General features: G+C 49.1%; 92 protein-coding genes and 2 non-coding genes across 94 annotated transcripts in view; 31 read left to right on the top strand and 63 right to left on the bottom strand.

Moving 5' to 3' along the window:
- The window catches only part of FPRO_11988 (uncharacterized protein), a gene marked incomplete at both ends in the record, with an annotated part of 1,787 nt that extends 590 nt beyond the window's left edge, over positions 1 to 1,197 (bottom strand). Inside the window, 2 exons of the mRNA XM_031221522.1 lie at positions 1 to 390; positions 435 to 1,197. The exon at positions 1 to 390 is cut by the window's left edge and continues 590 nt beyond it. Of these exons, the coding sequence (XP_031087073.1) occupies positions 1 to 390; positions 435 to 1,197 (1,153 nt within the window). The remainder of the gene's footprint in view (positions 391 to 434) is intronic.
- A 238-nt stretch (positions 1,198 to 1,435) lies between these two features.
- Positions 1,436 to 2,287, top strand: FPRO_11987 (putative U1 snRNP protein; the record flags this gene model as incomplete). The annotated part of the gene is made up of 2 exons (XM_031221521.1): positions 1,436 to 1,792; positions 1,841 to 2,287. The coding sequence occupies 2 exons, from the start codon at positions 1,436 to 1,438 to the stop codon at positions 2,285 to 2,287; spliced, it is 804 nt and encodes a 267-aa protein (XP_031087072.1).
- Positions 2,288 to 2,540: 253 nt separating this feature from the next.
- FPRO_11986 (uncharacterized protein) lies at positions 2,541 to 3,644 on the bottom strand (the record flags this gene model as incomplete). Its single annotated transcript, XM_031221520.1, has 1 exon — positions 2,541 to 3,644. The coding sequence occupies one exon, from the start codon at positions 3,642 to 3,644 to the stop codon at positions 2,541 to 2,543; it is 1,104 nt and encodes a 367-aa protein (XP_031087071.1).
- A 746-nt stretch (positions 3,645 to 4,390) lies between these two features.
- Positions 4,391 to 4,959, bottom strand: FPRO_11985 (uncharacterized protein; the record flags this gene model as incomplete). The annotated part of the gene is made up of 3 exons (XM_031221519.1): positions 4,391 to 4,510; positions 4,572 to 4,664; positions 4,723 to 4,959. The coding sequence occupies 3 exons, from the start codon at positions 4,957 to 4,959 to the stop codon at positions 4,391 to 4,393; spliced, it is 450 nt and encodes a 149-aa protein (XP_031087070.1).
- A 1,093-nt stretch (positions 4,960 to 6,052) lies between these two features.
- On the bottom strand, positions 6,053 to 6,589 carry FPRO_11984 (uncharacterized protein; the record flags this gene model as incomplete). Its single annotated transcript, XM_031221518.1, has 3 exons — positions 6,053 to 6,172; positions 6,232 to 6,327; positions 6,380 to 6,589. The coding sequence occupies 3 exons, from the start codon at positions 6,587 to 6,589 to the stop codon at positions 6,053 to 6,055; spliced, it is 426 nt and encodes a 141-aa protein (XP_031087069.1).
- A 339-nt stretch (positions 6,590 to 6,928) lies between these two features.
- On the bottom strand, positions 6,929 to 7,481 carry FPRO_11983 (uncharacterized protein; the record flags this gene model as incomplete). The annotated part of the gene is made up of 3 exons (XM_031221517.1): positions 6,929 to 7,081; positions 7,131 to 7,223; positions 7,281 to 7,481. The coding sequence occupies 3 exons, from the start codon at positions 7,479 to 7,481 to the stop codon at positions 6,929 to 6,931; spliced, it is 447 nt and encodes a 148-aa protein (XP_031087068.1).
- A 735-nt stretch (positions 7,482 to 8,216) lies between these two features.
- FPRO_11982 (uncharacterized protein) lies at positions 8,217 to 8,708 on the bottom strand (the record flags this gene model as incomplete). The annotated part of the gene is made up of 1 exon (XM_031221516.1): positions 8,217 to 8,708. One exon carries the CDS (start codon positions 8,706 to 8,708, stop codon positions 8,217 to 8,219), a length of 492 nt encoding a protein of 163 aa, XP_031087067.1.
- A 683-nt stretch (positions 8,709 to 9,391) lies between these two features.
- Positions 9,392 to 10,585, top strand: FPRO_11981 (uncharacterized protein; the record flags this gene model as incomplete). The annotated part of the gene is made up of 2 exons (XM_031221515.1): positions 9,392 to 9,580; positions 10,199 to 10,585. 2 exons carry the CDS (start codon positions 9,392 to 9,394, stop codon positions 10,583 to 10,585), a joined length of 576 nt encoding a protein of 191 aa, XP_031087066.1.
- Positions 10,586 to 11,059: 474 nt separating this feature from the next.
- FPRO_11980 (uncharacterized protein) lies at positions 11,060 to 12,424 on the bottom strand (the record flags this gene model as incomplete). Its single annotated transcript, XM_031221513.1, has 1 exon — positions 11,060 to 12,424. The coding sequence occupies one exon, from the start codon at positions 12,422 to 12,424 to the stop codon at positions 11,060 to 11,062; it is 1,365 nt and encodes a 454-aa protein (XP_031087065.1).
- A 784-nt stretch (positions 12,425 to 13,208) lies between these two features.
- On the bottom strand, positions 13,209 to 14,582 carry FPRO_11979 (uncharacterized protein; the record flags this gene model as incomplete). The annotated part of the gene is made up of 1 exon (XM_031221512.1): positions 13,209 to 14,582. The coding sequence occupies one exon, from the start codon at positions 14,580 to 14,582 to the stop codon at positions 13,209 to 13,211; it is 1,374 nt and encodes a 457-aa protein (XP_031087064.1).
- Positions 14,583 to 14,989: 407 nt separating this feature from the next.
- On the bottom strand, positions 14,990 to 16,250 carry FPRO_11978 (uncharacterized protein; the record flags this gene model as incomplete). Its single annotated transcript, XM_031221511.1, has 2 exons — positions 14,990 to 16,024; positions 16,074 to 16,250. The coding sequence occupies 2 exons, from the start codon at positions 16,248 to 16,250 to the stop codon at positions 14,990 to 14,992; spliced, it is 1,212 nt and encodes a 403-aa protein (XP_031087063.1).
- A 1,279-nt stretch (positions 16,251 to 17,529) lies between these two features.
- On the bottom strand, positions 17,530 to 18,376 carry FPRO_11977 (uncharacterized protein; the record flags this gene model as incomplete). The annotated part of the gene is made up of 2 exons (XM_031221510.1): positions 17,530 to 17,892; positions 17,945 to 18,376. 2 exons carry the CDS (start codon positions 18,374 to 18,376, stop codon positions 17,530 to 17,532), a joined length of 795 nt encoding a protein of 264 aa, XP_031087062.1.
- Positions 18,377 to 19,074: 698 nt separating this feature from the next.
- On the bottom strand, positions 19,075 to 19,173 carry tRNA. The gene is made up of 2 exons: positions 19,138 to 19,173; positions 19,075 to 19,110 (listed from the first exon to the last, which is right to left on the bottom strand). It is a non-coding gene; the product is annotated as a tRNA-Ala (tRNA).
- Positions 19,174 to 19,717: 544 nt separating this feature from the next.
- Positions 19,718 to 20,699, top strand: FPRO_11976 (uncharacterized protein; the record flags this gene model as incomplete). Its single annotated transcript, XM_031221509.1, has 2 exons — positions 19,718 to 20,217; positions 20,264 to 20,699. 2 exons carry the CDS (start codon positions 19,718 to 19,720, stop codon positions 20,697 to 20,699), a joined length of 936 nt encoding a protein of 311 aa, XP_031087061.1.
- Positions 20,700 to 20,827: 128 nt separating this feature from the next.
- Positions 20,828 to 22,630, bottom strand: FPRO_11975 (uncharacterized protein; the record flags this gene model as incomplete). Its single annotated transcript, XM_031221508.1, has 4 exons — positions 20,828 to 20,956; positions 21,005 to 22,068; positions 22,123 to 22,336; positions 22,403 to 22,630. 4 exons carry the CDS (start codon positions 22,628 to 22,630, stop codon positions 20,828 to 20,830), a joined length of 1,635 nt encoding a protein of 544 aa, XP_031087060.1.
- A 1,485-nt stretch (positions 22,631 to 24,115) lies between these two features.
- FPRO_11974 (uncharacterized protein) lies at positions 24,116 to 26,769 on the top strand (the record flags this gene model as incomplete). The annotated part of the gene is made up of 2 exons (XM_031221507.1): positions 24,116 to 25,137; positions 25,188 to 26,769. The coding sequence occupies 2 exons, from the start codon at positions 24,116 to 24,118 to the stop codon at positions 26,767 to 26,769; spliced, it is 2,604 nt and encodes an 867-aa protein (XP_031087059.1).
- Positions 26,770 to 26,874: 105 nt separating this feature from the next.
- FPRO_11973 (uncharacterized protein) lies at positions 26,875 to 27,770 on the bottom strand (the record flags this gene model as incomplete). The annotated part of the gene is made up of 2 exons (XM_031221506.1): positions 26,875 to 27,656; positions 27,710 to 27,770. The coding sequence occupies 2 exons, from the start codon at positions 27,768 to 27,770 to the stop codon at positions 26,875 to 26,877; spliced, it is 843 nt and encodes a 280-aa protein (XP_031087058.1).
- A 456-nt stretch (positions 27,771 to 28,226) lies between these two features.
- Positions 28,227 to 28,705, bottom strand: FPRO_11972 (uncharacterized protein; the record flags this gene model as incomplete). The annotated part of the gene is made up of 2 exons (XM_031221505.1): positions 28,227 to 28,501; positions 28,561 to 28,705. 2 exons carry the CDS (start codon positions 28,703 to 28,705, stop codon positions 28,227 to 28,229), a joined length of 420 nt encoding a protein of 139 aa, XP_031087057.1.
- A 907-nt stretch (positions 28,706 to 29,612) lies between these two features.
- On the top strand, positions 29,613 to 30,125 carry FPRO_11971 (uncharacterized protein; the record flags this gene model as incomplete). The annotated part of the gene is made up of 1 exon (XM_031221504.1): positions 29,613 to 30,125. The coding sequence occupies one exon, from the start codon at positions 29,613 to 29,615 to the stop codon at positions 30,123 to 30,125; it is 513 nt and encodes a 170-aa protein (XP_031087056.1).
- A 348-nt stretch (positions 30,126 to 30,473) lies between these two features.
- FPRO_11970 (uncharacterized protein) lies at positions 30,474 to 31,544 on the bottom strand (the record flags this gene model as incomplete). Its single annotated transcript, XM_031221502.1, has 1 exon — positions 30,474 to 31,544. One exon carries the CDS (start codon positions 31,542 to 31,544, stop codon positions 30,474 to 30,476), a length of 1,071 nt encoding a protein of 356 aa, XP_031087055.1.
- Positions 31,545 to 31,893: 349 nt separating this feature from the next.
- On the bottom strand, positions 31,894 to 33,087 carry FPRO_11969 (uncharacterized protein; the record flags this gene model as incomplete). The annotated part of the gene is made up of 5 exons (XM_031221501.1): positions 31,894 to 32,239; positions 32,288 to 32,664; positions 32,711 to 32,778; positions 32,825 to 32,861; positions 32,914 to 33,087. The coding sequence occupies 5 exons, from the start codon at positions 33,085 to 33,087 to the stop codon at positions 31,894 to 31,896; spliced, it is 1,002 nt and encodes a 333-aa protein (XP_031087054.1).
- Positions 33,088 to 34,214: 1,127 nt separating this feature from the next.
- Positions 34,215 to 34,677, top strand: FPRO_11968 (uncharacterized protein; the record flags this gene model as incomplete). Its single annotated transcript, XM_031221500.1, has 2 exons — positions 34,215 to 34,465; positions 34,521 to 34,677. The coding sequence occupies 2 exons, from the start codon at positions 34,215 to 34,217 to the stop codon at positions 34,675 to 34,677; spliced, it is 408 nt and encodes a 135-aa protein (XP_031087053.1).
- A 90-nt stretch (positions 34,678 to 34,767) lies between these two features.
- On the bottom strand, positions 34,768 to 39,678 carry FPRO_11967 (uncharacterized protein; the record flags this gene model as incomplete). The annotated part of the gene is made up of 12 exons (XM_031221499.1): positions 34,768 to 35,975; positions 36,030 to 36,770; positions 36,821 to 37,759; positions 37,815 to 37,932; positions 37,985 to 38,100; positions 38,148 to 38,306; positions 38,355 to 38,440; positions 38,488 to 38,522; positions 38,573 to 38,793; positions 38,844 to 38,911; positions 38,961 to 39,421; positions 39,469 to 39,678. 12 exons carry the CDS (start codon positions 39,676 to 39,678, stop codon positions 34,768 to 34,770), a joined length of 4,362 nt encoding a protein of 1,453 aa, XP_031087052.1.
- Positions 39,679 to 40,491: 813 nt separating this feature from the next.
- On the bottom strand, positions 40,492 to 41,584 carry FPRO_11966 (uncharacterized protein; the record flags this gene model as incomplete). Its single annotated transcript, XM_031221498.1, has 3 exons — positions 40,492 to 40,774; positions 40,823 to 41,255; positions 41,305 to 41,584. 3 exons carry the CDS (start codon positions 41,582 to 41,584, stop codon positions 40,492 to 40,494), a joined length of 996 nt encoding a protein of 331 aa, XP_031087051.1.
- A 2,639-nt stretch (positions 41,585 to 44,223) lies between these two features.
- FPRO_11965 (putative sulfate permease II) lies at positions 44,224 to 46,759 on the bottom strand (the record flags this gene model as incomplete). The annotated part of the gene is made up of 4 exons (XM_031221497.1): positions 44,224 to 45,641; positions 45,700 to 46,240; positions 46,287 to 46,432; positions 46,501 to 46,759. 4 exons carry the CDS (start codon positions 46,757 to 46,759, stop codon positions 44,224 to 44,226), a joined length of 2,364 nt encoding a protein of 787 aa, XP_031087050.1.
- Positions 46,760 to 52,278: 5,519 nt separating this feature from the next.
- FPRO_11964 (uncharacterized protein) lies at positions 52,279 to 53,414 on the top strand (the record flags this gene model as incomplete). Its single annotated transcript, XM_031221496.1, has 5 exons — positions 52,279 to 52,877; positions 52,924 to 52,997; positions 53,048 to 53,082; positions 53,133 to 53,305; positions 53,354 to 53,414. 5 exons carry the CDS (start codon positions 52,279 to 52,281, stop codon positions 53,412 to 53,414), a joined length of 942 nt encoding a protein of 313 aa, XP_031087049.1.
- Positions 53,415 to 54,736: 1,322 nt separating this feature from the next.
- Positions 54,737 to 55,782, top strand: FPRO_11963 (putative endo-1,4-beta-xylanase B precursor; the record flags this gene model as incomplete). The annotated part of the gene is made up of 4 exons (XM_031221495.1): positions 54,737 to 54,886; positions 54,934 to 55,052; positions 55,101 to 55,717; positions 55,778 to 55,782. 4 exons carry the CDS (start codon positions 54,737 to 54,739, stop codon positions 55,780 to 55,782), a joined length of 891 nt encoding a protein of 296 aa, XP_031087048.1.
- Positions 55,783 to 56,505: 723 nt separating this feature from the next.
- FPRO_11962 (uncharacterized protein) lies at positions 56,506 to 57,848 on the top strand (the record flags this gene model as incomplete). Its single annotated transcript, XM_031221494.1, has 2 exons — positions 56,506 to 56,788; positions 56,839 to 57,848. The coding sequence occupies 2 exons, from the start codon at positions 56,506 to 56,508 to the stop codon at positions 57,846 to 57,848; spliced, it is 1,293 nt and encodes a 430-aa protein (XP_031087047.1).
- Positions 57,849 to 61,293: 3,445 nt separating this feature from the next.
- FPRO_11961 (uncharacterized protein) lies at positions 61,294 to 61,711 on the bottom strand (the record flags this gene model as incomplete). Its single annotated transcript, XM_031221493.1, has 2 exons — positions 61,294 to 61,633; positions 61,686 to 61,711. The coding sequence occupies 2 exons, from the start codon at positions 61,709 to 61,711 to the stop codon at positions 61,294 to 61,296; spliced, it is 366 nt and encodes a 121-aa protein (XP_031087046.1).
- A 1,666-nt stretch (positions 61,712 to 63,377) lies between these two features.
- Positions 63,378 to 66,278, bottom strand: FPRO_11960 (uncharacterized protein; the record flags this gene model as incomplete). The annotated part of the gene is made up of 1 exon (XM_031221491.1): positions 63,378 to 66,278. One exon carries the CDS (start codon positions 66,276 to 66,278, stop codon positions 63,378 to 63,380), a length of 2,901 nt encoding a protein of 966 aa, XP_031087045.1.
- Positions 66,279 to 68,833: 2,555 nt separating this feature from the next.
- On the top strand, positions 68,834 to 69,994 carry FPRO_11959 (uncharacterized protein; the record flags this gene model as incomplete). The annotated part of the gene is made up of 1 exon (XM_031221490.1): positions 68,834 to 69,994. The coding sequence occupies one exon, from the start codon at positions 68,834 to 68,836 to the stop codon at positions 69,992 to 69,994; it is 1,161 nt and encodes a 386-aa protein (XP_031087044.1).
- A 1,768-nt stretch (positions 69,995 to 71,762) lies between these two features.
- On the bottom strand, positions 71,763 to 72,536 carry FPRO_11958 (putative het-c2 protein; the record flags this gene model as incomplete). Its single annotated transcript, XM_031221489.1, has 4 exons — positions 71,763 to 72,057; positions 72,107 to 72,225; positions 72,278 to 72,336; positions 72,392 to 72,536. 4 exons carry the CDS (start codon positions 72,534 to 72,536, stop codon positions 71,763 to 71,765), a joined length of 618 nt encoding a protein of 205 aa, XP_031087043.1.
- An 839-nt stretch (positions 72,537 to 73,375) lies between these two features.
- Positions 73,376 to 76,288, bottom strand: FPRO_11957 (uncharacterized protein; the record flags this gene model as incomplete). Its single annotated transcript, XM_031221488.1, has 6 exons — positions 73,376 to 75,036; positions 75,107 to 75,390; positions 75,470 to 75,550; positions 75,598 to 75,980; positions 76,096 to 76,123; positions 76,179 to 76,288. The coding sequence occupies 6 exons, from the start codon at positions 76,286 to 76,288 to the stop codon at positions 73,376 to 73,378; spliced, it is 2,547 nt and encodes an 848-aa protein (XP_031087042.1).
- A 1,267-nt stretch (positions 76,289 to 77,555) lies between these two features.
- Positions 77,556 to 80,998, bottom strand: FPRO_11956 (putative bifunctional P-450:NADPH-P450 reductase; the record flags this gene model as incomplete). Its single annotated transcript, XM_031221487.1, has 6 exons — positions 77,556 to 78,231; positions 78,278 to 78,474; positions 78,521 to 80,400; positions 80,450 to 80,666; positions 80,714 to 80,832; positions 80,887 to 80,998. 6 exons carry the CDS (start codon positions 80,996 to 80,998, stop codon positions 77,556 to 77,558), a joined length of 3,201 nt encoding a protein of 1,066 aa, XP_031087041.1.
- A 1,234-nt stretch (positions 80,999 to 82,232) lies between these two features.
- tRNA lies at positions 82,233 to 82,304 on the bottom strand. Its single transcript has one exon. It is a non-coding gene; the product is annotated as a tRNA-Gln (tRNA).
- Positions 82,305 to 83,630: 1,326 nt separating this feature from the next.
- On the top strand, positions 83,631 to 84,474 carry FPRO_11955 (uncharacterized protein; the record flags this gene model as incomplete). The annotated part of the gene is made up of 2 exons (XM_031221486.1): positions 83,631 to 83,702; positions 83,809 to 84,474. 2 exons carry the CDS (start codon positions 83,631 to 83,633, stop codon positions 84,472 to 84,474), a joined length of 738 nt encoding a protein of 245 aa, XP_031087040.1.
- An 860-nt stretch (positions 84,475 to 85,334) lies between these two features.
- FPRO_11954 (uncharacterized protein) lies at positions 85,335 to 87,092 on the bottom strand (the record flags this gene model as incomplete). Its single annotated transcript, XM_031221485.1, has 3 exons — positions 85,335 to 86,361; positions 86,455 to 86,894; positions 86,949 to 87,092. 3 exons carry the CDS (start codon positions 87,090 to 87,092, stop codon positions 85,335 to 85,337), a joined length of 1,611 nt encoding a protein of 536 aa, XP_031087039.1.
- Positions 87,093 to 89,284: 2,192 nt separating this feature from the next.
- FPRO_11953 (uncharacterized protein) lies at positions 89,285 to 89,736 on the bottom strand (the record flags this gene model as incomplete). Its single annotated transcript, XM_031221484.1, has 4 exons — positions 89,285 to 89,348; positions 89,410 to 89,592; positions 89,664 to 89,683; positions 89,734 to 89,736. The coding sequence occupies 4 exons, from the start codon at positions 89,734 to 89,736 to the stop codon at positions 89,285 to 89,287; spliced, it is 270 nt and encodes an 89-aa protein (XP_031087038.1).
- A 315-nt stretch (positions 89,737 to 90,051) lies between these two features.
- FPRO_11952 (uncharacterized protein) lies at positions 90,052 to 91,203 on the top strand (the record flags this gene model as incomplete). The annotated part of the gene is made up of 1 exon (XM_031221483.1): positions 90,052 to 91,203. The coding sequence occupies one exon, from the start codon at positions 90,052 to 90,054 to the stop codon at positions 91,201 to 91,203; it is 1,152 nt and encodes a 383-aa protein (XP_031087037.1).
- A 316-nt stretch (positions 91,204 to 91,519) lies between these two features.
- FPRO_11951 (uncharacterized protein) lies at positions 91,520 to 93,985 on the bottom strand (the record flags this gene model as incomplete). Its single annotated transcript, XM_031221482.1, has 1 exon — positions 91,520 to 93,985. One exon carries the CDS (start codon positions 93,983 to 93,985, stop codon positions 91,520 to 91,522), a length of 2,466 nt encoding a protein of 821 aa, XP_031087036.1.
- A 1,514-nt stretch (positions 93,986 to 95,499) lies between these two features.
- Positions 95,500 to 96,793, top strand: FPRO_11950 (uncharacterized protein; the record flags this gene model as incomplete). The annotated part of the gene is made up of 3 exons (XM_031221480.1): positions 95,500 to 95,754; positions 95,812 to 96,620; positions 96,673 to 96,793. 3 exons carry the CDS (start codon positions 95,500 to 95,502, stop codon positions 96,791 to 96,793), a joined length of 1,185 nt encoding a protein of 394 aa, XP_031087035.1.
- A 387-nt stretch (positions 96,794 to 97,180) lies between these two features.
- On the bottom strand, positions 97,181 to 98,123 carry FPRO_11949 (uncharacterized protein; the record flags this gene model as incomplete). The annotated part of the gene is made up of 2 exons (XM_031221479.1): positions 97,181 to 97,956; positions 98,006 to 98,123. The coding sequence occupies 2 exons, from the start codon at positions 98,121 to 98,123 to the stop codon at positions 97,181 to 97,183; spliced, it is 894 nt and encodes a 297-aa protein (XP_031087034.1).
- Positions 98,124 to 98,662: 539 nt separating this feature from the next.
- On the bottom strand, positions 98,663 to 99,392 carry FPRO_11948 (uncharacterized protein; the record flags this gene model as incomplete). Its single annotated transcript, XM_031221478.1, has 2 exons — positions 98,663 to 99,229; positions 99,288 to 99,392. The coding sequence occupies 2 exons, from the start codon at positions 99,390 to 99,392 to the stop codon at positions 98,663 to 98,665; spliced, it is 672 nt and encodes a 223-aa protein (XP_031087033.1).
- An 803-nt stretch (positions 99,393 to 100,195) lies between these two features.
- On the bottom strand, positions 100,196 to 101,816 carry FPRO_11947 (uncharacterized protein; the record flags this gene model as incomplete). Its single annotated transcript, XM_031221477.1, has 2 exons — positions 100,196 to 101,513; positions 101,566 to 101,816. The coding sequence occupies 2 exons, from the start codon at positions 101,814 to 101,816 to the stop codon at positions 100,196 to 100,198; spliced, it is 1,569 nt and encodes a 522-aa protein (XP_031087032.1).
- Positions 101,817 to 102,655: 839 nt separating this feature from the next.
- FPRO_11946 (uncharacterized protein) lies at positions 102,656 to 104,311 on the bottom strand (the record flags this gene model as incomplete). The annotated part of the gene is made up of 3 exons (XM_031221476.1): positions 102,656 to 103,269; positions 103,324 to 104,079; positions 104,197 to 104,311. The coding sequence occupies 3 exons, from the start codon at positions 104,309 to 104,311 to the stop codon at positions 102,656 to 102,658; spliced, it is 1,485 nt and encodes a 494-aa protein (XP_031087031.1).
- Positions 104,312 to 107,788: 3,477 nt separating this feature from the next.
- On the top strand, positions 107,789 to 111,239 carry FPRO_11945 (related to URB1 Nucleolar protein required for the normal accumulation of 25S and 5.8S rRNAs; the record flags this gene model as incomplete). Its single annotated transcript, XM_031221475.1, has 2 exons — positions 107,789 to 107,945; positions 108,004 to 111,239. 2 exons carry the CDS (start codon positions 107,789 to 107,791, stop codon positions 111,237 to 111,239), a joined length of 3,393 nt encoding a protein of 1,130 aa, XP_031087030.1.
- A 520-nt stretch (positions 111,240 to 111,759) lies between these two features.
- Positions 111,760 to 117,475, bottom strand: FPRO_11944 (putative chitin synthase; the record flags this gene model as incomplete). Its single annotated transcript, XM_031221474.1, has 3 exons — positions 111,760 to 111,791; positions 111,851 to 117,099; positions 117,168 to 117,475. The coding sequence occupies 3 exons, from the start codon at positions 117,473 to 117,475 to the stop codon at positions 111,760 to 111,762; spliced, it is 5,589 nt and encodes a 1,862-aa protein (XP_031087029.1).
- A 4,213-nt stretch (positions 117,476 to 121,688) lies between these two features.
- On the top strand, positions 121,689 to 127,130 carry FPRO_11943 (putative chitin synthase; the record flags this gene model as incomplete). The annotated part of the gene is made up of 3 exons (XM_031221473.1): positions 121,689 to 121,957; positions 122,006 to 125,704; positions 125,756 to 127,130. 3 exons carry the CDS (start codon positions 121,689 to 121,691, stop codon positions 127,128 to 127,130), a joined length of 5,343 nt encoding a protein of 1,780 aa, XP_031087028.1.
- A 611-nt stretch (positions 127,131 to 127,741) lies between these two features.
- FPRO_11942 (uncharacterized protein) lies at positions 127,742 to 129,040 on the bottom strand (the record flags this gene model as incomplete). Its single annotated transcript, XM_031221472.1, has 2 exons — positions 127,742 to 128,930; positions 128,985 to 129,040. The coding sequence occupies 2 exons, from the start codon at positions 129,038 to 129,040 to the stop codon at positions 127,742 to 127,744; spliced, it is 1,245 nt and encodes a 414-aa protein (XP_031087027.1).
- A 702-nt stretch (positions 129,041 to 129,742) lies between these two features.
- Positions 129,743 to 130,122, bottom strand: FPRO_11941 (uncharacterized protein; the record flags this gene model as incomplete). The annotated part of the gene is made up of 4 exons (XM_031221471.1): positions 129,743 to 129,833; positions 129,891 to 129,959; positions 130,012 to 130,052; positions 130,108 to 130,122. The coding sequence occupies 4 exons, from the start codon at positions 130,120 to 130,122 to the stop codon at positions 129,743 to 129,745; spliced, it is 216 nt and encodes a 71-aa protein (XP_031087026.1).
- A 4,122-nt stretch (positions 130,123 to 134,244) lies between these two features.
- On the top strand, positions 134,245 to 136,093 carry FPRO_11940 (putative cytochrome P450 (involved in C-22 denaturation of the ergosterol side-chain); the record flags this gene model as incomplete). The annotated part of the gene is made up of 5 exons (XM_031221469.1): positions 134,245 to 134,416; positions 134,479 to 134,629; positions 134,690 to 135,654; positions 135,718 to 136,001; positions 136,055 to 136,093. The coding sequence occupies 5 exons, from the start codon at positions 134,245 to 134,247 to the stop codon at positions 136,091 to 136,093; spliced, it is 1,611 nt and encodes a 536-aa protein (XP_031087025.1).
- Positions 136,094 to 136,848: 755 nt separating this feature from the next.
- Positions 136,849 to 137,489, top strand: FPRO_11939 (uncharacterized protein; the record flags this gene model as incomplete). The annotated part of the gene is made up of 2 exons (XM_031221468.1): positions 136,849 to 137,137; positions 137,188 to 137,489. 2 exons carry the CDS (start codon positions 136,849 to 136,851, stop codon positions 137,487 to 137,489), a joined length of 591 nt encoding a protein of 196 aa, XP_031087024.1.
- Positions 137,490 to 137,714: 225 nt separating this feature from the next.
- FPRO_11938 (putative YIP5 Protein that interacts with Rab GTPases involved in vesicle-mediated transport) lies at positions 137,715 to 138,716 on the bottom strand (the record flags this gene model as incomplete). The annotated part of the gene is made up of 3 exons (XM_031221467.1): positions 137,715 to 138,115; positions 138,167 to 138,569; positions 138,672 to 138,716. 3 exons carry the CDS (start codon positions 138,714 to 138,716, stop codon positions 137,715 to 137,717), a joined length of 849 nt encoding a protein of 282 aa, XP_031087023.1.
- Positions 138,717 to 139,425: 709 nt separating this feature from the next.
- On the bottom strand, positions 139,426 to 140,277 carry FPRO_11937 (putative ubiquitin fusion protein (ubiquitin / ribosomal protein); the record flags this gene model as incomplete). Its single annotated transcript, XM_031221466.1, has 4 exons — positions 139,426 to 139,512; positions 139,565 to 139,675; positions 139,760 to 139,940; positions 140,225 to 140,277. The coding sequence occupies 4 exons, from the start codon at positions 140,275 to 140,277 to the stop codon at positions 139,426 to 139,428; spliced, it is 432 nt and encodes a 143-aa protein (XP_031087022.1).
- Positions 140,278 to 140,385: 108 nt separating this feature from the next.
- FPRO_11936 (uncharacterized protein) lies at positions 140,386 to 142,231 on the bottom strand (the record flags this gene model as incomplete). Its single annotated transcript, XM_031221465.1, has 6 exons — positions 140,386 to 140,519; positions 140,572 to 140,814; positions 140,859 to 141,230; positions 141,277 to 141,490; positions 141,537 to 142,061; positions 142,112 to 142,231. The coding sequence occupies 6 exons, from the start codon at positions 142,229 to 142,231 to the stop codon at positions 140,386 to 140,388; spliced, it is 1,608 nt and encodes a 535-aa protein (XP_031087021.1).
- Positions 142,232 to 143,012: 781 nt separating this feature from the next.
- Positions 143,013 to 143,908, bottom strand: FPRO_11935 (putative HYP2-translation initiation factor eIF5A.1; the record flags this gene model as incomplete). Its single annotated transcript, XM_031221464.1, has 4 exons — positions 143,013 to 143,083; positions 143,137 to 143,269; positions 143,372 to 143,638; positions 143,885 to 143,908. The coding sequence occupies 4 exons, from the start codon at positions 143,906 to 143,908 to the stop codon at positions 143,013 to 143,015; spliced, it is 495 nt and encodes a 164-aa protein (XP_031087020.1).
- A 1,848-nt stretch (positions 143,909 to 145,756) lies between these two features.
- Positions 145,757 to 147,847, top strand: FPRO_11934 (uncharacterized protein; the record flags this gene model as incomplete). The annotated part of the gene is made up of 3 exons (XM_031221463.1): positions 145,757 to 146,210; positions 146,264 to 146,658; positions 146,708 to 147,847. The coding sequence occupies 3 exons, from the start codon at positions 145,757 to 145,759 to the stop codon at positions 147,845 to 147,847; spliced, it is 1,989 nt and encodes a 662-aa protein (XP_031087019.1).
- Positions 147,848 to 148,140: 293 nt separating this feature from the next.
- On the bottom strand, positions 148,141 to 149,471 carry FPRO_11933 (uncharacterized protein; the record flags this gene model as incomplete). The annotated part of the gene is made up of 3 exons (XM_031221462.1): positions 148,141 to 148,994; positions 149,051 to 149,209; positions 149,267 to 149,471. The coding sequence occupies 3 exons, from the start codon at positions 149,469 to 149,471 to the stop codon at positions 148,141 to 148,143; spliced, it is 1,218 nt and encodes a 405-aa protein (XP_031087018.1).
- A 4,581-nt stretch (positions 149,472 to 154,052) lies between these two features.
- On the top strand, positions 154,053 to 158,519 carry FPRO_11932 (putative FUN12-general translation factor eIF2 homolog; the record flags this gene model as incomplete). The annotated part of the gene is made up of 5 exons (XM_031221461.1): positions 154,053 to 154,283; positions 154,487 to 155,707; positions 155,760 to 156,247; positions 156,336 to 156,652; positions 156,706 to 158,519. 5 exons carry the CDS (start codon positions 154,053 to 154,055, stop codon positions 158,517 to 158,519), a joined length of 4,071 nt encoding a protein of 1,356 aa, XP_031087017.1.
- Positions 158,520 to 159,334: 815 nt separating this feature from the next.
- On the top strand, positions 159,335 to 162,693 carry FPRO_11931 (putative FUN12-general translation factor eIF2 homolog; the record flags this gene model as incomplete). The annotated part of the gene is made up of 4 exons (XM_031221460.1): positions 159,335 to 159,802; positions 159,884 to 160,378; positions 160,433 to 162,393; positions 162,447 to 162,693. The coding sequence occupies 4 exons, from the start codon at positions 159,335 to 159,337 to the stop codon at positions 162,691 to 162,693; spliced, it is 3,171 nt and encodes a 1,056-aa protein (XP_031087016.1).
- An 816-nt stretch (positions 162,694 to 163,509) lies between these two features.
- Positions 163,510 to 166,304, bottom strand: FPRO_11930 (putative heat shock protein Hsp88; the record flags this gene model as incomplete). Its single annotated transcript, XM_031221457.1, has 6 exons — positions 163,510 to 163,791; positions 163,846 to 164,145; positions 164,380 to 165,811; positions 165,920 to 165,951; positions 166,101 to 166,162; positions 166,292 to 166,304. 6 exons carry the CDS (start codon positions 166,302 to 166,304, stop codon positions 163,510 to 163,512), a joined length of 2,121 nt encoding a protein of 706 aa, XP_031087015.1.
- A 2,191-nt stretch (positions 166,305 to 168,495) lies between these two features.
- FPRO_11929 (putative chitin synthase D) lies at positions 168,496 to 170,917 on the bottom strand (the record flags this gene model as incomplete). The annotated part of the gene is made up of 3 exons (XM_031221456.1): positions 168,496 to 170,599; positions 170,660 to 170,826; positions 170,885 to 170,917. The coding sequence occupies 3 exons, from the start codon at positions 170,915 to 170,917 to the stop codon at positions 168,496 to 168,498; spliced, it is 2,304 nt and encodes a 767-aa protein (XP_031087014.1).
- A 1,184-nt stretch (positions 170,918 to 172,101) lies between these two features.
- On the bottom strand, positions 172,102 to 175,898 carry FPRO_11928 (related to regulator of nonsense transcripts; the record flags this gene model as incomplete). The annotated part of the gene is made up of 9 exons (XM_031221455.1): positions 172,102 to 172,205; positions 172,265 to 172,406; positions 172,459 to 172,755; positions 172,808 to 173,089; positions 173,139 to 173,293; positions 173,346 to 173,637; positions 173,685 to 175,717; positions 175,781 to 175,825; positions 175,880 to 175,898. The coding sequence occupies 9 exons, from the start codon at positions 175,896 to 175,898 to the stop codon at positions 172,102 to 172,104; spliced, it is 3,369 nt and encodes a 1,122-aa protein (XP_031087013.1).
- A 1,701-nt stretch (positions 175,899 to 177,599) lies between these two features.
- FPRO_11927 (putative nitrate reductase) lies at positions 177,600 to 180,380 on the top strand (the record flags this gene model as incomplete). Its single annotated transcript, XM_031221454.1, has 2 exons — positions 177,600 to 179,415; positions 179,473 to 180,380. The coding sequence occupies 2 exons, from the start codon at positions 177,600 to 177,602 to the stop codon at positions 180,378 to 180,380; spliced, it is 2,724 nt and encodes a 907-aa protein (XP_031087012.1).
- A 327-nt stretch (positions 180,381 to 180,707) lies between these two features.
- FPRO_11926 (uncharacterized protein) lies at positions 180,708 to 182,288 on the bottom strand (the record flags this gene model as incomplete). The annotated part of the gene is made up of 4 exons (XM_031221453.1): positions 180,708 to 181,467; positions 181,523 to 181,729; positions 181,786 to 181,924; positions 181,982 to 182,288. The coding sequence occupies 4 exons, from the start codon at positions 182,286 to 182,288 to the stop codon at positions 180,708 to 180,710; spliced, it is 1,413 nt and encodes a 470-aa protein (XP_031087011.1).
- A 1,852-nt stretch (positions 182,289 to 184,140) lies between these two features.
- On the bottom strand, positions 184,141 to 187,612 carry FPRO_11925 (related to helicases; the record flags this gene model as incomplete). Its single annotated transcript, XM_031221452.1, has 2 exons — positions 184,141 to 186,059; positions 186,112 to 187,612. The coding sequence occupies 2 exons, from the start codon at positions 187,610 to 187,612 to the stop codon at positions 184,141 to 184,143; spliced, it is 3,420 nt and encodes a 1,139-aa protein (XP_031087010.1).
- Positions 187,613 to 188,282: 670 nt separating this feature from the next.
- Positions 188,283 to 189,848, bottom strand: FPRO_11924 (uncharacterized protein; the record flags this gene model as incomplete). The annotated part of the gene is made up of 4 exons (XM_031221451.1): positions 188,283 to 188,354; positions 188,414 to 188,811; positions 188,861 to 189,440; positions 189,501 to 189,848. The coding sequence occupies 4 exons, from the start codon at positions 189,846 to 189,848 to the stop codon at positions 188,283 to 188,285; spliced, it is 1,398 nt and encodes a 465-aa protein (XP_031087009.1).
- A 1,107-nt stretch (positions 189,849 to 190,955) lies between these two features.
- Positions 190,956 to 191,993, bottom strand: FPRO_11923 (uncharacterized protein; the record flags this gene model as incomplete). The annotated part of the gene is made up of 3 exons (XM_031221450.1): positions 190,956 to 191,205; positions 191,259 to 191,829; positions 191,915 to 191,993. 3 exons carry the CDS (start codon positions 191,991 to 191,993, stop codon positions 190,956 to 190,958), a joined length of 900 nt encoding a protein of 299 aa, XP_031087008.1.
- A 656-nt stretch (positions 191,994 to 192,649) lies between these two features.
- On the bottom strand, positions 192,650 to 194,754 carry FPRO_11922 (uncharacterized protein; the record flags this gene model as incomplete). The annotated part of the gene is made up of 3 exons (XM_031221449.1): positions 192,650 to 194,304; positions 194,369 to 194,665; positions 194,727 to 194,754. 3 exons carry the CDS (start codon positions 194,752 to 194,754, stop codon positions 192,650 to 192,652), a joined length of 1,980 nt encoding a protein of 659 aa, XP_031087007.1.
- A 3,306-nt stretch (positions 194,755 to 198,060) lies between these two features.
- Positions 198,061 to 198,402, bottom strand: FPRO_11921 (uncharacterized protein; the record flags this gene model as incomplete). Its single annotated transcript, XM_031221448.1, has 2 exons — positions 198,061 to 198,122; positions 198,252 to 198,402. The coding sequence occupies 2 exons, from the start codon at positions 198,400 to 198,402 to the stop codon at positions 198,061 to 198,063; spliced, it is 213 nt and encodes a 70-aa protein (XP_031087006.1).
- Positions 198,403 to 199,218: 816 nt separating this feature from the next.
- On the top strand, positions 199,219 to 201,326 carry FPRO_11920 (related to `extra sex combs` protein (WD-40 repeat family protein); the record flags this gene model as incomplete). The annotated part of the gene is made up of 10 exons (XM_031221446.1): positions 199,219 to 199,281; positions 199,332 to 199,368; positions 199,449 to 199,525; positions 199,583 to 199,657; positions 199,714 to 199,839; positions 199,905 to 199,925; positions 199,982 to 200,143; positions 200,204 to 200,263; positions 200,313 to 200,413; positions 200,462 to 201,326. 10 exons carry the CDS (start codon positions 199,219 to 199,221, stop codon positions 201,324 to 201,326), a joined length of 1,587 nt encoding a protein of 528 aa, XP_031087005.1.
- A 33-nt stretch (positions 201,327 to 201,359) lies between these two features.
- Positions 201,360 to 202,568, bottom strand: FPRO_11919 (uncharacterized protein; the record flags this gene model as incomplete). The annotated part of the gene is made up of 1 exon (XM_031221445.1): positions 201,360 to 202,568. One exon carries the CDS (start codon positions 202,566 to 202,568, stop codon positions 201,360 to 201,362), a length of 1,209 nt encoding a protein of 402 aa, XP_031087004.1.
- A 461-nt stretch (positions 202,569 to 203,029) lies between these two features.
- FPRO_11918 (putative NADH-ubiquinone oxidoreductase) lies at positions 203,030 to 203,849 on the bottom strand (the record flags this gene model as incomplete). Its single annotated transcript, XM_031221444.1, has 3 exons — positions 203,030 to 203,090; positions 203,144 to 203,248; positions 203,308 to 203,849. 3 exons carry the CDS (start codon positions 203,847 to 203,849, stop codon positions 203,030 to 203,032), a joined length of 708 nt encoding a protein of 235 aa, XP_031087003.1.
- Positions 203,850 to 204,450: 601 nt separating this feature from the next.
- FPRO_11917 (putative BAR domain protein) lies at positions 204,451 to 205,779 on the bottom strand (the record flags this gene model as incomplete). The annotated part of the gene is made up of 6 exons (XM_031221443.1): positions 204,451 to 204,486; positions 204,551 to 204,682; positions 204,739 to 205,339; positions 205,412 to 205,494; positions 205,554 to 205,635; positions 205,736 to 205,779. 6 exons carry the CDS (start codon positions 205,777 to 205,779, stop codon positions 204,451 to 204,453), a joined length of 978 nt encoding a protein of 325 aa, XP_031087002.1.
- A 765-nt stretch (positions 205,780 to 206,544) lies between these two features.
- Positions 206,545 to 208,583, bottom strand: FPRO_11916 (putative amino-acid N-acetyltransferase; the record flags this gene model as incomplete). Its single annotated transcript, XM_031221442.1, has 2 exons — positions 206,545 to 208,293; positions 208,350 to 208,583. The coding sequence occupies 2 exons, from the start codon at positions 208,581 to 208,583 to the stop codon at positions 206,545 to 206,547; spliced, it is 1,983 nt and encodes a 660-aa protein (XP_031087001.1).
- Positions 208,584 to 210,310: 1,727 nt separating this feature from the next.
- On the top strand, positions 210,311 to 211,663 carry FPRO_11915 (uncharacterized protein; the record flags this gene model as incomplete). The annotated part of the gene is made up of 1 exon (XM_031221441.1): positions 210,311 to 211,663. The coding sequence occupies one exon, from the start codon at positions 210,311 to 210,313 to the stop codon at positions 211,661 to 211,663; it is 1,353 nt and encodes a 450-aa protein (XP_031087000.1).
- A 342-nt stretch (positions 211,664 to 212,005) lies between these two features.
- Positions 212,006 to 212,984, top strand: FPRO_11914 (uncharacterized protein; the record flags this gene model as incomplete). Its single annotated transcript, XM_031221440.1, has 2 exons — positions 212,006 to 212,050; positions 212,106 to 212,984. 2 exons carry the CDS (start codon positions 212,006 to 212,008, stop codon positions 212,982 to 212,984), a joined length of 924 nt encoding a protein of 307 aa, XP_031086999.1.
- Positions 212,985 to 213,985: 1,001 nt separating this feature from the next.
- FPRO_11913 (uncharacterized protein) lies at positions 213,986 to 215,000 on the bottom strand (the record flags this gene model as incomplete). The annotated part of the gene is made up of 4 exons (XM_031221439.1): positions 213,986 to 214,449; positions 214,500 to 214,656; positions 214,709 to 214,762; positions 214,848 to 215,000. 4 exons carry the CDS (start codon positions 214,998 to 215,000, stop codon positions 213,986 to 213,988), a joined length of 828 nt encoding a protein of 275 aa, XP_031086998.1.
- A 637-nt stretch (positions 215,001 to 215,637) lies between these two features.
- FPRO_11912 (uncharacterized protein) lies at positions 215,638 to 217,521 on the bottom strand (the record flags this gene model as incomplete). The annotated part of the gene is made up of 1 exon (XM_031221438.1): positions 215,638 to 217,521. The coding sequence occupies one exon, from the start codon at positions 217,519 to 217,521 to the stop codon at positions 215,638 to 215,640; it is 1,884 nt and encodes a 627-aa protein (XP_031086997.1).
- A 1,652-nt stretch (positions 217,522 to 219,173) lies between these two features.
- On the bottom strand, positions 219,174 to 222,335 carry FPRO_11911 (uncharacterized protein; the record flags this gene model as incomplete). Its single annotated transcript, XM_031221437.1, has 6 exons — positions 219,174 to 219,240; positions 219,293 to 221,623; positions 221,689 to 221,822; positions 221,916 to 221,933; positions 222,123 to 222,147; positions 222,208 to 222,335. The coding sequence occupies 6 exons, from the start codon at positions 222,333 to 222,335 to the stop codon at positions 219,174 to 219,176; spliced, it is 2,703 nt and encodes a 900-aa protein (XP_031086996.1).
- A 2,592-nt stretch (positions 222,336 to 224,927) lies between these two features.
- Positions 224,928 to 228,130, bottom strand: FPRO_11910 (putative protein MCD4, required for GPI anchor synthesis; the record flags this gene model as incomplete). Its single annotated transcript, XM_031221435.1, has 6 exons — positions 224,928 to 225,703; positions 225,754 to 225,862; positions 225,919 to 226,054; positions 226,104 to 226,291; positions 226,337 to 227,892; positions 227,950 to 228,130. 6 exons carry the CDS (start codon positions 228,128 to 228,130, stop codon positions 224,928 to 224,930), a joined length of 2,946 nt encoding a protein of 981 aa, XP_031086995.1.
- Positions 228,131 to 229,008: 878 nt separating this feature from the next.
- Positions 229,009 to 230,517, bottom strand: FPRO_11909 (uncharacterized protein; the record flags this gene model as incomplete). The annotated part of the gene is made up of 3 exons (XM_031221434.1): positions 229,009 to 229,226; positions 229,279 to 229,698; positions 229,752 to 230,517. 3 exons carry the CDS (start codon positions 230,515 to 230,517, stop codon positions 229,009 to 229,011), a joined length of 1,404 nt encoding a protein of 467 aa, XP_031086994.1.
- A 647-nt stretch (positions 230,518 to 231,164) lies between these two features.
- Positions 231,165 to 232,488, top strand: FPRO_11908 (putative MSP1 AAA ATPase protein; the record flags this gene model as incomplete). The annotated part of the gene is made up of 4 exons (XM_031221433.1): positions 231,165 to 231,191; positions 231,257 to 231,527; positions 231,588 to 231,960; positions 232,008 to 232,488. 4 exons carry the CDS (start codon positions 231,165 to 231,167, stop codon positions 232,486 to 232,488), a joined length of 1,152 nt encoding a protein of 383 aa, XP_031086993.1.
- A 922-nt stretch (positions 232,489 to 233,410) lies between these two features.
- FPRO_11907 (putative cystathionine beta-lyase) lies at positions 233,411 to 234,799 on the top strand (the record flags this gene model as incomplete). Its single annotated transcript, XM_031221432.1, has 2 exons — positions 233,411 to 234,655; positions 234,704 to 234,799. 2 exons carry the CDS (start codon positions 233,411 to 233,413, stop codon positions 234,797 to 234,799), a joined length of 1,341 nt encoding a protein of 446 aa, XP_031086992.1.
- A 1,943-nt stretch (positions 234,800 to 236,742) lies between these two features.
- FPRO_11906 (uncharacterized protein) lies at positions 236,743 to 238,227 on the bottom strand (the record flags this gene model as incomplete). Its single annotated transcript, XM_031221431.1, has 2 exons — positions 236,743 to 238,119; positions 238,177 to 238,227. The coding sequence occupies 2 exons, from the start codon at positions 238,225 to 238,227 to the stop codon at positions 236,743 to 236,745; spliced, it is 1,428 nt and encodes a 475-aa protein (XP_031086991.1).
- An 807-nt stretch (positions 238,228 to 239,034) lies between these two features.
- Positions 239,035 to 240,908, top strand: FPRO_11905 (related to MCH1 Monocarboxylate Permease Homologue, not transporting monocarboxylate; the record flags this gene model as incomplete). The annotated part of the gene is made up of 4 exons (XM_031221430.1): positions 239,035 to 239,124; positions 239,185 to 240,185; positions 240,238 to 240,371; positions 240,427 to 240,908. The coding sequence occupies 4 exons, from the start codon at positions 239,035 to 239,037 to the stop codon at positions 240,906 to 240,908; spliced, it is 1,707 nt and encodes a 568-aa protein (XP_031086990.1).
- A 758-nt stretch (positions 240,909 to 241,666) lies between these two features.
- FPRO_11904 (putative sphingosine-1-phosphate lyase) lies at positions 241,667 to 245,099 on the bottom strand (the record flags this gene model as incomplete). Its single annotated transcript, XM_031221429.1, has 2 exons — positions 241,667 to 244,510; positions 244,575 to 245,099. The coding sequence occupies 2 exons, from the start codon at positions 245,097 to 245,099 to the stop codon at positions 241,667 to 241,669; spliced, it is 3,369 nt and encodes a 1,122-aa protein (XP_031086989.1).
- A 2,328-nt stretch (positions 245,100 to 247,427) lies between these two features.
- FPRO_11903 (uncharacterized protein) lies at positions 247,428 to 250,617 on the top strand (the record flags this gene model as incomplete). Its single annotated transcript, XM_031221428.1, has 4 exons — positions 247,428 to 247,502; positions 247,552 to 248,859; positions 248,922 to 249,006; positions 249,071 to 250,617. The coding sequence occupies 4 exons, from the start codon at positions 247,428 to 247,430 to the stop codon at positions 250,615 to 250,617; spliced, it is 3,015 nt and encodes a 1,004-aa protein (XP_031086988.1).
- Positions 250,618 to 250,818: 201 nt separating this feature from the next.
- On the bottom strand, positions 250,819 to 252,707 carry FPRO_11902 (uncharacterized protein; the record flags this gene model as incomplete). The annotated part of the gene is made up of 3 exons (XM_031221427.1): positions 250,819 to 252,234; positions 252,290 to 252,485; positions 252,544 to 252,707. 3 exons carry the CDS (start codon positions 252,705 to 252,707, stop codon positions 250,819 to 250,821), a joined length of 1,776 nt encoding a protein of 591 aa, XP_031086987.1.
- A 553-nt stretch (positions 252,708 to 253,260) lies between these two features.
- On the top strand, positions 253,261 to 254,800 carry FPRO_11901 (uncharacterized protein; the record flags this gene model as incomplete). Its single annotated transcript, XM_031221426.1, has 3 exons — positions 253,261 to 253,413; positions 253,470 to 253,928; positions 253,979 to 254,800. 3 exons carry the CDS (start codon positions 253,261 to 253,263, stop codon positions 254,798 to 254,800), a joined length of 1,434 nt encoding a protein of 477 aa, XP_031086986.1.
- A 72-nt stretch (positions 254,801 to 254,872) lies between these two features.
- On the bottom strand, positions 254,873 to 255,974 carry FPRO_11900 (putative electron transfer flavoprotein alpha chain precursor; the record flags this gene model as incomplete). The annotated part of the gene is made up of 2 exons (XM_031221424.1): positions 254,873 to 255,619; positions 255,678 to 255,974. 2 exons carry the CDS (start codon positions 255,972 to 255,974, stop codon positions 254,873 to 254,875), a joined length of 1,044 nt encoding a protein of 347 aa, XP_031086985.1.
- Positions 255,975 to 256,858: 884 nt separating this feature from the next.
- Positions 256,859 to 259,036, top strand: FPRO_11899 (uncharacterized protein; the record flags this gene model as incomplete). Its single annotated transcript, XM_031221423.1, has 4 exons — positions 256,859 to 256,970; positions 257,029 to 257,097; positions 257,146 to 257,564; positions 257,612 to 259,036. 4 exons carry the CDS (start codon positions 256,859 to 256,861, stop codon positions 259,034 to 259,036), a joined length of 2,025 nt encoding a protein of 674 aa, XP_031086984.1.
- Positions 259,037 to 260,570: 1,534 nt separating this feature from the next.
- Positions 260,571 to 262,942, top strand: FPRO_11898 (putative carnitine O-acetyltransferase precursor; the record flags this gene model as incomplete). Its single annotated transcript, XM_031221422.1, has 4 exons — positions 260,571 to 260,639; positions 260,973 to 261,030; positions 261,096 to 262,758; positions 262,816 to 262,942. The coding sequence occupies 4 exons, from the start codon at positions 260,571 to 260,573 to the stop codon at positions 262,940 to 262,942; spliced, it is 1,917 nt and encodes a 638-aa protein (XP_031086983.1).
- A 390-nt stretch (positions 262,943 to 263,332) lies between these two features.
- FPRO_11897 (uncharacterized protein) lies at positions 263,333 to 265,190 on the bottom strand (the record flags this gene model as incomplete). Its single annotated transcript, XM_031221421.1, has 5 exons — positions 263,333 to 263,776; positions 263,827 to 264,340; positions 264,390 to 264,712; positions 264,790 to 265,081; positions 265,144 to 265,190. 5 exons carry the CDS (start codon positions 265,188 to 265,190, stop codon positions 263,333 to 263,335), a joined length of 1,620 nt encoding a protein of 539 aa, XP_031086982.1.
- Between the last annotated feature and the right edge of the window lie 2,687 nt (positions 265,191 to 267,877).

Here is a 267,877-nt window from a genome sequence, read left to right as displayed (position 1 = left end):
CGTGGCCGTTGAAGCTGCGATCAGCGTAGAGAAGAGGCGTCTCGGGCTTATTAAGGATCTTGTCCTCGTCTTGTGACTCGGGCTTGACGAGCATGAGGGTGAGTTCGGCGTTTGTATCAAGACTATAGCAGCGAGAGTTTTGGGATCGGATCTCGCGGGCGCCTTCGGTGGTGTAGATGTCACGGGACTGGGGGATCTGAACACAGACAGGAGGAACATCGGGGTCGGTGAGAGGGCATGTGCCCTTCATGGGGCGACCGAAGACTTGAGATAAAGTCCAATCTTGACCGTCGAGACTGTCGGCGGGGTAGCATGCGTGGTCAGAGTGGTAGGATTTGGAGGTATCGCAGAGCAGCTCGTGAGCAGGAGGGGGTCGCGGAATCGGGTTGTCTAGTGCTGTTAGAGGGGCCATGTAACAGATTTAAGGGACATACTTTGAGGCCTCTTGGATCGATTGACATCAAGCACCATATCCACAGTCTCCTCCATCTCCAAGAAGCACTCCCCATCCGCATTGCACTTAGGTCGAACATCAATCGCCATGCTCTGATAAGAGGCATCGAATAGTTTGTGACCATCCAGAAGTGTAGCAATACCAGCCTTGCCCTTGCACGGCAACAACTTCAAGAAAGGTGTCAGATTCTCGGTACAGACAACTTCATGCGGTAAAACACCATGAAGAAGTCTCATGTTCGCAAGCGACGAGTTCGAGTGGTCACCGTCGGGCTGGAAAGACATAACAGGTCGAATCGTTCTCGTCTCATCGATAAAGTTCAAACTGGCGCAGAACAGTCCCGACAGAGCGTTTGTGAGCGTCAACCACTTTTCGTCAGCTTCCTCATCAGTCTGAGCATCTAACCACGCCCAGAGTTCAACACCAGTGCCTCCCTCGCGTGTTCCATCCCACGGTCTAGCACCCCAGGACTGAGCGTCCCATCGTCCTAGCGTAAATCGTAAATGTAGCTCTCGTGTTCCAGCATACTGAAGTATTTGCGCCAATGATCGAGGAAACAGTCGAAAGTTATGCGCTTCAAAATCGGCAATCGATGTATTGGCTCGGAAGTTGAAGCTCGCTAGAAGCTGGGACAGGGGTAAAGGTCGAAGCGTCAATTGCTCGTGATAACCGGAGGCGGCTGCAGAAGTGAGTGCAAAGCCATTTGTTATGGCCAGTAACAGATAGGCCAGAAAGTGGCGCATATTGAAGGAAAAGGGTAAAGGAGTGTGGAAGTCGATCAAGACTTCACATGGCACCTTTGCCCTTGGGAGATCGATTTGGTGTCGTAGCTTGGACAGCTATTGCGACGTGGAGGATTCGATTAGGTAAGCGGTGGATACTGGCAGAAAGTTAGCTTCCCGGCGCGTTCCTCCACATGCCGTCGCATCTTGAATCTTGAGGCCCCGCCAACTTTCAACATCTGCCAACGACGTATTCACAATGGCCGCTGAACAGAGAAAGCTGCTCGAGCAGCTGATGGGAGCATCCTCGACGTCACGAGCCGCTCAACTATCACTCACCGACCCCAAAGTTTGCCGATCATATCTCGCAGGCACCTGTCCACACGATCTCTTCACAAACACAAAGCAGGACATTGGACCGTGTCCGAAGGTGCATAATGAAGGGTTGAAAGCGGAGTATGATGGCCTATCAGATCGGGAGAAGCAGAAATATGGATTCGAGTACGATTATATGCGCGATCTACAAAAGTACATCGATGACTGCAACCGCCGAATCGATGCTGCGCAGAGAAGATTAGAGAAGACACCTGACGAGATTCGCCAGACCAATGTTTTGGTACGCCCCTGTCCCTTGTTTTACGATGCGAGATACTAACCTACGTAGCTCAAATCTATCTCCGATCTTTCAGCTTCCATCAACAACGGCCTCCTCGAAGTCGAAATCCTAGGCTCCATGGGCGAGGTCTCTCGCGCCCAAGATGAGCTCTTCCGCGTCCGTCAAGCCTCACAATCCAAATCCGACCGCGAAAAGGAACTCAAAGCTCTATCCGATACATCTGGTCCCTCAGGCCACCAGAAGCTGCAGGTGTGCGATGTTTGCGGTGCCTACCTCAGTCGACTCGACAACGACAGACGTCTCGCCGATCATTTCTACGGAAAGATGCATCTGGGATATGCGCAGATGAGGAAGACCTACGATGCTTTCCCTAAAGAGATGAAGGGCCGGTCGAGGGCGCCTATGGACGACGATGGACCTGGTGGGCCCAGAGGACCTCGAGGTTCGGGATACAGGAGTGGCCGCGGTGGAAGGGGATACCGTGGAGGATGGTAATCAATGTGTAATTATTTGCTGGGATGTTCAGGCGTTTGGCGCTGTGTATAAAATGGACGGAAATAAGAATGAAAGAGCTGGCGGAGAGCAGGATAATACCCTTTCTAGAAAAGTAGCTCAGCGCCAAAAGGCAAATAGAAATGAGGAGAATTCTTTCAATCTCGCCTCGACTTTCTTTTCTAACAATGCTACCTTTGGTGTTTTTGCAACCCCGCCTCAAACTATCCCCAGTGTCCCATCTCTTCTAGTTTGTTCATAACTTCTTGTTCAGTTCATCATACTCATCCATCTCTTCATCCCACTTTCCGCCAGTGGGTGGTGGCAGTGGTGGTGGAGGTCCAGCTGCCGCAGCCGCAAAAGCCGGCTTATCGGTCGTTGGTGCGGGTGCGCTCTTCTTGGCCTCACCGGGCAAAGCAGGGAAGTCTTCAGCTGCGGGAACGGTTTGTTTGACTGGCGCTGGTGGTGCGCCTTCGTGGCCACCGCGTCCACCTCGGCCTCCTCGTCCTCCACGGCCGCGACCCCTACCCCTTCCACCACGATGTCGCTCGTCCAAGAAGCGATCCACGTCATGTTCCTCATTATCCTTTGAAGCGTACCGACTTCCACCAAGACCGGAGCTTCTCGATCCTCGGATACCACCATTTGCGCCACGGAAACGTCTGTTTTCCTCCTCGTCAAGAGCATCCTTACCTTCATCCCATCCACCCTCCTTCATACCCATAGCCTTAAGCTTCCGCTCTCTGTTCTTAGCGCGTTCGTCATCAAGCCTGCGCTTATCCTCTTCGCCACGTCTGCGTCGCTCAGCTTCCTCGGCGCGGCGCTTCTTAGCCTCCTCCATGCCGCGAGCATACGCCGCAGCGTGATCCTTCTCATCCTTTTCGGCCTTTTCAAACTTTCGCGCCTTCTCTGCGTTGAGGAGCTTCATCTTCTCCATCTTGGCAGCGAGTTCTTCGTCGGTGAGCTTCTGTCGCGGGTTTGCGCCAGATTGCAGACGAGCTGCAGAATTGGCGGCGGTGTTTTGCGAACCATGGTTGTTCTTCTCGCGAGGAGCTGTTGGAGCGTTGGGAGGCGCATTGGATGTTGGTTGGGGAGCTTGCTTTGCGGGTTTGGGGGGAGCTGGCTTGTCGGCGTATCGTGAGGAAGAGAGGCCAGCAGGTTTTGAGGCAGGGGCCGATGGTGCGGGAGCTGGCGCTGGCGCTGGCTTCTCTTGAGGAGCGGGTGGTTCCTGAACCGGTGCTACAGGCGCAGGCTGGGGTTCCGGTACGTTTTCGGTAGTGACGACGGTCTCGCTCTCGACGGGTTCGAAGTCGTCGTAGAAGAGATCATCGTCGGTACGCCCTCCAAATTGGTCATCCATGGCGGGCAGTAGTGGCGGCTCGTAGAGAAGTTGGAACAAGACAAAAAATGATATTCAATATAATGCAATTGAAAACGTATAATATAAGCCGCACAGTTGTCCAAGAAAAAGGTAAAGGGAGATCTGTAAAGTTTAGGAGGGATGAAGTTCGCGCAACACCGTACCCCGCGGAGCCCAGAGGGTCATCACTGTGCAAGGTGGGGGGAGGTTTGGCGGGTGATAAGTGGAGCCGGCGGAAGAGACGCGCTTAATTGTTGGAGCGCTCCGGCTTTGGTGTTCTAAGTTTGACCACAGATGACTTGCTTTAACTCAAGGCTATTATAAAGTTTATTGAGCCCATGACGACCTTTATAGTTTGAATTTCTAGAAACGAATCTTACTTCTATTGGCGGCAATTATATATCTTATCTCGCCCGCATATCGGGATAGGGTAGGTAGATTGCTGGTCGTGAAACACCATGTTCTGTTGGTACGTTAATATTAATGTGATCGGTAAATGGGATGAGGTTGGTGATTGAAAGACTGGAAGGGGGGCGCAATATCTATGAAATTTTAATCATGGAGTAGCAGACATAGGAGAAACGTATACTTTCTGAACTCTTGATGGACGAAAAACAAAGCATGGAATGTAGCAGTTCAAAAAACCAGCGAAGCCGTTTGGAAATATGGGACAATGCCAAAGAGCTCACAGGCACTGGCTATGAGAACGGTTTTATGTTTTTCTACTACCCAGGAAAACAAACGTTTTATGCCACCGCCTGATCTTCCTTTTCTTTGGCCACTGGGTGCATTTTTTCTTCAGCAGTTGCTCTTCGCTTGTGATATGTCTGCTTGAGCGCTTCAACAGATCGCCCGGGGAAGTGGTCCTGAGAAATAGCATGTCAGGATGTTTATGGGAAGGGCGGGTGAATCGGAACAGTAACTTACGCTGATATCTCTCCACGACTTCCCCTCTCTCTTCAGCTCGATGAGTCGCTTCATTTCGTCTTGATTCCAGAACTTGTAACCCGGGTTGCTGTTCTGCATATGGTGACTATGTCAGAGATGGATGTATGGGCATAAGCGACCGGGTACCTACCGTCTCAGCCTCCGACACGGAGAGGGTTGCCCCGGGAGTTGAGGGAATTGAAGCAGAGAATGATTCTGTAGTCACCAGAGCTTGCTGTCCAGATCCAGACCTGTCTTGCGTAGAGCTGGTTTCCAGCCATGGTCTGCAACCAGGGCTTTCTGGCAAGGGTGTTCTGCCTTTTGCCAAAGCTCGTACTTGCCAGGGCTTGAGAGCGTTAGGAGGCGTTTCGTTGTTGATCCCAGACATGATTTGTATGATGAAATAATCAGGACAGTGATGTTGGTGTTCCTGTAGAAAGCAATGCGAAGTTCTGGGATTTAAAGAAGCTAATATACTTAGAAATGAAATGGCTGTATATACTGAATAATCTTGGCGGATTCGCAAGTGAATGCCGCGGGCACTGACAAAGGACAGTGAATGGAGCATCTTCATTGTTCCATTGAAAGCTAGCGACCAGTCACTGTCAGGATGATCATCTGCCAATGCAGCTGCATCTGTCTACAGATTTGCAAAGGGAAAACAACTGGTTCAAAGAAAAGTGAACGAAGGATTATACAAGGTAGGGCATTCTGATGAAATTCAGCCTATTGTGTCAGAATTGAATATTGTCCCCAGGTTCAAATAACACTGTCTTCAATCGGATCTTTGAATTGAGAACTGAAGTCATCGCTAATGCCTGTATTGAAACCGTGTGGGTGGCTAAGGGTGTTGCTGGGGATCCCTCTGCTATTGTTAGATGAGCTTTTGATGAGACGATTTGAGGGAGCCACTGACCTACGCCTCGGAGCTCATGGTCCCGTTTGAGACCCACTGCTGGACCCCTCGTTAGGCTCATCAGGCGACGATGTGTCAAGATCAATATCGTTCCTCAGCCATGAGCAATGGCCTGGTGCGTCGGGAAGGGGAGTTCGGCCCTGTTCAAGAGCCGTTCGATGCCATGGTTTGATACGGTCAGATATTGCGAGAATTGATGTGAGTTAAGAGTGAATGCACTTTAGGAGGTTAAAAAGTGTTATTTATATTTATTCTCAGAAAGCTTTAAGCCAGAGTAGATCGTGGAAAAGTATTTTTCTTTTTGGGACGATGAAAGTTTTGGGTCTCGCAAAGCTACCTCGCAAACCACAGATCAGGTTTCAATTGTATGTTAACGCCAAATTTTATCTTTTCTTCGTTACCTGAGTTTCCTCCTGTTGATTTGCTGAGTGAGTCACTGTATCGGCCCAGCTGATATACTGTTGCGAATAAGGCTTGATGCCCAAAGAAATTTCGATAAGAGGTTTGGTTATGTTGCTATCTCTGCGGCCGTTATAGTTTATATGTACTAGACGGCGGACTTGATCTAATCCTTCTTTGCCGCTTCTCCACTGGATTTCTCCTCCTCGATCCTTTGTTCCACTGTATGGCGCCGCTTGTGGTATGTCTGTTTCAGGGCCTCGAGTGTTCGATCAGGGAGTTCCAACTAAAGAAAAGTTAGTACTGAAATTACAATGTCATTTGGGAAAAGCATGGAGGATTTACGGCAATGGCTGACCATTTAGCACTGCCATTCCTCATTTCAATGAGTCGACGTAGATCAGACTCAGCCCAGATACGATACGACTGATCCACACCTGCCTTATAATCAAGCCAGTATACTTTGGATTCAGCAGGCGACTTTGTGACTTACAGCTGCTGTGGTCGTGGTGGACGCTGGCTCATTGATTTGGACCGCTGTATCAGTGGATGGTTTGCCACCGCCATTCGATCTTCTCTCTTGCTGATTCGATACTTCGAGTTCAGAGACAGTGGGTTCCTGTGATAGCCAAGGTCGTGCCCCAGAGCTACCCGGGAGCGGAGTGCGCCCTTTTGCAAGCGCTCCTTGGTACCAGTGTTGCATTGTGTCGTGTCTGATGTTGCAGATCTGTTTTCAAGTGACGTCTATTATATAGATCGAATGTTTATGCAGAGGCGAAATATTGGAGGCGCGAAGTGAGAAAGGAAACGTATAAACCATTTCTATAGAGATAGACAGTGAAGTTGACAGTGCCAGCTGTGCATATTCTGGGATTGTCCTGTAGTGCCAAAACGTGCCCAATGGGAGCAGTGACAATAGGTTTGAGCTACCTTATTGTTGAGAAATATAGTAGATCAGTTATGTATTTCATAAGATTTACAATCAAAAGGAGAGGGCCATGGCAAGGATCACCACCACTACGTCTAGGCCGTGATCTTAAAATCACTGATTACGCTTCTCAGCGTCGCCTCTAATAAGAGAAGGGTTAGCAGAAGCCGCTGCTAAAGCCTCTTTCTCCATTTGTTGCTCAGTAGCGAATCGACGCTTGCGGTATGTCTGCTTGACTCCTTGAAGAGTCCGTCCTGGGAATTGTGCCTAGAAATGAGGTTAGTTACGTTCTAGATAATCTAAGTTAAATACTTACAGTGATAGTGGCCCAGGACTCCCCGTTGTTTCTCAGCTGAATGAGCCGTCTCATTTCACTTTCTGTCCACCAGCGCTGGTTCGGTGTAGCAACCTGTCAAGGATGTTAGCTGGTGTTGAGTGTTGACATCGATTTGGCGATACTCGCCACAGTCATGTGGTAGTTTTGCCTTCCAGGGGTACTTGCATTCGTTAAAGCCGATAAAGGAGTGGCAGATATCTCGGTATCTTGTGAAAGGTTTAGCCAGGGTCTTTCTCCTGGACTTTCAGGTAGCGGCGTACGTCCAATTTCCAGAGCTCGCTTCTGCCAAGGCCAAAGCTGGACAGAAACACTCTTGTTGTTCTCAGGCATGCTCGAAGACTTACAGGCGTAACTGTGTTAGTTTGGTAAGCGATAGAGAGGATGAGGGAACCGGGATGTGCAATGCCTCGAGGTAATGTAGGGGGTCAATTGCGAATTTAAAAGTGCAACTTCGTAGCATTGGCTGTTCTCTTGTTCACACCAGAGAACAAGCTGTGGTACTCCTATCATTGATGCTCATTATTGAAAGACCGAACATGCCCCTGAACAGAAGGAGTCATGTTGCAGTTAGCTCATTTCGCACACAAAGAATGTATTCCTTCACTAAATACTACGAGGACAAAGAGACGTAAGATCCAAGATCACAAAGGATCGATCTTCAAGATGAATATTTACGCTTAAACACAATGCTCTCTTTCCGGGTCAGGAGTTTTGCAGGGTTTAGGTGATTCAATCCCCAATGACATAAGTGTCCTTGGTGCTCGGACGCCGTATGAAGCCATAAAGGACAAAAACAACAAACGAACATATTTCGACTTTACTTAGGTAGACCAAATTGAACAGAAGGATATATTGGCTATAAAATGACTCTCCACCGAAGCTTGGACCCCTAAACTTAGGTAAGATCAGGATTTCAGTGGTGCAGCGGCTTTATCAATCTCTGTCGTTCTTGATAGTATTGTGAGCAGAGCATTAATGGGAATCAATGGCCTCTTATATACCCCATATGTACGTACTCTTGATGTGAATACCCTCTTTCGATTGCCTATGTGTTTAAAAGAGCAATCATTTGTGACCATCCTCCAGGGTCGCAATGATGGCATCTCTAAGTTCGTTTCCTGTGTTCACTAACTTTGCCCCATATCTTCTACAAACGGCTTCAACATTCCCTTTCTTTCTGTAGCCATCCTGGGCACACACAATAATCCTTTTTGACTTTGACTTGACGGCCAAACCAAGCTCCATAAGACTGATTGGGGCATCTGTTGAAGGGTGGAACATGAATACAATGATGTCTGCAGCCTCCTGCATGTCAAGCTCCCACCAGACCTGCTCCTCCCATCGCTTGTCTGAGAAATCCTCCTTCCACGTGCTATCCCAATCCGGCCTGTCTGGATTCATAATTGTCACTTGGTGATTCATCAAGTCGTTTGTCAGAACTTCTCGCCAGTCAGGCTCGCCAGTGCTCGTTGTTATTCCCGCAAGGAAGATGGAAACACCTTTGTCGCCCGGATCAGGCTTGCGTGGAGCCATGAAAACTTTAGCGTATCGTTCCATGTTTGGGTTTGGAGGAAGGCTATGCACTTTTGCGCTGACTGTTTTGTGTTGGTTCAAGACGTTATGATTGCAGTGTTTTGTTCGCTGAAACGAATGTCTAGATGCAATACTTCCCCGCGCTTGAGTGTTGGATATCGACAGGCCATCTAACCAGTGATTGGTCAAACAGGTCTGCACTCCATCCGCCATTTCCAATATAGAGGTACCTTGGCAACATCACAAGTGTATGGAATACTTGGAAGTTGAGTCACATAGGTTCTGATGAGGAGATAAATGTTTGAATTATTTTAGACTTTGTGGATGCTTAATTATACATTTCCAGGCTAACTTACAAACTCAAGAAGTCAAAAAGAACACGACATGTAGCTATTAGCATAATTACGCAGAGTACTTACTATATATAGAAGACAGTTTATGCTGTATTACTGATAGTTAGCATGAGATAATCTCTTACTGTTTCTGCCAAGAAGAAGATGTGTTATTTGCAGTTAGAACTTGTCGCTAAGAGCTTAAATCAGCAGGAAGAACTTAAAGAGAACTTACAGAGAACTTACAGAGAACTTACAGAGAACTTACAGAGAACCAAGAATTAAATTATATATATAAATTCAGGGCCATCCTCATATATACCTATAAGTCACTGCCACTTTTCTCCTATATATCCCAGACTTCATTGTGCAAACATGGTCAAAGTCACAAAGCCCAACGTATGCGACTGCCAGCGCCAGCGCGCTGGAGACTTTATCGAGGCAGACCCTCTCGTCTCCCTGTTTGAGAGCAGCAAAAGATTTGAGTATACGAAGCAACTTGAGGCCACCATCCAGTCAGATTACGCATACTTGTTCCCCGACTTTCGCCTGGATTTCTACCACGTTGCAACCATCTTGACAATCCCCCCAAGAATCTTTCGCACCCATTCAGCCTTTCAATCGAATCCTGCCTAATTGATGGGCGTACTTATGGCGGCAACAACCATCATGAGATTTTAGAGACACTCAAAGAGATTCCTCCATTCTGTAGACATTGTAAGTCGCTACCTTGATTTGCCGCCAAAAAGACTTATTTAATATTACCCAGATATGATGAATCTTGGCGCTGCTGATGTCGCGCCTGAATTCCAGCCTTATGTCCTTAGGGACAACGAACCCCAACCAACTTACAGCGATGTTGATTCGAGTGACATGGACGTGGACTTCGAAAAGCTCCTCAGGAGGCATGCTCGCACAATCCCGACGCTAGAGGACCATGTCCGAGACGAAACAGAGGCAACCAAATGCTGAGTGCGCGATGGTAACATATGCGTTGTGACTGGCAAGCCAAATCCCAAAACTTGCCACATCCTTCCGTTCACCTGCAACGACACCGTGAACCATAACAATAACACCGCGTATGTGAGGGGAGGTGCGGGGCACCTTGTAACTAAAGATTTGCTCTCGCAGGCGCCTTATGTCTCAAACCCTCGCACACTTGGTGGATCTGACAAACGATAGAATCAACTCTGTCTCGACCCTGAGCTGTTCAGCTTGTGGGCGAAAGGCTATTGCGCTTTCAAGTTTATGGGCTCAAAGGACATCAGCGAAGGAAAGAGAATGGCGACATTGCAGTTCCGATGGATGCCACAGATCAAGAAGAGATCTGGTACGACGATGGACATTCACGGAACTGGCTCTGAGAACGACTGGCTGAATCTGATGGCTGAGCTTGATACTTTCCACTCCCAGTATCAACCTCCGCCTACAATAGGAGACAAGACTCTTCGAGCCACCACTAAAGCTGGCGCACCTCTTCGATCGGGACATCTTATCCACATATGTCTCCCTAAGGAAGACGTTGAGTGCCTCGAGGTTGTCATCAGTCTTCAGCGGTGCGGCAGGTAACCCTGAGATGCCCCTGCGCGACAGTCTTCATGAAAGTGTTATGACTTGGCTTGAGGATGAACCTGAAGTTAGTGATCAGGAAGGAATGGACACGGATTGATTTCTTTTGGAAATATTTATGGATTATTAGGACCTGGCTTTTTGGTGTATATTGGAAAATGTTCAGATTCATAAAGAGACAAAATGTTTTGGCTTTCAACTCAGTTTCGTATCTTGGCTAATGGTTACATACATATTTGGCCACCGGTGTCGTAATGGTTGCTGAACACGCTTAGTTCTCACTGCGCGTCATGAACACGAAAGTCTTGAGGGGAAAACAGGTTGACATTCCAGAAGATCGATTCTATCTAGCGAACTATGTAGCCGAAGTATTATCCCGTCAAAGAACCTGCCCAACCCACCACTAACAAACGATTGTCGTCTGCAGAACGCCAGATAAGACGATATGATTTTCCATTCCCGAAGTCGTAAACGTTACTCATGATATGAGGATCGGACTCTCTTCTTGCGGTCTTCGTGCACCAAGTGAATGACCTTGTTAGACTGGCGGGACTCACGCAATCGCACCTCCCAGCCCGGTTGTGCGAGATGGTGTGGCTTCATGTTAGCTGCCAAGGATACATGATACAAATTCTCCAGTCTCTCTGACTGGAGGACTTCACGTATGTTCCTCACAAAGGCCTTGTAGTTTGGAATGCCGATCTTCCTGATCTCAAACTGCTCAATTGAGGTTGGAAGCATAAGCTCAAAGTCAAGCTTTGCCGGACTGGGAGTAGGAACGGAGGGTCCTGGTGGCATCGTCATATGACGAAGCTCCACACTCAAGGAGAACCTCTTGAGACGAGTCAAGTTCTGGAGTGATCCGATATTGTTCGCAGCCCATGTGTGCTCCTGGACCTCCCTCCCACCAGTCAACCCGTCTGTCCACCGCCTAGATGCCTTGATCTGAATGTCAAGACTCTCCAAGGCATGGCAGTGCTGAATCCAGTCGCCGAAGCAGTATTTGAAGGGGTCACACGTTGTTGATAACATCGTTACGACCTTGATGTCCAGGAATCGAAGACTTTCGCAGACTGACAGCAGATTTCGCAAGCTACCTGGTGTGATCCATGAAAAGTCGGCGTCAAGCCTTTCAAGTCGCTTGCAGGCATTCTTTGGCATTTCCAAGTCCCCACTGTTGGTTCTAGCGATGAATTGCATGTCATCGATGGTCACTGTTTTTAGAAACGGCAGCTGGAATAGAATCAAGGTCGTCTGGATGCATGTTGGTAGACCGCTTGGACTAAGCTTGAAGTCGATTCTCGTCAACCGTGGGAATCGCCTTGGCTGCCCATTCAAACTCTTATGGACCAATTTCGCCAAAGTCTTCATGCCGTAGTTCAGACTGATAGTGAGTCTATTGAGGTTGGGTAGTCTCTGCATCCAGAAGGTTGTTGCCTGGTCGTAGTATTCCTGTCGACCATGTTCAGTTTTGAGCCAACCCGGAAAACGGACAGTCCATGAAGATGGGAGCCATATATAGTTTCGAAAGTGTGGGTGTAGCAAGGAATTGACCACTTCCGTATCATAAGGGCAATATAGCTCTCGAACCAGACGACACAGATGAGGATTTTGGCCTAGCGTTAGAAGACACTTTGATGAGCGTGCATCTATGCGGCGATACAGGACTCTCTGAGCAAGGCTTTCGAGTCGTCTTGATGCCAAGCACGCATTGAAGAGGGTCATGTTTGCTTCTTTGGTAGAGATTGCATCAATATTGTCATTATCCTGCAGCATGGACAAGATATTGAAGAGGATCTCGTCTGGAAGCCATAACGCTGTTGGCTCCAGCTCAGTCATGGTTAGGTCGGCCCAGGGCTTGGGATGAAAGAGACAAAGGATTGGGAAACAAGAGAGAAAGAAGAGAAGAGAAATGCAGGAGGGCAAACAAAGAAAATAAATGTGAGGAGACTAGCAAGCCACAGGCAATACAGGTATGTTGCAAGGGGATCTGCACACTGTGGTAATATATCTGAGGAGCTGTCCTGCAGGTCTCAGTAGGAACCTGTATGAAGTTGGAGCACTCGTAATTTCCTACAATTCTTTGTCTACACTCAATTCTTCAGTTACGGCTTCTACAATTGCGGAATCAACTCTCTTCAGGCGTTTAATAATAAAGATCCATAGCGTGCGAATTCGGCCATGACCCAACAACCAGACTCAAACAAAACGCCATACATCCCCACACCGCACCCGTTATCCAATCACCAAGAGTGAGATAACCTATCAGCACATCTTTACTGCTTACATGGTAACACAGGCGTTGGCTTGGCATCGAGTGTGGCTTTTTGTAAGATTGATCGTCTGCACTAGACAAGGATGCCGATGGGAGAGATGCTGACCTTGCAACGGAGAGGTTTTGTGTAGGGGGAGTTTCTTGTTTTGAGATTTCCGGGCCTCGGGGAGCAAGAAAACATCAGACCTTGCCTTAGGGTGTTAAAATAAATTTAGCAAAAGGTATCCTAAACTTAGGCTAAATTTATGCAAAATTGCCTAAGCCTTTTTGTCACTTAGGATCAAGGTCCTGGGTTTTCTCTCCTCCTCTGGCCGGGCTCGTGGTAATTGCCAATGGTGAGACTTGGTGCTAGTAGTCATTCGCAGTCGATCCGTACAAATGAACTCCGCGCTCAAGGACCTCAATCTCGTCACCGACTTGAACATACAAACTTTCAACACTGCCCGTGGCCTGCTGCAAGCCTGCATTCTCCGGCACACAGTGCATGCCAAGGTACCCAAGAGCCCTTGGGTTTCCATCCTCAACCGTTCGATGCTTGACAAGCGTCGAGCTAGGCTGCGCATTTCCTCTCGTTCTGTCACCATGCGGATTGTCGGTGTCGAATCTACCAGTGAGAGGATTCACGTTCGGCAACGTGCAGCGCGATGTTCGGCAAACGACAGAGAGTGAAGGGGAGGCTGCATCTTGTTGTTTTGGCACAACGCGATATCGTTTCCATGTTTCTTCGTCAAACGCTGGAGCGCCCGTGATCCAAATGTTGGCGCGGAAGCGAAGCGCATTGAGAGGCTGGTTTTCTTTGGGGAGAAGGGCTGAAACGGCGTGGACGGAGGCGAGACTGTTCACATTGACAGGTTGCTGGTCTGTGTAACCGTGAACAGCCGGTTTGCCGATGTGTTCCAACGGTGCGAGGTTTTTCTCTGTTGGCACGAGAGTGTGTGGTGTACACTGTAGAAGCGTGAGATTTTGATGTTCGGGGATGTTAAGGAAGCGCTTGAGTTTGGGAAGTGCGGCGGCAATTGATGGTGCATTTCCCAGATCCAAGCCTTCTGCTTCTCGTGAATGAATCGCAAATTTCTTCATGGTGATTCCATGATTCTTGAGATAATTTTCATCTGGAGACAGTGGTACAAAAGCAGATATTTCCTTTTGCTGAGAAAAAAGCAGCGCTTTAAGCTGGTCAAGCAAACTCAAAGGATCTGGGTCTGGGAACTTGAAGACGAGACATCCCACCGAATCGAATGAAGATCTCGCATCGTGGCCTTCAGGTCTCAGCCATAATTCAGTCTTTATCTGCGACATGAGCGGCTTGGTCCTCTGGCTGATAAATCGCCATATTGGACCTCCTTCTGATTCTGCACGATTGACTTCTGTCGCCAGAGCGAAGCATCGGTCCCAGACAAAGCCACTCTTGATGAGCTGCGCTCGGTGCAATTCGACTGGCGCGCATGATTTGATGGGATGCACAAAGATTGCCTTGACACTGATTGGGCCACTGTTTCCGCTGTTCTCAGCAAGGTCATATTTGGTATCATTTTGGTCGTTCATGTTGCTTGACGACACGCCTTCTCGTCGAAGATTGCGAAGCTCTTTTGGTGTTGAAGAGCCATTTTGAAGCCAGATGGCGATGAGACTGCACACTAAGACTGCTACTGAGATGGCGATCGATGTCGGCGTCAGTCGATTGACACTCTCTTTGAGATTGCCTATGAATGAGTCGTCCATTGTTTCACGTACACAAACCTTTGTGTGAATTTTGTGAATTACAAAGGATTGTGTGTCAAAGAAGTTTGAAAGACCCGTCACAAAGCTTGAGAGCGCTGTGAATGCCGATGACAGACACTAATGGTGGTGCTAAAACAGGTCCACCCACACCCTTTACAGTGGGGTAATGATGAGGAATCATCTTTACTGATCTTGGCTTGCAGCAACAAACCAGAGGCAATTGAACATCGACGTTTGAAGACCTTTAGTTTCATGATTCTATGTCTATTTTGTCATTCACTAACTGTAAAGAAATACCTAAATCCACAAACCCAATCCCTCCGACATGAGAAAACCAGAACACCACAATTATGCGAGAAAACATATACAATCAGAACCTCAATCAGTCATCGCAGTCCCATCATCATTTACAGAATCAACAGAGATCCAAGCAGACCCGATACAAGCACCATGCCCAAGCTTGCAGTAATCTTGAAGGCATCAGACTGAGCAGCGCCGGTAGACGCAGCGTCGTCTGAGCCCGTACTGGAGCTACTTCCGGTCTCCTCAGAGTCATCACTCTCGGTCGTCTGAGGCTTGAAGGGCTTGACGGCGCGTGTGCTTCCTGAAGAGCCAGCCTCCTCAGTCTCAGTGTCGGAGGGGACACCAGAGTCAGTGATCAGCACTTCATCGTGGGTCTTAGTAGCCTTCGACTTGCGTCCGGCACCTGTTGCAGAAGGCTCATCTCCAGCGGGCTTATCAGCCTGAGCCGCACCTGTGTTGTCAGGCGCGGCGTTCCCAGCAGGAGAAGCACCGACGGGCTTCGACTCGTCAGCAGGCTTGGGCTTATCTCCAGCATCGCCGCCAGTACCCTCGGCAGGCTTGGCAGGCTTCTGAACTGCAGGGGGCGCTGGAGGGGCCGTGGTGGGAACCTGAAGCTTGCCATCCGAGACTTGGCTGACAGGAGGAGCAGTAATGATAGGGATCTCCATGTCATCACAAGGCGTCGTGCGAACCTGAACCTGTCCGTCGCCAATCTGGCACATGGGAACAGCAATCGTGGTAGGAACCTCCCTCGTTGTGCCATCGGAAACGACAGTTACAACGGTTGTGGCGACAATACTGCTTCCCACGATTCTCTTCTTGGGGGCGGACTTGGCATTCTTACTCTTGCCACAAGGCATGACGCCGAACTCAACAGGTTCACATTGCTCAGCCCAGTTGCGGTCATAGAGGTTGTAGAAGTCACCAGACTGGCATTGCCAGAAGATTGCGGAGGACCCGAAGGCGAGGGTACCGTTGGAACAGACTGAGAAACCGGATGTGTAGATTGCGCCAGCTTGAACGGGCTTGTCGAATTGGAATTGGTAGCTTTCGGAGATGTAACCAGTTCGTCCTTGAGCGTCCTTGAGAACGCCATCTTTGAGGTTCAAGACTAGAACGCCCTCACCATTGCATGATCGCTGTTGTTTGTTAGTCAAGGATCACGGTTGGGAGTATGATCTTGCTTACCTCGGTGACATCGCGCTTCTCGTTTCCAGGCTTGAAGATTGTGACTTCGAATTGGCCGTCATATGAGGTGGTACAACCCTTGGGGGCTTTACCCTTGGGGGCAATATCTTCTGTGACTGCTTGGGGAACGGCAAAGGCTGTGGCTGCCAGAGCCAAAAGAGCCAGCGATGTTCTCATCTTGGAGTCGAAGTATGTGATAAAGAAATACAGAAGACTTTTTTTGTCGAGATAGACGAAAGATGTCTTGGTTTCTGTCTTGTTGGTAGTGATGATGAGTCTTCAATCGAGAGAAGCAGCCTGCTTGATATACATGGCGCTGTACTCCACTCATCCTGCCTGGAACGCTATAACAAAGAGGTTGCGCATCTTCGTATGGATACTGCATTATTCACACGTCAACCCGTGTGGCTGGGAAGTCCAGAATTACGGTTTTCAATAATTTTATAACCATTAAAACGCTTTGTCGGCAGTCATACATACCAGTTGTCCAGCTTTTCAGCGCTTTGCTGTGGCGGAAAAGCACTAGCAAAGCAGGGAGAGTCGTATTGCCAGGGTCTCGTTCACGAGCGTGGTTGGCAAGGTGCTGAGTAAAAGTGTTGAAACGCGCTAAACTAAAGAGAAAACTTTACGCGCTGGAATTTTAGTGTATCGATTTGAATGGCAGCGTGTTTAAGGGAGGCGAGATGGGTTGGCAGGAATGGATGAGGAACTAGAAGAGCTCAATGTCTCACTTTGAGATGGGTCCAGGGATCGAATCGATTGAGCCCTGCAGTGCCATAAGGGAGTATGCAGTTCAATATTATATGGTGAATATTGTTATGGAATTAATTGATTTGTTATAAACCTTGTTCTCGATGCTCTGGCGCCCTTTCTTGCTAGATAGCCAACAGCCTGCCTCTTCACCATCTTGTTGAGTCTTGCACCAGTGATTCATTACGCTGCAAGTACACAATTGATGTTCAAGCATATCCCTGAGCTTTCTTCTGCCTAACGTCAATTCACCTCGTGATCTAGGCTTCCTGACTGCCGATTTCCGAATTGAATAGCGTGATGACTCTCGATCAACAGGAGGACGCAAGGGAGTGGCGCTGAGACATGATCGACCCTTGCGCCAGGGGCCAGCACGGCTCCCAATGATCTTACAAGTCCTTTCAGAAATGTGGCTGGCAATAAATTAGAATACCTGAACTGATCGGGGAAATCGGAAAGCTGAAGATTCTGGACTATATGCGGCTACGCCGTTGGTCCCTCCGTCATATGAACTAGAGACGGCTCCGATATACAGCTGAGTTTTCTGCCAACTCTTTAAATGATGTCAGCTTGCCATGGTTTGCCATTTGTCTCACTCTGCTACGGCCAGGCTGAAGATTTTCTAAAACCAGGCCCCTGACTAACATCTGTTGTGTGACAAAGAGATGAGCTATCAGACTGAATTAATCCCCCCAGTCTTCGCTCTTCACTCTGTCCCATGCTCCTTCTCTAATATCTTGCACAAAGTCCTCATCAGTAGTTGGGGATCCGTTTGATGAGGCGAGTGAGCCGTATCAAGCTCAAAAACAGGGACAGGTCGACCTCCGTTCTCTTCCAGTCGCGAGATGAACTGCCTCTGAGCTGGTTCGGGAACGAGCACATCCTTCTTAGTAACGATATAGCTGGATGAAATGAATTCGTGGAAGCCATCATATGTCTGCTCATCGCCGAAGATCCTAACTGCCTGATAAATCTTGGAAGCATCCTGAGCTAGTGGCAAGCCTTCCTCCTTTGTGAGATCGCTATAGAAGCACATGGCTGTTTCTTCATCGCATACAAGGTAGTCGCCCTTCGCAGTTACAATTAGTTCAGACAGAATCACATATCAAAGTCTCACGTACCTCGCGGCGGGGATAGCGCCCTGAGTTGGCTTCATATAACCCCCGAGTACTTTTGCCAGGAGGTGCAAAGATCGCAGCCAAGAAGACCATGCGAGTTATCCCACCTCCAAGGCCAGCCTTTTCTCGCTCTTTGCGACTCAAGCCGCGAGTCGCTTCAGTTCCTACCATCCCGCCATATGAATGCATAAGCATGACAACATCTTTTCGTCGGTCAATTTGTTTGTTCAGAACTGACTGAGCCACTTTTACATCATCGGCCAGACCTGGCGCAGGATCAATCTTTTCTTCATGGGAAGACTGGAGAGGAACAACTTCGACAGAATAGCCCTTGTCTTCAACCGGCCGCTGGATGGCCCTCCAGAAGCGAGATAAACTAAAGTTGCCAGGTACGATTACCAGGGCGGGTCTTGCGGCTGCAAGAACAGCAGTCATATTCGAGACGATAGGAAGTTTAAGGAAGTTCAAATGGTCGCAATGAGATATCATCCAAGTCTATGAGGGATAAAGATAAAGTCCAGTTGATGGTAGGACTTATTATTGAAGGATTCTATGCCCGAGCTTATGTCAGATTTCAGGTTTCAAGGTAAGGGGGCCAAGTTACTAGCAAGTCATGTACTTGCTTCCCTAACCACGATTGATTAATAGTTAAAGCTCATGAAGTTCGAGACATCTAGTCAATGTACCAAAAAGTCGCAATTCACTTCAGTTTTAATATACATATAGCCTCAATAAAGATAATTCTCCATGTGCGGGTTTCTGTATAGCCAGAGGGTCTTGACAACAATTACTGACACGTCCTGCTATTATATCACGTTTCTTAAACACAGGCATGCTACTTGGTATCTAGTTTTTGTTAGTGAAAAGGGCAATAGCTATTATAAAAAGATATAAAAGAGAATTAGGCTAAAGTAAGTTATATTTACAAAGCATTAATAAACAGTTAAAGTTAACAGTTGAATAGGATTAATAGAGTGCAAAAAGCTGGTTTAGAAAACATTTATTTAGCTGCCTAGCTGACACTTTTCTTATCCTAATAATATAGCTTAACATTATATAACTTCGCTCTTCGATAGGACAGTTCTCAAAAAATACAGAAGAGTGTGATAATAGTGGAGTCTAACCACCGACGTTGGACGAACAGGGAATCGAACCCTGGACCACTCCCAGAGGTGTATCTTCCAGAGGAGAGAACATGCTAAGGGAGTATTATACCACTAAACCATTCGCCCGGGATTGCTTTATGATTGGTTGAGTGTCGGCACACAGAATGATATACATATACTATGATATTTGAGTCTGTAGGGTTTGTTAGTGTATTTCCACTTCTAACTCCAATCTGCAATAGGGTAGACTGACTGAGTCAGATAATACTTCAACATACTAGAACCACAATAGCAGAAAATGCTTTTAAAAATAGATTAGGAAACTACTATTATAAAAGGACTTTATAAAATTATAGAGATGAACCCTAATATAATTATCGGCGATGGAGAGCGATTGAAAAGATTCGGGACAAGGTCCGAGGCTGCGGGGTTACGGATCCGAAAGCCGAATTTGAGTCTTCACGAATCTAATTGCTTACTTATAAATACCATAATGGATAGGTATAAGCCACCCTCTCTACAGATCTCCGGTACATGTCTGCATCTGAAATCTGATTCAAATTCGATATGACATCTCCACGGATTGGCTGGATCGGTAGCTACATTTATCACTCACCAGTCCCAACAGAGAACTGACAATCAGACAGGCCTGGGGTCAATGGGACTCGCCATGGCAACAAACCTCCAGAAACACTTAAAGTCAACAGGCGCCCCCAATCTTCTTTACTATAACCGAACTATCTCTCGCGGTGATTCTCTCAAGAGCCTTGCCGCTCAACCTGCTCCTTCAGCCACAGACCTCGTGACAAGTTGCGACATCATTTTCCTATCTCTCAGCGACGATTCGGCTCTTGAGTCAACCCTCGATTTAATTATTGACTTCGAGGGTCCTGAACAGCTCGCTGGAAAAGTGATTGCGGATACGTCAACCGTTCATCCGGACTCTTCGGCCAAAGCTCAAGCTCGTTTGAATGAGAAGGGCGCCAAATTCATCGCCTCCCCCGTCTTTGGTGCAAGCCCTGTTGCGGCGCAGGGAAAGCTTCTATGGATAGTTGCTGGACCTGACGATGCCGTGGAAAAGATTAATCCATACTTGGAGGGAGTCATGGGAAGAGGTGTGATTCGAGTTGGCGAAGATGTGAGACTGTCGAGTAAGATGAAAACAGCAGGGTAAGGGCTCTCATCTGATATCTAAGCATAGCTAATGACAAGACAGAAATTTTATTACGGCTGGTATGATGGAAGTCGTAGCGGAGGCACATATCCTAGCAGAAAAGTCTGGCCTTGGAAGTAAGAGTCTCGAAGCTCTCATTGAACAACAATACGGACCTCTGGCACTTTCCATGTCTCAACGACTTACTACCGGTGCTTACATGCCAGCGAGAGGCGACCGGCCTTGGTCGGACTTGAATCTAGCAATTAAAGATGTAGGTCATGGAATCACCCTTGCGGAACAATCTGGAGTGAGATTGGAGGTCGCCGAAGTTGCCATCAAACATCTGAAGGATGCAAAACAGTTCTCTGAAGCTGAGGGAAGGCCCCTTGATTCTTCTTCCATGTATGGAATACTTAGAAAGGAGGCTGGATTATCCTTTGAAACGGATCTAGTTAAGGAACGAGACGAGAAGAAGTCAAGAGTGAAATATAACTGACACCAGTCTGTTATCATTAATCGGTGCAACTGGTGCACGAAATTGCTATACCAATAACCCTGAAAGAGTGCTTCGCTTCGTATTTTGCTATTCATACCATCATTATCTATCCAGCATCACATTACTACTCATAATGCAGCTTTGCCTCTAGACTCAAAAGGCATCATCAATACCAAGAGTCCAGCTGCTATGAATAATGCGCCACTTGTATATACAGGGGCAGATGTTTTCAAATTTGCAAAAATAGCAATGATAGGCTGCGGAAGTCAGTATTGGGCTGTAACAGGACTCGAGGGTGAACTTACTGCCATGATGCCAAAGATTCTGTTACAGGAAGCACACAGCGCGTTGCCTGTTCCACGGTGAGGCGTGGGGAATAACTCTGGCGTGAAGGAGTACAAAACCGCGTACATGATATTGCTGAAGAAGTTGAAAGCGCATTGCCATCCAAGCAAAGCATCGCTTGTCGTAGCAGTCGTGGAGCAGTAGAGAAACACGCCGGTGAGTATGGTACTGAGTGACAACGTACCCTTTCGTCCCAGCCGTGGTAACTCAACGAGCCATCCTCCCAGAAGTGCACCAGGTACACCAAGAACAGCAATGATGAGACTGTTTCGGTATGTGAGGTATGTGCTTCCATCGCCAAAGTCGGCACCCTTGGTCGCCTGGATATACGGAATGAAAGCGTTATAGAGGGGGTATCCAAGACCGATGAGTGCCCAAACTGCCATGATCAATCCCGTACTGAGGCCGAGCTTTCTCGTGACGAAGAGCGCCTTGACATGCGACAGGTCGACCTTCTCCAGATATCGCTTCAACGCGGCGCTGGTATCTGTCTGGGCAACGTAACCTTCGGGTTCACAAGCCTTCAGATCCTCGAGACTGAGCGTTGACGTCTTTCCATTCTTCTTGGCCACGGTGTGCACAACCCTAACAGCCTCTTCATCGCGACCCTTGCTCATGAGATACTTGGGTGACTCGTAGATCTTGAACAGAACAAAGCGAACAAGGAACATGAGAAGTGTTAGTCCACCAACAGTAATGGTAAAATATCGCCATCCCATGTTATCCTTTCGTCGACAGACTGTATCTTGTTCGCATGTATAGTTACCCAAAAGTGGCCATGCGATGAGTGTACCGATGACTTGTGCAATGGCCCAGTCAATGGAGAGAATTGTGAGGAGGTATTGATGAGATGCCGGTAGAAACTCGAGAAAAATGGCCGAGTCAACTGGTAAATTCCCACCAACACCAAAAGACCACAATGCGTCGAAAATGCCAATGGCTGCGAAATTGGGGGCGCTGGCTGAAATGAGGCCCCAAATTGCCGTGAGACCAAGAGTGATGTTGAATGCCCATTTTCGCCCAACTGGCAGAATTAATGATCAGTCTAATAAGGGAACTGGCGGGAGGGACGACTTACAAATATCACACCCGAATCCCCAAAAAATTGCACCTCCAAGAAGACCAATGTTCTGCGCCAGCGTGAGATATGGCGGATTGTTTACACTGAACTCATTGGCGACAGGTGTAAGAATAAGCGACGTGACGATAGGCCAGAGATTATCGCTAGCCCAGCCAAAGCCTATGACGACGAAAAGCTCCCACTGATACCGCCCCATGCCGAGATCTTGAATCTGACATGACAACGTTAACGCCCTCCCGATCAATAACATGAGTGAAGAAAACGAAACAAAACTTACAGCACGGTTCAAGATACGAGCTTTCGCCTCATAAACAGGATCCAAACCCCCCCTGGGAATAATTGCTTCGTCATCAGCAGCGTCGACAAGGCTATTCCTCCTCCCATCGTTATTAATCGCCCCATAGGCTTTGCGCTCTTCTTCCTTATCAGCCATGGTGTAAGAGGCAGAATCGCGGGGTTGAGATTTCAAGAGACGACCAGCCTCTGAATTTTCAGCTGGCGGCATCGTTATGTTATATTATACGAAAGGGTTAGGTGATCGTCAGTGGCTTGATATTGAGAAGGAATAAAAACAGGACAAAAGAACTCCCCGGGGGTTGCGAAGTCGCGGGGTTTGATGGTGCAATTTGGGTGCTAATCCACTCTTGTCTCGGTGGGTGCGCGGGGGGCTCGCGTGCCACCTTCGGTGATCTACGGTTCTTGTGACAGGGGTTGTCGTGATGGTGCTTATTTTATGGCGTCACTTGTTGGAGTCATCGATTTGATGTGAGTAAGCATTGTATGATCTCGTTCTGATCTTGAAGCGATGGAATGATCAAGAAGGACTGTATAAATATTTTAAAGCAAAAGTCAGGGAGCATTTACTACCTCCATAATTCCCCGGATCCCGAGATTCGTGGTTGTGTTGATCTTCCAGTGCAGATCGGTTGATCCGTCACACCAAACACTGTCTTTCAAGGCCGGACTCCCCGACCCGTTAAAGCCACTGAAAGTATCCAAGTTTATCGAGATGACCTTCCACACGAGGAAATACCTACACATTACAAGATTTCAGAAAGATATCACATTGGGTCTGCTATGATAGGGTCATCCTGATACTGGCGTAACCCCAGCTTTTCAGCCGCCGCACATCCCGGTCAATTTTCCTGTTCAGCATGACCACTGGGCGTGGGGTTGGTGATGGTGATGAGGACACGAAAACGTAACCGGGTTTAGGTAGTCAGAGGGTATTGACTAGGATGAGGACCTTTGAGTTTTTGTTTGAGCTAGTCCCATTTTATTAATGGCCTTCTCTTTTATATCTTCTCCTTAGCCGTTGAATCGCGATTGAGCTTCAACGTACCTATGCTAAATTGATCCCCCGGATGAGCTCCGACGACCCCCACGTATCAGCACATCCTCCCCGCTGAGCACAACGATTGCAGGAACTGTTCCCATTCAATAACCGGCCACAAAAGCCCGAGTCCCATATTTTATCAATTGTTCGTCAATATCGTCCGAGGACCTCCCCATCATTTGTCAGCAGCTGCGTCTCGAGAACTTCTCCGATGATGGCCTGCAGCTTCTCGGGATAAGACAACCAATAGGTCCAAGAGAAAGCGATTGTTATTACATTGATGATTACGCGCTGAGCCCAAGTCATCGCATAGGTTTATACCGTCGTCGGCCAAATTGACTAAGCACGACTTATATAAAGTTGTTCTCGAATCAGTCACTGTGTCAAGGTGAAGGTGAACCATTGCAACTCCTGTTGAGAGTGATTTGGGTGCTGCCATGAGATCAAAAGAACAAATCTGTCTTGCGTTTTACGTCTTCCAATCGATGGCTTTATTTCAAGGCCCTTATTGGCGTATGAGTTCCCAATTGGTGAGTCTGCATACTTGGAGTCAGCTGAGTCTCGAGCGGCTGAAACCAGCCTGATCAGGCTCTCGCATGTCAGCATTGAACCTAAGCAAACTTCCCCAATCAACTCATCAAGCTTATGTCTATAATGCCTCCAGCTACGCCCCGTCATCCAAAGAGTCGCGACGATTTCGAGATCGCTATTATATGTGCTCTGACTCTAGAGGCCGATGCCGTCATTGCCTCTTTTGATCACCATTGGGATGAAGATAGCGGCCTCTCCTTGGGAAAAGCACGGGGCGACCCAAACTCATACTCAACAGGTGTCATCGGATGTCACAATGTGGTGCTTGCCCACCTTCCCGGCATGGGAAAGATTGCAGGACACATCGCTTCTTTCTGTCGCATGAGTTTTCCCAACATCAGCCTTGCACTTATCGTTGGAATCTGTGGTGGGGCGCCTTTGTATGAAGACACACCAATCTTTCTTGGTGATGTCATTATCAGCACTGGCGTTGTGCAGTATGACTTTGGTCGTCGATTCCCAGACCGGTTTGAGATGAAGGACACATTAGGCGAGAGCTTGGGAAGACCAAACCTGGAGATTAGGAGTCTCTTAGCCAAACTCACCACAGCACGGCAAAGGGAAAAGTTGAGAAGGGCCACTCGTGACCTCATCGCCCTTGTGCCTAACGCATATCCTGGACGTTCCAAGGATGTATTATTTCCGGCAAGTTACCGTCATAAGCACCAAGACTCCCGAGAATGCTCTGTCTGTACCTCTTGCTCCACTGATGCTGACGCCGTCTGCTCAGAGTCTCTGAGGGCGACCTGCGAAGAGCTTGGGTGCGATAGGAAACAGACCATACGTCAGATTCCAGGTAACACAGACGAAATGGAGCCAAGCTTGAGTATACACTTTGGAACATTCGCCTCTGGAGATACTGTGATGAAGTCTGGAAAAGACAGGGACCAACTCATACGACAGAAGAAAGTAGTAGGCTTCGAGATGGAGAGCGCTGGAGTTTGGGAGGTGTTTCCTTCCATTGTAATCAAGAGTGTTTGCGATTACGCCGATAGCCATAAGAACAAGGACTGGCAAGCCTATAGCGCTTTGTGTGCTGCATCTTGTACTAAGGCATTTCTTGAATATTGGAACTCTACAAAACAGTAAGTATCTCTATATTGCTGTCGGTTCCAAGGCTGAAATATTCTTCCAGAAGTCTTGATGGAGGAGCCGAGGTAAAGGAACTTCGAAAGCATATTCTGGAAAGTCTGCACTCTCCAGAAATAAATCAAAGTAGATCTATCGTCGCCTCAGAGACCGCTTCCACACTAGAGTGGATATTTGGTGTTTCCCGCGCTAGGAGGTTTGACTACCTGTCATCAGATGATGGAAGATCGGACAACGACTCGGCAGAAGCCACGAATGGGTCGATAGGACAAGACTCAGATCCAGGAGAACACAGCGACGAAGTTGATGACCCTTTTGATTTTGATAAAAGACGACCTCATGGTCTCAAGCCCCAGAACGACTACAAAGATTTGCATGAAGATGAAACTTTGGAGCCTTCTCTTACAGAAAACCAAGGGGGCGAGGGCCGCGGTGGCTCGCACATGCCCAGGCGCCCAGAGTTGACCACTATCTTGGAAGACGGCAGTGTTGCTAGAAGCATGGCCATTAAAAGCATTTCTTTTGAGAGAGCACCGCCGCGCTGGAACACCCCTGGCTGGCTAGACAAGAAGCTCACCACGGAGGGCTTTTGTCTGGACTTGAGCGTCCGTGGAGCTAATACTCTAGATGCAATGTTGGACAACGACGAGAACATCAAGCTTGGACTTATCAAGCTCGATATCAACGCCCGTTCCAAGTATTTCGCTGAAGGCTCTTCGCGCGTCGCGGCGTATGCTCGCCCAGCGGCAACCACGAGCAAATTCGTTCTCAAGTCATTCAAACACACTGAACATGGAATAGCCAATCTGATTGAGGAAGTGCGAATGCAAGCACTCTGCAAAGCATTTGCGCTAGAGTTCAACGGGCTTATCAAGTCTTCGCAGCCGATTGATTTTATAACTGCTCTTTGTCTTCAGGACATGTCTCGCGGATCTAAATCAGACGACAATCTATTGCTGGAGCCGTTCATTGAGGGCAATTATGTCAAGTACAATAGTAACGGGGCTTATGTATTGGAAGACGACAGTAATCCATTCAATGAGATTGCGCAAGCCTTCTCGCATTTTACCTTTGAGCGCTCCTGGGGCCATTTTCTTGTCACGGATCTTCAAGGTTTTGACAACACCTTCATTGATCCTGCAATCCAGACCAAGGATCCTGAACGCTTTCAACTGAGTCAAACGAATCTCGGTGACAGTGGGTTCAAGTTCTTCTTTGCCCTCCACGAATGCAAGACGACATGCCGTCAGTTGGGGCTTCTGACGAACAAGGAAATGCTTATATCTGGCAAATTCACTTTCAAAGCAAAATGGCAGCCTATGAACCCGACAGTTTGCTGCTCCAACAAACTATGTTTAAAGATTATCCGGCCTCCAACAGCTAACAAATCGTCCGACTATCCTGAGCATAACTGGTGCGATGAGTGTTTCCCGCAGCTGAAGCTTAGTGAGGTAAAAGTCGCATGTGGAGGATCAAAACATAATTTCCATGTTTCTAAATTTTATCATGAGAGTCAAGGCGAGAAGACGCCAACTGTGTGTGAAGAGCATATGGAGACGGATACGACTGCTACCAGTGTTACTGGGGGTGGTAGACTCCCAAGTCGACGGAGAAGAAAGAGATATTAGGTTAATTATGGTAGAGGTAGACTTCCGGGTGATTTATCCAAGGATAGTGACACATTGATCCAATTGAGCGTCATTGACGTGATGCTACACCAAGATACCCATCCGTTAAATATGACCACGGTTGCATCCGCCTCCACAGCGTAAACAACCATTACAGCTCACCATGTTGGCCATTTCATAACAGCGCGGTGCAGTCTTGGTGATAAACATCTCCCCAGTAGAGTCTCTGTAGCAAGAAAGTCGGCGCTCGGAGTTGAAGGCCCGGACCATCTCAGGTGCAACACGTCGGACGAAGTCAGATTCAACCCACGATGCTTCAGATGCGCGGTATCCTGTCCAATGAATCCAATGTTCCTCTCGTTCTCCACCGTTCGGGAGATATAAAACGCGATAGCCGAGAATACAAAATACGTGACGCTTTCCTATGCCTGTAGCATACTCTCGACTTCCAGAGAGGCGCCAGAAATTGATGACGGCTGGCTCGTTGATCCTTTGTACGTTCTCCTCTCTGAGTATGATGGGTTGCATGTTGGGAAACCTGACTTCGAGGTAGACTGTGTCTGGCTCTTCAACATAGAAGTTGAGGATTCCGAGATCAGATGCAGCCTGGGTGTTCGGAAAAGGAAGAAGATTATGACCTGGAATCGTTTGACGAGTGACATTGAGAATCTCTTCATCTGCATTTGTGGACATAAGTGACGGCCATCGTGTACCAGGTCTCAAGAATGAGTTCCCAATAGAAGAGCTGAAGCGTGGGAAGTAGTCTTCTGCTGGGTCATCAGTCTCCATCGGTTGAGATGAGGACTCCGTTCGAAGAGATGGGTTGCTCGAGATCCGGGGAAGGTGTTGATCTAGAGGAGACACAACCGATTCGCGACGACGAAAACCTGATATCCTGATTAATTTTGTTGAAACTCTAGACATTGGGTAAATTACTTACCTTGTGAAGCTACAGAGAAGTCCCATTGCGCAAGAGTCGCCCTGATAGCATCGGGTGACATCGTGCCAGTAGCGATGGGTATGGAGACTGGGATGAGGAAATGTTAGAGAGGCAACAACTCCAGTGTACAGGATAACCCACGGAGAAGAGAGTGCAGTTGGGGACTTGGCGCCAGAAAGTAGGACCCTTAAAACATTAGTAGGAAAGGGAAGATGCTCCTCGTGAGTTTCCATCATTGGTTAATCATGGCAGCATGCACATGCAACAGACTGATACTTATGGCCCAAGCTGCTCGTGCAACAGTTTAAACTGCATTCTCAGCAATTTTCATGAGTCCTTTATTGTCATTGATGCAGAAACTACGGTAAGAACAGCGCTAAAGGTGGAATGCCAAACATTTGTTGATGTATATGTAGACTACTTTTCATCCCGTAGCGCAAAGCCTCATGTGACAGCACATCGATGCGAGAGTTTGTTAGACCACCAAAACGGCTAGCCTTGTCCTATCTCTTGTGCTTTAGAGATCCTCAGATATTCCGGCCCGGGATTCCGTCTCGGGTTGAACCGCTGCAAGACCGCGTCGGCCATTCATTCTTTGGGAAAGATTGGTGATCTCTTTTTCACAAGACGCGACTTCATCCTTAGCTGCTTCGTACCGAGCACGAGCATGATCAAGGCGCACCCGGATATCCTTGAGATTCCTCTTCCTCTGCCTGGTCTCCCGGTTGCGATGACGAGAATGTCTCTTGCGGGCGGACTGTTTTGTTGAGGTAGTTGCCTTAGCGCAGGGAGCTTTGCAGGGGCAAGGATGGTCAGTGTTTGAAATCTGACAGTCCAGATTGGTGACTAACTACTGTTGCGTGCTCCTTTGTTTGTCTTGAGCATGACGTTTGGGTGGCTGTACATGCTCGCTTGCTCATTATCGGGAGTATTGACAGGGTAAAGGCGCTTGGGCAGAATATTGTGCCGCTCCGGGCGAGAGAGGCATTTACCCATGATCGCTGATTACTTGTGTCCGTTTGTCTCTTATACTCGAAACTGTGTATTAATTAGAATACAAAAGCCAAAGGGGAGTGATCTCTTGACGGTTGAGACTGGAGTATGCCCTCGCAAGGTCGAAACTCACACCCCATCTTTAGGTATGACTGCCAACGCGTCAAATACGCGTTGTAGCAATCTAGGCAAGGTTAAATTGGAGCCCTTCTCGTATGATTCCATCATTTCTGCTGTCGTTGTTTGAAGCCCCCCGAAACCTGTGTCTGGCCGCGGCAAGCTGCATAGATGGCCCACATTGAGCCGATATTTGAATATTTCCTTTAACAACTGAGATGACTTCCGCTACCATTCTCATATCATGATAAATATCTAGTTCTTGAAGATAGGCTTCATTGTTCCCGCCTGTTTTGTTACATGGTAGTAGTTAATCCAGTAATCAATAGCGGAGCAACCATACGCTACCTCTTCAGTGGCCGACATGTTGAAAGCTCCAGTGCACATCCCATAATCAGGGATGTCACGGCACCTTGCGTAAGTAAATGCATCATAGACCGCTGTCTATACCACAAGCCATACGAACGGCGGCGTCTGTCTTCAAGTTTGGCTGTGCCCCATCAACGCCTCCACTTGTGACCTTGTGTAACTCTAACCCGTATCTGTCCGGCTGAGTACCTTAAATCCGTCTGTGCTACATGCATAAGAAATCCAAGAGAAATTAACCTCAAGGATACAAAAGAGTTCTTGGCGTCCAGTGTTGAGCGTTGATATCCGCCCCCGTTATTCAATATCTCGACCACATCGGGCAGAAAAGATACAAGACATACAACAAGTATCAATCAACTTCAAGTATCTTTACAGTCGAAAATACAACCCAAGTCCTATGAGTGCCCTGTACAGGCCATCGGCAATGTCTACAATCCAGGCCGCTATGGCCCAGCTTTTACCAGCCGAACGGCAGGCTTGTGAAGGCAAAGAGTTGTTATCGCTCAACGCCGCAATCAGCCGAACGCTTCTTACTATCGAAACGGATTGTCAACTAGCTCGCGACCTACGCAAGACTCAGATACGCATCCGCCGTCATATCCTTGCCAGTCTCGTTGAGGAGGATACAGCAGATACAGCTCAAGGACCGAATCAACATGAAACGTCTCTCAAGGATATTTTGCCTCCTCCCGACACCATCCTTCCCAGCATCGAGCAGGAACTACACTATGACCATGCCAGACTATCCACGCCTACAGTTGGTGGTACACCTGACGAAACGCCTGAACGAAAGAGATGTCCAACTCCACCAATCTCAGACGGCACAAGTGACGAATTTCCGATGGGAAAGAAGCGACCCGCTGACAACGAATTCGGGTCTGTCGCTAAGCGCCCTAGAACATGGCTCAGTACAATTACTAGAGGGCTTTTCGCTTGAGTCTGGTGTATTTGCACGAGCTTTAAGTCAGCCGAGTTGGGTCCAAGGCCAGCGTTTTCGATGTCTCATAACTTTGTATATTTTCTTAGTTGAAGTACATTATGAGTAGGATATGGAACGGGAAATCGAGAATTGGTATTAGAAATCCACCAACGAGTCATATACGATGTGCACTGGAGTGGGATTGGAATACAGACACAGTGGGTAGGCTGGTACATTGGTAGTTTGCTTTCAAGACATTCCGCCCCTAATAAATTGAATCCTATGAACGAGCGATGGAGTTTGCTATTGTGATCGAAGCTGTCCCTCTCATCCTTGGTATAAAACGCCAGAAAGCCACATGGCCATTCAGCTATGCCCAGTCGCTCCTTCAGCAGCTGGAAGCATTTGCATCTCCGCGTCCGCCACTTCTTCTCGATGTCTCGCTCGATAGAAGTTCCTGAAAACATCAATAACCGTAAAAGTCAACGTCACAATACCAACGAGCAAGGTCGCCAACTGGTCCCTCTCACTGACCCTGATTCCCAAATCCGGTATCGTAGTACTGCGGTCTTGGTGAATCATCAACATCAATGGCACAACCAGCATACCCGCACAAAAGATACAGCCTCCTAGAGCTTTTAGAGCTTCAACCGCGTCTTTGTAGTTCTTCTCAATCGTTGACCAAACCAGCATGATGATGCCAGTAAGAAATGTTAGGCCGATGAACGCGGTAAATAGGTAGATGACGGTTAAGATCACGGGTAACATCGCCTCGTGGAGGGCGATGAAGAAGCTGGTTCCTATGTCACCGAGACTGAAGTGGAATATTGTGAGCATCAGTGAGATATAGCCATAAGCTACATTTACCACCCAGCGCGCTGATGGCTTTGGCTTCCAATTCCGTGCATAGTCGGTATCAATCATGAACCCAATGATAAGAATGAGAAAAAAGGGTGTTGCGGAATAGCATATAGTCAGCGGCCCGGTGATATCGACGACACGCTGGCCCAATATCACCGTATCGGGCGGAATATGATTCAGATCAAGCTGCGTGGTATTGAAAGGACCAAACAGGTCAAGGTTGACCTCTGGATTGCGCAAGCAAAAGATAGCCAGTGCGCGTTTTCCCATTCCCAGCATCTTCATTGATTGCACAGCCAAATCTGTCGCGGCAAATACAGGATATGCCAGAGCTCCCAGGAGATCATTTGAAAGACCTGGCTTCTTAGGTCCATCCTCATCCGCTAGACAAAATGCCCAACTAGCGAGAACAGAAACGAGAAGCATGTACCAACAGTAAATGGTGCCGGGGCCGTACAGACCTGTCGCGTTGCTGTAGAACTCGGGGTTGTATGGGAAGAGTCGGCCCGTGTCTTGACGGATGAGGCCATCTGTAATTTGTAGTTCTGGATGAGAGTAGTTGCACAAAGAACTCATTATGCGATAGCCGAACAGGAAATCATCAGATTTCGTGAATGTCAAAGAAAGATGCGAATCCTTTTCCTCTGTAAATGTGTGTTTTCAACGCCCTGAATGCCTCGTTGGGCTGAGCTGAGCCAGGGGGTTGAAAATGCCTCGAAGTTGTTAGCGCCGTGGCTGTTCAGGGCGCGGGCATGCACCTCAGTGGCATGGGTGTGTAGATGTTGTGAGATGTAGTGGAGGCTTTAAGTCAAAGACCACTGATTTACTATTACCTGGTATTACTGTATGTTAGCTATAGTATATAAGAACTCTCCTTATTACCCAAATTCACAAGCTGCTACCTCAGCGCATTAGCTTACTCAACTCAGCTCAGCTGCCAGGGATACTGCTCAACCGCCACTGATGTCTCGCTTCCACAAGCCCCGCTATGCCTTGACTTCTCACTCAAGCCTTCATTATTTCTGTTGTTTCCAGCATTGAACTCAACATCACTCCTGTGCTCCTCGAGAACAAACTCCGTAGTATTCCTCCTTCGGCCAATGATTATAGAATTAATTTTCGAGACGAGCGGTTTGAAAGTAGGGATACACGCGCAGGCCAGCGCTGAAGTGACCTCTGCCAAAGCCCAGAGCTGCGGCCTGACAATATCCCATGTAATAAATGACCACGTTTCCACCCATTTTATCCGTACGATAGCAAGCGCGATTGAACTTTACCAAAGGTCAACAAACATTAAATCTGAGTTGAGATAAACTTACAAGCATCCGAGTCCAAAGACGGCTGAAAGAGCGATCTTCTGGGATAGACGGAGGTTGAGCCTCCAAATAACCGGCAGTGGCAAGATAGCTACCACGAGATCGGTCAAGATATTAATTCCAGCGCAAACATACGCAAGCTCTAGCCGATTCGTGACGCACTTCATTCTAAGATCGCGGTTCCAGACGGCCTCGAGAGGGGCGCACTGAAGAAAGAATATCAGAACTTGACAGATATTCCAGAGTACGACCACCATTATAGCCCCGAGGTATGCGGATCGCCAGTAGGACAGCGTTACGATCTTGCAGTAAAGAAGAAGAAACGTCATCTTGGCCCAGAATAGTCCTTCTTTATAGAAGAATGCAGCGATGTATGTGCACTTATACTGTTAGATGGACCTCCGAAAGACAAGGATGTAATCGAACCTTGTAAAACGGCGTGGTCTTGTTCTCTGGCAGGGTTCCAGTAGGGTCGTTTAGGCCGAGTGGTACAACTATAAATATTATGATTATGATTTTAAAATCCCGGCCATAACTTACGTGTGAGTATACAAGATCCCATTCCTACTATACACAACTGAAGTTCAAGCTGTTAGCAATGCTCCATTCTAGCGTGTCCGCCAACCTACCAGAGCCATGACAGCAGCAGCATCATCCCAATACGAAAACCCAATAATACAGCGACACCAAAATCGAAGGGCAACAAACAAAAGCGACACACAAAGAGCAAAACATACAACCAATATTACCATGACAAGATGGGTATGAGACGACTTTGCAGCTTCTTGTTCGGTTATAGCCATGTTGGACGAGGAACCGGTAATTAACAATGCCGAGAACATGAATTTCACCCTTGGAGGGGTCATTACTATACAACTTGTAAGTGAAGTCATTTATAGTCCAAGACAGCCACTCCTCTTCTGGCGTTTTGCTTTCCAAGGGACCTGAATCGGTCAGTGACTGCTGGAATGTAAGTGCCACTTACACGACGGCTAATTCCCAGTCTTGGTCAAGATCTACCAGAGATCCAGGGACAAAGCCTCCTCGAATAGAATAATATAGCTAAATGGAGTATCACGTCGCTGATACTCTGTGAGGCCAAGACTTGTTACGTCGACGCTGTTGAAAATTGACTTGACCAGGGGAAAGAAAACCTAAGATTTTGGCCCTAACCTAAGTAATAAAAGCATTTAGAAGTCAAGGGTACTCTTTCCTGAATTCATTTTGATATCTTCTTTTCAAGTCTTATACTTTCTTGCTCCCAGAGGCTTAGGCGAAGCAAACCAGCGTGTTGGATTCGCCGAGTGGCATTAACCGCAACTTGAGGGCAGATCCATTCCATACCGACCCATGTCCACTAACGTCACTAATCCATTCGGGCTTTCAAGCGTCGGGATAGTGAGGAAAGGCGACAGGTGAGGCTCAAGATCTTCTGCCTAAATGTCCAAGCACAAACGTTTGCAGTAGGATCCATGGATCCTACGATTATCGATACATCTAGAACAAGCGATCTTCTATCTGCGAAAGCCACACAGCTCCTTGGCATGCGATATTCTAGCTAAATGCGTTCGAGGACTGCGACATTGCGAAATCACAATTCGTCACCCTGCACCCACTGACAAAACACAGCCACCGATGCTGAATTCCAGACCGAAGCGGTGGAATAATTGCCCGGCCAGTTAGTCTTCTGCTTCAGCTCCTCCAAAATGGTGTCGGTGGCTGATACCAACCATCGTCTTATTGGCTACACTTTCACAACGCGAAATACGAGCGCTGGGCAATGTGATACTCCAGGCATCCGCAATTACAGGGGCCATCATTGGATGAGGGCTGGCTTGCCATTTTGAAGCTCAATGCATATATCAACGGCTCTCGCAACGATCTACATCAAAATTCATAATAATCAGTCTTGGGCCAACTATCCACCAGCATGGCAACTACCAAAAAACAAAGATTCCAGACGTTGTTCAGAGATGATGCATCAGATGATAACAATAAAATCGAACTCTTCTCCCCCCTCGAGTCTCAGCAACAGACCGAGATCACAGCATTCAACACTATCTCTCAATCCAATGTCGTTCCTCTGAGAAAGCTGAAACAATGGCCTCGAGCTGTCATATGCCCTGCCTGTCGAGAACTCTCTCTGACCCGAGTTGAGCGCAAAATCTGTGGCGGTACACAGTGAGTATAAACCCCGAAACAGGTATGCTGATGGACGCTAACTTAGACCTATCAGTGCCATGGCTGCATTGATGTTTGCATGCACTATCGTTGGGGGCCCTCTTTCGTATATCGGGAATCAGTGGAAAAATACTGAGCATTACTGTTGCAGATGTAACCGCAGACTGGTGACCTGGCACTTCAGCTCTGGGACTGAGATTCATGTTTGGTGAACGATATCATTGTATCGAGAATAGATGATTTATTGAGAGCATGTCCAGTTGCGTTTTAGCCTTGCAAATAGCTCTACAGCAGTTGATCTCTTATCCAGAGCTCAAATCCCATAGCCTCTTGAACTCGCTCTCCCTCTTCAGTAGCTCCCTTGGGTTATCCCACTCGATTACCCTTCCTCCCCCCATCACAGCAACTCGATCAAAATCCACAACAGCACCCAACCGATGTGCAATAGCGATGACCGTGCATCCCACGAACTCCTCTTGGACCACCTGTCGGATCAGTTGCTCGGACTTGGCGTCGACGTTGCTACTCGCCTCGTCAAGAAATATTATCTTCTTGCTGGCTAGTATCGCTCTGGCAAGGCAAAGAAGTTGGCGTTGACCTTGCGATAGTCGCTCGATATCAAGGATGCTGTCCAAGCCTCCAAGCTTCTCTACAGCCTCTTTCATCCTAAGGCGATGAAGAACAGCGAGAATCCTCTCTTCAGCCTGCTCACCGCGAGGCACCAGATTATCGCGAACAGTAGTCTTCTTCATGAAGAACGGATGCTGAGGTACGACTGCCACAGAGGCTCGTACAGTTTGTCGCGGAAGTGTAGTGATGTCAATGCCGTCAAACTTGATGCTAGAATTGGAGTCAACCTCCAACATCCGGAGAAGACAGGCCATCAAAGAGCTTTTGCCACTGCCACTGCGTCCAACTACACCGACCTTGAAGCCTGCAGCGATATCCAGACTGACGTCGTGGAGTACTGGCTCACCCGAAGCGGTATATGCAGCAGTCAACTTGTCAATCTGCACATGGCCATGAGGAGGCCAGCTCTCGGGTGGAGTAACAACCTCGTCCGGAAGATTCTCACTGTCAGTTGTGGTGCAGAACTCTTTAGTACGACTAACAGCACCCAAAGAAGTCTCTAATTGTGTATAATTTTTGATGAGTTGCGTGAGATACTGCGAAAAAGATGTCACATTGAGAAGGGCCATTGCCACAAACTTCGGCTCGAAGTTGTCTCGAAGCTTCACAATGAGAACCATCAGGATTGTAGCCAGCGCTGCAACTGCAAGGTCAAGGACAACAGCTAGCCAGCGCTGAATACTGAAGAGGAGATAGTATGGACGCTGAGATGCGTCGAGGAACTGAAAGTGTTGTTCCTCGAACTCCTTCACCCAGCCGAAGGATCTGACACTGGATAAACCTTGAAGGGTATCAAGGAATTGCGTGAATAGTGGTGAGTTTGCTTGTAGCTCGAGGATTCGGATCTGGCGAGAAGTTCGAAGGTAGAATCTCTGAAGCACTGGCGCAATTGTCAGTGCATGGCAAAAAAAGGGGAGCCAGGAGCGAAACTTACACCAGCAGAAGAAAGCAAGAGGGGGCAGCGTGGCCACAAAGTATCCAGAGAACACGCACATCAGTATAACAGACATGATAGTGACGCTGGTGTCAATGGCCAGGTCAATCAATGCAAACGGAAGCTCGGTGTCTATGACGGACATGTCACGGCTGAAGCGGTTTGTTGTGACGCCAACATCCATCCTCGAGAAGAATGACAATGGAGCATTCATAACTGTCCGAAGTAGCCGGGCATGCAGAACTTCGCTGCTCAAAGGTACCATGATAACAAGGTAATGCACAGCTGCACCCATGATACCAATTATTGCAAGTCCAGCTAGCATCGCGTAGAGTCCAAGGTAGAAGTTGTTGACGCTTTGTTGAGTAATAACAGAATGACCAGTCCAGAAACTTAGCAATAGCTCAGTCATCTTGTGGGCCGCGCCGAACAAGATTGTGAGTGTCACTAACAACAGGACATGCCACTTGGGTACTGTGTTGAAATAGTAACCATAAGTAGCAAGTTCTCCCAGTGCTCGGTTAGCAGATTCAGTCTCTTCTTCTGGTCCTTGAGGTGCTGAAGTCGATTTGTCGTTGGCTTTCGAGGAGTCGCCGTCTCCCTTGGCAGTCCCGTTCTGCCGAAGATGTAAACCACGGAAGTAATCAGTGTCGTTCTTGAGTTGCTCAAATGTGCCTTGATGTTGAACTGTGCCATGTTCGCCTAGAGCAACTACGTGGTCTGCATATGCCAGCCGATGAACTATGGGATGTTAGTATGTTTCACTTCGACCTGGCTGAAGCTGAACTCACTGGCGTTGGTTACACAAACAACAGTCGTGCCAAGCTCTCTTAGCAACCCTGCTTCTGAAAAGAGCATCCTATAAATATGCTCCTCTGTCGAAGAATCCTGTCCCGAAAAGACATCGTCGAGAATAAGCACTCCTGCCATTGAGTAAATGGCCCTTGCAAGTGCAAGTCTCTGGTTCTGGCCACCGCTGAGAGAAACACCACCGCTACCCGCTTTCGTGGCATCCTTGTCAGGCATCTCACCAATGTCCTGCTCCAGCCCACATGCATGTACAACTCTATCATACCAATCTTTGTGATAAGTGGATATGCCGAGGATGTTCTGTCGAATTGTCAAGTTCTGAATCCATGGCTTCTGGTCAACAAATGCTATTCGTCGAGCATCCGTGTATACAAATCCCTTGTACGGTTGTAGCTCGCCAAGTAAGGCCTTCATGAGAGTGCTTTTGCCAGACCCAACACTGCCAATCACAAAGGTGAAGTGGGATTTACGGATAGGAAAAGAAATATTGCGGAGAACCGGGGCTTCAGCCTTGGACCATCCGAAGCTAGCGTCTGAAACGATCATGAGAGGCTGGCCAGCTGCCACTGATGATTCGTTGGAGCGGTCGAGTAGCTCAATCGAAGCTTGGCCCTGAGTAACAGCATTTGGCCCGAAGCTTTGGGTGTTTTGTTGGCCTGGGCTATCGCGGACACTGAGAGGTAAGCGGTGATCCTTGCAGCTATCCGATAGCAGAAAGCCCTGCATTCGATCAAAGCATGCAAGCGATGCCTTCATTCCAGGGATCGTTCGTATGAGAGTGGACATAGGATTTGACAAAAGATAGATAAGTGAAAGAGAAGTATATGCCGAAGCGGTACTCAAAGGGTTGCCTGTCTCTTGCGATATGACGACGTAGGTCGCAAATGTAGCGAGAGGAGCTATGGCCTCCATGGTATTTTCTAGGGGGTTAAGTTAGCGATACACCGTATTTCCAGAAGTAAATCGTAGACCTACGGAAGAAGACTCGCCAACACATGAGTTTACGGAACTTCTTGGACAGGTCCAATTCTCTGACACGCAGACTCTGGACCATGTTGTTGAGAACATCCGTCAGGCCAAGCATCTTCACTTCCTGCAATCGCGGTCAGTAACTCGGACCAAGCATCTTTGAATTGAGCACTTACTTTCATTGAACCCAGCATCGAGGCAGTAACATCGATGCGCGTCTGGATACCACGAACCCACCGCTTTTGGGCGTTCGCGATATACTTAGCGATCATCAGGATGCCAGTTGTCGAGACTAATCCCGTGTTAGAAGTGAAGTTACTATTACTAGAGAAGTCAAACCTATTGCCACAACCATAGGGGCCAGAAATGCCATGCCAAGCTGTCTGTATAGGAGATATAAAGCCACTGCGCACTCGATAGGCGAGGCCCACATCTCGTGTATGCTTGCGAAGTTTAAGCAGATGTTTTCGGTATCGGCAGACATCAGTGTTACAGCGACTGCAAGAAGTTAGCTATGGATCTTGCCTAAGAACCGTTTTCTCTTACTTGATTCGTCAAAAGCCGTGATGCTCAAATCGAGGGTCTTGTTATATACCAGGCTGATCAAGCTACCCCTGACGGCGGTGACAAACCTAGATAATTAGTGTTGGCTTCTTAATCAGCAGGAGTTTGGTCTCACTGATAGGTCATATGCCAGTAGAATGCGTTAGCGATCTTTATAATGTCAGTCTGGATTCTACAAGAGCAATGGGCGAGACACGAACCGCCAGTCCAATGAAGACGCAACACCAGGCTCCCGTAAGACCCCATCCAATGGCTTTATCTTCATCCAGGTTACTCGCAAATCCAATTGTTCTCTGAATTAGAAAGGGTTGCGCGTATTTGAAAGCCATCAAGCAAATACGTGATGATATTCCAAGGAGAAAGACTCTTCTAGACGACCAGATCGTCGACCAAAAGAGAGCGCTACTCTTTATTTTCTTTGCTGGAATTTCTATCAGCTTGACATGCCGCGTAGATGCATTGTGAACTCACCGGTGCGCCATGACTTCTCAGCTTGTGCGAATAATCTCTTCCCCAACAGACTGTTTTCGATGGCATACCTGCTATCGTATTAGTTTGACCAGTATTCTAGTAGACGAAACAACATACAAATCCCGTTCAGTCAAAAGGCTGGAGAATCCTAAATTCATCAGAGGGTTGATCCACCAGAAGACACTACGGCCTAGTACACCGCTCGTCGTCTCTGGTGATAGATCGCGGTACTGGACTCTCAGTATGGACCTCTTTTCCCATGCTTCAGATATGAGAATGAGAGCTTTCGCGCTGGTTGCTGCCGTGAACAGCCTCGCAACTGCGTGCGCTCCTTCGAGAAGCCAAAGCGTTCTTGATATAGCGCAATCGAAAAGGGCTGTAAAAAGTAGATAGACGTTGATGATTGTTGAAGGCCTCACGGAGCGTGTATGCTCGACGTAAGACAGCAAGGCCAACAACAGGCCGTTCACAAACACAAGAGCCGCTGCAGCGATTTGAGGTTTAGATGTAGGCAGAGGTCCAACCGTCCAGTATGTCAATACCACGAGCTGCAGTCCAGTATAGAGGGTGATCAGACCCTGATGTATCGTCAGCATCATCTTGACTACGGCCTTAGGGCACTAACCAATTTGATAAGAAGACGCGAATTCTCAACAATTTTTCGTGGCTCCCTCTTCAGCCATAGTAGTCTTTGCGGGACAAGAATCAAGAACAAGGCAGATGGGACAATCGATAGCACAACATTCTCAAATAAGACAGTAAAATCAAATCTTCCCGAGGCTGAGGGACCGAAATCAGTTTCGGGCAGAACGTTTAGTGAAGAATTAGCATCCATAGCGCTTGTGGCTGAGTTATTTGTACATCTTGTCGACGGGAAAAGTAGATTCATATCATCATCTTATAAATAAGGTAACTTGGTTATGCCAGTGTGAGACCCAATGACGAATTGACCTGAATCAGTTGGTGCTTACGTGGGTGACTACGTTTTAATGCACTATCAACTGCGGGGAAAGGAGTTGATTGGGTGGTCAGCCAAGCGATAGGACAAACTCACGCCGTCTTACAGGGAGAAATAGGGAATGATAGACTTAACCGTGTTTGTGATGCAGACCAGATAGATATTTCATGTAACCAATATTTAAATCAAACGAAATTTGGTGTACCCCTTCAGTAGGAGATGGATCCTGACTATTGACATTCTATGAGCTCCAAATTCTTGTTCTCGGGACAATAACAGTCAAGTTCTATTCTCGGTCAGGGCAAACCCAGTAAGCTACACATAGTCTCTGTCATGGTGAATTACAATCTCTCCTCACAAATGGCAATCGAATTTTGGGTAAGTTGGGTCGGAATATGAGCATATTCCGTTCCTCGGGTTTGATTTGGCGGAATAAGAAGCTAATAAGCGCGTCAAGCTTACAAAAGTTCCTCACCATGCATCTGTTGTCGTCACCACCTTACGAAATCTTTCACCGAATCGCGACAGCTCCAATCAGTCAAACCGGGTTTAGCTCAACAACAGCCAACGTCAATTTCTTCAAATTCGTAATCTTACAACTTGGTATATCCTTCAACCTCGCTTTTCTCCGTAAAAACACATTTGAGCTCCGCAGTCGCTATTTTCTAATTTCTTCAACACGTAACCATTTTACTCCTTGACAAGGACAGCTCTGTATCGAACCTTGCCCTCCTTCAAGTCGTGTAGAGCCTTCTCAATCCCCTCTTCGTTCAGAGGGTATGTCATAATGGTGGGCTTGATGTTCTTCCTGGCAGCAAAATCAAGAAGCTTGCGAAGGCTATCGCGAGAGCTGACCAGAGAGCCCTGAACGCGAATGCCCTTGAGGGAGAGCGAGGTCAGGGGCACGGGAGTAGACTCTAGAGCGGCAGTAAGAGGGTAGATGACACCATCGGTATCAACAAGAGGAACGAGGCTATGATTGTTAGTTGTGACGAATCAAATGCTGGTGCGGTGTACGTACCTGCTGTAGTCGACATTTGCGCTACCGCAGAGAAGCAAGTGCTTAACGGGCTTGAAGTTCTCGGGAGCCTCGTCTCCAGACTTGAAAACAATAAATTCAGAGGCGCCATAGTCAAGGGCCTCCTGTCTCTTAGACTCGGAGGAAGAGAAGACAACGACGTGAGCACCCTTGGCAGCAGCTAGCTTGATAGCAAGATGGCCCAGGCCACCAATGCCCATAACACCAACTCTATCTTGAGAGCGAAGCCCATACTTGGTCAGAACTGTGTAGACAGTTGCTCCCGCGCAGAGAAGAGGGGCGGCATCAGCGGAGTCGTATCCATCGGGAATAGGAGCAACGGTCTTAGAGTCCCAGACAGCGCCGTAGGAGAAGGAGCCGTTGTCAGTGTCAGAGAAACCATAGATCTGGCGCTCACGGCAGTACTGGTCAAGGTCTGCAGCAGGGTCAGTACTGTTATTTCCTAGAACTCTCCGATTTCTTACCTGTGCAGCAGTTGTCGCAAGAGCCGCAGATCTGATGTGTGTATCCGAATCCAACTCTGTCGCCAACCTTGACGTTCTTCACTGACGATCCAACCTCACGAATAACACCAACGCCCTCGTGACCAAGGACAATTCCACTGGGCTGGTAGAGCTTATCCGTTCCACAAACACCAGAGTGTGTTGTCTCAATGAAGACCTCGTGGTTCTGGAGTTCACGCTCGACGGTGTCAGAGACAATCTTTCCCTCGGGGGTTCCTCGGAAGACCCTGTAAGAGACCATTGTTGCGATGCTATGTATGTAGGGTTATAGAGATGTAGAGATAGAGTTTTGTGTAAAGATGGGGTATATGGTTCGATTCGAAGGGGGCTTCTGGGCTGGTCTTTATATAGAAAACGGCTGGCGATAGCTACGGTTACATAGGGCTATCGGACCGGCCGGGGCAGTCTTCCTCATCGAGTTGGCCGACCACGCGAAGCACGGATTGTGGGTTTGACTTTGGAATGAGCCTGAAGAAAGAGACCGAAGTGGGGATGTGAAAGCTTCTTTTTGCCTTGATATCGGGGTTAGTGAAGAGTCCGTCATTATGGACATTTTGGCATTCCAGGTTTTGCATGTTTTGGGATGTTTATTTCCGGTGAGACTGATCCAGTATCTTCTCCAGCACCCAGCTTTTGATGCTTCTCTTTTGTTGCACATTCAATATGCTGGCAACAGTGATGTTTCTTCACCGACAAGTCGCTTAACATGTCCCCTTGCCATTAATACCTACTTCGGAAACATCGTTATCTTTATCCATCCTGACCGTTTGTTTCAGGTCCTCGGATCATTCACGTAACTTGTCCCCAGCTTTGTAATCTCAAAATAAAATTCAACCGTTGAAAATGGATTCTCGGACCGCTCTCGGTGGATACGGACCCGGTGAAGAGTGGAGCACGGCGGAGCCGCTTGCCTCGGCACGGAAGTATTTTCCACGTGTACTAACAAGATCCATGACGATATTGTTTCTAGAATTCCTGATGGAAGGTTTCGCCATACAAAGTTTTTGCTCCGATCGGCGGACATGATGTCATGCGGTGAGATCCTCAGGGTCTTGCATCCTTTGCCTTTCTCGTCGATCTGAGTTGGGATATTTTTGTTTTATGGTCTGGAGATTCGCATTGAATCATCTCGATTTCAATTTGACTAGGCACGAGACCTGGAACAGTAGTGGGAGTTAGTGCCGGATATGCACCACTAGCAGTTAGCCTCCGAAGCTTTGCTCAAGAGTGACGATAAGTTACGAATGACATAGATATCAGACCATATCTTGAACCATTCTGGCGTCAGGGGTAAGTTGGACGATACGGCCCATGTTCATCCGACATCCGGGGACAAGATGCCGCAGATAGCTTTTGACATGAGACTTGTCTAAATTCTTCTGATATTCCTGTTAACTTGGTGTGCATGGGCTTTTGAAGCGTACATTGCGTTGCCAGCTTATGTCCTCCTGTTCACCTGCCCGAAAGATGGAAAGCAGATATCTACGAGGTAGTCAGGCGGCATATTCGTTTGTATCTCCAAAAATACAAAGAAGCGAAGATTCCTTATGGTGACGATAACTGCCTTCTCTCAACTCATCGCTAAGTTACGGGATACTTTCTGGAAGCACGTGTTCTTTCTGAAGCCTTGAGCCGCAACTTAGTCTACTGATGGCCAACATGTTCAGTTGCCCCTTATGGTCAGTCGATACTGTGTCGCTACTCGCCAGGGATGTTTTCATCTGATGACGACGGTGTTAGATAGTTGAGACCCGAAACCAAAGCCAATATAGTGTATGACTCACAGTGATAGAGTCTGGGAATGGCCTTCTGCCAGAATAATATTGGCCTCATTCCAGCTCATTCGAAGAGTCCTCGTCCAGCAAGAGACAAGATCTTGTGAACTCTGGAGCACCCCTATGAGCTTTCTCATGGCTGCAAAAGCCCATTACATCAGACTAGTCGACATAAACGGTGGCAAGGTACGCTCGAGAACCTTCACTATCCCAAGCGCAGCTTTGTCATTAAACTACACTTCTCGTGGCGCTTCACATGTTACCTGCCTCTAAATAGTTCACTTAAGAACCTACGTCAACAACAATATTATGGAGTCACCGCTCCGCGATGCCAAGACGAATTATGAATGGACTCATGGCAGACATTCTGCTTGTACGATATCAGGCTCACTAGAGCAATTCTTCTATTTCTCTACTCTTTCGTCACCTTAGAAGCTTCACTTCGGGTGATCTATCCCTAGAAGTGATATTACGTCGTTCAGATTGGACGATCGATAGCTCGAGGCTCCCATGCACAACACGTACCAAGTCCATGCATGATAGCAGTGATTCAATTGCTCAAGTGACCAGTTTTCAGGGGTAACGTATCTCACTCAACTAGATAAGTTGAACACCGATTGACCTTGGACTGGTTTCTTATTTGTCTTAGGCAATGATCACACCACCTTCATGCATGGTCGTGTTTTTGCTTAGCACATGACATCAAAGACAAGACTTGGAACCGAAATCTGACAGCGAGCATGGAGGGCAGATATAGAAAGGGTTTAATCACTGCCAGTACATATTTGGATTCTAGGGATTGTCAGGCTACTCAGTATAGTCTCAAGTTCTTTATTATTTACGGCAGTCACGAGCAAAAGGCATGCATGTAAAAGTGATAAGTCATTGTCAATCATAAGCCATGGCCAACGTCGCCATTGGCATCTTCCCCCCTATAAACACTAGAACTAGAACAACATCAAAACTGAATCGGGTATAGACACGTCGCCTAACAACCTCTATGGCGGTGTGATTCCAACACATGACAAATCTTTTACCATATTAAAACTCCATGAAACACCTTGATACCCAGATACACAACGATTAATATGTAATAATAGCCAATTTAGTGCTGCTTCAACTCAGCGGCGGAAACGGCAGCGTCGACGGCCTCCTGCAAATCGAGATGGAAGAAAGGTCGGTTGAGACCTTGCACAGCAATGAGACGAGCGCTGGTTGGATCTCTTGAGACACCCTTCTCGGAGCCAATGCTGTTGATAGAGTCGTCAACAGCCTCGATATCCTGCTTGATGGGGGCGCTCTTGGCCTTCTCATCGAGAGCAGCAGCAGTAGCAGCGCTGTCATCACCGCCGAGGTCGGCAATGGAGAAGATAGCCTTCCAATGTCCAGTGCCTTCGTGGTTAGTGCGGGGAGTGCGGAAACCGAATCCAGCAGCAGCGAGAGCACGCTTAGTCCATCGGTTCTCGATGTTGGCGAAGTGCCAGTCAACGACCTCGGGAGCAGCGAACTTGTCGAGTTGGTTGCGAACATCAATCAGAGCTTGGATAGAAGTAACGTCGACGTTGTTAACACTGGAGAAATCAAGGACCACGGCCTTGAGGATAGGTCTCTCATCATTGTCAATAGCCTTGATGTGGCGGGGCTCTCGGTCGTTCCAAGGACGATCACCAAGCTTACCCAGAAGAGCAGGGTTAGTTCGTCGGCACTCCTGGAAGATGGTCTCGGTGAGGTGGTTCAGGTAGTGAGAGGCATTGGGGTAGTTGAAGCCCTCAGCAAATCGGTAGATGAAGACACCAGGGTAAGGAGTGCGGACGATGACCTTAGGGTTGGAACCGTTGCCGTGATCAAGAGGAAGGAAACCAGCTCGGAGAGAACCCTCACCCTCGTCAACGGATCCAGGGCTGGCGGTACCGTCACTGACGTTGGCCTTCATGGTTCGGACACGGACAACACCGAGGAAGCGACCACGGGTCTTGAAGAGACGGAAAACGACGACAGCAGCGGACATGGCGATTGTGGTGTAGATACCGTTCTCGATGGAGCTGAAGATAGTGACGAGTACACCTGCGAAGAAGATGATGACCTCAATGGGTGAGACACGCCAGAACTGGTAGACAACCTTGGGAGGAGTGATGACATCTCCGACAGCGTGGATGATGACACCAGCAAGGCCTGCGTTAGGGATGTAGAAGAAGACAGCAGTAAGGGCGTAGAGAGCAAGCAAGACGACAATTGCAGTGATGACACCAGCGAAGGGAGTTCGGACACCAGCCTTGGACTTGATGGCAGTTCGGGAGAAAGATCCAGTGGCGGGGTAAGCTCCGAGGAAGGGACCGAGAAGGTTGCTGACACCAATCGCGACGAGTTCCTGAGAGGGGTCGATAACATAATTGTTGACACGGCCGAAAGACTTGGAGATGGAGATGTGTTCGATCAGGACAACGATGACAGCAGCGGGAAGCTCAGAGACGAAAGACTTGATGATGGGGGTGTTGATCTCGGGGACAGCAGCGTGAGTGAAACCTGAAAAAGTTAGTCAGTTACATATATTAATCATCAATTGTGAGACGAGATAGCTTACCACTGGGAACGTCGCCGACAATGCTAATGCGGGGCTTGGAGCGGTGGTTGATGTTCATGCCAGCGCTGATACCAACGTACAGCAGGATGACAAAAGCAGTTCGCAGGGTCGAAATGAAGAAGTACAGCTTAGCGCGCTGGGGCTGCTTCTTGGCCATGGTGCTGCAGAAAATACGGATCAGGTAGAGCATGGTCAGGGCTGACAAACCAATAGCAGCGTCGAGTTTGCTGCCACCCAGGTTCTTGAGGGTGTCGATGATCACACGATACGTTGCCTGACGGGTGTTGACACCCTTGATGCCCATAAGCTTGGGTACCTGGCCAGCGATAATGTTGACACCGGAGCCGGTCATGAAAGCGCAAATGGAAGGCAGAGGGATGAACTCAACGAGCCAGCCAAGACGAGCGAGACCAAGGAATGTGACAATTGAGCCGACGATGACTGCGAGGGCGGAGGCGACAACGTGACCAGGAACGTCCGGCAGGGAATCGGCAGCCTTGAGGACGATGTTACCTGTGACCTGGGACATGACAGCGACGGGCTAAAGAGTCAGTTAAAGTTGTTCAGCAAGATTAAAGCGTACTTACACCAATGGTGATGTCCTTTGAAGTGGCGAAGAACCAGTAGATCAAGACACCCATGAAGGATGAGTACAATCCATATTCGACGGGAAGCTGTGCAAGCTGGGCATAGGCCATAGACTGGGGAACAACGACAGCACCAACAGTGATACCTGCGGGGAGTTGATGTCAGCAAACAGAGTCTCCCCGAGAACGAAACCGCACCGGGGAGTTAACTTACCGGCAACCAAATCACCAATAAACCAGATCAAATTGTACTTGCCGACCCATGACAAGAACGGGAAGAGGTTGTAAAAGTATTCCCCAATAGCACGAGCGCTGGGTGTGATTTCTCGAAGAAATTCACCAACTGTAGGCTCCTCTTCGATGTAAAGGTCTGCATTGGTGATTGAAGGCGCTTTCTCTTCGGGTTCGGTGTGATCGGCGCCGATGAACTTTTCCAAGGCCGTCTTGGCAGAATTCTTGCCAGGTTGAGACATGTTGGAACAACAATAGCAAAACCAACTGGGGAAAAAGGACAACGCTCAAAAAAAAGACGATGGGAGAAGGGAGATAAAGTAAGATTGCTGAGTAGGTATGCAAGAACGGGGAGATCAGAAAGGTTGATCAGCAACGGCACAACGTGGGTATTTGAGTCGTCAAGACGTGCCGTGGGTCCCCAAGTCGGATTGTCGCTCGGTCGGTCGGGGGTGTGATGCAGCGCTAGCAAGACTTTCTCCTAGTTAGGACAAGTAGTCGAGGTAGCTATGACGACTGACGTTCTTGGGTCTTCAGGGTCAGAGGGTTGATGGAGGGAAATGGTGAGCCAGATCGAGTCGATCTGTAGGATATATATGGGGTTAAGACCCGGTGAGGGAATTGAGAAGTGAGAGTGAGGTTGAGAGAGAGATAATCGAGCAGAAAGAGGCGAGGAAGGGCCACATATAAATTTAGACCGGACTGGCTGACCACCAGCGGCGATCCGAGTCCAAGGGCGTGTGTATTGTTTGCTGCTAAGCTGTCGCTATCGTTCCGTGATCCTGAACCTGTAGTTATCCTGGTCTGGTCTGGCCTGGCCCACGCTGTAGTGTCATTTCCTCTCAATCCAGCCCTTTTTCGGGCTTCATGCAATCGTGACCACAGCCCAAATCCAATGCCATAACGTTTCCTTTTTTTGTGAGCGGGGAGATGAGAGTCTCACTGAGCGAGTGAACAGGGATCGACGAACGCCAAAAACTGTGGGTGCTGCTGGCAATGCCTGTATCCTTTGTAGCCTGTACATGCGAGCTGGGGTCACATTGGAGTTCTCCTCGGACCCTCGTGCGGTGTGTCATTTCCTTCACACCCCAAGCTCTCTCTTCCCTTGTCTTGTCTTGTACCGCGTCAAGCTGCAGAATTGATGGAGGTAGCGTGGGGAGTTTGCGGCAAAAGCTGGGTGTCCGGGGCTCCATTAGAACCATTGCGTGCTGACCAGGATCTGAGCATGCAATTGTCGCTATCCCAATTCAGCGCCAAAACTCCACCAACATTCGTGTCGTCTCCGTGGCAAGACCGCATCTCTTCAAGAACAATATTCTCTCAGAGCTTGCATTGAGCGACGCTTTTGATGCTCTGTAAGTAGTATTGAACGAAATGACAAAGGTCTGTGAACATTATGCTGACCTTGCATTACCACGCTCAAAGTTCATGAAAAGAGAAAATCCCTGCTAGATCTCGCGACGATATGGTCCCCGATTGCGCCATTCGATCTAAAGCCGTTAATGGTTTAGTTCCGCTTTCTAAGCGGCAGACTTATTCCCATTACGGAATAGCAGACTTGAAACCATAAAAGCTTTGATGGTAAAATGAGATCATCATTGGATTAGAAATGGACAATGAACTCATCCCATAGAGACACGGAGGACATCGAGCGTGAAAATTGTTGTGAATTACCACATTTATTGTGTAGCGTACGGAGTATTGTTATCCAAGGCTTACAGTGGGTGAGGGCACATCCTTCAGGGACCTTCGGGGAGTTGGTCAGGTAGCTCAGATACCCCTGTCTTTGAGGTTTACCTCGCCGTTACCGGCCTGAGAGCTTTTCGTTCCATGCATGTTTCTATTCTCGGGGAGATGAACACTGTTGGACTCTCAAGCCTTTCATTGCTTTATTACGTCGTTTTGGCGCCATTGTTCCCTTTAGAAAGAGTGAATCGTCGCTCTGGATAAAGACTTTTTCGCTGTTCAATCTCTTCAATGACCCAATATTCATCATGATGGCCTCATCGGCCCATATCCCAACTCCCCGTAACGCTTCGGCCCCACTCCCCTTTGCTACCGGTGCTAACGTCCCTGGCGTTACGGGACCATGAATAACCTTCATGAGACTCGATATCACATCGCGAATGCCGGTATGGTTACGGAACAGAGCCCACAATAAAGCTGCAAATCTCTCATGTCCAAGCTTCATCGTGAAAGTCCTGAGCCCTCCATGTAGTCCAGAATTGCTTCTGGTGAGACTATTACTCAGCCATCACGACATCCATGCTCTACGGCTGAGGATTCAAGATGGGTCCCTATTTTCGGGGAGTCCAGTAACAAGTGCACATCCATCCTCATTTGTCTATTCGTCCATTCGTCAATTTCCACCACCCCCGGTCCAGCGCCCAACCCTTGCTGTCTCTCAAAGTGAGTGTGCACCAAAGACAACTTTAGTTTTCCCAAGGCTGCGGTTGCGCGGTCACACATCAGGTCTAGACTCGAACAACTACACCTACTGTGCGTCAAAGAGGCTCTAGATTGACAGCTTGGCCGTGATACATGTTGCCGATCTTCCGAGTCGTGTGTGAAGCGGCCAGCTCTCGATCAATAGCTTCAACTTGCAAGTCGGCGCACTGGCATGGTGCAATATGGCAAGTCCGAAATCTTATCTGGCGCAATAGACCCTTCCATATTGCTCATATTAGTGCGTCGCATGTGTCTTTTCTCATTTCAGGGAACGCGGATCTCCAATCTGGGCGATCGTGGCCGCGTATTAGCTTGCTTCCATTCGTTACAATATGGACCATCGTAGCACTCTCCGCGTAATACTCTCGGGCCATCGCTGGGTCGTCGGTCGTTTCCCGCCTTTTCCTTACGAGATCGAAACAGATTTATCCCGCAGTGGCCGGCTGCGTCTGCTGTTTCAGCTCAAAAATGGTCCCTTTCGTCCCCCACTCACGCAGGCACGCGAGCTGGGAGTAACCTCGTTGACAGTCTCTCCCTTTGTCATTGCTGCATGTCTCATTGGATCCAACAATAACCCTTGTTCCGGACCATCGGGGCTTGCCCGACGGTCCAGCTTGCATTTGGACGAATGACTTGATCAAGAAGCCAATGTACAGCCAAGGCCTCACCTCATCCCTCCCGCTCGGGACCATAAGCCTTCCGGCTTGGTCCCCCACGAAAGGCGACGCCTTCCGGCACAAAGTCCGCCAATCCATATACAATTTTGTCTTGGCCATCTCGATAGCAATTTGCCTTGGCGAACGTGGTATTTGAGCTAATGCAGATGAGTACCAGGGGGTTGCTATTGCAAGGCTGCCGACGTCGGTCCTTCTGTTCCTTCGATGATCGAATTTGTCTATGCGTTAATGACTTTGCGACAGTTTCAGGGCACTGCACATCGCACCTTGCGATCCAGGCCCCATGGCGAATATTTCCAGATCTTGCGCGCCATCAGGTAAGCTTATCCAGCACTGTTTCTGCGTCCTAATCAATCTCGCCGCGGTTGGTGGGATGAACAACCCAGATCTACCCTTGTCGTCCAGTTGGGTGGTGGTGGTAGTCTAGTGTCGGGGAGTGTGCATTTGGAGCCGTCTTAGCTCGGTGTGTTTTTGAGCGAGGTACGGTAGTGCTCACACTCGTTGTACACGGTACTTGATCCCCTGCCAAGCGACGCCCACGTCTTCCTTTAGCGCAGCCGTTGGCTTCTCCCGGGAATGCATCCTCCAAGCGGCGCCACCAAATGCACGCGAGCACATCCCGTTGTTCTGGGAGCTTGGCAACGCACTTAATCGGCAATACGGCACACAACCCTGCCAACAACTGCAAGGTTATCGAGACATAGTCGAGTTTATACGTGGGATTTGCAGTTCCAACTCCAATTCGGACGTAATTGGGTTCGTTCGTGGCTGGTCGTGGCCTTGCGATATTCGTTCTCTGATTGATTCGTCAAGGTTCCAATTGGGCACGACATTGTGAGCTGAACCTCCACCTGCCACTATTGGTTATCATCCGTGGAATTGTGGCAAGTTAACGATCAAAGGTGGCAAGCCATTAGACATCTCATCTCGATAGTCAATTGCGTCGAAAGCCACGGCGATGGTGAAAGACGGCCAGGCGCGTCTGTCCCACTTGTCACGACAATGTTATTACGTCGATAGATGACAGATCGATGTGGTCGTCAGCGTAAAGATCGGTCGGCTACTGGAGGTACCGTATGCTATGGGGCAACTGATCAACAATCTGGACAATCTAGATGTTCCCATGTCAGCAGAGTTCATTATGCTTAATTGCGTCGACCCACATACCACGTCCCTAGTGACATTCGGTATTCGTCCATCCCGGTTATCTTGTCGTGCCTCGGAGTTGCGTGGATGTGGTGTAGGCGCTGCTGTCGTGGATCGACAGTCTCGCAATGTTGTTGTGAGGTTGAAAGAGAATTTTTCCGTCACGCGGCTCAAGTCGCGTCCAAATTCAGGGCCGTCATTTGTCCGTGACTTTATTTCGGGGAGTTCACGGGGAGTCGAGACTACCAAGCCTCTCTCGGGGAGTTGGTGATGGGTGGAGAGTAGAGAATTCTTGATCTGGCCAAGGTGAACCGGGACTGGGCACCAGAAATTGAGACAACCGAATGGGCAGCGCATCAAGAGTGGCAATTACACTAAAGGGCTGTTCTCAAGCTAGAGACTTATTGACTGACTGACGACATATTGTCGCAGGTCGGCTGGTAGCGATCCGGTTGACCATCGAGCTAAAGAAATGATTTTGATGTGAATAGCCATTGTTAGCCTAATCAAGACAGATCACAAGGTCGTTCGTGGTCAGTTTACGCTATTTTCTACACGAGTGGTGAGATTATTGGAGCTAATTGTGACGTTTTTGGACTTTCTTTCCACCTTGTCCTCGTCAAAAAGCTGCATCACCATTCTCCACGGTCGGTAGTGGAATGAGTAACGATCGTGTAAAGTCGAACAACGTCGGGTTGACCACTCGCCATCCATCTAAAAATCGTATTAAATCTACAGGAAGCCCAAAAGAGCCCGGGCAAGATAGTAGGGATGTTGGACAGCTATTTATCCGTGAACCTTGGTGTTGTTTATTGGGACAAATACTGTAGGGTAGCTCACTTGTGGCAGCTCTGAGTTACGGAGATCCTGCCTCATCTCATCAGTGTCCTTTCTTTTTTCACTAGGTTGTTCCAGTGCAGATAATTCTTTAGAGGCTTTATTACATATAAGTTACTGTTAGGCGTGCAAAATTGAACCTGCAGTGGCATTATTGAGGTGAATTCCCGAGAGGTGAAGATCAGCTTCTACCCAATACCTGGCCTGGGACAAGATATTCTCACTTGAACAGAGCTTCAGTAATCTCGAAGGTTATGGCCATGGTAGGCACCAAGACGAAGCTAAGTATGACTCGTTTGGCTACCTTTTGACATGCGCCACATATCACTTGAGTTCAGAGATCAAAAAGTGACTAAGTCATACCTCGATTTAACTACCACCCGAAATCGGAGGCAAGAAGAATAAACAACGATTCGGTGTTTCAGCTTTTACACTGAACTGAAGTACATTTTCGCGACTCTTAAAGACAGGGAAGTGATCCCAGTGACTCATTTTCTTGCCAAAAAGCGTCACCATCGCCATCCTTCCGATAACCGATATTTACCCATGCGTGACAATGATTCATTCATCCACGTATCTCAACCTATTTTTCTCGATGCCATCTCTCCATCTGTCGAGTCTAGCACTATCTGAGGGACTTGAAAGTCATAGAAATGGCGGATTTTGTCAGAGTGTACACGACCGTGCCAGAGCAGCTCTTGGCGCTTTTGACTAAACAACTGCCCTACTCGCTACCCCTCCTTCGACGTCTTCAGTTTACCAAGTTTGAAAATGGCCTACGAGAGACAGCAAGAGTCATACTGGTAGCGGAATCTCAACTCGAGGAAGGGGTAGATCTTCCGAAGAGATTCACTGCGGCGTATATCGACGTCGGCGGTGGCCCTGACACGCAAATGTGGATATACTCGACTCTCGAGCATCCCGATAATGCTGACACCAACGACACGGCTGTCTATGAGCAGCAACTCCAGAAAATTATCGAGGAGAGCGTCGTGATAGCAAAGGCTTATGGTCATCCCCTCGTTTACGGCGAGGCTGTCTTAGTGGGAACATTGCACGACTCAGTCCGAGATCTACTCTCCAAGACAGGCCGCGTTCAAGCTCGTGAAACAGGGGCATATGACAAATGGCTGTTCAAGTATGAGGATCTTCCGAAGGAAGAAATAGCTTTACCCGAGGGTATGCACTGGGGAACGGCAACAGATGATGATTGCCGAGTCGTCATCTCCCGAACCAATATTCCGAGAACAGTGTAAGTCTGATTTTGGCCAACTGGAATACTAGCTGACGCCCCATAGGCAAGTCCTGAGACGCATGCCAAGCTTGGTAATCAAGCTCGATGACGGAACGCCTGTCTCCTGGGCTTTTCTGGGTAAGTTCCCTCGAGCCTAATTCATGCGGCTCAACTCTAATTAGACTTAGGGTTCGATGGCTCACTAATCAGCCTCCACTGCGAGGTACGTATTTTATGACTTCAAGACACGATACTAAGCTAATTTTGAGCCAGGAACCATATCGTCGACGTGGCCTTGCCAAGACGCTTGCTGCGAAGTTGTTTCGTGAAAAGTCTCTTGACTTTGCTGATGATGGCTGGTGTTCTGCTGATGTGGCACCAGACAATGACGGAAGTCGAGGGATGTGCAAGAGATTGAACGGAAAACCAACTTGGAGGGTTTCATGGTAAGCATTCGTATGATTGTAATGGAATTTGTGAGCTGATAATCTCAGGGTGCTGCTGTTTGTCGGAGAGAAGCCACCAAGTGAAACCAATGGTACCAGGAACGCATGATGTACTCTGGGGGTTCTTGAGCGAACAAAAGACTTCTCTGGACGCATACTAGGTGCATTTGTTACAGGTTTAGTGCCCATGAACTGAACTTTCGTTGAAAACAGGCTCAGATAGACGGTTGAGACAGAGCGTAGGATATAGAGCGAAGATAGAATGAGACCGGAAGCCCAGTCAATTTTCGCATTCTGGCTGAATTAGTCATTCTGTCACGCTATGATGCATGCTACTGAACCACCATTCACCCCGGACTGCGCTCAGTCGTCCATGAGGCGCATCGGTGATGATAGGATGTACATAGGGTTCATTCGAGGAATTTTTCTGTAACAAGGGATCATAGCAAGACCCGCATTTGCGTACTATATCCATTGTTGATGTTTGATATTTAAGACGATCGATCCGTTATCTTGATTGAGTATTCAGGCTAAAAATGTTCCATGGCAGTTGTCAGCCTCGACTGTAGGAGTACTCTAAATGTAATCAATGTGTAACTAGATTGTATCATGTATACTTATATTTGGGTCCGATCTACTGTGATCGATGTATGCAGTTGTATTCGGGTATTTGCCTTTCGAGAATAGCCTGATATCGGGTATTATCCTTGAAACGTGAAACTTGGGCCACATGGTTCTGGCTTATGCCAAGTTTCAGGTTGAGGATGTTGCCGTTTGCCGATGCTGGTTACAAAATACGGCCGTTAACCCGTTTCAATTGAAATTAACTGTGGAACGCGAGGTTAAACGAGTGGATTTGAACCGGAATAGGTGCCGTGGCTTTATTGCTAGAGACAACGATGTATCTGATATCAGAAGACGATGTGAAGTCCAGTGATGAAAATATATGCCGAGATCGAACATATGTATCTTGGTCAAACCTTATCTCATAAATCTTTAATACTTATCCGATCCTCGGCAAAATTACCATTTGTAGAAATGAAACTTGGAACATTACGAAGCTGAGCGGAAAGCATGAATATTTGCTTGGCATCTAGATCTAATCGGCCCACCATCAGCTCAACGCATTAAAATCACCATCTCCCGGAAACATCAAAACAATCGTCCAATGGACGGAAAAATCGAGCCTCGTTCCTCCTTCATTAAACGTCAAATCATTGTCCGATCGGGAAAACGGGCCGGCCCCACAAGTTGTTTCAGACCAAGCAACACCACATGTTTATTCGAAACAATAGTACGAACCGATATAACAAGGGTCATTTTCTCTATATCTATACCAACAACTTCGCAGCAATGGTAGAGGGAACCATCCTCCATCGCAACACTCGTTTTCTATTCTAACACACTCTTTTTCTCTTCAAATCATTCATCATGGTTCACTTCACTTCCGTCTTCGCTGGGCTGTCGCTCGTAGCTGGTTCTCTTGCCGCGCCCTCCAAAGAAGGTCTCTTCTCCAAGATTACCAAGCGGGCTGGTACTCCCAACAGTTCCGGTACTAACAACGGATTCTACTACTCCTGGGTGTGTACAACCCACATGATTCTCAGACCATGACTGACTTTATACAGTGGAGTGATGGCGGTGCCGATGCCACTTATACCAACGGCGAGGGAGGCTCTTACTCCATGGAGTGGAAGGATGGCGGTAACGTCGTCGGTGGTAAGGGCTGGTCTCCTGGAAAGGCCCGGTAAGACCACTCCAACCTTATACATGGCCCCTTGCTAATACCTGGTAGAACCATCTCGTACGAGGGAGAGTACAAGCCCAATGGCAACAGCTACCTCTCTGTCTATGGCTGGACCCGAAACCCTCTCGTCGAGTACTACATCGTGGAGTCCTTCGGTACCTACAACCCCTCCAGCGGTGCTACCAAGAAGGGTACCGTTGAGGCTGATGGCAGCACCTACGACATCTTCGAGACTACTCGCACCAACGCCCCTTCAATCGACGGTACTCAGACCTTCCAGCAGTACTGGTCTGTTCGCCAGCAGCATCGCTCTACTGGTAGCGTCGACACTGGTCTTCACTTCGATGCCTGGGAGAAGGCTGGTATGAAGCTCGGTACCCACGACTACCAGATCCTCGCTACTGAGGGTTACTTCAGCAGCGGATCTTCTCACATGACCGTTTCTGAGGGTGCTTCTTCCGGTGGATCTACTGGCGGTGACGTTTCCCAAGGCGGCGATGCTTCCCAGGGAGGTGACGCTTCTCAGGGTGGAAATGGCCAGCAGGGTGATACCCAGCAGCCCGGTAACGGTCAGCAGGGCGGTGATGCTTCTCAAGGAGGCGATGCTTCTCAGGGCGCAAACGGTCAGCAAGGTGGCAACGGAAACTCTTTCCAGCAGCCTGGTAGTGAGAGCCAACCCCAGCAACAAGAGATTGACACTGGTGCTAACGAGCCCTGCCAATAAGTCTAAGCACAAACCTTCTGAGCAAGAGCCTGGTGTCGTTGTAAGTACTCTCTGTGTCACAGCCCAGCTGGCTCATGGATGCTAACCTCAGCAGTGCGCTTCTATTTACGGACAATGTGGTAGCCGGAGCTGGACAGAAGCTACCCGATGCCATCGGAGTTGCAAAGGGTGCCAGTGGTATCTCCAGAGCCTCAACGACAGGATCACCGGTGATTTGGAGTCAGTGGGAGAGACTGTATTCTTTCATACCCATTAATCCTCGCTCTTTAGTTGGGAAATAGTGGCTTGTATATACTTGATGTATAAAACTTGTTGACAACCTATCCCTAAAACTCGTAGAGATAAAGATTCAAATGCTCTTATTCTTGGTTAGTTGTTGCATATCGATTATCTCGTGGTATAAAATTTACCTTTGTTGTGAGTTGAAACCCTGATTCGCAGGCGAGCCGAGGCTCAAAGTTAATGGACGCCACATAGAGCTTGGGAGACCTGTGGGGTTTAATAACGTTCACCCTTCATGAATTCTGAGTATTACAGTTTGCAGTGAACAAACCTTACACTGCAGTGCACGAGTAAGCGATAAATGGCAACCCGCCATGCTTTGGTGTACAGTATTCCAAGGCCGACATAGAAAGTTCGCGTGGACTCCTCTGGAATTTCTGTTTATTCTCTTTCGACTCAAATTTCATTTCATTTCATGTTTTCTCAAGCATGGAAACAACCACCACCATGACCCGCTCAATGCCTATCAGGCAATCGCAACATCAACCAGCCCATCTTCTTCCACTGGAAGAAATCGATGAAAGAATTCGACACGCAAAGACTATCCAGTCACTGATCCGAGGCTGCTGCCGGACAGGATTAAAAGACTTTCGCCTCCGTGCCGAACATGTCGCCGCAATAATGACCATCCCGCTGTCGCTTTTCGGGCCAAACGGGTTAATGTCAGAAAGAATTCTCGATTTTGAGATGCAGAAATTTATTGACGCTATCTCGCCGTCGTGCAAGTATTGTAAGTCAGCTACTCTGAGCAGCATGCACGGTCAGCTAAACCTATCAAAGATCTTCGACATTTACGCAAACGACACCGTGAGACTTTCGTTTCTGATCAACTTGGCCAGCCGTCTGTCGCATGCCCAAGCACTGTATCCCACGGTAGCTCCAGGATGGATATTGATGAGACGACCTCCTTTGAAGTCAAGTCGGAAGCCAGCCTTAAACTACAAATAATTGAGCCGCCAAGCTCGGCAGGAAGCGAGTCCGAGTATACCGACGAACTTCAAGCCGTCGAGCTACCCAGAATCGATAAACATACCCTAGACGTCGCGGAACAAACCAAATGTTTGGCGCGTGATGGTAATATCTGTGTGGTCACGGGTGCAAAATACCCGAATGCATACCATATCGCACCATTTACTTGGAATGATACTCAGGAACACATCGACAGAACATTCGATTTAGGGCCTCATCGAACCTTTTTAGTCGGGAAGGAATTTGCAAATCGCACTCGCTACCTAAATAACCGAGATAAGCCAGGGGAATCTGATAAGGCATGGAATATGATCTCTCTTCACCCCCAAGTCTACAGTTGGTGGTCCAAAGGATACATTGCATTTAAATGCCTTGAAGTGCAGTCTCTAGGAAACGGGGAGTCCAATGTGGTTCTGGAGTTCCGGTGGATGCCTCAAACCAAACGCTGGTTCGGCCAACAGATTGATATCTTCAACACCGGCACAGGACATGATCTAAAAGAATGGTTTAATGAGATCGATCAGTTCCATACACCTGGAAATCCGCCACCAAAGGCCCGCGATGGGATGAGAATTCGGGCCACTACAAGTGATGGAGCACCTCTCTGTTCAGGAAAGCTAATCGTTATACGAATGCAAACTGGAGAGGCCTCTCGCTTCAAGGACATGATTGACATGCAATGGGGTTGTATACTTGTTACAGCCTTGAGCGGTGCTGCCGGAATTTCACAGCTGCTTTCCGATTCGAATTCCGATGACAAAGTGATGCAGTGGATCCAGAACCAGGCAAATTTTGCTGAAGAACATGAGTTAGACTCTTGAGCGATAGCCTCTTCATTCTGAAGCTGTATCGCATCTAGGGGGGGAAATCACTTGTTAGTGCTCGGTTACACATATCGGATCATCTTCCTACGACAACAACTTAGTGGCGAGGGGATCTACGTTGACATACAGGTGTGGCACTCGGATACTTCGCCAGCACGCGTGGACTTCAACAGTTCAAGAATGATAACATGAAGCGGAGAAAGGCATTCGAAGATTCATCGAATCGCTCAAGGCTTACGTCATGAATGGGCGTTGTTGAACTCATTCCGACTTTTCGAGAGACCAGCCAATCCCGGCATCAACACTTCACCATTATACGAAACGAGCTAATTGATGGAATAAGTACAGCTTGTCAGAGGATTCAGCCCGTTGCTCTCAGAGATCTTTCAGGCCTAATATTATGCTGGGTACAAAGGCTAACTTGAAGCTATGAAATGGCTTCCTTTCCAAGATTGATCAAGCACAGTGACTACTCCGGTATTGAAGGACGACAACCACAAGCTACATGGCATCTGAGAATGAACAGTTTACAGTTAAAAAAGTTATACATATATCCTAGACACTCTGGACTTTCTTTTATTAATTACACGATAATAAACTGATGTGCATTATAGAATAAATACCATTCATTCCTCATTTAATAGCAATATCTGCCATGCGTTTCAAGGCTGCAGCCATTCTCAACAGCATCCAACTGCTGGACCTTCCCACCAGAAGCATGTACACTCGAGTTTCGTTGGGCTCGAAATCAGTTCCAATTCGAGAGACTTATAGAAGGCCTGTCAGAGGAGAGATAACCCGAGCACTCTGCCAAACAAGAAGCAAGTAGATCTCCATCCAATCAGTACTTCCATCCAGATATAAGCTATAGAACAGAGACGCATGCGCTCAGAAATCCAACACCTGTTATTCCGCAGCCCTTGCCTGATTCTGAACCCACTACATGCTTGATGCAATAGATGTTGGGCGATATTTATCTGGCGCGGTGGACAAAAAGAAGTTTGCCAGCTCTCATTTGCGTAGATTGCAAAGATCTTAAAAGTTTCATATCATTGTCTAGATAATATACGCAACGAAGCTGACTTACAGCATCTGCAGAAAAGTGCGACACAATCGAGTGCCATCTTCAACTGGAAGCCTAATCCATCCGGTTACAGAGGCTGGTCTGGTTCACAAAGCGACAAAGGGATCGTCATGATCACGGCTATGTGTTTAGCGCGCAGGGAGAAGTCATCTTTTGACCCGCTGACTCGAATGTTGGATTGTGATGATACCGCAATCTTGGTTCGTTTCTCGAGTTCGTTAATAGGAAGAAGGTGGGCTAGTTGGTGATCGATATGTCTGGCGGGTTTTGAGCAACTCATTGCGCCTGTGTGTTTTCTATCAAATTAAAGTATTGAAAGTCGAAGGTGGGATAAGTATGGGCAGTCCGGGTTTTGTTTTTGGCAAGGGAGGAGCTTCGATTTCAAGCAATACAATACAAGGATTTAGGTAAATTAGTAGAAACCTAAGACCTCGACCCTAAACTACTATATAAATGATTAGGTAAATTGACCTAAGCTTAGGGTCTCTCTTTGTTTGGCGTTCCGGTCTACGAATGGACGGGGTTTCCTTCTCGTCACATGTTTTGTTCGGTCATAAAGTTGAACGTCAGTGCTGAGGGATGAAGTCATCAAGACGCAATCCAATTGAACCCATCAATTTCTCGCACTTTACAGAAGCTCAGCTGTATCTCAATCATACACATCCGTAAGATATCGACACAGCGCCAAACATAATGTCTGGCGAAGATGAAACTCGTCGCTTCACGAGACCGATGCACCAGGTCTACGGCCACTTTGACAAAGATGCTAATACCTGGACTCCTCCTGATAACCCGGGCTCTAGCGGCAACAAAGAGAGCTAACTTTGGACAGATGCTTTCGGAGTCGTCAACTTCATCACACTCTATGAAGAAATAACAAACAACAAATATCTCGCCCTGGCCAAGCGCCTTGTTCAGACTGTGCACGACGTTTTGGGTCGCACGAGGGACGGAGCATCTCGTCTACCAGGCGCAACCGATGCAGAGCCACTTGAAGGTGGCCTGAGAATTGGAAACGAGTGAGCGACCGGGAGCGACAGAGATGGACAGCATCATCACTTTCTGACTCTCTGGATGTTTGCTGTCAATTGCCATTCCTGAGCCACCCAGGACCCGTCCTATAACGACTTGGCCATCCAATTAGCCAAAGCTATCCATCCAAAGTTCTGCTTCCAGTCTTCAGGTGGACTCAGGATAATCTGGAAGATCTCCATGGATATGGACAAGGTCCCCGTTCCCACCAAAGGGCAGGCACCTCGATGTTGCGAGTGGATTTATGGTCTTCAGAATGTTCCAAGAAACAGCAGTACAACAAGGCCGAAAGAACCAGTTTCATAAACAAGAAATGAGTGAATATGAGAGTCTCATGCATCAAAAAGGCTCAATGAATCTCAGTGGTGACCCATTGGATCTTGGTATGGGTTTATGGACCTGCCACTTCTACCCTCACGAGGAGTGGTCGCAGATATTTACTCGGCAAGTCATAGATCTAGCCAACAACCTCTTTGATGGAAATTTCACGGATATGAGCGGAAGCGCTTCCAAGAGACTGGCTTTCAGGGATTTTGGTGCCCGTTTGGGAGTCCACTGCGTCGAATCTGATGAGGCATTGAAAGAACAGGTCAGTAAACTGATCGAATTTTGGGAAGGGCATATCCATCAGCATGATACAGATGGCTTGAAACAAATTTCAAGGTCATGTATGCGGCGGCAATGATTCTTGGGGGTAAGCTTTCTGAAGCGATACGGGAAAGCTTGTTAACTTAGTCTAGCATTTCGGAAAGGCTTGATTACTGGTAGCGAGCCATGACAAGACAGCTGGCTAGCACAACAGACTACAGGGCGGAAAACGTTGCCAGAGATTTGGAGTTGATCAAATGGCTTCTGGTGCAGTTGGAGTTATTTGTTATTTGTTGGGGAGGCCTGTTGAGTGACTTGTCGGGATGTTTTCTGCTCGTACATCTGTTGCATGCGATGATCAAAGGGCCATTCAGCTCAGTCCACTCACAGTTCAGCATAATAATTTTTCAGGAGTTTTCTTCTTGGAAAGTCCTGTATATTAGGCTTTACCACTATCTACTTATTCGTCTAGTCTCTGAACCAATCCACCTGTGCTCCGTACTCTTCTTCTCACAAATCACCAATCCCTCAAGTCCGTACTGCACAATACCCAGTTCGTCAGTCAATCGCAAACAGTGAAGGGAGATAATACCCTTTTTTTCGTCGGTTTAATTACTTTCATCTTTTTTTTCTTGGTTGTTTCTGTTTTTCTCTCGTCCGTGTTATCCTCCAAGAGTGACGGTTAACTTTGCAAACGACCCGCACACTCCAGTCCTGACTGGTAGTCTTACACGCCATCTACTGGTTGTGGTTGTCGTTGCAGGGCTCACAGAGGTTGCCTCCGGAGAATATGACGACGTTGTTGCAACCGCAGTGGCAGGAGCACTTGGGGTTGGCCATGTCGACAGGAGTGTTGATGATGGTAGAGGCCTTGACATCAACGAGAGCGACCTTGCAGAGGTTGGAGACAGACGTGATGAAATATGTGGAAGGGCTTTTAGTAGAAGCCTTTTGTGTGGTGAAAGGGTGTCGAGTGTTGGTGTGAGGCTGTGAAGTTGAGAAGTTGGGATGGTTGTTGGTTAAGAGTTGAGAAGAAGGTTGAGATTGATCGAGGTCAATCTTCAATTTATATGGAGGTCTAGAGATCAAACAAATCTTTCTGTGTTCTAGCAGTGCCAGTTTGAACATACATACCACTGGCTTCCTGAGTGGACATTAGGCGCAGAGGTTGTTCTGGCAGTGGGAGTGTTTGTCGGGTGTTCGAGGCGTTGCGCTCACGTCAGAGTTCTGTGTCATTATCTCCGACTATTGTAATGAACAAATGGACAGCTAGATCGATATCCCTATAAAGAGCCCATGATTCATGCTCGTTCATGGAGGAAGCCTTGACAATGGCACAACACAAGGTAAGGTCAATTGAACAATGTCTCCATCCACGAAATAACACAGTAGCAGTTCAGCTGCCACTTTTGTGGACTACTATAGGCGTGAGCCTTTTGTTCCTCATTATATTTAACACTGGCATCCCTTCCAACCAGTCTCACCTAGGATGGATGACAGAGACACTCCCGTTATCGAGTTATTATGCAGTCAACGTCAAAGCCATCCCCGAACGTGCATTATTGAAAGGCTTCACAACTAAAGAACTATAAGATTTGGCCCAGAAAGCCCAGAAGAGGTGCCCGGAACAAAACTCGCGACATCAAATTAATGCTCAAGTGTGTTCAAGGGGGGAGAGAGAAATGGTATTTCAGGCAATACAAGTTTACCGCACAGAGCTCTGTGCAGCACAAAGAGAGTATCAAACCTGATTTATTGAAGTCATAGTTGAACCCTTTGTTATAACTCACCCGATTGTTCTGCGGCTGCCCTAGCTATATCACAGCATGGGTCGTCGGGTGTGTAAGGACTACGCAACCAAGAGACCAACTCCGCATTGTAAGAACCTATCCTAAAGTTGGGAAGTCCTAGCATAAAGCGGACCACAAGGCTAGCCTAAAACTTTTACCTGATGCTCAGGATACTTTGAGCATACTCTCCATTACTACGAAGCTTGTGCAACCATCCACGTACGTACAAGTGCTGAAGTGGCGAATACAAAGCAACTGAACGCTCAGCCACGACGCATGATAAACCACTTACTGAAAGCTAAAACACCGAGGCCACCATTGACAGAAGTTTATTAAACATTCAGTTGAATCAAACGGCCTATGAGTGAGTCTTTCCTGCTCTGGGAATAGACGGTTACCGAGGTCAAGTAACTGCCAAACCTCTAAACATCAAATATGTATCAACACTTGGGTACAGGATACTCGGCCTATGCCTCTCCGCTTTCACCATGAAAAAATGTTGATTCGTGAGCATACGCATGTGCTGAGACTTCACGCCAAGGAGTTATGTCTCTTTCTTATGGTTGATCGTTATCGGCCGCAACGCCCAAATGGCTCGAATATGTAGACCTTCACATAGAGGGATGTGCATCTCTCAATTACAACGTGGCGAGGTTTTAGGGAGACCAAGATATTTAAATAACTGTATTCTTTAACTAGTAATATTGGTGTCCATCAGCAGGCACAGCCTGTTAAAGATGATCCGTCTAGAGAGGGTATTTCATCCAGGTTTGGTATCTAAGGGGGAATTTTAAACATAAGCCACATTCGCGAGACTGCCACAAGGGAAAATCACCATCCAAGAACCGCCATTAAACAAAAAACCATCCCGTTAACAAAGAAAAGCACAGGCCGTTATTCCGTCGTATCCTCCTACGTCCAATCTCATGTAAAGTATGGTATCTTTAAAAGAAACGCAATAAACCTCCTCTTCCCTTCGCTAGTATCTCGCTTTAGCACCATGGACGTGATTGGTGTGACAGCAGTTCGAATTTAGTCGGTGAAGAACTTGATGACGTTCTGTAGATCGCGCAGGCCGACACCGTGCTTGGGGTAGCAGATGTATATCTCCTCGCCGAGGGCGCCGAACTTGGATCGGAATGATGCCTTGCGACGGAGGCCGAGACTGTCGACGATGGACCGGTAGCTGGCACTAAGGAACTTGGCCCGAATACCACCAACGTGCTCACCGGGGGTAAGCTTCTCGGAAACACCAGCGCCAAAGGTGACCTTTCCGCTAACGTTCTGGAGAGCAAAGCTCACAAGGACCTCGATGGCGCCGTTGACAGCACCAGGGAAATCCAGTGCCCACTTGACCTGCCAGCCATGGCGAGGAGCAAGCTTGGCCAAAACGACCATGGACATAACCTTGCCATCCTTCTCGGCAGCAAAGTATCGGCGGTGCTCCTGGTCAATCCAGGGGCGGACCTCAGTAAGGTGAACCTGTTTGCCCTTGCCCTTACGAGTGCCCTTCCATGCTTCAATGGCCGGGTTAGCACGAGAGATGAAGTCTTCGTCGGGCTTGACCTCATGGATCTTGACACCCTCACGCTCAACGCGGCGAGCCTTGGCAGCGAGGCCATCGATCTGGGCGCTGTTGTGCTTATCAGCGTCGACACGCTGCTCCTCAGTGCAAGACAAGCTTCGCCACCGAAGTTCAGAGGCAAGAATCTTCTGAACTTCATAGGAAACCAGCATCCAGAAAGGTGTCAATCGAAGGTCCACAGTAATGTAGTGGATAAAGTCGCGGATGACTTGAGTGTACTGGCTGCGGTCGCAGAGAGGATCACCAGTAATCATAGCAAACTTCTCGCGTTGGACCCAACCAACAGCGGCACCAGTGGAGTGTCGCCAAATCTGGAAACGATCATCGAGCCAGGAGGTGTTGGTAGCATCACCGTAGTTGGCAATGAGTTTCTCGATAGGAGGGGGAGAGTCGGCGTGGTGAGGCTTGGTGGTGTCAGCCTCGGGGTGAGGCAGACCAGGAGCCTTAGTAGGAAGAGACTTGGGATCACGGTGGAATAGAGATGCATATCGAACATCGCCAAGCTCAAGCATCCAAGCGACGATTCGCTCAAGACCAAGGCCAGCACCAGCGTGGGGAGGAGCACCCAGCTCAAAGGCAGTAAGGTAATCTTCCATACCATCCTCGGCCATGCCAGCGGCAGCCATGTTGGCGCGGAGCTCATCAACGTTGTGGATACGTTGACCACCGGAGCAAATCTCCTGTCCTCGAATGAAGATATCGAAAGATCGAGTCCACTTGGGATCCTCGGGGTCCTTGGCAGTGTAAAAGGGGCGTGCGTTGGCAGGGAACTTGTCGAGGACGTAGTAGTCTGTACCATACTTCTCGCGCACAAGTTGACCAAGTCTCATCTCGTCGGGAGTGGACAGATCCTCCTCCTCGACATCACGTCCATCATCACGGAGCATCTGGATACCTTCGCTGAAGGGGATAATGGGGGTCTCTTCTAGCCACTTGAACTCACCACTAGGCCATCTCTTGCGAATAACCTCGAGCTCTCGAGAGGCATAAACGGTTCTGAAGACTTCCTTGAGGAACATGTCGATGAATTGGATGACCTCATGATAGTCGGTGTCAATGGCCATCTCAAGATCCAGGCCAGTGTATTCTGTCAAGTGACGGTGGGTATTAGAGTTCTCGGCACGGAAGACGGGGCCAATCTCGAAAACGCGACCGAAATCAGCAGAAATAGCTTCTTGCTTGGCGAGCTGAGGACTCTGGGCGAGGAAAGCACGACGACCGAAGTAGTTTACAGCGAAAACAGCAGCACCACTTTCAGTGGCGGCAGGCTGAAGCTTAGGGGTGTTGATCTCAACAAAGCCTTGCTCTTCGAGGGTGTTTCGGAAGATGCGGGAGACCATTGAGCGGACACGGAAAAGCGCCTGGTTGGAAGGGTGTCGGAGATCGAGGATTCGGGCGTTCATGCGGTTGCGCAGAGTCTCTGGGGGCTTATAGTTGCTGAAGGGGAGGTTCTGAGCGGGGTTGACGAGATGGACAGACACGACATCGACCTCAACATTGGAATGTGTAGCCGATCGAATCGGTTCGGGAGGGGTCTTGAGGTTACCAGTGATCTGGACAAGAGATTCGGGGTTGATCTTTCGGACCCATGTGATAAAGTCGGCATTACTGGCATCACGGGCGAGAACACCCTGGACGGAGTGTGTCTGGTCGCGGAGGAGGAGGAAGTCGAGAACCTTCGAAATAGGTCGCTGAGTCTCGATACGGGCTCGGAAAGTGACTTCGGTACCGATAGGAAGAGTATCGAGCTGTGCAATTGTGTTGATCTCGCCAGGGTGAACAGGCCAATCAGAGCTCATGCTTGTTCGACCGCTGTCGAGAGAGGTGCGGCTGCTGGGAACAACAGCGCCGTTGGTGGTGGTGGTTGTGCCATCCATACTAGATCGAGCAGAGTTGCGCAGTTCAACGGCGCTATCGCGCATGGTTTCGCGAATAGTTCTAGAGGGAGACGCGGACCGAGGCGACGAGAAAGCCGAACTCAAAATAGCAGCGGATGGCCTTGTGTCAATGCTCAGCACTGCTGAAGCAGGCCGGCTGGTCTCTGGGCTCGCCATATCGAGCGACGTCGGTGATGATGTCAGACTGGTGGCTTTGGCTTGTGAAAGGACCGAGTCTATGGAGACGGCAGATAGTGGGGGCGTCGACGGGGCGTGCACTGGGGCTGGAGTGAAGGAAGTGATCAAACGTGAGGGAGTTTTAGGTGAAGAGAGGGAAGAGGAAGAAAAGGTAGAAGAAGAAGGCGAAGGGGGAGTTGGAGAATTTGTGGTGGCCGAGGATCCTTTTAGACGATTCTTTGAAGGTAGTGGCATGCCAAAGGCTGATGTGACGGGAGCAAGGATGCCCGTCATAGTTAGGTAGCGTCGCGTAGCGCAGGGCCGCGGACGGAACCAGGGCACGGAGGACAGGGATTAGAGGATCGGGGATTTGGGGGTGAATTGATTCCGATTGTGATGACGGGCCCTGGCCGGGAATGTCTACTTCTGTCTCAAAATGAAATGGATGGTTGGCTGGACTGCTCTCGACTGAGATGGAGGGTGTGGCACGGTGGGTCAGCCACACTTGAAAAATCCTTGATATCCTGACTTGGCTTGCTAGGGACTGTTTCCGCAATACTTGCTCGAGTCGATGACGATCGAGTGGGCTGCTTTCGGTTATTCAGATTCCTTCTTGGTTGTTACTCAGGGACAAGCCTTCGATTTGATCGTGGCTGTGACGAGGGAAGTATTAAATAGTGTATCAGGGGACACGAGGCTGGAGTCGATATAAGGGTTGAGCCCACGGCTGGTTAATATCAAACTGGTGTATTGGTGGATGTGAATGAGAATAGAAACACTAAATAGGAAATGTCTGATGTTTATATCGCTTATAGCAGAGTCCGCATCCACGGCACTTTCGGCCTCACGGAAACAAGACTTGCTTACAATGCCGTGAGAAGAAAAGAAAAAACTTCACTGTCAAATTCCTATCGCTTACTCTAGCAACCTCCATTTCGGGCTCGGCCCAGTGCATAAACCCGCGGCGTGGAGGTTGAGGATGACAGATGACTCGGCATTGCCATGTAACTCGTTCCGCGCGTGAGGGTACCGAGAAATTTACGGGTAGATCCAATTGCAATTACAGGTCAGTCAGCACAGGTTTTAGCTTCGGGTCTGGCACTAGCACCCTACTGTAGCAGCTAACAGCCCTAGGATATGGGGCATCGCTGATTCACGCATGGCACGCCATGAGTAACGTCGTGGCATGTGGATGCGCATGTGGATGTAAGAGCCTCCAAGGGCGCAAAGTCCGAGTAATTGATTCCGTCATGATTTTTTAATGTATGTCTCTCAGAGATTTCTTTCAGAATGTCTAAAAAGTGATGCAGAGTTTTACTGATGGGTTAATATGTCAAGTCGATCAATTAGACTCAGCCACGAAGACTGCACCACGTCAAAGAAGACGCCACAGACACACATCCAAGGCCAAGGCCTTATTGCCGTCAGACGTTCAGGTCCTAAGCTTGGTCTCACCCAGAAGCGCCCAAACAAGCAAGGGATGGCTGCCGTTTGCCGTCTGGGCATGTCTCTACGTACCGCCAGAAGTACCAGATACGTCAACGTGTGATACAAATTTAGGACAAGGCGTTAATTCCGTGACATCAGAAGGGTCGCTGTAGATTTTTACAGCGCCAGTCTCTCTTCAGACTCTCCCGCCCCCGGATGCGCGGGGCCGCACGGAGCTGGTGATTGGAGTTCGGTGGAGATGCTCCGGAATTGGCTTGGTAATGCAGCCAAGGCCAATGACATATCCTAAACCCATCGGCGATTGACGACTATCAAACCGTTGATTTTCATGTTTCAGTGCCCTTGTGTCCGTTTTATAACCTGTATTTCACCCAAGACTCTATAGTGACCTCCCTATTGATGGTAGGTAGAGTAGAATCAGGGGCAGATGACCAGGTTTGTTTACGAGAGATTGTCGGTGACTGACCTGACGTCAATCCAGGTGAAATGCCAAACGGAATTTACGGGTGATTACAGAGGTAGCTAAGGTAGCCAAATCAAGAGAACATTCTCGTATCTACGGTCCGTCGTGGTTAATAATTCTAGGTAGGCTCTCGTCTCTTCTCGGTTTTCCTTGTAAAAACAGACCCGCTTGGTCGTTACGCTCCCGCATTGACCACTAAAATGGCCCAGCTAAGCGGGAGACCGTACGTCATAAGCATCGACTTTCCAACCTCACGTCACCTAACAACTTTGGTTGGTTCTGGCCAGGTTTTACAGCTTTGTCTCGTCTCTCATGTCGTGTTTTGCTTGCTTATCGCCTAATTCACATTCACATAATCAATCTCTCGGAATCACCTCAGTCAGTGGGTGATTTGATTACTACGGTTTGATAACCTGCTTTTCCACTTTTGTAGGCGAGACACGTACTACTACTAATGACGGTCGACAACTTCAAACTGCTTACCCCCCATCAAACCACAAACCTACCTTAGACGCCATCAAACCTCACGCACATCAGCGCTATCATTCTTTTTATTCCTTCTGATCAGCAATTCTGAGCCAATCCTTGCCCTTTCTACATCTCCTACCGCGCCTACAGAATACTGCACTGTACCATTATTGTACTGTACTGCATACTGAGTCAACCACGTGTTGCACACAAATCTCCCCACCGCTTCTCCGTGACAGCCGGGTCTCGTCTTGGCTTGACTTGGGTTTGGGCTTAGGCTTGGATTGTGCTTCCTCATTTTGCAGCCTCTCTTGTCTCTGCCGTCTTTTCCTGACAACCCTTCTCGACCCCTACCATAACCAACCTAGCCCGCTGCAATCTGCAGTCTCACCCAAAAGCCATAATCTCATAGGCTGGTGTTGGTGTTTCCTGGCTAGGACCCCTCCCCTCTCCCCTCTTCGCATCTGATATGGAGACTGAATTCACCCCCTCTGAGTCACGGCCAACCACTCCGGAACCTCCGGGCTATGTGAATCCTCTCGAGTCCAGCTCTAGATGGTACCTGATCGCTCGTGCCCAAGCCATTCGTTCTGCTGCCAGTCTGGGCTTCAGTATCGCTAATCGTACGGATCCTCCTGCACCCTCACCAACCAAGGACATCTGGCTCGATGCTACCCTGTCCAAGGCTGATCTTAGCCGCGCCGACCGCGCCAAGACGAAGATCAAGGCCGAAGTATGGATGCCGCCCCGTCCCGCGCTCGGTGCCCGGGCTGCCGTTATAAACTTCCACGGAGGCGGATGGATTCTCGGTCAAGGTACCGACGATGCCCGTTGGGCCGGTGCTATCATGGCTAATCTCGACGCCGTTGTCTTTACTGTCAACTATCGTCTGGCCCCATCGTGTCCCTTTCCAACACCAATCGAGGATTGTGTGGATGCAGTTCTTCAAATCAAGCATCGTGCTGCGGAATTCGGCATAGACCCTGATCGTATCATCCTGTCGGGGTTTTCCGCTGGGGCCACAAATGCCCTAGCAAGTTGGCTCATTCTTAATGACCCTGATCGATGGGGCTACAAGTTCCCTATAGAGCCTCCAAAGATTGCCGGTATCACTCTCTACTATCCGCTTCTGGACTGGACCATCTCGCGTCCGGAAAAACGGCTTACATGTTCAAAGCCGGAGTTTACCTTACCCAAGGGTCTAACAGATCTTATCGACGCTTCCTTCATCTACCCAATCATTCCTCGCGAGGAACGTTGTGATCCAAGACTATCCCCGGGGTTGATGCCTGATGAGTTGCTAAAGAAGCTTCCTCCTATTCACTTGGTCTTGTGCGAGTATGACATGCTCCTCGCCGAAGGTCTCAAGTTCTCGAATCGTCTCAAGGTTGCTAACAAGAAGTTCACATTGCGTATAGTCGAAGGAGAGAGACACGCATGGGATTGTCCACCACCGATGTCACCCAAAGAGAGTGTTGCCATTGAGTATCAAGAAGCCGTGGAGACAATGGCCAGTTGGTTTGGGCAGAAGTGCGAGACCGACACTGAATCCATGCGATCAATGAGATTGAAACGGCCGGTTCTCAAGCGACCAAAGTACCTCTCCTTCAAAACCTGGTCCGGGAGGTAGTTGCCCCTAGCAGGGTTCTTGTTTCTCGTGGGTTCGGCTTTTATTACTTTACTGTACTTCGTCGTTTCCTTTTTCTTTCAACCTAGCGCGGCGCATGATGCGATTAATGAGACAAGACTTGGCAACATATGAGAAGCAGGGCATTGGTTGGACATAATCGGTTTTGAGCGAAATAAAATGTATTACATATACAGACATAAATAAGACAGATTTCCCGAGATAATGATCCAGGAACGGGTGGCAGTGCAAAAATAAGCATCAGGGTCTTGGTTCTTGTCAAGATCATGATCCAGCCACTACCAAGTGGGTAAGTCAACTCAATCCAAGACAAGCATTCCCAGCCCTGTCGAGAGACAACCTTCGGCATTTGGTGCTTGCAGTGATTTCCACCCCAGGCGTAAATCAAGAATCGGAACCAGGTACTTCAAGCAACGGAAAAGATACTTAACAATAGCAGCTGGTTTAAGGGTCCCATCTCCGGAAGCGTCGGGGTTACCAACATTGGCCAAGTCGTAAACATGTGGCATTTCCACGCCCACGCCAATTGGTTCATATACTTACACATGAACTTAATCACAATATTGAAAACATGCGTTAAGAGACTCTCAGCTTAGACTAGCTTCGCCTTACAAACATTGTGCGGGGATCCTTGGTCAGCTGCTTATCTCTGCGTCTATATACACGAATAGTGTGAGACATATTGTGTTGTCGACTGAGCTTGTGACTGAGAGTCAAAACAGTGAAACTTTCTCGTCGGGGTTTTGTCAATATACCGAGATTCTTTCGCGATCCGGAGGCCCCGAGGATCCCGGGGGGGATATACCGGACTCCGGCATCGCGTTTACTCATGACGGAATTATCAGGCGAGCATTTCACCTTCAAATAGATCACAGAATCACGATATGTTTAGCTTTTCAATCAGAATGCCAAGATTGAAAGAATTGTCATCAACCAACTAATTAACTAACTAGCCAGGATAAGCAGCATCCCCCGCCTTCTCACTCAGCGCCGCCGCCATCATCATAAGCTTCAAATTCTTAAACGCCCGTCGCCACACTTTACTAGACCCCAAGGTCGGCTTTTTATGACTTTCCCATGCCGTCAAACAGACATGGTGTTCGGCCGTTGGGTGGTGTGCTCGGCTCCGAAGTGCCGACGTGGCTCAGGCGATCTGGGATGCGATCATGGCGATCTCTTGGTCGTCATGACACAAAGTGTTAGTCACTTCGTGATGATCTGTGGCGGTTTTGAGAATTTGATGTGGCTTGACGCTAAAGCATGTTTTGTTTGCTTAATATCAAGTCTTTGGGACGAGTCATATTGGAGATGAAGCGTTAGTGGTTGAGAGATTATATCACTACCATGGGGTTCATGATTCAATAAGATACTCAAGAGTGACTGAGTATGAAGTCGGACTCGATAGACCAGTGAAGCCAGTCGAAAAAACAATAAGCTTGCTGAATATGCTCTATGTTTCGCACTCATGAATTGGTCCAAGTCCATGTATCGGGTCTAGGGTAAGCATCATCAGAACAACAGTAAGGTATCAAATGTATGGTCATGCATGTATATTCGTTTCAGTTATTGTAATCTGAGACTGCAGTTATTACTATCGCAATCTTTTAGACATCTTCTGTAGGATAGCGTCTCGATGCTGAAAGCATTCTGATCAATCAAGCCGTTTTCTCCAACTCGTAACATAATCGTCACCAGCTCTGCCCAAATCGCAGGCTGATACGCTAATATTTCTCCTATATCATGAATTTCTTTACCACTTGGCCTCCTTGCTGTTGATGAATTCCTTGAGGATGGCAACGACCTTGGAGAAGGAAGCAAGATAAGCCTCGAGATCGGCCTGGACCTTCTCAGGGTTGTCACCAAGCTTGGCGTAGAAGTCCTTTCGGTAGGGAACAGCGGACATGGCAGCGCTGAAGATGGGCTTGACCATGAAGCTGTGGTGGGGCTTCAGAGTGTTGCCGTATGCGTCGCGGAAGGAGTCGGAGAGCTCGACGGAGGGGTTTTGGACGTTGTGCTCGAGGCCCTGCTTGGTGAAGTCAAGACCACTGGAGTTGTTAGCTGATAGGAAGTATGTTCGGGGAGGATTGTTCGTACCGGACGAGCCAGAGGCAGCCCTCGGTGGCAGTGTGCTTGCCAGTCTTGAGCTCGTTACGGACAAGGTCCTGGACAGTAGCGGACTCGGCGGGAGCAGCGGCGTGGCGAGCACGGAGCTTCTGTAGGTAGCTGTCAGATTTGTTCGATGAAAAGGGGGATGATGAGACGAACCTCGACGTTGCCAAGGATATCCTTCTTGACTGGGCCGAAAGCAACACCACCAATAGCATCTGTAGGCGCAGTTAGCCATTGACCTCTTAGCAAAACTTTGAGACAATGCCGTACCAAAGATGGTGGTCAGGGACTCAGAAGCCTCAAGGAACTCAACGGTAGAGACAGCATTGCCGTTGGCCTCATCGACAGGGACGTCGGCGAAGGTTCGCTTGAGCGACTGGACGATGGTACCACCGGGAGGATAGACAGCAGACATGATGATTGATGATGGAGAAGTGAATGGAGAAGAGGATGAGAAAGTGTTTGGCGGGAGGAGGAGACTTAAAAACGATGAGGTGTCGTTGAATGTTGAAGCGGTCAAGCTGAGCTGTCCCTTTGCGGGTAGGTTTAGACAGGGAGCAGCAATACAGGAGGGGTCTAGCTCAGGGGACCTAGTGAGGGGCTCGAGACGGTGAAGGAGGGGCATTCGTACAGTGTAGATAGATAAGATAAAGCTGGTGCATGCAGCTGAAACAGAAGATATCAGAGCCAAGCAGTATTCTAAGACACCTGTGAAGGCTATAGCGGGTGAAGATCTTAATAGGGCTCATATAGAGTCCGCTAAAGGCCATTTATCATTCAAATACAACGGCGTTTACAGGATCTTCATCGAAGGGTCAGGTGGAAATACCAACACTCCGCACTGTGTTTCGGGGCTCGATTTAGTTGTTCCGTCGAGACCGCCTCAAACCCCAGTCTCCCATGTTGAGGGCGGAGGCCGTAGACAAGAGGCTCAATCTATAGTACGACATGGTAAGACTCTCAGCCGAGACCAGAAAAGAAATGGTTCTACAAAGAGTGATGTGTGAAACTAATAATGCACTACATATGAGTGTAACAATCTACTCTGAAATGACATGCCGTTGAATCATCAAAGCCTGCTAAGTGTCTATCTTATGTGGTGTTGTGTTAGCTGACGACGCTCAAGGCGGAGCCCATCTCATGATACCTAGACAAGGCAAGGATGTCATCATGAACAAAATAACAGTGATTCAGATCATATATACGTTATCATTAAACTATCAACACCAAAGCATTATCCCATAAGTCATCCTATTACGTGTAAATAGACTCGGTCACAGAATTGACCTGCAATCCCCATTCCGCCATCTCAGCATCTTCAAGGAAGCGCAATGGGAACCAAACCAAGTGACCCTTGATCTGTGACAGCTTCTCTCTGGCGTCTTCGGGAGGCATGAACTGATCAAAGATATGACCAGCTTTGACGCCGCGCGGAGGAAGATATCGATCATAATCGTCGAAAGTCCTGATATGGTCATCTGGATCAGCGTGGAATAAGTGGCGGAATAACTCGGTGTTCTTGTCTGCCTGGCTTGTCCACTTATCCCAGAGTTCGTCGCTGAGAGGATCTTCAACAAACTTGTAGCTCTCATCTTGGTCGTAGATATCGTTGTTGGGGTTGACGGTCGGAGGCATGGCGTTGATATCCTGCGAAGCATCGTGGGGTTGAGGGGGCAAGAGACCCATGTGCTCACGCCAAAGGTATCGACGGAGGGTTGCTGCGTGATAACCTGCTTCGAAGGGCTTTCCATCCATAGTACTAGGGATGAGACGCGTGTCCTCCATGACGACACTAAGCTCACTGTCGTGGTCACCCAATTGACTTCGATCGTTGAGGTTACTGCTTCCGCAGATGGCAATTCTGTCATCAACCAGCAGCAGCTTTCCATGGATGTAAAGCTCCTCCTGGACCCAGTTCTTAATCTCTGACTCGGGATCCCCCTCAAACCAAGACTCGCCCTTGAGGCCTTCGCCAGTACCAGCCATAGCATGGTGCGCAACAGAGGAAGTTGTGTGAACTTCCTCCTTCGGCATGGCAGCCTCAAACTTCTTTCGTGCTTCCATAGTTTTCTTGATATCCTCATCAAGGTCCTTCTGCTTTTTATCGCCACGCATGTGTTCGTCGCCCTCACTGTCCTCAGGGTCATATGAGCCGTGAATGCCTTCACCCATAATCTCCTCAGCTTCTGCACGCTGCACCTGTTGGTAGCTGATACCAGTCTCCTTCTCAGCCTTGATGATAGCAGGAGTCTTGTTAAGACGGTCATAAGATCGCAAGTTGAAGAAGAAAATGTACTTCTCGGGGTCTACGTCCTCAGCGCGGCATTGTCCGAAGATAGAGTGCTCACCCCGGCAAATGGACTTGTACTGGTAATCCATAATAGCTCGCGTGCCCGTAGCAGCTGGCTCTCTGAGATCTCCAGCAAATCCAGGAATAGCAGGAATAAGCACGATGACGCGGAATTTGCGACCCTCTTTTGCGGCCTTCACAACGGCATCGACAATCGCGCGACCAATAGTGTTCTTGATCGGAGCCTGTTGATCGCCTGTGGCAGTGATAAAGAACTGATTCTCGATGTAAACGTAGTGCTGAGCCTTGGAGATGATCTCAATATACGCGTTCTGAATGGAGTGGTCGGTCAAGATACCGCTACTCCAGTCGGCGCTTGATCGGACGAGCTGGCAGTTGACTGTGCCTCTATTTTCAAGGTTTTTAGTGCTTAGAGGAGTATACGGATGCTTGACGTATTCTCCAACGGGGTGTTTCGGTCGTTGTACGCCAATTAGGTCCTCATCTTCATTCTCCCTATTCTCCAACACCAACCAGTCGAATCTCTCGTCTCTTTTATATTTATCGCGCTTTACGAAGTTCCATCGAAGGATGAAGTGTTCGGCTACATCATACACCGTCGGGCCTTTGTTAAGGGTTAGAAAGCTCAGAAATTGATGTTTTGTCTTGAGGTTTGGTGTCTGATGCCAACCCACCTTGGATACACATCGCGACATCGTGCCACGGCATACGACCGTAATCTGCTTTGCTTAACTCGTTATCTTGCCAGGAAGACACATTCTGGAAGTCCATAACCCTGTTGTTATTAAAGTCTTGTCCTGGCCAGATTTCATCCTGAACGTTGGTGGGATGAATATCCGACAGAGGGTGCTGGTGGTTATCCCATCGTCCGAAGCATAGATCTAGGCCTCCGACGAATGCGATTTCGTAGTCGATGACAATGAACTTCTCGTGATGTGCCCAGTACCATGTCATATCGCTGTCGAGTCGTCAGCAGATGTCTTGATGGCTGCATGTGGATGGTTGCCAACTCCTGCGCCCTTTGTAAATGCACTCACCCAAAGTTTTCAAAGACATTGTGATCGGGGTGACGACCGACATGAATATTTCCATGACCAGGAGAGCCCTTGGGGCAAAGTCTGTTAAAGTCAGCTTGTAATGGGCATCAGTTAATTGCTCAACCCACCTCCTCAGCGCATGCTTGGTATGAGCTGAGTTGCAAGTCAAGGCCTGCTCAACTTCCTTATAGACACAAACATAGATCTGGACACCTTCTTCTGCCTTTCTCTTGATCAATTTGTCCAGTCTATATTCTTGCGCGGCGTATGGGGGTCGGCGGAGGAATAGCTCTGGTGACAGCCACCAGTCGGCGATATAGATGGATTCTTTGGCTTGCTCCAGAGCAATGGACACAGCCCAGAAGTAATCTCGGCCATCTACATACCACTTGACGTGGTTGCCAGCGCGCATTGGGAAGTAAGATTTGAAGCGGTTCTGCTCGGCAATGGAAGTTCGCTTGTCGTCACATCGCTGCTCGTGTTCTTCGTCGTGTCTGTGGTTTTTATTGAACTACGCATATGTAAGTCACTATTCTCGTCTGCGTCTGTCTTGTCTCATTTCACGGAGCTGATGCGATGCGATGTGATGCAATGCGACACCTCCAACAGGACAGGGCGCGTCATACCAAATTTGCCAATTTACCAATTTTGTGCCTGAAGACTCAAAATTAGTGACGAATTCTATTACGATTGAGTACGAGTTACAGACTTTTGGTGGACGAGATGAACTTTTGCATCGTGTAAGCCATCGCTTAACTTGAGCTTGTCCAACATTGAACTCATTGAGCCAGAGCTCTCATGCTTCTTGTGATCCGCCATGATGGATGGCGCGAGTCACGACAATTTCACAGGGTCGTCGAATGAGAGAGCAAAGCGCTCAGGTTACCTCAGGGTCTCTGCAGGAGATTATCGATCGATCGGGGGGGAGAATGAGGGGTGAGATGAGGGGAAGCAAGCAATTGGAGGGGCAGTCAGAAAGACGAGAAGAGAGTGAGAGGAAGAGGAAGAGGAAATGGAAGAAGCAGAATTACGAGGGTGACAATGCTTTTGGTAGTTTCTCAATGGCAATAGTAATGGCTTGCTTGTCATGGTCTTGGCTAAACTGGGCACGCGACAAAACATCTGGCATGGCCTGGTCAAGCCTTGATCCTGACGCGATGGATGGATGCAGTTGGTGAGACGAGACGAGACGAGCAACTGGCGATGTCATCGACCAAGCAGAACCTTCACATCAAAGACAGGAAACCAGTGCCAAGCCGGCGAACACGGCGCGCAAATCTCTTGGGGGGTTCTAACAATAGGCCCAGCTTGACCAGGACTGTCACAGGCCGAGGCCAAGATCGCGGCATCCGTCATGACCCGCACATACACGTAATACTACGCACAGGGCTGAAAGCAGATGCACCAATTGACTTGTGCCATTTTCACTGTGAGCTTTTTGGTTTCCGTTCTAATGTCTTTGCCAATTGATCAAGCAGCGACAAGAAAAAGCTTGCTTGATAACTCTAAAACAAAGAGGCAGGTCAAGCTTTTCCCACTGCACAGGGCACATTAACTGATTGATCCTGGAGCTATCAGAGCATATGACGTCAGAAGCTGTAGCTTTCATCCTGACCGTTACGGATTCCGTGATAATCAGCCTTTGTTCCATGTTTCAAGCTAATTTAATCAACCATTCCCCTGACTGCCATCCTTGTCTTACAGGACTCTCTAATTGGCACATCGCATGGTTTCCCCGTAGTGCATTGACAGCTGCATCTCATATCTGCCAACATTTGAGCTATCCCGGCTAGAAGCTTAGCATCGGGTAGTTTGTCCCGAGATGTAGATCGTTCACTCCATGAATAAAACTCAAGACGAGATGCTGCACCGAACACTCAATCGTCCTCTTTTCGCAGTGAAGACTCGCCATTATTCTATATTTACGTCCGAATAGAACAATGAGGCACTATCCGGTGCATCGTCATGGCATCCAATACTGTATAGGAAGTACTTGAATAAATTAAAGAAATACTAAGAGTTGAATCTTTTCCTAAAATAACATAAAACTCAGGATCAATGCACACCGGGCTCTTCAATCATGCCTCTAATCGAAAACATCCGTAGCAAAACGCTCATTCCTACTCCTCTCAAACCAAGCCCGTGCCATTTCTTCAGTAACATCCTTGCCATTCTGCTGAGCCTTCTCGATGGCAAGACGTACACAAACATCCTCAACTGCTTTGCCAATTTCACGGCTTCCACAGATGAATACCTTGGCTCCCTGATCCCACACCTTGAAGACATCCGCGCGATCATGGTAGACACGATCCTGGACATACTTGCATCCCTCAGACTTGTCAGCGGCGCGAGAGTACGCACGCCGCACATCTACAGCGCCCATCTTTTCCCAGCGTTCAAACTCCTCGGCGTATAGGTCATCGATCTCCGGGTTTCGACATCCGAAGAATAGAAGAGCTGGTGCGAGAGTTCGACCTGCGGCAAGCATGGCGGCACGTTCTTGGATGAAGCCACGGAAGGGAGCCAGTCCGGTTCCAGCGGCGACACAGATGATGGGAGTCTTCTCGGCGTCGCTGGGGAGGTGAAAGGCTTCGCTGGAGGCACGGACCGAGACGTGGAGTTTGTCGCCAGCAGTGAGATGCGACAGGAAATTTGTGGCGACACCGACATGGCGACCTTGTCCAGAGAGCGAAGGGGCGTCGAGGAGGGAGTATGTGAGTGTGAGTTTGGAGGGGTCTGCAAAGGGTGAGGAAGAGATGGAGCTATCTCGTTAGTATATACAGGTGGTGAGTAGGAAAGGGAACATACTATTGTCGTACTCTCATGGGAGGGAGCATGGCCAGATAAGAGCTGATAGGGAGAGCAACAGCAGGGAACTTCTCAAGAAGATCCAGAACCGAAACTCTCTTTGGCGAGATCTCAGCTTGATAAGCATCCCCAGCAAGCCTCTCGAGTTCCTGGATGGTGGCCTTGTCTTCTGTCGCCTCAGCAAGAGCAAGGATGTTCTGCATTTGTTAGTCAATGGTGGACAACAGTGATAAGATAACATACCCTCTTTGTAGCAGGCTGTGATAATTCAACATATGCGCTAAACACATCGAAGGCAGAAATGGCGACGTTGGTGGGCAGTGTAGTAGGTCCCTCAGACTGGATCTTCAGGAAAGAATCCCAGGCCAGAGAGAACCGTCGGAACACTCGCGCCACAGTCGACTTCGGGTTCAGAGGAAGAATGGCAAGATAATCGCCAGCCTTGTAGGTCATGGCCGAGGGAAGCTGAATCTCAATATGCTTCTTAGCAGGGCCCGACTTGGTAAGAGTCTTCTCAGCAACCACCAACGCTTCTTCGACATCTTGACGGAGACTCGTCTTTCGTGGCGTTGAAACCTCGACCAACAGGCCCTTCTGGCCGCCTGACTCTTCATCAGAGATCTTGTATTTCTCCTTCAGCCCTGGCCAGAGGACAGTATCCTCCCAAGCTTCAAAGTCGCTGAACATGTCACTTGTGGCAGCGTCTGCGCTACCCATGGGAACGAGGCGAGTACCGCCACGCTTCTCAAGAGTAGAGTCAACAAGTTTGGGGATTCTGTGGAATGTCTCAACCCAGTCGTGATGACCACAAGCAAAAACAGCGTACGACACCTTTTCCATCTCGTTACCATCCAAATCCTCCATCCACTTAATGAAGTGGGCAGCGTTGGAAGGTGGTTGTCCTTCGTATGATGCAGTGACTATGACGACGGGACGGTCTTCAGGAAGGCTCTGCTTGGCCTGATCGAGAGGACCAACTGTGGTTGCGCTGAATCCGTGGCTAGGAGCATCCGAGGCCAGCCTGTTGGCGAGAGCCTCGCATGTACCACTGTTTGAACCGTAGAAAATAGCCATAGGCTTTCCACTGCCAGCCTTGACATCTGAATTCGCAGCGGATTTGATGTTGTGACTTGAAGAGCTGGTACCTCCGCTTCCTGCCAGAACATGCTCTAGCTCGGTTGGGGTCATGCCATGTCGTAGGGTAGCGTTGATATAGAAGTGTACGGGCTTAATAGTCAGCGTCTGCTGAATCTCCAGAGCGTAGTTGGGATCCGTCATGGTGAAATTGAAGTTCTGGAAGAGAACGACCATGGCGAGAAGAGACTCTTGCCAGGCAAAAGGACGTCCGATACAAGCACGCTTTCCGTTTCCAAAAGGCTTCCAGCAGTTGGGGTATTCCTTGTTAAGTCTCGCGAATTCATCATCAAGCATTCGCTCGGGTATGAATTTGTCAGCATCATTGCCATATACGGCAGGGTCAACGTGGCCCCTAGACAGAAGAGCAGTGACGATTTCGCCCTTCTTGACGAGATACTTGCCCCCAAGGAAGGTATCTTCGATGGCCTCGAGACCAAAGGCACTAATAGGGGAGTTGATTCGGAGGGTCTCTCTCAAAACGGCGCTTATGTAGGGGAGCTTGGTGAGATGCTCAACCAAGACGGGACCACGGCCGACAACTTCGTCGACTTCTTTCTGGACCTTGCTGTAGGCTTCGGGGTTCTTAAGAAGCTGATACATGGCGAAAGATAGAGTGCCAGAAGTGGTTTCGTGGCCAGCGATGAGGAATGTGATGAGCTGGTTGGTGATGTTCTCGTCGGACAACTTCTCTCCCGTTTGAGGATCAACCCCGTTAAGCATAGCAGCGAGCAGATCCTTCCTATCGCTGGGGCTCGCCTTTCGTGCGGCGACGACTTCATCGGCTACTGACTTCATCAATGCAATGTCATTATAGAACTTTTCGTTTGCTGCACGATAGAGGAAGTTGGGCGCAAATGGAGGTCGTCGGTTTCTGTTTCCTGACTCCGTAAGGAAATCGCCCATGGCTTCGATAAATGGGTGCAGTTCCTCTTTGTAGTATGAGTTGAAGCGGAAATCCATGGCGCAGAGAGCCAGAGTATCCAGGGCTGACAATTGTTAGTGATGAGCGTGTTGAAGACTCAATGTTTTGCGTACCTAGACGGGTAAAGTTATCGCTAGCATCAATTGGTGTCCGAGGACCATGACGAGCAAACTTCATGCACAATTGGGTAGCGATGTCGTGCATTTCTGGAAACATTCCTCTTATGCTCAAAGGGCCAAAAGCCGGTACTAGAATCCTGTGTGCTTTGCCCCAATTGGGCTCATCCTCGAATGCTGTGAAGAGGCCATCGTGAACACCTTCTCGAACTTGCTGTCAAGGGTCAGTGAAGCTCAATTGCTGAGATTTCTGCTGCGTACGCTGAGAACCGACTTTAGGGTCTTTTTAAACCGCTTCTCGTCACAAACTTCGTTGATCAATGAATTGGAAGAGACGAAAATGGGAGCCTTGGCTCCAAGACGTAATCTGAAAATGGGGCCTGAGGGGAATCAGCGGTGGTCAATGAGTTAGTTGACTGTGGTCAATTAATTACCGTATGTATCTGCTAGACGGTTCAGATCAGAGAGAGGATTTGATGTGAATTCTCCCAGGTTTCCAATCAGAGGGTAGCCAGGAGGCTCAGGGATAGGCACAGATTCAGCCATGCTGTATTTGCGTTGTGTTGTGCTGTGTCGCGTCTGCCTTGGTCTGGTCTGGTGAGGAGAAGGTGGAGATGTGTTGAATGGGTTGTGGTTCTTCGCTCTTATTATAGGTGTGAACAATGTGATATGAGCGAAGGAGCTGAGCTGAAGTCCGGATTGAACTTGGCGTTGCAATGGTGGAAAGTTTCTTGACCACCTTTTCTTTGGTTCAGAATAAGCAGCAGAGCAAGCAGAACGAATGGAACTGGAAATGATTAAATAGGCAAAGGTTGAAAAGCCGATGGTTACAATACGACACAGACTCCTTTTCCGCTCGCCTCACAACGTCATAGCAACGCGTCGTATGCAATTGCTGCGGCTTTATTACTAGAGAGGCTCACTCAACCAAGACTAACAGAACAGAATCTCCCGTCTCCCGCCTGTCCGTATCCGTTTCTTCAAAACCCGGCCCCGTTTGTGCCAAGTGCCGTGAACGTAAGCCAATCGCTGGAGACGCATTAGATTAGGCTTGCCAAGAACCTGTTCAAGTTAGGTAGTCTGGGCGGAATTGCATCTGTAACTGAACAAACGAGCCCTACAGACGGATCTAACCATGAACCATAAGTCGTACGTTTATTACATGACATTGCGTTTTGTTGAACTACCTAAATCACTGTAGGATCAGTTCTTTGTTTATCAACTAAAGTATTAACTAAACTATTTCTTTGTTTCTTTCTTTTCTATCTATTGTCTGCTGTCGATCCTGGGCATTATCTCATGCTTTCTTATGCCTCGGCATCTCCATCAAATTCTCGGCCGTGTCCGGTGCCCCACTCTTCCCGCACCGGATCCGAATCCCGAGGCGGTGAGACGGCCTGATTTAATCATCCGAATTCCCTTATTATGGAGGAATAATGAATGAGTTAACAGTATCAGTTTCAGGGTATATGCGAAATTGCAACAGAATACGACGCTCACGGGTCCCCCGATTGGTGTTCGCATATACATCTTGTCCTACGGCAAGCGGACAGTCGGCGTGTCGATCACTTCTCCCCACCGTCTTGGCACCCTGAACGGCGTTTATTTACCACCGAAAAGCCCGTTCCTGCAGTGCGTAGGTATTCCTGGACTATTTCGTTGAGTGTGCTTCTGGACGGATGCTGCGCCTTGCATGTTCAGCACTAACGGCTCTCACTTGGTGGTGATGATGATGATGGCTTCTGGCAAAAGCTCAGGTCATCATCAACAGCAAAAGAATAGGTCTCAGAGGGAGTCGAACCCTCGCTGGCGGAATCAGAATCCGCAGTCATAACCGTTAGACCATGAAACCTCAAAATATGATGGCTTGGATGGGTGGCAGCGGCAGCAGAATTTGCCAACATCATGACGTTAGCCCGAAGCTGTTATAGCCACGACCGTCGGTATTGTGTTCCGTACGGAGTAGTCGGAGAATCGTATTGTTACAAGGCTTCCGGAAGACCCTTCCATCTTCCGTGTGTAGTCAGCGAGGTCGAGACTTTTAAGTTATACCCCTGCCTCTGATCTTTGATCTTAGGTCACATCGGCTCACATCTTTATCTTGCTAGCTATCCGTAAACACTTATTATCCTATAAACTTAATTTTTGACATTGGGGGGAATCGGTCACAAAACCGTAACCTGAAGCATACTATTCTCAACAGCCATTGGTCACGGTAGCAGCAATTAGCAGTTGGGACGCTATGTTGAGAGTGTCAGTGACTGGGGGAAATGTATGTGCACATTAAGCACTTCAGTATTATTATTCTGCCAAGTTCTTATCCGACCCGTTGGTCTGTTCTGGAGGCCCATTTCACTCACCTATACGCTGACCACCCATTCTTTCTCGAAACCTCATCACCTCGGCATCTTCCATCATATTAACCATTACGCCACAAACTTGGTATAAACGCAATCGTCCGCCAACTTGAAGCGCCATGTCTGGTGCAACGTTCCAGGACTTCTTTTCGAAAGACGCAAGCGAGAGCAAGTTTGTATCGTGGCGTCAATAGCAAAAACGTAGTTGCAAAACTTCCAAGTTGCCGCGCAACGAGACTCCGAGACTGCATACTATGTAGATCCCTTTCCGTGACCCGGCACTTCTAACATCAATGCACTGATGAGCTTGTCTCAAGATACAGGTGATTTGCAAATTTAGAAAATGGCATCTAAGGAGTTGTCCCGCTTACCTCTTGAGCTATGGCTGCCTTGACAAACATGTATATTGCTACAAGGCAAACGCCTACCTTAAGGTAGTAGGTAAAGGAGGCAGCTGAGAAGTGACTGCTCCCTACCCTGCAAACATCAGAGCCATTTCTTTTGTCATTTAGCTAGTTAATGCTTTCCCTCTCAGAAACTCAGAGAGTTGGCTGAAAATTGATAAATTCTACAGTATGTCCTAAACTATCTTTCCTCCTTCAACCAACGTCAGCATCATCATCATCATCATCAAGATCAAGATCAAGATCATCGTGGTTATCATCCCAACTTTCGTTATCCCCATATTGGCTAAAGCATTCCATCTTTATTGTAATGCCCCGTCTTGAATCACAAACCAAGCCATCCGCTCGTTGTATACTATTTATTAGCCTTCGAGTTTTCCCTCACTTCCCGAGACCTCGACAATCGGCGAACCGGTCATGAGCAACTGCCCCCTCTGTGATCCATCCGGGTCTATAGCGGGATTGATCGGGCCTCAATTCTGCGCCGCCGTAAGTCTTGTCTCACATACGTAGCTCTTGATTTTAATGTAGTTGTTGACATCAACAGTGTAGTACAACATGGTGGAACGGCAACGACTCTCCCCAGAATAATTAGGGATCAAGACCGGCATCATCTCCTTTGAACCCTCGAGCTCCAGTATATCAGTCCTCAGCTTCCTCCACAAGGGTTGTCTCTTTGCCTCGTCCGTCAGAAGGTGCCCCAGGCTCTGGGTCAAACACACGGCCTCCAGAAGGGGGACACGCATCTGAAGAGATACATCCCCCAGAAGAGGAATGCGCATCTGGAGAGATACAGCCTCCAGAAGAGAAACGCGCATCTGAGGAAACACAATCTACAGGGGAGGGCCATGGATCTGAAGAGAGATATGCATCTCAAGAAACACAGTCCCCCAGAAAGAGACACGCATCTGAAGACACAGGGTGTGCAAAAAAGAGGCAGTCACTTTCCCCGCCCCTTCAAAAGATTACTTCGCGTGGAGGCAGCAGTTCTCCTGAACCAGCACACTCGGTCCGAGGAGGCACTTCAGCACCGGTGGCGGCTCCAACACCCGATGTTGTCGCACGGCCTCCTGTGGACGAAGAGATCCACGAGACCCCCAAAATCCAGTCTCATGATCCATCCCCCCCTTTAGACCAGGATCAGGAGAAGAAGCCGGACAGGAAACCAGGGCCGACTTGGGCAAATGTTGCTCAAATCACCAAAAAGCAAACAAACCAGTCCCACCTGAAAATAAACGTGCGACCTGCGAAACCAAAGTAGCCACCCGAGGACCCAGACTGGCCCTCCACGAAACCCAAGGGCTTTGGCTGCGAGAGAAAATAGGAAGCCTGACCAGCAAAAGAGCCGATAAGGGAGACCAAAGATTCTACCAAGAGATGGGGAGATTGAGTCAGTAGCAGCCTGCGTAAGAGCGATGTGAGATTTCTGGATTCATGCAGCGAGATAGTCAATACATTGCTTTTTTCTCGGGTTTGAACGTCTCTTGTCCTGAGTTATCCCCTTGATCATGCATTGAAATTACAAGAAGCTGCCTTATTTTCAATATGTAATTATCAGAGTGGCGTCTATATTTCATAGACAGCTTCATAGTCCAACGTTGATGTAAGTTCGGCTCTTGCAGGACTTGTTTGGTATCTCAACATCCAACCAATAGACTTGAACACATGAGCATTACCTTACAGGAGGCTACGTCCATTGGCACATTCAACAGCCGTTGTCTGGAATGCAATCGTTTGATATCCATTGACACAACCAACATGGGTCGAGCTCACAGTAAAAGCACTCAACAGCAGTCTTCATTCTTTATGGGGTATCCCTGACGTCCATTTATGTAATTAGCAATGCCGCTGGTAGCTCAATTCCAATCACTCCCGTGTGCCCTACAAATAGACCTCTATTCTATTCCGTACATCGAAGCGCATACGTAAGGAAATTGGCACTTGGTTGCAGTCACTGCACGTTGTGTATCGAGGTGGTACGATAGCAATACGTTATCTCACCAAGGTCTGCCTCTAAGACCTCTCATTGTCTTGATGCCACCTTGCGAGCGAACGACGAGGAATCACGACTTCTGATATCATCCTTAAAGCGATTCCCCCAGAGTCTGGTGAGTGACGATTCTACTGTCGCCTTTCCTCTCGTGGCGGTCCGTTACCAGGCCCTCCTCCACCAAATCTATCGCGGAGCCAGCTAATGGGGCCATGGCTGCTCTGTCGTCGTTGCTGATCCGAGTCCGCCGCTGACCGACGACTACTCTGGGAAGGGCTTCTCTGTCTCATACGAGCGCCATGTTCACTTGGGGCAGTCGCTCTAGGACTTGTTGGAGAGTGTGAGCTTCGTCGCTGAAGTCGAGACGTGTCGTAGCTAAACCCCGATGTCTCGCCTCGTTCACGCTCGCGTTCACGTTCTCTCTCTTGTTGCCGGTTCGAGATAGTACGCAACGCTTCATTCAAGCGACTCTGGCTCTGACTTGGAGGTCGCGAGAACCGCATCGGGCGTGTATGAGAATGAGGGTTGTCGAATGGTGTCCACTGATTGGGAGTAAACGTGAATGACGCTCGAGTTCCAAACGGATTCGGTTGGTCAGAGTTAGGCCCTGGCATTGGACCTTGGGATTGGGAGCCGTCGCCGTTATTATTGTTGTTATTGTTGTTGTTTCCATTGCCGCCATTATTGTTGCCACCGCGATCGGTCTTTTCGATCGGCGTTCGGCAGATGGGGCAAGTGTTGTGCTCCTTTAACCACAAGGTGACACACTCCTCGTGAAACCAGTGATTACAAGGTAAAAATGTGGCCATATCCCCCTCCTTCATCTCATCGATGCAAATGGTACACTCTGCCTTTCCCTCCGAGCCCAACATTTGTTTGTCGACAGGTTTTCGTTCCAGGTTTTTAAGAGCTTCCTCTGTAGCTGGAGGAGCGGCGTTGGACTGGGGATTGGCCTCCATGAGTCCTGTGATGATCCGATCCAGAGCCTCTTGGGAGTACACTGCATCACCATGCATTGCATTTGCTGGATTAAGGAGATTCAGGATATCTTGCAGGCTTCGAGCCAGACCGGGTGGAGGACCTCCGGCGCCTTCCTCGCCGTCATGATTATGAGCGGGTGGTGGCGGGACAATGTCGCGTAGCATGTTCTGAAAGAAACTGGTACGCTGGTTAGCTCCAATAGTCATGGAAATGGCCGTGACTCGCAAGCCGCCTGGTCGTTCAGCAAGCTGAAACGGGGGTTGTGCATACTCTTGAAATGTTTCGCCTCCTGGGGCACCAGCGGGACCACGGCTTGTTGCATGGATAGGTCCCGAGACGATTGTTACAGAAGTCGTTCCGCCTAGTGGCCCGGACGTGAAAGTCGTCCGGTGAATGCGCGGTCCAAAGTTTGGTTCTTGGGGCTGTTCGTGTTCTCCTGGGCTCGGTGGGAAAGAACCGTTGCCACCGGGTGCTCGAGGTCCAAATCCGTTAAGCATATCCCAGAAGCGCTCATAAGTTGGCGCAGTAGCGGGATCATGATGATGTGTATGGTTCGGACCGTCTCGGACGCTCCGTCGGAATACAAAGCCATGCTGGGCATGCTCATCTATGTCGGCTTCTTCAGGATCTGAATCGTATGGGTGATGCTCGGGTGAGGTGGAGGCAGAGGAGCGGTGATCCAAATCGCGGGGGTCGTTGGCGGGATCGATCTGGACATAGTGGTTAGCATTCTGGATAGGAAGTAGCAGCGTGGGAAAGCATACAATCTCTGTGATCTCGCCGTGACATTCGGGACAAGTTAGTCCATTCTCATCTCGATACCATTCTCCGGCGCAGGCGTGGCAATAGACTACCTCACGACCTGCGGTCGCGTCGAGGTGACCATGCCTCTGGGCATGAGAAGACATCTGCTGCGCTTGGCTGCGTTGGTACGCAGTCAAGGCACTCAAACCAAGGCCGACAGCAAGGCCGGCGAGGCGAAAGGCGCGCGAAGCCAGACTGAAAGATAGTTCAAGATGTCGTTGAGGCGAAAGACCGAGGTTGGGTGATGTAGGAGACCAAGTGTGAGAAGGTCTGCGTGAGATCAACGGGTGTTGAGATTAGTAACACAGGTTGAGTGGAAAGGGTCGGTCGTATGGAGGATTAAAAGAGAAGTAATAAATAAGGAGGAAATGGTCCGGCTCGATTCAGGAATAAGAGCCAAACGAGGTTATCAAGACGATGAGATAGATCTGATCGATGCAAGGTGGTGTGGTATGCTATCCGTTGGTTGACGTTTAGTCTAGCTCTTAGGCTGGTGGCGAATAACTTAAGAAGCGACCCGCAAACTGGGCAAAGAACAACGGTGATGCAGTGCCAAGCCAATGACGAGCTGAGTTAGAATAGACACTAACAGTCAGTGCCCGTAAGATCAAAAGCGGTATGAAGCGAGAAATAATCTAGGTAGGGTAAGTCAAGGTAGGTGGTAGGTAACGATTGTAGTGTTGAAGGTTTAAGGCAGAGACAGCGCAGAGCAGCCCAGTGGTTCAAGCCTCTGGAATACGATCGATACCCGCGGAAGAAGATCGGAGCAGCTGAAAGATGGCCAACAGCCTCAGGTTTCCGCACGCAATAGAGACAACATTAGTAAAGAGAGGAAAGGGGAGAAAAGTCGGCTTGAAATCAATATTCAATCAAGCAACTTGAAACAATCAAATAGTGCCAAATTGATCAATATTAAAGAGGGGAAATTGCCTTGACCAACAACGCAAAACAGCCTTGGAGCCTCAATAAGCATAAGCAGCGGAGCACCCTCATGTAGGTTGTGCAAGGATCCTCTCCAAGGTACTAGCTAATGTAGGTGCCCCTAACTGTAGAAAGATACCTGGGCCTAGAGCCGGTAGTGACCTCAGTGGCAGCGGCTTAAAGTGGACTCAGGCAGTTTAATCCTGGTGCCCCCAAGTACCCCTGGACCTGATATTTAGTACCTGACTGTCTAAGTTGGCAGACCGGGCTGAGTTGGCGTGTCTTTGAACATGTAGCAGTTCGTCTTGGAGAGAACCGATAGCCAATGATTCACAGCCGACTTGTCCATGGTGCTTCTGTTATTGGTTGTCCTATGTAGTATCAGGCAGTCAGTATCCAAGGCAGACTGGACGGGACTGAACTACTGAGCTATATCTGAATTACAGTTAACGAGGTAGTAGTTCTCCATCATGTTTTATCAAGTTACATATATTTGCCATTACTTCCCTTATGCTTAGCACCGGGGTTCTTGAAAACAAATCTCTGGTCCAAGCTCAATTAGGTGTTTTGTTATAAGCATTGTCTTCTGAGACCGTCTCAGTTAGTACCTTTAACACATTCAGACGAGCTTGATCGTGTGTAGGGTGTGCTACTGAGTCCTTATCATCGCCCTTGTCTTGGTCGCTCTGGTAGGATTGTCACGTCGGCTCGGCTGTAACGGATCACTATCTGCAGTCGTCTGATGCTTTGTGTGAAACCTGTTCCAGCAATGTGGATTTAGTCCCAACTCACTTCAAGAGGACGAGACTTAAATAATGGCCCACTACTCCGTACGTCGTACGCACATCTTCCCAGCATACCTTAAAGTGTGTTGTGAAGAGAATAGGTCCGATATTTCATGTTCGGCTTAAGGTCCTTCTCGTCTAGCATAACGGAAGACATGCTACGTATTTGGAAATTCCAAATGTGAATGAGTTTATCCCAATTTTGAAGCGCTTTTCGCTCATCATAAAGCCCGTCGAGATACCACCAGTATGAGTCTGCTTCTCGGGAACTAGACGGCAATATTGATTCTCATAAGCAGATTTAGCAGTGCTCTGATTTGCTCTCAGGAACGAGCATTAACACCCACTTGATAATCCTCTGGTCTGGGAAGCAGCATGTTGGTAAACCGAAGAACAAACTAGAGACTTCTTGGGTCGAAATTCGGCTTCTCATCACTTTTGATCCTAGTCGAGATGTTCTAGGGAGCTTCGTGAAAAGGAATATTAGCGACCCTCATCATCACAACATCATAGACACTAGATATTGATCTTGAATCAGATTGTATTCGTCTTGTCGCAGAAATTTGTACAAAGTGTCGTTTTATCCAACTCTATTCGCTCTTTGACGCATTTCCCTTATCCTCTTCATCCCACTGCTTCAACTGTTTCGACCAGCTAAATCCCATTGTTAGCACGTTCGCTCAGAATCTCGCCAATATGGAATTGGATAACATACTGTCGGCTAGCGTACCACTGCCCCTGCTCAGGTCGGTGCGCCCATTGTTCTCGTCCAGCGCTGAACTTCCACGTAACCGCAACGATTCCGGCCATGACGACACCAGCAATCAGGGTGTTGGCGCGCCAGTTCGCAGGCTGCGCGTACCAACCACCGGCTGGAGACCAGACATGCTTGGGGTAACTGTCGCAGGGTGGGTTAGATATGGTCATCGCTTCGTTTTCGGTGCTCGGTTCGTGAGAGGTAAAACTTACGGAACTTTTCCGCCGCCGCCCTAGGTCAATTGTTAGCTGAGACTCACTCCAGTTTGTAGGCTTCACTCACCATTTTGAACAATTGATCAACGGACGTAAAGGAGAGGTTTTGGGAGGGCGATGGCGACGCTGAATTGATGTCAAGTGTCCGGTTACCAACAGGTGAGGTCCCAAGCTTCCAAGGCTGGACGGGAGAAACGAAAGGCGGGCCGCCTGTTATTCCGGACAGACCAAACACCCCAGCTCACACGACTCTCTAGCCTTGTAGCGCAGAACTTTTTACCCGTCGACGACCCAAAAACAGGCGACAATCCCCAATTCGCTTCGTCGCCTCATCGACGCCTTTCACAAACCGACGGGATATTCGAGAGGGAATCTACTGGGCTCGATGAAGAGGGCACGGATCGATCGATGGGGCGGCCAATGGCTGCAGGCCCATGCCCGCGGTATCGGCAGCGGTATCTCAAGACCGGCATTTGTACAAACGACTCGACGTCAAGCTTCTACAGCTGCCGCTTCTCAAACCAACGAAGAAACACCTACATTCACCAATCTCCCATCTCCCTCCCCCGAACGTGCCGCTGAGTCGGCTAAGCTTGCAGCTCTCCACTCCCGGTTATCCCTTTCTAACAAGATCCCTCTGGAAACTCTCGCCCGGGCTCTCATCGTTCCCTCAGCCGACAAAAACCCCAGTTTTAACAACGCCAACCTCGCCTTCCTCGGCAGCACATTCATCAATTATCACGCCCTCGAGTTCCTCGTCTGTAAATGGCCTCGTCTACCAATGGCCGTCCTCTACGAGGCCCTCCGTGCTTATTCTGGAAAGGAATCTCTGCATCAAGTGGCTCGCAGATGGGGTGTTGAGGCCGCTGCTGCTCCCGGTGAGGAGGTTGATCCTGGCCTATTACAATGGGCGCCCCGTGATGCGGATATGCAGTCACGCTGGGGTTCAGTTCGTCAAGAGTCTGCTTTTACCGACCGATTTAAACCCCGACGAGGAATCAGCAGTCGTGTAGTCTACGACAATGCTTTTGGTGATCCTGTGAACGCCGAGAAGATGAGCAGCGAGGAGGGCTATAAGTATTACCAACACGAGGCGTACTCTTCATTTGTCCAAGCCGTTGTTGGTGCTGTTTACACCCACTCTGGTCAAGACGCCGCTCGCGATTTCGTCAAAGCTCACGTCCTTTCTCGACAAGTCGACGTTTCTTCCATGTTCGAATTCAGTCTACCTACACGAGAACTCTCCATGTTGTGCGCTCGTGAAGGATTTGAGGCACCTATTGCTCGTCTAGAGAGCGAGACAGGTCGGCATTCACGAACTCCCGTATTCATCGTCGGTATTTACAGTGGTTCTGAGAAACTTGGTGAAGGTGGCGGCCCTAGCCTCGACGTTGCCAGATGGAAGGCATCGATGAACGCCCTCAAAGCGTGGTACCTATACAGCCCCGGCAACAAGGTCCGGGTACCAAGCGATATGTACGAGCCGGATGCTAAGCGCTGGACGGCCCCTCATATCGATATTGGCGAGGTCATCTAAACCAGAAATGTCGTGGTGTTAGATATATATGTAGTCAGAGCGGCGTATCAGGCGTCAGCTCTTCATGTGGATAATGAGCAATTTTCGCCCCGGTTGGGCTGTGTATAAAAATTACATGGGAGCATAGGATCCTAGAGGATCGGGATGGGAAACGTCACTGTAAGATACAATGTAACACAATGACAAAACTCAACAAAATCAGAATCAGAATCAAATTTTCACATTACACTGCGTCCCTGGCGCCTGTACGGGTATACTAGATACATGGTTCTATAAGTCAAATGATTATTCTGCCAGGGGTGTTGAAATCACAGGCTCAACTGAAATGATCGCCTTCACCCAGACGGATGCCTTCGCCTCTCCTCATACGAGATCGATAACGATCCTGACGTTGGGCCATTTCTGCTTCCTCGCGAAGCTTCTTCTTGCGCTGATACACTGCGCGGATGGTATCTCGGATCTGCTGCTTTCCCTCGTCATAGTTTGCTCGAGCCAATGCAGTGACATTATCAATCTGTTCAGGGGTATAGATGAAGTTCCATGTACTAAGGTAATCGGTAGTTCCGGGAGAAATACCAGGGACCTTATCGTTTGAAATAAAAGGCAAGTAGACAACAGCAATACCAGCATCAGGCTCCATGAGTTGCCAAGATGTCTCGTCCGAGATTGCTTTTGAGGGAGGGGGTGGCTCAGTACTGCGTTCTGTGTTGGTCCCAACCCAGACAGTGCAGTAGCCCAGATCGCCGGACTCTTGATCCCCAGGCTCGAATTTGGTCTTGTCATTCTCTGCCATAACTTGCTTGCCCTCTTCGTGAGCTTCTTGGCGAAGCTCATCCTGCTCCTTTTTGGCTTCGCGGAGTTTAGCCTCAGCTTCACGAGTGGATTTCGCTTGTGCCTCGTCTAGCTCTTCCACGACCTGGGATGTAGCTTCTCCAGGCTTGGGCCAGCCAATGCCGACGGGCCAGCCCTTGACACCGCGTTGACGGGCGTAGCCATCGGCGACTGAGAGCCAGTTGTCGGTTTTGATGTCTGCAGAGGCATCAAAGGCAACAAGTACGTCCACATCTCTGCCCGGTCGCAGGAGGGGGTAGATAGGCAGGTTGTTGGACATTCCAGCATCCATAAGTTGGATATACTCGTTGTCATAAATACTGGTCGGCGTGGTTTCCGGTAATTTTCCGTGCATTCCGTAGGCAAAGTTGGGTATTTTGGCAGGATCAATAGGATGCACTTTGACCAAATCATCGTCTCGTGTCGAGATGAGTTCATCAATAGTCCCAAAACCAGTCAGACCCTGGACAAGCGGCTTGATCTCTCGGTAATAATGGCTGAGAGTTGCACAGAATGCGCTACCAAAGATTCCCATGAGGAGTGGCAAACGAAGTTCAGGAAGATGGAAGCCATCCTCAGGAGGAACATCACATCCCTGGTTGAATCTGCGGCCTAGAGCCCAGGTGGGGATTCCGGCGCCAAACTCTTCACAAAAGAATTCGTAGGGAGTGATCTCATACCACTGAAACCAAGCCTCCTTCTTGGCTTTCTCTTTGGCGATCTCGGCTTCGATGGGGCCTTGTTCAGCAGCCTCTGGCAAGTCTGGAATCTCGTGTCTCACAGCAGTATAGATGGGCATTGGCAATTGCCCGTACTGGACATATTGGCGTTGGTTTGAGAGCTTAAAGTCGCGATCGTTGACCCCAAGGTCTCCTTTCGGCACAAGATACCGAGCTGCCAGTAAGACACCATACACGTCAACGAGGCCAAAATCTGCTTTGGGATCACCCTTGAGCTTCTCGACCATGCCACTCAGTAGGTATTTATTAGTGGGCATAGAAGCAAGAGATTGGAAGGCCACAGGTGGGTAGGCGATATGGGTTGAGGCCCTAGCTTTGAGGTGCTCGAGAAGGTTACGAATGTTTCCCTTGTTGAACGATGTGAGACTCAAAGCTTGAAGCCAGCATGAGCCGCTCACGCCCGAGGTGTATGTGACGCAGTCAAACAACCCATCCTCTTCTGTGGCAAGAATTGATCCAGTTCCAGCAATGAGTGCCCTCAGACCTCCACCAGAGCCGCACATGGCAATTGTCGGAACATCATCTGGATGGACATCCTCCTCCTTTAGTCCGAGATATTTAGCCAGCCCTATTCTGGCGACTCGTTTTCGTCGGGACAAAAATTCCTTCTCCTCATCGCAAAGATTTGGTGAAACTCGAACTTTGGCTGAATATCGAATCTCGGGATTGATTAGGGGGTCGTGGGCGTCTTGCCAAATCTCGTCGGCCAGAGACCCTGGGGACATGGAGAGTTCATGCTGAAGTTTCCGAACATAGCCTGGGATAAGTCTGGACCACTCAGGGAGGAGATAACTAACGACCTTGTCGGAGAAGGAAGAGAATTGAACGTCGTTGAGCTTACAGAATGTCTCGAAGCGGCGAGCAAAGTTTATCCAGGCCGACTGATCCGCATCTGATTCTCCATCCTGAGTCTTGTCTTGCTTCTCGTCCTTTGGAAAGTCCTCATGGGTTCGCTGCCTTAGTTGTTTACCGGAAAGCTGTGCAAAGTCGTCAGAAGGGTAGAGCCACCAGATAAAAAGCCCGCCGGTAATTACTGCTACTGGAAACGTAGATTTTTGCTGTGCTTCTTGCTTGGCATCGTTCTTGGATGGAGATGTCCAGAGATGGCGGTGTTGACGATGCGATAATCTTCGTCGGGGGATCCGCTGGTGGGTATTGAGTCTTGTAGTGACTCTATTGAGGCTCTTGAGAGAGCCGCGGTAGTGTCTCATGGTTCTGGGTGCAATTGGGTTTTGTCGAGAATTTTATTGTCATAGTTTGACAGCGCACAGCACATGCTTTCAGTGGCTGCAAGCCCAAACTCAGTGCATTGTCGCAAGACAGATAGAGGAATGATGTGGTAGAACTTTGAAAGAGAGTATAGAATCGAAATGGTAGACTAAACCGCGAGATTAGGTAGATACCTCGGCAGGTATCCGAAGGAGTTGGTGCCTGGATGCTGGGGATTTTATATGACACTACCGTACGTTGTGCAACTTGTTGAGAATAGCTCAAGATGGCTGATGTCATTCCCAAATTCCGTCCTGCAAAAGTGGGATGTGGAGTCTACAAATGCAAAACTAGAGGGCTACTTGAGAGCTGAATATGAGTCTCGACCATTCCAAGGTATTTCTCTATCCCGGGTCGAGGTCACAAGTACGTCGGGGCAGACGGACTCTCCCGCATCATGCCACGGATCAACCAAGAGAATCGAAAACTCCCGATGATTGTATCAAGATTGTGACTTTTGCGGTTCCATTCGGAGGTTTTCTCCCTGTTTGGCATGTGGCATTCACTTACTTTATCTGTGCCACGGATCTTCAGGTCCGCTTTCAACTTGGATGGTCAAAAAGCTTGGTTCCGAGCCAAGGAGACAAGACAAGGCCCAATCAGGTTACAGCTGACGGTCAACTCATGCACTCGTTTTTAAAAGAGCTTAATTATTGTCAAGTTTCATCGTGGTAGGGTGACTCGATTTTGGGTGAAAGTCATCGTCACTCGATCTCTAGGTCATCTGCTCTGCTCTGATACTGTTACAGAACCTGACAACTCAGATCGAAGAATTGCTGCATAGGCTAGGTCTGATTTGAGACTGGGAGACTTGCTCTTAAATAGACAAGTTCATAACACATGTGTCGAATTACGAGTTTGATCTCAAGTTGTCATCGTCATGATACAAGATAAACTCTGGTAGACTTCTCCATCATCTTAATCATCTATCTATCCATTGGAAACAGAACACTCACAGCACTACTTCACTAAAACAATGGAGGGAACGGCAGGAAAGTGGGGTCATCCGCGGTGGGGGAAAATGGGAGAGACACAGAAGTACGGAAACGCCAAAAAAGGCGGGCGGTGAAATCGCAAAGCTAAGGCTAGCGAGAGATGGGCCTTTCGATGGATTTTTTTAAGGTGATTTTTTCCTCGCGCCGGCAGAATCAATCAATCGCATTTTGAACTCTTCATTCAATTGAATCTGTTTTATACAAACAAAAACTCATCAATCGTGTAACCTCGAGTTAATTCTTTCTATCAAGGTAAGCTTCATTGAATAGGCAACAGTCACACCGATGACTCGCTTTTTTTTCAACCCCGCCACCATCTTTTACCTTTTCGCGACCCTTTCTCACCTCGCTTCTAGCTTCTTTCCTCTTTATTCTATCACTCAACACTTCTTAGCCTGCGACCGTGAAACAATCGCGATCGCGCATCGTTCCCAATTATCAAATAACGGTCGAAAGTCACAATGAGCGAAGCTGAAGCCCCCAAGCCTGTCGAGGCTGTCCACTCTGAGGCCGAGGTTCCTACCACCCAGCCCACAGAAGAGAAGGTTGAAGAGAAGACAGAGCAGAAGGCAGAGGAGTCCACAGAAAAGCCTGAAGAGAAGCAGGAGATTCTGAAGACCACAGCCAAACATGATGATGCAAACCCTCGCAACAACCGCAAATTCGACCCTTCCACCCGTGAGGTCACTGATGACCCTGAGGCCATCCGCAAGCAGGTATGTGTAGCTTCACCCATGTCCCATTGTCGCGCGTGTGTGTACTTACTCCCCTAGGTCGAGTTTTACTTTGGCGACTGGAATTTCCCTCAAGACAAATTCATGTGGGAGTCATGCGGCGGAAGCGAAAACAAGCCCATGAAGGTCAAGACTATCCACTCCTTCAAGCGTATGCGAACTTTCCAGCCCTACAGCGCCGTCATCGCTGCTCTCAAGGACAGCAAGTTTCTTGAACTTTCCGGTGAGGAGGGTGAGGAGGTCGTCAAGCGCAAGACCCCCTACCAGCCCATGAACACCTCCAAGTCCAAGGTCGAAGCCGCTACCGTTTACGTCAAGGGCTTCGGCGATGAGGCCCCTAACACCCAATTCGACCTTGAGGGCTTCTTCGCTCAGTTCGGCGAAGTCAAGGGTCTTAAACTCCGACGCACCAACGAGGGTCTCTTCAAGGGCTCCGTGTTCGTCACCTTCGCCGACGAGGATGAGGCGAACAAGTTCATCAAGATTGACCCCAAGCCTAAGTGGAAGGACCACGATCTGAAAATCATGAGCAAACGAGCTTACTGCGACGAAAAGAACGACCTTATCCGACAAGGGAAGATTGAGCCTAACCAGAGCAATCCCCGCAAGTTTTATGAGGGTAGAGAGACAGGCAAGAGTGGACGTGGACGAGGTGGAAAGGATTCTCGTGGCCGTGGTCAGGACGACTGGAAGCAGCGACGCGAGAACGACCAGAAGAATGGTTTCAAGGATCGACGAGGTGGACGCGGCGGCCGAGGAGGTCGTGGTCGAGGCCGTGGCCGTGGTGGACGCGATGGTGGACGTGACCGTGATCAGTCTAAGGATGAAGTCAAGCACAGCAGCAATGAGTGAGCCACCCTGATCATTATACCAAGAGGTATCCGCTAACACACTACACAGCACCACCCCTCGCATCCAGTCTACCGCCGACGAGTCTGCCGATAACAAGAAGCGAAGCCGCGAGGAGGATGCACCCTCCGGCGAGCCTGCTGCCAAGAAGGTCGATGTCAAGGCCGAATAGGTCAAGTTCAAGGCGGAATTAGAATCGCTCATCTAGACCGAGGAGGAAAATGGAACCAAGGAACGAACCAACATCATTTAGGCTGATACCACATATTGAACAAAAAAGGGGGGGTTCAAAAACCATGAAGTTTTGTGAAAGGGAGACGAAGCGGAAACCGCTACAACTGTATTATGGGATCTTTTTACGGAGCAACTAGGTGCTTTGCTATCCTTTCCTATTGTCTACCACGGGTGTATAGATGGCTAGTGGCATTTGACAAAGATTACCAAACAAGTGATACTATTCGCAAGTGACTTTATCTCCATTATCGCGATTCGCGTTTTCATTTTCTCTATATGGACCCCCTCTTTCTCAGAAAACACCCTATTTTACCTCGTGTCGACTCTATACAGAGTAATCCAGCTTCTTATCGCCAAGAACGCCCCAGAACTCTTCGATAAGCTCCTTTTGACCACTTGGTGCTCCTCGCACAGCAAGATATACGCGTGCCTCAAGCTCAGGATCCCAATTGCCCGGGTTTCCATGTACCATGCGCCCACCAGCCTCGTTGAGGATCGCCCATCCAGCGCAAACATCCCACGCCCAGCATCCACCCTCCCAGTACAAGTCAACCTGTCCCGCGGCCACAGCAGCAATGTTCAGCGCAGCAGAGCCCATCGATCGCAACGAGTGAACCATTGATCCGCCGTTTTCGGGAGTCGCTGTGAGCTTTCGGAATGCTTCGACCTTGATGTCGAAGTTGGGTCCGTCACGTTGCGCTCCCCATTCAACAGCGACGAGAGAACTGCCGAGGCCCTCGATGGGTCGCGGTGAGCGTGCGAGAGGGAGACGGCGGGGGTCTTTTCCACGACCGTGTGTGAGGAAGGCGCCGCGGCCCTTGATAGCGGTGTAGAGAGTGTCGAGCCATGGGTTGTAGATGACGCCAATGGCGGGCTGACGATCGATTGCGAGACCGAGAGAGATGCAAGCGCTGGGGAACGAGTGCACGAAGTTGGTTGTTCCATCGATTGGGTCCACAACGAAAGTTGGCTCAGGGCCAAGCCTAACTCCAGGCTTGTATGTCTCTTCGCCCATGAAGGAGATTGAAGGGAATGATGAAGAGAGGCGGGTTGAGACCATCTTTTCAACGCCCTTATCTGCTTCAGTAACAATGTCCACGGCTGCAATTGTGTCAGCTACAAAATATATCATTGACAGAACATATCGTACAGTTGAGCTTGGTGTCGGTGTCCAGCTCAGCAGGATTGGCAGCCAAGATCATGGCTCCGGCCTCGTAGGCCACTGAGACGAGCTCATCATGAACAGCTTGAAGATCGATATCAGTCATAGTGTATAATGTCTCTCCTGTTGTTGACTGAACAAGATACGATGGTGTTATGATGAAGTGGAGGAACAGATTTATGGAGGGGTCTCGATGATTTGGCGGGGCAGCTCAAGCTGACGTCTGTGAGGAGCCGAAAGCCGGGGCTGGCCAGAACAGACCATTGCAATGATACTCAATGAACAGGGGCTCAATGTCACGCTGGGTTCGTGCTGTGCTTCAATTGGACACATGGCATTTCTCGACCATATCTAGGGATAGAAACGCTGTGAATTGAGTGTCAAATCACTATCGACAAGTGTGATATAAGACTTCCGTACACTACCAAAATGAAAGAATCCTCGCAGCACATACACAATGTCATGATATATCAGAATTCCACCCAACCGAGTCCAGGCTCTGCATGAACAACAGGTTCCCAAGCCCCGTAAATAAGAAGGAAAGAAGGAAAGGCAAACAGAGCAAAATTCGCAGACACTCCATAATTGCGCAGCTTTTGTGTCGTCTTCCGCAACATACTCGACTCATTCAGCTCATGTCTCGTCTTACATGTTTTCCCTAAACACGGACCGTCGCTCTGTCGGACTGCTCTCGGCGCTGCCGCTTCTGTTCTTGGGTTTCGCAACTCCCGTGTCAATAGGTCGAGGGCTCACGCCGCGCAAACTTGAACCAGCATCGTCATCGAACGGGTTTCGTCCTCCAGGTCCCGATGCAGGGCTTCTGCTTGCTCTGCGCCCCCGATCTTCCTCTTCGTCGAAACCTCGGCCGCCCGACAATCCCGGCGTCGCCGCGAGGTTCATGTTGTAACCACCGCCGTATCCGGTGTCCCGGCCGCGACCGCCAACGTCCTCCTCATAGTATCCATATTGGTCTGCTTCGTTCCCAACGCGCGAGTCCCACGCTTCATCAGGATCGAGTGGACCGAAGCCACGACGGCCGCGAGCACCGCCGGATTGCTCGTAAGCGCCTGCGGCGGATCGGTTGTTGCGGTTCTTGAATTTGCGAATTTTGTCGTTGAACCAGCCAGCGATGCCGCTAGGGGCGGGCTGTATTCCATAGCCGCTGTCTTCCTTATGCCATGGTAAATACGATGCGAGACTTGGAGGGGGGAGCTATATAGATAGGGTATTAGTTTGAATGACTGGACTGGGACCGAAGGGATTGACATACGCCGAGTCTGCGAGCACGAAGCTGTGTGAATATAACCCAACCAACAGCTCCTGCGACGAGAAGGACGATAATGGCGATCACGATGCCTCCTGCAGTCGACACCATCTTTCTGTAATCTCGCTTCTGTGTGCCCCAAGGGATTTGCGATGCCAATAGTCGCGTGGTGACGAAAGATGAGATAGTGAGACAGATGCTGGTCGGGCGCAAATCGCAACGATTGGGTTGTGGTTGAATAGTAATAATCGCCGTGGGAAGGAAACATACAACGAGGGTTTTTTTTTCGCAGGCGAGATTTGGTGTCCTCTGTTTGACTTTGGCTCGTCTTGGGGATGAAGTGGTGGTGCGCTTCGTCCAAGCTCCTACAGTGCAGTACGAAGATGTCACTGACTGAGGTGGGCTTCAATTGAGATGTAATGGGCGCTGGAGGACTAGACGGGAAAAGCTTAGGGCGGTCCACTTCTGTCAGCATCAACGGACTAGGGTTGCTTACAGTGGGCTTGGCGCTAATGCCGGCTCTGGATTTAGTATCAGTGGCCCACTGTAGTGGAGAAAGGCGTTTAAGTCCCTGCAGAGTCTCAAAGGATATCTACTAATTCCCTGCCCGAGAAGTCTCAACCTAGGCTCAATTGCAACATCTAATGCTTACATTCACATATCCATGTCAACTGGACTTCTTTCCAAGATCAAGCATCGTGGAAATGATTTGACTGCTCTGCCGAGTCACACTTATACCTTCATCCTATCTCATTAAATAACCAGCCTCTTATTTCGTCCCTCGTATTCCGCACCCGAGCAAATCCACTCCCTTGCATCAGAGTCTATTTCAGTTCATTACAACGGCTACCAGCCTCTTCGAATAGCAAAAAAATACAATTTACCGCTCTGCATGTCTAATTCTTCCTGGCGGCTCATCCCTTGATACCACATTTGTTCCAATGCCCTCCCTGCCTCGCAAACGACAAGCTCTCCACAAAATCTTCCAGCTTACACCGTCCATACTCATCTCCTCCACAGGTCTCCATTTCCATAACTCTATCATTTATCAACACCCTCACGTATTCTTCTCCCTTCTCTTCATTTGTAGCACCACACTCGAGCTTCTCTACATACATCCGTGCAGCAAAGGGGACTACCCATGCCGATGAGTAGCCATGTGCTCGGATAGCTGGCACGATGTGGTGTTTCGGCAGCTTGCTTGTCGAGTTGTACAGGCCCATTGCTGAGAAAATAGACACCATAGTGTTGTCGTGGCTAAAGTCTGCATATAGCGCCCTGTCCAGGGGAAATGTATCTGGATTGGCGTCCAACGTGCGATTGGTTGTGGTGTGGTCATCAACAGGCTTCCTCGTCAATCGCGAAACAAGTTCGTTGACGTATCCTACTCCCTGTGTCGGTCCCATTGCGTTGCCATTACCATATTCGTAGTATTTGCCCAGAGTCATGTAGTAATCGTAGCTTCGCCAATCTTCTGTGGAGAACATGTCGCAGAAACGGGATTGTCCCACACCATCGGGAGTGTTGACTGTGTTGAAAGGGCACAGATCCATGAGATAGATCGTTTCCTGTAACGACAGTTTGGCTTTGTGCAGATTCCTGTTCAGTCTATCCCGAAGAGGAGGCAGGAATTTGTTTCCCCAGGCGGTCTGCGCACTGTTATCGCCTATCTCATCGTTGTCCTCGAACGAGCTACATGTTCCATGTGACAGTGTGTTGTTGATACCGGGCTCCTCAGGAATTACAAGAATGCCATCGGTGTAGTCATCTCCAGACTCTCCTCGAGAGGCATAGAACCCTTGTGTGAAGTTGTGAGAGGACATGATAACTCTGTCGGATCCTGATGCCCTGATGAAAGGCTCCGTCTTTTCAGCGAGTCCGATGTATCGCTCATAAAAAGCTTTTCCCGAATAAATCATCTGGTCTTGACCAAAATCGGTCAGATCCTCAGATCCGAGGTTGTATTCGTAGTCCTTGAGCCATTCGTAGCCCTTGCCATAATTGGTTACTGATTTCTGTAGGCGGGCAATGGTGGCGCCGTATGCTGTAGTCTTGCTGGCGGTTGGGTATCGAGCTCCATGACGAGACAGGGCAATTCCTATGGTAACCTCGCAATCATCCGGTGTTGACGAATCAATCTCTGATGGAACAGAGAAGAAGGAAGAATATTGTCCCCATAGCTTGGAAATGTCATTGCAGCTTCCGTCATATTCACATCCCGATGACAGTGTGCTTACAGATGTTAGTTTAGGGTCAAATGCGAGATTTGGATGAGGGTGCTCACTTGTTGTGAACCCAAATAGCGAGAACTGTGATCAATGCAACTGTGCTTATTACCATGACAAGGTAGCTCCATCGTCGGGTCTCTCGACGCTTATGCTCTGTATGCCAGTTCTCAAGTCGCTCTGCGTCCGCATGGCTCTCTTCGGCTGCTTCATCATTTCCAGATAGTAGTCGCCCTCTCTCATCATCGGCATCAGATACATCTAAGCGGTTTGCTTCTAAAGGCGCGTCGTCGCGTGGAATTCGAACCATTTCTACTGATTCGGTTATCTTGACAGGGATGGTGTAGATGTTTTTGGGAGCCAATAACTCCCTGTGAGGGCGATAACGTTAAATCAATAACGACTGATGCGAACAAACACGCAAAGTTTGAGGTATTGAGCGACTGGAAGCTCTTTCTTTGGTAGCCTTGCGCTTTAGTCGCATTTGTTGGCTGGGGATAGTGTTGATTGAGCTGAGCTGAGTATCCCTGAATGTTGGAGGTTCAAAGACACTTCACTTCACTTCAGGTGAGAGTGGGCCACGTGCATGGTCATGAGGCTGACGAATGAGGCACCATTAGCCACATGCCGATGTCTTCAGCAGTTGTTACTGTGATTACGCTCAGTCGTTAACCAGTGAAACGATGATACAAAATTCAGAAGAGGAATAAACACGATAATAAGAGTTGAATAATTAAACCTCTGTCAGCATCATGAGATTGGATCACACCAATACCCAAAGTTAAGTGATGAAGATGACAAATGAAGTGGAAAGTATCGAATGGAACATGCCGCTCTAGGCGGACTATATTGCAACTAGCTGTATCATGCAGACCTCAGGATAACATCTCTGCTCCTATACCTCTATCGTTTAACATGGACATAAATTTTAGAGCAAACCTGCCACCCAGAAACCAGTTCTTTAAGCCAAACCCTGTTCCCAAATACTTTATCCCATTATCATAGCATTCCAAATACCCAACAGGCCTTGCTTGCCACGTAGTCTAGCTACAGGAGCAGCCGTAGTACGAATGGTATCATCAAGTGTATAAGTCATAAAAACGTTGAAGAGAAAACGCGGGGTATAAGCCAGAATATCCAATCATTCCTTCACATTGCAACACCGACACTCCTCCTTTGAGGTCGGATATCATTTCTGCCAAACGTTGAAGTGGCGAACCGTGAGATGAGGGGCTCATCCTGTGACACAGCGGCTGTGCTACCCACAGAGCATGTTGTCGGGACTGTACGATTTTCTGCATCCGATTCCCAAGTGCTGACCGTATCGATTGACTCTGTGCTCTGCCGATGTTCTGACGCTCCGCCCAGCGAAACTTGGTAAAATCCTCGGTTGCCCCTGATAGGACGAGGAGCGTTGGTGACAGAGTCGAAACTCATATTACGGTTGTGCTGTGACCCGGGGAAGAGCCAGCTCGACACCCGGGAAAAAGACTTCTTCTTCCTCAGAGGAGGTCGAAGTACTAAAGGTAGAGGTGGCGGTGGGGGCATATCATCTCGCCTTGGGCGAGAAGGAGGGGTAGAAGGTGACCTTTGCTCACCAGGAGTTCGGGATCTGCGAGGTGGTGTGATGGGAGTTCTCACAAGCGTACGAGGAGGCCTGATGGGTGCTGTGTGTGGCCTTTCAATGATATCGGAGTTGAGTCGCTGGGCAAAAGAGGGAGCAGCTGGGGGCAGAGCCGGAATTGACGGCATGGGCTCCAGGTCTGAAGAAGTCAGCGGGAGCGGTTCGTCACCAGGTCCGTAGATCGAGATCATACCGGGCATGGTTCGGGCGACCGAGTAGGGAGTTGGTGGTCGACTGGGAACATAAAGACTCTGTCTCTCGATGACATCGTCAATCTGCTTCTGGAGCTTTTCAACCTCTAGCATAGCACTCGCGACTCGTTCCTTGACCTTTTCCACATCTGGTGAGCTATACGCACGAGGACGACCCCGTGACTTGGGGGGAATTAAGGGCGGGATCTCATCTTCTCCATGAGAGGAACTGGGAGCACTCCCCAGCGCTTGGCGGCGTGGAAAGTGAAATGACATGGGAGAATCTGAGAAGCTCTTCTGGTACTCCAAAGAAGGTTTTACTTCTTCGGGTTGGCTATCTGACAAATCTGACACACACTCAGAATAGTCTGATGAGGGCGCCGGATTCGCAGGCCTTGGTTCAAAGTGAGCCATGATAGGAGATACACCATTGTCGGGCTGATAGATGCTCAACTCGAGCGGGCGGTAAGGACGATGAGGTAACTGTTTCGCAGGCCGAAGATTCGAGGCTCTCGACGGCGTAGGTTCAGGATAATCAAGAAATGGGTCGGCGGCAGTTGATACATGGCGAAAGTCTGAAGGGGCTGAAATGAGCGGCCGGCGCGAACTTGAAGAGAGTGACCAGAATCTCCTTCTCTTCGACGAGACACTGTCTCTCGTAGACCTCTCCGACATTTTACGATGCTCCAGCATTGCAACAGGCTGGGGATGGTGAATTGGTTGGTCGTATATTACTGGATATGAACGCTTCTCATCGACTTGACCTATCAGCAACTGGTCGTCGCTCAACCTGCCTACGGGCCACGAAATGTTCAAAGTTGAAGACGAATCCGAGGCCCAAGCATTGGCAGAGGTAGAAGTAGACATAGACTTACTACGACGCGGCCTCCTGTCCTCTGAGGAGACCAGCGGTGCGCAGCAGAGAGATAGCCACGATGGCCAGGAAGCTGCTTCAGAGCCATGGGCACCGTGAGAACCGGCGTGTGTCATGCTGCGAAGCTCTCACGTCATACCGAGAAGGCGTTTAGAACGTTGAGTGAGAAGAGATTGGCGGAGAGGAGGACAGTTCGTTACTCAACGAAGTGGAAGAAAAATGGCCGAGAAGCTGAAAGACAGATCAACGTATGGAGATAAGGTGGGATATGAGTGTGTATGGAAGTATGTATGTACAGTACACTCCTTCGTATATGTAAGCCAGCACCAGTACTAGCACCTGCAGAAGAGGAATGGGATAGGACAAGAAGTGAAGCAAGACGGGAAAGCTGCAGGAAGAGGACCAGGGACCCGGCAGATAAAAGAACAAGAGGAGCAAAGCAGCGGCAAGCAACTTGTAATGCAGCCCAGCCCATCTCGTGGATGACGGCCGGGCCGCGACGTTCCCATGGTAGTATATCCACACCCATAGAGGCAACAAAGGACAGTATTGGCACCCATGATGCCTCTGCTACAAGTCTGTAGTGGGATCTGGGTTAGTTTCAGGCCCCGTTACGATCGAAATTTAAAAAATTAAATAAGAAGAAAAATGGGCGGCAGCCAAGGGAGATGCAAGACGACGTATCGAGTGGTTGACGATTGTCCAAGACGAACCCACGGTGCAGGTGATGGACCGGGGTCGGTTGTCTCGCCGGACCAGTCGGCGCTTAGAAGACGGTCCTGACGGACTCCCGATCATGTTAGCGCTCCACACCAACTCTATCAAAACACCACAGAGACACATTGACTGGGCCACACGTAGTGCCCGAGATGGTGTCGCTGTTGCCCTTGGCTTAAGTCTAGAGAGTCGAGTCAAGTCGATGTCGTGCATTTGGTTCCACTCTATTCCACTTCCAACTCGCCCTCTGGGTGGTCGTGGATCCTTCCATTGACTTTTTGGTCTGCTTGTCCTTGCCACAAAAGACCCCAGACAAGGTCTCGTGCTGCTCCCGTATTGGATAGCCGCGTGAGATGACGGGGTTTGAGGCCTTTGCCTGTGTCCGAGGCTGTGTGTCGTCACGCTGCGCATTTCTCACATTCTCTTGTCGAACTGGTGTGAACTTGGGTCTTGGCGAAGGCGTCGTCAAAACATGAGTTCCATCCATACCCAAGCTGTCATTTGGTCTGGCCTGACATGTAACCTTGAACAAGAGACGTTCTTCGTCAGACGTTGTACAGAGCGCATGTTCAAACAACAAGGTCATAGCTTTTAGCCCTGCTCTCTACGGTAAACACACAACAGAAGCTTGCCTCGCTTGCTGGCTCCTAGCGCAAATCTTAGCCTTGTCGGCTCTGTTTGCCTTCCTTGAATCGACATCTGACGTTGCATCCATACATCTTATTTGGGGTTGCACCGCCGGTTTGGGCAATACCCTGGTCCCCCCGGGCTGATTGGTAGATGCACCCTGGAACCTGGTCTCTTCATCATCTCTTCTCCATCAAATCGGTATGCTGCACGTTTTGTCTTCCACCTTGCGACTGACGACCGCGTTTGTCTGTGAGTTGTGAAAAGCCAGGGTCTCTTGAAACGTGGGAGCTTCAGGAACGCCTGTCAATCTGCCCTCTCATCGAATCCGGATGCTCCTTTGGGCCAGGTTTGTTATTACTTGGCCAAAGAATTGGTGGCTACATCCTAAAACAGCCATGAGAGATGTTTCATGGCACCTAGAATAGTGATGAGCACGAGGCCATTGTGATGACCCGTATTCTGGCGTGAGCTGACACGATACGATTCGCCTGCCTTGAAATCTTGAGACAAAATGACTAAACGATGATAGTCCCGAAATTTTAATATTTGGCGCTGGTAGACCAGAACGGCTGAAATGCATTGCTTGGCCCTTCAGCGGTATCTGACGGTAAGCGGCCATACTACGTTGATAGCAATGTCGTATTGCAATTGCCTCTTCGTCTCTCAGCCGTAGATTCAATGCACAGCCCGGCTTTTGTCTCAGTGAGAGTCACTAAAACCACTAAACATTAACAAACAAGGTGGGATGGCTAGATGGCTAGGATGGCTTCATTTGTGGAGTCAAGAGGAAGTGTGCCAGAAAAGTCTTGTTAGGGCACCTCGGCTCAGAGACACAAAGGGTCAGACCGTGTAGTTGGGTCGGTGTCAAGCCTGATCGACAGCCGGACCGCTCCCTGTTGCTGCTGCAAACATCCATGGTTGTTTGCTTTTGGACCCTGCGAGCAAAATTCCGTTGCCCTTCCTTCCGCTGCCTTGTCTTCAGACGAGAGTGATTATTGAGGGTGGTGCCCCTGACTTGCCATTCCTTTGGTTCTTAAAATAGCGACTCTTAAGTTGAAGCATGCAACCTTGGCTTGGCTAGGTAGCTTTTGGCAGGGATGCATCCAGAGTCCCTTCGGTTGTAATCCAGTGATGAAAAGATTTAGGCAAGTCTAGCGTAAGCTAGAGGAGGGCCTTTACATTGGCTATTTTTGTCACTAACGATAAAGGCCCTGAGTTTTCTTGCTTGTCCTTTGGGGTTTTTTAACATAATGGAGACAAAGCCCGTTCACATGCGATGGTGTGTTCTCCATCAAGCACAAAATAGCAGATGATGGATGTTCAAGTGGCGATCTTCAGTCATTCTGACTGGTTTTTTTTTTGTTGGGTTTTTTTTAGATCATCCCGCACAAGGCGCAATAATCAGGTCGGAGGGCAACCTGTCTCAGTCTTGACTTCGGGAATGGCTGTAGAAAAGACGGAGGATCCTCTCAAGTCTCTTTTCCTTGTTTCTTGCGCAGTTGGCTCCTTCCACTCTACAGCGGCGGATGCAACGGGAGTGGCGTATTTGGCTTCACGATGTGGGATCGATGCGGCCTCGTCGTTTTGTGAGTGGAGTTGTTTGACTTGTTTGACTCATTCTGTGTGGGAAGAGTAACAGTCGATGAGAGGCTCATGGCGATGACTATCTTCAGCCAAGGTTGATTGCAAGGCAATGTTGTATTATGCAATGTAACCAAGTCATGGCTTCACTTATCCACCACTCCACGGAAATGCTGAAAGCATTAGAAGAGCGAATGCAAGATGCTGAGAGCAGCATGCAAACCTCCTCTTGCTTCAGGGAACCATCTAGTATCCCTCGCAATGCCTCTGCCGTCCCAACGTACAAACAAAGTTCTTTTGTGCCATGGTGTGTACCTTGAGCTTTTGAACGGCCCTCAAAGTACAACAGCCACAAGACAAAGAAACATATTTAGTGGCCAAACAGCACCACAGATGATGACGAATAGGTGCTTTCAATTGAAATATTGTTGTTCCACGTCTAGATTCGTGAGGTTCCATGTTGTTGGACCCAAGACTAGAAGAATCGGCAGATACCTAAACTTCAACAACGGCGGGTAATAGATCTACCGACCGTACTCCACACTTCTGGTCCCTGATTCCGAATCTGGCAGGCGGGATAGCGGTCACGCGTGGCAAAACGCCAAAAAGTCAAGTAAATTCATGGATTAGAGATCTAGATTGCGACAAGCTCCGTGGTGGTCAAAATGGGCAAACGAGACTTCAACAGCGGAGATGGCGCTGACGCTTTTCGCAAACGCCAGAAAGTCGTTCACGAGACTCCAACGAGCGAAGAAGTCACCTCGAGCGATCAATTGCGCAATTTGCTGTCCTTCGACCAGGATTTGCGCAACGCCAGGCATGGTAAGTGACGATGCTATTAAAGGCACCAACGAACTAGATCTGATACATACCCCTATAGGCCTTCAGTCTTTCAAGAATCTCCTCGATCAAATAGTTCACGAAGAGGGTGACCGAAGAGCAAACCTCGACATTCTACATCAATACCTTGAAGCCGTCAAGCCCAGAGATGCATCCGAAGATGCAGTCTTTCTCAACGATATCATGGAAATGTGGTCTTTCGCCGTGCAGGTTAATAACGATGGTGTCATATCTTCTGTTGCCGTTGTTCTGGCTTTGCTACTCCAGATCCTCTCAGGCTCACTACAGCTTGTCAAGCATGGCCTCGGTATCTGCCAGACCCTTCTCCAAGAGCAGCAACTGAAATCATTGGCAAAGAATCTCTCGGCAGAGAAGAGCAAGGGTTTTATCATCTCACCTACTCTCCGTCTCCTTCGAGAAGCTACATGCCTAGATGGAGGCGCCTATGCGAAGCGAATCTTCCGCGCTCGAAATTTCACATTGACATCGTTTGGACGAAATCTTGAAATTGGGCATATTGGAGATACGCAGGAAGATGTGCGCAAGGCTTCTGTCAGAACAAATGCTGTCCGTTTTTTTCTGAGCCTTCTCAAGTTCCTAGGTTCAGATGGACGTAAAGAACTTGTATCGCAAAAGGAACTTTTGTCACATGTGACTTATATGATCAAAAGCGACCCTGCCTACCTCGTTGTGGATATTCTCGACTCTCTAAAGCTCTATGTCCTCAAAGATGACAAGATCCCTAGGGAAGTCAAATTCCGATGCTTCAACACCAAGTCGTTGGTGCGCTTCTTGGCTCTATACACATACACCAGCGATGGCGAAGATGTTGATGAGAAGTCAACGGTGAGCCATAAGGCCCACCAACTCCTCATCTACATCTGCACGACGCCTACAGCTGGTATTCTATATCCTTCCACTGGTCTATACCCCAAAGAGTCTGAAGACGACCCAGCGCCGAGTGGGCGTGCGAAGGCTGGTACACAGGGTGCTCTCTTCGCCGAAAGATACAAACAAGACATTCCTGTGTATAACTTTGTCCTTGCCGAATTCGCTCAAAAATTGCGTCCTTGGTCCAGTTTGAAACATAGCGAGCTTTTGGTAGCAATCTTCACCTCTGCCCCTGAACTTACTGCAAAATATTTTCTTAGCAACCGATCTTTCACGTTCGAACCAAAGTTATCCATGACATGGATTGGATATGCCGCCTTTCTTTTCAACACTATGCAACTTCCTCTCCCTCCTCGCTTCGGAGACCGATCGCGATCTGCCAAAGCACCTCCTCCCACGTCCATCCTTCTCGACAACATTATTCCGCTCCCCATTAATCAAAAAGTTCTGATCCGGTGTCTTTCCTCTAAATCCAACCTCACATCTTTCTTTGCTACCCGCATACTGATCGTGGCAATTGAGAAGTTAGCTGAAGCTATCAAGATGCATGAAGAGGTTTCAAAGGGCAGTGATCCTGTCTGGGCAGAAGCTAGCCGTCGTTTAATCGATGCTTTTTGCCAACGTATTCCGGACATGAAAGAAATCGTTCGGTCTTACAAGGGAACACCAGCTGAGAACATTCTCCATAAGACCATGGCCAGTCGTTTACTACGCCTTTACTATGAAGTCATTCCACAAGTTGCCCTCGCCGCCAACTTTGATGTTTCGCCTTTCTTCACAGAAGTTCTCAAGTCGCTCAACAAGAAAAGCGAGCAGCATGAAGACGAGTCACTAAGAGTTATGGAGCTCGAGAACTTGGTATCAATTGCCAGTTATTCCCCTGGTATGCGTTGGTTCTCAAGGATAGACAATATCATTGATGGAGCAGGGTCCTCGCCATACACCGCCCTCCTGCGGCTGCTTTGTGATGAGAAGCGAGATCTTTCTTTCCAGCAACTCAAGAAGGTTCTAGGCGAGGTCGCAGTTGAGAACCAGATGGTAACGAAGGCGTCCCTGATGAGCTCACTATTCGAGGCCCTCCAGACAACGCTAGCCGATGTCAAGGCAAAGCCAATGGAGAAAGTTTGGTCATATGTTGACAACTGCGTCAACCGATGTGCCTCCTCGCCAATCAAGTATCTCGATTTGTTAGAAACATATGCCCAGGAAGATGGTGTATCATCTGGTAGTGAGACTGCTTTGGTTGACGTGACCCTGGTAGAGCAGTTGTCATTCGCAATGGGCTCTGCTAGCAGCGATGAAGAAGCTGCGCTTGGCCAATTCCTATCTTTCTATTTCTCTACTTCATACAAGCTCAAGCCAGGAAAACAACTCACCAAAGCTCTATACAAACGCATCTTAGAACAGTTTTCATCAAGCAAGGTCAAGATGAAAAAGATCAAGGAAGAAAGGTCTGATGATGCAGATGCTGATGAAGATATGCCTGATGCCGATACAGTTGATGCGAATGGTTCAAAAGATGGCTCGACCATTGATTCTTCAAGGCTCGAGGCTATGCTGCTTGTACCACTCCCCGAAGACGAGGATACCACAGCTTTGACAAAATGGGCTGGCAAAAACGCCGAAGACCTCGTTGAAGACGGCTGGGCAGCAGCTCTGATTCGCCTCCTCTCCTCTCCCCATACCAACATCCGCAAGGAATCTCTCACCAGCATTCTCAAGATGGCTGCCAAGCTCAAGGATTCTTCATACGAAGAAAAGGAACAAGTTTGGCTGCTCTTGTGCGAAATTGCCGAGTCATCGCGTGATGAAGTTGAAAAGGGCCCAGTCCCCTCTGCCTTCACTGCTTTCGCCATCCACGCTCTGGATGTCTTGAAGAATCCACTCCACCCACTCTACCCCAAAATCAACAGCTTCCTCACACGCAGCCCCGTCTGGTCTGCTGACAAGCTTCCCCTCGCCCACGACATTCTTCACGGTGAACCCTCAGAAGATGATAAGTATTACACCGAAATCACATGGCTTCTGACCTACCTCCTTGACAGCTTGCGCACACCCTCCGACCTTGGCATCTTTCATCGCAAGCGATGGTTCGAGAAGATACTCGCTCTGGATGCTAACCCTTACTTGCGTGTCAATTTACGCACTCGTTTGCTGCGTCTATTGTATCGCACGACTTGCATCGAAGGCGGTAGCACCACTTTGACGACTCGCTTCGGCATCCTCAGCTGGTTAGACTCGCAACGGGCTGCATTTGAGGGATGTGAAGAGGCAGATGTAATGGTTGCACTCATGAAAAGGGTATGGGAGACATGTGATCAAGAAAAAGTCAAGGTCTGGAGTAAGGGAGGCGTCGAAAAGTTACTTGCCAGGCATGATTTGTAAAGGTGAATGGATTGGATATATAAGCTATACAAATTTATACATGACTGTTAATACCCAGCCTAAGGACGACAAGACTTGCGCTTATTACCAAGGAAATGACCATCTCCTATTAGGCACTCAAATGCTCGCAACCTGTGCAGTCGACTTTAAGCATCAATTGAGAAATTCGTGGAGTCAATGTTATCACTGAAACATCATTGTTCAAATTTGTTCGTACATATATACAGGTCCCATCCATCTACCAAACAATAACCAGAACAGACACCATAAGGACGACAAAATATATATGCCCCTGGACACAAAAGATACTCTCCCTCGCTAACTACCCCACGCATTAATATGGATAAGAGCAGCCTTTTTGTTCTGCCGTTAACAAAAATGTTGAGTTTTTAATTTCCCATCCAAAATTCGCCGTTGTAAAATATGAACGCACTTCAAAACAGATATGAACAAGATTATCGGAAGGCTGAATAGGCATTATAACGACCGTCTCAATGGATACACGCTGAGTCTAAACAGTCTACAATTGGCCAGAAAGCAGAGCTTCAGTTGCTGAGAAATTGTTAGTATGAGGTCGAACGAAATGAATGGGTCAGAAAGTATTGACTTACCAGAGTTGATGTAGGCCCTCTTCGCGTCTAGAGGAACATTGAATCGCCTCTCCAGCTCTTGCTTGATGCCCTTCTTGGTGACAGTCATCAAGTCAGCTGTCTTGAGAATGTCGCGAATCTCAGCGAGGAGGGCGTCATCACTGGGCATGCCAACCATCTCCTCGGGAGAGAAGAACTGCGAGCCACCAAACTGGCTCGCACGGTTGCCAGGCATCTCAGAATGGGCCAGGGACATGCGAGACATGTTCTGGTGGCCGAAGCCAGCTGTTGAGCCGGGGCGGCTGGGCTGGTAACCACCACCGTACTCAGAGAAAGGTCCCTGAGCCTTGGTGGCATAACTATAACCAGAGATCTCTGATCGCACATCGTCACGAGCAGTCTGGGTCTGTGTCTCCCAGAGCTCGGCTTGGTACTCCTCCCACTTCTTGCGAGGGATCGAGCTGGGATCAAATTTGCCCTCGTCTGAAACAACGATCTTCTTACCAGCTTCGCCAGCAATAACACGAGTGTTACCCCAGTTGAAGTCATCCATGTGCCAGAAGGAGTACAGGGGCAGACCGAAAGAGAAGACAGGAATAGCAGCAATGTACATAATCATCCAACCAACCATCTCCCACTTGCGTCGGAGGATGAAGATGACAGCCTGCAGACCGTAGATGGCACCAAGCAACAAGAAAGCTGTAATAGGCACCACTGACGGGTTGGTAGCGACTTGGTAAATCAGGTACACGATATACATGACAATGACAGGCTGGACAATAGTGCTCAGAAGATCGATGAAGACAACGAAACGCATACTGAAACAGCAGAAACCGCAAAGCTGGGCCAAGGGAATAAGCTCAGCCAAGTTATGCACGGTAGAATTGATCCAACGTCGTCGCTGAGACAGGAAGACAGACCAAGAGTCAGGGGCAATAGTCCAGGCCTGAGCGCTGAAGAGGTACTTTGTCTTGTACTTGGAGTGATACTTGAGGAGCAAGGTTGTGAGATATCGATCCTCACCAAGATGGAGCAAGTTCTTCATGTGCAGAGTATCAACACGAATCGTGGAGTAGTCTTCAACGATCTCCTTGCTGACGAACAAAGGCTTACCGGTCTCCGCAGCGCGAATTCGGTACATGGAGAAACAACCAGGCAAACAAGTGACTGAGCCGAACAAACTCTCGAATGCCTTAGACAAATTGTGTGAAATCCAGTACTCGTAGACCTGAATCATAGTGATGAAAGAGCCCTTGGCGTTGGTGAGAGCGGTTTCACCACAGCAAGCAATCAGGCGAGTATCATCAATGAAGGCTGAAATCATTCGAGTAGCTGAGTCTGGAGCGACGACAGTATCGGCATCAATTTGGAAAAGGTATTCGTAGAAGGTTGGGTTGACGCCAATAATGTTGCGGATCTGGTGATACATCTCCAACTCCATGGGACTCATGGCAAGGTTGTAGTGGACGCGGTTCAGGAAACGCATGAGAACCATCTGGGAGTCTCGCTTACCACGGTTACCGGGGCGAGAGACCTCAGAAGGCTTGCCAACCTTGACAATGACCATGAAGGGGACGATGTGGCCTTGGACTTCGTAAAGACCCGAGTAGATCTTACCCATGTTGTGCTGTTTCATACCCTCGCCGAGAGCCTCGAAGCTGAGAGGCTCAGGGTCGACGGTCTCAGAGACACCAAGAATATCCAACACAATGCGAGGCGTAGGCCTGTCGTTACCTTGACCGATAATCATACCGTCACAGACAACGACGAGAAGCTTTCGCTTATCATCATACTTCATGCGAGAAAGCGAGTCAATAGCACGGCGCAACGAGTCTTCATCTTCGGTATAAGCGGGAATCATACACATGACGAACTTGTCGAGGTTCTCGGGCACGTTCTTGCCACCGAATTGGAGTGCAGCAAGGAACTTGAAGACCAAGATAGATGCGAGCATGACTGAAATAGCCAAGATGAAGTATGTAGCGAACTGACAGCGGGTAGAGTTTCGAGTATCTGAGTCACCAATGTAGAAGAGGTTGTTCAGACAGGTCTCCATGCGTTGTTTCTTGACAGGGCTGAGCTTGATGTTATCCCAGTACTTGGAAACATCCTGGCCCTTTGCACTTCGGAACAGCTGGACGACACTGTCCTCCATGAAGTCTGTGGCGCCTGGGATGTTGGGAGTAGGCTTGCCAGCCTTGGCTTTGAGACGGAGACCACCCTGGAGGTACTTGGTCATGTCATAGACCTTTCCGTGAATAGTGACAACGTTCCAGGAACTGTCTCGGGCCAACTTCTTGACATATTTGGGGCTGTAACCCATGCGACCCTTCAGGTAAACATGCTTGAAGGTGTACATTTGCTCGAAGTACCAATCAGGTCGACTGTCGTTGGTGTAATAACGGAAATCGTGGTAGACAGAGTTGACATCGATATCTCTGGAAGCAAGAAGCTGGGGCTGACCGGTGATGTTGGTGTTTCGGTTGTCGAGAGTGACCTCAGGAGGGATCTGACCGTCTTTGCCCTGGCACAGAGCAGACACTTGGATGGGGAAAAGAGCGCTGATATCCTTGCCGGCATAGTTCAAGAGAGTATCCTCACTGACAAGGTTACTGCCAGGATAATGGTTGGGAATGAAGGCATTGAGGTCAATAACGAAACCGCGGATAGCAACGTAGGCGCCCTTACTGCCCTTGTCACCGTCGTAGGAAGAGAGTTCGTTGGAGCTGTAGACATACTGCTTGGGGCAAATGAGCGTGGGGAATCCGACCATGAAGAAGGCGGCAACAGCACACATCAACCAAATGAGCATGTTGATCGCCACCTTTTCTCTCCAGGCCATACGAACATCCTTTCGAGGCATACGTCCGATCAGTCTGATGGCAAAGTCGGGGATGAACCAAGTGAGGAAGAAGACGAGAGCCACCCAACGCTTGCGGCTGGGCTTATCTCGGTACTCCTCAACCTCTTCGAGAGACTTCTCATTGCCTCGCTCAGCCATCTGCTCACGTGTGTCGAGGTTCTTGAACATGTCACCACCACCAAAGGCAGAAACACCAGCCTCGGATCGAGTGTCGTCGGTGAAGTAACCACCCTTGGCCTTCTCACCGTACATGAGAGGGGTGTTACCACCAGAAACCAAATGCTCCTTAGAGGCGCCGAAAGCCATAGACTCAGCAGGTGTGAGACCATCGCCAGCGTCGGACGAAGGCAAGCCACCGTAGCGACCAGAAACTGACACTGCCTCGCCGAGCTGAGCAATCTCCATCCAACAGCGTTCACTAAGGAAAACACCAGTGGCACCGACTCTGACTTCATTCTGGGGCCACTGCTTCTCCTCAATAACCATCTCAGCACGTTCTCGTTCACTGCCAACCAAGATTGTCTCCGCATCTGTCATACCCAGAAATTCGCCGAAAGGCAAGAATAAACTGAAATCGGCAGATCGAAGACGTTGGCTGATTTCCGCAATACCAAAAGTTTGGACCTGCATACGAACGCACTTACTGTCAAACTGGTTCGCAATTCGTCGATCGTTGGGCTTCAAGCAAAAGACGAAGTATGAGTTGGTACCGGGGTCAGTGACAGCCTTCTGGACATTGTCCAACGAGGCAAGGAACTGGCCTGAAGCACCTTGATCGAGAGTCATCTTGGCATTCTTCTTAGACTCTCCCGCCTGGCTCTGCTGATCTAACTCCTCCATGGCCTCTTGTTGCTGGCGCTTGTAAGCTGTGCTGGGGCGACCAGTTCGGTGCGTCTTCCGAGACATGACACTAGGCGCTCGCATAGGCTTTGAGCTGACGGTAGCCTGCATAACAGTAGTGCGTTCGTTGGGGTGGGTGACGGTCTGGAGAGCGTCTTGGCCGAAAAGGCGAGCAACAAACTCGCTCTTAGTACCGTTGATCATATTGAGGAGGTCACCAGAGATGATTTCGCCGTTCTCCTCTATGAGTCCCTTGACAGGGTAATCTACCTCACCAGCAAAGTGCTTCACGGTGAAGACGGCAGAGGTGTTCTCAGTCAGGAAGTTGCTTCCAGGAAGCTTAGCTTGAGCGGAGCCAACCTCGATAGCAGCGTTCTTGCCATCGAAACGTCTTCGGAGAGCCTCAAGAAATTGCATATCTGTTCGGTTTCGTCGAGTTTGATCATCGAGAATGCTAAGAAGACCGTTGCCAGGCTTCAAGATGCCTCGAACAGCGTCCGAGTTGTCGAAATAGCTGGTCGCAGCAACGCTGACTTCCTCGGACTCCAGCATGTCAGCCTTGCGGTCGAAGAAGTTCTGAAGAGTAAGGTTGTAGATGCATTCGGTAGCAGCATTGTTGAGAAGTTGGTCGAGTGCGGAGCCAGTTGGAGTTTGCTGGCAGAAACCGGGGAAATCGACAATCGAGACAGTGTTGGCAATAGACTCCTCAGGTGCACAAAGTCGCTGGTTGATGGTCTCGAGAATCCAAGCAACGAGGAGGGAGTAGAGTGTTCGGGCAAGCTCTCCAGCGTGGGCACGGGCACCGTTGGGGTCGAGCATAACAGTGACACGTTCTCGGTGAATCATCTTGGTCTTATAGCCCAAGGTAGTCTGGAGGTCAGCGGCGCTGACACCAAGGAAAGCAGCGATGATGCTGAGAACATCTTTGTTCTTGACAGCAGTGATGGTTGTACCACCCTCGTGAGAGAAACCACCACTATCGTCGCCAGTTACGCTGGTCTGGCTAGTTGTCTCAAACTCTAGTTGACCAATGTGAAGAATACTAGCGAGAATTTGGCAAATCTCGGCAATTTCAGCGCGAGGGAACTCGAGCTTTCGCAGAGCATTCTTGAAGACTTGGAAACCCTCTGCGTCGTTGATTCCAACCTTGAGCTGAGTAGGATGGCCAAGGTACTTCCATCGCTTTTGAGTGGTTCCAGTGACAGAACCACCGTCCAAGCCGAGATGAGACTTTTCAGCTTCGCTTGTTCCAGCAAGAAGATAGTACAGGACGTGGAAGTTACGCTCTCCTGTAGGAACATCGGCGATACGGCTACGCTCCAGGCGATGATCCAAGAGCTTACCACCAATCAGAACAGGGTTTGTTGTGGCTGAAGTATCGTACTGCAACTCGTAGAAGAGCCCGGACTTGGAAGCAGTTGGTGTTGTAGCAGTCTTGGTAGTTGTGAGACTATCAAAGACATACGCGGCGAGAGAGAGCTTTGTGGACAGGGGCGTTGATGATTTGTTGAGAAGAGCAGTCAAGAGGTGGGCTCGAATAGTAGACTTTCCAGCGCCAGATTCACCCCTAAATAAGTATATTAGTATTAGCAAACTTTGGGTGCAAGTGTCCCGCTTTCGGCATCATAGACTTACAAAAACACAACGGCTTGGTTCTCGGATCTGTGTCCTAATCGCAGAAAGGCTCTGTCAGCGATTTCTTCGGCGCCAGCCATGGCGCTACCCTCCTTGCCACCATCGGGACCCTTTGAGGAGTTGGTATAGGTGTTGAGAGATATGAGAGCGTGAGAAGACAGTCGAGCGGTAGGATGCGAGACATGGAAGCGACTGGCAAGATGAGCAGTGAGATGCGTGTCGGATTGAAGATGTGCAGGCAGCGATGGCAAGGAGGGTTGAGTATGAGGGCCTCCTGCGCCGCCGAGCTGTGGGAGGCTCATAGCCATGATAGACAAGCAGCCAGCGAGTGGCTCTCGAAGGTTATTAACGACTCGGTAGATTTGGGTTTCAGCAGAAACGCTGTTGTTGTGAATTGGGTTATTAAGGAGTTGTTATCGTCGTCGTTAGTTTCGATGGTATTATCGTTTAGGTTGGTTGTTCAACAGTCAAACAGGCACTCAGAGCGAGGGTTTAGAATGCTGGGAGATAAAACGAGCGTCGAATAAAAACAATAATATGGATTAGAAAAGGTAAGAAGAGCCAGGCTCCGGAAACAGAAGCCTTCACCAGAACGATTGGACTTGGACTGGTAGTCGTAACTCTACGTGCCAAGGTAAAGGAAAGGTATTAACACCAACAAAACAACCTGGGCTCGGCTGGGAAAAGGGATTGTTTTTCTTGGGACTGGACTGAAATGGACTGGACTGGATGCAAGTCTCCTCTCTCTCCTCGTACAGGACAGGGAGAGAGTGCTCTACTCTCTCCACGGTAAAGAGGTGGGATTGTCAGTACGGAACACCACTAATACCACTAATGCAGCTCGGGCATAGCGCAAGCCCCCTTTGGCCTTGAACAATTTCTATGTTTGGATGCTGTCCCACGGCCGCGGCATAAAAATGGACGCCATACGAGGTTTTTCCCTGCCCATAGCCACACGGCACTCCCGGAGAGCTCCAACATCTTCCCCCTGGATCTATCTCTGTCTCTTTTTTTTTTTTTGCCTCTGTTTTCGCCTCGCCTCGTCTCACTCTTAGCAGTGTTTGGTGAGAGTGAGACGTTGAAGCGTCATTAGTAACGAATAGTGCTTGGTAGATGATGATAGCCCTGTGGGTGATGTGCTATGATGGCCTCAACCATCAGATCAAAGCCACTCAGTCACAAAGCGAAATGTTGAAGATTAGTCTTCCTGAATCATTTAAAGCAATTCGGCACTTCAGCTGAAGTGTGTAACGAGTGGCATTTCTTTACATTAATAAAAACCACTCAGGAGTGCGCCCAAGTGCCAATTAAAGTTCGCACATCTCCTCATACATGGGAATTAACGGTTTCTGAAACTGCGCTTGCGGACACCTAATTGAATTTTACAATCATGATGAGATCGAATGCCATAATCTTAATAAAAGACCCGGTGGTGGTGGCTCAGGGCTCCGTCCAACTCATCTAGCTTATTGCACGCCACAAACGGTCAGCCATGATAATTATAACTGAGACCATGTCTTGTGATAAGCATTCCTCCCGTCTGTCAGCGGAGGGCCAAAAGTTTAGCTGTTTTGTTGATGAGTGCATCATTCATAGGGACCAACAAACGGTAACTCATCATGACCAGCGTGAACTCTGTCAACATAGTAGACCCCTAAAAAGAAAACCCTTGCCAACTCTGGCCCAGTAACCAGCCAGTTGTTCCTCAAATGGATCCCCGAATGCTAGACTAACCCGCACAGACAGGGACGACATAGCGGGTCATACAAAAGGCTTGTTTACTTTGATGCTCCATTTTACGTCCTATCTGGGTGAATACCGATTCATGGCCTCTGTATCTCTCTGGAGTCCTGTTTTGCGTTGCAGGGCTTGAGACATGTTTCTGCTTCAACGTCGGCTTCCTTGATATTGAGAGCCAGATGACCAATTGACTGATGCTGGGCCCAGTTCCGTCTCATCATGGTGGCAACTTTTATAGGGGATTCCCAAGACAACTCGAAGGGATCGAGACATGAGCAAAAGTCTAGGCAAGACAGCATGCGCCCAATATCTTTTTAAAATCGTCATGGCAGGACCCTCTACCCTACGCCATCGTCAAGTAAATATGTAGAGAATGCAATTCCAGTGATTATGAACGCTATCAACAATCTCTCTTGAGGTACTCTCAGGGGTATTGAAACTCCACTGGCAACATTTCAGGCTCACCTTGCCTTGTGTCAACTGAACCAGGGAGAGTGTTGCCGCTTTACTGGGGTCAAGACCGCTCCAGTGATCGATCCTACCACTCGGACTTCTGGAATGTATGAACGACGGTGCTAGCCCGCAACAATTCCCTGTAACTCTTATTTTAGGAGCGGGAGTCCATTGATGAACGTCATGTGGAGGAGGCACAATCGTCGTCAAGGAGGGCAGCCTGTCTTTGTTCGTCATGGCTATAAGATCACGAGGCTTGCAATATTACTTGTTGTTCTCGTTTACGCGACATCCATGCCAGAGTTCGTTCAATTTTGCGAAGCGTGAGTGGACGGGAAGCGCGTGCTGTCAGAACACCTGAGACACCCTTACTGGCTGATCTGGGAGACCACATGAGGCGGAGGGAAAGCAGATAGATTAGCCTGTCCCAGCTGCGGATCACCTTTGCTGTCAGTGTCGGCAGCGAGCATTACCGTTAGAACTAACGAGAACCACTGCGCAACTCCCGTTGAAGCCTACGTTACCGTTGACTGCCTGCTAGGTACCTTGGGTATTTTATGAATTACGGCGTTTACCATATGCGCCATGCGGCCATGAGAGCCTGGTTGGTCGCGGGCGTATCAGATGTTAGTAAACGTTACAAATTTGTCTTGGTAACCGCGGATCGAGCTGGAGAGAATAGCCTGGAAAGCAACGGTTACATGTAGATCTGCGATAGTCTCCTGAAATTAGGACCACAACTAGACATGATCTTCGGACAATACGATCTCTCGATCCGGTTGACGTCGTCTGCCTTGTCAGACCATGCTGGTGGTGAGCCTGTGACAGTCTAAGGGAGGAAAGAAAGGTTGGGACCTTATTCCTAAATGACATAAAGACTTACTGTTAGGTAGTATAGCCTTGGCTTAAGAAACTATGGGTTGTGTAACACACACGTAGGGATGCTATTCAGGCCGTCATGGATGTAAAAGCACATCATGACACTTCAGAGAGACTGCTGATGCTGAGGTTCGCACGCACAAACGAAGGATCGCAACACGACACAACACAACACAGCATATGTTCCTCTTACAAATCACCAAGACACGGTCAACAAGATGGATCCATTCAGTCATCCTCTATTATACGAAGTTTTGCATATTGTGCATCGTGAGACACACAGGACGGACGCGTAGTCAATGCAGGTGAAAGAATATGCACCTTGTCCCAATCCTCGTATTGAGCCGGCCCCACACACCTAACCTCCAATCCAGGCCCAATCCTTACTAAACACAAGGTTTACTGCCCTGCCCTCGGGTCGGGCCCCTTACCCCGACAGGCAATGGCACGTCCGGCTGTTCCAAGTTTAGATATGGATGGACAGATCCATTTGTAGTGACAGACTGTACAGTATTGGACAGTGCCGCGTGTTGGAAGAATATGGTACGGAGTAGAAGCAGTTATTTTGACTGTTGGGTGTTGTTGTTGTTTGTGGAGGGGCCTCCTGTGGCCAGCTGAAAAGAATACTTGCCTCTCATCCAGTGAAATCACCCCTTTGAAGTGCATAACGCGCCTGATGTGCCACGCCCTGAATGGCTACCAATATCGAGATGGGACGTTGGACTTCAGCATTGTATCGAAGTGCCTCTATGGTCCTCCGTACACAGTGCATCACATCAGCCGTATCCATTTTCGGAGGTCGCCCTTTTTTGCTGGGGCACGCTACCATGGCACTAGAGTGCAGTACCTACAGGACAGGCAATAGGCCCATCCTCTCCCCGCTACTGGGCTTGCTACCTCTACCTCCCCAGCCAAGTCCAGTCCAGCACAAGGCCCAGTCGTTTCTTCAACTCTTGGGGAGCCTTCTTTCGAGAGCGTTTGTGTCTTGTCATTTCCCTTTGCTTTCGCTTTCGCTACAGCTTCAACTGGCCGGCCTCACTCGCTTTGGCTGTGTCTCTTTTACATCAATCAATCGCTACTTAATAATTTTCAACCTTAACCCGACCTCCTTGCATTAGTACTCACAGCCGCCCAGGCCGTGATACTTCATTCGATCAGCCGAAAAGGAGGGCGGCGTTGCCCAGCGACCGAAACCTTCATCTCATCATTCGACAAACTCACTCCAAGCCTTTAAGCCGCATTCAATTGCTTGCAGCCGACCTCTCGTCTATTCATTCGCTCACACTTCTAATTGTTACCCGTCTGTCGTTCCTCGGGCGTAATACCCTTCCACAGTCTGTTCAGTTTCACTTAGACTCGGCCGTTGAACCCAGTCCCGTGTACAACATCCATATCGCAACGTGCAATAACCTGTGATCGTCCCCGTCGAGGGCATCACCGTCGTTCATCATGGCCAGCCGAATGTCCATGTACTCGATGGCTTCAGAGGCCCTGGGTGGTGGTCCTCAAGCCGCTCAGGTGTCCACCACAACTCTCCTGAACGCCATCCACAACATCTACTTGTCTTCTCAGCCCTATCAACTCGATGCCAGCACCAGTCTAGTTGTCAATACATGGCTTACAGCTGCTCAGGCTGGAGCTACTGTTGATGCTACTCTCGCTGCTCGAGCATGGGAACATGCTAGACGCCGTGCTGAGGATGGCTGTGTGATCTTGGGGTAAGTTTCTTCAAAACGATTATGTTCCGCCATTCTAACATTGTACAGATCACTCCACCAGTCAACTCCTTCATTGCTCGTGCCTTTCCTCAACACTTTCCCCTTCGCCATTCCTGCTTCCATCTACAAGTCTCTGGAAGCTTTACAGCCGTTCCTCCGATGCGTTGCTCCCTACAATGCTTCTGCTCCACGACAGATCGCCCTCGGCGTTACACTGACCTTGAGTTTGGGAGGAAATGTTACAGGCGCCTCGCTTGCTTTATCCCAAGGTGGCATTGACACCGAGAACGGTCTGCTGAACATACCCGCCGAGGCTGGTTACCGTGCCTTTGATGTATTTTATTATCTCCTCACATCAGCATCCACACCCGCCGAGCGAGAATTCTTAGGCCTCAAATCCCCTTCAGCGTATGCCCTGCTGGCTCGCTCCGGCACATATGAGCCGCCATCCTACCTCATCACCGCCGACGATGGTGCTGCGGCCGATGACTTCCGTCAAGCTCTGAAGGAGATTGGCATCAAGGGTTCTGCCCACCGTAATTTCATTTCCACGCTTGCCGGTCTGCTCAAGCTGGGCAACACTCTCGACTACGATGCCGACTCAGACGATTTTGAGGAGATTTGCGAGGATGTTAGTGGCCTTCTTGGCATGGAACCAGAGGTGCTCATGCAGCAGCTGAGCACTGAGGACCGCCGAACACTCGTTGGTGGTTTGTACGAGGCTCTTGTCGACTGGGTGATTTCAAAGGCCAACAGCGCTATTGCTGCTCAGATGCTTCGCATTCGAGATGGCGACGAGTCCATGGATGGTCGCGGTGTGCGCACTCCCACCTCCAATGAGGACGGTGATACTGTCTCAATCACTGTTGTGGAAGTCCCTGAGCCTTCCATCGGCCGGGCCTTAGCTATGCGTACGATTTTCGATGACTCCATTGGAATCAACGCTGAGATGATCGAGGATGGTGTCGAGGTCCACCCCATTGGATCTTCTGTGGTTCGTGAGATGCAGCAAGCCGTTTCTGATGTCGCACCTGATCTGGGTATCATGACTGGCCCCCAGGGAAGGGACCGCCAACATGATCTTGAGAAGCGAGAGGTCATTTTGGAGAAGGTTGCTTACGGATCCGAAGATGACAGTTTCGTAAAGAAGCTGTTGTTCCCTGTGGAGGGTGAAGGAATCAGCCTTGGTCGCGCAGGTCGTTTCGATCTACCTGCCCTTCTGAGTGCCAGCCGTACTTGGTTCCATCTTTCCATTCATCCTACGGATGACTCACCTGCCAACTTGGCTACTCTCCCTGCCATCACTTCGGCATGGTCAGCTGGCACAGTCTCCCGTCAGCTTCGCTCATGGAGACTTCCCGAGTGGGCTAATCGTCGTAACCGCAACCTTGATTACACAGCTGACTTCGACGTCGACGAATTCGTCGGTCGATACGGCGCTCTCGGTTGCAAGGATGGCAAAGACGGCATCGAGACCTGGATGCTCGAGAGAGGATGGAGCAACGGCGAAGTCTTCATCGGCAAGGAGCGAATCTGGGTTCGCGAAGGTCCTTGGTGGGAGGCAGAGACCATGCTTGATATCAAGCCCGCTCACAGTCTTCAAAGCATGGGCCAAAATCCTTTCACTTCAGGCTTTGACACAAGTTATTCAGCCAACCCTCCCAATGGCAGCGGTTTCTTCCCTCCTCCTGCTATGGACAACAGCTTCAATGGAAGCAATGATCAGCTGATGCACACTCGCAACTTCAGCCAAGGCAACATGAGCCAGGTTACCTTGAACCAGCATCAGAACCTCAACCCCCAATCAGCACCCTCAATTGCTCCCTCAGCTATGCGCAACGTCCAGACCACTGGCGATTACGGTCTCGGTACGAAGGGTGACACATATAAGGGTCAAGTCTATTACAACGAGGATGGTGAATTCACCGGAATCTTGGATGGTGAACTTGCCAAGAACAAGAAGATCGAGTCAAAGCCTTTGCCTTTCGGTCGTCGGGCATGGATTGCTTTCGTTTGGGCCCTGACTTTCTGGATTCCTTCGCCTCTGCTCAAATTCATTGGCCGTATGCGTCGACCCGATGTTCGCATGGCCTGGCGTGAGAAGTTCGTTCTCTTCTTCCTCATTATTCTTATTAACGGTATGGTCGTTTTCTGGATTATCGGTTTCGGAAAGCTTTTGTGCCCCAATGCAAACAAGGCATGGAACGTCAAGGAGGTTGCTAGTCACGCAGAGGACGAAAAGGCCTTCTGGGTAGCCATTCACGGAAAGGTCTACGACATCACCGATTTCTGGCAACAACAGCACAGCGATACCAGCATTAAGGTCACGAAGTCCAACATGCTGCCTCTTTCCGGTATGGTCATGGATGACTACTTCATGCCTCCCCTGAACAGGGCTTGCAGAGGCCTTGGTATCAAGGAGACGACACAGCTCACTTTCAACGACACCATCACCAATCCCCTGGCCCAGCACACTTCCGGCTTTTATACCCGCGATCGTACCAGCGCGCTTCATGATCCCGACTGGTACTGGAAGAAGTTCCAGCCCAAGATCAAGGAATACTACCATGGCAATCTCGTTTGGAAGAAGAGTAAGGTCAAGAACGAGGGTGAAAACGAGCAACACATGTGGGCCACCTATGGCAACGAGGTTTATGATCTCACTGATTACTTACATACCCTCGACGTCAACGACAACTTCGATTCCTACAAGTTCCTAAACGAAGATATGGTAGACCTGTGGAAGAACAGCCCTGGAACCAACATCAAGAAGGATCTCGATCTGCTCATCGCCAACGCAAAGAACGAGACTGTCAGTGCCAACCTTAAGAACAGTTGGCAGTGCATTCAAAACATTGCGTATAAGGGTATCCTTGATTTCCGTGATTCGCCACGATGCCAGGTCAACAACTACCTTCTTCTGGCTTTCGCCGTCATCATTTGCATCGTCACCGCCGTCAAGTTCCTTGCTGCCCTTCAATTTGGATCTAAGCGACGTCCCTCACCCCAGGATAAGTTTGTCATCTGCCAAGTGCCTGTCTACACCGAGGGCGAGGATTCTCTTCGAAAGGCTCTCGATTCATTGACTGCCCTCCAGTACGACAACAAGCGCAAGCTCATCTGTGTCATTTGCGATGGTGTCGTCGTTGGTCAAGGTAATGATCGCCCCACCCCCAAGATTGTTCTCGACATTCTTGGTGTTGATCCCAAGGTTGATCCTCCTGCGCTTCCTTTCAAGTCCGTCGGCTCTAGCAGTGAGCAACTCAACTACGGCAAGGTTTACTCTGGTCTCTACGAGTTTGAGGGCAACGTTGTTCCCTACATCGTCGTCGTCAAGGTTGGAAAGGAGTCTGAGCAGTCAAAGGCCAAGCCTGGTAACCGTGGCAAACGTGATTCTCAGATCCTGCTCATGAGCTTCCTCAACCGAGTCCACCACCGAGCACCCATGTCTCCCCTCGAGCTTGAAATGTTCCATCAGGTCAACAACATTATTGGTGTGGATCCTGAGCTTTATGAGTACCTTCTCATGGTCGATGCCGATACCTGTGTCGAGGAAGACTCGCTCAACCGTCTTGTTGCTGCTTGTGCTCACAACGCCAAGATTGCTGGTATTTGTGGTGAAACTACCCTGGAGAACGATGAAAAGACTTGGTGGACCATGATCCAGGTTTACGAATACTTCATCTCTCATCACCTTGCAAAGGCCTTCGAATCTCTTTTTGGCAGCGTTACTTGTTTGCCTGGATGGTATGTTTATTAACCCTGCCTCCCGTTATGTCAATTCCTAACCTCCCTTAGCTTCACCATGTACCGTCTCCGAAGTGTTGACAAGGGCAAGCCTCTCATCATTTCTGATGCTGTTATCAAGGACTACAGTGTTTGTGATGTAGACACCCTCCACAAGAAGAACCTTCTGTCTCTGGGTGAGGATCGTTATCTTACCACCCTGATGACCAAGTACTTCCCTGAGATGTCCTACAAGTTCATTCCCGATGCCCAGTGTAAGACTGCTGCCCCCGAGTCATGGAGTGTTCTGTTGTCTCAACGTCGACGATGGATCAACTCGACCATTCACAACCTTGTTGAACTTATGCAACTGAAGGAACTCTGTGGTTTCTGCTGTTTCAGTATGCGATTTGTTGTGTTTATTGATCTTTGCGGTACCATTATTCTCCCCTCGACCTGTGTTTACATTGGTTACCTTATCTACATTCTGGCCACCGGCTCTGGACCCATTCCATACATCTCAATTGCTATGATTGCTGCTGTTTATGGTCTCCAGGCTCTTATCTTCATTCTCAAGAGGCAGTGGCAGCACATTGGATGGATGATTATCTATCTCCTTGCTTTCCCAATCTACTCCTTCATCCTTCCCCTCTACTCTTTCTGGAACCAGGACAACTTTTCGTGGGGTAACACCCGTATCGTCATTGGAGAGAAGGGCAACAAGCAGGTCGTCGCTGTTGACGATGAGGGCTTCGACCCTCGTTCTATTCCTTTGCAGCGTTGGGATGACTACGCTCTAGCTAACAACCTGCCTGGACGTCGTGGTGGATACCAAGAGAAGACCGACTATTCCTATGGTGACAACTATGAGCTTGATGAGATCAAGTCTGTGTACTCTGCTGGCCCTCAGGGCTCTGTCTTGACTGCTATGCCTGGCCGCAACACCTACATGCCTCCTCAGTCTCCCGCCTTCAACAACGGTCGCACATCGACCATGGGCTTCCAAGATTCTCCCATGCAGCATCGACAGTCGATGTTGTCTATGGGCACAGGTGTTCATGACATGCGTAGCCAGTCACCATACCAGGACTACCCTGGCCAACATCCCAGCGTGAGCAACCTCCGTGGCCAGGCCAATCTCTCACCCGCCACTGGCGGTGGCCATAGCCGATCTGGCACTGCTCTGGGTTTCAGCAGTGGTGCTCGGTCTCCCATGCCGGATGCCATGCGATCGCAGTCCTCGTTCGACTTCCAACATGGCCACGCGGGGCCCAACGACATGGCTATCGTCGAGTCTATCCGCTCAGTTCTGTGCGAGGTTGACCTAGACACTGTGACCAAGAAGCAAGTCCGCGCTCTGGTCGAACAGCGTCTTCAGACCGAGCTTGTTGGTGAACGCCGAACATTTATGGATCGACAAATCGACCACGAGCTGGAGAACATGTAATTTGCATCTGAAGGAAAATGAAGGATTTATAACTGTTTTTTATACTCTAATCTTGGGTACATACCTTAAACTGGGTTTATACAGTGTCGCAGCGATAGTCTATCCCAATATTGGATAGAGTTGCTGGCGCAGTTAGCAGAGCATGATGGAAATATGGGTGTTCAAAAATGAGGAAGCGAGAATACCGGCAGGCGTTGGAAATGATTTTTTATTACTGGGCAGATATGGGAGTCGTTCCTTGGAAAGCTTTTACTGGTTGATTTTGAAAAATGTTATTATTTCTTAATGAATGGCTGGCTGGGACCACTAATGGTTCCGATCTCGTACTTTTAATCCTACCTGCTGTCGAGTCTTTTCACATGCCCACTTGTTTCGCTTACGCTTCATCTTCAAAAATCATATGTCAGTATCTAGCTTGACTCTGCCTGGTGAATGTTCTCCTATCAGCCCAAAATTCCTTGATGCTACATGTCTCACTGGTCCGATCCTGTCGGTCGTTCTGGTGTCGTCCTTGTGTTGTAATCATGTTCTTTATCTGCCCGCTTCATCTCATTACTCAACCATGGCTTCGTTTGTGACTTAGGTACGGTACCAAAAGCTATGTGCCTCGACTACTTCTTACCCAGATTTCCAACGCCCTTTAATCGTAGGTATACATCCGTTCCCCAGCCATATAGACTCTGAACCGCAATGCCACCTCCAAAGTACTCGGCGTATGCCCTGCTCAGAGGTAGTCCGTATCCCAGTCCGGCAATGGAACTACCGCCAGTGCTGGCAGTTGATATCGCACTGAGACCGTCGCCACCATTGCCATCTCCTGGAAAGTCATCCATGTCGTCGGAGAAGGTGGTGAATGAGTACGACCATATATTCGGGCTGACCTCTGGTGGAATCCCGCCACCACGATCGCGAATACGAATTGTCACTCCTGGAGCATTATCATCTAGAGGGACTATCGCATCGTTATCGGTGGCGTCCCGGCTGTCCTTTGAGGGCGAATCACTGTGTTTGATCGATGAATTTGACCAAGATGCTGTAGAGGGTTCTTCGGTCAAGGCAGGCTCTGGTGCGATCGTGACGATTACAGGTTCGTTAGATTTGTTCTCAATTGTAGCACGGAAAGCATTTTTAAGCAGTTCAGTAACTATGTACTCGAGGTGCATAGGGACAAATGCGAATGTGGTGTCTGGCTCGCCATGAATATAGAGAAGAGGCCGAACGCCATATCGAAGCTCACAGATATCAGCGACGAAGCCAGCACATGATTCTACTATTTGTGCGGGGCGAAGAGATGTGTCGATGACTCCAATGTACGAGGGATCATCAGGGCACGGTGTTGGACTAGCATTGGGGTCAAAGTGCGGCTGAGAACTGAAATGTAATGCAATATGCTGCTCCGCAATGAGGCGCGTACCAATTCGAGCGCGGAGGTGCTGGTCGAGGAATTTTGTAACCTCTTCGGGAGATATATATCGTCGACATTCGAGGAAGCCCTTTGCAAGAATGGGAATTGTATCGGTGTGTGTCGCAACGAGCTCGGCCAGTACATTTGTGAAGCGTATCTCGTCTTCGAGAGTCGATATTGGTCGTCCTTCACGAGTCGCGTGCCAGTATGGGAGGAGTATTGATAAAGAATGGAGATAGTTGTTGTATATACGTGAGATATTCGGGTTCGCGACGACGATGTAAGGAAGGTTGCGAAGCGCTTGGATACGATGGGCGAGGCGCACGGGGAGAAGAGATAGTGCAAAATTGGCGGACGAGAGGAGGGACTTGGAGGATAAAGGAGGCCGACCGTGTCTATAAATTGTCAGGTATTGTCAATAGCTAAAAGGGGAGCTGGACAAACCTCACGAGGTCTGCGAGACACAGAGGATGTTGATGCTGTTGAGCCAGGGTCGCGATCTCATCATCCGACACCTTTGGGGAGTGCAAGCCCCGTCTCGTCACCAGCCGGTTCCGTGTGTTTTCATGGCCCCAATGCGATTGTCTAGGGCCCCTCCATTGAGACAAGCATCGATGTGAGGTGTAACAGGACCATAATCGAAGAATAGCAGAGGGGGCAGGCCCTTGCCGCCTTATTGACCTGGTTAAGGAAGCAATCATCGCAGCATTATGGCGTGCCTAGTAAAAGTCTTGTTTTCCCACTCCTCTTGGAGATAATGTCGTTGATATGAGAAAGTATGGAGCTGATCTGTAGAAGCTGGACAGACCGGTAAGTGTCTCCGAGGCGGATGACTCTTCAACGGTCCGGGTGGAGCTGAGAGCTGTCATTTGAAGCGCTTGCGGCCGGCTTATCGCTTATCACACGGCTCACAATTGCGGGGTGACGGGCATACGTCACCGAGTCGGTCCCCCGCTAAGCATCAATCCGTAGATTCTCAGACCTTGGATCCAATGTTGCCATGATGATGGGCATCTTACTACTAAAAGATGGCTCTGTATTCAAATGCTAGACTTGGTATGTCTCAAGAAACCACGGCTGATGCATAAATTTTCGATAGAAGACAGTTTAATGATTATATTCCCTGACGCCGATGCAGTAGAGCTTGTGATAATCTATTTATGGACATCGATGGCCTCTCCGAACGCATCACCTGTATCCCATTCAATCACTGGGTCTTCATCTCACCATCGGGCTCGACTGCCTTGATGTGCTCGTGGTTCTCAAGCGTTTGGATCTTGTCGTCATCGTACTCAACACTATGATCTTTGTCAGCTATCACCCTAGAATTCTCTGTGTACACGAGGTTCACTTACGCGAAGCCTTTGATGAGACTGTACTCGTGTGTGATCTTGCCGCCCTGGTCAATGGCGTGCTGCTTGGCACTATCAACTGTTAATTTCACATGAATGAATGTTTTTTCGAGCTGGCACGTACGACTTGACCTGATCGTCGGACGCGTCGTCCTTGCAGGTAACCTATGAGAGATTGTCAGTTGATGACGAAATAGGGTAAGGTGAAGGTGATGCATACGATGTAGGAAGGCATGGTGAGCTGGGTTGAGTGATGGAGGTGTTGTCTCTTGAGGAAGGTTGTGTATGAAGCTTCTAAGTTCACATGGCTGCGGATGCTGCCACTTATACTCGCTATTAGTCGGGCTGGAGCGTGACCACGACCCATCCTTTACAACGCAGAGTGCCCTGCTTTACAGCGTTTCGAAAGCAGGCACACGCGGGACTACGTGGTGTAAGTGCGACGGAATCCACTCTCGCAGCTTGCAGCTTATTAGATACCAATGAATCACCCTCCTTTCCAGCTGCCCATTCCGGTATCTCTCGTGGTGGAGAGACTGCTGTATGGCGGTTCTCGACTGTTATAGGGTACCTAAATACAGATCTCACTCATCACAGGTATGACGCAACCTAATCCAAGGGGGCTTGTGTGACGCCGGCAAATATCTGACTGCTATGACGTGTTTGGGGAAGATAAAGCACTGCAGATGATTTTATTTGAGATTACAGAACTGTTTCTTTTGACAATAATCTCGGGTAACCTTTGTAGAGTGTTAGGTGGCCGAACAGTGGAGGCGTGAAACGTGGCACTGACGAGAATGTTGTGCATTGCATCCATGAATAGGTAGGTAACTTAAATATTTACACGGACATCAATAGGGGTCCTTTTAATCCTCTCCAAAAAGCGTCATAGAGCCAAGGATCGCAGAATACGGTATTGAGACCGATCGTGAGCTCCCGCCAAACTACACCATAGCATAAATACCTGCGCTGGGGTCCACTGGTATAGGGCTGTATTCGTTAAGGGATGTGCTTACTCTTGATGATACTTGATAAGAGAGGGACAACGTTCAGTTTCCAACAGACCTAGTCCAAACCTAGGGGTCTGGAAACAAGCAAACAAGCAAACAAAAAAACGTTACTATAAGCTCGAAGACTAAAAACCCTGAAAGCTTGGATCTAAACTGCATGAATGTTTGTTGAAAGCAGGAATAATAAGACATCATAAAAACGAAGTCGGAGTATAGGGTAGGCGGTATGGAATGCCCCTCATGATCCTGACGATCCCCCACCTCTAGCGGAAACCCGTTTGTCAGAAACTCTTCTCAAGCAACCTAAGTGACGTCGATGATGGATAAGGAAGGCAACACTTAACCAAAATAAGCCCGTGATAAGCTTATCTATCTGCAGGTCTAGCGAGATTCTTCGCTTCTTGAGTTGCCACGATGGAAGGGTAGTCACGTGGGCAATATACATTACTAAGCACTAGGTATGTATGACTTGCTCAGGAGCCTAAGGAAAACATTTGTTTATGGGCAAATTAACTCTGTTGACGCTGGGCTGGGGAGGGGAGTAGACTGTTGCCGTGCTGGAGAGTTACAGTCCCATACAGTGACTTCACAGCGGCCGGGGTCGCATTCGTATTCGGGTGTTGTGATTTGAGGTGAAATGAAATGGGCCTGGCGTTATGCAAGGACGCCATACTCCGTATGCATAAACGACACTGTAGAGCTTTACTTATGGTCAGAATCTAAGTGGTTGACAGGATCCGACCACCTACATATTAATGGTGGCCTTATTCGTAATTGAAAACGAATTTCACACTGGAAATGTGTCTTGCTGACGCACCTCCTACAAGCAGAATCCTGACTAAATCACTCAGATAAGTTCCATATGCCATTCTTTGAGAACAACTCTCGTTTGCTGTTAGTACTTAAGGCGATAGAATGCCATCGTGAGCTTTCAAACCATGTGTTCGTCAATCTGCGAAGGAACAGCGTGACAAGACACGAGCGTAAACCCCGATTATTTCCAGGTAAACGAATACGTCGTACTCTGTATCAATAGCGAACCGTTCGTCGGTGTGGAACTCTGACGATCGAGCTAAGGGTGGACCCTGGAGATGAGATTTTGTTAGCGATCATTGATTGGTTCTGTCCCTGGGCTTGTGAATTAGCTGAGCCAATAGGGTTGGTTATGATGTATCAGAGTGGGTGGGGAGTGCGAGTAGACCCCAGGGCTGTATAAATCTGACAGTATGTTGCTTCTTGTTAACGGTCATCACAGCTGTTACTTAATCCATAGCATACTGATATGTATGTGATGGTGGTTATGTATCCAATAACCAATTTACGATTTCCATGCGAATTGACAGGCATTGGCTTTGTACCCTACCCGCATGGTAGATAGACTTACTGGGTAAGGTTCAAGCGCGATTGACGTTAAGATATTCCCCGGACGTACCAAGAGGCCCTGGGATATGCTGATAATAACGTGGGAGTTCGGGAGAACAGAAGTCGCAGTGTTCAGCCTCAAACCCATAGCAATGGAGAGCAGCTACGACCGCCACCAACTACGAGATACACGCGAACTTCTGAGCAGACGGAAACTCAGACAAAAGTTTCGAGGTATGATTTACTTGATGCCCCTGTCGAAGGTAGTAGCAGACTCACGTCTAACATACACGACGAGTCGCATGATGGCCATTGCAAATCGGATTTCCCCGACAAACTCGCCAATAGCTGTGCCAAACGAACAAGCAGCTCTATGGCCCAAAGTTCAACGATGTAATAAGTATACAATGAGGCTGAAGAGGAAACATACGATGAATATCCGCAGTGCTATCCCGAATATCAGGCTAGGGCCCGCTTAGATCTACGACGGAAGACGCGGAACAAGGCGAAGGCGGTAAACGTTATTAATGCTAGGGCTGTCTATTGCGTACATACGATTACGATCAAGGCTGGTGGAGCTTAAAAGACAAGCGAACAAGCAAGACATTGTGGTAGTTGGCCTAGTGTTATTATGGTTGGTGTAAGTGGTGAACCAGAGGTCACGAGTCTATGTCTATTGCAAGACCAAGCAGCATGGCGCTGGTACAGATAGACGGAGACACTAAAGGTTGTACCTATGCAGTAAGAAATCATGTCAAGTTGTCACTCCGGGTGAATGATGATACCTACACGAATACTACGAAATGCAAAGAAAGTGGTCTGCTTTCCAGTTCCAGTTCCAGAAGCAAATGCGACAGGCCCACATTAGACCCTTTACGGGATCGTCGGGGCTTCGAAGTTCGGAGACTAAACTAAAGTAGGAAGCTTTTCGGTGAAGATGTCGAGTGGGAGCATCGAAATTAGCACCAGTTAAAAGGGAATTTGATATGAAGACCCAGTGAAAAAAAAAGGATAGGAAATTGTCATGGAAACATGCAATCTTCCTTTTGCACCCCTTTATCTCGATATGCAGATCTGGAAAGGCCTATTAAATGAATTATCAGTCTATACGTCTTTATTGAGCGTACACACAGACTTATCCTCCTGGCAATCGTTATTGAAGTCTTCTGAGGAAGGTTCCATGTGTTAATTGGGAGGGCGTATCTATAGAAGTGTGGCACTCAGCGGACCCCCCACCAACAAGTCAACCACGCTGCAACTCCACCTCGCATCTAATCTGTCTCTCCTCACGCCCTGGCCAACAACATCTATTTGGGACACAAGGCCACAACAAAGCTTGCAATAGGAACAAAAAGCAGTTTATGGTAATCAGAAAGCAATTAACAACATTCCTGCTAGCCATTGGCTTGTTCAATGCAGAGATGGTCCAGCAGTGTATCTTTCATCACATTCATCTCTTTAAATCTCCGCCCTTGGCGAATTCGCTCCCGTTAATCGTTCACACCCTGTCCCTTGCCCTTGTAGTGCTCGTACCTTGACCTTGAGACCCCAGGGCCCTCTTTTTATTTTTTCTCTCTCTGCCCGTTCCCTGTAAATGACAAGCCAAGCACTGATTTCATTGACTGACTGAACGGACTCTGTTGACGGGAGGCGCCTGCACCTTCGACAGCCAACGGCGCAGACGGGAAGACTGGACAATTACTAACCTTGGGAAGGTACCTCCTGCATCTGGAAAGAAACACAACCTCCACTTCTCCTACTTTACTTCCTCCTCTTCTCTCCCCTACCTCCCGTCTCTATCCCTTTCCTCTCCTTCATCCGCATACAACTTCTCAGTCCCAAGGAGTACCACTGGTTGTGAGAAACTCAACAACCACATAAAAATCTCGCTTGGTTGCGAGCTCCAACTCGACTTGCGGCGCGGTTCATTTGAATGATTGGATTGATTTGATTCCTTAGCGTCGCATATCACCGCCCTCAACAAAATGGAGGCCGTCAACGCTACCTCCAGCGGCTTCTCGTCTGTTCTGGCCGGCACCAAATACGCCAATGTGGCTCTTCCTCCTCAGGTCGAATATGTTATCGAAGCCGTGTCTAACGCCGGCGTTTGGACTTGGGTATTCACTTTCATCGCTCTTTGCGTTGCGTATGATCAGAGTATGTTATGGTTCCGTTACTAGGTAACCCAAGGCGCATTGCTAACCAGAACTCCTAAATAGTTGCCTATATCATTCGGAAAGGTCCTATTGAGGGCCCAGCCATGAAGCTTCCCTTCATCGGCCCATTTCTTGACTCCATGGATCCTCGATTTGACGGTTATCATGCCAAGTGGAGCAGCGGTCCCCTGAGCTGTGTTTCTATCTTCCATAAGTAAGTACTGAACGAGCGATTCAACATGACCGAACGGCTATATTGACATTGAATTGCTAGGTTCGTCGTTATTGCTTCCACTCGTGACATGGCTCGCAAGGTCTTTAACTCACCCGCCTATGTCAAGCCCACTGTTGTCGACGTTGCTCCCAAGCTTCTGGGGCACGATAACTGGGTGTTCCTCGACGGAAAGGCCCACGTTGATTTCCGCAAGGGTCTTAACGGTCTCTTCACCCGCAAGGCCCTGGAGAGCTATCTGCCTGGCCAGGAGGAGGCTTATAACACTTACTTCAAGCATTTCCTCAAGATGACTAAGGATGCCGGCGGCAAGCCTGTCCCTTTCATGCACGAGTTCCGTGAGGTTATGTGCGCTGTGTCTTGTCGTACCTTTGTTGGCCATTACATCTCCGACGAGGCTGTCACCAAGATCGCCGAGGATTACTATCTCATCACTGCTGCACTCGAGCTTGTCAACCTCCCCGTTATCCTTCCTTATACAAAGTCTTGGTATGGCAAGAAGGCTGCTGATATGGTTCTGGCCGAGTTCTCCAAGTGTGCCGCCAAGAGCAAGGTTCGCATGGCCGCTGGTGGTGAAGTCACCTGCATCATGGACGCCTGGGTTCTGTCAATGATCCAGTCTGAGCGCTGGCGTGAGGCCGAGGAGAAGGGCGAGGGACACACCGTCGAGAAGCCCACTCCTCTTCTACGCATGTTCAACGATTACGAAATCTCTCAGACTATCTTCACCTTCCTCTTCGCTTCTCAGGATGCCACCAGCAGCGCCGCTACTTGGCTCTTCCAGGTTACCGCCCAACGACCCGATGTCCTCGACCGTGTCCGGGAGGAAAACATCAAGGTCCGTAACGGTGACCCTAACGCGCCTATCACCATGGATCAGCTCGAATCTCTTACTTACACTCGCGCTGTTGTCCGAGAGCTTCTTCGATGGCGCCCTCCTGTCATCATGGTTCCCTACGTCACCAAGAAGGCCTTCCCTCTGACTGAGAACTACACCGTTCCCAAGGGTAAGTTGAGAAGCTTCCGATCACATTTTTGATCGCCGTGATACTGATTCGAATTCTCAATAGGCTCAATGTTGATCCCCACCACTTTCATGGCTCTCCACGATCCCGAGGTCTATGACAACCCCAGCCACTTCGACCCCGAACGATACTACAGCGGTGATGCTGAGGAGAAGGGTTCCAAGAACTACTTAGTTTTTGGTACCGGGCCTCACTACTGCCTTGGACAGGTGTACGCTCAGCTGAACCTGGCTCTCATGATAGGAAAGGCTTCAGTCATGCTTGACTGGAAGCACCACGCAACCCCTAAGTCTGAGGAGATCAAGGTCTTTGCCACCATTTTCCCCATGGTATGTACTCGCTACAGGGCAATACAGTGCAATAACGACTGACTTTGAAATAGGACGACTGCCCCCTCACCTTCGAGGAGAGAAAGTGGTAAACGGTACGGAGGAACTTGGTCGACACTAGATTCAATACGAACCGTTGGACACGATTCCGGCATCCCTGATGCACAGGGCAGTGCGGTTGCAGCCCAAGTGTATCTGATGAGGGAGGCCGAAGGAATGATCGAGGAAGATGGCTGTGAATGGCTTAAGCTTCCAATGAAGATAAAATAAGAGATCAACTGTTGGCATATGATTAGCTACAGGAAAATTCTCTGGAGATGAAGCTTGAAGAGCCGGGAAAACAGCTCAATGTGGACGGAAAGGACAATCATGATGGTTAACAGTTTTAATACCTATTCTCGGTGTATATAGTTGGCTGCCCGAGGGCATTTGGGACCGCAAGGTCATAGAGATGATTGCCATGATTGGAACTGGCATTTGGACAGCGAATAGCAAAAGATTGCAAAAACATATCAGATGACCGAGTTGAGTGAAGTGACTTGATGTCGGCTCCAACTTAGGTCAGCATGAGGGATTCACGATGGCCATCAAGTTGGAGGCTTGAATATGGAGGCCGCGTCTTGTTGATTTTCGATTGATTTTATTACCGGTAATTACGAAACGTCTATTCATTCATTACTACGATAACATCATGGCATTCATTTTATCGTGTCTGGGCATCACCCTGGTCCCAGCCTCTTAGTCAGTGGCCTTAGCTCGGTATACTCCACGATTCGCCATCTTGAACCTCAATTCACATTTCCCACCTCGATATTATCTAGGGAGTACCTCTCTACACTAATACAAAATGGCGGCCCGTCGCGCTCTCTTCTCATCAGCCTCGCGCGCATCCGCTGCTATCCAACATGCTCGACCAATCTTTATAATTGCAGCTCGCTCGCCAAGCCCCTCGCTACCATCCCGAGCTTTTGCGCCCTTTCAGTCTACTGGAAGCTACACAACCAAAGCCCAAACTAAAGCCCAAATCAAAGCAAACCCGATAGATGATCATGCCCCACCGGACCCCAAGCCATGGAGCTTTGGAGATATAAAGAACCATATTGAGAAATCTGATCCGGGCAATGTAGTCCTCATCGGTACGTTCACCTCTAGGCATGTTGGGAATTCGAGTTAACAAGCGCAACAGACGTCCGAGAACCAGTCGAGCTTTTCGAGACGGGCAAGATCCCCGGTGCGATCAATATTCCTATCACATCGGCAGCCCAGAGCTTCCACATCTCTGACGAGGATTTTGAGGACATGTACGGCTTCCAGAGACCGGCAAAGAACAAGGAGCTTGTGTTTTATTGCAAAGCAGGAGTGCGTGCGAGGGCGGCAGCGCAACTGGCTCATTATGCTGGCTGGGACAAGATCGGCGATTATGCAGGCAGCTGGCTGGACTGGGAAGCCCAGCAAGGACCAGTTGAGAAGGTTAAGAAACGATATTGAACAGACAGAGCTCGATAAATGCAGACATTCGTTGGCAGAATGGTTGGTCAAATAAAAGCGCCTTCTAACTTATTGTACAAACAATTACCAAAGATCTGCTTCCTCAGGGACTCCTTTTGACTATACCTTAACTGTAATTGTGGCCTAGGAATACATATTCTCTTTACACGTGTCATTCAATTCCTGACTCCCATCTCATGGTTCTAATCGATTTGCTACCACCCCTTAAAACATGCTGCTACCTTTACCCTCGTCCGGCTTGCTAGCCACGGGGCTACCGTGAGCAAAGAAAAGGATCTTGATCGCAAGGGCCAGACCAGCGTGTAGCAGCACCACAACGACCAGCAGCACCTTGCTGACCTGGCGATCTGTGGCGCTGAGCACAGGGTAAAGGTTTCGCAACAAAAACGCAACCGAGATTCCGAAACCAATACCGACAAAGACCCAGTTGAGTATGGAGATAGGTGATGAGCTAATGAGGGCAACGGGGACCCAGATCAGGTTGGAGTAGCCGTACAGAGCCCAGCACTCGAGGAGATTGGCAGATTCACTGCCGAAGTAACGGAGGGCGAGGAAGAGAGCCATAGGAATGAAGAGAGTGTAGCCATAGATGAGACCAGCAGCGCCTGTTTGTCATTTTAGTGCGTGACTCCCAGCCAATATCACATGAGACATACCACTTAGCAGCTTGAAGTCATAGAGGAATGGCCCCTTGCCCGTATCCGACATATACTGGCTAATGGTGCCGCCCAGGAAAAGGATCAAAATGACCGTCGTGGCGATCCAGAAAGGTCCGTAAAGATCAGGGTTGCCCTCTAGAACGTCGAGGAAGTTGGCCCTGGGAAACAGAGCAGCCCAGCAACGGGACAGAACAGCTGAAGTGTCGACATCGAAGAATTGCGCATAAAAGTTCATGCTCCAGAGGAAGCGCTTGGATGAGCCGGAGCCGGTCGAGGCCGTCGCTGGTGGAGGAAGACCGCTGCCGCTGGAGGGAGGTTTGCGGGTGTTGGGGTTTGTATCGTTGAAGTTGGACGTATGGAACTCGAGGTCTTCTTGAAGATCGGTATGTCCGAGGTCGCCCTGAGCATCGCATTAGTTTAGTCAAAGAGACATTGTGTAAATATGTTGGGGATTGCAGCATTGCGCTTGAAAGGGTAGCTAGCTAGAGGGGACAGGGCATACCTCATCGTCAACATCGACGACGGCGTCGTAACCGGAACCAGACATTATGAAGTTGGGTAGGTATCTTATCTAAATATATAGCTTTGAAAGGATAAAAAGAACGGCTCGTTTGCAGTTGATGAATGTGTTTGGTGAAAATGGACAGCAGTGACAAAGTCACAAGGGAGAGTAAGGTTGAGGTGCTCCCACTGGTCGCTGTCGGCTTCTAATTGGGACAGTTTGGCAGTTGTCGTAATTCAGGAGGACGCGCACCGTGCCAAGCTCAGAACCGACGATTAACCGGCGCTTCATGATTGTCGACTTCAGTCTTATGTATCGAGCTTAGGGTAGGGATTATCAGTGGATACGAAACAACCCTGTAAGCTATCGCAAGGGAGATTTAGTGAATTGGAGAAGCGTTGCATTCAACATGACAGAATTAATAGAGGAATACGCCGTAGTTTGAGAATCAGTTGTCGGTAGCTTTGTCGGCTACAAGTTGTATTGTTAACCTCATAGCACAGTCACTCATTTCCATGCGCGTAACCATCTCGAAGCGTGAATGCTTTTATTTCTTTTGAAGGGGTCTGGCCGGAACACCTCGCGGCACGGCACATCATCAATATGGGCATCATCTAGAATGTATTGCCTGAGCTGCACATGCTAATGTAAAAACAACCAGCCTCGTTTGAACAAAAGAAAAGAAGCTCTCCTCTGTCCTTGCCATCGACCCCCAAATGCCAAATCCCAGACGCCACATCCATGGAGTAATTGTTTATTTGAGCTTCTTCTTGGGTCGGAGCTGGTTGGTGTGTCCACACTTGCGCTTGCGGCAGTTGGTGGCACGGGGAGGGAGACGAGCCTGTTGATGCTGGTTAGAATCCGGTGCGTTGCGGGCGGCAGGTTCGACATACGTAGCACTTGCGGCAGATCATCTTGTCGCAGTTGAACTTGGAGGCAAGGGCCTTGAGCGAGGGCTCAATGATACCACCACGGAGACGGAGGACGAGGTGAAGGGTAGACTCCTGTACAAGGCGTAAGTGGATGTTCCCATCATTTCCCAATCATCTTCCTGCGAATGCAACGGCATTTCGGATCCCAGCACGCACCTTCTGGATGTTGTAGTCGGAGAGAGTTCGGCCATCCTCGAGTTGCTTACCAGCGAAGATCAGTCGCTGTTGGTCCGGGGGAATGCCCTCCTTGTCCTGGATCTTGGACTTGACATTGTCGATGGTGTCCGAGGACTCGACCTCGAGGGTGATGGTCTTGCCCGTCAGGGTCTTCACGAAACTGGACGGTTCTGTTAGTACACAACGGAAGCGATTTTGGTAGATTTTTCGCAATCGGTGGGCTCGAGCTTACATCTGCACTACATTGAGAGTCAGTATTTACGCCTATCGAGGTTATTTGAGGCTATAGTTAGGGGTATACTCACTCTTTACTGATTTTTGTGACGTGACGATGTGAGGATTGGAAAGCCGGTCTTCTTCTGCGCGCAATTGGTGGGGCGAACAAGTTCAAAAAGGAAGGAAAGCCCTAAGGTTGAAGATGATCACGTGCTGGCTCCTGCCCACCAGAACCGCTTCTGTGAGGCGAGGGGGGAGTGGGGATCCAACACCTCACCCATGATGTCCTGGTTCACGTGGAAGCTTGAGGTACCTGATGTATTAGATGTAAGTCATACCTAATAAGGTATCCATGGTATCATTTATTATCGGCCATGTTATTGATATGATCAAACAACTTCCTCTTCTTGCTCTTCCTCTCCTTGCTCTTCTTGGCGTCTCTTCAATTGCCATGAGATCATCTTCTGCTCCAACATGTAAACTGCTTGCACTATTTCATCAAGCGACAGGCCTGATATGTGACCTTGACCACCGATCAGCTCGAGAGACTATATGAAAAAGGCCTGATAACTTACCAGCAGCTTTATACAATGCCTGCGCTGTCTCTGTAAGGTCTTTGACCGAACGGAACGCTTCATAGCTTGGTTCTGCTAGAGTTTTCCCGTCTTGTTCTGATCCCTCTTCTCCTCTTACTGTAATTGCTTGACCAAGGATCTTCCGCATCTTGTCGTCATTATCTTGTTCAGTGTTTTCTCTTGGAGGAGCCTCTGGAGGAGGTGCCTTCTCTGATATAAAGAACCTGGTGATTTCCGAATCATCTTCCATCCATTAGTATTGTTTTGATGCCCTGGGATGAACTCACTCTTCCTGTCGATCGTGCTCGCAATATGAGCAAAGTACTGGTCAAGCTCCTCTGTGGCCATTGAAGTAACTTGGTCAGCGGTAACCTGATTGAAGATGGGCTCCTTCCCAGGTGTTTGAGATGCTTCTATTAATTCTTGGGCGCCTTTGAACCACGTTCTCCAATCAAATCTGATACTCTGCTCTGTGCCAGCGGCGCGAAGAAAAGGGGCGTGTTGTCCCAACGGAAAGCACAGCTTTGCTGCAACCACAATAGCCGACATGAGCAAGATCTCGGGATAGTCTATATGAAATCGCCGTGACTGCTCAATGGGTAATTGAAAAGAGAACTTCATCACCGATAGTATGCTTCTTGCTGTGATGAGCGTTTCCACTAGAACAGTCAATACAGGAGGGGTCAGCGTCTTGAGAGCACTCGCCTGGTAAAGTGAGCTGCCTGACAAAGTGTACAATGGTTGGTGTATCATTAATGGCTGGGAATATCATTCCATAGTTGTGATGATATGAGAGAGCGAGATCTAGCACAGCATTGTGCATGTCGATGCCTCTGAGAGAAGAGCGCAGGGGTAATTTGAGGGCCCTGGTATAAGCAGATGGCAGTCGATCTTGCATTTCTTCGGGAAGATCGTAGTACTGATATTTGTTAGCTGAGGTGATACACTCTTCAAGGTTGACTTACTGATCGTTTATAAGGCATTCGTCTAGAATTGGCCCAGGCGCAAAGCTCCCCAATCGTGGTAGGTATCCTGAGCAACAAGCATCCGAGGTAGCACAAGGCCAAGGTTTCAATCATTCTCGGCACAGGCCAACCTGGGTTGTCCTCTGGATTCCAGCTACGAGCTCTTGCACTCTGCTTCTTAGGAACGTCATCTTTTTCTGTGTCTGTAGGCTGCGAACTGAATATCGCAAGGCCATCACCCGTTTGTTGTGTTTCCTCCTCAGCCAGGAATGCTCCAGAGCCTCGAATGCGAAGATCCCACAGATCGCGCACGACAGTCTCAAGCTCTTCTCGATGGCCTTTGCTCTGAACGAGCCAAAGGAGCTGCTGCCTTAGCACTAGCTGTAGACATTCCAGAAACAGATTCTTGCCTGCTTGCCCTGTAAGATGGCGCAGCTCTTTTTCCTTGACCTCCTTGTCCTTTTTTGTCTTTTTACCAAGCTGACCAGCATCGACATCATCACCAATGTCGAATTGAATGAATCCCTAATATTATTTTCAGCCCAGAGTCTTCGAGAGTGTAATGGAAGACACACCTCAACCTGATGTCCGTTGGAGCAGAAGCGCAGACCATTCTCCAAATACCACCTTCGAGCACCACATTCTGGACATCTCTCCCCGCGGGGAAACTTGCGAAGATCTCGCCTCTCATCCATAATTTGCACTGATTATGGCATTTCGTATTTGCTTTTGTCGTTGTCTTTGCTTCTGGCTTGCAAGCTCCGTCGTTATGGCTTTGCGATGGTCAAAAACGTGGTTAGAGCTAAAAAAAAATATATGTGTAGGTAGGTACTTGCCCATATGTATATGTAGGATCCTGTTGTTCACTTTGTAGCGAGCAAAATCATAAGCATTGTGTACACAATCATAGCTGTATAATCATTTCGATTTAATTACCTTATCCTGCATTTCACAGGGTTGTGGTTTTTGGATTGTGTATTAATACATACAGGTTTGTACTATAGACTCAAACACATGTTCGTCCATACAACACCTTACTGTCTCGTCCTAGGTACCTACGTACTATGCAACGCACCCGTATTAAGCAAATGTTACCGCGGTGCCCAACGACTTTACAGAATTCACGTCACTCAACATCAACAAGTCATGATCAACTCCAAAGCTCTCCCATTTTTTTTCTTCATAAAATTGCCGCTACGTATCGTGACATGATGGCATGTGCAGCGTGTGAGCTAGGAACAAAGGAAAACATTTTTTGAGCCTGAGCCTCGGGTGCTCAGAATTGCCGTATATCATAACCGGCAGGCAATCCTGTCCAGATAGAGTCCTTCTGCGCAATGCCCAATCCATGGCCCATGAGTATTGATGCGCCAAACATTCATCAAAGCAAAAATCTCCAGCCCAGATCATCTTTCAATGCGGAGCTCAGAGTCTAAGTGCCATTTAAAAGAGGGTGCGGATCAAAGGTTAGGCGATTTAACCCTGGTTGGGGGCCTCCTTGGCTTCCATGGCGCACTCCTCGCCCATGGAAGTGAGAACGATAACGTCTGAGAGGCATGGTTAGGCAATTTGTCGATTAAAGACCACAAAAGCAACTTACTGGTGTCCTTCTCCTCCTCCTTGAAGAGCTTGGTGATCTTCTGGCCAACCTCGTTGTCGGGAAGGGGGACATCGTCCTTGGTGTCACCGTCATCGGTCATGAGAGAGAGGAAACCGTCGTCGGAGATGTCGAGCTTGAATACATGTTAGTTGAGCTGGTGGCGGAAATGACCGGGGGTCTGCTCTTCTGAGGGGAGGGGTTGTTCCTCTTTGGAGCGGGGCAAGGGTTTACACACCAGTTGGTACTCGCGACGAGAGACGTTGGGGACGTCCATGTTGTGAGTAGAGGGAGAAAGATCCTCGTACTTCTTGCCAGTGAAGATGTCGGTAGCAACGAGATGGACCTTGGCGTGACCGTGCTTTCCGGTCTTGGAGGTGGACATGTCGACGATCTTGCAAGGGCGGTTCTTGATCACGACGAAACCGTTCTTACGCAGAGCAGAGCACTGCATAGGGTAGGTAAGAGAGGCACCGGCATCGGCCGAATCGAAGGTCATCTCATGCTGTGCCAGGGTGAAAAGGGGCGATTAGCAAAACTCTTGATAGATATGAACATAATACGACGGTGATGGCTATTTTCATGGTTTGTGAAGCTCGATTCAATAATTCAAATGGCAGTATTGTATCGTGGGGCATAGGTCACAATGCGGGGTGTCAATCTCCAGGCGAAAAATGGGCGCAAGGGAAGATTTCGTGGGCGCGTGCGCCTGGGATTCGACAGAGGCAGCAGCAGGAGCAAGCAGACTCACCTCAGCATCGTTAGGGGCGGCCATTTTGACGGTATTGACAAGAAGTCGAGTTCTTTGAAGAGAAAGGAGTGAGGTTGAGGAGGAGAGAAGAAAAAAAGCCGAGAGTGGTGCTTAATAGTGGGATGGAGAAGAGAAGAAGGAGGAGAGGGCCAAACTCGGAAAAAAGAGATGGGGGGCAAAGAAAAAGGTGCGAGGCCCTCGACAAGTTTTTTTTTTAAAGTCTTTGATTGGTGTAAATGGGCGTAGCAGTGGACACTATTTTCCAGGCTGTAGTTTTACTTAGGTCCTGTGGATGGACGGACGCTGCCGGTGGATATGGTAGCCCAGCTTTGCCCAGCTAGCACAGGTAGAAATTAAGAAGAGCACAGGCAGTCTTAGCTCTCGTAAAACCTGTAAGCACTCAAGGCATCCAACCTTTGTCCTTCTTTCCAGTGGCCGAGAGGGGAGCCCAGTCCATCGAGATGGACCCTCGACATTGCCCCTCGCCCGTGAGCTACTCGACCCCTCCTCTCCCAGAACTGTGTTCCCGTACCAGTGGAGGGGTTATTGCTTACAGGGCCTCGAGGGCATCTGTTCCGCTGCAAAGAAAACTGAGCGGGGTGGAGCGGGAAGCCACCAGGAAGTGTTAATTGATGGCAGCTTTAGGTTACCGCCTTGACGATCGGTCATCTCAGCAGAGCTCGAGGTGGCGGGGTCAAGACAGAGTAAACAACCAATTGCTCTGACCATTCACATGTCAGAATTTGTTTTTATTCTGGGTCGAATATTGAATTTGAGACTGAACTTCCAACCTCTGCCAACGGACAGAACTCAAAGAAAGCGAGGTGGTCTGAAGGTCACGAGGGCACTCTAGGCATTTCAAGAAGCAACCTGACACGGAGATTCCCAAGCCATTACTGCATCAAGGCGTCAAAGCCTGCAGGGGGTCATTGATGCTAACATCAGGACTCAATGGCTGAAATGCAACTGCTCACGCGGGGAGCAATCCATTCTATGCTTTTGATTTGGGGGCTTGCTTCCAGGTTCCCCTCTCAAACCCGAGGTGGCCATTGGTGCCCGGGACCTGTGTGTCTCAGCAAAATGGCTTTGGTGAACTGCAAGCAACTCTTGCAAGCATGGAGCAAGGCATGGATGGTCATGGATCGCAGTGTCGCACAATTAAAGCCATCACATTTTATATCGGTAGGCCGATTGCTACCTCAGTCCCTATAGCGCAGGTAGCAGGTACTAGGTATTCGAGCCATACCTAAGCATCGCCGTGCAAGCTGCAACTTTACCCTTTCTTCCACTGTTTGCTCTTCTTTGGCGCTTTGAGCCTAAGACGAGCCAGATCATCTCCTGCTGAGGACGATTTTTGATTTAATAATAGGGGGGACCTGGGGGCCGAACATAAGTAGGCCCTGGTTCGTGCTGCTAACCATAAGGACGAATACCAGACTGCTGTGTTTTTATAGTCTTCTGGTGCCTTCTTATGCTTCTGCTCGAGGCGGTTGTAGTTTCGATGTGGTCGGGTGGGTTTGCATTTTACCCACAGGTAGACAGACTATCAGCTGGCCAAGATCTGTGTGTTGTTGCCAAAATTAGAGAGAGCCCCGCACAGCCACACAAGGCTGGAGTTGAAGTGTCCCCGGATTGAAGTGTCCAATCAGCTTTCACTCGACACCTTCAATTTCATGGCTGTCAACAGCCTCGCGTTGCAAGCTGGCCAAGTTGACCCTTTTGCGCCCATCTCAGCTTCACTAATAGCTTGATACCCATTATCGACCAACGCATTTGACTTCGACAGCCATTACCATGATATTGCCTACGGCTATCGAACCCGCGCATTAACCTTCATATACTGAATTCTGCTACTGTTCTACTTCTCCCGGTATGTGGCTCGACCGACTGGCGGGAGGCCCGGCCAGCAGTCCTGGACCCTCTACGCCTCAACCCGGTGGCAGAGTATATCCTAAAAGAACCTCGAGCACTCTGAGCCCATATGTCACATCTCAGCGTCCTGGGATTTCTCCACGAGGCTCCTCGCTATCACTCGTCTCCAATGATTCCACCATCTCACTCCTTTCGTCTTCGCGAAGGCCTAATGGTTCCAACTTGAGGCAGGCCTCAACAATAGACACGGGATCTGATTCTTTGGAGGTGCTAGAGACTTTGCTAGCAGGCTTTTCGAGTGACCGCGAACAAGCCGACAAGAAAACTGCCATTAATGAGGACGATATCAACTTCGAGGCCGTATTTGGGGGATTGTCATTAAAGGAGCTTGCCACGTCCGAACCTCCTGATACAATCACAATCAGCAACCGCAAGCCAAAAACGGCAGAAGAGAGTCCGTTTATCGCAACATATACCCTTTTGACCCCTATAATTAACATATCATAGGCGAGAATGATAGAACCAAACTCGAAGATCTTCACCGGTCGATAGAAGCATGTGACGATGTACTCAATTCAGTTGAAATCAGCCTTGCCAACTTCCGTAACGACCTTGCCCTGGTATCCGCAGACATCGAATCTTTGCAAACCCGATCGACAGCCTTGAATAGAAGATTGGAAAACCGGAAACAAGTTGAGAAGGCACTGGGGCCTCTGGTAGAAGAGCTAAGCTTGCCACCCGAAGTTATCTCTAAGATCTCTGAGGGGCACATCGATGAGACGTGGGCAAAGATGCTCGCCGAACTGGATCGCAGGTCGACTCTATTTAAAAAGAAGTCCGAAACTCAAACTAGTAATGCGGCAAAGGACCTCGAACCGATTCTTGACAAGCTCACTTTCAAGGTATCTGCACTCTGCCATGCTCTTGTCAGAACTTCAACTAACTCTTCAGGCAATCGAGCGCATACGAGACTTCATCGTGGCTCAGATCAAAGCACTACGTTCACCGCATATCAATGCCCAAATTATTCAGCAACAAAGTTTCCTTCGATACAAGGATCTTTACACATTCCTGCACAAACATCATCCGACTCTCGCAAATGAGATCGCCCTTGCATATATGAACACTATGCGGTGGTACTACCTTAATCAGTTTTCCCGGTATGAGAAGGCTCTCGGGAAAATCAGGCTTCACATATTAGACAAGAACGACGCTCTTGGCCATGAAGATGCAACTCGCAAGGCTACTGTTCTTTCGAGCAACAGGGCGCCAGGGCCTCCTCATGATGCATTTAACCTTGGCCGGCGCATTGATCTTCTGAAAACTAACAATCAAGCGGCACTCTCCTCATATCTCGCCGAAGAAGACCAATCGACTCACTACCTCGAAGTACCCTTCCGCAACTTCAACCTGGCACTTATTGACAATGCCACGGCGGAATACACGTTCATGGCCACCTTTTTCTCTCCCGCATTGTCCTACAGCCAGATTTCAAAGAACTTTGACTATGTCTTCGAGGCTACCTTCGAGCTCGGCAGAACCCTTTCCAAGACTCTGATAGGGGAGACATACGACGCGCTTGGGCTACTTCTTTGTATCCGGCTGAACCAGCATTTTGCTTTTGAGCTCCAGCGCCGAAAGGTCCCTGCTGTGGATGGCTACATCAATGCTACGACCATGCTCCTGTGGCCCCGTCTTCAGGTCATAATGGATCGTCACTGCGATTCTGTGCGCCACCTCAGCAATGCTGTGCCCGCCAAACCGAGCCGCGCCGAAGTCGCTAAACTGTCTGCGGCACCTCATGTTGTGACCCAGCGTTTCGGGCAGCTGTTGCACGGCTTATTGGCCCTCAGCACTGATGCTGGTGATGACGAACCTGTTGTGTCCAGCCTGCGCCGCTTGCGCTCCGAAGTTGAGACCTTTCTTACTCGTCAAGCTGAGCTCTTCGGCGACAAGCGTAAGAGCGGGCGCTTCTTGTATAACAACTACTCACTTATCCTCACCATTATCAGCGATGCGAACGGTAAGCTTGCTGATGAGCAGCAGGAGCATTTCGAAGAACTGAAGACTCAGTACCAAGAGACGTCCTAGAAAAGTGGCTCATCTGGATACAAAATTGTTGGGAAACAGGAGGGGTAATTCACGGGAGAATAGTGCATTCTCATGTCTTCCCTTGGGTGTAACTATGTGTATATTTCTTTTGCATGGCGTCTCGGTGAAATCATCTACGGGTCTTGTTGCTAAACAGAGCCTTGAACAAACAAAGTGTTATCTATGCCATTCTAGCGTGGGGTAAATCATTCCACCTGCCAACTTTTACAACCAATATGCCGCCCTTGAGCAATCTATCTGAGCAATTATCTTGCGGGTGGGGACTTTGGTGTCTATGGAGAGAAGAATGAGGCAATGCGATGGACGAGTATTGGATTGCGGCGAAGGTAGAAAGCCAGGGCTCCCACAACAAGAGCCATACCAACGGTCTTGGCTGGGCGGCGGTAACGCCAGAGGACCAACTTGATGTGATCCCACATTTCTTGCCAATGAAGTTCTTTGACCTGCTTCTCGAAAAGTTCTGAGCCCTCTTCCATGGTCTGTTTCGCACAGGTTTCGATATCCCGGGCTGTCTTTAGAGCACTAAAATTAGAGATGTGTCGCCAGTAGCTAAGAGTCTCAGGAGGATGCTGCTCAAAGAGGGCGGCTGATTTTATAATAAGCTCGTCCAGATCCATTTTTGTTGGGACCTTGCCCAAAATGACGTGCAGCATATCAGGCTCGTCTATCTCGAAGATCTCATTTCGACGGTCAAGAATGATCTGCGCAAACACGTAGACTGTAAATACAGGCTCCCGGGCTAGGAAGACGTCGAACAATCTGGCGATGTCTTGATAGGTCTCGATGTTGTGGGCATACATGGTCAGGGTTCCCGCTAAGGCATAGAAGGGCTCAACACCTGCAAGATGCCGTCGGAGCTTGGGATCAGCAGCATGGAGAATGTCCGGCAGAAGACGGAGTTGAGCGGTTGTTGGCCCAAAACTGGGCAACATAAAGTCCCGTATCCTCAGGACGGATAGGCGCGCGAGAACACGAGCTCTCCATGTTGGTGCCAGCACCAGCAGTAGAACCTGAGAGATGTCGTGGTAGCCCTGGAAGTAGCACAGATAAGGGTAACGACGTAGGACCTCGGTGATGAGGGATGAGAGTTCTGACTTGCGGAGACTCAGCTCTGCGTCGGATTGGTCTGGCACTGTATTAGCTCTCGCCATGTCTTGGGGGCAAGTAGGGATTGAGAAATACTGGCTGGGTAATAGATGAACGAGCGATTGACATCGAGCTGGACCTGATCCTCATCTCTATGGCGGGGTAATTGCTTCCATGCGTTGGATTCTTGAGGCAATGCAAGATCAGGGTCATCCTTTTCGTCAGAGGGAGCATCAAGACCTAGCAAGATGGGCCCTGTGAGATGGTGTCAGTCAATGAAACAGGGTGTATACACGGACGGTAACAACGAACATGCTTGTCTTCGCAACGTATCCGACAGGAATCCACCATGAGCTTCAGCTAGCGACCGGAGACGGCCAATGTCTCTCCATTCGCATGCTTCGATGATATCTGCAGCTTTAGGATGAGATAGCATGTCCGGTTCCTGCGATGTCTCTATGTTGGTGCGACTGAAAGACAAGGGCGACTTATTATCGCTATCCGTCGGATTGTCCATGACTGGCTCGATAGACAGAAAAAACAAGCAATCTGAAATGGGGGATGCAACGGAGCGAATCGATGAGAAGGGATAGTATCAGGTGGCGAGTCTTGCCATGGCCAAGGTTGAGGGAACCTACCAGCTCAGAAACAGAACAACTTGTTCTTGTTCCCTTGCTAGCTCCTGAAAAGCCTATTTGGTCAAGTTTATGACTCTTCTGCTATCTTTTTGCCGATGATGTTTGTGTCGCAAGGGACTTGTGGTGGGTGATTCGTGTCACTTGGTGGATGAAGATTATAGTGCAAGCGTAAGTCATGAGAGGTATGAGAGTTGCTTTGCTGATAGGACCGTAAGTAAAGTTGATCCCTGTTTGGATGACCCAAGGTCTGATTGATTCAGATTTGATACAGAGTCAGGGGCCATGTACCCACTCTAACCACCCTATCTTAGTGGGTACCTAGATTTGAAATCAGTGGCCTCACATCCACCATTCAGTTAAGGTATCTACCTAGGTACTAGGTAGGTAGGTAGGTTAGTAGTCTAGATAGTTGATAGCAGCGAGGGCAGCCAAGCCATACCTACCTAGGTACTTACTTTTGGCACACTTGGTTCTCTATTCTATGTATATTTTCATTCGAAGTCTTTTTGCTTCTTGGTTTAGCAATATGGCTACGGCTTGCCATCACCATTATCATTCGTTCTGCTTGACAAACGTCACCTCCACACCATGTGACCATGGACAATCAGACATCAAGCTTCAGTCTCGATCAGGTCAAGACATGGCACAGCGGACTGCTCATTGGATCGGTTGTTTTGACAGTTTGGGGATGCAGTTGTCTACAGCCTTCACTCTTGACCTGAAGGGCTACCCATGCTATTCAACCCTTGACCTGGTTGGCGTTGCCATGCTGCTGCATTAATTTCCCGATGGCAAGTTTGGTGATGCTGGCGCTTGTGATGCTTATTAGTTTTTTGTTTTTTGTTATGGCCATGGACTGTCCGAGACGGGGAATGGCAAGTTCTGATTATCAACTAACAAAGACCCGAATACCTACCTAGACATAGCAGTTTTTGTATTATGGTCGCACTAGCAAATATCGTTTCTAGAGCTGCATTTGGTAATCAGTTTGGTAATCGTTTCTGTTTGCCATGTAGGGCCATCATTAACAGAGTGAAAATAGGTATGCACGGAACAGTCACCCATTAGATGCTGGCCCTAGCATGGCCAAAGGGATCTGGAAGTCTCCGACAACGGCTTGGCGTAACTGACATGTCGTGTTCGAGGTACAAACCATTGTGAGCCACATTTTACAGGGCCAGCATGAAAACAACTTCCCCAGGAGCTACAGACAAAGACTGACTCGCGCGAGCTGTGATGGTCTCAAGACCAAAACCCAAACTCGAGTCATCTGCTGTAGTAGTTGTCAGCTTGGAGCTTTCCCTAGCTCTGGAGTGGAGTTGATGATTGAAGTGTCCGGAGTACGGGTAGAAGTGTCGAATCTAGTGCCGTGGGGGAGAAAATGGAGTGGATCACAAATCCTGGCTCAGATCAGTCCCACTAGTACAGCTTAAGTTTGGATTTTTAGAGCTGATGGCGACTAGCCTAATAAGGTAGCTGGGGGAGCAAGAAGACTTTGGACATTTAGCTGCGATGATGAAATAAGCAAGTCTACAAGACCATTAAATTCATGCAAGACTTACCTAAATCTTTTCATCACTTAGAGCATATTGCAAGCTCCTATAATCCCCATGATAGGAGATCTGCGAGTTGGGGTAGTAATTGCAGTTGGTGCCAGAGTGCCACGGGAAAGACTGTGGCTGGTTTAGAGATGGCAAAAGCCCAAGAATAGGTTCGTTCTCGAGATACACTCGAAGGTCCCCTAATGCTGAGACCTCTTTGTAGATCAAACGGCATTAATAAAGAAAAGCACAAAGCCATTTGATCGATTGACTGGCTAAGCGTCATTGTGACTGAGTTCGTGCCCACTTGATCCTTAGGCGACTAATTCAAGTCGGTGTGACCAAAAAGGCAGAAGGGCATATTTGTGTCTCGTGTGAGTATGGCTGGTGGTGATAAAAGTAAGGGACGGAGGCTGAGACACTTGGCTGGTCCAGGCTCGGCCTAATGGCTGCTGGAATTTCCATAATCGTTCTTCTGGATGATTTATTAATGATTTCGGGAATGTCAAGAGCCGCTCAGGATGAGAATGTGATATGCCGTTGGTTGAATCGGAGCGAAGTCCCATGTACTAGACTAGGTTGTCTGTGGTCGGCCCAGCTCAAGAAGCTCAGCTAGAGCTAGCTTTCTTACTAGTCGATCGGTAGGAAATGACGAAGCTGACAAGAAAGATAGTCGAAATAGTGCATCCCCTAAATTCTAGTAGTTATCCATGATTTCCTATACGTAGTACGTAATTCGGACAGCAACTTCCTCTAAGAATCGAACTGCAACACAACACAACGCAACGCAACACAAAGGCCGATGTGAGTCGACAGCCAACCACATGAGGTGTGGTTGGCACCCGTTTGACCTAAGAAGAGCCGCTCGAGTTACCGACCCCCTGGTTCTCGGTCGCCTCTTGCGGAGTTTTGGAGTGCTTGGGTGCTCATCAGAACCGAGCTGATGAGCCTTGGCCGACTACCAATTCTGCTGCATACCAAACTCCAGGGTCATGCTTCATGGATGGTTTCTCAAGAATGAGTGGCTGTCCTTGTGAAATAACAGGGATCGGCCGAAGTTCGAGGATTCTTCACCAGTCTGTCGAGATCAAAGGCTCTTCCCTGCGATGCCGGGTATCAGATCGTCATCATTGACGAAGATGGTACGTTATGTACAGGGATCTAGGGTTGAACATGTGCTGTATGTGTAGGTATATGTACGTATGTACAAAAATGGTTTCTTCTTTGGCTGAATAGTAGTCGAGATTGGTTCTGGGAGAGGGATTATCAAACCTCCGTGGGGGTTCCACGAAGCAGCCCTCTACGGAGGGCTCAGGCGGAAGATTCTTCTCAATCGCAGTGAATGGAGGAGGCTCCAAGCACACCTACCTGTTGGTTGCACACTACGATACAGACTAAAGCAGACAGGTAGAAGGTAGGTAGGCACCTTACCGACTCAAGGTACTAGAGTTTTCATGGGAGTTACCTTGGACTACCTGGCCTTTATCACGGAGGCAATTGGTGTCCCAGGGCAATTCTGAGTAAGATACTATGGGCAATCTTACAATGTTGCTTGAAGTTGCTGGCCTGGTTCCATAGGTTAGTAGGTTAGTAGGTAGTATACGCAAGGTACCTTAGTACCTAGGGTGAAACCGGGTCGTCCAGCTATCATCACTCAAGGCAACTTGCAGGTGAACAAGGATTCATGGCGCGTCGAGCATCAGAATTTGACCTTTTTAGTGCTGGGGACCATGATTCTTTTGTGTCACTCGTTACACAGACGGAATCTTGCAGGGACCCGACTGGCGCTAAAAATCTATCCGCCGCTCGAGATCTTTACGGCAGAAATGGAAGTGGAGGGCAATCAAGTGGAGTGGACCTCGGGCTTCCATGTCGCTTCTTAAACTTTGATTCCCGTGGAGCCTCACACGCCTCGCCTCGAATCTCTCTCTGTCTGACTCTCTATCTCCCTCTCAGACCAGTCTGATTCTTATACCGACCCCATGCCCATGGTGGCTCTCATTTCAATTCAAGTCCCGAGATTGATTCACCAATCCTTGGCTATAAGTGCCAATCACTAAACGAATAGGGCTTCTGTCTAACACGCTGCCCTGACCTGATCAATGATCGATCCATCCTTGGAACAACTCACACCTCATTCTAATCTCCGCGGTGTCTCCAAAAAACACATACACACACACACAAACCTTGACAGCTCAATTTCTTCTTCTTCTTCTTCTTCTTTTAACTTCACAAACAAGAATTGGTCGTCTCTCTATCACCCTTGATCGTCAGTTTCGCCGGTATCTTTTCCGAGCTCAAAATATTCGCGCTTTCGATAAATACTGTATCACAGATCGAGCCAGCTCACTTAGCCCTGGACGACTTCCTTAGCTTCTCTTCCATCCGAAGTCTTCTTCCACCTGGATTCCAACCTTCAGGTATCAGATACAAAAATTTCTTATATCGCAGCTAGCCCACTGCCTAATAGAGGTTGAGACTTTGTTCAAGCTTGTTCATCGACCCCCTCTTCCATGACACTCAGTCTTCTGCAGCTAAATCGTCATTGTCGAAACCAGGAAACTGCTGTTAGGCGTTAATCAGGCGACCTCACATTGGTGTTGGACCGTCGCGCATCTTTCCCCACTGGACAACGCCAGCACCAACAACAACAGACCAACATTGTACAGCACAGTCAGTACATGCGGTAGCGAGGCACCTGGCGTCTGAGTCCGTTCAATGCTTGCTTTCTCGGTAATCTGGCCCCCCTTACCTGATTGTACTTCGACTCGGCATATTAGCTATCACTGAAACGTCACCAATGTCCCGCGTGATATCCTTCGTTTCATCGTTTTGACAGCCTCCTGCAACCATCACTCCCGCCCTTGGGACATCATCCGCCACCTATAACTCAATTTCTAATGCCATGAAGCGGACAGAATGGCTTTTCAGAGCAGCGTTCTTAGAGATGGCGAGTGGGTGACGCAGACCGTTAACTTTCAAGATGCTTTGAACGCTTCTTCGACCACACCCAAAGCTGCCCCAGATTCAAGTCTCAAGGCACCTGAGTGTGGAATACTCTCTAGGACTGTCGTTGAGAGCCCTGTCGTTCATTGGATCCTCCCAGTTTGCTTACGATCGCGCTCTCACAACGACATCGCATTCATTGGCGTAAGTCTGCTGTTTCTTCCACAACCTTCGTATCCAAGCCCCATATGCTGGCGTCATCCCTGGCTGTGGCCATTTAGACTGTGATTTGAGATGCTACGGAATCACGCCTTTTCTGGGTTACTTGTCCATAAATGTCGGAGCTTGAGCTTGATATTCTTCCTCAAAGCCTTGTCTAAATGCTGAGTTGTTGCTAACTAGCCTAGGATCGCTTCGTCCAAATCAGCGAACTCCGCGATGACGGACAAGTGCATGAGGTTATACGAAAAGCTGACTTTGGTACACGAATCCGAAATGCGATAGTTCTGGGAGGTCCGCCCAAGGGAGACATCCCTGATGCAGCCGCTGCTTCAACCAAGACCGAAGGCGCTGATGTTCCTATGAAAGATGTCGCAGAGGCGAGCAAAGCCAAGGAAGCCAAAGAAGCCAAAGAAGCCAGCGAAGGCGAAGAAGGAAAAGTGGCCAAAGGGGCCAAGGGGGCCAAAGAGGCCAAAGAGGCCAAAGAAAAGCGTGCACTACCACCACAGCTACTGGTCCTAATGCTCGAGACTGGTGATGCCGTTTTTCTCTTCATTCAAGAACTTTTCGATGGGACACTGCGCTTTGAAACTACCACGTTTGAGAGCCCCAGAAATCTACAGTTCTTGGGGTATCACCTGTCCATTGACCCCTCGTCGCGATATATGTCTGCTGGATCCGCTGAAGGTGGATTCATTGTCTACGAGCTGGAGTCGCTGTCCCATATGAAATCTCAATATGAGGACGGCGGATCCTTGAAGCCTGTCAAGTCTACCCGCGTTCGAATAACGCAGGGCGTCATACACAAAATGGAGTTCTTATATCCACGACCGGAGGACGATTACCATATCATTCTCCTATTGATCATTGTTAGACGTGAAGTGAGTAAGCAGGCTCACGTGTCTCGCATGGTCGTCTACGACTGGGAGCTTGGCGATGAACTGACCGCAGTATTTCGGTCAGAGAAAGGGACACCACTGCCAAAAGAGCACCGAATGCCTCTCATGATCATTCCACTCAAAGTCAATACTGCCTTCTTAGCAGTTTCAGAACACTCGATTGGCATAGTAAAGAACGCATTCACAGGGCAGACGTCGTTCGATACCTTGGAAACACACTCCCCTCAACAGACTAAGTTGCATCATGGAGCTGCCGAACCGCTCTGGACCACCTGGGCGAGACCTTTTAGGATTAACATATACCTGGAGAAGATGGATGTCATTTATCTGGCTCGCGAAGATGGCGTTATTGCACATATTGAGATCGATTCGCGAGATCTAGTTCCAACAGTTATGACTCTCGGAACCATCAGCACCAATATCACAACCGCTTTCACTACAGCTTATGATGTCTTCTCGGATGTTTTGATAACTGGCGGCGACTCTGGTCCAGGTGGAATCTGGAAGGTGGTTCGCATTGTCTCTTTGTATCTTGGCCTCAGCTAACATCCGATTTCCGCAGCTTATCCCTCGCAAAGATCCCCAACAAGTCAGCATCATTCCCAATTGGTCTCCTGTGGTCGATTTGGTCACGACAGATACCAATCTCTCCTGGAGGAGTGATAGCAGGAGGAAAGATCTTTCGACGAAACGCAAGGTATCATCAAACTCAAGACCGAAGTCGGATCGCATCTTCTGCACGTCCGGCCGTGGGCCCCGGTCGAGTTTGACAGAATTGAGATGGGGCATTCAGGCACGGATCGGCCTTGAGTTCGACCATGACCAACATGTCCGCCAGTCCTGGATGTTCCCAGTTGAGGCTCAAGGAGAGCGAAGCTTCTACGTAATTTTGTCACTGCCGCATTCTACTGATGTCCTTCACTTCCCCGCTGATCTCAGCAATGCGAATGCTCTGTCGCCAGAGGCCTGTCCGTTCGATACATCGTCGCGAACAATCTCGGCATGTCAGACAGAACAGACCGTGATAATTCAAGTCAGTGAGACCTCCACGTATCTTGTTGCACCTACACAGAGGCAAGTATTGACAATCCTGAATTCATTCTCTTTGATTCTGCGACAGCAGCTAATAGAAGTCTAGCTCACGATACAATCATGGTGAAGTGTGTGGAAACCCTCTATTGCTAGCTGAACATGCGTGCTGCACAGATGATATCGTAGTGATATCCTCAAATGGTGCAAGCGCTTCCCAACTTGATGTATTGCTGGTTGACCAAATGAATCTGAAGCACTCAACGTCCATTAAGGCCAAAGGAGAAATAACTTGCATTGGTCTTTTCAAGACGTCAGCACAGACCTACATCATTGCAGGTTCTGTTACGGAAGGGTTGCCACTCTTAACTATATACTCGCTGGCTGGCCTTGAAATTAGCAGCAACGCTCCTCAGCCAGACCTTGGTAAGTCTGATGTTGGCTGTTGATAAAGAATGAGTTTGCTGAAGTACTCGCAGTTACTCCTGACCAAAAAGGCTACTCTCATATGGAAGCATATACAAGTGTGCTAGCCATCCATGACACCGCTGAGAAGGTCATCTTGGTGCTTGGCACGAGAAGCGGTCATCTTGTGACGATCCTGATACCAGGAGACGATATTGCGCATTACTCACTTTCAATTGAACAGATTGGCATTTCACCAACCAATGTATTCCCGGCATCTAGCCTCTTTGATGGAAAGCAGGCCTTTTTCACATGCTGTGACAACAGCCTATCCATTATGACGGACTTTTCACCAACGGGTAGTAGATTCAAGACCAAGACCCGAATCTGGGCAACCGACTCGAACGAACCTTCAATGTCATCACCCCCCGTTCATGCAGCCTTTGGCCTCCAAGGCAGCCTTTCTGGATACGAACGCCATATGTCCCTGATGTTACTATCCGGGACACGAGTTCTTCTCGTTGATATATGGCCGCATGTTGGACCTGTTCCTCGCAACATTCCTCTCGGCGGAACACCGATGCGCGTCATCTATTCTCAGACCTGGAAGGTCTTGGTGGTTGCACACTTGAAGGATGATCGCCCGACACTCTCCTTTATCGATCCCGAAAGTGGTGCGAATGTCGCAACGGCAGCTAACAAGGATAAGCAGCCGTCCGATTATATTTCCGGCTTAGGACATCTTGGCGACAGGATATTTGGTCTCTATGAGTGGACCTATGTCAAAGATGGGAAACATTTTCCCTTCATCATCGTAACCACTCAACATGGTCGACTGATGATTGTGTCTGTGACAGCGGTCAAGCCTGAGAGCGACGATTGCCCGACAAGAAAACTACAGTTCTGGACCCGATATAAGAAGAAGGGCTTCGCCGAGCCTATTTACACAGTCGTTGGAGACGATGTGGGTCTTCTATTTTGTGTTGGAAAGGTTCTTCACTGGGAAGTCCTGGATCTCGCGGAGAAAAAGCTCAAACCTATGAAGCAGTTCAGGCTGGATTCTCCAGCCACAACCCTGCGTGTGGAAGGCACAAAAGTCTGCGTCTTGACTGCCCAACACTCCCTTCAGGTCATTGACCTGAACGTGGAATCGGAGAGCAGTGACCCTTCTATTATCCACAGCGACCGAGTGACTCGGTTTACGGGACATGTAATAGAGATGGGAGACTCTGAAGAAGAGCCAGGTAAGTGGCCAGTGAGTCTTATATCCACGGCACAAGCAGGGTTTGCAGGAGTTTGGATCCCATGGAGTCAACGCCATAAAGAGTTCGAGGTTGTCGTTGCAGGGCTTTTGCCGACATCTATCAGAAGATTCCGCAAGGGCCACACTCGGCCTTTCTGGTCGGCTGTTGACCGACAAAAACGATACAATACTTTGTTTAGCACAGCGGATCAGGCAGACATACTGGGAGTGTCTATTGATGGTTCACTGCACCAATTTTCATTGATAGGTTTGGATCTTTGGCGGTTCCTCAGATTGATACAGAACTTGGCATACCAGGACAAGGAGATTTGCCCCTTCGTCCGGAACAGTTACTCGTCCGGGGCCAGCGATCCGGGGATGGATCTGGATCCAGAGCTCGAGCCCCGGCGTGCCCGGGAGATGATGCATATCGATGGTGACTTATTGCAACGTTGCCTTGATATGAGTGCGCTGGAAAAGCTGGTGTTGATTGGGGACGGGATTGATTTGTTTTGCGAGTATTTGGACGGGATTGATGATGGCATATATACCGAAGGTTTCCGGGAGACTGGCTCTCAAGGACGAAAGAAGTACATTGAGCTGGGCTATGAGATTCTCGAGTATGTTCTTGCTCTAGCAATCTGAGTTGGGAACATGTTGAATCACGTGGAAGGGCATTTAATATGGTATAGATAAAATAACGACTCTTGACGGTAATAATCAGATTTGTGAGGCAGATCATGACTAAATTTGACTTCTGCCTACAACGCCAGGCCATCTTATGCTCAAGGCTTGAGGCTTCATCTCATCAAGTTTGCGCGTTGGTGAAGGCTTACATAATATGGCACATTCACAAAATAATCATGATTCCTGGGGTTTTTGTCATTGCCCCGCACTAACTAGACTGAGCATCTGAGGTCGGCTTGAATTACCTGTTGCCAAACGTTGTGACTTTTTTGAGAGGGGCAGACGAAGCAGACCAAAATTTAATGAGTGACAAGTGCGTGCGAGACAGACATGTCGTACGCCTTTTAGACTGGACATGTCACGAGAACAATATTTAAGAGTCTAAAGATTCGCCACCGAAAAGAAAGCCCTGGAGTACGGATACAGTGGTTGCCCGCAGCATTGCCCCGCCTAAATTGGTAGCCCAACCCACCTACTCGCACGCTTCAACCTGGCCTGACCATATAGTCTAGGCGTGCGTTCGATCCTCTCTGCCTTGCTTGTTTGATAGTGTGTGTGCGCGTGCGTGCTTGAGAGAGTGACCGAGACCACGGAAATTTAGTCAGTAGGTTGCCTCGTTCGTCTGGCACAGTTTTGTAACGTTATCTTTTTTTGGGCTTTGGTACTTTGTTTCCGCCTAGGTTGCCCCCAAAAATTCCATAAATAAGGAACGTTTAGCCCCGCCAACCTTGACGACTGCATCTCGAGTTTCACCCAACAAGACAACCGCTGAGATGCCGCCCAAGAAGAAGGGAAACAAGAAGAACCAGCAGGACGATTGGGAGGCCGAGCTGGGCGAGAGTATTGCCCCACCTGCCAATGCCAACGGTACCGATGGCGACGCCAACCCCAACGACGACGACGATGATGGCGGTGCCGGTGGCCTGATGGCTACTCTGCGCAAGAACAAGGAGAAGCGCAAGAAGAAGGGTATCGTCGAGCCTGAACCCGAACCCGAACCCGAATCTGAGGCCCCAGCTGCCCAAGAGCCCCCCGCCCAAGCCCCCGTCGAGGCCAACATCGACGATGAGTTTGCTCTACCCGAGAAGAAGAGCAAGGGTGGCAAGCAGAACAAGCAAGCTGCCAAGAAGCCCGAGCCTTCTGCTGCTGCTGACGATGCCGCCGATGGTGGCCGTATTCTGACCAAGGCCGAGAAGGAGAAGCTCAAGAAGGAGCGTGAGAAGCAGCGAAAGAAGGAGCAGGTACGTTACAGCTAGACCATGGACATAGCATGGTTCTATTCTACCTAAATACAGCCTGCTAACAACCCGACCCCGCAATAGGCCGCTGCGAAGAAGAAGGGTGGCGCTGCACCAAAGGCTGCCCCTGAGGTGAAGGAGAAGCAGGAGATTGCCCCTGTTGAGGCTGCTCCCGCTCCTGAGCCCGCCGCGGGAGGCAAGAAGAAGAAGCTCCCCGCCCACCTTGCTCTGCTCCAGAAGCAGCAGGAGGAACTCAAGCGCCAACGAGAAGAAGCTGCCAAAGCCGAAGCCGAAGCGAAGGCCCAGGCCGAAGAAGACGAGCGCCTAGCTGCTGAGGAAGAAAAGCGACGCGAGGAGGCCAAGGCCATCAAGAAACAGAAGGAGAGGGAGAGAATCGAGCAACTCAAGAAGGAGGGTAAGTATCTCACAAAGGCCCAAAAGGAAGAGAAGGCCCGAAATGAGCGAAAGCTTCAGCAGATGCTGGCTGCCGGTATTCAAGTTGGACCTGCAGGCGAGCCCAGTGAGAAGAAGTCCAAGCCTGCGGACAACAGGAGAAAGAAGGGCCGCGCCCAACAAAAGGTATACCTTGTGATAAAAGACACCGAGAGATCAGGATTCGCTAACCCCAGGCAGATCGATGAGGAGAAGGCTCTCGCAGAAGCTGCTGAGCGAGCTCGACAAGAAGCTGAGAAGGCTTTGAAGGAAGCTGAAGAGAAGGCTGCCCGTGAGAAGGCCGAGGCCGAGGCCAAGGCTGCTGCCGAAAAGAAGGGTGCCGAGAGTGATGTGGAGGATGATTGGGAGGCTGCTGCTGCTTCTGACGGCGATGTCAAGGACAGCTGGGATGCCGATTCTGACGATGAGGCCGAAAAGGCCAACGGCACATCGGAAGCCAAGGCTGAAGAAGAGTCTGAAGACGAATCCGAGGAGGAGTCTTCCGATGATGAGGCTGCCACAGCTGCACAATTGGCGGAGGAGAAGCGGAAGCGAGAGGCTGCTGAGCGCCGTGAAAAGGCTCACCAGGCCGCCCTTGCTGCCCGATCCAAGGATAACCTGCGATCTCCTATTTGCTGTATTCTGGGCCACGTCGATACTGGAAAGACAAAGCTCCTGGACAAGGTCCGTCAAACTAATGTCCAAGAAGGTGAAGCTGGTGGTATTACACAACAGATCGGTGCCACGTACTTCCCTGTTGAAGCCATCCGACAAAAGACGGCTGTTGTCAACCCTGACGGCAAGTTCGAGTTCAAGGTCCCCGGTCTTCTCATCATCGACACACCTGGTCACGAGTCCTTCTCTAACCTCCGATCTCGTGGTTCTTCGCTCTGTAACATTGCCATCTTGGTTGTCGATATCATGCACGGTCTCGAGCCTCAGACACTCGAGTCTATGCGCATGCTGAGAGAGCGCAAGACTCCATTCATCGTCGCCCTCAACAAGATCGATCGTCTCTACGGCTGGAAGCAGGTTGCCAACAACGGTTTCCAGGACAGTTTGGCTCTCCAGAGCAAGGCTGTCCGCAACGAATTTGAGACCCGCCTCGAAAAGACCAAGATTGCCTTCGCTGAGCAGGGTTTCAACTCCGAGCTCTTCTACGAGAACAAATCCATGTCAAAGTACGTCTCGCTTGTGCCCACTTCGGCACACACTGGCGAGGGTGTCCCTGACATGTTGAAGCTCATTGTCCAGCTCACTCAAGAGCGTATGGTTGGCTCTCTCATGTATCTCTCTGAGGTCCAGGCCACTGTGCTCGAAGTTAAGGCTATTGAGGGTTTCGGTATGACCATCGATGTAGTCCTGTCCAACGGTATCTTGCGAGAAGGTGATCGCATTGTGCTGTGCGGTACAGAAGGGGCTATCAAGACAAATATCAGAGCACTGCTTACACCAGCACCCATGAAGGAATTGCGTCTCAAGTCCGCCTATGTACACAATAAGGAGGTCAAGGCTGCCCTAGGTGTCAAGATCAGCGCCCCTGGTCTCGAGGGTGCCATCGCTGGCTCACGCCTGATGGTTGTTGGTCCCGATGACGACGAAGACGATATTGAGGATGAGGTTGAGTCCGATCTTGCTGTCCTCTTCAACCGTGTCGAGAAAACTGGTCGCGGTGTCAGTGTCCAAGCGTCGACTCTTGGTTCGCTCGAGGCTCTGCTCGATTTCCTCAAGGACTGCAAGATTCCCGTTGCCAATGTTGGTATCGGCCCCGTTTACAAGCGTGATGTCCTGCAGTGCGGTGTTATGTTGGAGAAGGCACCAGACTATGCCATCATGCTCTGTTTCGATGTCAAGGTCGACAAGGAAGCACAGCAGTATGCAGAGGACAATGGCATCAAGATCTTTACAGCTGATATTATTTATCATCTGTTCGATGCCTTCACCAAGCATATGGACGAGCAACTCGAGAAGAAGAAGGAAGAGTCCAAGATGCTTGCTGTCTTCCCTTGTGTACTGAAGCCCGTCAAGGTCTTCAACAAGAACGACCCCATTGTTATTGGCGTTGATGTCACTGAGGGTCAGCTCCGAATCAACTGTCCTGTCGCCGCTGTCAGGAATAACCCTACAACCGGTGCCAAGGAGATCGTCAAACTGGGCAGAGTGTATGTTTCTAGATCCTCTCCTCCCTCAAGAACCCCTATTAACAGTCTTATAGTACATCAATTGAGCGAGAGCACAAGCAAATTCCCGTGTGTAAGCGAAAGGAGCCTTCTGTCGCTATCAAGATCGAGATGGGTGGCAACCAGCCCATGTACGGCCGCCATCTGGAAGAAGACGAGACCCTTTATAGTTTGATATCTCGAGCCAGTATCGACACCCTCAAGGAATACTACAGAAAGGAGGTCAGCAACGATGAGTGGCAGCTCATCATCAAGCTCAAGCCCTTATTCGACATTTCATAAGTAGCCAAGATTACAAAAAGTTAAGAACATGGGTGGTGTGAAGCTTCTACCTCATCAATCGCGCCGGGAGCTTGGCTATATCCTGTCCTGGAGGCGAAACTCAATGTTTCGATAACATGCTGACAGGACATCAGGTTGCAGCCAGTTCCCTTTGCGTGGAGAACAGTACGAGAAATACAATGCATATCAAAAAGAAGAGAATAGGAAAAGAAATTGCATCAACTTGTTTGGAGGAATTGTGTACGGTGCTGATTTACATTTTTGGGCAGTAAAAAAAGATTGAAGAGACGTGAGTTGAAGGGCAAGGGACACCCTCAAGGCAACGTAGTCGTATAGAGTAGGGCTCTTTATTAACGAGGGCTGAAATGACTGGATCTCATGTTTGCTGTTGCTACGTCACGAGTGTGAACTGGATCAACGACACCTGCTAGGTATTCAGTCTGATATGCCCTCAGCAGACGCTCGCTTCCAACTCATCACGATAACACACTTGAATAGTGACGGAAGAAACTGAACCAAACTGGAGTGTATGGATCCTAACTACTAACTTAAAAGTAAAAAAGTGGTCTAACGTTCGGGTAACATATCCGTCATGATGATCCGGGCCCCTTTCTTCCAACAAAACAAACAAAGCCGTTTGCAACCATATCGCATGTTCTATTTCTCCTTCTCCCAAACCCGGTGCCCTTTCTTTTTTCAACATCCGTAATCTTTTTAAGCGTCATTCATCTCATCGCATATCATGCAAGCATCACACACGCAGAGCCCACCGAGCATGCATCTGCAGTGTTGAAATTCCCTCCCTTTGTTTATAATTTACTGCGGGTCGGCAGAGCCCTCGGTCTCCTGTTGCGGAGCGTCGGCATCCTTCATCTCTTGGTCTGCATTGACTTTCTCGGCTTCCGCAGCCTTGCGAGCATCCTCCTCAGCCTTCTTCGCAGCCCGTTCGGCCTCGGCTTTCTCCAGAGCGGCTTGTCGTTCAGCCTCGACTTTCTCAAAGTGACGCTGGACAATGGGACCAGCCATGGCGCGGATCTCGTCAATCTTGGCGACATACACACCCTTTGTGGTATCATCACCCTCCTCGTACAGCCAATCCTAGAATTGCTATTAGTATGAATCTTCGAGCTATCAGGGAACTTGTGAACATACCTCTGTGGCCTCAAGCTTGGCCTTGATGGTCTGCTTCTCCTCTTCGCTGGCAAACTCAGAGTACTGCTCGTCGAGCTTGGCACGGAGGTCGTAGATGTAAGCCTCGAGCTCGTTCTTCTTCTCCTCGGTATCGGCAACAAGCTTGTCCTCCATAACCATGGCAGCCTCCTTCTCGAGAAGGCTGGCCTTGGTGGAGTCGTCAAGAGAGGCACTGCCTGTGGAGATGGGCAGGTCACCCTTGCGGACCTGCTTCTTCACCTTGCGAGTCTTCTTGGGGGCATCCTTATCGGTATCCATGGCCTTTTGGGAAACGAATGTTAGCGATCGGGGTTCATAATTCGATTCTTCTAAATGTTCTGGAACAGCGAAAGCGGGACGAGACGAGTCGGTTTCTTCATCATCATCGAGTCGCGGGCGCTTTGCAGGATATGCTCGGCTATCATCTCCAACGGATGCGGACGATGAAGAGGCCGAGTCCTGATCTTGGACATGGGGGGAATCATTGGGCGCCATAAACGGCTCGGACAAACTCACATCGGGATCCTCGTTAACCTCCTCCTCAACCTCCTCCTCCTCGACGTAGTAACCAGTCTCGACGTTCAGGACGCCGTGGATGTTGACACGGGCCTTGAGTTTGCAAATCATGAAGTCGTCCTTACCATCGGCCTTAACGTTCTTGACAGAGAAACGGCCAATCCAGGGGTTAGTCTTGCCGGGGAGTAGCTCAGGCTGGGCATATCGGGCCTCGAGATCGAAGGGCTGTTTTCGATAGAAAGTAAGGATCTTGGTCGAGGGCATGACGTTGCCCTTGTTGAAGACAGTCAGGCTGGTGTCCTCATCAGGAATATCGGGGGCCTTCTCCCAGGCGAACTCGATGGGGTAGCTGATGATGTCCTGGACGGAGAAGTCTCGGACACGGAAGACAGGGGAGAGAATGGCACAGCTGAAGGCAGAACCACGGGCAAGAGCCTCGTCGGCGTTAAGAGTAAAGGAGAGAGGCTTTCCAAAGAACTCCTGGATGCGCTCCTTAAGAGCGGGGACACGGGAACCACCACCAACGACCTCGATAACATCGATATCGTCCTTGGTGAGCTTAGCCTGGGCAAGGGCCTCCTCGAGGGGAAGGTGGGTTCGGGCAAGGAGAGGCTCGATCATGGCCTCGAACTCCTGGCGAGTGATCATGGCAGAAGCATCAATGTCGTTCATGAGAGACTCAATGTTGACAGGAGCTTGTTGGTTGGCAGAGAGAATCTTCTTGGTCTTCTCAGCGGCGGCGATGGTACGGGCAAGGGCACGGCCGTGGGTCATGATGTCAACCTTATATTTGCCCTTGAACTCCTTGGCGAGGTGGTCAACCAGAGCGCGATCGAAGTCACGACCACCGAAGTCCTTGTCCCAGGTTGTGGCCTTGACAGCGAGCTCACCCTTCTTGAACTCAACAATGGAGACAGTGTAGCTGCTGTGGCCGATATCGACGAAGCAGACACGGCGGGGAGCCTCCTCAGGGGCAGGCAGGTCGAGCTTTGTGATGCCCCAGCCAAGAGCGGCGGCTGTGCCGTCGTTGATGAGACGGAGAACACGGAGTCCAGCAATCTCGGCAGCGTCGATAAGAGCACGGCGCTGGACATCAGTGAACCAAGGAGGGACACTCAGGCAGACGTCTTGAACAGGCAGCTTGAGCTCGGCTCCAGCGGTCTGCTTGATCTTGCTCAAGTACATAGCGACCAGCTGAGTGGCTGTGAACTTCTCCTTCTTGCCCAGGTAGTTGACTTCAGCACCGACCTGGCCATTGCAGTCGGCCAGAGGAGCGGTCACATATTGCTGCTCAATCTGAATATCGGGGTCGTTGAATTGTCGGCCAGCAAGACGCTTGAGGGAGCTGACAGTGTTCTTGAGGTTGGAGATTTCCTGGGTCTTGGCGGCCTCTCCAAGGTAACGAGACTTGGGTCCGAATCCTACTAGGGAACTTGGGAATAGAATTGTCAGTATATATGTGTCTGATAAAGGAATGTGGTGGAGGGTTATTTGACCGCACGCGACAAGCAACGGGGTCAAACAAGAGGTATAAACATACGGAGTTGCTCGGTTTGAAACTTCATTGGTGACCTGTACAAGACAAACGAAGTCAGTTATGGGGAGCCCTTGCAGTTGTCCATCAATCCCGTGAGAAGTGTAGGAGCGACGAGGAAGAAGGTATGGAGGGGCAGGGCAGTCGACTGGGATAGATGGCGGGGGGGTTATGAGGGTTTACGCACAACATCGACACCGCGGTTTCGAGCAACGGCGATGACAGTCTTGAGGGTTCCGAAATCGATACCTATACAAAGGAAAGCGATCAGTCAGTTTTGGTGTTGTTCAAAGTTGGGTTGCTCCTTGTGAGGAATAGCGATTGGCCGAGCACCGCCAGCAAGGAAAAAAAAGTGAGTACTCGGAGGGCGTCACTTACCAACGACACTCATGATTTCGACGGGTGGGGTTTGCCCCGAGACACGGTATTAAAGTAAAAAGAGGAAGGGGGATGTAAAGTTGAGCGATGCGCGGGAAAGCTCAAAAGAGAAGAAGGAAAGCGATCACAAAAAGGCGGGAGATAGAGGGAGGATCGTGAGAATGGATAAGATAGAAAGAGTATGGAGGGGAAGAGTAAAGGTTGGTAGGGTATGAATGGCTAAGGTAAGGTTGGTTTGGTTGGGCGGCGGTTGTTTATGGCCTGGCCTGGTCCGCTGGCGCTGGGTCAATTTTTTTTTTGGTGGAGGGGCAGCGAATGGGGGATCCCGTTCAACGGGCTGCACTGTACTGAAATTTTCAATGGTTCAGTAGCTACAGGGAAGTGCCACTGTATCCAGTACCTGCGGGTCGATGTACGATGTGGCGGACCTGCAGTCAGAGCGATGATGTAAACCAAGTATACACTACTTGAAAGCCTTTCGCGATTCGATTCTTTTCTTTAAGCTGTTTCTAGAAGATGCGAAGTTTCGTTTCTTCAAAAAGAGTTTAGAAATGTCTTCCGAAAAAGATGTCCTTCGACTTTTTATAGCCATGATAGGTCTATCTGGTGAGGATAAACCAGCGCAATATCTCGCTTGTGGTCACGTTGGACAGTCAACTAGACTTAGCAGACCCTAGAAACGACGATAGATTTCTGTGCGATTCTGTCGCCAGATCCAACAGCTCCGAGCTCTGTACGCAATCAAATTGCCTTACAGTGGATATCAGGGATTTAAAGCAGATACAGAATCTCCACAAAAAAAGAAACGCAAGGCACCAGCATCAGCCACGACATTACATACATGGTATGATACATCACAGCAACTACTAAGGTACTCGGACCTAGGTACTATAGTAGGTAGGCAGGTAGTGAGTGATACCCTTGACTCGAGCCTTGGCCTCAGGGAGCAAGAAAACACTGGCTGGACCTTAATAGAGGATGTCAAAATAAACTTAGGTAGTTAAGAGTCCTCCAAGTTTAGACTAGATGTACCTAAGGATTTTTATCACTCAGGGTCAAGGTCTTGAGTTTTCTTTCCTCCCCTAGCTTGGATGAAGCAAGCAAAGATGGTGAATGCCTTTCCCCCCTCCCCTGTTATCTTACCAGGACAAAGTACACCTCAGCAAGTACAAATTGAGTTGTCATGCCCCTCCCCCGCTAACAAGGCAGACACAAAGCTTTGTTAATGGAGGGGCACAAACAGTACAGAAAACCCCCTCTAAACGGGTGAGAGCCACTCTGATAACGATAAAGCAAGCAGCAAGTAATAATATGGAAGTCTTCTATCCATGGATTAATTCCTCGCTACCTACTAGACCTAAGCTCCTTTAGTCTAGTTAGGTATTCAACATGGCAAACTTGACTATTCCATCACATTGAATCCCAGCGCACTCCTAACCCCAAACTGACGACACAAGAATATCTCCATCAAGAATATTGAAGGAATTTCGAGACTACTTAATTTGGTCGAGCTCAATAATACATACCACCACCTTGAACCGGGGCTAACCTCCGGGTGTGACTAAAGACTACATTTGCATGATCTTGACACAGTCAAACAAACCGTGCCAAGCTGTTCGAAACTAATATCATGCACTTTTCACTCTTGTGCTCCGCCAACTTGGAAATGAATTTTCAGGTGATCGACTGGAATGGACTGGACTAACTCACCGACAAAACCTTCATTTATTTCCCCGGAACACCGAACCGACAATTTGTCCATGAATTAACAGGAGTAACCTCATGTTGGTGACATTTGTTGAAATTGCATATACATCAGGACGCCACATGTCAGTGAGGCTATTCCGTTTGCTTTCGCCCTACCCCGTCCATACTGTATCCGTAGTTGGTTGTGCATAGTAAGTGACAGGGTCACTTGGAGCATTCGACCCCGGTCAACGAACGACCTGCCTGACCTTCACTGTCTTCATCTCTCTTGTGCTGTCATGATAGCCCATGCAGCTCCAGAATTGCGGGGTAGATGTGGGCTTCACCATGTTTGGATCGACAGCCATCCAACGCAAAACCTGCTGTTCGTTGTTCGAGATAGCTTCACTTTTTATACTAGATATGTATAGTCTGAGAATGATGAACCACACAAGCAACTGGCTCAACTTAAGCAATATAAACACTGGCTTGATCCGGGTATAACCCATTGCCTTATTCTAACGGCTTTTCTTCAGCCTCCCTCTCGTCATTCGACTAGCAAACGACATGTTTGATCCAAGCCTTGTTTGTTTCCCTTCAAGGCTGGTACCAATGCTTCTCTCCGTAGAATTTCGACGACGAGATTCAACTGGCTCATCTTGGGCGACCTGATTGTATTCGATAGGACTTCGGGAAGTGGTCATATCTCCCGAAATTTCAGCACGCCTCATAGGTGAAGCCGAGAAGCCGTGGCTAGACTGGATGCCCTCCAAATCCCTCACTTGAGAAGCTCTGTCCTGTATTTGTTGTGCAATCTCATACTTTCGAATGTTTTCCTCATCCATCAGGAGCTTCATTCTTCCCTGTGTTCCAACTCCGAGATCCGCACACTCTTGAGGCTTCGAAAACACGTGGGATGTTGCTTTCCCCATTTCAATATCCTCTGTGCTGGTATCGATCTCATCTGGATGAGCATATGTTCCTGATGCTGTCTTCTGACGTGCTGAGAACCTGCCATCAATCTTGTCTGGTGGTCGCACCACGCTTCGAGTTCGTCCGAGTTCGCTGGTTGCGGTCGACTTACGATTCGAGGGAGCCGTACGTGCTTCGTGTGCCGCTTTAAACGTCTCGGGGACCACGTTTAGTTCGTCTCCCTGTTCCTCAGCTTGTTCCACTGCTTCTCTTGCTGTTGTGTGAGCGTCCGCCGCCGCCGCATCGGCTCGTGGCCCGCCCCAAGTTCGCTGCCCTGCTGTGAATATACCGTAAACCATATACAGCCAGTTGTAGAACGGATTAAGAATAAACATGAGCGGGTAGAGCCAGATTTTGAATCGGCGGAGCTTGGCTCCAAAATACAGCATCAGCAGCCAATTCAGCCCCAGGGAAACAGCAATAAACCCCACAGGAAGGTCGTCCACTTTCTTGACTGTAGTTATCAGGGCCAAAACCATGATGAAGAATAGTAATGCTGTTGTTCGGATGGTATTCTGCATAAAACGGACCAATATGAGAACGGGGTAGCGCTTCCACAGGCGCCAGTCTGTCAACATACAGACCTCGTTTGTGATGAAGCCTAGAAACCATCGGCGCCGCTGCTTAACCAGGGACCGATATGTTTGCACAGCTTCGGTTTTGCAAAAGGCCGATGTGCACATCTGGATCTGGTACCGCTTCCTGGCTCCAATCATGAATAGATGGGTTAACCAGCGATCTTCTCCCAAGTGACACTTAGCAAAATCGAACAGGTCTTCACAGTGCTCTGTTTTGTTTACAAAATAATATTTGGCCATTCTTCGAAAAGCTGAGAAGCGCAGCATCGTCAACGCTCCCGGGAGACAAGTGACGGAACCACAGCCAGATTCGACGGTTCGTTCAAACAACTGTCCATGTATGTATTCCATGTCTTGTAGCAGAGTAATGATGCTATGTTTTTTCGTCGTCGATGTAATGACGCCTGTCATAGCCAGCATGTCTCTAGAATTGCCAGGGCTGAGCTCCATGTCGTAGACAAAGTTTTGTAGGCATACCTTGTCTAGGATACAGTCGGAGTCAATAAACAGAATGAATAGATTGTCGTTCCGCTTGAGATACTCCTCGTACACTCGGTCGATGAGCTTGAAGGTTACTTTCTGGCAGTGGCGTTTTCCTCCATGCTCAAAGCGTGAAATGGTTACACGTGCAGACCGATATGTGACATCAATACTCGTGGGGTATGTCTCCATCTTCATGGACACACCAAGCTTATCGATAGTGCTGAGGTACAGTTCGTCCTCCTCCTCCCCGTCGAAGGACAAGAAAACATGGATACAGGCGGGTGGGTAATCGCATTCGACAACTGAGTTGACAGCTTTGAGGAGAACCTCGGGTTCCTCTCTGTAACAAGGCATGACTATGACGACCTTTGGAGCAGTAACATCATCGAGCACCTGTTTCATACGCTTCGTTCGACCGAGTTGATTTGTGACGACTTGGTAGATACAGAACAACCATGGCACTGTCAGGAGGATCGCGAAGGCCCAGAATGCAAACCACTGGAGAAAAGACACCATCTCTTTCGGCCACAACTTTGTAACAGTATCCGGAAGTGGCAGCGTCACCACCATGATTGGGAGGAATATGACCCTAGACTTGATATTAGCTAAAGCCATGTTGTATTATGTTACGGGATGGGGCACGGCTTACCGGAGGAGAACAAAGACAGTGCCAACAATGATGCATAAGACATTAATGGACCAATGTTCTGCCTTCTGAAAGACTTTGACGAGACAGTAGACGAACGCTGCCAGCCAGAGAAACCACTCGAGGCATGCCATCAAAAGCACGATGCCGACTATACTGGTGTATATAACCTGGAATGATCAAGTTAGTGCACATGACGGAGAATAACACTGCAGAATGCCAACTCACGTTTTGCAACGGCCAGTCCTTCAGTAGGGCCATGATTGCAGAGCGGCATTACCTCCTCGTTTGACAGCAGTCGGCAGGCAACGGAGAGACAGAGTCAGTGAAACAGATGGAAACAGTTCGTAAACTCGACCTGGCGCACGGCGACCACTCCCCAAAGATTCGTGTGCTGGGAGCCGTGCTGGACAGTGGCCATGGGAGACAGGAGTCAAAGAAGCACGGGGCAGTGCTCAGAAAGGGGCCGTCTCTTAGGTTGGAGGCACTGCCTTGAGGTAAACTCCCGGCGGGTGCCCGCAGAATATTGCGAGGCTTAGATGAGTCAAACTTGGTGACACAAGCCAAAACGATTAGGAATGAAGTTGAAGGAGAGCAAGTACCATGAATATCAGAGGAAACTGCCTTCGGAAGCTGCATAAGAGGGAAGGTGCGAAGAAGATGCTGAGAACGGAAGAAACATAGAATGCAAAGATGTTCAGATCCCCGTGGGAATTCAAGGCAGGATTGTCCATCTAAAGGTCATCAAGAACTGGGTGCCATCCCAACCTCGTCACAGTTACACATGATCTATTGCCTGTCAAAAGGTGGACTAATAAGCATTGGTCGATCTGGAAACGAACAAACACGCACAAACCAGTATCAGCGTTAGCATTTCCACTCTTGATTAACTCAATGCGTCCGCCAGGTCCAATGCTCTCTAGCATCAAGTTCAGTATTTCAATCTCAAGCTACAGCGTACTGATAACCGGCAACCGGGTAGGGATTCAAATGCCTTCCTTAGCTATTCATCTGCTCAAGGCATGTTGGGCGTCTAAACATCCTCAACTCCAGGCGACGCATGCGCTTCTGGTGTGCCTTGTCCCTTTCATTTCCTGGCAAACACGTTGCTGCGTCGCGCGCGTGCGACAGGGTCGCTTTCCGACGTCCAGGCTTATACCACGGAAGCTATCTTACTGCTGCGAGAATACTTCAAGCAATGGAGCTAGACTGCGTGAGGCCGCAGTATTGAAGAGCACAGCTTGCATCAACGCCGAGGAGAATTCAGCTTACTGGACAGCCCTTCGCGCGACGTGCAAAGACGGCACGAATGTGGTACAAGGTTGGTTCTTGATCACAGCAGCCGTGAGCATAATTCGGAAGCGAAGAGACGGTCATCGAGTGATGATGATTTATCGTTAAGGCTGGTGGTTTCCTGATTAGAAGTCTTACCCATTTGAATATCTTTACCAGTCGACATCGCTCAGTTGGAGTTTACGAGATCTTTGGCTCTTATCCTTGTTCGATCTCTCCAACCGATTGTGGTAGAACGTCGCCGGTCGTTCGTTGCCTGAATTAATGTGTGAATATTGGTGTTGTGATGAATTTGTGTGGGTTGAGGGTCTGTACCACCATCCTGGTCTTCATTCTGCTGAAGATCATAGTTGAGCACCAAATTCTTGATGCGCTGTTGTTCCTCCCTTTCAGCCTGTTGCTGGTTCTTCATTGCAATAGCAAAGGTAGAATCGGAGGGCAGTTCGACCGTCCGTGTCTAATTCCAGGTCAGCATTTAGAGAACGGCACAAAGTGGCAATGTAAACTACCTGCTGGCGGTTGCCCTTCTTCGTCAATAAGGAGAACGCCATAGTATGGCCAGGAGGAGATTCTCCTTCGCCTCCCTCTGTTGATGTAGCCTCGCGATGTTTGGACCGAACTGGAAGTGGCACATCAAAGAGCTGCTTGCGCTCAAACTTGCGCGACTCGAGACTTTCAGCCATCATCTTGGCATACTCGCGCTCAAAATCAGCCTCATCCTCAGGGTCAACTTCCTCCTCTTGTCGAGTGACTACGATGGCTTCCTCGTCAAAGGTACTGTCGTCGTCGGAATCTTCCTCTACGTCCTGTATTACATTTGTCAATCATGGCCAAGTATTTCGCATTTAATTGACTTACCTCTGCCTCCTCTTCCTCAGAAGCACTGTCTTCGTTGTCGTCGCCATCTTCATCATTGTCCACGTTGTCATCGTCCGACGAAGCATCGCTTGTGGCATCATCCACGTCGATTCCCTTGTCAACGCCTGCCGACTTCTGGTCTTGAGCAACGGCAAGTTGGAAGGCTTTTACGGCCTCATCCAAGCTTGTGGCAAGTTTCCATTGTGGCCGAGTCAGAGCAAATGTGTCTTGAACCAAAAACTCGATATCCATTGGCAGGGACACTTTAGTGAAGATGTAATACTGCCAGAGTGTCGGTTAGAGACAACAGAAGGGGGGTGAAGGATCATACCTGGAAGAATGAAAGGAAGTAATCCAACTTCTTGCCCGCTGCTCCGCGGTTGAAGAACATGCCGCAGGTTTCCAGCATTGTAGATACAAGTCGGATGCGGAAGAAGTCATCGGGAGGATCGAGTGGAATATATTTACCAGGAATAGGTGGGCCGCCTGTAACTTCAGTCAGTTGATGGACAAGTTAGTAGTCTAGGGAACGTCTTACCATATCCGAATGTCATAATCTTGTACATGGTGTCAAAGATAACAGGATGTTCAAGCATACGGTAATTATAAAGCTCGCCAAGATACTTGACTTCGGCAATACGTCGCTGATAGAACCTATAATCATTCTGCTCGAGACCAAACGTCATAGACTCGATCACGTTATCGATAACCTTGACCACAAAGGCAGGATGGTAGCGATAGAGCGCGCTGAGCAAGATACCAAGAAGGTGAACGTTTCCATACTTGACCTTTCCAGGCTTTGAGAACACCTTCTCCAAGATGGCGACAACCTAAAACTATCAGCACTTGTTCATAAAATACTATTTCTGCTGCATACCTCTGTCTCCTCCCAGTGGAGCCTTCGAATCTGCTTCAAGATCTTGCTGTAATTTCTCTTTGTCATATCAACATAGATCATTTTGCGAACAAATAGCTCCATGGGAGTGCGTTCCTTCTGCTCGATAGCTAAACGCTCTGGTGGGTCGACGTAGTAAACAGCGTTATCGATGAGCATCCGCTCTGGTTGTCCAATATGCTGGACGGACTTCTTGCGCTGCAGAGTTTCAAGAAAACTCGTCATACGAGGAGCTGTTTCAGGGTTTCGAAGCAGATACCGGCCGCAGTTCTCAATGAGGTTGCACAAGATCTCAATGTTCATGCGTGAAAAGTCATCGAGGCTGACTTTCAGACAATGAAAGACAACATGCTCGGGCACAATGCCGAATTTTGTCAACTCAGCAAGATACCGTATGTTGCTCAGACGGACTTGTCCCAAGAAGTCCTTTTCCTTTCGTCGTTGAAGGCTTCGAAATTCCGCATCAAGGTAATCGACCAGGCCTTTTGGAACATCTGGCATATATCGACCCAAAGTCGCCACAAGGCGAGACCATGACGGGAGTAAGTCGCTACGGCCCTTTGGAACTTCCGTCAGGGCCTTCACCAGTCGGTTGCGAGAAGCCTTGGAATTCAGGAAGCAGAAATCGATAGCTGTCTGGTCTGCGATGTCCTTGTTGGTCAACTCTGGTAGACGCGCAAGCAGGGCATCGACTTGCGCTCCAATGGTTCGGTTAGCGATAGATGTGGACTGGTCATCAGCAGTCTCGGCAGTCTTGGGGGCTTCCGAGGCCTCGAATGGGTCTGCCTTCTTCCCAACTTGTTCGTCCGTGTCTGTCTTCTTCTTTTTGCCGTCCTCCAGTAAGATAGCTGGCACCTTGCCTTTAAGATCAACCAGATTTTCGTAAAAGCGTCGCTCATCTTCATCCTCCCAGATTCCGGCACCATCTCCCATGGAACGAAGATAATCGCCAGTTTTGACGAGACCGATAGACCCGTTGGAAGCGGCGAATGAATCATCTGAGTCTTTGAGGTCCGGCATTTCGGCCCCAATTGCGTCCGCAATAACCTGTGCGTTGGAGACGAGGCGTTCTTGAGCCTTGACCTGCTTCTCATAGTTCGCCTGTCGGTCTTCAAAGACTTCACCAGACTTCACATATACTTCGGCATTACGTCGAGCTTGCGACTGTATCGACTTCTGATCCCGAGTGATGTGGCCCTTAACATCATCAAAATACTTCTTCAATATGCTTCTGAATCGATCACGCATTTCGGGTTCGGTAAAAGGCTGATCTGCGTCAGGAGACGCCTCATTTCCACCATTGCCATCCTCGGCTTCGTTTCCTTCAGTAGTGCCATCTTCCTCTACTGTCTTTCGGCCATCAGCGCCTGTTGGTTTTACCCCAAGGATATCCCAGCTGAATGACTTGACAAAGATGACAAGAAGCGGAAGGTTGGCATGTTCGCGGTCGTGACCAAGCAAATCCTTAAGTACTTCGAGAGGGAACGGTTCCGCGCCGGTGCCTTTGTTCGTTCGGGTCTTCAGTTCGGGAATCTTGCCTGCGGCTCCTTTTGTTGCATCGTCGGGCTTGCTGACATCATCAAGGGTCCTGATGACGCCAACAAGCCACAACTCGGTCACTACACGAAGCAGTGCGCGTTGTCTTGTGATGCGCTCCTTCTCTTCTTTCTCACGAACCTCTAGTGCCAGAGCTTTGAGTATACCCTTATCCGGAGTTGCCATCCCTTTTCCGAGAAGCCAAGCTAAGTATTCCGTAAACTCGTGAGGACCAAATCGCTGATGGAGAGCACTGACAATCTCCACGCCGGCCTCGATCTCGCCAGGCGACTTGAGTCGGCATAGCCCCTCATAGCAAGCAGATATGATCTCGGAAAGGTACTTGTGTAGGCTCAAAGTTCGGATTTCCTGAAGGAAGGTACTGAGGGTAGCGGCGGTGATGGCTGTTCGCAGTCGTTTAATGAAAGCGGTATTCTTCTTGAGAGACGAATCGAGAGTCTTTGCAACAGGGAACAAGTCTACGACAGGAGTTGTTAATAGAAGATGGCGGGGGAGTGGTGGGGTAGACAGATGATTCATACTAGATTCGCCATCCCAGGCCTTTTCGTTCAAAGTGCGCAGTTCGCCTAGAGAGATAATTAGCTACTATACAAAGTAAGAAGGGTGGTGAGAGATTATACGCTTCCTTGCGCGATCCATGGCGGGTCACGGTATGATTGGAGGCGATTCGCGACCTGGTAAATGTTCTAGATCGAATGTGAGATGGGTGGAGGCGGCGCTACATTCAGCGCAGACTGCCTGCTAAGGGATATATTTCCCCAGAAATTGATGCTGTAGATAAGGCAACAGAGCCGACATGGGTGCGTCCGTCAAGCCAGGACGGGGGATATGCGATGTGGCAGGGCTGATACGCCAGGGCAGTCAGTGTCTGTTTGAGGTTTTGCTGTTACCTGATTTTGAAGTCGACAGCGATGAACGGTAAGGTACAGACTATACCTAAGGGTGGAGGTGCAGGTGCCCAGGGTGGGGTCAAGTTTCGCCTGCCACCAAAGTCATATTGGTATACTCCGTACCTACTAGGTAAGGTAGCCTAAGCCTGGTATATAATGGAAGCTTTGATTTCTACCCCATGTAAGTCAGGATCAGTAGGTACATTTGAATGAGGACTCTAAGATACCTCTACTGAACTCACAATTAATTTCCAGTCACAAGATAGGTAGGTAGGTATTTAAGGTAACACAAGACTTTGAGGTTTGGGCAATTACCAAAGCTAACGCCGCACTAAAAGCGTACTCAGAGTTAGGATTCAGTCATCGCATCGCGATTTTATTGAGAGTTGCAGACTATGAGACATATGATTGGGAAACTAAATATTATTGTAGATTGATAATGGACCCTACCGGGTGGTGATCAGCTCTAGGTTAGGCTACTCGTCTATGTGTAAACAGCATATACCTAAGTACAAGTGCCGCGCTGTCGGGCTACTGTAGTCGTTATTGCCGGGTTTCCAGTGTTGAACCAAGTGCCGGAACAATGTTCTAGCGTCTGTCCTCCATGAAGGCCTTGATTCGATCTTGGAGCTTACACCCATATGAGATCGAGTACCAAACGTTATCGGCGTATCTGAAAATGGAAAACCATCCGAAACTCACAAATACATTATTTTGGTTCTTTAAGGTATCATAAGCCATTGATTCAGCAAACAATTCCAGCCCATGCAGAATATAACATCATATCATTCAAGACAACTTAGACATCCATATCAGTTCCTGTTTCATCATAATCCTTCATCAACCTCAACTCTATCCATTGATAGTATGACCATGGTCAATTCTGGACGGAAAATGTGCCCACAGTCTTGAGATGTTTAGCATCTCCGGGCAGAAAACTTGATCACCTATAATCCACGAGAAATTACCGACAAGCACCCATCTATGCGCTGCCTTGCTTCCCACTATCTTGATCCCCTTATCAGCCCAGTTGCAATGTGGACCCTTGGTGATTCAGACATCTCCGGGGGCAATCAGCTAAGGAACAGACGTGATTCGCCCATCGCCTCTATCTCCTGATAACGCATACTCTTCAACCTCCGCGGGATCAGACCAGAGCCCAATGCATCCACTCAATCGTAACTTGCATCTCCTCGCCGGAAATAGAGAAACACGATATCATGAACCAAGCCTCAGCAGATCCAAATGGAGAACCTCAGGGGGGTCCTAGACCCACGAAACGGACAAGCGGCAGTGCCATCACGTCAGATCACCAGCGATAAGACTTATTATACTGCACTTTCTGCTGCCTCTTAGACTAATCTTCAATTCAAACAATGCTATCAATACATACGGCTGTGTAACCATTCTTGAATCCTCTTCACAACTGGCACACATATCTTGATACACTATGGAGATTTCAACAACAACAATAACAACCCTCCTACATCAGGAAAAGATCCCTGAAAACTCTGAACCAATGTCAGCCCATACACATACCCATAGCCTTCCTCCTACTCCTCCAGCAACAGCAAAGCCATCTCGGATAGGTAGCTTCCACGATCTACAAGAACTCTCATCAATCCAATCCCCTCGTCTCGACCATATCAAACCTTATCCTCTACCTCCAAAATGCTCTCCAAAGTCTGTCCTTAAGGAGGATCTCAAAACCCCTGACAACTTTGTTGAGAGAGATCCACGCCTCATTCGTCTAACTGGAGTCCACCCGTTCAACGTTGAGGCACCCCTGAGCGACTTATACGACGAAGGTTTCCTAACCAGCGAGAATCTTCACTATGTCCGTAACCACGGACACGTGCCTAGATGTGAAGACGATGATATACTCGACTGGGAGTTCGAAATAGGTGGCCTTGTCGAAAACCCCATCAAGATGAACGTACGAGATCTCATCAACGACTACCAGCAATTGACTTATCCAGTAACATTCGTATGTGCTGGAAACCGTCGCAAAGAGCAGAACATTGTTCGCAAGACCAAGGGTTTCTCTTGGGGAGCTGCCGGCCTGTCAACAGCTCTCTGGACCGGTGTTGCCATCGGAGATCTGCTTGCTGCAGCAAAGCCCCTGCGTGGAGCCCGGTATGTTTGCTTCGAGGGAGCAGACAAGTTACCCAATGGCTATTATGGTACATCCATCAAGCTCAACTGGTGCATGGATCCTAACAGAGGTGTTATGGTGGCTCACAAGATGAACGGCAAGACCTTACATCCAGACCACGGCAAGCCTGTTCGTATCGTCATTCCTGGGCAAATAGGTGGTCGAAGCATTAAGTGGCTCAAGAAGATTACTGTCACACAAGAACCCAGCGACAACTGGTACCACATCTATGACAACCGAGTCCTACCCACCATGATCTCGCCGGAAGAAAGTGCAAACTTGCCCGAGGTCTGGAAGGATGAGAAGTATGCCATTTATGACCTAAGCACTAATAGTGCCATTTGCTACCCTGCCCATGAAGAGAAAGTCTCGCTCACGGGCGCTCCGGCAAGTTATAAGGTGCGAGGTTATGCCTACGGTGGTGGCGGAAGACGCATCACACGAGTCGAAGTTACCCTTGACAAAGGTAAATCTTGGAGACTTGCCAACATCCGATACCCAGAGGATGACTACCGCAATGCCCCTGAGGGTGATACCCTCTACGGGGGGCGTGTCGACATGTGGTGGCGTGAGACATCATTCTGCTGGTGCTTCTGGGATCTTGACATTCCTCTGGATGAGTTAAAGAGTGCAGATGATATAATGATGCGTGCTATGGACGAGGCTATGAACGTACAGCCTCGAGATATGTACTGGAGCGTACTGGGTATGATGAACAACCCATGGTTCCGAATCGTGATCCATCAGGAGGATGATGCACTTCGCTTCGAGCATCCCACCCACGCTACTCTAAAGATCACGGGCTGGATGGAGCGAGTCAAGGAGGCCGGCGGTAATCTTACCAACGGCTACTGGGGCGAGAAGGCTCCTGGTGAAGTCCAAGAGGTGGTGGTAAAGGAGCCTGAGAAGCAGATCTGCATGACCAACCCTCAGATCAACCGAAAGATCACCATAGAAGAGCTCAAGGCGCACAGTGGTGAAGAAGAGCCTTGGTTCGTTGTCAAGGGCGAAGTGTACGATGGCACTCCTTACCTCTCTGGTCACCCCGGTGGTGCAGCATCAATCTTTGGTGCCGCTGGTCAAGATGCTACTGAAGAATTTATGGCCATTCGTAAGTCCCACCTAATCATACCAAGTCTATTCGAATGGCTACTAACATTTGCATCAGATAGCGAGAATGCAAAAGCCATGTTGCCCACATATCATATCGGCACCCTCGATGAAGAATCCCGCGCCATTCTCAGTGGCGATGCTAACAAGACGAGCGATGACGCAAACCGAGAAGTATTCCTCCAGTCCAAGACATGGAGCAAGGCTGTTCTGGATAAAAAGACATCCATCTCACCGGATACAAAGATCTTCTCCTTCAAGCTCAACCACGAAGGCCAGAAGATCGGCCTCCCCACTGGCCAGCATCTTATGATGCGTCTCCGCGACCCTGCCACCCGTGAGGCCGTCATACGCTCATACACACCGTACTCCGACGGCTCAGATTGTGGTCGTCTAGATATTCTTATCAAGATCTACTATGACACTCCTCAGCGAAAGGGCGGTGTCATGACACAAGCGCTCGATGCCCTTCCTATTGGTCACTGGGTTGACTTCAAAGGGCCTACGGGCAAATTTGTCTACCAAGGCAATGGGCTCTGCACAATCAATGACAGAGAACGTCGTGTTCGCCGTTTCATCATGGTCTGTGGTGGTTCTGGAATTACTCCTATCCGCCAAGTACTCCGCGCCGTCATGCATATTCCTAACGACACGACACCATGCCTGGTCTTCAACGGCAACCGGAGTGTTGACGATATTCTTTGCAAGGAAGAGCTCGACCAACTGGAGGCTGCCAACCCTGCAAGATGCCGAGTCGTCAATGCCCTCTCTAACCCTCCACCAAAATGGAATGGCCTCAAGGGTTTTGTGAACCAAGCCCTGGTTCCTGAACAAATGACCCTACCCAAGGCAAGCGGCGAGGGTGACGAGTTGGTGCTTGTTTGTGGGCCTCCACCGATGGTTAAGGCTGTTGAGGCCTCATTTCTGGGCATGGGTTTCAAATCAGATGATTTTGTATTCTTCTAAAAAATCTTTGGGCGATGATCTGATGGTCAAAGTAGACTGCTTATGTATGTAACGATGTTTCTTTATAAGGAGACGTGAGGAAATTGGCGTTTAGAGGATATATAATTTTTTTTTGGGGGGGGGGGATTCCTTGCCAGCTCCATAAAATCAGAGTTGAGGAACGTACATATGAACAAATAATATACTATACATGCTTCCACAACCAACTCTGTGCATCTTTGCCGACAGACTATCCTTGAGCAAAAACAAACTGGAAAGGGACTCCTGGACATAAAATCGTAATAGGTTAAATAAAACCGGTGCTATCAAACGAATCGGTGAGCTTTATCAATGTCCACCCTCAGAACTACTTTCAGCACCTCCCTCAGATCCATGGCCAGTTGGATTTGGATAGTAGTATGCCGCAACGGCGATTGCAACGTAGAGAATAATGAGCAGAAAGCCTTCCAGGTAGTTGCTCTTCTGATCTTGAAGGAATCTACCAACGGTTAGAATGGCGAGGATGAGCATGACGAGGTCGAAAACTGCGAAGTTGAGATCAAGACCCTTGTTGAGGCCCCAGCTGACAACGACGGCAAGAGGAGCGTTAAAGAGAGCAGTTTGTAATGTAGCCCCGAGCACGTGAGACATTGCCAAATTGATTTGGTTATCCCAGGCCTCATCGATGGCAGTCAAGTGCTCCGCCAGCTTCTCAACAAGTGGAACAAGAATAAGACCCATGAATGCGTCACTGACATCACCCCGTCCGATAACATGTTCGATCTGCATGACGAGAATAACCGCCGTCCAGGCAACAAGACCCACGGCAATGACCAAAGCGATGATGCACTCAGTAAGGGTGAGCTTGGCCTTGGCTTGGTCCTTGTGCTTGTCTCGATCATTGTGCTCATCCTGTTCGAATACAGCAGCGTAAATACCATGGTGAGTTCGAGCCTGATAAAATACATATACAAGGTAGGCGATGATCAGAAGAACCGAGATGATGCGCGAGATTTGGAGTGTCTTGTGATCGAGGTTTGCGCCGGTAAGGGACTCACCATTGCCAACACCGTACTCGAAGACAGTGGGAAGGGCAAGAACAACACCACTATGAATCAGTCAATTATTGAAAGTAGGGGAAAGGATCCGGCAAGTAAACTGACGCAGTAAGAAGGAGTCCGCTTCCGGCTTCGCTGATAGCCTCGTTGAATTCCTGTTCTTCTTTCAACATGCCACCAACGAAAAAGCAAGCACCGAGGCAGAGTAGCATGGTAGCAAGAATTGAACCCATGATGGCAGCCTTGATAACGAAAAACATATCCTTGGAAAGAAGAACCATGAAAAGTATAATTTCGACGATAGAACCAATGCTACAAATGAACGAATCAGTTATTGATTCTCGGGCTCACATCCATGAGGAACATACGTGATCTCGAGAAGGACACCCAAGACGTGAGGCAGCTTTCGTGAAAGCTCCTGACCAGCAAATCCGATCAAATTGGCACACGGGACCATGGCGATGTAGGCCAGCGCGAAAATGGTGATATGATTATCGGGCATAGCATCTGATACGCATGAGTCAAGTCTACACAGGAGACGAGATGTTTGTCGGAAAGACTTACATCGAACAGCAATGGCAGCAGGGACAAAAGGCCAGAGAAAGTTGCAAAGTAAACTAGCTCGACTGGTTGATCTGAACGAGATCTTGGAAAAGTGAATGGGATGGAAGCCCTTTCGGCCACTCTCGCCCGCAGGCTTGATGTATCGAGACATTTTGCCGTTGCCGTGATGTCTTTTCTCTCCTCTCTTGTGTTCGCTATATGTGTTTGGAACTGGGAGAGTACGGTCGTCGGATGAGACTTGTCGCATGTCGGGAGAGTTGTATGAGCGATGTCGATGGGAGCGTGAAGAGGAGCGATCTCGAGGCATGTTGGCTGCCTTTTGTACTCCGTATCTCAGTTATGCTCACTTCACTCAGTGCAGTACAGTTCAAGTACAGTTTTCCCAAATTTCCGAGAGAGAAGGGTCGAGACCAGGAACTAGGACCTGGGGGCTTGTGGGAGGGAGCCAGCTGCCAGACCGCCCAGGGTATACGGATTGGATAGGTACCTAGGTAGTCCAGGTACGGATAGTGTGTATTTACTTGCTGCGGTTGGAGTGGTTCTTAGTAGAAAAATAAAAGGGAGGAGAAAGAGGACCAAGCGCGTAACAAAAGAGGGAAGGGATGGATGGATGGATATAAACGGATGCGACAGAGACGAGGAAAGCACTGCTGTAACAAGGCACTCGCTCCTAGTCGATCCTCTATTCAATGGATGCATTGCTGTCCATAGCACAACATGTTTCACACCTCCCGTCTCGGCAGCTAACCCCCCCTTTTAGATCTCTCGATCCATTCACGGCTTCATCTAAATCTCCCAGTAATTGTACATAAAAAAGACCCCTTGACCCTCGTGAGCCAATGAGATAGCTCCAGCATGATGAGGATGCGGTCACCCACAATGCTTGTGCCCTGCCAAGTTTTGTCTCTAGCAGGCCAAGCCGGGCCCAACCGTTAATTTTCGGGGGGTGCATTGCTTGGCGGTGCCTTGGATCTCACCCTAGTCTATCTAGCTACGTCACTGACGCTTTAGCCACTGTCCAGCGGGACGACATCATTGTACGTACAGAGCAGAGCTTACTAGCATTTCTCTTACCATTAAAAGCAGTCTTATCGCACTCTCACTCGTTCTTCTATCCCTGGCTCTACTCGTCATACCAACAGTGGTGTCCTACGTAACTAACTAACTTACTAACTAGTGCCATTCAAATTATTCTTGTTTTTATCCTTATTTCACATCCTTCACACTTTACCCTTCCGAGGTCTAGACCCAAGCCATCTTACCCCATACAGGCCACCTCAGCAACACCAAGTCACACCGCAGACGCTAGACTTGGAAAAGGCCTGTTCATCAGCCAGACAGGGGCATTTATTCTATGATCCCCTGTGCCGGTTTCCCGTCTACTGACACTCCCATTCAAACACCCATCTCTTGTGGCTTGACGCCTAGAAGGAGGCTTCATATCGAGTTTGCAAGCCAGTATGCAAACCCTCTCTTGCTACAGTAGTTCCTGTGTAAGATTCTGATATCACAAATGCCAGAGCTGACAGCCTCGCTCTGTTTGTGCCGCTAACCCTGAACAATTTCTGGTATCGTTGGTGCACATCACCATATGTGAGCAGACAATGCAGTAGAGGAAAGAATCAAGACCCCCTATATGCTTATGATGATACTAGGACTGCTACCAGAGCCAGACGACATAATTCGTGACTACCGGGGACGTGACGTCAAGTATTCGACAACATTAGAAAGGGCTTCCCTCGGTTCGCCCAGCATTCGGTTGAGTTGTAGCCATTCTGGCAACCCCATAAGCCGAAGTATGTATTGCTACATAGTCGATATTATAGTTTGATGTATCTTGCCATGGAAGAGGGACATTCATCCTGGGCGAGAACAATCTTGGGATTCGAAAGCAGAAGTATGCCCTGAAGGATAAAGGAATAAAAAAATAAATAAAAAAGGCTTAAAGAGTCGAGAAGAAGACGAAGTCTGAGCGTGGACCACACATAAGAGAGACTGGAGATCTAAATTCATTACTCGGAACAAAGGTAGGTATATACACTTTGGGGGGGGGGGGGGGGGGGGGGGTTGCAAGTAAATCCTTTGCCAGGCCGGCTGTAATCAAAGCAGTCAAAAATAACAGTGATAGCAACACGTATCCTCAGGCCTCATGTTGTTATTTATCCGTTGTTATCGGTAATGCTGCGGTTCTCAAAGGCAGTCTCTTTGGCCCGGTATGGAACAGGTTCTGCCAGAACGACTGTCTCGGTACCTATGGGAATGTTTAACTCTGGACCCATCGGCAGTGACTCCATATCAATCTCGACGTTCAACAGAGTCTTGAGAATCACTTGACTACCAACTTTACTCATCACTTCGTTCGCTTGCTTGCACAACTCCGATGCCACACATTCAACACAACCTCGCTCACAGTGACAGTCTTCGACCCGCTTCAACGCATCCCGTAGTAGTAGATCGACATGGTCAAATGCTTTCGTGCTGATACCTGATCCTCCTGCACCACCTTTGGCATCGTAGAATGTTAACCGTGCTGGTCGCTTCCGCTGTGATTCTTGTTTTGCAAACTCTTTCACCGCCGTCTTGCACTCTGTTCGTACATCACCAGGCATGCTGATAACGAAGGCTGGCAGTAAACTCATAATAGCATGCTCTGCAGCGTGTATCGCGGCGGCAATGTGAAGACGTCTCTCTTGGAGAATTCTCATCGCCTTCTTAGGCACATCAAGCCACATTCCCTTGCTGAAACGTATGACTGGTGGATTGTCTACGTGTACCGCATCCAACACTCGGTTCTTCTTGTCGACCTTGAAGAATCCAAACACGTTTTGCTGGATCTTGATTGTTCCATAGTAAGCATGCGATCGAGAACTCGAAATTTTTCTGATGGCCTCTGTCTCCGTGGGATCGATATCAGTATAATCACGCTGAACAGTTGTCCACTCAACCTTGACCCTTTCCACCCTGGCCATTCCTTTGTCAGGCTGGAAGTCTCGTACAAGGTAGGGATTACCCTGGTGAAGAAAAATGGCTCCATCATAAAGTGTAAAAGTTGCTCTTGAGGCCTCCAGCTCCTCCAGAACAACATTCCGGCCATTGGTGATATCTATGATAGCAAAGTGGTCATCTTCTGTGTCTCGTATAGCAACATACTTTGCAGGGACAGGGCGAAATCGATCATGGCAATGATAAAAGCCCATGTCATCTTTGATTAGGCGTTCCATGCAAATCTTCGGTAAGTCTTTGCCAAAGTATTTTGCATCATCTTTCGGGCGTATTGGCATTTCATATGCCGCGCATTGAATGTGTCCTTCACGCACAAGCATATTCTCCAGATCAACTTGCAACTCACAATTGGGCTTTGTGAATAGCTCGTCTGGATTCTGCATGTAGTGCTGGTCTGTGGCAAACCCGTCACCAACCAGTATCGAAAGTGAATCCTTGTTGCGACGGCCAGCACGGCCACTTTGTTGTCGCAGGTTGGCAATCGTATAAGGGAATCCCCACGTCATGACACAATCAAGGGAGCCTATGTCAATGCCGAGCTCTAACGCAGTGGTTGCAACAATTCCAAGCAGTTGACCTTGAAACATTTCAGTCTCGATCCTGCGGCGATCTTGTGCTGTATAGCCGCCACGATATCCCATCACCAGATTGGTACATTCTGGCCGCCCCAGGTTCTCGAGCTCCTGCTTGATGGTGCTCACGAGCAGCTCACATTGCGCCCGAACTCTGCAAAATGCAATGATCCTCACACCTCTTAGCATCAGGGCACAAAACAGTCGCGCGCATTCAAACTTGGTGCTGCCGCGGCCAGATGCAGGATCGCCAGGGTCTTTATATGGAGTGTTCCAGCACAAAAACTCCTTCCGTCCTGATGGAGATCCATCGTAATCTATCAGCTGGACGTTTTCTATGCCGAATATTGTTTTGAAGTGTTGCTCTGGGTTCGCAACTGTAGCAGAACACGATATAAATTTGACACGCCGGTTTCCCACGGCGGCACATATTCGCCTCAATCTTCGCATGATGAAGGACATGTGAGACCCCATTTGACCATTATAATAATGCAACTCATCCACTGTTGACGATTAATACGCATATATAAAGGGTCAATCAAAGGAAGCGCTTACCAACGACATATTTCAAGTTCTTCAGGTAAGATCTCCATCGTTCTTCTTGGGGTAATATGGTAATGTGAAGCATGTCTGGATTAGTAAAAATTATTCTTGCTTGCTCCCGAATCTCATTGCGCTCAATCATTGGAGTATCCCCATCGAATGTCTGTACCATAGTCTCTTCAAGACCAGGCATATAACTCATCATCTCTTTCAAGCTCCTCTTCTGGTCCTGTGCTAAGGCTTTTGTGGGGAAGATGTACATTGCTCTGGAGTTGTAATCCTCTTCGAGGGCACGAATGACCGGGAGTTGGTAGATCAAACTCTTGCCAGAGCTTGTCGATGTTGATACTACAACGTGTTTGCCATCGTGGAGACTGTTGAGGGCCTCTGACTGATGCGCATAGAACTGTGTGATTCCCTTGGCGTTATATAGAGCGTTCACCAAATCCTGGCTCAAAAGAAAGTTGAGGTCCCCATATACAGCCTCCTGCTTCTCAAATACTCGATGCCCATCAGGGACAATCTGTCCAGTATACCAGGGGCTCTCCTTGAGCTCCTGTACGATTTCTGGCACGGTCTTTCGTTCCTTTGGTATGCTCTCTGGTATCGAATCGGCTGCCTTGTCCGGGGCAAACTCTTCTTGGGCAGAAGGGGCCGGGATGTATGCCTGTGTTTGTTCTTTGAGAACTTCAAGTGGATCAATCCCATCTTCGGAGCATTCATTGAGGAAGGCATTAATAGCATTAGTGAATCTTTGGTTACGCCTCTCGATCAGATTGGTCATCTGTTTCTGGCTAAAAACAGGCATTCTCAGCTGCTCGTCTCTCAATTTTCGGTTTGGCTTCGTTGGCTCGCCAGACTTGCCTGGGACTTGTCTCTTCAGATCGCCATCGATGAATTCGAGAAAAAGGACTTCTCGTCCTGCAGGTTCAAGATCCCGATCATGTTGTTTGTCAAGGCCATCCATGCCAGTGTACCCGCCCACTGACGCATCATGCGCAGGAGCCTGAGACCTGAATGATTTGCCAGTTCGGAAGACGTCGTCCCTTTCAGTGCCTTTGACATCAAGTTGTAGCATGTTCTCGTCGACATATGCAAAGAAAAGACCCTCAGGGCGAATCGCTACCATGGAAGCAATCTCATCGACCAGTAGTTCCCGCTTGATATGGGCTTCAACGGCAGATTTTATTGTGTGAAATGTCGTGGCGAGATGTTTTCGTGTGGTGCAAAAGGTGTAGACAAGATTGAGAGCTCGATGCGTTCGTTCAACCTTCTTAAACTCTTCTGGCCATTCCACAGAACAGGGTACGGCCAAACTGCTGGCTTCTTTGTGAAGGGTCGGCCGTGCTTTCCCCCCCTTTCCTCCCCTTCTAGATTTCGAGTTGCTCGGCTGACTTGAAGTCGGACTCTCGGCTGTTGAGTCCTCGCCGCCATCACGCTTGCGTTTTGTTCCTGGCAGTGAATATTCTGTGCTGGGACTAACTCGGCCTGATATTTCCTTGCGTTTTGTCATGTCATTAATGGGAACTGAAAGAATGTGCGAGGCGAGGCTGGGCTCATGATAAAATCAAAGCCGTTTCAATACGTGCAAGTGCGACGTCATGCACGGTTCGAGTCACGAAATTGATGCCAAATCACGTGCATTGATTACAACATCACCGACTGCAAATGTGATGAGACATACAAAGCCTACCTACCTTAGCAGAAATGCAGATGTTATTGTATCAATCGAAGCGTGTTTATTTGTACGAATATGACTTCATGGCCAGCACATAGCTGTAACTCAATCTCCATCTACCCTATCCAGTGTCCAGTGTCCAGTGTCCAGTGTCCTGTGTCCAGGACTTATACTAATGGCTTCCCAATACCATTGTTAAAGACACAGCAATGCTCCCCAAATGATGGCTCTTTACACACAATTCTATCCATGGTTCCGTGCAAAAGCCAGAAAGCGACCAGGCTCTCACGGTGCATTGTATCAGCATGTGTGCTCCAAGCTGGGCACGACTTTCTGACCTTCTAATCATCTGCCCTGCTTGCCACTTGCATAAACGGCAACTGGCTGGACTAGCTCCCCTCATGTATCAATGCAAATCCCCGTTTGCGATTCTATCAGGGCTCGAGGCAGGGCATCACCTCTTTATGGGGGTTTAACAGCTTTGCAAGAGCTTTCCAAACAGTGACTAACTGTTCTGGAGTTCTTTTTGAATGATTCCAATCTCATTCATGAAAAGCTTTGCGTTGGCAGCTGACATCTACGTGACATTTGTCAGTTCCAAGTAGCATATAGGAAATCCAAGGCATTGCGACTTACTCTCATTGTGATGCTCACGGGTTTGGACTGTTCACCCTCGAAAGCAGTGAAGAGGATGCCAACAGACTTCAATGAAGCCTTTTCTTGGAATTTCATGGCGGCGACAAGCGCTGTGTTCAAAATGACTCGATGTGTTTGATCTTGGCGCATGATGAGACGGGCAACCTTGTGGCCTTGGGATTCTCCTGCAGCCTCCTCGTCCACTTCTAAAGCGGAAGCATCAAATGATCCGGGGATAACAGCGCCATTTTCGTCGTACTCGACACAGGCCTGAGGCACATTAATTTTAAGCATGCCCGCACCTCGTTCTTTCCAGCCGGCCTCTTTGTCGTGGTAAAACATCTTGGCTCTTACAGAGACAACCGTTGCCTCGCCGGCTTCGCCATCGTTGACCTCGACTGGTAACTGTTAGAACTAAATTGACAAAGAGATAGATATGAAACTCGCTTTTCTGCAACTTAAGCTTCTTTTTCTCGTCGGATTCCTTCTCTGGCGAAACAGCACGTTCGGCTTCAGGAGGCTGCTCACTCTCCTCTCTTTCTTCTTCCTCTTCGCCACCGTCCTCGGATTCACTATCCGGGGCTCCAAATGGCTTCGCAGGTTTCTCGCTCTTGAGGGGCTCCGCACCAGGCGCAGCGAAGCTCGAGAGAGGTTTGGTACCCCCTAGAGCAGATCCAAAAGTGCTTCCCCCAAAGGGGCTTCCATTGCTTCCAGTTGATAACCCTGCAAAAGGCGACGCTCCTCCTGAGCTTCCAAAGGTCAGCTTAGGTGGCGCGGCAGGCTGTGCTGTTGTAGATGAGGGCTTAGAAGCAAATGAGCTAAGCGAGGGCTTTCCAGCAGCGAGTGACCCGAACGCACTTCCGCTCTGAGAGGCACCAAGAGAAGCAAAGGGCGAAGTCCCGGACGACAGCTTGCCAAAGCCAGACGCCGCGAAAGCGCTGGCAGATGTTTGCCCTTGGGACTGTTTTGTCGCTGATTTGCCGGCTTCGGTGTCTTTGGTCACCTCGCTGGAAGCAATCGTTGATGGCTGCAGAGAAAAGATTAGTCCAGCCCCTACACTTGGCAAGTAAAACTGTGGTTAGCATACCAAATCTGCATCTTCGTCGCGATGTCGCTTCTTCTCGGGCTCGGTTCGTAGAGCTCTATCCTTGGCCGAGTCCGATGATGCCACACTGTTCGAATCGTTTTCTTCAGCATCTTTGTTTCCCTCTAGTTGGTCATGCGCGCGCTTCTTCTTAGGGGAGGCGATTTGCTCCTTCAAGTCATTATCGGGCGCATCCGATGTGTTGGCAGCATCTTCTGGACCAGACGTTGGGGGGTCAGAGATAGAGGATTGCTTTAGTTCACGACGAGTAGCGCGAGTCTCTGCGTCTTCCTTGGTCTCGACGTTGAGAGGTTCGTTCTTGGGACTGGCATCGGGAGCGTCGTCGGCCATGGCGTCCAAAGGCTTGGTGTGATGACGGAAGATCAACGACAAGAGGATTGGGTTTGATAAGGGGAAGATGCTGAACTTGAGTTTATAGCATAGGATATAGAGCAAGACATGTAAGGTCCGAGAATCACGGGTGATGTATGAGCAAAAACATGCGCTGGACTTGGAATCAGGCTGGGCGCAGGTTGTCTGAGTTGGGTCACTCTTGGATGTTGGAATCGAAGGTTGTGTTGAGCGCTGCGTGGAGCCAATCAAACACATGCAGAATCGCCAATGTCAAAATAACCAGAGCTAACCTACCTAGACAACTGAGCCTAGGTACTGTAGCTAAGGTATTCACCGCCCGCCTAGCGCTAATATCCACGCCAGCAGGAGGGGTAACAGTGGAGGATCGAGATTGGACGTCATTTTCACGATTAAACAAAGACAAAATGATCACAGACAGTTGGGGAAAATGTGAAACGCCCCGAAATACTATATATAAATTGGCTTTGTACTGAAATTTGATCCTTAACCATGACTTTGTTCCACCTTAAAACAAAAACATTGCCTACTTAGGTACCTTGCCTTGACCGATCTTGAATGGACCAAAGCCCGCCAGTTCATATCTGATGTGCAGACCTAGTGCTTCTACTCCGGGAGCAGGGGTTGTAGCATTGCTTGAGGTTCAGTTGTCACACAACAAACAAGTTCGAACTACTAATAGTATCATTGATGAATGTGTGGCCATCTCATTATCAGCCTTTCATATGCCTAGAAATCTCAGTATCTAGGATAGGATAAGATAGGACCCAATGGCTCGGTACCGTATCTGCGCGTTAATCGCTCCAGGATCTGTTCCGTTTCGGGAAAACAAACAAACAAACTGCCATATTCGACAAAGCATACCATGATAAAAGTGATACATGTTTGCAAAGAACAGTTTAAGAACCCTAGGAATCAGTCCATGACTCCACTCCATCACCGAAACACTAAACATCGCAGTCCTAGTCAGGTTTCGGTTCGTTTCAAGTAAGAATACATCAGTCTAAATCAACCATTTTAACCACTCCGTCTTTTAAAATCGCAGCAACTTCATACCGAGTCACGTTTCCTGGTAACGAGCCCGTCTTAGCTGATAAAGCACAGACAGCCAAGACCGAGATAGAAGACAAGTAGAGGGTACACTGCAATGGCAACTCGGTTCTTGACAACTCCGCTGCCACCTAAAATGCTGACACCAGCAGCCAGAGACCAACTGATGAGGACGATATAGATGGGGATGCGAGCGATCCAGTGAAGGCCGAGGGCAGACATCATAGCAGCAAGAACCAGGGGGAAAAGCGTGTATCCGATGATGCAGACGCTCTGAGCGAAGGAGCTTTGAGCAAGTTAGCGAATTTCACATGAGCAAACCCAGACAGCGAAACATACATGTTACCACCCAACAGTTTGATCTGTAGCGTCACGACAGCCTCACCAAGCCAAATCATAGCAAAGACGCCACTGAATACAGCATCACGCTGTTCAGATCGAGCGGTGATGCTGAGGAGAACACTTAGAAGAAGACAGAAGATCAGAGGGCCCCAAAGATCCCAGTCGCGAAGACCAGGAGTCATGTTGCTCTGGAGCAGAGCCTCAGCATCAACCATACGGCTCGCCAGTCCAGTGAGTTCTTCCCTTGTCCCTGAAAGACCAGCGCCACGGATGCTGGAATAAGCGCCGCGCAGACCTCCCTCGTTATCGAACATAGTACCACCCAGGAGATAGCGCGGGTAGAGCACTTCTCTGAGCTTTGCCCAGACAGCGAGCAGGTCGCGACGCAATGTATCCCATACGGATTCGTCAATTGTATTTTGAGGAGCTCTTCGGTCTTCTCCGGGGATTCGTGAGGTCAGATAACCTTCGTTCAACGGTCGCGATGATGAGCTGGAGCCAATGTTGCCTGTCAAGGGCTGACGGGTGTTGTTGGTCGCAAGAGGGTCGTCAAAGTCGTTGAGATCGGCTGAATCTAGGTCAGCTTCCACGGAGTAGAGAATAGAGCTCTGCATGTTCCAGCAACAATAAGGGCCCAGTGTGCGATCTCTTACCATCATCAGGGTCGATCAGGTCGTCCTCATCCTCCAAAGGTGGGTTGGCATAGTGCCCTCGAGCGTTGGAAGCTGACATGATATGTAGAGTATCGTGTCGCTCGGTATGAACAATCGGTTGTGTAATTAGTATTGTGGTGTTCTTTCCGGCGTCACAGAGAAGTCGTGTGAAAGCTGATGAATATGAAGCTGACGTACGTATTTCTATGATGTAGGTAATAACGGCGAAACTTCCACGGTCGCCTCTCCAGAAATGGGCCCCTTGATGCAAGGTGGCCCAAGCTTCCCTTTCACTGCAGCCAATCACAGCGCCGTCCAGGTCAGGTACGGGCAGGGGAGCCTCTAGGTAAAGGGCATCCCTTGAATGACAGATAATTCTGATTCAAACACACATTTGCTATACGAGAAATGGAATCTCTTCTTTGAAGCGCGAAGAAATAAAAATATATTAACCACCTTCCAGGCTTTTACTAATTCATATTGTCTGACGATTCTAACGGCATCATCTCATTTCTCGTCACTAGCGTACAACATCAGTACGACTCAGAGCTTCTTCGTGATTGAGAAACAAGCCTACAGCCACTGGGCTCTTTTGAGTTACAGGCTAATAAGTCAAAGCTCATTGACAAACACACCATTCAATCCTTCCCCTCTCCTTGCATTTGTTCAATATTTCATGATCAATGATGTACGTCTCCATAATACTTTCCAATAGACCCCACCTCGAACGGCATATTAATGCCATCCGTTTGGAGGATTATGGGAATGATCCTCGGCTGACGTGGTGGGAATTTGAGGGTTTCCAAGCCAATGCTGCCCATCGCTCAACTGGCTTGTTTGTTGGTTCACTGAAGAAGCCGAAATATTGGAAGGATCTTGATGGTGTTGACGGCTGTTCTGGGCAAATGCCTCTTGGTTGTGCTGATGGGCTGATGGTTGTGAATACCATGGATTACCATGGCCATTGGCCGCACGGTTCTGATATCCCAAACCAGTCGTACTATAGTCTGCTGTTCCCTCCATTGAAAACTCAGTTGAGACCGAGTCCTGATTATGGAACGATGGCTGCTGTCGTCGGGCCTCTTGAGCCCATCGCTGAGCAGCCTGGTTGTAAGGCCCTTCGTAAGAGGCGTCTACCGCTTCAGGGTCCCATATGGGGAGACCGTCGGGAGGTTGAGCCTCTCCTGACGGTTGGCCATGACCATAAGATGCTATGTTTCCGTTGATACCCACAAGGGCCCAAGCAAATACGGCAACATCTCTAATAGATTGCATGAGCTGATCCATAGGGGGGCCACCAGCAGCTTGAATACCGCTTCGCGGTGGCATACGGTGCGGGGCATACGAAGCTTGGAAGTTGAGAACAGCTTCGTGAGGATAACGGGGATATACAGGTTGTTGCGCCCAAGGAGCAGCGAAAACACCGTGGTCGAAGGTAGAAGGAATTTGGGGAGGCTCAACACTGGGAATCTGGGGTCTTGCTCGGCGGAGGATGACGACAAGACCATCAGAGGTACATGAGACGACCGCTTCCAACTCGACAGAAGGTGCCAGGTGTTGTGCTGGGCGATTGCGGGATCTGCGTGCCTGGGACACGTTATCCTCAGGTGGTGGCGGCGACTGTGGTGTAAGAGGAGTCTGGTAACGAGTTGCTCGTGAGCTAGAACCCAGAGCATTGGAACTCGTAGTGCGGGATTCACCAGATGTTTCGTTGGAAGTAATGCCATCCTGCATATCCACATCAGGTTCTACCTTGATGGAAGGACCTGCCGAACCCCGGTGGGAGTTGGAGTTGGAATCGAGATCCATGGCACCATCCAACTTAACACCACCTCCCTCAGAATCGCTGGAGCGGCGGCTCTCAGCACGTCGTTGCTGATTCGGAGCCATCGAGCCGCTTCCAGATCCATTCTGGTCTAGGGACGGATTGTTGGTGGTGCCGTTTCTAAAGTGACGGGGCCCCTCGCTTTCATTTCGTCCACCAACACCATCAATTGTCGACTCCTCATCAACATCGCTGCCTTCTTCCTCGAAGTCTTCGGGTCGTCGTGGATCGCGAGACCAGAATCGCAAGTAAGCAATGGAATCGTTGGCTTTCGCACTCTCAATGCACTTGAGTGCATCATCCAGGCAGGTCTCTCGAATACATTCGTAGAAGCTTTTATGTTGAACTTGATCGGCAGGAACGCCGAGGATGGAGGCGACAGCATCGGTTGCAAACATAATAGTCAATGTTCTAGTAAACCGATTAAGGATAAGAGCAGCTCGGGGTTCACGCTCCACAGGTGGCAGCCTGAACTTGGGGGACAGGTGTTGCAACATGTGATATCGTGGGTCTCGAGGAGAGCGTGAAAAGAGACGCCGGACTTGTGGTGCGTCCAGGGCACGTCCTGAATTCTGTTAATATATGCAAAAGGGTATATCAAGGGGGCAAGGTAACTGCGGTGAACATACTCTCACTCTTGGCGTCACGCCTGTAGATACTTATACAAGCAAAAAGAATATCGTGGACGATTGAGAAGCAGCATTCACTGCTTACCCAACGACCATCATGAGAGCGAAGACGTGCATAGTGCAAAACGGCAGCCTTGTCCAGCAAGACGCCACGACTATGCACGGATCGCGCATACGGGACTTCATCCGGATGAAAGAACTCAAAAGCAGACTTATTGATGACGTCCTGTGGAGAGTATCCAAGAATTTCAAAGATGGAATCAGACGCATAAAGGATATTAGCGTCCGGGTGTAAATCTGGGCGAGAACGGGTTAGTGAAGGTCTGAGAGAGAAGACGCAGGGACAGAGATAGCTCACTATGTATAGTCAAGAAAGTATGCTCCATGAAGATGACGGCGCAAGAGCAGCGAGCTCCGCAACGAATTGGCCTGATAGTAGAGTTCTAATTGAAAGCGAGAGATCGCAGTGTGCAGGCCAGGCGTGTCCCGTGAATGTTGGCTAATACCAATCAATGGTCACTGGAGAGACGAGTATTGGATGATTGTTCGAGATCAGAGTTTAAGCGAGTGCACGAAGGGACTCGACAGCGTATAAATCAGAGTCGAAGAACAAGAGAAGTGATGTAAGTGGGTTGGAGGTCTCCCACCATCGATAAGTCTAACTCGCTAACTTGAGATAGTGTCTTTTGGCGTTAACTGCCAGAGTGGATCTAGTCGATAGTAGGTGTGAGACTTTGCGATCTAGAGGCGGGTAGTGGAAGATATCTTGGATGATAGAGCACGGACGTGGTAATCAAATCCGAGGCCCTAGTGATATGGGGTTTAGGGACTAGATAGGGACTAGAATAGAAGTACAGTGTTTGGGAGTTGTTCAAGATGAGGCAATTGTTGATCTGGTCATACAGATCACGAATCTCTTGAAGGAGAAACTGAGATTGACGATAATGGACAATCGGAGAGTACTTTGGTCAAGTAGTAAATAGATAGACGCTCGGGTACTGAAATACCTGGCAGTTGTAGAGTTCTCTCTATGGTGCCTAAGAGCACTGAGGAGAATGAAGAATGGGAATAAATTGAATTGTTGCGACTGAGATAGGCAAGTGCGGACAGCGAAGAAATATATATAAAGCGACCAAGAGATGGCTGTCAACTGTGAACCAGGGGTGTGCACGAATCCAGTCTGGCATGGCCCCGGAGCAACGCGCATCCGGGAATGGGGAACTCAACAGTGTTGTCTGTATGTATCTGTATGTGAGGCTCGACAAAAACAGGGAGTGAAGGGTGAAAAATGAAAAATGAGATTCTCCCCTGGGCTTAACCGGGGGCTTGAAGAGGTAAGGTTGGTTGGTTGGTTGGCTGGTTGGTTTGCGATGGATGTTTGCCGTTTAATTAGAAGAGGCTGTCCACACTCGACGTCACAGCTGAAAGATTTGTTAGTATAGTGCTCGACTATTCTTCGAGTCCAGTCCTGGTCTTTTGGCTTGATTTTGAACTGCTCCTGAAGTCCCCGGATCGCAAATGATATCGTCAACGATATACCCGAAAGACAATGTTGTTGTCGAAAAAGAATCGTCATCCACAAGTACCTCGTCAAGGAGGCTTATGCATCTGAGACAAGGTTGTTTGCAAGGTATATTCCAACCCCATCACACAAAAGCTCAAGGCTAGGAGGGACACGAAATGCCACTTGCAGCGATGGTGAAGAAACCCCGAAGTTCGTCGGATGCACCGTTGACGGACGGCGGATATAGTTACCGTTTGTATGTAGGTACAGTACCGTCCTGTACCTCGACTACTAAGGTACTACTAACCTAGTACCACTATACCTAGGGAGACTCGACTCGACTCGACTCGAAATGAGGCTGCAGTTCTGGAGGGTGGCCACGATGTGTTACTGGATTACGTATTTTCTGTGGTCTTGGTATTAGGGAACAAGCAAAGAAGCTCAACGCCATCCTTGACACTCGGTGGTGGGCGAGTTTCGAGAATAGAGACAACAAGAGTATCTGTCTCTGCTGCAGGTTTATCCGGTTGGGGAACCCAATGAATGGAGAAAACAATTGGGACAGCCAACCAAGCCACCAACCCTTGAAAAGCTGAAAGGAAATGGCTTGCAGTCCTCATTGTTCTCATGACTCGAACCGCGCAAACTTTTTGCTAGGTTCGTCTACTCTCGGTACATGTTCTTTCTTTCCCTTGGTGCTGTGGCTTTCTTTTTTGATGGCGGAGAAGGGAATGAGGAATGACGTTGAACAGAATGACGAGTAAGATTCACGACCATCTACGGAAGAGGAATAGCTGTCAATCGCCGAAAGACGGGAACCACAATTAATCGCCGCTCCGATGTCGAAACGACAGAGCTTAAACAGGGATCGAGCTTTTTGTACTATCAATCGAGAAATTGGCTTTGTTCTCTCCGATACTTCTCTCAATTATCACTCAGGGATATACATTAGCTACTGCATAACATATAATTTCAGCGTTTCAAGATGAGGAATAACTTCTACAACAATACAGGACTATTGTACCCGGACCAGCATATACCTCTTGTGACACAATTCTTTGTTGCCTCATCTGTAACAGGTAGTCTCTTCCTATCTCTCCATGAATACTAATCGTCACACTTTTGCACGACCAGATCCTTCGTTTTTGTCTGTTGTGCCACAATATGCCATGCCCCCATCCGTCTCAGCATGCCGCGTTCCTCGAAACTCCACGCAACAGCGTTATCACTAAGGAGGGAGCAGCCGTTGTTGCTTTTGTGGCCACCTCGGTAATGCTCTGCCTCTAAGCAGGTATCTTTTGAGGGCGCATCCATCGAAAGAACCTTGCCCTAGCGGAGTGTAACTCAGACCCGGTCTTGGTCCTGGTCTTGGTCCTACTGTAGTCTAGGGGCCGAAGCCCATTATTCAAGCGCGGGATCTGGACGTCGTCGGTTGACGGCGCCTTTCCCGTCACACAACCCTTTGGATAACAGACAACGGTTGGCTAGGTCATTTCGCCCTTGCTGAAGCCACAAGAGACCAGTGGACGGATGAGTTCAATCCCGGCCCGGCCCATCTCTCGATGGAGCACCGTCTGATACTGCAAGACGGTCCTTGTGTCCCTCACTAGAAGCTCGGCGAAATTTATCGGGAAGTCGTTGCGAGGACCCTTGAACACCCTAGCACGTCAACGCCCGTGCTGCCATGGTGGGTGGGTGGCTTGGTGTGCTCAGTTGCCAGTCCCTGACATTGATGATCGACAACTAACTACATAGGACCTTGATAGTGAGGCTAGCGTGACGGAGGCTTGATTGGTTGACAGGTAGCCATCCATTCTTTGTGCATCAAATGTTACTCTGGTCCTGAAAATGTAGCCAGTAGTCACAAGAGTGCAGGCTGAAACATAGCAAACTGAATTAGACATGAAGACTGGCAGACATCTTGAGCGTCATGAACAGGAGAAAGTCTTCAGATGAAGCGTACAACTTCTAGATTTATTCATGGTCACGGGATCATGCATCAATGCTACACGCAGGATTGCGAGACGGATACGAGCCAGAGACACGCCGATGCGGGTGTAATGAGTGACTGTGCGTCAGAATGGCAGTGAGTTCCTTCAAAACACCACGTTTGGATCGGATACGATGAGATCAGGCACTCGGCTGTGCAAGGTGGTGATGCCGGTAGGTGAGATTCTGTATGGACATCTCACAGCTCCGCAGTTTCGAGGTGTATGGGTAATAACATGTCCGAGCTCACGACATTCGTTTCTGCGGTGTATGTCAAGACTCATACGAGGCACCAAGAGGGCGATTCTCTACCTTTGCCTTTGATATGCAAAGCCACAAGCTCTTGAACTTGGAAGCTGGCATTCCAGAGGTGACAATTGCGCAACTGACTTTGAGGATGATTCTGCGATGCTGCAGGTTCTGCAAGGGAGACTGGATTCAAGATGTGAACGGCATGTAACAAGAGGAATGATTGGTGATATGTACTTAGTGCAAGAAGAGTACAGTATTCTGCAGCCAGGAGGAAATGCTCCATGGCCATCACGATCCATCTCTTGACATTGACAAGAAGGACTAACCGAAACCCAAAGCAAGCTGGCGGCCGTTGAGACGTACGTTAGATACCCGTCATTGGTCTGGGTATCTTCGCTTAGTCTGATATTTGACTCCTCAACCTAGGTATTTTTATAGAATCCAATTTCAGACTGTCTGATGGTAGAGTATCTCAGGTATATAGATTTAGCGAAGTGAGGGAGGAAGAGTAGGAGCCTCAGCTCAGGTGGGAAGTAGAATCGATTGCTTCGCCAATGAAAGCTCCCGCTCGTCGATTCAACCAACCAGAGCCTGCGCTTGCTCATCACTCAGATCCACTCTTCCTACTAAGTTACCTTTAGTCGTCGCTCTTCTTTCGACAGCACAACATGAAACCAACGTAGCATCCATCATTCAACTCGACGCGTATCGCGTTGATGATTATTCTTCTTGATCCTGGATTTTTGACGTGAACGACAAAGCAAGATAAATGGCGGCTTCTTAACCATATTATTAATTCTGATATTCGCGACTCAGACCCCAAAGATTTTGTTTCTTTTCTTGTCTCAAGGCGCTGCTCTTTGAGTTCTCGTCAACGGCGTTTACTTGGTTGTCAGTCTCCCAACCTCGCGTCTCAGACTGAAAGCCTTCAAGGATACAGCATCAGGCAGGCAAGCAGCTTTCGTCTACACGCCCAAGAGGAGAAAACGCTCTCGTCATCTCGCCGCGATTCTCATAGCACCCTGTGTGCAACATTGTAAGGCCGTATCTAAGATTCGTTGCCATACCATAATCTTCAACGGTCACTGTTGATCAGCCAGCTAGTATGGCTATCGCCGATGATAACGCGTTTGAGCTTCCCAAGCTTCGTTCCTCGTTCTCGCTAGAAGTAATTATCAGTAAGCCCCATAGAGTCTTTGAAACTAACAAATGCAATAGAACGATACAGAGTTTCTCGAGAATGACAACGTTGCTGGTATAGCCCCTTTTTTCATTACACTCAATAGTCAATGCATTGTCTTTTCTAACGAGAGAACTATCTTTTCTAAAACATAGAGTTCTTCGATGTGAAGTTCTGTCCTTACCAGCCGCTTGATGCACAACCAGTCTTTGCCGCTATCAGCAAAAAGCATGTAAGCCTCCCCTCAGCCTGTTCAACGCTGACGGAATGAGTTCTCACACGTGCCTAGGTGGTTATCTGCACCCTATCTCACACAGCTGACAACAACCCATGCGAGGTCCTCTCGGTAATCAGAGATGATGATGTGCGTATTGCTTAATGTGCTCTGCCTGCCCATTGCGGTTTGATAACATTGTCTAGGATGAGGCTTCCGCATGCTGTTGTACTTGGACAAAAGATCCCGTAACAGGCGCCCCCTATCTATGCATTGGTGGAGTCGATGCCAAAGTCAAGATCTATGATGTTGTGAACGGGAAACTATACAGGGTATCCTCTATTCCAGGGAAATGCTGTGCAATGGCAGTCGCTGACTCTTTCTTGCTTGATTCTAGTGCCTGACTGGCCATGGAGGTGTTAGTTCATCAGCTTCAATTTGTCATGCCTTGACACAGAAACTCATTTGAAGCAGGATGTCAATGATCTAGCAACTTCGCCCGCAGACCCGTCTATTATCGCCTCCGCTTCTGGTGACACGAGTATTCGTGTCTGGAGTCTTGACCCAGTCCACGCAAACCGGCCCTGCTTGGTTATCCTCGCCGGCGAAGGGCATTCATGGGATCTTCTGAGCTTGGTGAGATTTTTTACTAATTTCATCATGGTCTTCCTCTTGAATGCTGACAATTGCTGACAGGCTTTCCACGACACTGGCCGGTACATTCTGTCTGCTGGACATGACCAGATTATCAACCTGGTAACTATGCTTCAACAAGCTTCAGGCGGACATTTCTGATTCATCAAAGTGGACGCTCCCAGATCTCCCCACCGAGGCCATCACAACCCCTGTCCGTGTCCATTACCCTCACTTTTCGACCTCAGCAGTCCACAGTGGTATCATTGATTGGTAGGTTCTGTGTTCACATCTGATGATCTAGATGCTAACACGGTATAGCGTGGCCTTCTACGGTGACTATATCCTTTCCAGGGCATGTCATGACAATGTTATCTCACTTTGGAGAATAGAGGGTTTTTCTTCTGCAAATCCTCCCCCTCCCCAGAGCATGGCGCCGACAGCTCAGACAACCGTTCCAACCAATTACGATGAGGCGAGCCGTCTTACACGTTCAGCGTTTGTTCCAACGATGTCTCCCCAGTGCCCTTCTCAGTATACCATGCTACTGCAGTTCCATACCCCCAACTGTGGCCCGCAGTTCTTCATGCGTTTCAAGCTACATTTTGTGCCGGACCAGCATCCAGTTTTAGCATTTTGCAATGCTGGTGGGAACGTTTTCTTCTGGGATTTTGAACGTTTGCTAGCGTATCGAGAGTTCATGGAAGTGCTGAAGGACCCCAACAGGGACAGGAGTAAACCAGTTCCCCATCCAAGTTGGATGCGGCTTGTGAAGGGTCGACCCCCCAAGACGGACTCTAATAAAGGCCGGAGCGGAGGGGCCGACAAGGACATCCCGAGCGCCTTTCGGGCAGATGCAATCAGGCTGAGCGAAGAGATTGGCGACTATAACGCAGAGACCTTAGAGACGTGGGCGTCGAGGTACAGCCAAGAGGATCCCCATGAGCCATTAAAGGCACATAAGACAGAGTCTTCATCTGCCAACTTTGTGGGTCGACAGGCAGCTTGGAGTCCCGGAGGAGAGTGGTGTGTCGTGGTGGGAAGCTCGAATCAGGCATTGATCCTCCAGCGCTGGGCTAACAAAGGGTCAACATCAAGAGCATCTGCCTCTGCGTCCGCTTCTGTATCTGTATCTGTCCCTCCGTCCGCTCCCACATCTGCCCCTATCCAAAACGGTACGAGTTAGTATGGCGGCCGAAGGATGCGTTGATCATCAAGACTAGAGACCCCTAATCGGTAGACTTGAGTAGAGTGGAATGGAAGTATCTCCCTCGACATCACCTGAAGGGTTCAAAGCTTTCCATGCAGCTTTGTCTAACTCGCCTCCATATGTGATTATTCTCTCCAGATGATTTCTGGCACTCTGTTGTTCCGCCAGTCTTGCTTTCTGCACTTCTTCGGCCTGATACTGCGAGACGGGGCTGATGGGAATAACTAGGTCTGCAATGTAAAAAGAGGCCATGGCGTGCAATCGAAGATAATGTTGATTCCTTGAGTACGGCATATCCTGCATCAACACATCCATCCTCTTCGTGATGTCCTTCATGATGGATAATGCTTGGACTCGCAGCTCGTCCTTCTTGAGAAGTTTCCTCGCTTCCACGTTGTCTGTTTCGTCACTTGCGATGCTTTCATCATTGCCGAAAGACTCTCGGCGAGACTCTTCATCAATCTCGCTCTCCAGTCGATCAATGGCCAGTATATGTTCGGTATGCGTATTGTAGATTTCGCAGCTAAACAGAGCAATCCAGAAATCCAAGGCTGAGACGACCTTTGGGGTCTTGTAGTCATAGGGATGCTGCTGTATCAGTGTATCGAAGTAGGCCTTGACCTTGCTCATATTAGCAGCCCGGCCCCATCTCTTGGTAGATTTCAGCTGATTCTCATGTGAACCATCATCTTGCCGTGAAGTGTCTTCACCTTCACGCATGAGAATTTCTGCACCCATGGCCCAGAGATCATGATGTCGAACATCGACAAGGAGACCAGAAGGACGCAGCTGCAGAATAAGGCCATATGCACGAGATGCCTTAGGGATCTCTCCTCGATCAAGGAAGTAGTGAATAGACTGTAGGAGCACATCAAAATGACCGCCTCGTTTACGACTTTTGGATTTCTTAGACGTTGGGCGTGCTGCTTCGTCTCCTTCCGTTTCCGGGTCTTCATCACTCTCAGCTTCAATAGAAAAGGCTTCATTAGATGAGCTACCGCGATGCGGAAAGTCGCGTATGCGCTGTGAAGGGTTCTCATCCGTTTCTGAGAGGCCGGCGACAGCGAACTGGGCAACTACACCAGGAGAATGGCTGAGAGGGTTGATGGAGCTTTGGGGCTTTGAGCTTGGAGAATCGACATCTGTTGTTTCTGACCGTTTGCGTTTGTTTGATCTTGATTGTTGTGAGAATGATGGCGGATCGAGTAAGGAGTCCATTTGCGATGGAATTATGAGTGACGCTGAGGTTGATGCTGGTTGATGTAAGAGATCTTGAAAGTCCTGGTAGGCAAGGTACGTTAACTAGTAGTTACCCTACTAAGGTATCTACTAAGTAAGACACAAGGCCCCACTAATGTTGCTTACCTACCTGTACCTAGGTATATCGTTGCTTCGAATTGCAGAAAGACAAACACTTCGGCTGCAACTGTCTTCATACCTAACCTGATGCAATGAACACGCAGGATGAAAAATGAATACACCTCGGCTTGGTGAAGGCGAAGCACGTTAAAGTACTGTTAGCAGTTGATGTCATGAATTCACATCCTGGTTCATCAGGAGAGCTCTTAGGTTCATTTCTAACTATTGACCCAATCACCAAGCCCAGCATAGTCATCCTATGTACATAAATCCCCTCTTCTTTTACAATCAGTTGCTTCATCTTCCACTGCTGGCTCTGTTTAGGTTCGGTCAAAGTAAGTCCACTGACCCGGGACGGGCTTCTCCTCGAGATCCTCCCAGCTATAAGCTTTTAGTAATAATTCCAGACTGTCGATATAATCGTTGCAACTTACACCTTGGTCTTCTCCATGGTCTCGACTAGCTTAAGCTCACCCTCGGCAACTTGAATAACCTCCTCGATAAGGCCAGCTCCAATCTTCTGCTCGAGCTCGTGGACCCTGTCGTGCGAATTAGCCGGCCTGTCACTTCCAATTATGAATGTCCAGAGATAACGTACTGGTCGGCAGTCATCTGAGGCTCATCCTCCCACTCAATCTTCTCATGATCTTCGAGAGGCTTGCGTTCTGCCCAGGTAACCTGGTCCTCTCGCTCCTTTTGTGTTCGAATTCCCTCGTACTCAGGGCCCTCATCCTCCTCGCCATTCCACTCCTCGACTCGAATATCGCCCGCCTCGTGCTTTCGGCCCACCACAAAGATCTTGTCGCCGAGCTTAACAGTATGAGCTTCGCTACCATCAACGCGACCGCTGGCTACTCGGAACTGGGAGGAGTTCTTGCTGACGAGCTCCTTGGCGCGAACCGCCCACTCGTGGTAACCTGGAGGGATCATCTGCTCGACGAGGGACATGCGGTGCTTGGTGACAGCCTCAACGGATTGGCGGTACATGGAGGTCTCGGGGATGCTCTGGAGCTTGCTGAGGGTTGTGCCGTACAGGTAGAGGAGGGTCGATCGGGGCGTGGCATGAGTCCAGAGACCAGTGAGACCGGTGGGAGTACCGGCCTCTAGATAGCGCGCAAACACACGAGCTGTTGGCCTCATCCTGGAGAAGTCAATTGCAATTGCTTCGTCGTGACTTTGTTGACGGAATGGTCAGAGGAAATTGAATTGACCTCATTGGACTCTAGACTAGACGCCCCCAGCATTGACGTCTCAAAATGCACGTGCGTGCTCACGTGACTCTTCAAACCATGACGAGTTAATGCCAGATCATTGAATATGCAGTTGTAGGTACTCATCATGGCCAGGGGCAACTCAACATTTTGCAATTGACGATATGTCGCAGTTGTGCATGTCAGCTATTGATCGAGATCATGTAGGTCTAATATCGTTGAACCCATTCACACCACATCACCGGTCTCTACATCTTGGAGCTAGCAATAGACTCATAAAGTCCGTTGCAAGGATAACGAAGAAAGAAAGAAGCCCTCAAATCTTGAAGTGGTTGATATCTCAATACTTGAATCAAGACAATATTTTATACCTTCCAGGCATATAACTTGGATCCTGAGTAAGAAAACTGAAAAAGAAACACAACACGCGTTGCATTCGCTCATATCATGGACGTAAAGTCCGACTCGGCGTTTGCATGCCGTGTGTTTGAGCGACACATAGTTAAATCACACATCCCTTTGTCACTAACTTAGGAAGACTCCTCGCGGCTCTTTCGGTAAGCGGCCTGTAGCACAACATGTCAGCCCCTTTCTACGTGTCTATGCTCAAAACCCAGAGGCACGACGCACTTCTTGCTCAGACTGGAGGCCCTCGATAACGGGGGCGAGCTCGGTGAGAATCTCGTATGCCTTCTTGTGGTACTCAATCTGGGCGGAGACAAGTTCGGCAAGGTTGCGCAGGGGCTCAGGTGTGTCGAGAACCTGATTTGGTCAATACGGTCATGCTGGATGATCAATTGTTTTGGGAATAAGCTCACATTCTTCATGACACCAACGGCCTCCTCGGTCTGAGTGACAAACTCGTCCTCAGCCTTCTCGATTTCCTCCTGGGCCTCAGGACTCAACTCTTGCTCCTCATGGGGCTGGTCGCCATGGGCATGGCCACCCAGCTTGAAAGTGGTACCCTTGGCATGAGCCTTGACGGCATCCAGAGAGAGGCGAGAGTTCTCAACGTTCTTGCGGGCGCGGGTAGCGAAAGTCAAGTTGGTGTTGAGGGTAGTGTTCCAACCAGCGAGGAAACGGCTCTGGATCTGGGCATCTTGGGCAAGACGAGCCTCACCAACACGCTCGCTGGCAAGCGCATACTTCTCCAGGGCGGTTGCGAGGGGGTCCTCTCCGGCGCCAGTGTGGTGCTGGTGGAGGAGCTGGCTGCTAGCCAAACTGGCACGAGCGACAGCATGGCTGAATGTCTTAGGTTGAGGCTTGGCGGCGGGAGGGGCGACGAGGGCAGCCTGGGCTTCGGCGGGAGAGGTAGCAGACGAGAGGAGGCTAACCTTTTCGCTGACGGTGCGGCCAAGATCCTGGAAAGTCTCCTTGATGTTGGGGGGGTAGTCGTAGGCCTCGTTAGAGTACTGGGAGCTATAAAAAGCATGTTAGATCACCAACACCCTTGGCATGTGATGACGCAGACAGATTATCCAGTGGACTTACGTCACAGCAAGCATCTTCTGGTGGGCTTGCTTGAGGGCATCGACGCGCTTCTCGAGATCGATGTAGTCAGGAGGGAGTTGGGTCTATAGGCCACATGTAAGAACACCAGCTGCGCGATAGAGTGCAAAACGGCTCAACCCACCTTGTCCTCAGTTTGACCGAACTGCTCCTTGGTATACTGGAAGGTGCGCGACGCAAAGGGGGTGATAGAAGCCCCAAGGTTGCTGTTTGAGCATGGTGAGCCTGAGGTTCGATCACGGCCAGCACTTGGAGGAACAAGATTGCGCAACTGTGCTATCTCGTTAATTCCAGGGGAGCACATACGAGAGGTTCTTTCCAAGGTTGGTTCCAAAGTTTCCGAAATCCATTGTGTCGGTTTGTCCGGGATAATTGAGTATTCGATCGGTTGTTTGATGCGAGGTCGATTGAAGATTTGGAGAAGTGAAAAGGGGATGCTATTGTTGCGTCAGCGTGGATTGAGGCAGAAGTAGGTGAGGTAAAGATGAAGGTCAGGTAGGTACTTAAGGTCTGGTTAGAGATATGGGAACGCTGTCACAAGAGAAAACCCCACAGCAGCAGCCCCGGTATTGTAGCTGACTGGAGCCTTGAGTTTTTCCCTTTTCCAGGGGCTCGAGGGGCTTACAGGCTCACCACTTCACAGGCTGTGTCCCCCCCTACAGTTGAGTCCAAGCAGCCATCCCAGGACATCCATTTAAAACGGGCCCGCCTAGGCGAGTGCAGATCTCGAAAGGTACTAAGGTGGCCCTAGCTCTTCTGATACAGCAAGGTACCGATGCAAAACTCCCTAATAATCAGCCACAACTTAAGGGTAGATCAGATCAGCCGCGACCGCACGAAACTAATAGACTACCTAGGTAGGTTTCTGCCTACAAAGATAAGCCGCTTTGATGACGAGTCCTCTTGACGAATCCCTTTTGTAGGGTGTTTTAACCACAACGAATCTGAAGCAGGAAACCACAAGTGAGAGGGTATCTATCGATCAATTGATAATTGTACTGGATGGGATAAATAATAGATCCGATGTTCTTTTAGACTCCGTAAACATTGCTCGTCGAAATGCTTGTTCCACCTCTTCCTCTTCGAATTGCATGAAAGCTCTATACTCCCATCAATCAATCCAAAATGTGTTTATTGTCAGCCCAAGAAGGTTCGACTCCCCTGCATACCGACTCATAATCTCGCAGCATGGGACTTTGGCTGTCCAAATTGGGTGTTGTCCAGAACATAGTCCAGTTGCACCCAGACAACTTACTGGTACCCAAAGATCGCTCAAAATACCATTTGTTCACCGGGTTATCCTTCCGACTTCTCCACGATACACCATCGGGGAGACAGCCTCGCACCATAGCATTAAAAACAATATCAGCGCAACCACCACTGCCCTGGCTCTTCCTCAGGACGGCAAATTTGTCTAGATACGGGACGTAACGGCCTTGCTCGTACGCGGTCTGGTCGTCCAAACCTTCGGGTTTCTCCCACGTCAGGATGGCACCGCCTTCGTATTCTCCAGCGATGATCACGCCGGCCAGGTTCTCGTTGACTCTATTGAGATAGTCATCTACATCCAGTTTTCTGCCAAATGAGTCCTCGATGAGATGGACCAGTCGAGGGAGGTCGATGCACTTATCAGTCAAGCGGAGTCTCGGACTTCCAGGCTTGGGCGGAACCCATGGACTCTCCCGAGGGTGAGGGAATACTCGAAGAGGCATACCCTTTTTAAGTAGAGTTGAGCCTCCAGATGCCCCCACTGTGGGTTCCCTACCAGAATTCGTTGGTGCGCGCGCCATTGGGAGGGACGACGAGAAGACGGGCTTGTCTGTGAGAAGGTTGTGCAGTAGTGGGTTTTTCTTCCTCCGAGTTGTTACTATACCACCGATTCCAAAGAGAGAATCAGACCCGGTAGCTTCGTTGGGCTCAAATGACGTTTTCATAAGATTGGCCGCAGCGCCGGGTGTAGTAATGAGAGCAGATGAAGTATGAGGTAGCATCGCCAAAGCATCTCTAGCAAGGGCCAGATTCGCAGCATGTGCAGTGATCGAGGCACGGAGGTCCTTGTCGTCTGCTAGGGGGGATCCGTCAGGGCCCATGAGTTCTTTAAGAATCGGTTCATATTCTTGTTCCAGGTTAATGAACCGATGGGATGCACCAGGCCGGCCCGTCATTGGTGTTGCCCCAAGTGGATCAAGAAGGATGATTCTCTCTACGAGAGCAATGGGTTTTGAGGGGGCAGCATCGGCCTCAGCAAATGTGTTAGTGGTATTGGATTGCACGCCTGCAAAGTATCTAGTGAGAGCCAGCACGATTTGATTCGAGTCGGCAGGCTGGGGCGGACGGGTTTCATCGCGGCTGGCCACGGAAGGGATAACCGGCATCATGCGATGATGCAGAATGTGGTTGATAAAGGCAGGATCGTCAAGTCGGATATCAGTCGTCTGTGATTTGCCCTTCTGTCCGACGGGTTCCGAGCACACAAACGCATGCTTTACCACACGAGCGCCATGTTCTCCGAAGCTGTCGATGGCTTCACAGAGGCGGAAAGCCTGGTCTTGGAAAGTCATGCGAGATTCATCAATGCCACAGTCAATGACTACGACGCTCAAGAGCCCGAGCTTGCGCAATTGAGACAGCGTATTTGCTACTCCCGCTAGAGTTGTGGCATCGATCTCTTGTGGAACCCGAAGCTTCATAATAGCAACATGCGGAGGTGCGATGTCCAGTGGTTCCGTTTCCTGCTGCGGATCACCCTGGACGAATAGAGGTGCATCAGTGAGAGACTTTGGATTCTTGCCGGTGTACTTCTGAAGATATCCTTTGGCATCTCGTTTGGTAGCTGATACCTCCAAGACGGAGACAATGAAGTCCTGGTAATAATTAGATCAGTCGTGCAGTGAATAAGTACTGAGTTCAGGTGGCATACTCTATCAATGGCCTTTTTCTTGGCCAGCGCTGTAGAAGCTGCCGACATGCGACGAGTGGCACCTTTGCCGAGACATGGCAACGAGATGGTATTGCCGGATTGTGAAGCAAAGCCGCGATATCGGGATCGAATCGGGGTCGCAATGCTATTTGAAGATGCTATGAGGCGTGAGTCCGTAGATGGTGCACAGTGGCCACATCGAGGTGCCTGTTTCAATACGCGGGGCCAACTCATGATGTCCGGTGGTGATGACCTCGTGCCTGGTTCTTGGCAGGCCGGTACAGAATAAGGTAATAATAGAACTTGGAATAAGTCTTTGTCTTAAAACAAACACCTCCCCCGAATGACCTGCGGTTTAGTGAAATATAGGCGGCCGTAGGGGGAGAAAGCTCAATGTTAGCTGCAGAGCATCGCTGGGCAGGGAACCCTAGATGAGGGAAAGATGCAAGAGAGCAGTCGTGACAATGCTCTGCTTTCCCGTGAGTCAAAATTGACCGGCACTTAAGTTATCAGATGGCCGGGTAGTGGAGGTGTAACGACTTTTTTTTGGTTGGCAGCATGTGGGCGATAAGCTGATAAGCCCCCAGGTTACGCCGATGTCGCTGAAGATGACGATGCCGTTCCATATGACAAGAGAATGAAGACTTGGACCTATAAGTAAGGTACTGACCCATGTAATTAGTAATAGTAGGTAGTAGAAATGAGTAACAAAATAGAGGTTGCCTGTTATTTTGCCTCGTTTTTATGGTTGCATTGTTCTCTTCTACCAACGAGGCTAGCCACTCACATGGCCACTACCAAAGGAAGACATGATATAAAGCTCAACACAACCTATAGTACCTAGTTTGACCCTTTTCATAGATTGGCATATGTTCAATCTTCCTCATGGTTTGAAGCTTTCTGGTTTCCGCACATACTCGCGGACAATATCAACATACAATATCCCTGTCAAGCACTAACGAGTCCCCCATAATCGAAGAGATCATAGTCGAGCGCCGTGTCGATAATATGTAGCACATTAAAGCAGCGACTGTTTACAACAATGAGCCAGCAGTCCATCTATCGATAGTAGAAAGATATTTATCCAATACCAGAAGAGTTTCATCAATAAGATAGATTATTTGCATAGAGCAGTTGTGCCTATGTCACGATCCTATCCTCCTTCATGCATCCAGAGTGTCTGCTTCGGCCTGAAAGGAAAGAATGTTATTGAGAAAAGGCACTGCAACACCACCGCATGCAAAAAGTCTCGCCAGATATATATATATATGATGAATCATGCTCTACAGCCTGAAAATAGATCTCTTCCTGTCACATGTAAGTGTGGCCCAACCTCGCGGCAGAGGCTGATATTGAGCCTATTAACTCATGTTGTATTCGCAAAAGGAATGGGCGGCGTTTTGATGCCGAGTTTCAGCTTTTAACGCACTAAAGCCACAATATTGGACGGCCTGTCATTAGCGCGAACTGATAGCATTTCAATAGCCTGAATCAGAGCCGATATATCCGGTTCAACTCGAGACCTTCCCTACCTGTAAGACTTACAATCCTTTGACTACAACATGCTATTTAATGATTAAGAATTGCTTTAAAACCCGGAAAGACTACGAGATTTGCCAATCCAGATATGTATAACGAAAGCCTTGTTGCTAGAGTACTGGTTGATACAGCAAGATAGCCAGGGATTAGTTGATGGCCTGATGATGGCAAGAAAACGATGTGATGGTTGCTTTGGCAAAGGCTGCAATGTCTATCATCACCGCCCTAGCTGAACAGCAAGTCAGAGGCCATTTCCAATGTCATCTTTTCAAGGGTCCAGGGCGAGACCCCAGCTCAGTCATGAGATAAGGCTGACTGAGGTAGAAGGAGGGGAACATATATGGGAATGTGGTTCTCGTTCTGATATGTTTCCTTTGTTGCATCGATCTACGCAAATCGTCTCTTTCTGCAAACGGCGCACCATGATCATTACTTCGATAGCCACGGCTGAAGTCCGAGTAGTTCTTCGTATATACTTCCTCATTGTCCTTGCCCTGACAGGCTTCTTTGTGCGCAGGGTTCTCCATGGACGCAACAAGCTTCTCATATTGGGTGGAGGTAGCATTCTGGCCTCGCAGGCACTCAACTCTCTTGATGGGCTGGACCTTTTACTTGCTCCCCTGAAACTCCGAGCTCTTCCTAATGGTGCTTTTGGCTTCTCCTTCTTACTCTTCTTGTTTGTCCTGGGAAAAGCTGCCGATCTTCTCACCTCCTACCTCGTTGTCAATCACTTGATTCAATCACGCTGCTCGTTCGGTCAGGGCCTTGTATTTGACGATGGTACAAATCTTCCCATGCCGCCATTCAATGGACGGCCTTTCCAAGTTGTGCAGAATGCACAACTGTTGGCCGTCAATAACTCATGTCCTTATGGTATCTACAAGAAGCTCAATACCGATTCAAGCTTCTGTCCAGAGAAGAGAGACATTCTCGGATCATGGAACTGCAACATCGCCAACGACCAGACACCGCAGAGCTGGCCATCTGGAACGAACTCTTCAGATATCGCTCGAGACATGAATCAGAAGGGACTGATATATGACAATGGATACGTCGAGCAAACCCAATGGTCCTCCGGATTCGTTAACCATCTCGTTATCTGGAGCACGTCTGCAACTCTCGACAGCGACGGGTCTTTGTGGTCTGTCAAAGCAGCCGTCGAAACAACATACAAGTCAGAGGATGATATCCAGCTCACTCCACTAACTTGCTCCGTCTCGGCATCAGGTGCAGAGCAAACCATCAAAGACATGGCATCTGGAACAACTCTAAAAGAATGGGTCCCAACTTTTCAGGGTTTGATGTACAACGGCTTCAATACCTCCGCCATCCAGGACGTACAAGATGCACTGGCGATACTGTTGAATACCATGACTATGATATCCGGCGGAAACAACTACCTTCTTGCTGAGCCAGGAGCAGGCCAAGACAAGACTCAGGGATGTCTCGCAAGAGTGGCGTACGTCCCGACAGTTATGGTGGTCATCTTCCTCGCTGTGGCAGGTCTTGGTGTCACAGCATTCGTTGCATGGTGCATAACCTCAATCCGTCTATTCCGATCCCCATCTGAGTTGGAGGCACTCCCTCTGAGCGCTGAAGAGTGGGCAACGTTTGCGGCGAGAGAATACCTCAGTACTGGGAACAACAATCACGATGTTGCCGTGGCCCCAGTGGAGACATATGAGTTAAAGAGCTTCAGCGTCGGATTCTCTCAGCCTAATATTGGAAGAATAGGCATGTTCCAGACAAGGCAAGGGAATCTTTTGAATCAGTGAAGTTTTCGAGACAATGGAATTCCTTTGAATCAATGAATCAGCTATATATGTCCTTATGTTTACTTTTTTCGTGTTTGCATGACACTGACGAATGCTGGATATCTATACCCCATACAGCTTACACCTCCACCCAACTGCATTGCATCACAACGGAACCAAACTCCACATCATTCATTATTCCCGCAGACTTGTTGGTTCTCTTACTTGGAATAATTTATAAGCAGATAAAAAACTACTTATTTCTGACTTGTTCTGCTGCATTGTTGTATGTCTAAATAATCTCAGCATACTAACCGGTAGCTCTAACGTCTGAGACTAATCACCACGGCCTAGCTCAACACGATGCCTCCCACACTACTATGGATTGGACTCGGGAACATGGGGAGGGTAAGACTCATTTGCTATTTTAGAAAATGAAGGAATGAAAACTAAATGGTGACAGGGAATGAGCAAGAACATCGTTGAGAAGGGCAACTTGGACGGTCCCCTTCTCTTGTACAACCGTTCATCTCAGAGGGCCACTGACTTCAGTGCCAAGTTTCCGGCTGGCAAGACTGAGGTCGTTGAGTCCCTCGCCGACGGCGTCTCGAGAGCTGATGTCATCTTCTCCTGCATTGCCAACGACGAAGCCGTTCAAGAAACCTTCAAGGCGATACTTGAGGAAAACGTCAAGGGTAAGCTATTCATCGAGAGCTCAACAATCCATCCAGACACCACCGATGCCATTGCAAAGGACGTTGTGGCCAAAGGAGCCGAGTTCGTCGCTGCTCCTGTATTCGGTGCTCCTCAAATGGCTGAGGCTGGTCAGCTCATTGGTGTTCTTGCTGGACCTGCTGCCAGCGTTGCAAGGGCAAAGCCGTGGTTCAAGGGCGTAACTTCCAGCAAGGAGATTGATCTCTCGGATAAGCCTTACAGCAAAGCCTTAACTCTGAAGGTCCTTGGAAACACATTTATCCTGAACATGGCCGAGCAACTCGCTGAGGCGCACGTTGTGGCCGAGAAGACAGGTCTGGGCCCTGAGGCCATTCATCAGATCGTCGACTCAATCTTCGGTGGGCCTTACGCTGCCTATAGCCAGCGTATGCTCACTGGCGACTACTATAACCGTGATGAGCCTCTTTTTGCAGTTGAGCTCGCCCGAAAGGATGCTCGACATGCTATGAGCTTGGCCGAATCTGTTGGTGTGAGACTTCGAAATGTTGAGGCTGCTGATGCGCATTTGGCGATGGCTTATGAACATGTGGGCTCATCGGCAGACATGGCTGGAATCTACGGGGCTATTCGAAAGGAATCTGGTCTCAAGTACGAGAATGATGCTTAGATGTTTGCATATAAGCGTGTGTGAAGCTTTGGGAGTACCGACAACCTATCAAGAAAGCATTGTATATACAAACACTCTCAACTATTTGTCCGCGTACGCTTGGTAGTATCATATAGACATCGATTCGATACTATTTACTTAAGAAGGTATATTTATTGAGTAAGTCATTATTAGAATTCAAGTCCAAGGTAGACTGCCTCGAGGTTTAGGGTAGCTAGCTTGGCGTTTCCGCTGACTCAGCCTGGACCTCGAGTGATGCAACCAATTCAGCTACAAGCTCTCAATCATCGAATACACCAACCATTAAGCAAGCTCCTGTATCCCGAACTCAACCCAACCTCTTCAATCACACGCTTTCTCCGATCGATATTTCCCTGCCGGCAGGACCAGACCCGAAGCACAACCTCAATCATGGCTCAAGGGTACGCAACGACGCAATCCCTCTCCTGTAAACGACGCGTGTAAGGTCTAACCAGAGCGTAGATACGCCGTCTTTATCGGCCTCGTTGTCATTGCCGCCCTGTGCGTGGCATCGTGGTTCCTTGCTCCCAAGGGCGAAAACCAAGTGTCGGTCTACCAATCCCGTCGATGCGATGCATGGCAGGCTGCTTGCGACAGCACAGCTGACCCTTTCTTCTTACAGACTCTGGCGATCCTCTGCTATCCTGGCCATCGTGAGCTGCTACCTTATGTGGGCGATTACGTTCCTCGCCCAACTTCACCCTCTTATTGCGCCGAGAAAAAGCGGTATCCGCGAAGAGCACCTCCACTAGATACCCGTCTAGAATATATGCCACGGAAGAGCTGGAAAGATGACGAGGGCTGTTGTGATGGTACGGTTGTAATTTTACATTGTTGGACTTTTGAAACTTGAACTGGTATTGCTTTTTATTACATATGGAGTTGGAACGCCTGTTATACCAAGCCAAAGACGCACTTCGCAGACCATCATTTTGCTTTGGACAATTCCCGTATGATTACTTGGCTTCAGTGATAAATGCCTACCCGACAGCAAGACGGCCTGCCCATTCCTTCGCATACATCAATAACGCCCATAGAGCTTTGCCGTCTGCTGCCACGCCACTTTCACCTATCGAGTCAACGTCGGCAAGGCCAGCAGCGAGCAAAACAGCCCGGCCGACCACCCAGCGTGAAGCCGCCCCTGCGATAGCGAGTAGACATGCTATGGCATAGTTGCAATCAAGAAGAATGCGTAGCGCCTCGACATTGTTGGCCACGACAGCCCAGCCAAGTGATCGAGCTGAGGCGGGAACGTCATAATCCCATATCACCATCAGGATGGGGAATAGCTTCGTGGAGGATGATACTAGGAGAGCTGTAGACACTGAATTGGGCCTTGTGTACTGAGGAAGAATGCCAAGAAGGTTGAGGGGGGAGAAAGCGGACGATGTGAGGAAGCGTATGCTCACATGGAAAGCTGCTGTCGAGAGCGCGCAAAAGATGACTCGGGCAAGAGTTAGTTTATGACCAGAGCTGTCTTGGGAGCCATCTTACGGAAGAAGAGATATTGAAACACAATCGGTTGTTGTGAAAGTTTACCCAAGTTGCTTGCGCCTGGGATGGCAGCAGGCACCATCTGCTTCTCCAATCGTGCCCACGTCAGGTACACATCAAAGAGAAGGAGAAGAGTGCCTAGACGGATAACGGAAGGCTAAGAAGTCATTAGTAAGGTACATATGCCGTACTCTTTATTCATCACTTACATCTAGGCGATCATCATCCCGCATCAAGGTATTGTATAGTAAATGTCGATAGACCTACACCTGTTAGTACATGAGAAATCAAAAACACGCAGTGAAGGCTCGCCTGAGGTTTGATCAGGACTAGATCGATAAAAAGCACGACAAAGTCATGTTCGACATACTTGTCGCAGAAGCGGCCACAGTTGCGACACACAGTGAGTCGGATATTGTGTCCGCTGGCCTTGTCTCCTGCGCCAGAATATGCTGTCCAGAGCGTCTTGACAGGATGTCTGCATTCGATGCAGATTGGCATATTGCCCCGTTACTAGGTGGCTTATAAGGAATGACCATTAATCAGTGATTTAACTGGGTGTCGTCTGGCTAGCACCATATCATGGCCGGGCGGTTATTGATAGTAGCGAGCGAGTCGTGGTGTTTAAAGTACTACAGACGGTGCGAGCCACGAAATTGACAGGTGCTCGGGGATGACGTGGAGATAAGGGCGCTCGCTAACTTGGGATAAATACCACCCCCTGATTTGATATTCATGAATATTGAAAATTAATGAATACAACCTACTCCGTAGCTACCTGCCAAGCAGGTGCTTACCGATTGCTTGAGCCAATTATCAACAACTGGCATTCTATTTCTGAATTGTGCAATGTTATTGCTACCTACCTATAATTGATCATAAGCTCAAGATCAACCTAAGTATATCTAGATGTATATGGTATATGCAGTCCTAAAACCTATTAGAGTTTTAGAAACACCCCAAGTTCTTCAAATTTGTTATAACGTATGCAGTACCAAGTATCCTGAAGAATTGCGAATGCCCCCCAACGCCTCGCAGCTTAAGACTAGCTCCAACAAACAACGCCCGCTTGTCCCTGCCCAGGCATATCTACATGATTCTCAGCGATGGATCCATTTAGCTCAAGCTCTGGGGCCTCTCAATCGTCTTTATCACCCTTTGCCACCATTCGTCCTCGAACAGCCCCCTCACCTTCGCTTCGGCTACTGCTCTTAATCTGTAGCGACTCCATAAGGCTGGTCGGTGGTGCCCCGGAAGGACGCCCATCATCACTGCCGGTATCTGTCAATTCTATTAGATCGCCGTTTCGTTCGGGTCTGCTGCCTTCAGGCATCCCTCGTATCCTATCCAGTTGCGAACTTGGCTTGCGTGACAGGGCACCCCTAAGCCACGTCTCTACAGCCGCAGCCGCTTTGTCCAGTCCGTTGCCCTGCTGTGTTGAGCCGAATTCTTGGCCCTCTCCTGATGGGTTCTCAACTATGCTCGATGATTCTCCTGATTTGAATCCAAAATGGGCCTTTTCTGAGCCCATAATAGACATGGAGGGTATTCCCTCTAAGGTGAGCCCAGGTAAGTGCTTCTTGGTCCATGTGGTGAGATAGTCCTTATCCGGACCAGGAGCCCGTGTACTCATACCCATGGAGCCAACACCACCAGGCCGACGCATCCAGGCCGGCAAAGTTTCGCCACCTTCGCTGATCGCACCTCGTCCCGGACTTGACACAACGGTGCCAGAAAGCTGGGGTCGGTGACCGAGGGAGCTCTGGCGACGAGACGAAGTGCCTGCAGATCCAGGAGGGTTACTGTATAGATCAAGGCTCTGCCGTGGCGTCGAAAAGGTCGAAACAGTCCTAATGCTCTTCTTTCGTCGAGGCGGGAAGTAACCCATAGCGTTCCTCGCAACCCGTGCAACCTCGACTGGTTGAGGAATTGAGTCAATTTTTACCCAACGTACATGTGTCCACGGTCTTTCTTCTTCTTCAGAAGGTTGTGTCGCTGACGGCGTTCCATTAATTGGCCGGCTAAAGAAGTCATCATGAAGTGCCGATGAGTTCTCTTCCACTGCAGGTGTTGGCGCAAGCAAGTCGACACTATGGGCGTTGTGCCACGAGGGTGGATCGCATGGCCGCCCTCTCACATCGCAGGCATCGACGGGAATTGTCAGCCATTTGCGCACCTGGATACTATCTCGTGTCCAGAGTCCATTGGCCTTCCTGAACGCATCCTCTCGACACTGGTATTTCAAGATTATACCTGCATATGTATCACTGGATTCAACCTTATGAATGTAGACCAGGTACTCTTGAGCCTGGGATTGTTCGGGAGTCGATTCGTCGGAATTACGGCGTTTATGATTCCCACTGACATCCAGTCCACCGTTGACGCCATCATGGCTCTCCAGCACCATGGCTCTTCTCGCAGCCTTCAGAGCCGTTTCCCGCTCTGCCAGCGAGCCAGCGCCCACATCATTCAGGTTTGGTTCCTGGGGAGGAGCTGGGCCCCAAGCACCACCTGGCTTCTTCATACTACCACTGCCGGAGAAGTCCCTGCCCCAGGTCCCGGGTCGAGGGCCTGCTCGATTATGGGACTGAGACCTTCTAGCTGCGCCATTGTCACCTGATAGGAGAGAGGAGGTGAAGCCCTGGATCGAAGCCCAGCTTTGCGTTAGCGAATCGTTGAAGAAGTTGCTCAGATTCGCTGCGCTATTCGTGCGATGAGGGGTAACACGTCGTTCTGAGGGTAGCGGACTCGTGGAGCGGCTGTTGGCAGGGCTCAAAGCTGTCAAAAGGCCGTAGCTCCGCGCAGGAGATGGAGAAGCAGCGGTGTCGTGAACATCGAGGTTACGGCCTCGGCGGGAGCGGCTGGCTTCTCGGGAAGTCGCAGGGTCACTATCGTCGTCGAAGGCACTAGCAAGACGCCGGTTTCGTGGGCGAATAGAGGTATAATCCGATGTGTTGGCGGGTGCCAGGGCTGATGAGGACCGATGCGGCGAGGGCCGCACAGAGCGTCTCGGTTCGGTCATGATAGTCGCCAACTCGGCGACGATGGGTGCTCTCGGATTGTGCTGTGCGGGTGCAGCTTTTACATTAGTGCGCGGCACTTATGGCACAGCTACCAGAGTCCGCATTCGCAGTCATTCAGTCGAAAGAGGGCGACGTGTCAAGGAGATGCTGAGGGTCGAGGAGGCGAGATAACAAGGCGGAGATGGGATAACTTAGGTCAATGGAGGGTCCTTCCAGGGATCCCCGATTGCTAGCGGAGGCGATGAGTAAGGTCGAACGGAGCCGATTCTCTTGGTGTTTAAATAATGAACGTATTCATGCCCTGCTTTGTGGCTGGCGATCGTGAGGGAGAATATATCTCAGCGGTCGTGGCATGGATTATGCTTCGTCGTGGGATATGATTGAGGTGGTCGTTCTAACTCACAGGACAAGGTTGCTGGCTCCTGGCCCACCGAAGCCTACATGGACAGGTAACTAAGGTAGGTGTAGCCAATGCTAGATACCTACTATACCTAGGTACCGAGTAAGGTACCTGCTTAGGATTAGGGAGTATCTTAAGTAATCCATGGGGCCAAGGTGGCACTCAATTACAGCCCGGTATCATGGAGGCCAGACCTTCATGGGCTTTGCACGGCCTGGACCGAAGTGATGCAAGCGGCATTGACTCGATCAATTCCAGTTCCAGCTCTTCATTCCAATCATTCCAATACAAGCTTTTTCACTAACTGATTTCCATGCTGGGATTTGTTGCTCAAGACGACATGTTGTGCCCCAATCAGATAATTTTAGCATGCATACATAACCAAAGCCCTTCCAATTAGCGAGTAATGGACTCGCTTTAGGTTGTATGTGTTATCGATTTTGGGGGCCGCGTGGAATGAATCTCCCGACCCACGTCCACCTTTTTGCGCTCAAGATTGGCTGATGTTTCTTGCCTAGCGTCACGGATCACAATAAACCCCACTGACAAAGGTGACTTTGGCCCCTGAGAGCGGCCCCAAGTCCCTGAAAACCCTTCCAGAAGGCATCCACAGGCTGAGACTGGGACCCGGGGCAGGCTCCCGTTAGAAACGACTACATCGTCATTGACGACTCCATGTCCCATGATTATTGGGGGAGGGTATATACGATTTCCGCACGTAGTGAACTCCTAGATGGGTATAAATAGTTCTTTTAATATGAAGTTAAGAATATAGCGCCTTTGACAATAATAATCTTCCATCATTGCTGCTTCTGTCTTCGTTATCCTCAAAGCATACCACATCCAGTTAACATGTCATAATGCCCTTTCAATATAATCTTGCCTGGTTTATGACCTCCATTTCTACTGATGATCTTCTGTGCACCATATAGCTATGATAGTGCCTGGCATCTTCTATTGTCTTCGACTAACAGGGTCCAATTATTCGTCATGTTTTGTCTCAGCGGCGCCGTGACAAACCCGTTCCCTGGCTCCATATCGCAAACTTGAGGTTTATCAAAGGCCGTGTTCAAGACATGCCCTGTTGCTCAACCACCTAGACAAACCGCAAAGTGCAAGAAATAGTCATTACGTGGTCATCGGCCCAGCTTTTCTCAAAGACGTGAGTTTGTTTACTGTTCGTTGTCATCCAGAACAACTGCAACATCGGTGACGGCCACCTCAAGTCGATCTGTCCCCATTATTCATTTTTCAGCCGAGGGGCATGTCAAGGTTAATATGATTAGCGTCGGTCCCGTTGATGCCAAAGAATTGGAACCTGAGACATCATTAGCCAGTGCGATATAAACGCAGTATTTCATGAGACTTACCAGTCTTCGACATTTAGTGTTGTTGGCACCGCTTGCCCTGGTCCCGAGGTAGTGCTCCAACTGTCTGGGCTCTGTCCTTCTGGCAAATTCGGATCCATGTTTGGCTGCCACATATTCGAATGTCCCTGAAAACCTTGGGGCATCATCCCATTCCCTCGTTGTTGATAATGTCCGGATTGTTGGCTATGCATCCCGCCTTGTCCGTTGTTCGGAGGTACTGAGCCCATTGCATTGTGATCGAGATTGGAGTGTGTTTGTGTTGGTGACAGGTTAGGGAAAGCTGGCATGGCAGCACTATCTGGGAACAACTGGTCAGGCTGGAAGTTTTCCCAAAGGGACTGTGATAAGTTTGGAGAATTCCTCGTAACAAGATAGAGGTCAGGAGGTGTTGGTGGTACAGAGAATGATGGGTTGAAGGGCGTTGCTGGCCGAGTTTGCGGGCGCGAGTTCGTCCCCCCCATGAACGTATCTGCGGCACTCTGTCGCGCGTTAGGTGACGTGACTGGTGGCGGCTGCATCGTGCTTCCCGATTCGACCTTGACAGCACTCGGAGTCTGGGGGCGCGACCTCTCATACGATTCTTGAGGCTGAGGAGTAGTGGTGCCGAAGTCGATGGCCATGTCGTCGTACTTCCGCTTCGGCGCCTCGGCCTGTCGATTCTGTTGCTGTTCAAGATGCGAGAGACTTTGGCGCAAGTTCCGGTGTCGCTTACCCTCAGCCCTTTGTAGCCGCTCTTCCAGTACTTTATTACCCATGATGGACTCGAAGAGAGCATAAACCATCTTGCCAACAAGCCAAACTCGCGAGATCTCCTTCATGGCCGACATGCAGCTGCGCAGTCTATCTTGTGTCACCTGCTGGATCGATGGCACTGGAGACTTCATCTGATAGACGTGCATGATGAGAGCAGAAAATAGACTATACACAACAAAGGCTGGACAATATCGCAGCTGGTCATGTGCGGCGAGGTTTTCTACGATCGATGTGATCATAGCTGCCGCCTGAAAAGCGATGTTACGTGAGGGGTAAGGTGAAGGGTCAGGCAATCGTGATGAGCCACCGGGCGGCATATGGGCTCGATGAAGAAGACATAGCGTTGTGTAGTAATTTGAGTGTAATAACGCGGACCAGAAATGATGACGAGGCATCTCCCAATAGACAATTTTTGGGCAATTTTGTAGCCAGTCAGCTAAAGCCATGTCGCTGTGTGTGAGGTCGATAGCATTTCGTTGTCTTCCTTTTGATGCCACGGAGTACTGTTGTGATAGAACCAGGCCCATGATTTCGCACAGTTTGACGTATTCGAGAAAAAACTGCACGTGGATGGGATCAGGAGGATACTCGCTTGCTCGATCAACCTCGTCCTCAATAAAGTCGTCTTCAGTCAACATCTCCACATCTGCATCGTCAAGATTGATGTGAACTGGGCGACCCAGAGCAACTGCGACCGAGCGATCGCGGGTGAAGAGGGACCACCATATGCGCTTCCACAGCCTTTTGTCTGCCCGGCTCAGTTGTGACTGTTCCACGGATCGATGCATGCCTGAGCCTTGCGCAACAATCGTCGCCACACGACTCCAATAGAAGACATTTTTAGTGACGTCTTCTGGCCCTTCCCAATACCAGCCCATCAAAAGGAGAGATTGAACAATTGTCACACGATCGTCTTCATAGTTTGCGTCGTACAAGGCCTTGGCACGTTTGTAGAAAGTGAGAGCAGCAGGAGTCGTTGAACCGTTGGCATCCATCAGCTGTGGGTTGTTACAGGCCCGAGTACCCGCCAGAAGAACGGATTGAAGAAGAAGTAACGACGGTGGGTTCTTAGGGTCTCGATACTGTCGCATGAAGCGGGTACGATTGATGACGGGTACGATGGGATGCACCCATTTGAAGTAAGCGTCGATGAGCTCGTCGCATAGTGATCGTGGAGGCAGTAGAAACGCCCCTCTTTGATGTAGGATATCGATTTCGACGTTGTCAAGTTCAGTAAGTCGAGCTCGAGAGCCGCGGACGTTCTCAGGCAGTGGATAATGCACAACATCTGCTGAGCCTTGGCGATCATGGACAAGTAGAGTCAGATTGGAGGATTCGCCAAGGTATGCAACCCGCCCAGCTTCGGTAATGGGAGCGCGTGTAAACTTGGGTTTCATTACAAGGTCAAGATAGGTCCCACTGTCGACCTCTTCTTTACGTGCTTGAGCTTCCGTCCAGTTGGTGGGAGGTGTGCCATTGTTGGAATGATATACCGAAGGAGCTCGCGGGGTGAGTGATGAGGTGCTCGAAGGGGCCACAGGGCGCGGTGAAGGGTCTTCGTTTGCATCGCCGCGATCGCTACATATCACGAAGCCTCTGGTCAGCGCTGAGGATCGAGTAACGATTGGGGCGCATTCCCATACCTATCGGAGTCTTTATTGGTTTGGCTGCCAGAGCCCTGTGTCTTTTTGCGCTTCGGATTCGGGATACGACACTCGATCTGGAAGGCAACGCAATTGGTGCAGGGCACACCAAGGCTTGCGGCGTCGCATCGAACCTGCAGAATATGATGGTTAATGTTACTGTTGGTGGTGAAGTCGAGAACCAATTGGGTCGCTCTGGACTCCTATAAGCGAATGTTTGCATTTACCTTTCTAGCGTGGCAAGTCTGTGGAAGCGTTGATTAGCATCATGGCCTAAACTCTTTTCTCAAGAAGAAGATCATCTGTACAGCTGTCGCGGATGCCGTGATAAGAATCATGATGAAGTGGGCTGGACGCCAATGCCTCGGCTCATGTTGAGGGGGGCAGGCTCTCATGGGTGACTAGGTTCGGCAGAAGTCTTCAAATGTGCTTACCTCGCATGCACGCGATGCTCGCTGTCTTTTAAAAGAACGGTTTTAGTACTTGCAACATCATATCGAGTATAGAACGGCGACTCACCTTCGAAAACTCACTCCGCCAGCGGAAGTCGATGTTGAGGTGCTTGGAGCGGGAGGAGCTGGTGCCGACGACTGTGAATCTGGTTGCGCCTGCGGCGTCCCGCTGCCTGACGACATGTCCACGTCCATGGAATCGGAAATGTCGGGGGCGAGGAATTGAAGCGGAAGCGGAAGCGATCGAGAGACGTCAAAGTCGGTTTCGAAGAGGGGGACAGGACGGGATGGTCGAGTTGAGAAGGCAGTTAAGGTAGGAAGGTAACGTTAAGGCAAAGCAGAGCCAGGCAAGGCAAGGCAAGGCAAGCCAGGTTCCATGCGATGGATTTGCGCGCCAGGGCAGGCAGACAAAAAGAAGCACTGACACAACCTAACCACACCTACCTCCCTAGGTACCTAGACACCACAGCAGTAAGGTAGGTACCTCACTGTCCTGGACCACCTCACTGGACCTAGCGGGTTTGGTTTGAGCGAACCACACCAAAACGGCAGGTCTGAAGATCTTCGATTGGATCTGGAGGGACTGAGCTGGGTGAAATGAATGAAATGAAACCCTCGGGTACAGACTCCTTGGCTGTAACCTCTACTGCAACCTCGAGCCTTGAAGTCGTTTCGATTTTGAACAACGAAAAGCGCATAGCAGGGGGTCGGTTTCTATGATACCGCCCAGCAACAGCAAGACTCCTAATTGTAAGCAAACGGATCGGTCGGTGGAATGCCCCCGCTGTAGTGGTAATACGGGATTGCCTTAGAGGATACGGAGTTCAGTTGTTAGGTAGGTAGTGGTGAGTGGTTAGCTTGACAGCTACCAACAATGGAATGGAACCGGCCGAGGTGCGCGTTAGCGGCGGGAGCGGGGATATCCATACGTAAATTAGAGATCTGCCCAGTCTTGAAAGTCGCGATGAACTAGTATACGGAGTAGTAATGTAGAGACGGGGAAGATGCTTTCCTAAGTAAAGGGGAGAACGAGAGGTTTAGAAGGATTAATACTGCAGAGAATGACAAAGCATCGACCAACTAGCCAATAATCAAAACGTATTTGTCTCGGAGCATGTAAGAAAGGAAGCAAAGGACAAAATGGAAAGGGGAGGAATAGCGGGAGTGTCGGGGGTGCGCGGACTCCTCCAGATTCTCAACTGCACTGCGGTTCAAGGGTGGCCCTGTAATGTCGGAGATGGTGGACAACACCTCTCCACTATGGGCCCGTCCATCTTCCGGTGTAAAGAACTCGGCGCTCAATTCAGTTGAAGAGGGTCCACAGCTGTATGGAACTTGTTCCGCAAACCGTGTCAGTTGCTGATTGATGCCGTATCAAGTGCAATCCCCGAGAGAGAGGGTAGAGTAATACATACCTACTAAGTTAGACACAACGATTTATGAATATCACAGTACAGGACAAGGCCAGGCAAGATTCAGAGACATCTTCACATCAACCAATATGAGGAATCCTGCTTGATAATATTCATGTGAAAGCCTAGTCAGTCGTCTCACATCCTTAGTATTTAACTGCCTTGTTAGATCCAGGAGAACCTCGTTGGCAATAGATTACCAGTATCTAAGATTGAATCCTTCTCATCAAAACCCGGCCCCAATGATCCAGCTAGAACTGCGGTTTGAGCGCGTGACCAGTCTCTCAGAGTGCGTGCCTGCGTTCAGAATTCAGAGAGGTGCAGTCTGTCAATGTTTCACGCCTAAAAAGAGTTTGTGCATAAAATGAAGTCCCCACGAATTGATCGACAGTTGGACCGTTTGGATCATGATGAGACGGCGGGCTGTCTTGTCGACGTCGTCATGGCTGGCACTATGTGGTTCGTGGCATGTGAACGTCTTGAAGACTCATGGCGGCGGCCCAAGTTCCTAATTAAGTTTGGTCTGAACAGTTGAAGCAAGTTCACTAGTCGAAACAGAACAAGTCGTGGCAAAACCTGGGGAAGCAACTTTTGGTGAGATTCTTGTTCGAGCTGAGTTTCCACGCCAAAGTTCAGTGCCTGACGTAAAGTTCAAGGCTGGATAAAGATCTATGCATGCTCTATATGCCCACCATTCAAGGCACTGCTAGGTATACATGTATCTACTAATCGCTCCTCGTTCTCAAAGTCCCAGTGTTTCACTTAAGCTTTTCACATGAAAATGGTAACTTACTGGTACGTACAGTACGCCCACATGGTGAGGCCCCCGCAAAATCCGACCCACACCTCCGGGCTTCCGAATCGGTCCCCAGATTCTTCTCAGCCGGCCCTTGCAACACCGTTAATTCGTTGTGATCGTGATGGATGCGCAGCTAAACAGAATACATGTTGCCAAGAATCCTTAGACGCAACCTTTTCATGACCCTGTCACCCTGGAATCCGGCCATCTTCCGGTAGGCTTTCCCTTCAGCCCTATACAGCTCGAGGCTGTGCCCCTGTAGGATGTCACATGTGTTCATACTCGTATGTATTCTATTCAACCCTGATGTCACTTCGCCAATGCCAATGAAAAGTTAGATATTCTAGGGGAGGAAAGAAAACTCAGGACCTTGATCCTGAATGACAAAAAGACCTAGGTAGTATAGCCTAAACTTAGGGGACTCTCAACTAAGTTTATTTTAGCACCCTCTACTAAAGTCTTATGTTTTCTTGCTCCCTGAGGATATTGTTGGTGACTTTACTATGTAAACTGCCAAGAGATCATCATTGTACATTGAACGAATTTTCCTTTGCAGGAAACATTTACTGCCCATGGCTACCGTGCAAGTGTCTTTGACGTAACCTTGCCGTTTGTCTCAGGCTTGACGCCATTGGCGGCAGCCGGTTGTTCATGTTCGACTTGAATGCCAGCGATGAATGCCGCACTCACCAGCTCGAGTGCCGCGACAAACACACACAAGAAACTGGCGATTGCAAAATGTGTGATCGTTGAACCAATTTCCAGCCATGAGCCCTCATCTTTGACAACCCAGAAAAAGTAGAGTGTCAAAACGTCGCTGACTGTGAGGACGACCATGAAGAGCGCAGATGGTGCAACACCTAATCTCTTGTTCAGAACTCCCAAGTTCGCTGATATCAGGAAAAATGGAATAATGATCTTGAGAATCAGCAAAGCACCCTGCGAGAAAGGATCAAACACCGGGATGAGCCTCGATACACTTTCCAAGCTAAACGATGAGATGGAAGCGATATTACCGGTACTGAAGAAGGCTGACTGTAGTAGAACCATGAAGAACAGTGCTATCCGAGCATCTGAGAGGGTCAATGGCCGGAATGTACCCAATTCGCGTTTCTGCTGCTCAGCGACAGCTGCCTCGTTCTGAGCCTTGCCCTTTGAGAATGCATGTACCGCGTACTCGAGGCGCACCCAAGCCAATAGAGTGACACTGAAGGCCACATAGAATAGGCCTTCGTATGAAATTGTCAAGATGATGAACGTAGGTGCGCAGGTTAGGAAGATGATTGCAAGGCGATGCATGTAGTGGCTGTTAGGCTGTAGCCGATATGCCAAGGGCATGAGGAGCGACACGACTGATAAATGTTAGTTACATATGACCATGTATCAAATCTGATTGACTCACCCAAGACGACCCAACCGACTACTTGGTTGCCCCTTGGGAGACCGAGCTTGGCTTGCAGTGAAGTGGCACTGGAGTGTGTGACGAGTATTGCAAGTACGATAAGGCCAATCTGAAAACTGTATGAGCGGTGCAATTCTGATATGCTCCATCAAAAGTCAAACTTACTTGAGTACCAAGGAGTGTTCGACTTGTATGGAGACGCTTTGATTTGCTTTTGAAAGCGGTGAAATCCGAGAGAATAAAATCTTCGAGAACCAAGTATGCGAGACCGATGACAGTCATCAATCCACCGCCAATCAAACTTTCTAATTAGTGTCTGTAACAATTCCTGGATTGAAGATAAAGCTTACATTAGGGATACATTTTCGACCTTCATCGCGGGTAGAAGGGTGAAAGTACTCATAGCCAAGCAAGAAAGGAACCACAAGAGGGTCAAGAATCCATGGGACTTCAAGAATGAGACACCCAGCGTCATTGGCCAGAAAGCACCCAAGACAAAAAGCCCGGTCAGGACCTCACGATGAATGTATCCAATGGCCTAGGACTAGTAAGTAAAAGGCCAAGTAACATGGATAGAGCTTACCAGAGATTGAATGATACCAAAATAGAGGACAACATTGAAAATCAACGCTGCAACCGCACCACCAGACTTGACATTACCAAACAGATTCTTGAAACCTTTGGTAACGCTGGCTCTTCTAGCATACACCTCTTCCCAAAACAAAACAGGGAAAAATGCATACAGATAGTACGCAGGTGGGGATTCAGAGACGACGAAGGATGAGTAAAGAGCGACAAGTACTGAGGAAAAAAACGCCGATCCAAGCAATGTGCGTTGAGGGGGAATGCTCTCCTGAACCACATATAAGGAAAGGACGGTGGTGGTCGCATAGGTCATCCATCCTAAATAGCCAACGGTGATCAAAGCACGTAGGAACAACCAGTCATAAGTCTGCAGGTAGCGAAGTCCCTGAAGCCCAATTTCCATCAGAGCGTCTGATTCTTCAATAGCCTCCTCGAATTGACCAGCGTCAACCAAAGAGCGAATGTGAGCAATGCGCTGCTCAGGGCCAAGGTTCTCATTGCTCAGAGGTCCGTAAGCCTGGTAGCGGAGCTCCACGTTTCTCTTGCTCTCTTCCTTTATACGGTATTGCTCAAGAATTACCTGAGCATTGACCAGGGAAGCTTGTGCCTTTTCTTTTATGTTCGCAGATAGGAAGTTCAAAGGAAGTTGCCCCACGCCGTTCGCTGGAAACTCAGCGCCGATAAGATACGACATCAACGTTGCGACATCAGCCTGAGCAACATCATGTCTTCGAACATGGTCCAGATTCCAGTCTGAAGAGTACTCATCATGGCCAGGGGCAATATTGTCCGGATGCAACTCGGGAGTGGCAACTCCGGAACCCCATGATATGAGAGGAGTTCTGGTATTATTAGGGTGTCCATCGCCATGACTACCCCAGTCTGTCATGCCGTGATCGGCTGTGAAGACGAACGCAGTCCGGTCATCGGCATAAAAGCCTTCGATGAGCTCTACCATCTCCTTCACACCTTGATCAACTACTTTTATATTGTGCAGGTACTCTTTGGAGTAAGGCCGGTAAGAGTGTCCAGTAGTATCCAGGCCGAGCAGATGGAGGAAGAAAACCACCTTGTCCTCGCGAAGAGCGGTATTGAGGGTCTCGTTCGTCGCTGCTGCGGCGAAGAAGTCCTTGACATGGTCGAACACCCAGTAATCAAGCTCCGTAGCGTCTTTGGAAAAATCCTCAAGCTCAGCTCCATATGCAAATGCATCCACCCTTCCTGGGACAGCACCATGTTGGAACATTGGCAGAATATCGGGACTTCCCCAACTCCAGGTATGTCGACTGCGATTGAAAACACTATCGAAATTAACCGGGTTCATTTTCCATCCTGTCGCAACGGCAGATACATCCTCGTACAAGCCGGCAATGAGGGCCACATGGCCGGGTCGGGATTCCGTTGGCACACGAGTATGCGATACGCCAAAAGTACCATGCTCAAGCACTCGGGAGCGAAGGTAAGGAGCTAGCGGACGAGGGACGAGGTCTTCATCGGATTCGGGGTATGGTTCGGGGTGGGCTTGAAATGCTTTGTCGGCTCGCAAACCGTCGCCTAGACGTACAGCAACTTAGTCGCACTGGCCAAATCACGCATTCTAATCCAACTTACCGACAAAGAGTACAAGGCGATCTGCAGGAGCCTTTGGAGAATCATCCGTGCGCTCAACATTGAACAATCGCATGCCTGAGACAATCGGGCTGACAAAGTAAATGTCGAAGATGGAAAAGATATAGACCAAATGGAAAGCGACCGCAATGGCCATGAAGCCAATGCGGCTGAAACCAGCCATGGCGACGTAACTGATATGCTCCGGCGCGTAGTTGCAAGTATAGACAGTTCGAATGATCGACGATGGGTTGTTCGGTGTAAGTCAGGGGGTGGAAGACGATGCTATATCAAAATCTAATGGTGCCACATAAGTTGAAAGTGCCTTGAATGAGAAGACAAGAAAAATAGAAGCAACAAATATCAAGAGAAACAAGAGGCAGTGAGCAAACCCTCCTTGATCTCGTCAAACAAAGAAGTAATAAGAGACAGTCTCCATTGAGTTGAGTTGCAGGTGGAGGTCAAGACCAGATATAAAACCGTGGCAAGAATTGGAATGACGCTGACGAGGGACGCGTCTATCCGGCAAATTAGTGCAGGACCCCATCTGCAGGGGAAATACGCTAGTGGCCCTGTGCTACAACCCCGCTGGCTTGGGCCTGGATGGTCCTTCAGCTTTTACACGTGGTTGGCTGCATGAAAGTCTCATTGGATCCAAGCCTCCCGTCCCGTCGATGTAAAATCGAGCCCGGGGCTGGTATCAAATCAGATCAGCCAGAGGGCGGGAAACCCAAAAGGTTAATAGGCACAAGCGATCGTGAGAGAAATGGTCCTGGAAATGTTAGCCATTCTATGATCACTAGTCCATGGCCTACCTCACGCACCTTGACGGATATTGGAAGTTTGCAACCTTGATAAACGAACGGTGTCGAGAAACTGTTTACCAACAAGGTTCTCATTGACGCCCATATGGTATCTAAGGTAACCGGACCCTCTATCTAGAATCGTTACTAATCTATCTTCATCGAGTGCTTGCTCGTACACACATAACGCTGGAATAAGTCTTGGGTATCACTAACAACAGGCATATCCTACCGCAACAACGAAAACTAACATATTCTACTATCTGGACAGGTCCTCTGCCAAAGATTTGCTGACCCTCAAGTAGAACTTGGGCGCTTGAGACCTGGGGAAGACAATTTCCTCTGTGAGATAGTCTGGAAGCATTTCCATCAGCTCCATGTCACGTCCAGCGTCTAGCAGTGGTTGATATGTGAATTGCACATCCTCGATGTTGTCTGAAGTATCGTCGTTGTCAACTGTGAGTTTGAAATGAAGGGCTGGCTGCAGTCAGTATACATATGGAGCGAGACCATCGACCATTAAACTTACTCCCATTGCGCCCAGTTTGTATGCAATCGAAGGTGTCTCCGATTTCTTCTTGCTTTACACCACGCATGATCAAACCTGTCATATCTGCGTATAGGTTTTCCTTCGCTTGTGCAATGGCTTGTGCAGCGTGTGCAGCCTCTGCCTGTGCTGTGCGATTGGCTGGCCCCGAGGCTTTGATAGCGCTTCCTGGAACTCTGGTGTTGGCATTTCCCGATCTCACAGCGGCCAATTTATTTGAAAGAGTTTTGATTTCTGCCTCGGCTTCGGATAAAGAATTGTTCAGGGTCTCAATGTTGCCCTCCAGATTCTCGGCCTTGACCTCGCTAGCTTCCAGTTGCTTTCGAAGCTCTTCACCCTCCTTCGCCAGGGCAGTCTGTGCAGCAAGCTCGACCTTAAGCTCAGATATAAGCTGCGTAGCGGCTGTGGAAGTCAGTACAATGTGCGGCGCAGATGAGTTCTTGGATAAGACTTACCCGCGGTTCGCTCTTCAGCTTGTTTCTTAAGTCGATCGAAATTCCGCTCGGCTTCTCGAACGCCAACCTCACGAAGATCCCGATGGCGCATCTCGAGAGCCTCGTACTTCTTGGTGAGTTCCCCCAGCCTTCTCCGTAATGCGGTGTCACTGGTACCATAGCTAGACCATGACTCCAAGGGCTCAGCCGTTCCTGTAACAGAGTTGCGATCTTCGTCTTCTTCCGGTACGGCGTCAAGTTCCATAACGTCTTCTGCTTGTGTCTCCGGAATCTCTTCAATGGGTGCGGTTGGTTGTCGCGGGGGTCGACCACGTCGCTTAACAGCACTTTCAGGAGCAAGTATTGAGGACTCGCCGTTCAGTTTCTTTGGGCGCCCGCGCAACCCCCTTTTCGTCTCAGTCGCAGGAATACTTGGAGGAACTCCAATATCTTCAAATGTGACCGTTTCATCTGGGGCGAGTTGTTTGGTCTTGCGGCCTCTTTTCGTGGAACCATCACTGATTTTGCTCGTGGCAGCGGGTTGCGCAATTACTTCAGGTACATAGGCGAGCTTATCGGCGCTGTTTCGACGCGTCGTTCGAGGTGCTGTTTTGATTACCTTGCTGGCCGTTCCTGGTGGTCGACCGCGGGGCTTCTTTGTTGTACTCATGGTGCGTACAACTGCTTGAAGCTCAGATTGATCAAACATGTCTAGATCGGGTTCTGAATCTGAAGCCACGAGTCCAGCAAGGCCTGTTGCAGGCTTTGCGCGCGCGCGTGGTGGCATGGTTACTTGTGTCGGTGATCGCGGATAAATGTTTCGCACAAGCACGCGCAAGAGAAGCAGTTGCAAAATAAAAATATCCGAGGAATAGGGACAGCTGAAGGGTTAAAATCGAAGAATGCGCGACTACAATGGCATGGATATCAATGATAATTATTGCGTGTGATGGGCGGGGATAGTATTGCCGGAGGGGACAAATCCAGATCAATGTTGAATGTTTGGATCTCATTGGGGTACCATCCATGTAAACAAATGGGCTTAGAGACATCCATGGATCTATGGTCCGTGCTTTCACTGGCGCTAGCCGCCACTTACCGCTAACAACGGGATGTCGGACGGGCATGTGCCAGCGCATTAGGTTCCTGCCGAAACGCGCATATTGATTGATCTTCCATTTTAACTATTCTTCAAACACCGAATTTCAGCCTTCGACCTTTAGACCTTTCAACGCCTTTCCAGGTGACGCCGGCAAAGGCGATTTTTTTTTTGTTGAACTGGAGCATCTACCCCCAATTGCGACTTCATTATCGCGTGGCAGTCATCGCCCTCTTGCCACCTGCTCTCCTGGTCATCTCATGCCATCCGAGTCAGCCCCTTGGCTGCGCTGGGTCCTCGGCATGGGGGAACGACGTAAGCTTGGCGATGTCGCCATGGACATATTGCTCTTTGCGGGCATGGTAAGTGCAATATTTCTAAATTCGCTGTCGAATGCGAGGGCATCGTGCTCACAGAAGTCTGTTAGATGACGGCTGGCCTCTATGTGGCTCGAAATTTCCTCAACCCTATCCTGAGCAACATTGCCGACCCTGATAAAGAAAAACACGAACAAGCCAGACGTCAAGCTAAAGCGCATCTTGAGCGGCTAAATCGACACAAGAAAGACGGACTGGATTATGGAGATGACAGCGATTCGAGAACGGGGCCACGACCGGAGGACCTGGTCTTGAATGAATACGAGAACCTGGTTGCACTTGAAATGGTCCCTCCTGAGGACATCTCTGTTGGGTTTGACGGTGAGTGAGCTTGCAGGTTGAGGCCTTATACCTTTCCCCGCAATTCGCTAACAATCGCAGACATCGGCGGTCTGGATACGATTATCGAAGAACTGAAAGAGTCGATCATATACCCTTTGACGATGCCTCACCTTTACTCTCACGCCGCACCTCTACTCTCTGCTCCCTCTGGTGTTCTTCTATACGGTCCTCCGGGTTGTGGAAAGACAATGCTCGCTAAGGCTGTTGCTCATGAGAGTGGTGCTTCTTTCATCAACTTGCATATCTCGACTTTAACAGAGAAATGGTATGGAGACTCGAACAAGATTGTCCGCGCCGTTTTCTCCTTGGCCCGAAAGATGCAGCCTGCTATCATTTTTATTGACGAAATCGACGCTGTCCTCGGTACTCGTAGAAGTGGTGAGCATGAGGCCAGTGGCATGGTCAAGGCCGAGTAATTACAACAATCACATTTAACTAATTGACACTAACAAAACTTAGGTTCATGACTCTTTGGGATGGTTTGACATCCTCGAATTCTTCAGGGATGCCTGCTCGAATCATGGTCCTTGGTGCGACCAACCGTATCAATGATATTGACGAGGCCATCCTTCGTCGTATGCCAAAGAAGTTTCCTGTCACGCTACCAGGAACAGAGCAGCGACGTCGAATTTTACAGCTCATATTGCAAGATACCAAGACTGATCCTGAGCATTTCAACCTCGATTACGTTGCAAGAATTACTGCTGGGCTCTCTGGCAGTGACATCAAGGAGGCCTGCCGAGATGCAGCAATGGTGCCCGTACGAGAATACATGCGGCAGCATCGTGAGAGTGGGCACGCGATGTCGTCCGTGGATCCCAGGCAATTCCGTGGCATTAGATCAGATGATTTCCTCGGCCGCGAAGGAGGACAGATCAAATTGCAACCAAAGCGACGGTCGAGCGGTGTTGAGGAACTGATTGCGGAGGAACAGGACTAGCATGATGATTACCTAGCAAACGATTCAGGCCAGCAACAGCCGATAATGTTGAATAGAAACACTCAACCCTGGCCATCACCTCACCAGTCATTGTCCAATCAGCAGCATCACGAAGTCTGCTTCAGGCTTGCAATCGACTATACCATACCACTCGCACTGTCCTCCTTTCCCCCACAAACTGAAAATATCCGCCAGGACTGAAGATACGATCACGGTGCTCAAGTCGGGGCTCGGTTCCGTCCTCCGGGGTTCCCGTACAGTGCGTTTCACTAATTAGGAACGCACAGCACGCAATGGGCCATGATAGTGTCTGATCACGTCATTTGCCATACCCCACTATAGGTTTCTGGGGTCCGATAGCAATATACCTTGTCCTGAGTACCGGCAGCCGGCATTCGGCAGGTATCTCAGCATCAATCGCCCTCCGTTGATCGGTCGGATGACCCAGAAGAATAGCGGTGGGCGGGACCCGTCACAGTGGATTCAAGCAGAACTATAGGGCCCTAGGGCCTCCTGAAAGATGGTGCAAGATCCCCTGTAATTGGCGCCGTAGTTGCCCTTGTACAGAGCGCAGCACTCACATTACATAGTTCATCCAGTGCAGATAATGAGTTTTGAGTTTGTAGACCATCTTCTCCAGCCCAGACCGCCGACAGCGGGAATGACTCCCCGACTCCCGAGCGATCCTTCTCTTCCAAGCTCTGACTCGGCAAGTCTTGACCTCTCCCCTCTAGAAACTCTTCAATCCCTCTCACTTCAATCATTCTTCAATTGTATTTGAGTTTCGCTCTTGTCGCATAGACTCCGTTGCGATTTCTCTCTAGCGCCCGCCCCTCCTCCAACGTACCTAGAACCATTCTCCCCGCCATCACCTTCATTCAACTCGACTTCGACACATACGCTGCGACTAAATTTATCGAGAATGTCTGCCCCTTCGCCCACTGACTCTGGCAAGTCAGCCAACCCTCTCAAGCGAATTGACAACGAGGGACATGATCTCCCTCCATCTCCCGCTCCGTCAAGCCCTCGCAATGGTCGCAAACGCTATGCCCTCGCCACAGAACTTGTATACACAGATAGCAAGGACCAATATGGAGCCTCCAGCGTTCCCATCTATCAGTCTGCCACTTTCAAGCAGGCATCAGCCAGCGGTGGCCAGCAAGAATATGACTACACCCGCTCTGGAAACCCCACCAGAACCCATCTCGAGCGACACCTCGCAAAGATTATGAATGCTCAGCGAGCGCTGGCTATCAGCTCGGGAATGGGTGCTCTCGATGTCATTACTCGTCTACTCCGACCTGGCGATGAGGTTATCACTGGCGATGATCTTTACGGTGGCAGCCACCGTCTGCTTACTTACCTAGCTGCCAACCAAGGCATCATTGTTCACCATGTCGACACAACAACCGTTGATAGCGTGCGGGCACGCCTCTCGGAGAAGACCGCCATGGTTTTGCTAGAGACTCCCACCAATCCTTTGATCAAGGTTGTGGATATTCCATCTATCGCTCGCTTGGCACATGAAGTCAACCCCAAGGCGCTCGTTGTTGTTGATAACACCATGCTTTCTCCCATGCTGTTCAACCCTCTTGATGTGGGTTGCGATATTGTGTACGAGTCTGGAACCAAGTACCTGTCTGGTCACCACGACATTATGGCTGGTGTTATTGCCATGAACGACACTCAGATCGGAGACAAGCTATTCTTTGTTATTAACTCCACGGGCTGTGGTCTATCACCAAATGACTCTTTCCTGCTCATGCGAGGTGTCAAAACCTTGGCTATTCGAATGGAGAAACAGCAAGCCAACGCTCAAGCCATTGCAGAGTTTCTCGAGTCCCGTGGCTTCCGTGTTCGATACCCTGGACTCAAATCCCACCCTCAATACGATCTGCATTGGTCTATGGCTCGCGGTGCTGGCGCGGTGCTCTCGTTTGAGACTGGTGATCCGGCCGTTTCTGAGCGTATTGTTGAGGCTGCCCGTCTCTGGGCCATCAGCGTCAGTTTCGGCTGTGTCAACAGTTTGATCAGCATGCCCTGCCAGATGAGCCATGCCAGCATCGACGCCAAGACTCGAGCGGAACGACAAATGCCTGAAGATATTATCAGACTGTGCGTTGGTATCGAGGACCCGAATGATCTGATTGAGGATCTCTCTCGCGCTGTAAGTAACGATCATTGCCATATTGGGCAAAGCTAACAGACTATACAGCTGGTTCAGGCTGGTGCTGTGACCGTGACTTTGGATGGTTTCCACGCTGCTGGTGCAGCCAAGGAACTCGGAGAAACGCCCCTTGTCATCCAATGAGCTACGAAAGCATCGCAAAAGAAGGGCCGCGAAAGAACAGGCAAGGCCAATGCAATTGAGCCTCAAGGAACATTTTGATTTTTTGCAAGCGAAGTCGATAGTCTGTTGATTACCATTTCTCTACCGGACTTGTCATGGTTCTCGGCCAATGACGGGGTGGTGGCAAAGGGAAGTTCACCGCCGTATACCGCCTCACCGGCATTCATATCAATAAAAAGTAAAGGAAAAGAAGGCCTGTATTATCATCTCGAGCTGGCGTTGGAAGGGATGAACAATGGAGTTAGATTTATTTGTTTTGGGAACCTGCAATAGGTTTGAGACAGATCCAGAAATACGAAAGATTCATGATCCAAACATACCGGTCTGTTGTATCAGAATCTCGTTGATGCTCAAGCGTTCTCGACTTGTCTCGTCGATCCAGGACGCGAGCATATGGCTGCCTCTTTTGACTTTCTCCCCAGGCTTTGGATGATTGTCCTGGGTCGATATGACTAGTCCATCTCTTTTAAGCGCGCTGGTATACACGGTCAGTGCAAGTCTTTGAACGTGAAGAAAAGGACCCGACCTTGTCGCTTCTCTCCCACTTATCTCGAATTTATGTGGCATCGAGTTCCTCCTATTGCTGTTGCTAGTGGTGGGTTTTAGTTTTGGCAAAGGGTATTGCTAGTTCAGGGGTCCGACACAATGTCGTCCCCCAGATTCTCGAGCATACACTCAGGCGTATATTATACTTCGGCAAGCGATATCCCCACGGGCTGGTCATGCTGAGCTTCGATCTCAGCTACTTCCAGCACGTCCTTACCACCAGCCTCTCAGTTCATCACCGTCATCATGATAGTCTCGGCATCGATATCTCATCAAGCCGCCCGCATTTGGTTGGCGAAGCTACGCGAGACCTCAGACCTGAAGATCGCACTCATGCTGCTTGGGGTATGACGGCGCATCCTCAGGAGAAGGATATTCCATCACATCTCATATTCGACGCGCATCACGCACCTCGTCACGGGCCTGGTCACGTTGGTGTAACGAAATGTGCCCCGCGGAATTCGAACCAAAGCCGTATAGACATAGGGGTGGTACAGGCGACGGCGGTCGCACGGAGTACTTGCCGGTCAGAGTCTGGAGTTGATAATAGCCTTGGTGTAATTTCTGAGGGTGAATGAGAAAAGAGTGAAGAGTGAAGAGATATCAAAACACTTTCAACTGCACCAACTAGGATCGAAATGCCTGTTAAGCTAGCAATGTAACACCAAACATCATTTTCCAGCAGGACAATATATATAGGCTTAAAAAAGAGGCCCAGAACTCCCCGTCTCATGCTTTCAATCTTGCGATAGCCTCATCATAGCACTGTGAGGTATGCCACATAATAGAGTATTGCTCTGACTATCCCCTGGCGCCTCTTCTGGTGCAGCACAACACCAAAATCGCCTCGATAGCCATACAGGCCAAACTTCTAAATATTCTTTATCATTGAACTAGACTCATCCACGTGCCGGGGCACGCTTAATTCTGCTCGTCAAACTCTCCTGCCCCCTTGTCCAGTGTTACACGACTCTGGAGGTGAATGTAATCAGATGAAGTAACAGCCCTTTTGATATCTAATCCCCGTAGTTCACTCCTGATTTGAGTCAAGTCCTGTTTCCTTGTCTACTATGTCTCATTGCATCTGTCACTTGCAGGTTGGTCCCCGAGACATGCATTGAGATGTCTAGGGTCCGCTCCTACGTGGCTCACCGGTGAAGGAATACGTGCATTTTGACCATCAGCTGAGTAGGCACCATGCGGAGTGTTATGCTCCTAAACATGCTCACGACTCATATTGAACCCTGGGTACAATGATTCTTTATTCATATAAGAAACAACAAACTTAAACACAGTCTGCCAAGCTAAATATATACAAGCGTGCTCGCCTCAAAACTCCACCAAATGCATATCACAGCTCAAGAAAAGTCAAAACGGTCGGGAAGGACAACAGGCGCCACCAAAGTCCACGTATACATGCCGTAGCAAACCCAGGCACTAACAATCTTGACCCAGCTCGCAGCGTAGGTACGGCCAACGGTCGCAAAGTCACCATCCTTGGTAGATTCGTCAAAGTTCATGGTGAGTAGAGTAGCCACCCAGGCAGTGGCCAAGAAGAAGATGATGTGGAACACTGAGTAACTGTACTGGGTCCTGTTTCGCTCGTCATCTCCTGCAGGGGCGTCCCCAGCATCACTTTCGTCATCGGACAGCAGGGCGTCAGCTGGGAGGCTGCCTTCTTCGACAGCTCGACGCAAAGCCTCAGCTCGCATTTCCCGACGAGCACTGGGCTGTTGGGTCACAAGTCCGTGCTCATCGTCGTCGGGCAACTGTATTCCATTCGAGTTGCCAAGTCCGAGACTCTGGGTTGCGGCTCGTGTGGTAGTGTAAGCAATAGTGAGTAGAGTGACAATTGCACCAATAACGATAGAGGTTGCTCGTGTTCCCTGTCCCTGAATAAGAGGGTTGCACTCGTTGTTCGGCTCCATTGACACAGCTGACATAGTCAAGTATGTGCAGTAGACGGCAACCATAGCAGCTTGAGCAAGTCCCGCCTTGGGATTGAACTCTTGAACAGTAGGGTTGACGGAAATGACCGAGATTCCGAGCCATAGAATCAGATTGATGGTGATCACAGCCTGGTTCATAGAGCATGAACCGCGAGCAAAGAATATGTACTGCACAATAGTCATGGCAAGCGATCCGATATACATGCCGAGAGTAGAGCCAATCAGAACGAATCGCCAAACTCTTGAGTCAGTATCCTCGATCTGAGCCAAGCAATACTCAGCCCAGTTGTGAGCTAGGTCAACAAGCAAGATGAGTCCGAGTAAAAGGAACAGCATGGCTGCGGCGAAAGCAATGTAATTGCCCCAAAACAAGAAGAAGCTGTCAGGAATCAAAAAGGAGAGGACAACAAAGGCGAGCCATGCGATAACCTTGGGGCCCCAGTAGCCGTTCTGAATAGCAGCACGGGGGTTTTTCGAAGTTGCGACACCAAATAGTAAACCAGCAAGGATGAGATGGAAGAGACCAAGCGCAAAATTAATTCGGTGAACCGCGAACCAGCCATGGCATTCACCAGTCGGACAATTAATCGTAACGTAGTCGAGGGTAAGTTTCTGGAGTTTCTTGATGGCCCAAGGCGTGAGCATTATCCATGCGATGATCGAGTTGACGAGGAGGAGGAGCGCGTATGCGATACGGGTTGCGATACTATTGCCGCATTTGCCGCAGGCGCTACAGACCATAGAGCAGGTCGCAGCGCCGCAACAGCTGGCAGCAAAGGAAGCAATCTGATGAAATTATTAGCGATCGCAGGAGAGGATGATTGGAAAGGATGGGTAACATACGGTACCAATGCTGGGTACCGCCAGAAGCGGCAAAGACAAGAGGGCACCCATTGCGACGGCGCGCGACGAGGTTGTGGACGTCTAGTTGAAGTCGGGATTGGTGGATTTTTGGTATACAAAGGTTTCGTGAGAGATGAAGCAAAGCACAGAGACCAGAACCGGTGGCGTGAATCACCTTTTAGAACGGTGCTTGATCTGTCTAGGTAGAGCCTCTAGAGGATGTTGGAGATGGCAGGATACATGAGGCTACAATCAAAGAGCGTCCACGTGAGATTATGTCGTCAGGGAAAGCCGAAGAACGGAGGGGGGTAGGTACTCCGAGTTGTGGCTTGGCATTCGAGAATGTGGCTGTCCCCGGCACCAGGCCCCAGTATCATGCATAGCCTTCCTAGGTATGTACACACAAGGGCTAGTCCCGGGATCTTCTCCGCGCTCAGTTGTACAGTTCGTCCCTGACTCCCTGTTATCATTGATCAATTACTAAATCAATCAACTTCCCTCCACTCCCGTCCCGACTACGTGAGCGAGCCACGAGATGCTCCATAGTATTCGTCTCCCCTAACTAACCCATTTGTTCCTGACCTTATCAATATCCTAAATATTCCTTTGTACCTTACTTACATTAGCCACGTGTGCTACGTTGGGTACTCTTCTTACATCAGGAGTTTCCTATCTCTCTCTTTCTGTCCTCCCCATTATCATCCAGCAAATTGGGTCAGCATCATCCTCGCTGGCCAAATGTTAACTTTTAGTTCATAGAAGCGCGTCCCCTCATCTTCAAACTACCTACCTTAGATCATATTCAGTCACTCGACTATCATTTACTTAGCCTTATTCATTTTGTTTTTTGTCGTCAAGATGCATCAAGACCAGCAACAAAGCCTCTTTCAGGCCCGTATTATTGCCAGCGTCGCAGCTACTATCTTATCCCTGGCTTGCGGTACCAATGTTGGTCTTTTTTCAGCAGCTGTATCATTGTTGAGTAAGGTATCTAACGGCAACTTATAGTATGTCTACTCAGCTTGGGCTCCGCAATTTGCGGAACGACTCAAGTTGTCGTCTACAGAGAGTAACCTGATCGGCCTGGCTGGCAACCTGGGAATGTACACCCTGGGAATGCCCATCGGTATATTCGTTGACCATCGTGGTCCTCGGCCTGCTGTCCTTGGTGGAGCTATATTTATGCTCTTTGGCTACTTTCCACTGCATCAAGCCTACCATCGTGGATCAGGATCAGTCATGTTGATGTGTCTCTTCTCTTATATGACCGGCTTAGGTGGTTGTATGGCATTCGCTGCTGCTGTCAAGACGTCTGCTCTCAACTGGCCCAACCATCGGGGAACCGCCACAGCCTTTCCTCTGGCTGCCTTTGGTCTAAGCGCCTTCTTTTTCTCCTTCATAGGCGCAGTCTTCTTCCCTGGAGACCCCAGTGCTTTCCTCGAGCTTCTTGCTTGGGGCACATTTGGCCTTACTTTTGGCAGCTTCTTCTTCCTCAAGATCCATCACGAACAAGCTGAGTATGAGGCTGTACCTGCTTCGGACGAAACCCCAAGTATTCCATCTACCGACCCCCAACAACTCCGGCCAGGCTCCTCCGATGAACCAAAGCCCTACCGCTCGTCTCGAGCAGAGGACGAACCCGGTATGTTGACTAATTCCAGTAGTAATAGCACCAGCACCAGCACAATTAGGAGCTCCCTCGCACCCGCTGTAGCATCCTCATCAACCGCCCCCGCCAACGCCCCAGATCCGACGGGCTCTCCTGGAATATCATTTGCGCCTGAATTTGGCCTTGTGGTCGCCCCCGAGAATCCCGAAGACCTCGAGGTCGGCGAGACGTCCCCCTTGATATCTCGAGCCGGACATCCCCCTCTTGGAAACAGTGATATTAATAGCGGTGGATCTCATCATGTAGACATCCGGGGTCTTGCTCTCGTGCGCAGTGTCAGTTTTTGGCACCTTTTCGTCATCATGGCTATTTTGGCTGGTGTTGGTCTCATGACCATCAAGTATGATTAGCTCCCATCGCTTTTCGGATTGCTCAGCTGACCATGTCTCAAGCAACATCGGTAACGACGCCAAGGCTCTTTGGAAACACTACGACAAAAATGTTTCTGACGAATTTCTCGTTCATCGACAACAAATGCATGTATCGACTCTCTCTATTTGCAGTTTCTTGGGTAGACTATTGAGTGGTGAGTCGCATGACAACCCTGGGCTTGTTTCCCTAGTTCTAACCATAGGCTTTAGGCGTGGGTTCTGACTTTTTGGTGAACAAGCTTCACGCCAGCAGACTCTGGTGTCTTGTCGTCGCTTGCGCAGTCTTCATCTTCGCTCAAGTGTGCGCATTGAATATTGAGAACCCACAACTCCTCGGGCTGGTCTCTGGCCCATCAGGACTCGCCTATGGATTCCTATTTGGCGTTTCCCCTTCTCTCGTCGCCGAAATGTTTGGTGTCCGAGGATTAAGCCAGAACTGGGGCTTCTTGACCATGGCTCCCGTTATTTCGTCCAACATTTTTAACATCTTTTATGGAAAAATCTATGACCAGCATAGTGTTGTTGGACCAGACGGTGAGCGTTTCTGCTCAGTTGGACTCGAATGCTATCGCTCTGCTTACTGGGTTACCCTCATCTCCTGCTGCGCGGGAACGGGTATCACTCTTTGGGCGATCCGTCACCGGCATAACAAATATCTAAGAGCAATGGACAAAGGTGATGAAGAGGATTAGGAGTGCTCAACTGTGGCATGCGTCGAAGTTTGTGACTTTTGCCTCATCCCGGTAGCATTCCACTAGATCGTACTTGGAGCTTCAACGGCGTTTATGAAGGATTACTCTCCTGAGCTTGGGTTTGCAGTTGGGACGTTAGACGAGAAGATAGACTGGCGTTTCAATTTCACAATTAGGCAATAACTTGAACGTTATCATGGAGAAAGTCTCATTGCAGATTTACATTAAATCAAAGTTGACTGTTTCATGATTGATGATGCCTTGTTCACATATCCAAGGCCTTATTTCACAGTCATCAAAACGAGGCTCGACATTAGAATTATTCCACCATCCTGCCATTTCTAAAAATGGCAGCGTTTGAACAAGAACCAAAGCCAAAATGGGCAAAGGTGACTGACGACCTGCAAATGAAGCCAGGCGCTTCCAACATTCCCTTTATTGTGCCATCTACCCATAAAACGCCGAAAACAATGCTCATATCGTGGCCTGGTGCCGAAAGGAGGCGTATAACGCTGTCCATCCGCAGATGCTCAGCAGACGTTGATTCCAGAACCATGCAAAATAAATAGGTATTACCGGGCAAGCCCGCGCTGCAAACCAACCAGGAAGAATAGTAATTCGTGGGAACAGAAAACAAAGTAGGAAGTGTATGGTTCGCCGAATGGTCGTGCCTTGTACAATGCTACGCGATGATACGCACAAAAGCGTGGCAACACGAGACATTGTGATCCACAGGATGATCATGGTCATCGAGTCCTTCATAAAGAAGTTTTGGACTTTTTGTGTTCCTCCGTTGGGCTGCTTTCAAAAATCGCGCCGAGTCCGCTTAGGGAGAAGGGGTCCTTAGTAGAATGCAACACGACTAGCCAAGCAGCAATGATGTTCACCAAGTAGTGAAGCATATACGCGTGAGAGATCCCATACATGGCGGCGTAGAGCGCTGTCGCGAAAAGAAGCAGGCTTGTTACATAACCAAAAAGTCTACCAACTTGGGGTACCATCTTGCCTGTTGTCAGATTCTCCACAAGAAGGATGAAAGGCATTATTGAAAGAACATTATGGTGTGAAGAAAATGGCGTGAGCCAATGAACAGCCAAGTTGCGAATCCATACTGCTAGGATGGGTAGGTTGATCGGGAGAATCCACAGCATTAGAAGCAGGACAGAGTGTGCATAGTGGTAGTAATTCGAGTTTGCATCCGAAGGGGCATTTTCGTTGATACGAAGAGCTCGTATCACCGTGAAAAGCTGCACCAGGCATGCCACCAGGTAGGCAAATTGGTAGGGAATGAATGTCCAGACGAGGAACAGCAGAATGGCTGTAGTGATCATGCGCCTCTTGGGAGTTGACGGGACAAATGCAGGTGTTCTCGCCACTCCATCCTCTTCAACTCCGCTTGAGAGGGAGAGTAGGGTTAGAGCCCAATAAAGGACGCCAAGGACGTGCGTGAAGACTTTGGTCACGTAGTGAACCATGGCACAAACACCAATGCAAACGACACCAATCAGGGGAACAAGAAACCAGAAGAAGGGATCGTCCGTCCCAATAAGAATGTCGTGGCGATGAAAGTCAATGGATAAGGGCGCAGCAGGCGCTTGGAACCACCATCTGCCGAACCAGGTAGCTGGAACCCCTTCCATTGACATCGACAAGAGCGTCAGTGATACGAGCAGTAGCGGTATCGACTGACGGAGACACAAATCCAGACTCTGTGAGAATGAGATGAAAACTCCTGAGCTGTCGTAAACACGGAACTGCTTGCGCAAAACGAGAGCAACAGTTAACATAGGGAAAGCGGCAAAGACGGTCCGGTACCTCATGTAGAGCTTGCCGAGGCTGCCCCAGAAATCAGGCTTGATTTGAAGGTGAATATTTGAGCCGCATGAAGGATCTGTCCAAACTTGAAAGGAAACCCCCTTTTCAGCCCCAGATTCCAGCGACGGAGGGAGATAGGGAGCCACGCCATGCAAACTGACATCGACAGACTGAGCATTGACAAAATACTTGGACTCGTATGGCCGATCAAGATATTGTCGGACCAAAGGGCTGAAGAGGGCCTTTTCAGCTTGGCAATGGGGACTTGTGATTTCCAGCTTGTAGGCAAGAAGAGCCGACTGCAACGAGGCGATGTTGACCTCTGTAGTCAGAGGCCGGTTTGCAGGCAGGTCCACGGTGATTCCAGATAAAAGTAGTTTCGCTAGACTAGTGTCTTCTTTCTTCGAAAACGCAGACTGATCGCTGAACTCGGCAATCAAGAAACTGCGCGTGCTTGAAACAGACTTCTCTATAATAGCCACAAATTGGTGATCGGGCAGCTGGTCGAGATCATATTGAAGGTATGAGAAAGGGACAATTTCTCGCTCTCGGTCGAGGTAGAAAGGATATCTAGACGAGGCTGTGGACGCAGGCAGCAGAATCCGGTCTGAAGCAGCGTTCTTACAAGCAAGCCTGGTCGAACCACCATCGTCGGTTGAGAGATCAATTTGGAATGGATATAGCGATGTGGCTTGCCCAGACTGGAAGGGGAATACGCTGCAGAACAAGACTTCCAACTTGCCATTTTCACCAGCTTCGTCTAAAGCAGCATCCGTAAGAACAGTGAATCGTCGGACCTCGGGAGATCCCTGCGGTGGGATGGGAAGCAGATGAGCTCGAGGCTTCGGCTGCTGGCCAATTTGACTAAGGACGAGCCGCTGTCCTGCTGGAAGAATCGAGTTTGAGTCGTCGCTCAATGTCAGAAGAGTGGTGGCTTCTTTCAGTGGCAAGTCCTTTTCCATAGTTGGCTCCATTCCTGTCAGAAATCGCTTTTTGAAAGTCTTCATTCGATCAGCTCGCGGCTTAGTTTGCGATCCTCGATGAACATCGACGATATCATAGAGAGTCTTGGTGATGACTTTCCGAAACTGGTCGCACCAAAGAATAGCCTGGTGGTCCATACTTGTCCAGACAGTCGGTATACCGGTTGTGAAGACAGTGAAACCATGTGTTGGAGGGACCAGAGACTCGAGACTTGCATAATCTGATGGAACCACCGTGTCTAACCCACCGCCGGCGATTGAAACCAGAGTAACATGCCACAAAGGGTTGTTGTTTGCCCATTTTTGCGAATAAGCCTGACGCCAATAATCGTTGATCTCATCGTAAATTTGAACTATTTGCCCGTCAAAAGTGACAGGGGGCCGAGCATGCGGTGCCGACATTGTGATAATGGTGTTGATCGAATTCGTTTGGTAATTAGGCTGAACAAGCATAGCTCTTGCGACCACTCCGCCCATAGAGTGTCCCAAAACGATAACTGATGTCGGATCAGGGAGGTGGCCCCCTCGAGTTGCGCGTTGGGGGTCAGAGTAAAGCGACAGTATGTAGCGAACAGCTTCATTAAGGTATTCGGCTTGGTCGAGAAGCGTCTGGCCATGAAATGCTGTGATATCCTCGTTGAAATCCACGGTAAAGAAATCTAAACTCCGGACGCCGGCATCAAGAGTCCCATGATCGTGCTGAAGGCTATTGTGAAAGTAATTTGCAGCTTCGGCAGCGATTGGACGGACCTGCTTGTAGCTGCCTGCGTTTCCGGGGATGAACAAGACAGGGATGCCCAGAAGCTATCAGCGTGCGAGTTTAGTTACCAAACGAACGAGATGTTGGGCGAAAGACGCTTCGACGTACCTTGTCCGGTGGCTCTATGCCTTGTTCTCGATATAGATACAAGGAATACTTGGTTGCAAAGCGTGTATGCTCCGTATCAAACTCGGTGAAGCGCACATATGATGGGCGCATGTACGACATCCGGCAACCCTTTGGATCGAGTTGACTGGTCACAAGAGACCTTAGGATACTGATAAGAATGACGATACCCAATGCAGAAATGAGCAAAACAACGATGGAGAACCGTGGACGGGGTATGCGTCGATTCGGCGACGGAGACTGTGTCGGTGTCCTAGCGAGAGCCATGTCGGGGGTTGATGGTGCTGCAAGAGAGGTGGGCTTTAGGGCGGTGGTTTGGCGAGGCTCTTCGCGAGGCTGGCCGTTTCTGCCATTGCGATCGTTGGAGGGCTTCCAATTAAGACTACTCGGTCTTCGAGCTCGCGCGGGTGATATGCGCGTTTTTGAATTAGGATCGGGGTCGGGAACATCGGAGTCGAGGGAGGATTCGTCACCGTCGTCGGCCGACCCGGAGGAGCGCCTCTTCATGGAGAAGGCGCGTGAAGACCCGCCGCGAGCCTGAATCGAGAGGAGGCAGAAATGAATATAGAGGGAGAGGTGCTTACTGCCCAAGTGTCGAGGAGGGTCGCGGCGATCTTTAGGTTAATTGGGGCGGCTTCGGTAAACGTGGTCAGGCCAAGGCTGAGGTCAAGGTTGAGGTCGAGGTCGAGGTTGGAGGTGGAAGCTAAGATTAAAGATCAAGGACGAGCGAGCCAACGACGCTTACAATATTCGCTTGACTTGGTAGGCCGGACAGGTTTGGTAGGCAGAGCACTACGAGAGAAATCCAGCAGGGGTTTTATTTTAGTGAGGGTCGGTGAAGGCGCGATTGGAGATTTCGTAACAGCAGAAGACCCGTTTGCGACAAGATGCAACCGGGGGTTGTGGTGGTTTGACCACTTTCTAGACTCTCCAACATGGATCCAGTGCGAGGTAGCGACGAAACGAATATTCGTCCAAGCTTTTGCAACGACAAATACAATTAAATAGAAACAGCGAGAACGACAGTGGCTGCAGCCAATTTTGAGTGGTTAGCGAACGAACAATTTGATTGAAAGCAAGATGAATGTTCACAATAAGGGTAAGTTACCTACCAGCAGGTAGGTTAGTGAGCAAGTACAGAGTCGGGTACTAACTAACTATGCCGCATGCCGATTCCCCAGTCCCTTCTGAACCCAATGAATGTGGGTGGGAAATTGGATTGGATGCGTCGATGGCTTCTCCCACTCATCAGCCGAGTCGGAACCACTAAAGCGTTGTGTGTCCCCTTTTTTCCCCTTCCATGGGGGCTGGTTTTTAAGCGCCACACATTTGGAGAAATCTGTGCCATTAGCGGGAGAACCCCCAACAAGAAGCCATGGATGGAAATTGACAGGGAATTGGTCATCAATCAACTCGTCGTCCTGTCACTCACTGCATCGTGGCAGGGATTTTCTGCAGCCATTTAATTACAGGCTCGTCAAACGTTTTCTGAAGGATCATTTGTGAAGCCAAGCTAGTGTATCTACGGATACGGCTGCTCGCGTTTAAAATTATCATGTTCACAGCCGGTTACTACCGAGTCTGCTGGGCAAACCCCATTATGTCTCGACCAGCCTTTCGATTAATGCTCATAAATGGACTGGGATAGCGTCACAGACGCTTCATCCGCCCTTTGCGCTGAGAGGCTGCTTGGCCCTCAAGATAAGAGCCAACTGCGTCACTCCAAATGCACGACAGTTCACAAACTCCTCTAGCTCCGCAGCCTACCGCCAACGCCTCTCCCTCTTTAGTCCCGCGTTAGGCTGCAAGTAGTGCCTCACCGAGCCCGTCTTCCGTCTTGGCCAGTGATAGCTTCCTTGAACTCAGAACAAAGGTTGGAAAACAAGAAACTTGACATGTCTTGCCCATCGAAACTGGAACAGAGAATCGGCGCCTGTGGGTTCTTGTTCGTAGAGCCGCATCTTGAGTGGGTTTTTCTTAGTACCCAAGGCAACGTACCCAGGCACCTACTAAGCTAAGCCTTCTCCATGTGGACTCAGTACTTGTAGCTCTACAACCTATATCTAGTGAGCTACAGAGTTAACACTTTTAGTTGACTGTCAATATCGGAAGGTTGGGAACTCAATTCTTATCTCCTTCTTGAGCCATTGCTCTCGAAAGCGAAAGCCTCAGGACGTAATCCGTAGCTCCAGTGAGACTGTCTGATGCAGGCAGATCCAAGGCCAGGAGACCTCAATCGAATGTCTCCTATGACCTATCGTAATCCTTTATCTTCCTTCTGATAGCGTGAGACTCAGCATAAGTACTACAGATTCATGGCTCTATTTCGTATCTTGGTTTCTGAACCAGTCCGAAGCTGTCTAGGAGCGGGATTTTGGATATGCAGTGTCACCCTCTCCATGCAGGCACATGACGAAAAAGAAATCCCATAGGTCGAAGCTTCCGTCTGACGCAAAATCATCTCGTCGAGTGCATCTAGGATTCTAGGTGACGCACCTACGTAGCTAGGTACCTTAGATGAATTCACGGGGATTGGCAACCCGTTATAGGAATATGTGATAAATGAGGGAGTACCTTATCTTTCCATGAGCGGTTAGGTAGGTCCTCCATCCATAATCCAATTTGTATTCATGCATATGGCACCTCCCGTCATGATGAAAGATAGACGGACCAGATGAGTACTTGAGTCTGATTTCGAATTTGTTTTTTTTTGTTTTTTTTAAATCTGCGCATTTGCAAAAGAAGTTAAAGCTACGGTCTTCTCACAACCTTCAAATAGTGCCGTAATCATAGTCGCATTGAGGTCTCATCACCCTTGGCTGCGTTATTGGTATCATGTGCAAGGTCCTGCGTGAACCTCTGTATGAAAAGGTCCACATGGCAACTATAAAACAGATCGACGGACACACGGTACATGACATATTCACAATCGCCCATATCATTATGCTAACTTTCCCAGGTTCATCAGATCCAGTCCGGCCAGGTTATAGTCGACCTTTGCTCTGTTGTGAAGGAACTGGTTGAGAACAGCGTCGATGCTGGGGCAACAAGCATCGGTGGGTATCCGACCGTTCCGATCGAACAATCCATCGGCAGCAATAAATGGAGTATTCTGACTGACCTTCCCACAGATGTTCGTTTCAAAAACCAAGGACTTGATCTCGTCGAGGTGGCTGACAATGGGTCTGGCATCGCCCCTGCCAACTATCCATCAGTAGCTCTCAAGCACCATACGTCAAAGCTCTCTTCATACTCGGATATAGCTACGTTAGAGACATTTGGTTTCCGGGGTGAAGCATTAGCCTCATTATGTGCTTTGTCAATTGTGAGCATCACGACTTGCCAGCAGGGCCAAGCTCCTAAGGGGACCAAGCTCAGCTTCGAGCCATCAGGGGCCCTCAAAGGAACTGCAGTTGTTGCAGCTTCAAAAGGCACAACCGTTTCAGTTGAGCGTCTCTTCCACAACCTGCCTGTTCGTCGGCGTGAGCTTGAGCGAAACATAAAGCGAGAGTGGAATAAGGTCATCGCCCTCCTTGGACAATACGCTTGTATTCAAACCAATCTCAAATTCTCCGTGTCTCAGCAACCAAGCAAAGGGAAAAGAATTCACCTATTTTCGACCAAGGGTAATCCGACCACAAGAGAAAACATCATCAATATCTTTGGTGCAAAGACGATGACGGTCCTTGTGCCCCTCGATTTGACTCTGGAAATGCATGATTCCACAGGCGGTCCAACTTTGCAAATTGACCAAAAACACGAATCAAGCTCTAGGGATGTCCGTGTCGTGGGGCATGTTTCCCGGCCTTCTCATGGTGATGGACGCCAAACTCCAGATCGCCAGATGTTCTTTGTGAACGGGAGGCCATGTGGCTTGCCCCAATTCTCAAAGGCATTTAACGAGGTGTACAAGGCTTACAACAACTCACAAGCTCCTTTTATTCTAGCGGATATTCAGCTCGATACCCACATGTACGACGTCAATGTCAGTCCAGACAAGAGGAGTATATTGTTACATGATCAAAACATACTGCTTGATAACCTACGCACTTCCCTGGCAGCCCTTTTCGACTCGCAAGATTACTCAGTCCCGACCTCTCAGCTCTTGCCCTTTAAGAACCGCACCGAGAAGCAGTCAACTACTAACATGTCCTTCAAACCATTATCGATCACTTCTCAGAAGCCTCTGGATGATTCCCAGCCTGAAGTCGAATCAGATGGAGACAATTACGAAGGCAGCGCCAGTGACAAGGTGCCACTTGGTGCCGTAAGGAGGGTTGGCGGGTCAAAATCATTAGAGAAAAAGATTAATAGTCAAAATCTGATCAGTGGATGGGTAGAGAGGGGATCAACGTCGCGGCCAAAAGACCGAAGCGCCACAGCGTCAACTTTTGCACAGAATCAAAAACCATCCGTACGTCCTTCCATGAGGCGAGAAGAGCCAAGCCTCTTTATCCGGAGTCCCTCACTCTCTTCAGGCAGTGATGAGAATGATGCTGGGAAGCCACTCCCTGTGCGCGATTTCAACAAGCAACTGAAAGTAAACAGTGTTATGAAGACTGGCTCTTCTCCCATTAAGAGGAAATCATCAGAATTGCTTGAGACTGAGCCCCAGATTCCTGCTACGAGACCACTGAGGCGTGGACAAGTCGAGAGCTCCCACACTAGCCCGGCGAAGACGCCACGGGAAAAGACAAGATCTGAGGCCGCTACGATAGTCATTGGTGATGAGATCATACAGGATGCTGCGAGTACCCCTGATGGTCATGCCAATAATGTGGCTGTTTCTGAGGACGAAATGGAGGTTGACGATCCAAAGCCATCTTTCGGAAGGGGCCTGACACAGATATACGCAGCTGGCAGCGGCGCGACAGAAAGGGAGATATCTTTTCGTAAGGAGAGAGCGGGCAAGGGTGATGAAATTTCCGATTCTGAAGGCACAGATACAAACAGCGACAGCGACACATCCAATGCGAACAAGGATGGGAAAGCTGTCAGTGAGCCAGCTATTCCGGTTGCTGGGAGCGATCGACTAGAAAAACAGACGGAAACAAGGGACTTGTCTGATATTACGCCCTTCACATTTGCGGTTGAACCTGCCACAATGGATCATAAGACTCAATCTCTCAAGTCTACTGTACGGAAGAAAGAGTCTACGGCCCAACTACTACAACACCTACGAACGGACGAAAGTCTCATCAAGCTGGTGTTGGAATCATGGAAGAATAACCTCAGTCCAAGTCAAGACTGTACGACTGTCAATGAAGAAGTGACAGATCTTGCGGCAGCCAATGCGGAAGAGAAATTGTCACTTACTATAGCTCGCAAGGATTTTCTAAAAATGAAAATAGCCGGGCAATTTAACATGGGTTTCATCATCGCAACACGTCCCGCGAGCACCAAATCGGAGGAAGACATCGAGGTAGCTCAGAAGGACGAGTTGTTTATCATTGACCAACACGCAACAGATGAGAAGTATAACTTTGAGAGATTGCAAGAGATCCAGACAGTACAGTCTCAACGACTAGTCCACCCGAAAAGGCTAGAGCTGACAGCACTGGAAGAAGAAATTGTGTTACAAAATATCCCTGCCATTGAGGCTAACGGGTTCAAGGTCCATGTCGACATGACTGGGGATGAACCCGTGGGCTCAAGGTGTGAAGTCCTGGCGCTCCCCATGAGTCGTGAGGTGACCTTCTCGATCACTGACCTTGAAGAACTGATAGCATTGCTTGGTGAGGAATCATCTGAGTCGAAGCATATTCCCCGTCCCTCCAAAGTGAGGAAGATGTTTGCATCAAGGGCATGTCGCAGCAGTGTCATGATTGGGAAGGCTTTGACGCATGGGCAAATGGAGACGCTTGTGCGGCATATGGCAGAGTTGGACAAGCCTTGGAACTGCCCGCATGGCCGTCCAACGATGAGACATCTGTGTCAATTGGGCTCGTGGGATACGAAGGGGTGGAGGGACGACAACTTGCAGGCTCCATCGGTATCTTGGCGAGCGTACTTGAATGGCGAATAGTACTGTTCAGTAGCGGTGCGGATGTGGGAGAAATTCATGATTTGAGACTTTTGTATTATCAAACACCCAAACTACCTAATAAACTACATATCCGGATATCTTGCCATGTCCCCAAACCTTATCCTTGCCAAACATTCAAACTTTGACGCATCCTGCATTTAAAAATCATCAACAAACACTGAAACACATATCCCCCTGTTCTCATCTCCTTTCCGTGAGGGGATTACGGCCATCGAGAAAAGAATATCGGTTCCCTGCCGCTCGGCCTTCTTCTACCATCTTACCACTAACATTACGTCGTCCATATGTCGTGGAAGTGTTCTGATTGTAATCATTACCCGTGGAGACCTTGCGATTATCACTGCCAATCATAATGGGGGGGGTTGCACTCTGAAGTTCTCCGTATGATCTCGCATAAAACTCAGATTCTGGTTGAATAGAGCTCTGGCGGTTGCCGGGAGCCAATCCTGGCTTCTCATCAGCGATATCCCTGCTCGCACTGGCACGTCTCGCGTTTGTGCTGATATCGGTTAATGAGTTCTTGAACGGGAAGAATGGGGTCTTGGCGCGAGGGGGGGATTTGCGTTCTTGCTGTGCAGCAGGGGGGTTCAGGCGAAGGGGGTGAGGGCGAAGCTCATCGCCATTAACACCAAGGTCGTAAGATGGGTTGTTTTCATCACCATATTCGGAATCAGAATCGTCATGCGCGTATCGTTGAGCCAAGGCCTCATATGACTTGTTTTCGCGGTTCGCAGCACTTGTCTTCGCCGCTTCCAGTTCACGGTTTCGTTGATTCGTTCGGGAGATGAGTGAGTCGGTAGGCATCCAGGTCTCGGTAAATCTAGCCGGGCGAGGTTGGCTATGCCTGTTGTAGCTGCTAGATGGGCGAGATCCTGCCTGGTCGTCGAGGGGGATCTCGCTATAGGCATCGTGGTAAATTGAACGGGTGGCAGTAGTTCGTGTGGTGGCCCTTGAAGCAGCCGAATCGCGACGCTCACGACGAGGACTTCCAGGGCCTCTCTGGTACTGTGGAGGTGGGGGGAGCTTGGTACGGGAGTCTCGAGTTCCAATTGTCGTGCTCGATCCGTTGCGGGTATGAGTGAAAGGAATGGCGCGTGGTGCGTCAATGCCATCATGAATACCTTCTTGAGGCACGAGAGATTCCCGGCGAGCACTTCGGGGCGTCGACAGGCGGGCATCACTGTCCATAGTGCTAGCGGTCATCACCGACGACTTGTTCCTCTTGTGCATTGGTCGAGCAGTCAAGTGACTCTCGAGAGGGTTCATATCAGGAGGCATCAAGCTGATCTTGCGGAACATGAAGCCCAGCCAACCAGCAATCGCTAAGCTGATGAGATGGAGACCACCGGCTACAACAAAGGTGTAGAAAAGAACAGGCTTGAAGGTATTCATGAGCGATTGGTCCGAGAGGCGGGTAATCCAGTCTTCGCTCTTGGTGCGCACTGATAGGGCACCAAAGGCGTAGAGAGGAGCGACACCAAGATCGGTGACGCCGCAGAAGAGCTGATAGGATGCAGAAGATGCAGGCGATCGTCCTGCAGCGTTACGAGAGAGATGATAAATCCCGTAGATGCAGTGTAATATCACAACGCCAGGCTAGATCATAAGTCAGATACAGCTTGCGAACATTGTTAGAGGATTAGGCTCTTACGGTAATTCTCATAACCCAGCCCTCCAGACTGGGCACCTTGTCAATCAGGATCATCAGCGTAAGCAGTCCAAGAGCTGATACTAGCTGCAATACGCGCAGCCCAGATTGAACATGACGGAGCCATTTGATGAAGCGCTTACTGCGCGGGCTCATAGAAGCATACTCGTTGGTCCTATAGGTAAGAACCTGGTGCATACTGAGGAATAGTTAGTTAGCATTGAGATCCGGTGCTGAGGCAACGCCATAGTACTTACTCAGGATGCGTGTTGAAAGACACAAGCGGTCCATTGGGCTTCTTTCGTGGCTTGGGAGGTTCCCAGCTTGCTCTTGTGACAGCCTTGGGATCAAACTTGGGCTCCGGGAAGCGCGAGTCGCTGTGGACGGCGCTGTAAAGAAAAGGCGCTTGCGACGGAGCCATGTCTGTAGTCGCAGCGCGATGCGCTTGAATTTACGCGATAGTGAATTGTTGGTTGAGGGTGCGCCTCGTGCTGGAATGAAGACAATATGATATGGGGCCCGGGAAATGGACGGTTGTTCAATCACGTACAACTGGCGAGTCGTTATAATGAGATTGTTTGTTATCCGAGAAACTGGGGGGCCGAGGGGGGGTCTTGTTGAGAACAATGGTGTCGCATGTATGTCTCTGACGAAACTTGTGTACATGGAGCGGGCCGTGTTGGCACGGCAACGTGACGTCTGCGCTGCCGCATTCTGCAAGTCGACGCCGCATCGAGGTCGGACCCCAGCCAAGACCGGTCGGCGATAGACCCGTTGTTCCTTGGGTGAACTCGTTCTCTGGCTATTTAGGTACAGTATAGAATCATCATCACCAGCCGCGAATGATGATGTGCTTAATAGCACGGCGCTGCCGTCGCCTCAATACAGTGCCTCGGGTTTTCAACGTAATTCCTGCTCAATGTTTCTCCTCTACGCTTCAGCACACTTCTCGATCTCCGAATGCGCCATTTCGCATGGCAGTAGTAGGATCCGGACCCGCCGGTTTCTATACTGCCTACCGAGTAATGGCGAAAGTGTCAGGAGTGAAAGTTGACATGTATGAGAGTCTTCCCGTACCGTTCGGTCTGGTTCGTCATGGCGTTGCTCCAGATCATCCAGAGGTCAAGGTGGGTTACCCTATAGAATAACTAGTAGACTAGGATACTCGCTCACACAACAACAGAATTGCCAAGATAAGTTTGATGAAATTGCATCGCAGCCCAATTTCACATTCATTGGTAACGTTTCTATTGGCCATCCTGGCAACTCCTTGAAGCATTGTACAGTAGAGTTGCATAAGCTAATGCGGCACTACGATGCTGTTCTTTTCGCATATGGAGCATCCCAAGACAAAAAGCTCGGTATCCCAGGCGAATCGACCCTCAGCGGTATTCACTCAGCTCGTGAAGTTGTAGGATGGTACAACGGTCTTCCTGGATGTTCGGGCTTAGACCTGGACCTCTCACAAGCCGAGGAGGCTGTTGTTATCGGCCAGGGAAACGTTGCTCTCGATGTTGCACGAATGCTTTTGGAAGACATCGACGTTCTCAGAAAAACAGACATTACAGAGAAGGCGCTTGAGACGCTGTCGAGAAGCAGAGTCAAGAGAGTCCATGTAGTAGGAAGAAGAGGGCCGATGCAGGTAGGTCTCGCTATTGATGGCTCAATCATCACAGCTCTAACACATGACAGGCTTCATTCACCATCAAAGAGGTGCGGGAACTCATGAAACTAAGAGACGTGGGGTTTTTACCCTTCAATCGATCCCTCGTTCCCGAGGATCTAAAGTCTTTGCCACGTGCCTCAAAACGGCTCATGGAAGTCCTGTTGAAGGGCTCATCAACCCCCAACGAAACAGCCTCCAAGTCATGGTCTCTGGATAGCTGTCTCTCACCAAAGCATTTTCTCGGAAACCAGGATGCTCCGTCCAAGGTGGCAAGTACTGAATTCGACATTACAGAACTCGCAGCACCATTTGACCCCAAGTCATCTGTCAAAGCCACTGGCAAGACCGCTATCCTGCCATCTGATGTTGTCTTCCGCTCAGTTGGATACAAATCCGTAGCTCTGCCTGGGTTTGCTGAAATTGGTATTCAATTTGATGATCGTCGCGGCGTCGTCGACAACGACGGCCTTGGTAGAGTGACGAGGATGGTTTCTGATACACATGCTGGGAGTGCTCACAATGAGAGGGTCCCCGGAGTATACTGCGCCGGTTGGGTCAAGAACGGCCCGACTGGAGTGATCGCATCAACTATGCAGGACGCCTTCACGACAGGTGAGGCGATTATTCATGACTGGCTATCAGGCGGTCGCTTCCTCAATGCTTCAAATCATGACAGTGTGACAGGGTGGGAGGGCCTGAGACACGATGCTGGGCCATCAACATGTCGAGCCGTTGCTTGGGACGACTGGAGACATATTGACCGCGCAGAACGAGAGCGTGGGCAAAAGAATGGAAAAGAGAGAGAGAAATTCACAAGCACGGATGAAATGTTGGCTGTCCTCGAATGATACCAGAAACGGGCACTTTAACTGTTTGTATATTACATCACTCTGTACTTCACACCCCGTACATCTAGATGCTTAGGAGCTCTTGACCTTCTCAGTCAGCTCAGGTACCTTTTCGAATAAGTCACCAACCAGACCAACATCGGCAACCTGGAAGATGGGAGCATCAGGATCCTTGTTAATCGCAGCAATGACCTTGCTGTCCTTCATACCCGCAAGATGCTGAATCGCACCCGAGATGCCCACGGCCATGTACAACTGAGGAGCAACAACCTTGCCTGTTTGACCCACCTGCAGACTGTTATCGGCATAGCCACTGTCAACAGCAGCACGAGAGGCACCGACAGCAGCACCAAGGGCATCAGCGAGGGGAAGCATGACCTTGTCGAACTCCTCCTTGGACTTGAGACCACGGCCTCCGGACACGACGCGGCTTGCAGTTGAAAGATCAGGTCGGTCTGACTTGGCCAAATCTTCCGACACCCACTCAGTAGGTGACTCGGGCTTGGAGTCGACTCCATCCTCGACGGTGGCGGAACCTCCCTCTAGAGGACCAGCAGCGAATGCAGTTCCTCGAATGGTGATGACCTTGACAGAGTCTGAAGACTCAACGGTAGCGATCGCGTTACCAGCGTAGATGGGACGGACGAATGTGTTCTCGTTCTCAATTGCTGTGATATCTGATATCTGCTGCGAATCGAGCAGAGCAGCCACTCGAGGCATGACACTCTTGCCGAATGCAGTGTGGCCTGCGATGACGTGTGTGTAACCGCCTTTTTTGATATTCTCAACCAAGAGGGGAGCATAGTTCTCGGGGAGACCCTTGTTGGAGAGTTAGTGTTGCGCGCGTGCAATTAGATCCATGAACCTTTCCACCAACCTTCTCATATGCACTGTTATCGACAGCAATAATCTTTTCCACGCCCTCAGCTTTGGCAATCTCCTCAGCCACGGACTTGATGTTGTTGCCAGCAATAAATCCGTGTACTGGTCCACCCAACTTCTTCGCAGCTGTGAAGGCGCTCAACGAGCTGTGGTTGAGTACACCATCCTTCTGTTCGAGGATTGCCAATGTGGATTGCAGGCGCTGCCGTTGTGCGCCGAGGCTGTAGGCGTGCGCGCGCGCCATGAGGCCAGTGGCCCTTTGTGCCAGCACTCGTTTCGCGGTCGGAAGCATCGTGAGGGTGTTGTTGGGTTGTGGTGATGGCAATTCAGCTGCCCTCTCCAGGTCCAAGAGTGAGTAATGTAGGTAAGGTCAAGTCGGCGACGGTTGTTAACGGCCCGAGGTCGAGGCCGCTTGCTCTACCGCCGCCATCGGCCAGACCGGGAACCGACGGCATGTGGATTAAAATGCCGAATCGGCTCAAGTGATATCCATTCACATGACAGCTTGAGTATCATAAAACAGCTACATTGATTTGTCTTCAAACTAAAGAAGATATTCGCGTCTCTATATGATGCTTCATTCTGTTGATCTGAGACTGGTTTGTCATAATGTGTAAGACGGTACCATAACGATAACCGCTATAGGCTGGATCTCAGTCTGCGTCTGGACGTTTAAGAACTGCGTTGACAAGCTCACGACTAAACCAATTGACGAAAATAATCTCCTCGGGAAACCTGACAAGGCTGCATATAGAAAACAGCTGCAGCCTCTAGAAACAGGAAGCATCTGAACTATCAATCGTTGTCATGTGGATCTCGTTAAAAGATTAAGCTATCTAAGGTAGGTACTACGGAGCGGGCCAGTGCAAAATGCTTAGCTAATACAAATATCACGTGATGCAGCTTTTCCCCCCTGGAACTGCGCGTCAAGATGTCACGAAGCTGAGGCCAGTCAATTCGCGCCAAAATTTCTCCAAGACGCGACCCATTTCATCGCCAGACTCCATCAACATCACGACGCTAGCGACATCGAATTCTCGACGACGTACGAACAGTCATCTCTCTATTTTGTGATAATACTGTTCGCCAAATATCGAACAATAATCTGATTGTGCGCGCTCGATTGATTCGCCGTCCTGAACTACCGCTCGCGGTCTGATCGCGATAACCATAAAGATGGACGACTCTGCTACATATGGCTCGCCTGGCAACGGTGCGTCGCCCAACAGCAACCCTATCCTCGCCCAACCTCCCCTGCAGCCAGAGTCAGGTGCAGGCGACAGCGAAGGTAAGTGCGCATTGCGATTGCTGCTCCCTCGATTAAACACGTTGCTCACGGGAAATAGACATCCAGATGTCCGAGGGATTGGCCACTGAGTCAAACATCAAACAGGATAGTACAACTCCTGCGCCAGGTAACCAGACTGTTTGAATTATGATGCAATATTTACTGAGACATCCAGCTCGAGGCGATGAGGAGATGAACGATGCGCCTGCTGATGATACCAAGACGAAGGAGGGCGGAGTGGCCGCTACAGAAGGTCAAGAATCCAAGTCAAAGGAGGTCGTTGAGTCGGCTGCTCGCGACCATCTCATCGCGCAGACTCACGCGATTGTCCTTCCCAGCTACAGTACCTGGTTCGACATGAATGCTATTCACGAAATCGAGCGTAAAGCTATGGCCGAGTTCTTCAACAACCGGAACCGGAGCAAAACACCAGCTGTCTACAAGGATTATCGCGATTTTATGATCAACACATATCGCCTCAACCCTGTTGAATATCTGACAGTCACAGCCTGCCGCAGGAACTTGGCTGGCGATGTTTGCGCTATCATGCGCGTTCATGCCTTCTTGGAGCAATGGGGCTTGATCAACTATCAGGTAAGGAGCCTTATCACTACATTTTTAGGTTTTCTGACATCCAGTAGGTTGACGCCGAGCAACGCCCATCACACGTTGGACCACCCTTCACTGGCCATTTCAAGATCATATGCGATACTCCCCGAGGCCTACAGGCTTGGCAACCCTCTGCCGACCCTGTGGTTCTGGAAGGCAAGAAGAGCCAAGATACCGACCAAAAGGCTGCTGCTGCTGCTCCCGCTAAAGGGGAGCAGAACCTTGAAATTGGACGAAACATTTACGAGGCCAATGCCAAGAACACCCTCATTAACAAGACTGAGGGCAAGACCAACGGTGAGACGCCAGCCACCAATGGCGCAGCTGGTGCCGATGATGCCACTAAGACCCCCATTGCGAAGGTCCATTGCCACCAGTGCGGCAACGATTGCACTCGGATATACTATCACAGCAACCATACAGATGCTAACCCCAAGGCTAAATATGACCTTTGTCCTAACTGTTTCACCGAGGGTCGTCTCCCCGCCAATCATAACAGCAACATGTATGTCAAGATGGAGAACCCCACCTACACATCGACCTTGGACCGCGATGCTCCCTGGACGGATGCCGAGATCCTGCGACTCCTTGAAGGCCTCGAGCGATTCGACGACGATTGGGGTGAGATTGCAGAGCATGTGGGTACCCGCACACGGGAAGAGTGTGTTCTCCAATTCCTTCAGCTGGATATTGAGGAAAAGTATCTGGACTCTGAGGCTCCCATCAGTGCCCCGACTGGCCTGTCTCTCCTTGGTCCCCAACAAGGACAGCTTCCCTTCAGCCAAGTTGATAACCCCGTCATGTCTGTCGTCGGTTTCCTTGCTAGCTTGGCAGACCCAGCCAGTACAGCAGCGGCCGCAAGCAAATCCGCCGAAGAGCTCAAGCGCAAGCTCCGCAAGCAGCTCGACGGTGACAAAGCCGATGACGATTCCCAGGCCAACGGTGACAACAAAGCCAAGAGTGACTCTATGGATATCGACCTCCGACAAGAGACCACGATGACTACAACCACAACTACGACTACCACCACCACCACAAAGACAAACGCGCTTGCATCCATTCCTCTGGCTTCGATAGGGGCTAGGGCTGCCGGATTTGCCTCTCATGAAGAACGCGAGATGACTCGCCTAGTTTCCGCTGCTTCAAATGTGACGCTACAAAAGCTTGAATTGAAGCTCAAGTATTTCGACGAGATGGAGGCCGTCCTGCGGGCGGAGCGTCGAGAGCTTGAACGGGCAAGACAGCAATTGTTCCTCGATCGATTGACCTTCCGACGTAGGGTTCGAGAAGTGCAGGAGGGCCTGAAGGCTGCCGCGGCTGTTGGAGGCGAACGAGGCGTACGACTTGCACAAGAAGCTATGAGCGAAGGAGACCGGTTGAGCTTCCAGGCTGTCCCAGGCGCCCAGGCTGTCCCACCTCCCAGCAGTGATGCCCAAATCAAGAGCTATGAGGCATGATGGATAGAATTGAGACTGGGTAGCGTGAGCTCTGATTAGGGGAAAGCACTGTTTGGACACTTGGAATTAAAGTCACGGCGTCTGGTTGGTATAAGGAATTGAAGTGCCGGGATCATCGCCGATCTCAAGCTGTGCCACTTTCTGTCACTTAATATGAGCTGCCTCTACGCGATGCTGGTACAATTGTGACGGGTGAGATTGAAGCGTAGCCTTCTTGAGGGTCTCTACAGCCCCTGACTTGAGACAACTTGGGAGATTCTTCAAAAAACAACTTGGCCACTGATGGACACAAGGCCTGCAAGTTAATCTCGTCTTCTGAGGATGGTGTACTAGTACATGGTATAGATGCTTTGGTGGGTTTGTCGCAGCAGAAATTATTTGGTCAATGAACGGTTGGGTTGTAAATTGGCGAATTGGAATGTTTTATATTAGCTGTTATGTTCTCTGCCTATCTCCCTCCCTCTCTCTCTCTTTCATTTTGTAATCCATGGCTCTCATATTCCACTGTGTATGTTGGGTTTTGCTGTTTGCAACAATGCATTGAGATAGTTCACATTGTGAATGACAGACCACATCGATGGTCGGGTAAACGGGAAAGAGACAGTATATAAGGTAAAGTGTAATAGATCAAATTCCCAATACTCCCTCCAAATGGCGATTTAAGGGTTTGGAAGATGCCAATGGGCCAAGGGAACAAGTAACATCAGCTGGAGATGAGCTCTCTCCACTTCCCCACGATCAGGGAAAACTGGGGTACCCTAGATCCAGGTTTTGACATGTTAACTATTGTTTTCTTATGGCACTGTGGTGAACTCCGTAGTTAAAATTGGTGGACTAGTTTTGAATAATGACTGGAGGCATCCATGCGAGCAATTACAATAGAGCATAATAAGCTGACTACCTTCTGATAGAAAAATGCTTCGACTTTGTCTAACCCTTGTAGTTGGGACCGACGATGCCTGCTTAGCCACCTTACACCTGAATACTACCAGTCGGTCAGGTTGGAGTAAAGAGGCTCAAGTGATTGCCTCGGAGATGGTGGATCCATCAGATGCATGCACGACATGATTGGCTGGAAAAGGCATCCCCAGCCCCGGGCAGGCCACCTCAGTCCCACCCGTCGGCCCTTGAAAGTTCGTACCTCGGCCCAAGGCTTTTGAGGGGCCCGGGTGACGTCTCGGTCACAAGCAAGCGTCGTATTAACTAACTACTCCATAACAAGTCTCGTGCCGGGCTGATATCATTGCGTCTGTCCATCCCATACCATACCATACCATCCAATCCAGTCTAATCTGGTGACCCTTGTCCCCTACTCCACGATCGACTCCATTCTGGAAGCTTGCCGTCTTCTGAGCCGAGGCCAGAGCAATAAGCGTCTTGTGCGAAACCGGCACTATTGCTGTTCCAATATAGAGCCCCGACAATATTTGTCGCATACATACATACATACATACATATCTACCCCAACTCTTTTCGGCTGTCGTCTTGACGTTTCCTACTCTTCTTCTTTGATCGCTTGTCTTTCGCGTTGGCCATGTTGTTGACTTCAGCCCGCTCGCCCGCCCTTAGGAACAGCTTCCGTAACCTCACCAAGACACGCGCTGTAAGTCAACCCCTTCGCTCGTTATAAGGCATCGTCAAATGTGGTCGACAAAGAGAAGAGGCATGGCAGTCCATCGGCTATCCTATCCTATCCTATCCTCTCCTCCTCTCACTTCTCGCTCATGGATGGATGTCGAGTCATTGGCGGGCGGCAGGCTAGGGTCCTAGGATTGCTTGCTTGCTTGTGATTGAATGCTCCACTCGCCCGGATCCATGATAGACGGATCAACAGGCATCACAGTTGCTCTTCCACTCAAGTCGATCGTCTTGGCCCATTTCACCATGAAACGCGCCTACTCTGACCGATAAACGTATCTGACAATCTGAGAAACAGGCGCAAACTTTCATCATGGCACCCACAAAGCGAGCCAACAGCTCCGCCGCCTCCTCAGGTATGCGCTATCCTCCGCAAACCTGAACCTTTCGGACCCAACGTGCTGATGCAAATTACGAGTAGGCTATGTTGAGAACCACTCCAAGGGACCCATGCTGCGATGGCAAGACTCCCTTCCTAAATTGCCCGTCCCAACACTCGAGGAGACTGCGAAGCGTTATCTCAAGTCGCTCCACCCCCTCCTATCTGCCAGCGAGTACGAGGCAAGCAAGAAGGCCGTCGAGGAGTTTATCCGCCCTGGTGGTGTTGGCTCCAAGCTTCAGGAGAAGTTGATGGCCAAGCGCGAGGACCCCAACACCAAGAACTGGATTTACGAGTGGTGGAACGATGCGGCCTATCTCTCATACCGCGATCCCGTCGTCCCCTACGTCAGTTACTTCTACTCTCACCGGGACGATCGACGAAGAAGAGACCCCGCGAAGCGAGCTGCTGCCATCACAACATCTGCCCTCGAGTTCAAGAAGCAGGTTGACGCAGGCACCCTTGAGCCAGAGTACATGAAGAAGTTGCCTATCTGCATGGACAGCTACAAGTGGATGTTCAACGCTTCCCGTGTTGCGGCTAAGCCAGCCGACTACCCTGTCAAGTTCCCAGCCGAGGAAAACAAGCACATTATTGTTATTCGCAAGAATCAATTCTTCAAGATCCAACACGAGGTTAATGGAAAGCAGCTCAACACGTCAGAGCTTGAGCAGCAATTCAAGCGTGTCTATGAGCTTGCCCAACGCGTTCCTGCCGTTGGCGCTCTCACCTCAGAGAACAGAGATGTCTGGACTGACGCTCGTGACATTTTGCTCAAGGCCAGCCCCAAGAACAAGGACGCTCTGGAGGCTATTGAGTCGTCATCTTTCGTGGTTTGCCTCGACGATGCGGCTCCAGTCACACTCGAGGAGCGTGCTCACCAATACTGGCACGGCGATGGTGCTAACCGCTGGTACGACAAGCCTTTGCAGTTCATTGTTAACGACAATGGCACTTCTGGCTTCATGGGTGAGCACTCCATGATGGACGGTACTCCCACCCATCGCCTCAACGACTACGTCAACGACCTCATCTTTGGAAACAAGCTCGATTTCTCAGATCCCAGCATCCGATCCAACTTGCCTGAACCACAGGTCGTCAAGTTCGACATCACAAAAGAAGTACAGAGCGAAATTGATCGCGCGACCAAGGACTTCAACGATGTCATCAGCAAGCACCAGCTTGCCGTTCAGGCCTATCAGGGTTACGGAAAGGGTCTCATCAAGAAGTTCAAGTGCTCTCCTGATGCTTACGTTCAGATGGTTATCCAGCTCGCCTACTACAAGATGTATGGCAAGAGTCGACCTACTTATGAGTCTGCTGCTGTCCGACGCTTCCAACTTGGACGTACTGAGACATGCCGAACTGTCTCTGACGACTCTGTTGCCTGGGTCAAGTCCATGTCTGATTCCTCCATTGACGAAAAGACACGCGTGGATCTCTTCCGCAAAGCCATCAATGCCCACGTTGAATACATCACCGCTGCCTCAGATGGCAAGGGAGTTGATCGACATCTCTTCGGTCTTAAGAAGCTTCTCGAGCCCGGCCAAGAGGTCCCTGCCATCTATCAGGATCCCGCATACAGCTACTCCAGCTCATGGCACTTGTCCACCTCTCAGCTTAGCTCAGAGTTCTTCAATGGTTACGGTTGGAGCCAGGTCATCGATGCTGGTTTTGGTATCGCATACATGATCAACGAGAACAGGTATATATTGCCCCCCAAATTCCCAATGGAGAAAGGAGTTTACTAACATGGCGATAGTCTCAACTTCAATGTCGTTTCCAAGGGTCTGGGCAGCGACCGCATGAGCTACTACCTCAACGAGGCAGCTAACGATATGCGAGATCTGCTCACACCTACTCTTGAGGCCCCCAAGGCTAAATTGTAAATATACTCACAACAACATATTTCTCAGGCAGAAGGAGTCTCTTGCTGTTGGATGGATTGGCATACTGTCGCGGTTCAGATCAACGGCGTTTTTACTTTTTGGACAATGTACTCTAGACTTGACCGTCTTTTTGTGCGCTGTCATATATAGATGGCACTAGATATCAGAGCGACATGTTTTTAGCAAAGGCAGCATAGGTTACACAGCCAAAACAATGATGGATAAAAGTTCCAAAATTCTAAAAGAGGCGCCATTCACTCCCAGTGTTAGTTGCCATTACGCGTCTATATATGTGGTACGGGCCCAAATAACTACACCACAGAAAATTGTTCGGAATATCCTATCTGTCCTACTCCTACATATGCGGATCCAAGGTATATACCATCTGCTTTAGCCGGCATGGGCCACAATTTCGTTGACCAAGTCTCCCTTGGACTCGTCGTAATAGGAGCAGATTTGCGAGGGTAGGGGCACCTCCTTATAGTCATCATCTTCGCCAGAAATAACGTTGAGGTTGACACCTGCTGATTTACTGGTGAAAACCTTGGTTCCTATACTCTCCTTGCTGAAGTAGATCTGGGCACTGTCGACCTGATCCAACATGACAGTTGGGATGGTGCCCATGACCTGAAGAGCAAAGTTGTTGGCTTTGACAACATCGACTGTCGAAACAAGGGTATCAACGATCAAGGACAGACGGGTGGAATTCTCGACTGTGACCTGGTTGGCCTTGCCCCTGACAATGATGGTGGTGTTGTTGCAACGGCTGATGAGAACCGAGTGGGTAAGCGAAGCCTCGATCTCAATTGGCTCAGCCTCCTTCTCATAGTTTTCCTGGTAAAACTTAGCAACATACTACCATACTTTTCGCTCACAGAACATACAATAGTCCATTTATTGCCCTCTAGTTCCTTCTTGGCTGGCTTCTTGATACGCATACTCTCGGGCTTAGGCTTCTTGCCAGGAGCAGGGCTCTTACCCCTCTGGCCACTTGAAACCGTTGAGCCACTGCGAAGAGACGGATTCTTATGCGTCATTTCGGACTTGTCCACTTTACGCAGACCCTTGGTGACAGCATCGCCCTTGTTGAGCTCTGAGAAGACAGCTCCGAATCCACCAGATGATGCAGGCGCAGGAGCATCATCTGTCTTGATGTCGAGAACAGGGGGGGGGCCAGGAGGAGGAGGGGGAGGTGGTGGAGGAGCACCAGCAGCAGGTGCCGGGGCAGCGGGAGCGGAAGCAGGCCCAGAACCAGCAGACAATGACTTGAGGACTTCCTGGGCAGGCTGGCCATTCGGATTCCATGGTATGCCTGTTGGGAAGTATTGCTTGACATAATCGGCAAGATCGCGAAACATCTGATAGAAGCTCTGAACCCATTCGATCTGCTTGGGGTCCCTGATATTATGGTTAAAGGTGATCCGCTCAAGCCAGATGGTTGACTTACTTATCCTTCTGCTCCTTCAGTACTCTGTTTCCAAAGAATTGAGCCGAGCCAAGGCACTCGTCCACGTGCTTGTAGGGGCGAGTGTCAATAGTAACCCATGCAAGAACCATGATACCATCGGAGACAGTGCTGAGTTGCGTGTACATAGGGCTAGGACGGTTGGCGTCCTTGAGCTCGGTAACAGCCATCAGTGCCTCGTTTATGGGTTTGATGAGGCTCTCATATACTGGCAGATCAGGTCCGGAGAGGTTTGGCTTCTTCGCCTTTGTGGAAATCAGGAGAAATTTGCGCTGCTCGTGGAAACCAGATTTGACGAGCGCAGCCTAGTATTATACCATGATTAGTCCCTGCCCCGTAGAAGGTGTTGCGTATTCATAATCCTTTAGGTGGTTGTGCGTACCTGCTCAGCGACCAATCCTCCTAGCTGGTGGCTCAACTTCACATATTTATCGACGGAAGTGTTTAGGAAAGCATCAAATTCCTCGATAGATTCTGGCAGCGGCTCGGTGGCAGGCTCGGGCTTCGCGGTAGCGGGAGTAGTGGCCTTGGAATCGGAAGCGGCTGGAAGAGGAGGAGGAGCGGCTAAGGAGGGGTTCGGAGGTGAAGGTATCGCCTGGTTGAGAACGGCGGCATCGGAAGGAGGCTCGGTCGAAGAAGCGATGTCCTCGAGGCGCGAGGTTGCAGCTTCAAGTCTGGATGGCTTTCATCAGCGTCTGCACTCGGGCTGACAACGCAACGAGCGTAAAGAGCTTACCTCTTGATAAGCGTAGTCAAGTTGTGCATCTGACTATTAGCAGCCATGTTGGACAATCGTCTGTTGGGTTGTTATTTGGTCGAAGCACCGGACTAAAAGTGTTCTACTGAAAACAAAAGAAGGTGATGATATGCTTGGGCCCTTGAAAGAATAGTTGATCGGGTGGCAGCGACGTGCTCAGACAACAGGATAGCTGCTTTGTAGGATTGCGCAAGACGGAACGGCGAGTAGCTTTCGAGTTAGGACCTAGGTGCCTAGCTAATGCCACGCAGAAATTCAAGAAAATGAACAGCAAGCTTAGTGATTGACTGAATCAATGCTGTTTCTTTTCGCTAGGTACTTATGCAACAAAGAGAGAGTCAATCAACAGACAATTGAATAGGTACCAACAGACTAAGGGGAGTTTGCGGATTTGGCTCCTCTAGGGTGGATCCTCCTTCTGGAGCTTGTGGTTGATGCCTGAGGTGAGCTGCCATACCTGTCGCGCGACTTTAGGGTGAGCTATGCAACTTAAACTAATATTTACAAACTAGAAATCGTAATATAGATATATAATCCCTAGTTAAAACCACTGCTTTTTTACTAATATTACTTTAACTGCTCTTAAATATAAGGTTAATTAGTTATATATCTAGATATATATATTTAATTAATAGAGATTAATTTAACTTTTATTAACTAACTTATATAAAAGTTAACTTAATTCCTTTAAACCTTTAGTCCTAAAACCCTATTATTACCTTACCTTTATCTTAGAACTTTATTTATAGATATACTTTATATTAAAAGTAGCACCTTCTTTACTATAATAACCCTTTTAGCTATATTAAGAAGCTACTCTTTATATATATTTAAGTTTAGGCCTATAAAGGCAGTAAAAAAGACAGCCTAATTTAATTTAAAGAAATAACCTTTCTTTAAGACTTTTTTCTATATCTTTTAGACTTAATAGCTTATTATTAATTTAATTTAAATTAATTAAGCTAAAATAGCCTATATAATAAATTAACTTAATTAAGTCATAATTAAAGATAGTTATCTTTAGTTTAAATTACTACTTCTTTATTAATATTACTTTAACTGTTCTTAAATATAAGGTTAATTAGTTATATATCCTTATATATATATTTAATTAATAGAGCTAGTTATTATTAACTTTAGGTTAATTTAACTTTTACTAACTAACTTATATAAAAGTTAACCTAATTCCTTTATAAAACCCTGCTATTACCTTATATTTATCCTTATATTAAAAGCAGTACCCCCTTTATTATAATAACCCTTTTAGCTATATTAAAAAGCCACTTTTTATATATATTTAAGTTATTTATAAAGATAATAAGGAATATAGCCTAGTCTAATTTAAGGGGATAACTTTCTTTTTTTATAGGCTTAAATATATATAAAAAGTGGCTTCTTAATATAGCTAAAAGGGTTATTATAGTAAAATAGATACTACTTTTAATATAAAAATAAAGGTAAGGTAATAATAAGGTTAGACTAAAGGTTTAAAGAAATTAGGTTAACTTTTATATAAATTAGTTAGTAAAAGTTAAATTAACTTCTATTAATTAAATATATATATTTAGGTATATAACTAATTAACCTTATATCTAAAAGTAATTAAAGTGATATTAATAGAAAAGCAGTAATTTAAGTTAAAGTTAACTTTTTATAAATTAATTAATAAAAGCTAAATTAACCTAAAGTTAATAATAATTAAATTTATTAATTAAATATATATATTAAGATATATAATTAATTAACTTTATATTTAAGAACTATAAATAAAGTAATATTAATAAAAAAATAATAATTTAAATTAAAAATATAATTAGAATATAATTTAACTTTAAGGCTTATTGAAGTTAAACCTTTTATAGTTTAAGATAATTTATCTTAATTATATAATATTATTAATTTAATAGAAATTAATATTAAAAAGTGGGCTTATAAAAGAGGAATTATAATGCGCCAATATATATAAGTAGCGCGCTCTGTTTTTGGCCGTATTGTTAATTTAACAATTAAAGCTTTTAGTACCCCGCTCGTACTGCTGTAATGACAGGGATAAGATAGGGCGGGGTATGGATTGGATCCCCTTAAGCTCTTAAGAGATACTAAATAACATTTTCATACATACTAGTCATCTATCAGTTAACAACATTATATCCAGACCTTACTTATATAAGTTCCTTGAGTGTATTGAACTTTTTACGCCTCTTTAGGCAGCACTTATATACGAATAGAGGTACCTTAAATTCATTATTTTCCCGACAACTGGTATCGTATCTTGGCTCATTTCGATAGCTAAGGGACCTTAAAGCGGTTCATAGCGTGTTGTAGAGGGTAGACGAACTTTATGATACAGTACTTAGGGTAGAAACTATACCAGAACATGCATAAGACAGCAAATAAAGATGAAAAACCAAGTCAAGCTTCTTTATGAGGTCATTTCTATGAATTTCCGCTAGGGATTGAAACTTAAAGCGGCTGTGTTGAAGTCCAAAAGCTAGAGGAATGGATTCATATGCCTTCATGCTATTCATCAATTTGGTTGACCGGACAATGATACAGAGCTCAACTTTACCTATCGTCCGAATAAAAGCTTGCACCGTTATCATCTCCGCCATTAATGCTAATCCTTCGAAACGCCCTGTGCCCCAAGAAAGATTGCAGAGGGGACAAAGTATATACAAGCATAGCGAGATAGACTTTTATAACAGACTACATG

Source organism: Fusarium proliferatum, assembly GCF_900067095.1.
Source record: "Fusarium proliferatum ET1 genome assembly, contig: FPRO_scaffold010, whole genome shotgun sequence".
NCBI classification, from domain to species: domain Eukaryota; kingdom Fungi; phylum Ascomycota; class Sordariomycetes; order Hypocreales; family Nectriaceae; genus Fusarium; species Fusarium proliferatum.
This window is presented reverse-complemented; position numbering and strand designations above follow the sequence as displayed.